Source organism: Aulostomus chinensis, chromosome 18, assembly GCF_037954235.1.
Source record: "Aulostomus chinensis isolate RoL2024-O1b breed Wild chromosome 18, RoL_Achi_v1.0, whole genome shotgun sequence".
NCBI classification, from domain to species: domain Eukaryota; kingdom Metazoa; phylum Chordata; class Actinopteri; order Syngnathiformes; family Aulostomidae; genus Aulostomus; species Aulostomus chinensis.
Window position 1 is genome coordinate 14951091 of NC_141337.1, and position 288358 is coordinate 15239448.

General features: G+C 42.7%; 2 protein-coding genes across 6 annotated transcripts in view; both read left to right on the plus strand.

Moving 5' to 3' along the window:
• The window catches only part of cacna1ha (calcium channel, voltage-dependent, T type, alpha 1H subunit a), a 115431-nt gene extending 63171 nt beyond the window's left edge, over positions 1–52260 (plus strand). For 2 of the 3 annotated variants that reach the window (XM_086186128.1, XM_086186127.1), the window contains 33 exons: positions 822–981; positions 4070–4394; positions 7480–7572; positions 9344–9582; positions 10320–10858; positions 14880–15046; positions 15288–15482; positions 21678–21829; positions 22604–22789; positions 22880–22997; positions 24716–24871; positions 26308–26395; positions 26477–26751; positions 27742–28113; positions 30747–30850; positions 31054–31177; positions 31627–31695; positions 31856–32040; positions 32224–32350; positions 33711–33836; positions 34411–34500; positions 35374–35587; positions 38742–38893; positions 38990–39099; positions 39421–39554; positions 39853–39923; positions 41436–41514; positions 44805–44926; positions 46841–46999; positions 47084–47224; positions 47425–47593; positions 49486–49643; positions 49724–52260. In XM_086186128.1, the coding sequence (XP_086042254.1) occupies positions 822–981; positions 4070–4394; positions 7480–7572; positions 9344–9582; positions 10320–10858; positions 14880–15046; positions 15288–15482; positions 21678–21829; positions 22604–22789; positions 22880–22997; positions 24716–24871; positions 26308–26395; positions 26477–26751; positions 27742–28113; positions 30747–30850; positions 31054–31177; positions 31627–31695; positions 31856–32040; positions 32224–32350; positions 33711–33836; positions 34411–34500; positions 35374–35587; positions 38742–38893; positions 38990–39099; positions 39421–39554; positions 39853–39923; positions 41436–41514; positions 44805–44926; positions 46841–46999; positions 47084–47224; positions 47425–47593; positions 49486–49643; positions 49724–51058 (6734 nt within the window). In that variant the 3' untranslated portion in view covers positions 51059–52260. The remainder of the gene's footprint in view (positions 1–821; positions 982–4069; positions 4395–7479; positions 7573–9343; positions 9583–10319; positions 10859–14879; positions 15047–15287; positions 15483–21677; positions 21830–22603; positions 22790–22879; positions 22998–24715; positions 24872–26307; positions 26396–26476; positions 26752–27741; positions 28114–30746; positions 30851–31053; positions 31178–31626; positions 31696–31855; positions 32041–32223; positions 32351–33710; positions 33837–34410; positions 34501–35373; positions 35588–38741; positions 38894–38989; positions 39100–39420; positions 39555–39852; positions 39924–41435; positions 41515–44804; positions 44927–46840; positions 47000–47083; positions 47225–47424; positions 47594–49485; positions 49644–49723) is intronic. The other variant, XM_086186129.1, reaches the window with a different exon arrangement.
• An 18387-nt stretch (positions 52261–70647) lies between these two features.
• Positions 70648–216610, plus strand: grin2aa (glutamate receptor, ionotropic, N-methyl D-aspartate 2A, a). 3 transcript variants are annotated; one of them, XM_086186075.1, is made up of 16 exons: positions 70648–70766; positions 72030–72129; positions 83871–84374; positions 162612–162778; positions 167251–167679; positions 181785–181899; positions 189846–190048; positions 192268–192439; positions 194321–194474; positions 195570–195695; positions 195786–196015; positions 201068–201228; positions 204142–204231; positions 205233–205330; positions 208468–208706; positions 210761–216610. In XM_086186075.1, the coding sequence occupies exons 3-16, from the start codon at positions 83874–83876 to the stop codon at positions 212756–212758; spliced, it is 4683 nt and encodes a 1560-aa protein (XP_086042201.1). In that variant the 5' UTR covers positions 70648–70766; positions 72030–72129; positions 83871–83873; the 3' UTR covers positions 212759–216610. The 3 variants fall into 3 exon arrangements, with proteins under 3 accessions (XP_086042201.1, XP_086042200.1, XP_086042199.1); XM_086186074.1 differs by lacking the exon at positions 70648–70766 and having other exon boundaries at positions 71157–72129; XM_086186073.1 differs by lacking the exons at positions 70648–70766; positions 72030–72129 and having other exon boundaries at positions 83865–84374.
• The last annotated feature ends 71748 nt before the right edge of the window (positions 216611–288358 follow it).

Consider the following 288358-nt stretch of genomic DNA (forward strand, 5'->3'; position numbering starts at 1 on the left):
TATGGTCCCTCCAATAATTCAGGCATGTTATGTTACTGCCTGTATGTATGACCGCCTTTGCAAACAAAGTTCTAAATCATATGGTAATCTACAATTTTTTTTAACCATCTTGGCAGAGATGTTCAGTCTGTCTGGTTATATAATCTAATTCCTGTCACAACATTTGGTAGTGACAATATGACAGGGTGACACAAAGTTTACAATGTGCAGGGACAAGTTGGGATCTTTTTTTGTTCATCAGGATGAAGTCATTGTTATTGTAACATGTGGTCAAAGAGGGAGACTATTGATTACAAGGAAGAAAAAGAAGAGCAAGACCATCTACATTTGCATAGATACTCAGGTCTACTGTATTCTTCTGGTCTATTGAATGAATACCCATTCACTCTTGCAATGTATCAGGGCACTACATTTGACAAGAGGAGGGTATATTTTACTGTAAGGGTTTTTTTTCAGCAAGACTGCGATATACTTGAATGTGGACTGAACAAATTGTTGGATGCTTGACTCTGATGACGTTAACCGAGTCTGACAACTGGAGATGAATCCTGAACACACGTGGTTAGATAATACAAGCCGTGGGGAAGCTGTGAGTTCAAATCCCTGAGGATGAAATAATGTCAAGCTGTCACTTTCAGTATTGTCATTGCCCGTAATTATATTGGCTTAGGGGATGAAGTTGTGACTTCCAAGCTCACACAATCAATAGAGGACGTCTGAGCGCGTGTCACAACCAGAGGGCCAGTAAAGAGCTAGACGCTGCACAATCGAGTAAAAAACATAATAATCTGCATCTTTATCTTGTCTGTCCCACTAAACAGGTATGCGGATCCTGGTGACGCTGCTGTTGGACACCCTGCCCATGCTGGGGAATGTCCTCCTCCTCTGCTTCTTTGTCTTTTTCATATTTGGGATTGTGGGCGTCCAACTTTGGGCTGGGCTCCTACGCAACCGCTGCTTCCTAGGAGAGGATGTCAGAACGTAAGTAATATTCTGGTGATGCAGTATTTGCATTTCTTCATTTTTTCGTGGCTAGAAGAAGCCCGAGCGACGCCTGGGAAATTTCAATATTGAAAACTCTGCAAACCTAGACATAACAGAGGTGGCAGTCAGTAAATTAAGAAGTCGAAATAATGTCCCCAAACAAATAACAATGTCCACCTTCCACCCTGCTGTGCAAGGGCCATGTAATGGCCAGCATAAGCTACACTGATCACTCGACTGTCTATCGACTTTCCTTCCTTTCTGTCTCTCTTTTTCACTTTTTCTCATTATGTTCGAGTGTGTGTGGTCATAGCGAGTAACAGACAGCTGCTGCCTGTAGCAAGAACAAAGAAACTGTAACTAGGCTGAGTACGATCGTCTGTATAGTTCCCCCTCTGGATGGTCTCACACGTCGTCTGTCGACTTGGAAATACAGGGGGGAAAAAAGGATTAAAAAATATATTGATTGTTGCACATTTTATTGTTGCACATTTCATCCAGGTGTTGCTCTTATAGCATACATTAAATATACTGATGCCAGCATCTTAACACCCAATATGAACAACACTCGCTCTCTGCCACCTGTTGTCAAAACAGCACCACCTGCTCAGTCACTCTTTGTTGGGGATGGAAATGGTATTGGAATCAGTTATCTGGCTGGTTTGTCTGTCTTTTAAGCCAATCATAATCATCGTGGGTGGTGCTAAACCCAGGATGCAGCAACAAACAGCTAGTAAAGTATTACTAGGGCAGGAGAATGCAGACTGAAACAATCATCCAATGGCAAACTTGGATCTGCATCTTTGTCCTTGGAAACAAGATTAATATTTCACTGCAACGTCAGGAGCTACCCAGACTTACTCTGTCTGTTAGTCTCAGCCTGAAAGAAAGAAAATATTTTGAAAATAAAAGCAATTTTGAAGCTGGAAGTAGTTTTTTGGCAGCTGACAATGTGAGTGTGTTAGACATGGACAGAGGAGAGGGTGGAGTCGGTTCCGTCAGTGAAACCAGCCCTTTTCATAGCGCCGGAACAATGACTTTTATTTGGCAGTCCTGGTACAGAGAGACTGTGCGGGGGCAAATTTTAACGCATTGATGATTGATTAATGAGACAACCTTAACTATTGGGACAGTTTAAAGGGTTTGACAGAGTACTAGTTATGTTTACCTGATATCAATAATATGAATAAATTAATACATATCATACTGTGTTTGATGAATATTGACTGGGGGTTGGCTCCCGAAATATAGTTGATGTCAGAAGTTATGCCCTGGGCCTGCTCTTTGAAAGAGAAATTACACACTTTTAGAAATGCATACGAAAACAACCTACACATACATCATTCTATACAATGTACGTCAAACATTAAACTGTAGAGACATATTTTTGTCTGGAGGGTGACTTTCATCTTATATGAGCGACAGACAAAAAAAAAAAAAACATACTGTCTCTCAAATAGGACAAACACAAAAGAGAGGACAACAGAGAAAGAAAAGAAACGTCATCAATTTGGCCGACGGCAGTGAAATTATATAACGGGGGGAACACAGCTTCAACGTCTGCAACCTCTCGGAGCCAGAAATGTCAGAGAAATATTTTAACTTGTGTTTTTTTGATGTAATGACATAAATTGTTAATGTCGCTGGATCCTTCGTTGTGTGAGACAGACAGAAAGAGAGGAGCAGCTTCACTGTTGATTGAAGAGGCGCGATGCCGTGTTTCTATAGAGCAACGCCAGACCCACGCCGAGTCACATTACCTCTCAGAGCTAACGTTTGGATACGAACCAGATCACATACCAGAATAACACCTCCCTTAGTGGCACTTGAGGAGCAAATGTGGCTCAGAATGAGGGGATGGTAAGCATGTAATCCGTGGGCTGTTCTTAGTGGGACCAGGTGGATCGCCATGGTTACGGATAGAAGCCATGTGAACTCGGCTGCTCAGTTAAGTTGAGCTGTTTCCTTTAACTACAAACGCAGCTGGATGGGAAGGTTGCAGTGAGAGGTGGTCTACAGTCCGCTGTCAGTAACAGTCAGGACTGTCAGAGCTAACGATAATGATAATAAACCTGTATTTACTACACACCTTGTAAAACACAAGTTACAAAGTGCTCTGCATAAAATTTAACACTCAGTAAACATTTAAGAAAACACAAGTGGACACAACAATAAAACATAGTGTACAGTTGTTGTTTTTTTCAAGTGACTATAAAGAAGACAGAGTTGTCTTCCCTCTTCTGTGGGTGGCATGGCTCAGGGGTAGAGTGGCCATCTAGCAACCAAAGTGTCGCTGGTTCGATCCCCGACCCCAGTGACCATGTCAAAGTATCCTTGAGCAAGATACTGAACCCATAATTGCTCCTGATGAGTAGGTTGGCACCTTGCATGGCAGCCTCCACCATCAGTGTGTGAGTGAATGGGTGAATGAGATGACACTGTAAAGCGCTTTGAGTGCCGCTAAGGTAGAAAAGCGCCGTATAAAGTCCATTTGAGTCCATTCTCCCCTGGGAGTTCATTCCATAACAGAGGGGCCTGGACAACAAAGGCCTGCTCACCTCTGGTTGTGAGGTTTTTCCTGGGGGATGGTCAGGAAGGAGGAGGAGGATTTCAGGTGGTGTTCTGGTTCATAGAGGATCAGGGGGTCTGCAATATATTCTGGAGCTAAATCCTGTACAAGCTTTTTAATTGATCATTACAAGTTTAAAATCAACTCTGGCCAATGAAATGATTTCAAAATCTGTGTGATATGTTCTCTCCTGTCGGATCTGGTGATGAGTCAGGCTTGCAGCATTTTTAATCCGTCTGAAGAGATTTTGTTTTGTGAGGTGTGGAAAAAAAAAAAGGTCCATTACAGTAATCTAACCGTGCTGAAATGAAAGCATGTCACTGTTTCTTATTTGTTGGCAGGTAGAAATGACTTGATTTTTGAAAAAATTACGTAAGTGATTTGGGGCTTTAGCGTCAAAGGATAGATAGTATTGGTGACGTCAGCATAGAATTAATAACTGTAACTTCAGGAATCACAGTGTGTGTTGCAAAATAATATAAATGAATCAAACGTGATTATTTTTCGCCTCTCCAGCATGTACAACTTGTCCATCAGTCCTTACTACATGTCGGAGGAGGGTGAAGACAGCCCGTTTATCTGCTCGGCACCTCGGGAGAACGGGATGCTGCGATGCCATGATGTGCCACCCTACACTGAGGCTAAGACTGAGTGCTCATTGCGCGCCCCCCACCAAAGTTCGGCTCTGATTGGAGCAGCCCCAGCAATGGGAGGGGCCAGTGTTAACGGATGTGTAAATTGGAACCAGTATTATAATGTGTGCCAACCAGGGATCTACAACCCTCACAAGGGAGCTGTCAACTTTGACAACATTGGCTATGCGTGGATAGCTATATTCCAGGTAAGAAGGGTGAAACGTGCCCTCCTGCAGCATGAGTGCGGAGGCAAAAATGTTACGTCCTTTTATTCGTTGTGTGTGTATTTGACAGACACAACCTACATTGAATATATTTCACCAGAAAAAAACTTCACTGCATCTGAAGTCATTCCGGGATTAAAACCATAGGTTTCTGAATCCACAAGTCATTTAGACAATAACAACCAGCAAAGACAAGACGTTAGGAATGTTGTATTGTTGATACAGCTTTTCCATCATTTATAAAGCGTCTGCCAAATGAAATTGTAGAATTCATAACTCGTTCAGAAGCTTGGTTTCATCTGTTAGTTTGGGTGCTCTGGATGTTTTTTTTTTTTTTTTTAGCAAACTGCACACTAATTAGCAGAGTAGTAGGTAGGACAGCTCTTTTGAAGGATTTTTTTTTTTTTTTAAATGAAAGTGTTATTTCTCATTCACCATGTTCAGAATTACTCACCATTTACTTTTTTAAGAACTCTTCACGGCTTCTCACCGGACTGAAATACATTCCAAGCAGCCTCTCAGAAACCAGGATACAAGCACTTAGAGAAAGCATGAAGTTTGCAGTGTCATTGTTTTTTTTTGACTTTATTCATATCAGATCGCTACAATGCCTGCGATTCAACAAACTATTATAGTTTCCCAAGTATCGGGTAAATGAAAAATTTCTGATTGATTTGAATCTACAGCTGCAGTGTGCATGATGCTGCTTACCGAACATCCAAAACTTGTAGTTTGTTTGATAGTTATAGTTTATTTTAATGAGAGATCAAGAACAATATTTACCTTTTTTCCAGAAATACCAGTGTTGTTGTCCATGGCCTTCCACATGCAGTGCTGATATTAATCCAGTATTCCATGTGGTCAAAATAATAACTAGGACTGGCACGTTGTGTATTGACTTACCTTCCTGTAGCTCCCCGTGAGTCTTCATCGACTGTATAATGAGTGTTTGGTTTATTTTGCGAGATTCCCTCTGAACGTAAGCCTTGAAGCTTAAAACTATGACTATACAACCTGGCCAGTACTGTTCATTCCTCACCACTGGAAGATTTTATAACACACTCATCAGATACCCGGTCATTTGTCACACACGACACTAAATAGTTTAGCAATTCTGTTAAAACTTCAAAACCACTCATTAGTGATTCCTCCACCGCCCAGGCAATGAAGGAGCATGCATAATGACCCGCAAGCTCTTTCTTCTGCACACATAAAGGTGTGAACATGCATTTTTCTCGCAGATTCCTACTCCCCAGGAGACCTTTGCTTATCACGGTCCGCCTGCTAACGAAATGAATTCCAGCTCCTCTAATAGATCCGCCTCTGTGTCTAATGGGCTTTGACTTGTACATGACATTCCCGAAGAGAATCTGACCTTCAGTAACCCCCCCCCCCCAACCAAAACCCCTCCCCAAAACCCCCACACACAGTGCAAACACCAACAAACACCAACAGCAACAGACATACAAACTCTTAGGTACTTCCCACGACTTTCCAGTGTATGTATTTTTTACACCGCATGCATCACTTTGAATCACGTTCTCCAGCCAAGCAGGTATTGTTTTTGTTTTTTGTTTAAACATCTTATTTTTGACACATTCCATGCGTAGATAAGACAAGAGGAACATAACATAGTTTCTTTTGGAGTAATAATGTCTTCAAGCTGAAAATGTCCACAGTTTACTCAACAGTGCACGAACCCTTGTATGAGATGTTAGTCAGAAGAGGGACGACTGTGATTGAGGGTCCAAAAAAACTGCATGAACTCAACTTTGATTCAGTGTTGTAAGATGAGAGCGCATAAACAAGACGTTAGAGACAAAAAGGAAGTGATGGAGAAACTGAAGGAGAGAGGGAGAGGAGGGAGAACGCTCCAGTATATTGAATATTAAATGAGGTGATTGGCTTGTTATCCATCTCCAGCTTTATTCCTTCAGAATCAGTAACTATAAAGAGCATGAATTATACATTTTGGCGCAGAGTAAGACAAGACTTCATCTCGCGGCTTTAAATTGAGTTAATACAGGGGTTACTCTGGGATGCAAAGCTGTCAACATGTTTGTTACCCAAAAATACCTGTGGCCTCATTAGATATCTTCAAATAGCTATTGAAATAACATTATAATATCTATTTCAGGATACCCCATAGATATTGAAATAACACTTTCATATCTTTAAGTAACCTTTTATTTTAAGCGAGCTACTTGGAAATTGTTTGATTTTTTAAAAAAATGTCTGGCTCTCCTGATGTAAGTTTAGTTATTTTTGGGGGGGGGGGGGGGGGGGGCTTGACAAAGTGTGTTCATGGCTGGAAAGTGCTTTGACAGAAGAGAAGGTCCTGTTATGTTTTGCAGGTGTGTTTTAGCCCAAAGATGTGAATTCTTGGCTCGTTTGCTAATCTGACTCGAGGAGAGCATTTAGTCAAGAGCGGATTAGTCACCTCAGAGACTCTGTGTGTGTGTGTGTGTGTGTGTGTGTGTGTGTGTGTGTGTGTGTGTGTGTGTGCGCGTGCACTTGTGAAGAAGGCGCTTGGTGTACGATTCTTTGCGCAGGTGCACATGCGTGCACATGTCTTGTGGCGTTTTGTTGATGTTTTCTCGTGTGGCATGTGCCCCGGCAGCTCTGGCTGTAATGTGTTGTGCTAGCTGAGGTGTAAGTGTCGAGGTGTGAGCGTATTATCGGCTTGGCTGAGTTGAGCCAATGCTTTCAGGTCTCAGCATCCCCACTGCGCATTAGCATAGAGGCTACATGAAAGGGCTGCGTCAGTCCCTTGGCAAGTGTACACACACACACACACACACACACACACACACACACACACACACACACACACACACACTTGTATAAAGAGGTTGAGGAACACCACAGGCATTTCTGCTGAATAAAGAATTGGAAATGCACTGCGTCTGTGTGCACCGTTTGTGTGTGTGTGTGTGTGTGTGTGTGTGTGTGTGTGTGCAGTTTTTTTTTTGTTTATCTGTGAAGGAATGTTTTTCTGCTTTCCTCGTCATTATAATATATTATCTCCCCTGTCTCTCTCCCTCTCTCTCTGTCTTCTCTCTACCAGGTCATCACGCTGGAGGGATGGGTAGATATCATGTACTATGTCATGGACGCTCACTCCTTCTACAATTTTATATATTTTATACTGCTCATTATTGTAAGTACCTGTCTGTTTTGTTGATAATATTTGCTATGTTGTACATGAAGCATAAAACTACACCTCCAGTTTGGAAAAAGAAAAGTTTGAAATTAAAACTGAGGACAACATGAAGGTTAATTAATTCAGCTTTTCGTTTGAGTAACAGATGTCTGTTTAGTTTCGTCTTGATTTGTCCTCGTCAGTGTTTGGATCTCACACAGAGTGCATGGCACAGTTAACTCATAGCCTCATCCTAGCATATTACAACCTTACTGTTTTTGTAAAACGGTGGATCAAATGTTGTGAGCGTCGCAAAAAACCCTGCAAAATGACTCATTTTGCTAACAGAATCAGATCTATTTGGTCTGGTAACATTCGGAATCTCACGATAATTGTTCTTCTAACCAAATTTAGGCTCACAGGAGGCTAACTGGAAGTAGCAGGCTTCGCCACAGATATACTGGGAAATGCAAATGATTGAGCTCTTAGTGACAGGTTTAATACTTATTGTGTGAGCCTGTTTGTTAAGGGCTTGAATGTTCCTTTGTATGTAAAAAGTACTGCACTGTAGCTTTAAGATCTGGCCCAAAAATTTGATAGGACCCTCTTTGGCCCATGCAACACCCCTTCAGTAAGTTTTGAGAGAGGCAGTTGTTGCGTAATCCCTCTGACAAACAAACAATCAAAGCAACAGTCACAGGTGAAATCCCAACCCCTTTGGCAGAGATCATAATATCATCTCCTTCTTAAAATAATCACCAAAGTCATTTTTTCAAGTTTTTCAGAAACACACAAAAAACTAGAGACAAAACATCATAAGGTGTTGTTTTAGGCAAAAAAAAAAATGACTTTGGCAAAAAATGACTTTGGCAATTATTCTAAGAAGGTGACGATATCTAACTGGATTAAAACAGAGACACAAACATTGCCTTGACTGAAGCTCTTAATACTGCTCCATATTATGCAGCTCTTTACCATCTGCAGTATTGGGATTTGAACACATTTGCATATGTATAACATGTTGCTCCTGAAAGATATTTTTATGCGTTTCACTTCTGCTGGGTGAAACCCAGAATAACCTTTTCTAAAGTTAACCTCTAAACTCTGCTCCAAGCATCCCTCCCTTCTGTTGAACCTCGACTTTGAATCATGTCTAATTTTTACTCTTATCATGTTGTTGTGGAGGTTTTAAAAAAGATGCCAGCTTAGGCTGCATTTCCGCGACGCTTTGTGAGCTCTCTGCAAGCCTGTCGTTTGATGTTATTATGAATTCGGTGAAGAAAGGGGTGAAAATAGGGGACGGGAAGAAAAACGGAATGGGTGACACAGAAAGAAGAGCATGTCAGAGAGAAGACTAAAATGTTTATCTAAATTCTCATCCATTACATGTGAAATGGCTTGTTGAAATGAACTTTTGCCATAGTCATAATTGATGTTTCTAACTTCACGCCAAAGCCACCTCCTTATAATATAATTTAGATTTATGACACTTTGAGTGAAGATAAAAGTCAGCTATATCGTCCCAGGATCTGTCCAAACAATAACATGGAGCTGAAGGTATCATAATTCTTCTTCTTGTCAAAGTTTTTTTATTGCTCTTTCAAAACGTGAAAGAAGTTGCATCTTAAATATTCCATGAATGAAGAATCAGGGATCAGTTTCTTGCAGCAATGACTTTTATGGCATTTGTAAGTGGGATGATGGTTAATAGCATCTAAATCATCACACTGGTGCTGTTTTATCACCATCAGAGTTCTGTTGTGTAGCTTATCTGTCCCTCCCCAACCAGGTGGGCTCCTTCTTCATGATCAACTTGTGCCTGGTGGTCATCGCCACCCAGTTCTCTGAGACGAAGCAGAGGGAGAACGCTCTGATGAGGGAGCAGCGTGCTCGCTACATGTCCAACGACTCAACGCTGGCCAGTTACAGTGAACCAGGCTCATGCTACGAAGAGATGCTACGCTACATCAGTCACCTGTATCGCAAATTTACTCGCAGGCTGCAGAGGATATATTCTGGGTGGCACAGGTGAGAGATGTGCAGGTTTTTTTTCTGTTTTTTTTGGGGGGGGGGGGGTTAAAGTAACCTTCAATTTCAGAACTTTCAAGAACTTTCTTGACTCACTAGTTTGCAACATGATCCACGAAGCATTCATGGAGAGAAATGTGTGTTAGAAAAGGAAGAAGGGAAAAAAAAAACACTTTTATTTGTCAATATCGGATGTTAATAGAAAACTACAATAAAGCTGCTGCTTCAGCAACCATACTGTATTTGATTTTCTGTAATAATCAAAATATTAGGAAAATGCATTCGCAAGAAAACCACATTTTTCTCCTTAGATCTAATTAATCATAGCTTTCCCCAACGAATCATTGTTGTCACTGAAAGCATGTTTTGTTGACACCGTGACAATCAAGCTGAAATGAAACGTCTTTGTAACCCTTCGAGTTCAGAGCCGTGTTGACATTGTGCATTGCTTCCTGTAAAACCAAATATTACAAATTCATACAAGCATGTACCTGTAGTATCATGGCCCCCACCTGTCAATCAATCTGACATGTGGGCGTGTCTATGAGTGAAGAAATATTAGTTACACTTGCCTTATTTGTCGAGATAAAGTAGTTAGAAATGAAGTTTCAGCTGAATTTTACTAATTTACAGTGTCTTGGTTATTTTGTGTGTTATATTGTGACACAAACATGCAGCCTGTAAAGAAAGCTTGTCATGCTCAGTGATCCATCGTTGCTCGTTTGTCTTTTGACCAGTAAACGGCGTAAAAAGGTGAATCCTAACGGCAGTGGCGGAGGCAGTAATGGTGGCGGTAATGGACACGGCCACGGTTCCAGCAGAACCTGTGGCTCAGGCCCAGCTAGTGCCATGTGGTTGAGACCCATCCACAACCTTTTACAACACCATCAGCACCAGCACTGTCGCCTGACCAATGGTGGGCAGCACAACATCAGCTTGGCAACCAGTGAGCACATGGATGGAGATGGAGGTGTTGGAGGAGGCGTGGAGCTGGAGATGAAGTCACTTCCCATCAGGAGAGGAAGCACAACAGGGAATAGTGGTGGTGGTAGTCAGCCTGCCGTCACCCGGCGCATGGGGTCACTGCTGGGGAGACTGAACGGAGGGATGAACTATCCCACCATCCTGCCCTCTTTTGTGTGCAGCTACAGCAGTAAGACGCCGCCACCTCACTCCCAGCAGTGTGGGCACAGTCCAGAGCAGCATCCGCCCAACCACCCATCATCTGAACACACAGAAACACTGAACAAACTCTACCAGCTCATGGGTCAGCACAGTAAGGACACACACACACACACACACACACACACACACACACACACACACACACACACATAAAATTGACTTTTATTCATATAGGGAACTGCTTTAAACATGGATGAAGAATCTGATCCGTTTTAGAAAAGCTTCTAATTTGAAAATCACAACCAGTGGGAGTGTACCCAAGTAAGAATGTGTCAGTTAAGTTATGTTAAATGAAGTTATGGAAATAGAGTTTTTGAGCTTTTCAAGTCAAGTCAAAGACGAATGAAAGGAATCTGCGTGCGATGCCAGGTTGGATTTACGGCATTACTGCACACATTTCTGTTAACAATAGTTTTTCAATACTTTCTTTTTAAACATTTAAAACAATGTGTAGAAGAAGAGAAAGACTTTGCCAGTCTAGTGGAGTTGAATACATGCAAGTCGAGACATGCGCTGATGTAGTACCAATAATCTACATGACATCATGTTTTATGTGATTATGCCAATAAATCCAAGTTCTACTTTATGGGTTTTTGCTCTCTAACACCCGGTAGGCAGTGGACATACATCGTCCTGATGTAGTTAGTTTCATATCGTTAACTGTAATATAGACATCGATATGATTCAGAACAATAACTCACTGAATTGAAAGGGGATTGTGGTTTAAAAAGGAAAATGTTTTTACAACAATGGTTTTACCCTGTGGACAGATTTGAGCCTAATTTATATTTACGGGGGTCAAGCAAAAATAGCTTCCATTTTGTTAACAAAACTCACTGCAAACCCCCCCCCCCCAAACCACCCAAAAAAACAAAACAAAACAATACTTCAAAATGAATTCCCAGCATTGCTTCGTATGAAATAATCACGCTCTTGGACAGTTTTGCCACTGTTTTGTATACCTGGGAGCAATAACTGTCAAAAGCTGTAGCAAATTCACCCGTCAGAGGCTGCACTGTCACTCAGATATCATATTGATGATCAGAGTGTCAGAAAATGAAGAGTTATTATCCTGTGACACTGAGTGACCATGGGTTTCACAGCTGAAATCATTTTATTGCAGTTTAATTCATCCCATAATCTGCACCTTATTGGCTCCATTAAATTCCTACCATTATGCAAGCCTTTTCTCCTTTTTTCATTGTGCTTCCTTCCTTTCATTTGCAAGCTCCTCCATCATACTGACCTGAGGTAGCATCTGACAATATCTGCTGTGTGTGTGTGTGTGTGTGTGTGTGTGTGTGTGTGTGTCTAGTAGCACTTGGAGTGTCCTGACAGAAAATCCATGTCTCAAGTGTTGGAGTTATCCTTGCAGAGAGGTGGAAAAAGGGCAGGATTGGTGGAATCTACATGGTGTACTGGGGCTGACACAGAGAGGGGATAGCGACAGTGAAGAAGAGAGGAAAAATAGATGGTGTCAAGAAGGGAGGAATACAGTTTGAACGATTGGAAACCTCAACAGGGAGGAAAGAGAGAGGGAGAAAAGTGCCAATGAGAACGAGGCAGCAAAAGAGAACAACACAGCACGGATAGAGTGAATGATGGGTTGGTGAAGGAGGAAAACGCAAAAGTAGCAGTGTGGTAGATGTGTGTGTTCTATTGGTTTGAAACTGCTAACAACCGCACACAAGTACACACTCACAAACTGCTGGCTGCTGACACTCTAAACCGCACATAAATCAGCCTCAGCACATCATAAATAAGGAAGCAGGCCGTTAAGACAGTGATGAGGAGGAGGGCTGAGAAAAACATCCAAAGATTTGTTGATATACTCAATACAGTCATTATAGCATTCAAACCTGAACATCCGGAAATACAGCACCTCATTTTTTGCTGTTCTTTTACCTATTCACAGTAATTTAATGAAATGTGGTTGACCACTAAAATCAAAATGTATCAGCGTGCCAGTCTGTGGGCAGCAGGTTAGTTAGAGTTTGGATCAGGGTGCATTTTCCTGTCCTATCCTGTCCTGACAGAGCAGTAACCTAGACTGACCTAAAACTCACAGGATTTCTGATTTTCTAGCCAGAGCCTGATACAGAAATGATGTCATCCCAACAACAACCCAGTGCAGCACAATCACTCAACTTAGAGCAAAGAGAACACACACACACACGCACACACTGCTACGTTACATGGCAACACAGACACGCACTCATGTCATTAGCAGTTATACTTCAAGTTTTTCTGACCGTCAAAACCAGCTTCTTCAACTATCGTACTGTCCCACACATTTTAGTGACCTAACAAAAGAAAAAGGTTGTGGTTGGGGCGCCCAGGTAGTGCGGCAGAGTATTGTGTTGCCTGCTGACATGGAAGGTGCACGTTGGGTTCCACATCACGTGTTGCTTCTGCGGACGGAAAGCCAGATGAGCTGCACTAGCGTGTGGTAGACCTCGGTGCTCCCCGGACCAACAGAGAGGGCAGAACAACTACTAAGACAGCTTGGAAGGGTCAACTACCAATGTACAGTTGGGGAGAAAGACATGGGAAGAAGATTTTTGAGAAGGACAGATTTGAGTTCGAACCAGCAGCTTTTCTGTGTGAATTTTGTGGACTCTCTGTCCTGCAACGGACCAGAAAACCTGCCAGTTACTTAGGATCTGGAGACAATGAATTAGCTCTCACCCAATGTGGGGTGGGATTGGCCTTGGTGTAACTGATAAATGTATCCATAGCTTCACTCACTGTCAAACATTTCTGGATCTTGAGCCTCTTGATACAGTCAAGTAGCAAATCTACTTGTTTGCCTGCAACTTGGTCAGATGGCTCAATTTCAGGTTATAACAGTAATGGGATTAGCTACTGAATCCTGTTCAGCTGTCCTGTTATTGAATAACTTCTTTTTACTGCAAGGGCACCGACGTTCTTGGGGATATTCTTCAAGTCCATTACTCTGAAAACCTAATTTTACTGTAAATGTAATCTAATCTAGCCTAATGTATTAAAAGTAATGTGGGGTTGCATTGAAGTTGAAAAGGTTTTGGCAAAACCCCAAAGGAACTTACTAAAAGAAAGTGTAAGAGTGCTCTCTGTCAAGTGCTGAATACCCATGGAAATGTGTTTGTTGCAGCCACATAGAAGAGATTATAAAAGACAATGTGGTAGGTGACAAGTCTCACAACTCTTTTTTTATTACAGCTTGAGTTTTTAGATAGCATTATAAACTGCATAATGTACTTATAAAGCTGCTTTTGAAGAGCCAGTGTCAGTTTTCAGCTGTATTTGCACTTGCTCCTCGCCGGCTTTAAGAGGCTTTAATCAGAGACCAGAGGGTGAGAGGTGTCTGCTAGGATCTAATACACCACTGTGGGCCAGCCTCTTTTGATTGAGGACATCCCCTCAGCCATGTGTAGAAAATGTGTTTCACATTTTTCCAGGATTACCATGGCCATTCCCTGTTTACCTTCATTAATCACCTGAAAAACAGCAGGCGGCCACAAAATAATCTCTCCATCAGACCGGCCCCTGACAGCTCACGATGTTGTTTTTATGTGTTGGAGACATCGATTACTGGGGCTCATCAATCTCTAATTGTTCATGTTCTTTCACTTATTTACTTTAATTTGTTTTGAATGCATCATAGCAGATAAAATGCTAATCATACCCCCCATCATCTGGCTGCAGATGTGTGAAGTGCATCCGAATAGCCTCCACCCCAAGAGAGCGTTTCTTGTTGTACTGATAAGCTATTTTTTTACATGCCAGCGTTAGGGGACTGGCCAAGAGTGCATTTCATTAATCACGAAACATTTCCATCTATAGTCACCTTTACCCAACCCACTCATTACATGCTTGAGGACTCTATAACCAAGTCACACCAGTTTTTTGCATTGGATCCCAACAACTCTCTGAAAAGATACTTATTATAATATCTGTAAAGAAATGTCAGTTATTTTGAGAGGAGAGATGATGCAGGGAGCTGAAATGCCTGTGGCTTGCATCAGACATAAATAGATTATCATCAAATGCCAAGATTTTCTTTCCTTTAATCTAAACAGGTGAAACAGAGAGCAGTGTGTCTGACCATCTCTGCCTGTTTTCCCTGTCAGGTCGACAGAGGCTGCTCCTCCAGCTGGCAGGCGTGGTACCGAGTCCTCTGCTGCTGGAGCTCCTTAGCTGCCCTCTTTGTGCCCGCAGTCTGGAGACCTTGGAGCTGGAGATAGGAGACCTGGAAGGAGGCAGGGGGGAGGCAGACGGACTGCACGACTTCCCCCAGGTTAATGTGGATGTCAGATATTATATTGTATTATTAATGACAGTGGTGTTGTCAAACTAAATGAAACTTCACAACTCATAATAATCAGTCAATTACCATATTTCTATGGAAATATGTACACCTGACACATCAGAATTTCATTGTGCTTTTTTTGTATTATATGTCCTGCTTACCTCGAAAGAAAAGTAGGATTGTATCGAATAGCCAGTTGCCTCAAACAACTCCCCCATCTTCACTTCAGGGAGGAGACCTGAGAGGTGGGAGAGGTCGGTGCAGACGGCGGGGGGTCATTGAGTACAAGAACGGTGCAGTTCGCGCATGGACAGGTTTCAGGGAAAAACTGAAGAGGATAGTGGAAAGTAAATACTTCAACAGAGGGATCATGATCGCCATCCTTGTCAATACACTCAGCATGGGGATAGAGTACCACGAGCAGGTAAGACCTGCAACATAATGGAACAATCTTAACGAATAAAAATTGATGCAATGATTTGCTGGGGGCGGCACGGTGCTGCAGTGGTCAGCACTGTTGCCTCACAGCAAGAAGGTTCCAGGTTTGAGTCCCGGCTCCATCACAGGATCTTTCTGTGTGAGTCTGCATGTTCTCCCTGTTCCTGTGTGGGTTCTCTCTGGTACTCCAGCTTCCTCCCACAGTCCAAAGACATCAAGAGGGGACGAGGCTGATTGATACTCTAAATTGACCGTAGGAGTGACTGTGAGTGTGAATGGTTGTCTGTGTCTATGTGTTGGTCCTGAGATGGACTGGTGACCTGTCCAGGGTGAACCCCACCCCTCACCTGAAGGCTGCTGGGATAGGCTCCAGCCCCCCTGTGACCCTCAACAGGGTAAGCAGTGGAAAATGGCTGGATGGACAATGATTTGCTTTGGAGCAAGGAAATCCTCCATATTCAATACATACTTTATTTAGTCATTTATTTTTATATTTTTATTTATTTATTTATTTAAAGAACAGTGTCGAGAACTCACAACAAACAGTGCTTTGTGTTCTTTTAGCACCACAGACAGCTCGAATCAACCCTCATAACAAGAGTTAATTACTGTGACCCTCTCATTCTATTCAGAGGTACAACAAGGTGAAACATCTGCATGTGTGGGCAGTAAAAAGGTACAGTTAAAGCCGGCTTTGTATTTATACATTTAAATCTGGAGTGCACCTCTGCCTGCTCCTCTCTTCTGAAGAGCGAGACACGAGTACCCGGCTGACATGGTGACTGTTTGAGTCGATGACAGCGCGGACGAACTGAACGGCTGTCATGTCAGTGAGTTTGCACCGAGGGTCTCTCATCCTCCTGATACCTCTCTCCTTGTTTTCTGACACATTCTATGGTTGGATAGAGGAGGAGGGCTCGAAGTCAGTCAGCCGGGTCAGTTGCAGCCGCCTGGGAGGGTGTGTTGGCCTCACTTGCTGATGCTAGGTATCCAACCAGATAAAAGTATTCCCCTCTCTGTGGAGTTTTTTCGGATGTATGTTTATGACATTTTAGTAGAAGTCTTCTGAAACTGAAAGCACAGTACAAAGTACAAGTACAAGTTGTGCTTAAGAATTCTGGAAAAAAAAAAGGTGGGATAAAGCATTTAGTATGGGAAGTTTTAGCATTGAGAGAATAGAAGGCTAAGAGGCATTAAATATAGATAACAGGATTAAAAATACTTTGTGTAGAAATACAAAACTATCTTTACACACGAATCAAACACATGTATGACAAAGCAAACCTAGCTCAAGCCTATTCTAGCCACATAGTATTGTAGTTTGGTCACGTAGAAGTCTAGCAATCATTTCAAAACTATTGTAGATGTAAAATTGTGTCAAGCAGGAAATAGAAAAGTGAACGGAAAACTGCAAAGCAGGAAGTGAATAGAAAAACTGGCAAAAAGCCATGTTCATACAGCCTACTGCCTGAAGGTGGAGCCACTGCACAGGATCAATACAGTACACCATAGAAAACAATTACGATAGTCGGACAGAAAAGGGGGAGGAATTTCTCTCATCTTTAGTTTGTTTCTACATATGAGGTGTACTGAATGTGTGATGCAGTATCAGTGGCAGACTTGCACAGCTCCGTTTTATGGTTTCACACACTCATTCACACTCTTACACACAGCTACACATCCAGCCATACACGCTCCAGGTTTTTACGTTCCAATTAACCCAACCGCCAACATCTGGGATGTCTCAGCCTCCTACCACAACTCCCTTCCTCTCTCACAAACCTCTTACAAACTAGTTGCTGCATTGAGGTACAGAGTAGATGCACACGCACATGCACACACACACACACACACACACATAAACACAGACAAACACAGACAAATCTTCCATTCCATTCTTTTCCTCCCTTTATCTCTCCTCGCCTTGTTCTCGCTCTGTGTTTGTGTGTGCTTCTGTCTTCATGGTATAAACACTCAGAATGACTGGGAGAGCCATGACCTTATTGGGCCAATAACTAACACACATTTTCAGACTGAAATGTTATGTAAGGTATCCTCCCCCTTTAGTACTCATCATCCCCTTGTGTGACACCTAGCCAAACTTTGTGAGACGAGTGTGTATTTGTATGAAGAGGTGTATGATAGATGGAGGCGTAGACAAGACTGTGTGTGTCCAGAGAGACATGGTGGATGCTTGTTATGACTATCTTTCGACTGATTTAACGAGTAATAGGACACTATTGCATCTTTATAGATACAAAGCCCACACGTGGACTGACATTTTACATATTTTCACTATAGAGATGGATTAGGTCTCATGCACAACTGTCGATGAGACACCAACCGTGTCCCAAGTCACCACATTGCTGCCATGTACCGCGGTTCGTGTGTGTGTGTACATATATGTATATATAGAGAGAGATAGAGAGAGAGAATATGGATTGCATAAATCTACAGAAAAAAACATGAATATGGCTTCTGAACTGTTGGTTTGTGTGTCCAGAACATACGGCCGCAGGTCAGATGATACGACTATAAAATCGATCATACATGTACGACCAAGGATATCCTGATACCACGTGCACCGATGGACGTCTTTTTGCTCGAAACATGATGTAGTTATGGACAAACTATGACTCGGACAGAAGTCCAATAACTGAACATCACTCGGGTTCAGATCAGGCCTGCCGTTCCTCCTAATCATGCCCTTCTAGGTCACACTGCCATTACCCACGTGAGCGTCTCCAATCGGGCCGCCATCCAGCACCCTTCCGAGGGACTCCAAAAAGGGTGGGTACTCTGAACTGCTGTTCGGAACATAAGCGCAGTTCTGAACTGTGATATTTTTGTTAGCAAAAATGCCAGATTTTTTTTTTATCTGGTCTTGTCGTGAAAATGTGCATCAACCCACCTTCATATAAAAACCCTGTATGTTATAGTTTAAATATAGAAACATCATTCGATGAGTCACAACACACAGTTAAGTTGTAAGGTTGGAGCTACAAACCAGGATTTCTTGCTGGCTGAGCTTAACTTGTTCTCGTGCATTTAAAGCACGACACAAAAAGAAGTGTACAGCAAAATCATCTGTACAGTAAGAGAGCTGTGTCCAAAGTACCGTTGTACACATTTTGAAATCTTAATGCTAAATGTACACAGAAGAGCAGAGTGATATCTACTTATCTCTATTGTAGTTTAAATTAGCATTCTCTTCAAGGCAAGGTCATATTCTTGTACCCAAAGACTGAACGTGTCGTCTCCCAGGAAATGACACCGTATCAATCACCTGCTCCATCGCATGTAATGATGATAGTAGCAATCGTGAGTGACTCCTTTAAAAGCCAGTCTGGACCCGCAGTAGTTTACAGAAAAGATATTGATAACTGTGGAAGATTTTGTTCAATAACACCTATGGAAATCCTAAATTGGTACTAAATAAAATGCATCTTGGGATGAAGCTTACAACTGAAGGGCGTTTTAGTAAGATTGATTATCGTTATGGATGAGTGTTTGTTTTTCCATTTCCTTCACATACATTTCCTTGTTGGCCCCAGGATCTGACGAGAAACCACTTCAATCATTTTAACTGCCTCATCTCACTTTGTATGTTGTGATGTCTTTACACGCAAGCACGCACAGACACTCACACACACACACACACACACACACACATACACAAACCTGGCAATATTACAACATCACCTTACAGATAATTTTGAAATCTTTACAGCCTCAGCTCTGCACCCTTCAGGTATTATTCTGTTCTTTGTTGTCACCATAGAGACAGACCCTCCTCTCCCTTCTCGATTGGCTGTTAAAAAAAAAGGTATGTAAAGATAAACTTTCGTATAAATCTGGCAATAAAGTGCTGTGTAGAATTACAGTAATGATGGCACTGCAATGTGCTCTTTCATCTTGTTTGTCTGAAGATAGTTTAGCGCAAAGGCAATGAGCAGGCCACTGTAGTCCACTATTAAATGATGCTGGATTTATGTCTAGTGTTCCATGTTTAAGATGAGCTGGTGAGCAGCTTTAAAGCTTTATAGAATGGCTGAGCGTTGAAAGGCTATTTCAACGCTCAGCCAAGAAAGAAAATAGTGTCTTTTAATATAACATTGTATACTACATCAGAAGTTGTATTTCTCACCCCTGACATTAACATTGCGTCCTTGTGTTCTTGCCCGAGCGAACTCGCTTTCAAGCCTTGCACCTTGATATTGATACACACACACACACACACACACACACACACACACACACACACACACACACACACACACACACACACACACACACACACACACACACACACACACACACACCCTTATCCACCATTAAAAAGGGACAGACCTTGTCTATAATGACGCGCGCAGACAAACTACAGACACTGAATGTTTATCAAGAGAGTAGTTCACCGCAAAGCATATTAGATTATTCTTTAAGGTTGGGTTGCATCTCACGGGGGCTGTGTGTGTGTGTGTGTGTGTGTGTGTGTGTGTGTGTGTGTGTGTGTGTGTGTGTGTGTGTGTGTGTGTGTGTGTGTGTCCAGTACCTACAAACAGTTAGAAAAACGTGTGACATTCACCATAATTCAAGCCAACAAAGCTGCATTTTTTGTATTTTGTATTTTTAAATACAACCTCAGTTATTGTAAGTATTCAATGTTAGTTTGGGGGAATCATTTATAACCATAAATATCATATGAGGAAGATGAAGAAGTCTCTAATGTCATGGTATTACAACAAATTGGCCCTGTGCATTTAACCGAAGAGCAGCAACCTAACTTACATGTCTCTAACATTGGCAGGAACCAGCACTGGAAGCAGACATACATAGAACATGCAGCACAGATGGAACCAAGAACTGCTGGGACTCAAACCCAGAACCTTCTTGATTTGAGGCGACAGTGCTTAAGACAACCACTTCGCCAACTATGTGAACGAACCAAATTAGTTGTTTTTTGGTTTGTTTGTTTTTTTTAAAGTATGGAAATCAGAAATTTACACGTGTACTCTTGTGATCAGGGAAACCTTATTCATGTCCTTGATTCTACGTTTCTTGTACATGTTTGATAAGCGTAACGTTTAAAATGAGATGCCCTGGACTGAGCCGTTTGTTATCCGAGCGGACTAACATCTCATCACTTGTTTACTTCATGGTGACCAAGCAATAACACACAAACGCACATACCCAGGCAGGTTTGATATGTATGCTCATTTACACACAACGTCTGACAACACCCTCGGTCACATCTCAACGCGTAAAGTGATGCACACGCAGTCACGTAAGCAAGCAGCTAAGCTAATCACTCCTCATGTCCCCATGAAGCCACAAGGTGAGCTTCGGCTGTGGTGAATGAGTCGCTGTAAGCTTTAATGAGTGTGAAGAACAGCAAGTCATACCATAGAGTTAAAGAAAGTCTCGTTGAGGAAGAGCATTTAAATTTAGTGTTTGTTAATCTTGCAACAGTGATGCTGTAAAACATAGCGATAAAGACGGGGAAAAAAATCAGATGGATAGTGAGTGGATGGACTTTAATGGAACTCTTTAGGACCGTTGATGCTTTGATGTATTCTGGCAAGATGGAACTGTGAGAAGACTCAAGTGTCCACTCTGAGTCCCTATAGTATAATTCAATCGATGTCCCATTGACTAAAGCTCTATCTTTTATGGAATAAATGTTACATGATGTGATGTGATGTGTTAGGAAAGCTGGAGTAAGAAGAAGAAGAGTACATCTCTCATTTTTGTCTCACAGCTTTTGCATACAGGAAATGTTAATGAAGAAAAGTCGTAAACATGGTGCTGTAATGTGTTTAAGAGGGCATAAAATTCCCTGCATTTTCTTTGACTCGGTGCTTTATGAGAAGCCCTCACTTAAATCTGCTCTGCGCTGTGAGGTAAGTGGAGTAGATCAGCAGTGAAAGATTGGTGCCTTTGGCCGGGTGTGATGGATTGGGCCTGACTGCACCGCTGAAGCTTGATTGATAATGTCCTCGTGCAGGGCACAAAGACCAAAAGGGTTTGACAGCTTTAGGGTACTCGAGTGGAGAGATGAGCTAACCGTTTCTTCCTCTCTTTTTTTGTTTGCTCTTAATTAATCACCATCCTCTGTCTTTATCTCTCCATCTCTCATCTCTCTCTCTCTCTCCTCTCTGTCGCCGTCCTCTCTCCCTGTTAGCCGGAGGAGTTGACTGATGTGTTGGAGATCAGTAACATCGTTTTCACCAGCATGTTTGTCTTGGAGATGGGCTTCATGCTGCTGGCCTTCGGGTTGTTTGGTTACATCAGGAACCCGTACAACATCTTTGACAGCATCATCGTTATCATCAGGTAATTATCAGTCCACGTTATCAAGATGCCACAAAAAACACACTCTCTCTCTCACACACACACACACAAACACACACACACACTGTACGCACAACTCAGTTCAACTGTTCCACAACCCCTTAGCTTAGATGGCCAGCGTCTGCTCCTGTTTCTCCCTTAGCTCATCACTCGCCAGGTTTTGAGTGTCAGGTTCAGTGCCACAGCGTCCGTCTCTGTGGTAATTAAGAGTGACACACTTGTAATGGATCACACAGAACAGATTCTTAAGTTTGTAAGGTCAGGCCAGTGTGTGCAGCGTGGCTGTCCTGTAGTTTGAAAGAGCTTTTATCAGGTTACGGGGCCTTTTCAAGTGTATGTTACTGGTGTTATGGCAGGAGAAGTAAATCTTACAGATGCACTCAAACTGATCTTCAGAGCAAAGTAGGAATTACTGTATGTAGGATATAGAATTATTTATTTTATCAAGTGCATATCATGATAAATTCTGTTAATGTCTGAAATACTACGTTGGGTAAGTCGATTATCAGTTTAACCCTAAAATACCCAAATTTTTACCAATTTAACTTCGTGAATGTTATGTAAAGTAGTGTAGAATATCCATAATTTTAAGAGAATTGCAGTTTTTCTATCACATTGAAGATCAAGGAGACTATGAATCTTATTTCACCTTGACACTGAATTGTTAAGATTCATGAGTCACAAGTGACCAAATGCAATGTCCAGTTTTCATGTGGTCCAGCAGTGTTTGAAGATAAATGTGTTTGTGGTTGTCAGTGTGTGGGAGATCATTGGTCAAGCGGATGGCGGGCTGTCGGTCCTGCGTACATTCCGTCTGCTCCGGGTTCTGAAGCTGGTTCGTTTCTTACCTGCCCTGAGGAGACAGCTGGTGGTGCTGATGAAGACCATGGACAACGTAGCCACATTCTGCATGCTGCTGATGCTGTTCATCTTCACTTTCAGGTGTGCACTCTTAGAACAAACCTGCAAATGCTTCTTCCAAACCTGCACATTTGGAGAGATCTGTTATCTGATGTTATCATTTCTCTGCAGTATTCTTGGCATGCATCTGTTCGGTTGTAAATTCAGTGTTCAGACTGAGAACGGAGACACTGTTCCTGACCGGAAGAACTTTGACACCCTACTGTGGGCCATCGTCACTGTATTCCAGGTTAGTTTTTGCACCTGGGTCCCAGGGAACTGAAAGAAATACTTGTGCATTTCGAGAAAAACATGTATTTGTTTTCTTGCCAAGATTATGATGAGAAGATTGACATCACTCTGTCTGGAAGCTAAATACGAAGCACCAGAAGCCAGTTAGCTTATCCTGCCAAGGCTAGCAAAGATTAGAAACATCACCCCTAAAGATATTCAATGTGATGAATCCTGTTTGTTTCATCTGAAAACAAAGAAAAGTGAAAAAAGGAACTAAGTAAAGTAAATTATTAATGTAAAATATTAGGGACTGTTTTTTGACTTCTACTGCAATGTTTAACATTTCTATGAAGAGCAGAAAAATAAAAATATAGAATAGAATTTATATTCTATATGCTATAACATAGGAAAATGTTGTAAAAATCATATATATATGTATTTGCTACTTGGCTGTCAAGGATGATAAAAAAAACGATAAAAAGAAGATGAATATGTCCTTTTAATGTCAGGCATTTTTTATATATTTATTTTTTTACTCTCATTAACATTTGTGTTCACAACTGTACCTTTCCTGCTATGACAGGTCACAATGTCTGCTGTAAAATGGACCGATTGTTTACATGAGTTACCTGTCTCTTTAAGATAAAAGAAATGAATAAACCCCTCTCACTGCCCGTCAGATCATCTGACAAACTTCAGGCAGCAGCTTGACGACTGGCTTGGCTCCACAACAAGATGTCAGTGGCGTTGCCGGTTCTCCAACTGAACAGAATGTCCTTTTTCCTTGTTAGAAGCGATACTCTATGGGCATACTTCTTATTTCTATCCCAACAAAAGCGATGTGTGTTACTGGGATATCTCTAGTCAAAATGTCACACTGCTTTCACGTGTTTGTTTATGTATGTATGCAAAAGCTCATCAGTCAAACTGCTGTCAGATGAGATATTCCTCTTATTCACGTTTTCCCTGCGTTCCTTTGCTCCGTCAGCAGTAGAACACAAATTGCCGAACTGTCCCACTTTGATGTGTGTGTGTGTGTGTGTGTGTGTGTGTGTGTGTGTGTGTGTGTGTGTGTGTGTGTGTGTGCGCATGCGTGTATGTGTGCGCGTGTGTCTGTGTGGGGGCGAGAGATGCTGAGGAAGCATTATATCTAGATCTGACGGCCATCCATGTGAAGGAGTTATGCTTGCTGTATATTTGCCATAGTTATAGTACACACAAATCTACTGCATGCGCCCATGCTAATGTGTAGATACACACACATACACACACATTCACAAAGGCAGCCCAGTGAATTGCCTTCCTGCCACTGGCTTTAATGAGTGGGCAGCAAGCTTTCACGCTGCATCATGAACACTGTCCTAGTTTTAAATGCTTTCATCACTCATGTTGATTTAAACGCTGGTGCACACACACACACACACACACACACACACACACACACACACACACACACACAGACTGTGCTTGTCAACTTATAGTAATCCCATGTGTGTAAAGTTGAAGTATTATGGCATAACGGCAATAAAAGTAGCTCACGGTTCAGTTTTATTAATGTATACAGAATCAGTAAGAAGTGTGCAGGCTTGTCCAACTGTCTCCTCTCCAATGATGCATCGCTTTACCTCACATCACATCTCTCCTCATTTATTTTTACCTCTATCCTTCCACTCGTACTGTTCCTATCTTTGTCTCATTCTCTGTCTTCTACGTTGTGTTTTATTCACTCTATAGATTCTTACACAGGAGGACTGGAATGTGGTGTTGTATAACGGCATGGCCTCCACTTCTCCATGGGCGGCTCTCTACTTTGTGGCTTTGATGACATTTGGCAACTATGTACTTTTTAATTTACTAGTGGCCATCTTGGTGGAGGGCTTCCAGGCTGAGGTGAGACTTCTCAAACACATTTTTAATCAATATGAAACTTTAAAGCTCTTGACTTCAGCAATCTGATATTGGTCAGATGCTGAGGCCCAGAGTTTCTGTACCGGTGAGAGTGGGGAGAATCTATTGATTTAGTTATTTGTATTTTAGATTTTTAATCCTTGTGAGTCAAGGATAAACAGTTGTTTGTTTTTGCAACAGTCTGTGATTTAACAATTACATTTTATTCTTTTGATTCAGTCGTACTGATTTGTGAGGAAATTCAACATTCATTTCTGTCAAGACTCACACCATTGTGTGAAGACAGCCAGTGTTGGGTGATTGATTGATTAACTTCATTTGAAAAGAAACAGGCAGAGGTCAGCGTTTCTTCTCTATTCTTACAGAGGTAACAAGAATAAACACAAGAAAAGGCTTATATCCATTATGGTCCTGAATGGTAGAAGCATAATTTATTACACCGACAACAGCACAACAATGGAAAACATGAACACGTAAAAATGCTCTTGAACTGTCCACTTAAAGGCTACTCACGCTCTAAAAAAAAAAAAACAGCACGTGAAGGCAACGAACAACTACAACACCATTAAGAAACATAAAATAGTATTTAAAAAAAAAAGAAGAAGAAGCCAAAAACAAAGCTATTCAACACAGCAGATGCTTTTAAGTCACCTTTAAAGCAGTTTTTTGTCAGACTTGTGGCGCTAAAGTCAGGGCCGAGTACACATCCATGCGCTGTGTGAGGGCCTTGTTGTGTGTTAATGAACTCCCAGTAGGGCTATTTAGGGGGCCACGGGTACACAGCCTCAATTACCAGACTGTCTCGTCACGTAAGGGTTCACTGTTTTTACTGGGACGGTTGAAGATTATTACCGGCCACTGCTAAAACCATTGATCATCCTAATGATCGATCCATCCTCATCCAACCTGGTTATGATTTGTGGCTTTGGTGTGACAGGAGAATACAGAGAATGGCACACAATTCACTGGAGTTGGACTCTGGAAAAATGATTGCTTTGGTGGAGACCTTTAATATACACCACTGACGTGTGATTCACCTGGCTTGAAGACATGGAAGAGTGGTTTCTGGGTTGAAAAACAATCGATCCAATCAGCACCACAGGCAAGATTTTGCCATGTTGCATGTCGCGTCTACCCTGTGTGGTGCAAAATAAAATTTGGTTTTCTTCTCTGCTCCATTCTTAAAACCCTGGTAGCGATAGCACGTCAACTACGACAGTTAGTGTGTTGCTATACATCTGTGCGGCCCTGTGACGGCATTCGAGTCAGGTGGAATCCTCCTCCCAGAAATCATTGTATCCACGCAAACTCCAACATTTACGTGTCATCTTCTCTGAAAATAACCTGAAGAAACCTTTTAGCAAAAAGAAAAAAAGAAAAGAGGATACTTAAATACAAAATGTGTTTGCGTGTTACAGGGTGATGCTAACCGATCGGAGTCCGATGATGAAAAGAAATCAGACAACTTTGAGGAGGACGAGAAGGTGGAAGAGCTCAGAGACACAGGTAGGTGGTTGTTTTATGACTGACCTTTGAGAAGAGGATGAATAAACGATGACGGGGACTTTATAACTTTTTACTCCACAGAGCTAAAGATGTACTCTTTAATGATGACAGCCAATGGCCACGTTGACCCCCGCAGTTCCGTGGCTCTTCCCATAATCATGCGCACAGCGGCAACGCCAATGCCCACTCCTAAGAGCTCTCTGGGCCCTGAGTCTTTTCTTGGGGAGGAGGCGGTGTACAGAGAGGGAACCCATCGACACGGTGAAGCTGGTCTTGGATTCTCTGAAGCAGGAGTGAGCCGTGCTGAATCTCGGCGGGGAAGCTCCGCCTCTATAGCGTATGACCAGCGATCTCTGGTGAGTTAAAACACTTCATGGAAACAGTTTTTCCCCAGATCTATCAGAAACTCTAGTGTCCGCTTCTATGTACATTTAAGAAGGATCCTGTCGTATGGCACCCTATTCTCTAGAGAAAAGAACACCCTGACTGAAGACACCTTTATACTTAAAAAGATAGATGATGACATGCATTCCTCAAATCAATAGTCAATTTTCAGCATATCCAGCTGTAAAGCATTTGTCTACTTCAGGGATGAGAGATCTTTTCTCTTGTTGCTGAATCAGGACTAGATGAGACAAACTGTGTGGCGCTGAAATAGAGGGAAGTACATCCTAAACACAGTACGCACAGATCTATCGGTCCCAGATGCACGACTGAAGTCCCCCGAGGTAACTCTGGAATTGATTGCAAGCTTTAAATGTTTCAACCAATTACCATGAAGGACAATCTCCTTAATGCTGCTTGGAAATGTCCTATTTTTACATGAGAAGAAAAATCTCTGTTTTAATTATGAATAATGCTAACAATGGCTCTAAAAGAGGCCGTATCTAATTTTTCAGCTCCAAATTCTGTGCGAAGCAAGACGTCGTGACTCAGATAATTAATCCACAAAGAAAAAGAAGTTGGAATGAACCGTGAAAATACAGATGGAGGTGTTACCTTGGGAAACTCCTATGAACCCGTTGAGAAAGTTGATATATGAGTGACAATTTAGAGACAGAAACTGTTACGATTGCCTCGTCCATATGGATGCTTGTGGAAAATAGGAGCCTTTTGTCTCTGTTTTAAGTAGGTACATTTTAACCACAGGCGCATGCTGCTAAAAAGACTGATTATACTTATTATTTTATCATTTCAAACACTTGTGAAGCTCCACTGGAAATACCTCTAGGCTACGTGCGGCATCAATATTTCATTAATCCTCAATGGAGTTAAAAGGATTCATAGTTTAAGAGACTCATTTCTCATAGCCACACAGTCCTTACCCCTATTTCTCATCCCTCCAGAGCCACTCCAGTCCCGGCCAGCGCTCCCCTCTTCCTCCTCGTGGTTCTTCTAGCTCATGGGGAAGCCGGCGGTCCAGCTGGAACAGCCTAGGAAGAGCGCCGAGCCTTAAACGGCGAGACACCAGTGGAGAAAGAGAGAGTTTGTTGTCTGGGGAAGGAGGAGAGGAGGAAGATGGAGGGGAGGACAAGGGGGAGGCTGGGAGTTACAACAGACTACGACCGGGGTCCTTGGAGCTGCTGCAGGCGTCCACTCTCTGCCCTTCCATAATAGCGGAGTATGGTGACTGTAACGGCAGGACCCTGACCTACGATCCCAACATGACCTCTGACACCAAGGAGGACTCCTCGCCTGAGGATGACTTGGAGGACGATGTAAGTCACCATGAGTCATCGCTTTTAAAATATCATTAAATAAGGTCTTTAAGCAGGTCTTGGTGTTACATCATTGACACATGGCTTGTTTTACAACCCTGTACACCACACTGAGCTCTCTCTCTCAACAGGCCTGACACAGCCGCTTCTCTTTGGTTTCTCTCTCTTATGTAAATTCTTAATCTCTTAATCTGCCCTCTGTGACTCTGTTGACACGCTTTATTTTGTTTTGTCTCTCTGCTTATCCATTTCCCCTTCTTTGTCCTTGGTACCTCACTGTGATATATAGTGTTTGGTGATCACACAGCGAGGCCTGGAGGGACCCCCGGTTGTCATGCTGTAATTGATTGGCTTGAGCAGTAATTGTTTTCTCGTCGGGTACAAAACAACTTGTGTAACTGTGTGTATGAGAAGTGGGAAAGGGTGTACTCCCTGGTGCTTTTAGATAACCTCTGTTGTGTCAATGTGGATGGTTTTATTGCCTTCAAATTGAGTTTATAAAGCTGTAAAATCCATCTGTACAAAGCCCCTCTCCCCGGGTGCTGGGACTGCAGGAGTCTTAATACACACCCTCTGCCACTGAATGTATATGTGCTTCTGTGTGTGTGAGCTGGGCATATCTGTGTGTGTGTGTGTGTGTGTGTGTGTGTGTGTGTGTGCGCGCGCATTTGTATGTGTGTGTGTGCATGCGTGCGTGTGTCTGTCAGTCTGTGTCAGGGATTAGAGATTTCAGCTCGGAGGATATCTGAGCAGCAGCAGGGTTTACACTCCCACAAGATACGCACACACACACACTCAGACAAGTGGCAGTCTGCCTATAAAGCAGTATGTGTGTTTGTGTGTGAAACTTTACTTTGGGCTATTTTAATTAGAATCCTGAAGTTAAAAAGCTGTGTACCTCAGCTTTCTTCTTTTTGTTTTATTACAAACTTTAATGAGATTCACTCCACTTTCTTTTAGCCTTGTGGACTTAAGTTGGGAGTCTGTTATGGTCTAATTATCTCCATCATTAAAGATGTCCCCTCCCTCCACAGGGTAAACATCAGAAACACAAGAGTCAAAATACTCTCATCCTTCACCATGAAGTTATACTACGTGCATTCAAATATTTGAAGAATCATGTTGATAATCTGTTACTCTTAAAGGTCCGAACATGTTTTCTTCATGGCTGAGGATTTTTAGTGGGTTTTTTTTTATTGTTAATTTAATATTCAAGAGTTTTTCAAACCAAATTTTGAACAAGTACATAAAATATATTATTCGACCTCTGAGGCTGTTGTGGCTGATTGTGTATGAAAAGGAAATACTGACATTTTTAATATCAAAATGTGCAACTCTGTAGATAAAGTGGTAAAAGGTGCATTTCCCCCAAATACACCTCCTACTTATTCCAAAGACTGCTGTTATTGTCTCTCAAATTGTTTACTACAACTGCCTGAAACCATAACGTCTCCTCTGTATTTTCCATTTTTAGGATCTGAATAACTTTTAGCTTTGGCTAATAATCTCTGTGTTTTCTGTCATGATTGTGGCTTTGCTGACTCCAAACCATCCATCCATTTTCTACTGTTTATCCTGTTAAGGGGGGGGGGGGGGTGGAGCCTATCCCAGCAGCCTTCAGGTGAGAGGCGGGGTTCACCCTGGACAGGTCACCAGTCCATCACAGGACCAACACATAGAGACAGACAACCATTCACACTCACAGTCACACCTACAGTCAATTTAGAGTATCAATCAGCCTCGTCCCCTCTTGATGTCTTTGGACTGTGGGAGGAAGCTGGAGTACCAGAGAGAACCCACACAGGAACAGGGAGAACATGGAGACTCACACAGAAAGATCCTGTGCTGGAGCCGGGACTCGAACCCAGAACCTTCTTGCTGTGAGGCCACAGTGCTGACCACTGCACCACGTGTTGCTCTGACTAACCACATTGCCTTAAACACAAAAGTTCATCAGATGTCTGTCAAAATGTTTAAAAATGGATGACATCGATCATATAACCAACCGCGGGTGATCGCTTGTGTTATTGGATTTTGGATGAAGGAGCAGGTTAACGTCTCATATCTCGTCATCTGTATCATGATGTCATACAGGGTCATTTTGATGTTTGTTACATCAGCTTTTATTTCTGTAACCACCTGGTGACGCCATGACTCAAATTCAGCTTGGAGATGTCTTGAAGTTTGGAAAGGATGTGAGTCTGTGACCAGAAATGTCATGTAAAACAAATCCTGCGGTGACGCTGTTTGACGGAAATTCTCAGTCGTCACTGGGAACCCATCACCAAGTCAAATCTGAGGTGGGAAGAGTATATTAAAGAGTAAAAACACATATAATTTCCTGTTGCCAACAGATAGCACTATGACTAATATACCTCAAAATTGACTTATGTCGAGAGATGATATAAAGTACCCGGCGTCGTATAGCGGCGTTTTATTGCCTAACGTTGAGCAGGTCAAATCCTTCAGCAGAGGGAAGGGAGCATCGACCAGGAAAGCCTGGAAACAGGGTGATTGCTCATGTGCGATGCAGGAGAAAAAGGACAACAACAAAAAAGAACTGTGGACTACAAAGAAGCTGTTATGTTGTTGTTGTTGATGATGTGAAGATGTGCCCTCTGTCTCCCTCGCAGACCTCCATGTGCTTCTGGATCAAGAAAGAGCTCAATAACCTGAAACCTCGCTGGTGCAAAGAGCATGAAGAGTGGACGCTTTACTTGTTCTCTCCCGAGAGTCTGTGAGTCTCTCTCTGAGACACACACACACACACACACGCGCGCCTATATAACATTCCACTCGATTTCCATCTTCTATGTCATCATGTTATCATTCTTTTCTTCTTATCTTGGTTTCATTCTCTAATCTGTCTTTAGTTTGGTTATTAGGTTTAACTGAAAAGATCTATTTTATAGACGGCCATGTACGTTTGTGTATTTCTAGATTTCGTGCGTGGTGCCAAAGTGTGATCTCTCACAAACTATTCGACCACGTGGTTCTGGTTTTCATTTTCCTCAACTGCATCACTATTGCTCTGGAAAGACCTGATATACAGCCTAATAGCACGGTGAGATGCATACACACACACACACACACACACATGCATGCATTCCAGCTGTGAGTGTGTGTTGAGGCTTTTTGTCATCACGCTTCTCTCAATGCCTGGTACATCAGATAAATCAATTAAATCAAGAAACAAATCAAAAATACAGATGAAACAGCTTGCCTCAGTCTTTTTGAATTATTTTCTGTCCATTTTGGGATCAGTGTTGCCACGTAATGGCAAAATGGGTCAGTTCTTTGTGAGTGACTCGTAAACACACTTCATACAGATGGATAGAAACACGCTAGCCTAGCAGCAAGCTAGGCTATCTGCTCCATTCAAAGCAAATGTGGATTATCTTGAAACACAGAATGACCAACTACTGAAAATACAGCAACTCCATCTTTCCATATTTAATATTTATATATTCGCCAGCATGCCATATGTAAATAGAACTCTGTCTTTGTCTCTAGGAGCGAGTGTTCCTCGGTGTGTCCAACTATGTTTTCACTGTGATCTTCCTGGCAGAAATGGCCATAAAGGTAAACAGCGCTCTTTCATCTAAGCCTGGTGTAAAATTCCTAAATGATGATGAAGATTTATCCCTGATGTCCAGCCTACAGCTCTATTTATTTACAACTGAAGTAATATTTTTATCTTTATGTTGCAGTCCAGATCAGTGTTTTGTGTCTCTTGCACCAGGTGGTAGCTCTGGGTTTCTGCTTCGGGAAGGAAACGTACCTCCAATCCAGCTGGAACGTTCTGGATGGTGTGTTGGTGTTTGTGTCTCTGGTGGACATTCTGGTGTCTCTGGCCTACACCGGTGGTAACAGGATCCTTGGCATCCTCCGAGTCCTACGCTTGCTACGAACATTACGCCCACTCAGGTTCATAGAGTATTTGTACATCGTGTGTTTGTTCTTGTTACTATGCCTGTTAGTACCATTCACTCCGAAAGCCTCTAATCTAGTGTTATTGTATGTATGTGGGACTCTGTTTTCGTCTTGCAGGTGCTGGAGCACATTTGACTAAAATCAAGGTGTCATGTTATGTCTGCCTGTGTGTTCCAGGGTGATCAGCCGAGCTCCGGGATTGAAGTTGGTGGTGGAGACCCTCATCACCTCTCTCAGACCCATCGGCAACATCGTCCTGATCTGCTGCGCCTTCTTCATTGTGTTTGGCATCTTGGGGGTGCAGGTAGATTTCACAGTTACACAACAAAGACACGTACATGTTCCTGGTTTTTCATTGGTTTTTCATTTACTCCATTATTTAAAGGGTTATTATGTCTTTTTTTTTTTTCTTTTCAATTTGGGGCCCTACTTTCTTGAGTCAAAATGATAGACAAGGATCATCAGTCAGATATTGAACGAGAACACAATGACCAACAACTTTAATATGGATGTAATGTAAAGAAACCTGCCATCGTCTTTGTAAAAGTCTGTCCGCTAAAAATTTAAAGTTTTTTTCCAAGTGAAATTTGCCACCTCAAATTGCTATCATCAGTGTCTGACATCACACTGACAGCATCTTTTCAGAGTTTCTCTTCCACTCTGTCGCGGTGTCACAGGAGCGTGTGTTTGGACGTGTTTACAGGACTCATCAGCATTTAGCTGTCTGCCACATAGAACAAGATAATTGCTCTGAAGTGAATACTATCAGAGGACGGGCTTTGACGTGGATAGCTTCAGCCTCATTGCTTTGTAACCTTCCCGTTCAATACTCTGATCATCTGGTTCCTGTCAATCATTTGTATTTGTATTTGTAATTTTGTATTTTTTGTTTTTTTTCAATCAACACGCACAATGTAGATGACACAGACGGAGTTAAACATCTCAGGATGATGTAGCGCCTGAACAGGCTTGGGCAGAAGCAATTAGCTCATTTATGCCCACCCTATATTTGAAGTCATTAATTGAAGCTAAATGAAAGCACAACAGCATACCGTTCATTCCCGCTTTTAACCCTCATATATATCTTTTTGGAACATATTTTTCAAAAACCAAAAGTGATTCCCGAATCTTTAAATTTATACTTGCTTCGTTCCGTAGCTTTACCCCAGCAACAGACACACATCTCCTTTTAATACATTTTGTGGCTTTTTTTTTTTTTTGGACAGCAACTTTAGACACACCGCTCAGTTCATATTTGGCCTCTTGCATTGAAAAGATCTTTTGAAGAGGATCGGGGTAACAAAGCTTTTGCTGTAAACATAATTTGCATGGTCTTGTGATGAAACAAGTCATTTAGTTTCATAATTTTAGAACTTAGTGGGTTTCTCCGAGCATTATAATCGGTGTTGTTTACAATACGTATGGCTGATTTTTGAAGAAGGGCTATTGTGTTCATGGTGGTTTCCACTCAAACGCATAGGAAAACATTTGTTCAAATACAGGTTAAGTGTGAAAAGGAACAACATGAGCCCCCCCGGGTCAGCTTTTAGCTGGCGAGCACTCAGGAAAAACCCTCTTACATGAATGCGCCCTATGAAATGACCTTTTATGTACGGCGTTAATAGTTGGCTGTTTGGAGAACCCTGCTTTTTCTCTCTGTCCAGCTGTTCAAGGGGAAATTCTACCACTGTGAGGGTCTGGACACAAGAAACATCACCAACAAGTCCGACTGTCTGCAGGCTAATTACAGCTGGATACGAAGGAAGTACAACTTCGACAACTTGATTCAGGTACGCGCTCACAGAGTAGGTTTATCTTACTCACAAGTACTCGATACTAGAAGTAGTTCAACATTTCTGTTTGTTGAACATGTTGGATGTATAGTATAGTCAGTGTATATTCAACTACCTGTCTACATTGTTTTATTGGAAAAAGTCCTTGTTGGAGCTCCATGTTAACTTGCTAGCAATTCATGATTTACTTATCATCTTTAGCTAAAATCAATATTAACCCTTTGGAGTCTTTGGCTTATTTGAATACTTTCAATTTTGTACCGATGGAACAAGTTACAGATTTTATTAAAAACACATAAAGCCTTTTTTACTCAGCACATTATCATTTATAGAACCTGAAGTTTATTTTGTTATATGACCTACGTAGAGTAGTGTGATTTGATAGGGGCCTCCAAAGGGCACTGTCACAGAATTCTGGTTGTTAATTATACCAAAACTTAGCAAGTCCACATGTGTTGACTTACGTGTGCGCGCGCGCGCACGCGCGCGCGTGTGTGTGTGTGTGTGTGTGTGTGTGTGTGTGTGTGTGTGTGTGTGTGTGTGTGTGTGTGTGTGTGTGTTTCCCCTCCAGGCCCTGATGTCTTTGTTTGTGTTGTCCTGTAAGGATGGCTGGGTCAACATCATGTATGATGGCCTGGATGCAGTCGGAGTGGACCAACAGGTAATCCTGTGAGGGGCCTTAAAACCGTGTGCTCATATCTCAGAATCAGCTCTATGAGGCCTGATCCACCATCAGTGCTTGGTCTCAGTGGATGCACAACAAGACCTGGATACAGGGAGAGTGCCAGTCATTGAAGCCAGTTTTACATGCTGGTCTGACTCTGCAGTTACATATAAGGCATCCGTCACTTCCCAGACACAAGCAGCTATAAAGTGGGAGTCCTCTTTTTGTGGGAGTCCTGAAGAATTTCACCCCCATTCAAGCGAAAATTGGGTTAAACCAGACTTGAGGCCAGGCAGGTGGAAGAGTCTGGTTCACTGCCTTTGTGCATTTGTGCTCCATGAACCACTGAACAACTTTCCATGGGCTCTCTTTATACATCAACATTTGTCTCTTCCAACCCAAATGTAAAAATCGTGTTTGAACCCGTTTTCAAAATCATGGTTATTTGAAGATGGATTTAGTTCACACTCTGATTCGTTATTTAGAACCTTTAAAGAGACAAAAATGCGAGTAGTGTTAATGGCAGTGGTGTAACAAGAACAGATTCAAAGTAAAAGCTTAAAGGTGAGTTTATAGTGCTGCTTTAAAGCTCCTCTTGATGTTGCTGTCCTTTGATCATGGACTTACTGTGCTGAATATTGCAGGCTCGGATAGCTCCATCACTACAGCAGGAATAAATGATAACAGTAGAAACCAAAGGATTGCACTGCTGCTTTAATCTGTAACATCAAGAGAAAACCTGCGACTGTGCCACTGACAGAAGCTATCTGTCTGAATTCTGAAAATTCACCCACTCACAAAAGGATTTTTGGGATTATTCGTCTCCCTGAATGTGATGGCGCACTGTGAAACATGCTCTTGTCTTCTCAGCCTGTGAGGAACCACAACCCCTGGATGCTGCTCTACTTCATCTCCTTCCTGCTCATCGTCAGCTTCTTTGTCCTCAACATGTTCGTCGGTGTCGTGGTGGAGAACTTCCACAAGTGCCGACAGGACCAAGAAGAGGAGGAGGCCCGCCTACGGGAAGAGAAGAGGCTCAAAATGATCGAGAAAAAGCGCAGGAGTAAGGAGAATGGAGGGGCTGGTCGGTAGTCTATTTTTCTGAGCACTGCCTGCTTTCAGAGCCTGAAGAAAGAGAGAGAATGACAGAAAAAGGGAAATATTATCAGATGTCAGTTGAATCAAACAGGGAAAGTTAGACGGACTGGCTAGCTCCAGCAACCAATGATTGAAGGCTGGGCTACGCCACTCTGATGCATGTCACTGCATGACTGCAGCCCAACCACAACCTTCCCCTACCACTGCATGGAAAACCTTGGAAAACAATCTAACAACCAATTTGTATGCTCAATTTTTTAAACCACTCACATCTCTGTTTACAGGAACAACAGTACTGCACTAACTACCCCCCCCCCCCCTTTAGCTTTAACCTGATACTTCACCTAAAAAGTGTGTTTCTGTTTCAAGCACTCACATAAGCGTCTTGAGCTGAAGACACTTCCCTCCTATATTCGGTATGTTTAGGTTGAAGCTCATGGCAGCCAGCAAAATGGCCAGCAACAAAACAACAGTCCAAAGATATTTACAGACTCAAGCGCATCATCGGGTTTAATCCACATCTTCTTTCCATGGTCAGAAATCTTCAAACACTTTGATTTGAGTTTAAAAAAAAAAAACAAAACAAAACCCTACAACACACTGTAAGACTTGGCGCCACTGTGAACAAGCATTAATGAGTTGGCTCAACTGGATGTGCCGGATGGTTGCACTCTGCTACCATGAACGAGCACAAAAGAATTGCTTTGTTTGTTTTTAGCTCAAATCAAAGCGTTTTGGGATTACTTAGCATGCAGCTAGATAAAGAAGACATAGAAAGCGCCAGATGATGCGCCTGAGAGTTTGTAAACACACGTTTTTTTGAAGGCTTTGCTGTTGTTAGCTCCAGTCACCATTAGCTTTAAGCTAAATATACATGGCTGGCTCTTTTTGCATTCTGGAGTCACAAAAAAGTGACGCAGGTGCAAAAAAAAAGGCTTTATTAGCTCAAGACACATATTTGTGAGTACTTAACCAGGTACAAATTACGCTTTTTGGGTAAAGTATCACTTTAAAGAATAAAAGCTATCCTCAAATACTGAACCCTGTTTCTAGCACCACTCCTAATATCTGTAATATGTTAAATTGTCTTTTACTTTTCAGTTTATATCTGAATATATCAGAAATATTTGTGCTTAATCCAATCCAGACGTCCCTTCCTACCCCTTAGAGCATGTTCTTCCCTGAGCCAGGCATCTCTAAACACCAGGAGGAGGACATTTCCTGTTAATATGCTTTGACTGGCAGACTCAGAAACATAGCAGACGTTCTACCTGCTACACCTGCAAATATGTTGGAGTTGTAGCATATGTTAAGATCCAAGCAGTTGTTTGTAGAATATAAATGTTGGCAGAAATATCAGAAACACACCACCTATTGCAAGAAGGGAATCCAAATGTTTGCAATACAAACAGTGTTTACTTGTATTGTTACAGTTTGTTAAAGTGAAGAGCATTGGCAGAAGTGCAACTAAAAATTCTATCCAAGTACCAAACAGACATCAATCGGATAATTAGACTAGAAGGCAGTAATTGGTGTGAGCAGTGTGCTGCCGATTTCATCTCGTGCTTTTTTTTTTATGTGTCTCACTGGTCTAAAACTGTTGAACCTCCAAAACAAGTCTCCAGATATCAAGGAGACTGTGATTAATACTGATGTCCGGTCACCGAATGAAAGAAAATACAGTTTTAGACGATTGAGGTTTTTTTTTTTATAATAACAAATAAGTGTATCAATGCCATCAGAAGGGAGAGTGACCGCAGTGTGTTCAACAACACGGTGACGATCCGAAAGTTTGGCAATTTAGTCGGGACGCAGAATAGATGTAGTTTTTTTTGTTGTTGTTGTTTTTTAAGGAATTAAAACAACGGAAACAATATTGATTTCGCTTTGTGTTGTTGAACATGCGCCGCGTGACCTCTCTCGATCATACACCGTCACGTCAGAGGCATGTAAGCATGCAGTAGATAAGACAGGGCATGGTGACAAAAACACAATACACACATAAATACACTCATTAGTATGGACATGTGAGTACACAGTCTATCTAAAATGAGATGTCCCTCCTTGAATGAACATCAGATATGAATTTGAGGTCATTTGATTTAAATATCTATATAGTCTTGAATACGCTTGTTGATTCAAAATCAGAGATTATCATTTATTCCTGTAGACTGCAGCAATGAGAGTCGTTACACAACACCATCCTAGCTACACATGCAATGTTACAATGAGACTGTGGTGGTCGCTGAAGGCGGTGCATGTGCTTAGCATTAACTCTCTGTAAACACAACCAGGGGAGATATTGGATATGATTAAGATGCTTTGTATGATATAATAGCTGCACACAGATTAGTCACTTGAGATATACCACCTGTGACTCTCATGTCCTCCGTTATTTGAGCTTACAGGCAGTGGTTTGCAATTTGGGGTGAGAATAAAAAAAGGAGCACCACCACTGTGAGTGGGTGGAGAAGAAACTGGGTTTGATTGTTCCAAAAAACTATAAAAAACAAAACTTTACGTGTACACGGAAAAACGCAGTAGATTGGTTTGTGAAGTTACCGCTCGGACAGGATCTGCCTCAGCAGCTCAGTCAGCAGATGCCACAGCAAAGATAGCAGCACATACATTGAGAAGTTTAGCAGAATTAAAACATTTAGGGTTCTTTTTCCTTGATTGATATGTCTGTGCAGGCTCCTTTCATCTCTTTTCGCACGCACGTATGTGTGTGTGTGCGCGCGCGTGTGTGTGCGCGTGCTTGAATGCGTAAGACGATTTGATACATCAGCTTCATGTGCTTTGTAGTTGTCCCGAGCAGATGCACTGATTCTGATTGAAGGTTGGAAATGCCACATCAGAATTATCTGCTTCTGATTTGCAATCAGATGCGGAGTTATTTCTGAAACGGGGTCAGGGACCCAAAAAATGCCACGTGCATATCTTGGTAAAATACCATTTTATAAGCAAAAAGCCCAGTGGTGGTGTTCCCTTTTCTTTCACCTCTCTGTGCACAACCACCGAACACACACGATTCAAAGTTCACCACATGGATTCACAGTCGCTCTGCGCGCGTTTGTGTGTGTGTTAATATTCGTCTCTTCTCGTGTTTGTGTGTTTGTTTTGATACGGTTGCACTCCAGAGGCCAAACAGAGGCCCTACTATGCTGACTACTCTCCCTTACGTCTGACTATCCACACACTGTGCACCAGCCACTACCTGGACCTCTTCATCACCTTCATCATCTGCATCAATGTCTTCACCATGAGCATTGAGCACTACAATCAGGCACAGGTAAAATTGACAAATATATAAAAAGATGTATGACAACAGAAAAATGAATAATATTGTGAGATGAAGGTATGTTTCTGTGTGTGACGGCGTACCCAGTATCTAGAGGAAGTTCTGAAATACTGCAACTACGTGTTCACCTGCATCTTCATTGTTGAAGCCCTGCTGAAACTCCTGGCATTCGGTATACACCGCTTCTTCAAAGACAGGTAACTCATGATTGAAACGTTTGAGTACTGCCAAGTCCATTTTTAATGAGGGTGAGCCAGAGTTCGCCATAAACCCCTAATGAGGAAAGAAAGAAGTCGTGTCAGCCCTGTAATCAAATCTTAATTTTTAATTTGAGCATTCAACACATTAGTCGCAGGAAACCTGGTAGATTGATGATAGATGTCAGAGAAGGGGGGGGGGGGGTTACAAATAGGTTTTGGCTCCTACCTGTAAGACTAAACAGAGGGATACAATTAAATGCCTGTAGTGTATAAGAATAAATTGGTGCGTAAGAACTTAATTTGTGTGTTTATGTGCAGGTGGAACCAGCTGGACGTAGCTATAGTGGCGTTATCCATCATGGGAATTACCCTGGAGGAGCTGAAAATGAATGCAGCGCTTCCCATAAATCCCACCATCATCCGAATCATGAGAGTACTCAGGATAGCACGGGGTAAACACACACACACACACACACACACACACACACACACACAAGCTAACAGATCTATTCTCGTTGGTGTAGTGCACTGTAGAGCTCGCAACAAATTGCGTGTCATGTTATGAGTCATCACTGCAGACACATTAGAAATATTAATCGGATGATTTGGGTCCTGTATTGTTGCACCTTCATCAAACGTATCAGTAATCAACAAGTATGACTTCAAGATGGTTTGCATATCTGATGTGCTCTTAATTTGACAAGCCATCATGAATTGTGGAGCAAATTGTCCCTGTGTGTCTCTCTGCAGTGCTCAAGCTCCTGAAGATGGCCACGGGGATGAGAGCTCTGCTGGACACTGTTATGCAAGCGCTGCCCCAGGTAAACACAAACTCTTAGAAAGGACACGTAAAAGACTGATTTAGTGTTTTGTTTTGCTAGTTTTATAGCATTCTATGATTAGGCCCCCTAAGAAAGGCGTGCACCTGATGATTAACTCAAATCACACCCGTTTCAACGTCATGAAATTCCGATTCAGACCCTGAAATACCTCATTTCCTCTCCAGCCTCGTCCGGGGACGCTGCTCGAGCATCTCTCCTCCAACACCTTTCACAATTCCAGCAGCTGCGCCCAAAATTATGATGCACATGCTGCTCTGCTATTTTCTAAATGTCAAGGGTACACATCTAACAATCAGGTTACTGAGTTCACGTAGAGATATTTTTACACACTGGATTTAAAAAAAAACTGTACTAGGATACTACAGTATGTAGTGCAGGTGTGATCAAGGGCTTAATGACTGCTTTTTATGGGGCACCATAATAATCGCAGTAATTTAATTACTAAGTGTTAAAGCTGTCACCAATGACAGCACTAGTTTTAGAATGAGGAAAAACTGCTCAAATAGTGATTTATTACTATAAGAAAGTAGCTGGATTTAAAGTAAAACTCGTAGGGCAATGGGCTTATTTGCCATCTTCCTCTGAGCCAGACGAGACGATAGGTACCACTCTCTCCTCTGTGTAAGCTGAGACCCTGCGAGAGCGCTAGTTAGCTTTGCACAATGAATGGTAGTGGATGGGAAGTGTTAGCATACTCCCGTCAAATGTCATCAAACTGTTTAGGTTCAGTGTCATGTTCTTTTTTTCTCAGAAGTAATCCTCATCATCCTCTTGTAGGAAGTCGTCTATGATCGGTAGCACCTGTTGCTCTTTTAGTCGTCGACAACTATCCTGGCTCTCGGCTGCTGCAAAGCTGCAACGTGGTTTTTGAAGCGCTGCATCAAATCACTGTGTCCAGTCAGGAAAGTTGATCTGGCAATGTCTCCTAGTCTGAAAAACACAATGGCTCATAATTTGAAGTTCTTATTTAAAATGTAATGTTAGGCTAAGTCCTTTTTATGAAATTTAAAAAAAGAAAAAATCTACCATGCATTCTGCTAAGCTAACTAGCAGTCAGGTCCCTAGTGCACACACACAGGGTAAGAGTTCTGAGAGAGGTGGCAGATGTGCACATTTCCAATAAAGTTGGTGCATCGCTTGAAATACGAATTGTCGATTAAAAAAATAGAAGACAGGAAAATTCTTCTGTTCTCTCTACCATGCAGATATAAAAGGCAAAAAATATGTCTTGAAAAATATGCACGCACACATGTATGGTCCAACATGTCATCCCTATTCACATTCGACCCATGAACATATTATCCAACCATTCAAGAACCTGCAAGACATTTATACTTATTTGCCCTTTCCTTCTGTGCCATATGGATAAGTTGGTGTCAAATGAAGTAAAAACAATGAAATAAATCTTAATGTCCCTGTTCCCTGGTGCTTTAAGCAATTTACTCTGTAGCCTCTTTACATCCAGAGCTCTAACATGGATTTGACCTCCAGGTGGGAAATCTTGGTCTCCTCTTCATGCTGCTCTTCTTCATCTACGCCGCACTGGGAGTGGAGCTTTTTGGCAAACTTGGTAAGTCAAAGTAATGGCAGAAAAGAAACAAAAAAAAAACCCCAAGAAAACAATGCAAGGGGGTTTTGGAATTCACTCATCACTGCCGCAGTCTGCCTTCCCCAACTCCCATCTGTCTCTCTTCCTCTCCACCACCCCGTATATCAGAGAGCTCTTCCCAACAGGAGAAGATCACATTTGCATGATCACATTTATTTACATATTGCTTCCTCAGTAGGCTCTCCAACTCATTTCTCTCAGAGCAAAATATGTGAGGGGAGAGGATTAGCAAAAAGGCATTAGAGGGGGCAAAATGAGAACGGCTTGAGGCTGAAGAGGTTCTGGGACGTATTGTTATGACTCTCAGTCGAATGGAAAAACTGCAACCTGTTTTCTTTTTGCTCAAAATTGAAAAAAAAAAAAGCCTTTTTAAAGCAATTTTTATACTTTTGTCAAGCTGTGAACAAAACCTTGTGAATATCTGATTTTTTTTCGTGTCTGTTCCTCTTTTTAAAGGCTGTTTTATGGCTCGCGATAGCTGAAGGAAGGAATGCAAAGAAGTGTGTAGGAGAATTTTATGGCGCGGCTTGCTGAGGATCAGGGAACATTACTATTACTTTACATCCACAGACATGTTTATTACTGTGATTATGCTGAGGCTACCAAAAAATATAAAGTAGGTAGCCGTGAAGTCATGAAGAGCTCTGTAGGTGTGAGCCTTTTGAGGATCGACCGTAAAGAAAAAGGCAAGTAGCCGGGAGCTGATGAGGACACAGGAGAAGGTTTTGGAAGCAAAGTGTGTATAGAATGAGTACTAGCATAAGATGAAAAGCATATAGCTGGAGCCTCAGCTAGACTGTGTGGTTCCTCTGCCCGAAGATGCCAAGTGTCAGCTGGTGTTAAATAGAGGATACTAGCAGAGACACTAAGCTTTGCCTGAGTATAAAAGATTTTATTCCTCCAATTCTGGTGACAGCTTGAGGGCCGGAGGCACCGTGTACATCAAGGTCACTTGCCGGGGTTCCATCTACCTCATTTTATGTGCAGTTTGAAGTATCATATCAGAAAATTGGGATAAAAATGCCCCCCCCCCCCAAAAAAAGACAATTTGCATAAAGGTTTTATGCTTTCTTGAGGTGTTTTTTGAAAAGAAAGAGTTAATGCACAAATTGGGATGTTAAAAAAAAACAACACATTTGCTGAAGAAGTTCTGACTTAATGAACCTTGAACTCACATGATGGCTGGTTCTGCTGATGGCGTCTTGCTGGCTGGAAATACGTGTGACATGGACCAGTGAGGAGACCAGAATATCCTTGGGTCTTTTCCATGAAAAAAAAATATACACGATAACGTGCGCGTTACCAGGGCAACCACGTGGGTTTTATTTATTTTTTTGTCCGGTTTGTAACCTCTACTTCTACATGTTGTAGCACCATCTTCTGTCAAAAGTAGCAAAGATTATCCACTTCAGCTGCTTGATGAAAACACAAATGGAGGACACATGTAAGCGCATGGCGAGATAGTAATTATAATAGTAAATCATTTCATACAGGATATAAATGATAAAATCCGTTCAATCCTGAACCTCATAATTCGCTCATCCTAATCCAGCTAAATCTATCCACAACGTTTGAATCGTCCTTCTCACTAAAAGACCAACTATCGCTGATCACATAGAAAAGTGCAACATTGATAAAAGATATTTAAACTTCGAAACTTCCGGGGCTCTCGACACCGGTGGTCTTCTTACAGGCTGAGCGGCTGAGGGCCAAAAATCTTGTCCATGACTCTTTGTGTTTTGGCGCGATGGAGGAACACGCACGTGTACAGAGTTGCATCTGTGCTCGCGTGAAATACAAAAATGAAAGGAAAAAAAATCCCTGAAATGTACTCTGGACCTTTACTGAGAAGGTTTCTTTTTGTTTCGTGCGAACTGTAGAATTTCTGATGCTCATTCACTCATCAATATCAGTGTCTTTGCTTCCAGATCCATGCTCTTCGCCAACACTGAATTATTTCAGTAAAAAGTCATCCTGCCTCTGCTCCTCTCAGTATTATCAAATCAGCGCAGGGGCCTCTCACTGCACCACAAATAACCGGCTTAATTGGCCCATGAAATCTTTCTGTGCTCGGAAGGGAACAAAGGCAGAGTTAAAGCTATAAATCCTTCGAGACTTCCAGGACTCTCAACTCTCGGAGGGATAACCAGACCCAAAAAAGAAAAAGATCCGAAATGAGGATGGGTGTGAGGGTTTGAATGGTAATACTCATATTTAGCATTCAAGCCGCCGCGATGACCCAAGATATTTCCAGCATAGCTAAAACTGAATCATTTCAATTTAGATCCCAATCTGGATCCCAATCAAGTCATAAATCCCTCTTACAAGGCCAATGATTCGATAACACATTTGGTTTTAGCTTTAATCTCAAATACTTCAGTGATCACCTTGGTTTGATTTGTGTCATAACCGTTTAAATTCTGAAACCAATTTTTTGCCCTTTATGTTTATACACCGGTAGGATGAATTTGACATCTTTAGCAAGTTGAAATATGTGTCATATCCTTTGTACTGTGTTTTATTTCTCTGTATTTGCACTGTCATGTGCTCTGTTATCATAAGGTGTCGTGTGTTGAGGGACTGCAGATGGAAATTAGCTTTCTGCTAAATCTGGTGCACTTATTTTTTTTTTCATTCCCTGTGAATAATTAATGTTAAATTCCACACTGAACTTTTCAAGATAAACCAAACCAAACAGAAGGTTTTTCTGAAAAAAGTAACGGGGTCGTCCTCATCCACTAAAAACCTTCACTTTTCAGCATCGGTTGCAAATAGAAACATGAAATAATAACAGAAAGCGTGAAATGACTCGGATGGCCCTGATGTTCATGAAATGTTTGTTTTTTTAAAGAGTAATTGAATATGAAAAGCCTACATCAAAACCAGTCTGAATGGGCAAACAGCTCGTAAGTTGCATCAGGTCAAAATGTGATGATACCAATGATTTAAGTCTTACTTCATTTTAATGATTATTACGTAAAGCCACCCTATTCAGTTCCTGTGTACACGTGCACTAGGAACCTAAGGCCCGTTAAGGGGAGTCTTGTTCCTCTCTGCTGTAGCTTCCTGCTTTATTTCCTTCAAAATAAAGGGCGATGCCTTCTTGAGGCTGTTGTAATAATTGTGTAAACAGGCTCCCAAGGGCCCCCTGGAGGACTCCCTCTATCATGTCCACAGGGACTCATCGAATGTCTTCTCTGCTGTCACATTACCTCCGTACCTACTGCTTCTAACTTCCATCTCTCTTCCAGAGTGTAATGACAACAATCCGTGTGAGGGCTTGAGTCGTCATGCAACCTTTGAAAATTTTGGGATGGCCTTCCTGACGCTGTTTCGAGTATCCACCGGAGACAACTGGAACGGGATTATGAAAGTATGAACACATGCACTCACACACACACACGCACGCGCACACACACACACTCAGATTCCCACTGACATAAATGACGACTAGATTATCTCCTAAACAGAGAGAGCAATGACCTCCAAAACCAATTATGGAATAATGAAGAAGTGGCTTAGTGGCTGAGCAATGTCAACAATCTAACGTCTTTGGCTTTTGCTTCACACACACACACACACACACACACACACACACACACACACACACACACACACACACACACACACACACACACACACACACACACAAAAGAAATGTTAATAAGAGATGCTATCATGAACAGAATGAAAAACTTGATTAAATGAATATAATAGATTAGCCATCGTGAGAATAACTTTCATTCACTCGTTTGTCCGCACTGACGTCCAAAAGAGGTTAAATCGGAGACAAAAGATTCAGGAAGAGTAACAAAAATAAGAAGAAAGTTCATAAAATCTGAACCTCTCAGAGAAAAACCAGAGATTTAGATGCATTTAAAGGGAGAAGGTACTTGTGGAGTAGGTTTGTGTTGAAACAGCGTGTGAATGAATAAGGGAGATCAGGTGGGTGATTATTATGCTGGTGGGAGCCAGTAGACAATAAGGACTTGACACTTACATGTAAAAAAAAAAAAAAAAATCACACTTTACACACATTAATGCCATTCTTTTCATGCCTTTATGCAACATAAATGTGTTTATGTTGCAGTTTGAGTCAAAAAAAGTACATACAATTTCCAGTTTGGTGATATTTGGGGTTGGTGTTCGTAGAACCTGGTCAGACAGAGGATGTTCAGTCACTGGTGTCGTCATGTCACATGTTTTACCAGTAGAGGGAGCTGTTGGGTTACTGTCTGGCCAGTTTCACATGTCAACCTGTCCATATTAAGTAAAGTCAGACTAAATAAAACCTGCAGTTGTTAACGTGTGCACTTAAATCATTGGTAATGATTTAAGATTTAATGGTTTGAGGTCAGGAAACAGAAGCAGGAGCTGAAGGCTGAACGTTGCCGCCCGCAAGCCCTCGTCAGGAGCGTCACATTTTTTGAAACAAACGTGAAACTGGATCAGAAAGGAAATCTTCCCAGAACGTAGGAAGTGGTCTCATGAAAACAGCCGGCTTCTAAGCTACGCAGGATCCTTAAAAACGTGATAAAAGAACAAAGTCACAGAAGACCCAAACAAACTCACTGAGCAGCAACTCACTTAAAATTACTATTTCTGTCACAAAAAACAGCAACATACTGACCACAGCTCCCTGTTGGTGGTCTGACATTAAGTTCCATCCATCCATCCATCCATTTTCTACCGTTCTACCTATCCCAGCACTGGCACGGTGGTGCAGTGGTCAGCACTGTCCCCTCACAGCAAGAAGGTTCTGGGTTCGAGTCCCGGCTCCAGCACAGGATCTTTCTGTGTGAGTCTCCATGTGCCTGCGTGGGTTCTCTCTGGTACTCCAGCTTCCTCCCCTTTTTTCCTCTTTCCTGGCCCTCAACAATATGTCTTGGTCCTGTCTATTACTATATTGGATAAAATGAAAGTTTAAGTGACAAAAACATTCCCTTGGTCATCACACAGCTTGTAACAAACACAAGCTGTACTGCGGTCATGATGGGCAACAGTGTCCAACAGAAACTGTCCGTGTTGAAATTCATTGCCGCTTGATCGCAGTGTTTTTGTCGGCACTGGAGGGCAAATTAAAGGCACCAGCAGTTTATTCTTCACACTTCGTCTGTGCAGGCCACTCTTACCCAAATAATTCAGCCCCAGCCTTGACGTCTCTCCTCTGCTTCTAATGAAAAGAAATAAAAGTGGTTGATTTCCCTTAAAGTTCAGGTAAAATATCTGGAAATGTTTGTGTCATTCTGGTGTGTTTTTACCTTTTGTGTCCCGTGTTTTTCTTCAGGACACATTACGGGAGTGTCACCCAGAGGACCGCCACTGTCTCACCTACCTGCCCGTGGTCTCTCCTATTTACTTTGTCACCTTTGTGCTCATGGCCCAGTTTGTACTGGTGAATGTGGTGGTTGCTGTTCTGATGAAACACCTAGAAGAAAGCAACAAGGTACCGTAACTACTCGGATCAGACCTAAATACCACACTCACGATATAAAATATTTATCTGTTGAGGAAACATCTACCTTTGCAGGAGGCTAAAGAGGATGCAGAAATGGATGCAGAGATCGCCATGGAGATGGCTTTGGAGAGGCAACGTAAATTAAGCACAACTTCGAACAAAAGCTTAGAGGGAGGGGCCTTTGTTGGGCCATGCCCCAATTCACCAGAGCAGGTAAGAGTCTTTAAATTCAGCTAAGATGGCTAAACCTGCGACTGGCTCTGAAGAGTAATGAGAGTGTAATGGAAGTCAGTAGTATCACAATGAGGTCAGTTTGATTCAGTTCAGCTGTGCTGCAGCACACAGTCTCACCAGACTGACTCAGGATGTAAATGGAAGTCAGTGTTAAAGTTGATCTCTGTCTCCCCCCGCAGGAGGAAGAGGAGCAGGACAGCGACCCGGACCTGCAGTCATCAGGGAAGATGTCGGTATCCAGGATGCACTCACTTCCCAACGACAGCTACATGTTCCGCCCTGTACGACCCGCCAGCGCCCCCTACACATTGGAAGAGGTGGACGTCAGTCCACATGACCAACACTCAGGTAACAGATGAGGATCTGAGATCAGTTTTGATGTCTTAATTCATCACTAACAAGACAGTTCAATCGAGCTGAGGTGCTGAGTTAATCAGCTGACGCTGAGATGGTTCATACGAGTGTTCGTGTAATGATTGTAAACACCGAGATTCCGCCGTGATTCATTTGAAACTGAAGCGTCACGTTTCCACCCTTTCTAACGATACCTTGTTGCAATTTCTTTGTTATGCTATTTTTTTTTATTCTTCTTTTGTTCATTCTTTTTTTAGGTTTTAAAACCGTGTTTCCTTCAGTTCAGTTCAGAGACCACAATCCATCAAGACTGTGCTTTGTCCGATGGAGGTGTCACTGTATAATGTGACAGCGGCCTCCGACTCTTCTACCTTCTAGATAACCAGAATAGAGAATAGAAATAATAAAAATAATAAATAATTATGTATTTCACTTACACACGTCTCCCACCTTGATCACGAAATTATTAAATTATTAGCCGCACCAAACTGCATCCCTGGGCAGACGTGTCAGAAGCAACCTGTACCAGAAAAATACAGTTTAAATGTTTCAAGTGTAAAAATGTTACATGTAAACACCCTCAAAGGACTGAACGAACATCCCAATCTAAAAGCATGTAGAATATATGATTATTTTTTCTCCTTTTGTGCATCTAAAATAATCCATTAATTTCAGGAAGACATCAACCGTCAGATCCCAGGCGTTCATCTTCTAATGTGACCTTGCAGTATTTGTGCTTCTTCCAGTTGTGACGCTGATCTTTAGACAGTCGGAGTAGAAGATGTTGTACCGCTCTTGTAATGACTGACAAGCGTTGTTTTATCTGCAGTCAGACTCTAGTGGCATGTTGAGGCCAGGCTGTGGACTCTGTCCTAAGGTACTGACGGCAGCGGGACACGTGAACCACACCTTCACGCAGGCTCATCCGCTCAGCTGTGGAATGGCTAGACCATCGGCTAGAGTCGCGGTTAGCTTCATAGTCCAGCTGCAAAGTCCCCCCCCCCCCCCCCCCCCCCCAAAAAAATGGCAGTTTGTAAAAAGATGAAATTGTTTTCAATTGGGATTAAAGGATTGATGATCTAGTGGCTTTACAGCTCGGATTGAAAATAACCGAACCAAAAAGTGAATCTAACTGACGTCGCTGCAGTGTTTTTTAGTCTTACTGCATATGAACAGACAGCTTTACTGGACGTGTGTGTGTGTGTGTGTGTGCGCGTACAGAATGACCTTGGTAACACACTCTCACTCACTGTGCTTTTAAAAAAAAAAAAACGTTCAAATGGAATTTAGTTGCTTCCTCCTGTGCCATCGGGGCGTATCATTGCGCTGGTATGTACCCGTATAGTCACACGTGACACTGTCGGTGTTACCAGGATCTGTTCTCAAGCACAAATTACGTCCAGCAAACCCTGGCACTGCTCTGTTCTGATGCTGCAACTTCTAGAGACGCACCAATCCAAAATGTCCTTCTGATACCAAACTCCTCTTACTCCCAGTGAAGCAGGTAGAGCCCTCATCCGTCACTGGTGCCTGCTCTGAAGAAGGTGATACATACATGTATATGTATATTGGGTTGGTGCATCTAGTGAGGAAACACTTTGTTTTGAAAAGTTATTTGACGTTTCTGATCGATTTTTTCAGTCAAATGGTTTTTGGAGTCACTGAAACTCAAATATTCTCTCAAGATAAAGTGTTCCTAGTTTTCCTCCTGATTGCTGATGAGAGATCAATAATAGAAATATGTGTGCATGTGATTTCTCTTGTGCGTGGGCTGGGCTGGGGTATCTGAAGTGTGTGTGTGTGTGTGTGTGATTGATAACCTTGATGTTTGTGTGTGTGTGTGTGTGTGTGTGTGTATGTTTGCATGTGCGTGCGTGCGCCCCCAGGCTCAGTGACGTCGGTCCACTCCCAGCCGTGTGAGAGTCGCGCTCTGCTGCAGGTCCCCGCTGTTTCTCCCGTTCACCCTCGCTCACCTCCCTCCCTCAACCTGCCCCGCATCGCCCCACCTATGTCCAACCCCTCCCCACGGGCCCTGCGCAGACAGGTGAGATCTGCCCCCACACACACACCCAAACACACATGATCAACTGATGTACTGACAGTAGGCTGGTGCTTGTGTTTCAGGTGGCAGTCAAAGTGGATTCTGTGGAGGCTCAGAGTTGTGAGCAACAGGAGAGGTCCAAACCAGCCCATCTGCCTCCCCCGTCCTCTTCTCCACTGGCCTCTATCTCGACGTCGCCATCTCCCCTGCCTCCACCTCTCCCCTCCTCCCCCTCGGCCATCTCTTTCCCACCTTGCTCCCCTTCTGCTGTTCCACTCCCTCCCCTGCTGTCCTCCCTCTCTTCCCTCCCTCCTCCTCCATCTTCCCCCGCCCTTCTTCTCCCTCCACCTCCCTCCCCCCGTCTCCCCCTGCGTCCCGCTAGCCTTCGGAGGCCCAGACCGCCCTCCTCTGCCTCCCTCTGTGACCCGGCAGACGAGGAGGTGTATCACATCACCTGCTCGGCCCGACATCGGCACAGTTGTGAAGAGGAAGAGGGGAAGGAGAGCCGAGGGAAGGCCAGTCGCAGCCACTCCCTCTCCCCTTATTCCTCCCCCCACTCCAGCTCCTCCCCTCCACCTCCTGCGCTGCTCCCTTCCACCTCCAGGAGCGCGCTCAGTCTGCTTGGGGCAGGGTTAAAGGACCGTGACTTTAGGAAGGGTTTTAGTGTTGATACCCAGGGCTTCCCAGGCAAGTTGTCATTATTGTCTGCTGGTTACCCTGACGACCAGCGCCGCCACTCCATCGAGGTGTGCCTCCCACAAGCTGTCATCACCGACCACCAACACCTCGTGGGGGAGCTCCAGCGGCCAGAGAAGGGTGCTCAGGCCTTTCCAGTGAGGGTGCAGTCAGTGGGCGGCGGCCACAGGAAGAAGAAGACCAGCCCTCCCTGCATATCCATCCACCCCCCCTCAGAGAGGGAGCACCCTCAGACAGGCTCGCCCCCAAAACTGGTTGACTGCAGCATGATGCTGAGACGCAGGACGCCGTCCTATGACTTAACCCCTCACACACAGTCAAACACCGACACACACACACAGATGCACTCCCCGATGCATCGAGCACTCACACCTATTCATGTACCGCTTCAAGCACACTCGCCAACTCACACACTCACCCTCTCGCGGGCGTCTACACCCACGCACACTCTAACTCACCCTTCGACACCGACCCACATCCCCATCAGCCCCAATATTTTCATCCAGCCACACGCTCCCCTTGTCCCAACCACTATGCCTTTCTCACAAACGCAAACCCCTCTCACAGGGGGGGACTACATCCCCCTCCCCCAATTCACCTTCGACCAACCGCAGTCCAGATATCTGTCGGAGTCTGACACAGCAACATGCTCCTCCCCTTTTGACAGCAGACTGGGAGGCGGCGCCGGATTCAGCGCAAAGAATCGTAGGACTGCCCAGTGAAGATGGAGCGCTGCCTTCAGGAGGTTCAAGAACTGGTCCAGAAGATGACCCGGATTGAAAAGAATTCACTAGCAGAGGAGTTCTTGGATTAGAATGAATATTTCAGATTACTGTCTGAAGAGAGACACTGGTACGTCCGTTCCTCCCATCGTTAGCTGGTGGATCCACCGAGGTTGAACCAGTCTAACCTGGTGTGTTTGGGACTAATACTGAAAACACACCTGGCCTAAAGCCACCAAACTCTGTAGCCAAAGTTTTCTTTTTTATTTGTTTTGGGTTGTTGGTTTTTTTTTTTTGGTTTTGTTTTGGGTTTTTTTGACACTGTCCCCACCCACGCGAGCCAATCAGGAAGCAGCGTCTGGCTGACCTCTGACCTTAACAGGAAGTGGTTTGTGAAGTGTGAGCGTGGGGGGGTAAATCATGGGATATGCAACTTCAGGTTTTCTACAGAAGTTCTGCTTGCCCCTCCTCTGTTCCTCGATCACATTGATTGATCAGAGCAGAACTTTGTATGTGTGTGTGTGTGCGCGTGTGTGTGTGTGTGTGAGAATGAGTTTTTTCCTATGTATGTCAAACCTGTTGTCACGGAAGTTGGCCATGTTTTTCTGCGGTGACAGAGAGGGGGAGCAGGGCAGAGCTGTAGTGTATGTTTATCTGTATATCTGTGCAGTGTAAATAAAGGAAAATACTGTATTTGGTGAGATAAAAATAGCTCTATCCATATGCACATATTTTTATAGAGATCTAAAATGTTTTTTGCACACAAATTTGAATTTCAAGTTGCTTATATTTCCTCTGTCGTCCTCTTGTGAATGTACTTTTTTTTTCTTATCCACAACAGAGAGAGAAGGGATGGAGATCAGCTCTCCTCGACCGGCCAGCTGAGGTTGAGGAGCCGGGATTTTTATTTTTCTATTTTGAGAAAGACAATAATCGAGGGTGTGTTGTGATGTGTCTCTGTAGCTTCGTCTCAGATTTTTATGTACTTGGTGTCTCAATAACAGCCTTCAGAAGTGGGCTCAGTGATGCAAGCCAAAGTCATTTAGAACCAGAGGGCAGACCTCCGCCAAGGTGGACCTGGGGGGGGGGGTTGTGATTTAATTTTTCGCTACGTTAAATGGCTCTGCCCCAAATTTCACCTCTGACTAGTTTGGTGAAATTTTGGCCCCGCGTGTCAAATAAAAAGTCCATTACAAAAAAAATCAAAACAAAACATGACTTTAAATTGTTCTTGGAGCTTTGGCCATACGTTTAGATGGAAGCGACGCGACCTGCTCGGCTGGTAACGTGAGCGTCCAAGGTTGAGGGGGTCGTGGCTTGACGTTCCCTGCTGAATTACTTGTTATTTTATGAACTCCCATTCAATGTCTTTTTATAATGCACTTTTTTCCTGACACAAATTTCTAATCGGGGGGGGGGGGGGGATGTGCTGAACAGCAGAAGAAAACTTGCAGAAAAGCTCATTGCAAGTCGGAATGAGCTTTTAGTTGTTAACTCTTGATTTGTGGAATTAAATTTCAAGTAACAACCTGTAGTGCTGCTGTTTGTCACAAAAATGTCGGCGAGGAACAGAATCGGCGTCCACCTTGGAGAGATAAAAGTGTGAGGAGGCTCCGGCATCACTGAGCTGCTGCGGCTGTTCAGCTGTTCTCCAGCTGTTGTCCAGCTGTTGTCCAGCTGTTCTCCAACTCTGACACCACTATGTGTTTCTGTACATCTAAAGACAACCAAACTAACTAACCTACTTAATATGTGTAGCCGCAGTGCAATAATAATAATAATATAATGATAATAATAATGAGATATAGATATATATATATATATATACATATACATGTGGAAAATATATTAACATCCACATACAGGAAACAACCACAAACTTGTGTTCGTACATACTGTACTGTAGAAGAACTCTATATATATCCATATATGTATATATATGTGTGTATATTTATGTATACACACATATATATGATAGAAACCCATTTTTATATATGATGATTGAAGTATTTCTATCTCTAGTGTTGATGACTCTTTAGATACCTGAGCCCTGCGTGTGATTGACAGCTCTAAAATCCCGCCCACTAACAGTTTTCCTGCAGGCAGGCGTGTGTTTCTGCCAGGGACTCCATCGCCACCCATCAGTTTGTTTTGATTCCCTACAACAACAACAACAAAAAAACGTACCCGGCATTCTGGCCCGGCACAGTTTCACTCTTTTGTGCTGTCAGATTAACAAGAACTCCCCAGTAATCTGACTGAGTGCTGCAGCGAGTCTCAGCATTTCTTTTCTTTTTTTGGTGGTGTTTTTTTGCTTGAAAACCATTAACAAAAACCTGTAAAAGAAAATCTCTCTGAGCACACAAATAATTGTTACTTTAACCGACACAGAATCCACATTTACAGCTAAAATTGACATTAGAAGTATTCTGATACTTTGGATAACAAAGAAAATCTCATCCAGATTATCATCAGATTATAATTCCCCCTCCTCACCATCATCTTGTCCCTGGCAGTATGCAAATAGATGGAACTTTTATGAGATGAAACAAGAAAGAAAATAAAGATAAATAGATCATTTATGCCGGCTTTTTTTTCTTATTTTCTCTCTGCGGGTCGACACCTTTGACCTCAGCCGAGTCGCCTGATTGGTTGTCAGAACAGGATTTTCAGACAGACGAAGAAAGCGCGGCGCTCGTAAATCTTTCCTTCGTTTCTAACGCACACAAACCGGATCCTCCCTTTCTGAGCGTGCGCGTCACTCTGGTTCAGGATCCGTTCACGCAGTTTCTGCTTGAACACCGAACCTGCAACCGCTTTGTCGTGTTTTCATGTCCTCTTCCTGCACAAATACGTAAAGACGGGAGAGGTTTTGTTTCTGTTTTTTGTGGTCTGAAGACAGAATCTCAGTGCAGTTCAGCCTGACCTGCAGCGGAGTTTAAAAAGAGAGTTTTTAAGAGTTTAATAGAGTGACTGCATCATGTTCTTACAGATCTTTGGATCTCACTATTTAAATCCTGTTTTTCGAGGGAACAGTTTTGAATATTGCATGTTCTGATTTAAAGAAAAAGGAAAAAAAAAACTACAACAAAAAAAAAAAACATTTTGAGGGAAAGAATCATCTGGATGTTTGAGAGATTTTAATATTTACATTTTCAGATGTTTCCATTTGTAGATGAACTACCTAATTGCACTGGGCTCTGATGAAATGACCAAACATTGTCCGCTGCAATACGGGGTGGTTCTTTGCTGTATGAGGGCGCAGATCCTCTTTATACAGTTTTATAGAGAGAAACCGAAACCTTGTTGGTTCTATTTTGTTTGGAACCGACGTTATTTAATGTTGAAGTGAACTTTTTTTTTTTCCACTGTGATGGAAACGGAGAAACTAATAAACGGTTGTATATTTTATGTAGGAGTAGCCTCGGCCCATGATGCTTTGCTATAACTTGTTCTTGATGGGCTGATCGAATCGTCTTTAAAACCTTCAGCCCAAGCACCTCTAACTCGCCCCCCCCCCCAAAAAAAAACCCCACCCCCCCACCCCCTGCAAGCCTTATAAGGAGGGGAGGAGGTGGGTCCTGCCCGTCAGGTGAAAGAGTGAGAGAGAGTGAGAGAGAGAGTCAGGGTGTCTGCAATAATAAGCCTCGTTATTCCCCCTGACAGAAGGAAATCCGAGGTGGTGTTTAAACACACACACACACACACAAACACACACACACAGTCGGACTCTCTGCGTTGTATCGTTGCTGATTATTGTGTGATGACCAACCGTTGTCCTGAAGGATGTTTCCCTGTCAAATAAAAAAGAAAATATACGATTTTTTTTTTAATTGCTGAAACATTTTGTCCGTGTTATTTCTTCTATTTACGGCATCGACTTAAATTTACAAATGCAAAGTTATTTCTTCATTGACGTGTACGTTTCAAGGGGCTCTAAAAATGAGGGTCACGCTTGATGTCAGACTGTCGAGCAGTCGTAGAGGAACTGCAGTTAAATGGTCGGAGTCAAAGTCGCTGGTCAAATGAGACAAAAAACGAACAACTAGAATCGGTGATCGGAGTGCAGGAAGTTACAATCGTGGGGATGTGATGTCACTCCTGGAGGGTAAAGAGTGTAACAAGTATTTCAGTCATGGTGGGATTTGAGTTAGTGATGGGAATAACTTTTTGAATCTGCCAAAGTATGGCGTAAAGGCAGCGCCAGCCAGCAAGAGAACACACTACAATGTAATTAATGGGGCAACTGGCTTCAGACATATTAAACCAATTTAAAGTGTTTTTTTCCATATTGAAAGACTCAGGTCATTGATGTTTAGATGTTCATGATACATTTTTAGTTGTAGTTTGAATTTTAAGTAGTGGACAGGGGATGTAGCATCATATAAAAGTTGCCACAGCGATTAAAAGTAGTGTCAACTACAAACTAGCAGGGAAGATTTTAAAACAGCAGCGGCAAGAATATCACATTTTCATGCAACATTCTGGGCTGCCACTAGATGGCAGGTGTTTTAATAACTTTGAACCCCGGAAAGTGGATTACAGGTTGGCAGTGATTAAAAACTGAAATAAAAATAAAGCAAAAAAGGATTATATTTTGCAAGAAGTTCATTTTTCCCCAAACAAAACATATACAATCTGAAAAAAGTATATATATTTATATCGAATGTGCAATTTGAGAGGAAGAGATCAAGTATAAATGTCTTATCAGGTAAGTGTCAGGTCCCAGCCACTAGATGGCAGTGTTTGATTTCAAATAATGAGTCAGTAGATGAAGCAGTAGAATCTTCCGTAGGGACGGTCCTTCTGTCTCTTTGTAGTTCCAGCAGAATCGTTTTGTATGACAATATTTTTTTATGTCACTTCCGAATTTTTTTTTTTCAATGTTAATTAAATCATGCAAAAGACTTTCCAGAAGAGCCCAGAAGGTTCTCTCGAGAGCTTGGGATTTTGAATGAAGAGCTTGAAACTGTTTGCATTTAAACTTGCAGTGCTTTCTCCTTTGACAGCGACTCATTCTGCTGGGTTTAGATTTCCAGTATCAGAGATCCACCTCATGTAAAACCTGGGGTTAGAAGTGGAGGTTGGATTGAGGGGTATTGGCTTCTTCTCGGCACAACTCTGCCGTGAGGTCATCTTTTGACACGTCATGATGGACGTACATGACGGCCGCTCCTGCGTCTCATCAGTTGTTTGAAGCCGTTTTCAGGTTGTGAATCATTTGTTACTTATAAAACGTTCTTGAACACTCGGGGTTTGATTTTTAAAAAATCAAAAATGCTTAAGAGATGTTCAGATTAGACTTTAGTAAAGGTGTGGGAACCCTGCACGAGCTGTAGGATGTGTTTAGAGAGGCGTGTGTGTGTGTGTGTGTGTGTGTGTGTGTGTGTGTGTGTGTGTGTGTGTATTTTTAGCTCTTCAACTCACATGATTTTGCTGCACTGGCGCCTCAGTGTAGATATACGTTCCGTCACTAGATGGTGCTGTTAAACACGACAAACACATGAGCCCTGAACTTCCTTTGCATAATGTGTGTGTGTGTGCGTGAGTGTATGTGTGTGTGTGTGTGTGTGTGTGTTAGTGAAGCAATGTCAGTTGTAATATGTTCCTGGGAGAAGTAAAGGTCAAGATGACAGAGTTGTAGAACAAAGAAAGCGTCCCCTCCTCCCCTGACACGAGTCACGGTGGCAGCGGCGGCTAATAGCTTTTCTTTTTAAATGCCAATATTTATCTAAGCCTTTGTCTTTGTTCGTGCATTCATTCTGTTGCTGATTTCGTTTGAATGTGCCGCTACACGCAATAAAACAGTCTGGCTTTCTGTTTATTTCCTTGCGTTCCCTAACAGATTTTGGGTTTGAATGCAGCTGATTATTGAAATTCATTTAAAATTTAATTTGTCTTAAACGAGCTTTGAAGTGTGAGACTTGGTTCAGTCCTGCTGTCATCCAGCACCTCTTTCCTCATCCAACGCCAGCCTCCAACTGGATGTCAACATCTGGTAGTACACAGCAAAACATCCCACAGGCGAGCTCTTCGCATCACTCCTCAGAAGTTTCCCACACCTGCTTGGATTCAGAGAGGATAAGATGATGCGACAGCTTGTTCCTGGTGGGACGGCATTTAGGATGACACACTGGTTGTTCGGTGGTGGTGGGGGGGGGGACTGGCAGAGGTGGCTATCCACAAGTGTAAGGGGTCAATAGGTTGATCCTCCTATAAAGTTGAGCAAATGAGAAGAGAATAATGATCGACTGGAGTTTAAAATATTATAAATATGCTCAATGTTCTGGTTGGTTGACAATTCTCCATTAAATAAACCAGGAATCTTTTAGTGAAACAACAATAATACAGCATCATGATATCAAATGATTCCTGGTTGCTGCTTCAGATGATGACCGACAGCGAAAACACACGTAACAAACTCAGTGCAGCACAGGAAACAAGAATATTCCAGCATTGTCTCTATTTTCTGGTATTATGACTTGACCTCATAAACAGCTGCTCCACAAGGTTTGAAGTCAGTCCTCTTAAAGCCAAGTGCATGTGTGTGTGTGTGTGTGTAACATTTACATATGTATATGTATACATAATGTAAATAAATCCCAGACATTTATTTATCAGCTCCAGGGACAGGAGGAGCCTGTGTGCATGCAGGTGAGTCTGATGCAGCACCAGCTGGGCTTGACTGCCTGTGGGTCACACTGTGATTGGAAGGCATCTTGAGACGACGACAGAGTCGGCCAGAGAACAAGGTCGGAATTTGGATGCTGGTGATGCAGACAGATGATGCCAATGATGACATGACAGAGATCTCGGAGATCAAAGACATTAGTCAAAGAGGGTTTGTCAGCTTATGAGTTTGGAATTTATTTCAGAAAAAAATGATGTCAGAAAGCATGTGAGTACATATGAGAATACATTTGGTTTCAATTTTCTCACACTTGTACATCCAGTGACAGACAACAACCTCAGAGAAAGACTTTGAAAGACAGATCGGACCAGACCAAGTCTATAAGACGCTTGATACAGAAGGAGATGGTTTCAGAAAACCAGGAACTGATATCCCTCAAGATGGCATTTCAGAAGCTTCAGGAAGAAATGCAGGAGCTGCGAGCTGAAGTCTTGAAGCAGGAGGAAGAAAAACTGTCTCTCCAGCTCAGACTGACGTCTGAGGAGGTTATCCGGAAAGAGAAGGAAACAATGGTGTCCTACCTGGAGGAAGAGCTCCATCAGAGAGACCTGGCTGTGGATGATGCCAGGACAAAGGTCAAGCACCTGGAGGGCCACCTGCAGAATGTGCTTAAGGAGGCTTGGACTAAGCTAAATATAATGGTCCAGGCTATGGGTGAGCTCAGGTCCAACACCATTCAGCTACAGACTGAGCTGGAACGGAAGGACCTGGCTTTGGATGAGGCTGGGACCCATATCTGGCAGCTGCAGAATGAGCTCCATCAGAGAGACCTGGCTGTGGATGATGCCAGGACAAAGGTCAAGCACCTGGAGGGCCACCTGCAGAATGTGCTTACGGAGGCTTGGACCAAGCTAAATATAATGGTCCAGGCTATGGGTGAGCTCAGGACCAATACCAGTCAGCTGCAGACTGAGCTGGAACGGAAGGACCTGGCTTTGGATGAGGCTGGGACCCATATCCAGCAGCTGCAGACTGAGCTGGAACGCAAAGACCTGGCTGTGGATGAGGCCAGAACAAAGGTCAAGCACCTGGAGGGCCACCTGCAGAATGTGCTTAAGGAGGCTTGGACCAAGCTAAATATAATGGACCAGGCTATGGGTGAGCTCAGGTCCAATACCAGTCAGTTGCAGACTGAGCTGGAACGGAAGGACCTGGCTTTGGATGAGGCTGGGACCCATATCCAGCAACTGCAGCATGAGCTCCAACGGAAGGACCTGGCTTTGGATGAGGCTGGGACCCATATCCAGCAGCTGCAGAATGAGCTCCAGCAGAGACACCTGGCTTTGGATGAGGCTGGGACCCATATCCAGCAGCTGCAGAATGAGCTCCAGCAGAGACACCTGGCTTTGGATGAGGCTGGGACCCATATCCAGCAGCTGCAGAATGAGCTCCAACGGAGACACCTGGCTTTGGATGAGGCTGGGACCCATATCCAGCAGCTGCAGACTGAGCTGGAACGCAAAGACCAGGCCTTAATCAAAAGGATCAAGCAGAGGAAGGAGACAAAGAAGAAGAAGGAGAGAAATTGGCTGTGGAGACTTTTCAGACGAGGCTCTAAATGACCATTGATTCAGACGTTGTTATATTTATTGTTCATTGCAAAGAAAATTGTTTATAAAGGAAAAACTGTTGAATCATTGAAGAGTCTGTGTATTTGCTTCATATCATTGCTGTTTGTTTTTGAAATAAAGATGAAACAACTGTACATTATTAGTGTGTGTGTGTGTGTGTGAACATGCGTGATGGTGTTGTTGCCTAATGGAGCCCTCTCAGGTCTAAGTGTTCACTCTAGCAGGAGCCTTGATCTCCATAGCGACCAAAGACCAGTCCTAATGCAGCAAAACAAGGAGGGCGTTCTTGGTTAAGGTGTGAGCTGAGTTTAGTTAACCTCTTCCAATCACAGCATATTTTCAGGAAAAAAAACGCCTAAAAAGACATACCCATAGTAAATGTGTAATTACTACACTTTACTAAAGGTTATATGCATGTTCTGGTGTCCTTGGACATCTAGAGATTTCAGAGAATGTGTTCCAAGTGTCAGAAGTGTTGTATCTGTCATTAAGCTTTAGTAAATTGGAATAAACCAGAGGGAAAATTACGTTTTTTTTACTCTCGCCAAAATATTTTATTTTTTTGACAGAGGAAAACACTATGCTAGCAATGATTTCATGAACCCAGACACCACTGATTAGCTTCATCCCCTCCTTGACCACAAATTTACCAAAGTTGATAGAATTGGGGCGAACAGTGAAGCCTACATCAAGGATTTTGTAAGGATACACCCACGCGAGAACTCAGTTTGGCACAATTTGGCACACTTTTGTGCCAAATTGTGCCAAAGGGATTATTTTCTACCTCCAAATTACAATAAATTTTAATTTTAGTTGTCTACTACTAACTAGTGGAGCTTTTTGGATATGAAATTTACCTTGTGCCTCATCATTTTTTATTTTACATTCTGCAATTATATGTCTATATGCAATACAGAATAATGAAAAATAACAGGAACTTCTACTTTTTTGGCTCCACGGGGAGTATATTTATTTTCAGAAAAGTGCAAACATAGAAACAAACAACCATTCTGTGCAAACAATGTAAAATAAAGTAAGAGTGCAACAAATCTAAAATAAAAAAAACCAATATATAACAATATGAAACACAGCAAACACAATTAGAGCAAATGAAATCTCAGTAATGAGTGCAACAAATTGAACTATTTACAATCTGCAATAAGGGGATGCAATGGCTTTCCAGCAGCAGTTCTTTTGGAACTTCTTCTCCCTCCTCACTGCTGCAGGAAAGAAGGACTACAGATGTTGAAAGCAACATATTTAGAAGACTGATGATTGACATCAATTTCTACATAGAATAAGACATATAAATACATAATTGAAGCAGTAAAGAGTGTATTATTCATTTTAGAGACCAAAACTACACAACTGATCTGTACACATACCTTGATATCCTGCAGGCAAGGGTGGGGGGGGGGGGGGGGTGACTGGTGCAGGGAATGCTGGAGGTGTGAAAACCCCTGATGGACCTGGACACTCCTCACTCCCTTCTTCTTGGAGGCAAAAAAATTGTGAAAAATTACTATGGAGAACAAAAATAAATAATATCAGTTGTACATTTCAACAAAGGACGGAAAAGGTGTGTAAATATGTAGCCATGACCTCTACTATCATTTGTTTACATTTGTATTTACAGATACAATGCAATATCTGAAAACAAAGTTAGGCAAAAGTAAACAAATACGGTAAAATAATACTCAATACTATTGAATTGCCAAGCTTACTACTGTGTTTACTGCTACCACTACTGTGTTTACCACTACTCCTACTCCTACTACTACTACTGTTTACTACTGCGTTTACAGGTGTATGACAAACCGGGGGGTTTGGTTTCCATGAAAATAAAAAATTACACAATTTACACAACACTGAGCCCTCTAGATAAATGCAAATACCAGTACTCACTCGTAAACGGGGTCCACGCGACTCGTAAACAGAGCCTCCTCCACACAGCCGGCGTCATTGCTGCTGTCGGAGCGAATCCTCGATGTCATCGTCGCTGTATCTCAAAGAGGATGTCAGCCAAAGTTTTTTTTTTCCATGGTTGAAATGTTTTTGGTTTTTTTATAAGCACTTCAGTGGCTAGCGGTTCGGAGGACATCCCGCGTGTGCAGGGTGCAGTTCAGCGGTCTGCCTTCGTCTGTGGGGCGCTGCGCGTAAAAAACAGCGAGAGCGCATAGTTTGCGCAGGTTTTACGCTCGACGTTTTACGTAGCTGGGATTTGCAGTTCTTGCAATGGTAGGTGTCGATCGATTCAGTAGCTTCTCCCCTTTCCAAAGACTACAAACACTGCCATAAAGAAGAAGTCTACGCGACACTATTCAACTTTGATCCCGCAGTGGTCGCAAAATTTAAATGTCCCGAGTTCGTACCAAAACAGATTAAAAAGGTAACGTATGCACTAAAACAGACACCCGACCCTGTTTTGTGAGCATTAGAGTCCAAAATTTGATTGAGAATTGAAAATAAACACTGCCGTCAAATTTCAGTACATTTTTAAGGTTAGGATTAGGACTCGGGCTTGCGCTAATAAGGACAGTAAACCTTTGTGTGTGTGTGTGTGTGTGTGTGTGTGTGTGTGTGTGTGTGTGTGTGTGTGTGTGAGGTCCTTAATACCTGCAGAAGAAACACAAACTAAGCTTTCTCCAGGGAGATGTGGAACCTGACAGGATGGGTCCGTAGCAACTGGAGGCAGTTGCTTGTGGACTACAACTCCCTGCAGGCCCTCTCATGTCCAGGGATGAGCAACACTGAACTACAACAACACACACAACAGCAGGCTCCAGTAGAGGCCCAGGGACACACAACATCACCACATTTTCCTACATGGCCCGCTAGCGTCCTCGTTTCCAGTCAGTGTTGGAAGACCAAAGATGTTTAATGGTGTTTAAGTGTAGTTGAGAGCTGGTCCTGGACCAGCTATACACGTTTTTTTTCTTTCCCTCCTAATCTTTGACCTCTTACCCTCTGCTCATCCAGTCTGGTCCCACTGCAAGTAGACCAAGAGTTGACTTTCTGTTTTGTTGTGTTCCTGGTGTGTCATGTTTTACGTAACAAACACAGTCAACAGACCAGAGAGAAGTGAAAGGTGATGTCAAAAACAAAAAAGCACCATAGTTTTATCTCTGGGGCTTTTATTTTTGTTTGTTTGTTCGTCAAACTCAGCGCCACCTGAATGATGTCAGAGCGCAGACGTTGAATGCAGACAAAGACAAAAAAAGAAGTTGGTGACGTAGGTTGTGTTACATCACCTCCAACCAGGTCTGCAGCAGCCAGATGTAAGCAGATGTTCACAGGTTTTTCTCAGCCAGTCCCAGTTACTTCTGTTTGCTTTTCCTGCTGCTGATTATCTTTAGGGACGAGGCTGATTGATACTCTAAATTGACTGTAGGTGTGGCTGTGAGTGTGAATGGTTGTCTGTCTCTATGTGTTGGTCCTGTGATGGACTAGTGACCTGTCCAGGGTGAACCCCACCTCTCGACTGAAGGCTGCTGGGATAGGCTCCAGCCCCCCCCCCCCCCCCGCCCCCCAACCTTCACAGGATAAGTGGTAGAAAATGGATGGATGGATGGATGATTATCTTTAGTTAAGATAATTAAGCTGTCTGTGTATTTAAGCCCAGTGTTGAGATCATGGCATAAGGTGTTCATGTACTCAAAAATAAAAAAATAAAACCTGTCCTTGATACTGGGATCTAGTAAGTGATGCCAGGAGTCATTTACTAGTGGTGAGTCTTAGTCGACGCCAGCGTGTCCGTGTCTCATACGTGTTGTGGCTGCAGTATCACAGGCTAATGTGTCATCTCTTTCTGGGGTCAAGGCAGTGACTAATTTTGCTGTTTTTGTGCTCTGAGACACTCTGAGTGCATCCCTCTTTTTTTTTTCATTTTGCTTCAAGCTACCGGCAATCTAAGTCACGCACCGGTATCCTCTTCAGCTCGACAGAAAATTTCCTGAGGCTATTTTCTGTTCCAGGGTAGATCAGCGAATAAAACTGGACAGGAGGGGAGGGAAGGTGGCCGCATGTGACGCCTGCAGCGTGAGGTGGGACCCCTGTGACAGATGTCTCCCGTTCACAATTACGCTAAGACGTGCCTGGTTCATGAAAAAAAAAAGAAGAAGCTTAAACTCATTTTTTCAACATGAATAAGGTTGTTTTTTTTTTTTTTAAATTTAAAAAATTCTTAATATTGGTGGTAAAAACACCCTGACAAAGATTCCTTTGAGTTGAAACTCATGTGTTCTACTTAAAGGATTTTTAAACGACTGTCAGATGCCCCCCGCCCCCACCCATCTGTGCCGCAGATTTGCTTGCAGTATTTCCTTCATCCTTATTTAGATGACTTTCTGTGTTCCTGGAAAGCACATCTTTATTCTAAAATACCAATCTACAGTGTAGCGCTCTCAGTTTTGATCCTGTTAAAACCTTAATAGCAGGCTGGCATGCGGAGATTTCAGCGTTTCAGAGGTCACAGAATAAAGTAGTCTGGAATGCATGAAAAGGTCAAGATTTGTGTTGTTTTTTTTCCCTTTCTTTTTTCTGATGCAACCAGTGGCGCAGTAACAATGAGGGGTGAAGTCACGATGCTCGGGGAAGCAGAATCATTTGAGATCTCATCACATTATTGCTTTGCTAGCTAATGAGGCTTAGAAAAGCCTGGCTGGAAAACCCGAAAGAGAGGTGCGGAGGGACACTCTGCATACCTCCCATGGTCGAGTAACTGGAATGGAAAATGGAAATAAGGGTAAAACTTAGATTACAATTAAAATTCAGTTCCAAGTGGCTGTTTCACCTCCTGATAAGCGTTGAAACTGTGGCGTGCAGCTAAACACCCCTCACATTCAGTCACACGAAGGTCATTTAGCACAGGTTTTAGGCCTCAAGCTCCTCTTCTGGTTTTACAACCATACATCCGTACCACGCGTTATTTGTGAACACTGCTGGAACACCGTTTCTTCAAATTTGGCTCAAATCTCCACTGGGATTCAGGGATGAACTGAAAATATTTAGGAGGTCAAAGGTCAAAAAGCAAGGTCACTGTCAGCTCATACGTGTGCAATATCTGTCCCGTTCTCTTTACCGTGATGTCTCGGGAACACCTTGAGGGAATGATTTCAAATTTGGTTCAAATATCCACTGGGACTCGAGGATGATCTGGAAAGATTTGGTTGATTGAAGGTCAAAGGTCAGTCACATTAATGTAAAATCTCTGAAACACCTTAAGGAAGTGCACAGTACATCCAAAGATGACATCAACATTTTTCAAAAGCCATAGGTCATAGGTCCCTGCGAGAGGCACACAGTGAGGAGGCATACAATAACAGTGTTAATTGTGTGTGTGATGACGCCCCCTCACGAGTGCACCTGTAGTGATCACCTATCTGTGCTTGACCAGAGCTGCAGCAGGGAGCAGCAGTAGTGATGGAGTGACGCTAACAGAGAAAGTGGGGAGAAGAATCAAATAAATGTCTCAACAGTAGATGGTCAGGGTAAAATAACATCTTTGGATGAAGGATTAAAATAAAAAAAAACTCAAAAGAAGAAGACAAATATGGATAAACACTGGCGAAGCTGTTTTGGTGAGAGAGAGAGAGAGAGAGAGAGAGTTATTCCCTCATTTGCCTTTCCCGTAATTAAATATCTCATTTCCTCCTGACGCTTCAACTTAAGAGGAAGTTGCTCCTTATGTTGCTTGGAGGAGGATCTTGAGAACTGTACAAGCATAGTACTGTAATTGATTGTGTATAGTGTCTGTATGTGTGTGTGTGTGTGTGTGTGTGAGAGAGAGGGAGAGAGAGAGAGAAATTAGGAATTGATTTCTGTTATCAAATTGCCGCATCTAAAACAGACTATGAAGCTCTGAATTAAAGCCTCAAGAAGGAGATCAGGAAATATAAGGGAAACTAATTAACTGCCATATGTTATATGTGTGCGTGTATGTGTGTGTATGTGTACGTGTATGTGTGTGTGTGTGTGTGAGTGCGTGTATGTGTGCGTGTATGTGTGTTCACGTGTGTGTGTGTGCGTGTGTGTGTGTTTGGGAACACTGGATATTGTAGCATCTGTTTTCCTGTCTGGTTGTCTCGTATTTGTGCTTCTGATGCCACCTCTTCCTCAGTGTGTGTGTGTGTGTGTGTGTGTGTGTGTGTGTGTGTGTGTGTGTGTGTGTGCACATGCGAGCATGTTTGCATGTGCTTGCAGTAATTCTGTCTCCCAGACAGCTGTTTGGTGACCTGGTAACACCCCCTCCCCTTTCACTCCTCCTGCATGACACACACATACACACTCCCACACACGTCAGCCTAGCACGTCTGCCACCACCGGTATCCCCAAGCCACCCCCCCCCCCCACACACACACACACACAAACACACACCTTTTCACACACTCACTGCTCTGATGGTCCAGCATTGTCCATTCATAGATTGTTATTCAGCCGAGATGTAGAGGACATGAAGACCCATGTCTCTGCAGGTTAAGCTTGATACCTCAGCAGGATACACACACACTAAAATTCAGTCTTTGGTCTCAGAGCAGACGTGGAGCTCTTATCCTGCAGAAAAAGCCGAATCTGAGTCTTTCAAGAGACAACTGATGCTGCAAACAAATGCCCAAATGACCAGGATTCTTTTTTTTTTTTTTTCTGGGACACGTGTGGAACATTAGAAGTACCCTCACATGACTAGGGATCTTTTCAGGGAAAAAAAAAAAGCCTAAGTTTGCACACGCATGTCCCTGAGTTCCTAAAATGGTCCCTGAGTTAGTGCAACAACAACCCCCCAAATTTTTTTTTTAAATCTTGCAGTTGAAGAAGGTTTTTACTCATCCTTTTGAAGATAATTAGGGTTTCATGGGAATTTGCAAATCCTGTATGTGAGTTTAGTGGATTTCGGCGACACTTGCGGCAGTGTTCCCTTTGTAATCCCCAGGGATTTGGTGCAGGAATTATGCGAGCTGAATTAGTTTTTGGCATTTTAGCATTTATGTTGTTTCAGGGATGTTCTGTGTGTACCTATTTCTGTCTATGATATTTACATGTGAGTATGTGCAGCCATACTGGAGCTAGAGGCGATCCTGGCCGACATCGGGGCTAAAGGCAGAGCACACATGACGTACATTCACACCTAGGGCCAATTTAGAGTCTCCAATTAGCCTAATTTGCAAGCTTTGGGTTCATGGGTGGGAGGAAGCCAGAGCACCCTCAGGAAACCCATGTGGACACAGGGGGAACAAGCAAATTCCAGACAGAAAGATACCCGAAAACCTAGAAGCTTGTTGCTGTGAGGCAACACAGCACCGCGGTGTTGCCGTTCTTTGCACTAGAGTTTGAGAAAAGATGCTAACGTGTTTGCAGCCTCCACCAGTTGATGTTAATTGATTGATTCCACCATGACATGGTGACAATGGATGCAAGGACACGGTTTCCCCACTTAAAGTGATACTTCACCCAGAAAGGGTTTTGCCTTCCAAGTTCTCATAAACAGGTGTCTTTGACTTCACTTTCACTGCTGCATCCAGTGTTGCTGCATCACTTTATGATCACAAAAATAAAGAAAGAGCCAGCCACGTATACTTAGCTTGAAGCTAATGGCACCCTATAGCCAGTGTAATCCAGTAGAATCCATGACCCCCAGCTGTGTACCCAGTAATCCAGAGACTCTTTGATTTGAGCTAAAAAAAATAGTCCAGTCTGGCGCTGCCGTGAGCAAGCACCACACTGAATTTCTTATAGTCGGTTCGTTTTTAGCCACATCAACACATTTGTGAATCACAGTTAACAATTGGATAAAGAAGATTTGGATAACTATTATATACAATACAACAGAAAGTTTGAGTGTTTTTGGGCAGTTTTTTCTGTTGCTAGCTTAAAGCTAAATAGAAATGGTTGGCTTTCTTCTTTGGGCATCACAAAGAAGTGCAGGAATGTTCGTGGTGCAGGAAAAAAATCAACATCTCTGAGAGTTCAAAACAGCTCTTTATGAAGGACGAAGTCCAGTTTTAGGGGAAGTATCACTTTAGCCTAACCTTCCACTCTGACAGACTATAATACCTGCGTCTGTCCCTGCAGATGAAAATCGTATTGTGAATTTGCCACTTTTGTCACTCCCCCTTGTTATCTGGCATGAAAGAGGAAATGCCATTAACACGACCTTTGAAAGCGACAGACCGCAATTAATGTGTGTGAACAACAAAGAAATGCTCTGTGTCATGCAGGTTGGGGAAGTTCTTTGCAAATGGTAAAAGGAAATTTGACAGACAAATTTTTGACAAAAACAGTGGCTGTGGTTTTTTTTTCTCTGAAGATTCTCCCACCATCACGATGAACTGCCCAGTGCGCCTCCTTTGCTCCACCCTTTCACTGACCCATAAATGTGAGTTCAGAACTCCATCCCCTCCAGCTCCCTGACAAATAAATGAATGTGACAGACAGGACTAATTCAGGCTACTGCATTTCAATTTATATGTCAAATCAATAGTAGAGGAGGGTACAGTAGATTTTCAGATGGGGAAAACTGCAATGCACTGTGGGTTGTCAGCAAAATATGGACAAATGAGTTAAAAAGATCTAGAACACTATTAAAACATACAATATGAAGCCAGGGTGTTGTAATGATATTCCCGTTACTGCATGGTAGTTCTGATACTTCCTACCTCACGATTGATGCTTGAATCCTGTTCCACTCGTTCTCGATAGATTTTTCTGTGCAATTTGTGAATCCCTGTGCTAACAATTTAATAATTTAGATGTAATTTATGAGCGCCAGGACTACTTTGTATTCACATGACGTGACCTTCAGGCACTTCACCGTGACTTTATTTGGATGGTATCACTGTAATATTTCTGCAGTGACACACTATAATGTGTTTGTGATACCCAGTAATGAGCTCCTAGTGACCTGGCTGAGCCTTATGGCATTTTTAATGTCACAATGGCATTCTGTGACATTTTTATCACAGCGTTGCTACTCCCAGGTTTTATCGTGTTTTTTGTCGGTTTGTGTGTGTGTGTGTGTGTGTGTGTGTGTGTGTGTGTGGCCTTTTCCTTGTAGGAGTTCTTTTTTGGATTGTAAGTGAGTGTTGCATGAATATGGAAACTTATCTGTTTATTCTCCTCAAATAGCCTACATCTGTGGGTGTACGGTGCATCGCAAAATACATTTTTCTCTCTCTTGATTTTTTTTTTTTTAGCTGCAGTATAGTGAATTTACAGCACATCCACACACCTAAAAAGAATATGACCAGTACTCAAAGACAACATTCACACACTCTGCTCCTCTCCGGCCGTTTGGTAGTCGTTTGCTCGGTCAGGTGTGAAGTGTGACTACGTATCCATTTGTGAAGCTGTGTTACTGAATGTAAAACCCCCACCATTCCTCTGTCGACCATCCCCCTCGATCTCTCTGATGCCTCTTCACCTCCATGCTGATACACAGATAGATAGATAGATAAATAGATAGATAGATAGACAGATAGATAGACAAATAGATAGATAGATAGATAGATAGATAGATAGATAGATAGATAGATAGATAGATACAGTATGTCATGTCCTGACCTTCTCTGATAGTGACAAGAAGTGGTGTCCGACATTTGGCCTGACATTTTCATGAAGCTCCTCCCACCTTACTTCTCTAGGTGGGACAAAGCTCCTCCCCTTAATGAATGTCTTAACTAATCATTCTTGGCGGTGGGGAAAGAAACACCACACAAAATAAAAGGTCAAATCTGATAGGTGAGATCAGCCGGTGTGTTGCAGGGAAATGTTTTTGGAGGCCAACGCGGAAGTTAGCATTGCAGATTGGATTTTTAAATTGGATTGTGGATTATTAATTTATTTTATATTTTTATTTATTAATTACTCTCTTCTGATTGCGAAGCAAACGTGCTATGTTAGCTGCCGCGTGTAGGCTCGCCCTTGAATTAGCAACATAAAACCAAGTAGGTTGATTAAAACCTCATCAGACATTTAAGCAAATAATGTTTTTGTTGTTGTTGTTATTTCGCCAATTCATTGATAAATCTGTATTTAATCAGCGAACTCCGTGGGACAGTTTCAATCACAGATTACTTCGGAACATTTTACTTCCTATTAACGTACAGATGCTGACAAACAAATAGATCCATCTCTGAAACAGCTCTTTGGTATGGACGTTAAAGGGAACGTACACAGTGTCTCTGTTCCTATGCACAGCCTCTGTGACACCGTGAATGGCATCTGTGGCAGCGTCTGTGCATAGGAACATGAACATTGTGCAGTTGAGGAATGTCGTCTCAAAAGAAAACGGCGGTCTGACAGGAATGCAGAGTGCCAAAACTGTGAAAGGGTAGCAGGTAAAGGGACGCATATACTTTAGATTGGTGGACTTGTTTTGTGGCTAAAAGATGTGTTTGTGCTGGTATTCATACCACAGCAGCACCTTCCTATATACTTCCTGTTGCTGCATCATGCTGATTGGGCGTCAGTGTCTCATACGACCCCTGATCAAAATAACCAAACTATTCCTTTCATACAATGCAAAATCTAGATTGTTTATATTACAAAGACTGGACTACAGGCTAGGGAGGATATCAAAGCACCCAGTAGTTTGTAAAACAAGAAACACATTGTCTACATTGTCTTGAAATGTATATCGTCATGGTGATACTGAGCACATAGCAGGCAGCTGCATCTAATCAATCAAACTATTTATATAGCCCATTTCGTTCATCAAGTGCAACTCAATGCGCTTCATGTTAAAGGAAGTTTAAAAAAGAAGATTAAACGCCATTTCTGGTCGCCAAGGACTTTAGTGGTTGCTAAGATGTGGAACCGCTAGGCCGAGCTTCACTGCTGCCTAGCAACACTTTTCTCTTGATGACTACGTCATTAGCTAACTTCACTTTGCATGCAACGTTATTGCGTACCGTCAACACACAAACAAAAGCGTCCTGTGAACACACAAACAAAATGTTAATGCTACATTGTACTTGAGGTGAGGGTCACTGATGGCAAGGCATGTAATTCTGACAGTAAAGTTTGTCAAATAATTATTGGAATTAAGGCTCTAATGCTCTCCAAGAAAGCATTTGATCATTCTCAAAATTAAAATTATACTAATTTATTATTCAGAATCAAACAGTACAGAATTTCCAAAAATGTTGTTAATATTTGTTATAGATTTGGAAGGAAACCTAACCAGTTTGTAAGCTAGCATCCACAGTACCAGGGGCATAATTAAGGTCATTGGTCACACTTGTGGTTACGCTGCCACAGTGACTGTTGGGCAAAGGGCATAGCTTATTGTAAAATAACTCCGGTTAACCAGCCTACTTTTCATAACTTATGGCATTGAGGAGTTTGAAAACAAACCTGAAGAGACTGACAAGTTAAGTGCCAGTTTTGGTGGTGGGGGGACAATGTGTGTGTTTCTGTCTCCAGGAATTAGCCGAGACCAAGTTGAGCTACGGTAAGTTAATGAAGTGAACTATTTACTTGGCTAGCTAGCTAATGACTTGACACAAGCTAACTTCCAGGCCATGGTACATGACACACACACACACACACACACACACACACACACACACACACACACACACACACACACACACACACACACGCATTTAAATGATTTTAGCAGTTACATTTCCTGAAAGGGAAGTTAAAGGCTTGAACAATTTGACCCATTTAGCCAGTTATTTTTAATCAGACAAAGCTTTTAGAATCCATTTTGTAGCTCTTTTTTAAAAAAAAAAATCCATTTTAAACGTACCACTCAACATGCTAACATGTATTCACACACGCTGACTGTGTGTGTGTGTGTGTGTGTGTGTGTGCGTGTGCGCGTGGATTTCGAAGTCATAGCTGAAGACGTGGACTTCCATCTGCAATTATTTGCCGTATCCCTCATCCAGTCCTATCAGCGCTGTTGTGTTCCGGTGTTCACGGACAGAAATCCCAAAAGACATGAATGGAAGGGGGACACTGTGACGTTTTGCTCGTCAGAAAATAATTCGAACAGTGGAAATGTTTGAAGAAATAGACAGGAAATGCTCGTGTGAATGGGTTTTTTCTCTATGGGTGAGGTGTCGTTCCCTCCTGGAGGAGCTTTAGCGCAGAGAGCAGCGCAGAGCCGGGGAGAGACAGACCGACAGTCCGTCCATCCGTCCAGCTGCCCCTGCTGCCTCTGCAGAAGCGCGGAGGAATAGACCAAACCGGCGACTTCACATGCGCGAGTGCACGCTCGGCTCACACACACACACACACACGCACACGCACGCACACAAACGTGCACGACGAGAGTGAGAGAGAGAGACGCTGGGTCCCATGCAAGCTGCCGGAGCGGACTCTTGTAGTCAATGAATGTGTGCGTCCGGCGACTGCCCGCCCGCCTGCCCGCCTGCCTCTTCCATCCTGCGCTCCTCTCCTCCTCCTCGCCCGGGACAGGAATAACGGGATAGCGGGAGCTCTAATCACACAGAGGCAGGTCGAGCCCCCACGATGCGCGGGGCCAACAGAGATTGCAGTGGAGAATCAGCGGTGGGCGCACACACGATGAAGATTGGATTACAACAACGGTGATTTTACTTGCGGCTGCGCGCTCCAAGTGACAAACCCAGGGATTTCACTCAGTTCTTTTTTTTTTTTTTTTTTTTTTTTTGGACACGGTGGGAATTATTCATCGCCAGAGATTCGGTGATTTTGGTTTTTTTTTTTTTCTCCTGTTGTGCAGTGCTTGTGAGTGAGATCGGAGGCTGCATGGTTTCTCGGAGGAGAGAGGGGACTGTAGCAATGTCATCCACTATTTTGGAGCTTTGTGGAAGGGAGATGCTGTAAGTACTTCAATATTTCTGCCATTTTTACTCTGAATTTGGGTTGATGGGATCACGCACCATCTCTCCCCTTCATGCGCGGTGCGGGTTTTACTCTGAAGCGTCCCTCATCCAAAGTGCGGCACCTACACCACAGAGAGCGCAACTAAAACACAGCCGTTCGGGCTTTAAGTGACACGATTCTTTAGCTGTTTGAGATGAAAATACTAACCGCATATAGAAAAAAAAATCATCTCAATTCAGCTCTTACGTCAAGTGTGATTATTTTCTCATAATTCAGAAGCTGGCGCAGTGAGCGCAGCGCAGGCGGCTTCAAAGCGCATCTGTATAGGAGCCTCAGCTGACCCAAAAAAAAGAGCAGAAACTCATGTGTTTCCTTGCTGAATATTGACGCACAGTCTGAAATTGACTTTACAGGTGCAATACATGCAAAGGGAGTCTGGCACATGCACGTACATCCCAAACTGCAGTGGATCCCAAAATTAAAAAAAAATGGTTTGAGCCCAGTTTTACGCAAAGCACGGTAACTGAACGTGATTAGGGATTGGATGAGGGTGCTTTCTGCCCATTTTACACCAAGGTTGGATAACACATTGCGGGGTTTAATCGCGCCACTGCTTGGCACAACTTCCAGCTCCTCCATCCCATTCCAGGATGAACTGCCAGTGTTAAGGGAGGGGGGGGGGGGTCTCCTGAACCACTTTTAAGTAGTATTGTAATTGTAGTCTTAACTCTGTCGTCCACCCCCCCCCCCCTTCTGATGGAAAGTGAACGCAGGTATTGCCCTAAAAAAAATCTGTTCGTCTACTTGGGAGTATTGGCCCCGAGTGAAGGAGGCAGGTTCACATTGTACCAGTAGGGGTCGCACTTGCATTGCGTTGGCTTCATTGAACCTAATTGAACCCCCCTCTCCTCCTCTCCTGTTTAGTTCAGTCACGTTGTTGAAGCGCAGTTCTACAACAGAGAATCTCTCTCTCTCTCCCTCTCTCTCTCTAAAGGCATCAGCTGCAGCCCATAGAGGGGCAATCCATATTTTTATGAAAGCAAAAGGAAATACAGGATTAACCCACTACATCCTCCATGTAGATCGAGGCCCCGTAGCACCTCTGCTTAATGGTTTTCCTGCTTATGCTAGAAAAGAGGGAAGTAATGGATAAGAAGGATTCTTATTACTCCTTTATTTACATATATGATGACCAAAGTGCTAATTAGACATGGTCAGTTGGCTGCCACTGCCGGGTCTATAAGGCTAATCCGCACACCATTGTTCAACCCCTCTCTGCTCACCGGTGAAACAATAAAATGCCATAGTGACCAAAATGCATCAAGGCATGTAAGAGATATTAAATATTTTATAAAAATCAATATGGCTGCCACAGGAAGTGATATTTTTCAGATCATATATGACTGAAATGAAGCACCCTATCTTTATGAGCAGCTGAATAAAGATTCAGTTCCTGAGTAACAGTTCAGAGACGTTGAAGACATTCTTGAACAATATGCACATCCATCAAGACTTAGACAGGATATTTAATAATCAATAATTCAACGTGTCTGCCACAGACACATCAGACAAAAGTAACAGTGCGGACACTAATGTATCCCGCAAACAAGTTTCAGTAGTAAATACTGACGACTGTACCGAGTCGGACAGCACCTTCTATACCTGGATAAGAGTTCAAATTCAAGTCACTGTCAACCAAAAAGTTTGAGCAAAGCAGCGCCACGATGCTTTGCAGTCATCAGCACGGTCAATCATGGCTGAATAAAACCTGAAATCACAGATGACTCTGGCCTTCAGGTGGTGCGCCACACTCACAGTTCCTTTCCTCTTGGACGAAGCTTACTGTGTTAACTACTGCCATAAAGCAAGAGAGGCGTGACAAATCGTCAACTAGCCCGTTGTGAATATTCAGTACTGTACGTCATGTGTGATGATGGCGGTATGAAACTCACACACCAAGGAGGACAAACACACTGCAAGATGAAAGGGTAAACAAGACATGAACTTTTTGCTTTTTACCAGTTTGTGTTTTAATCATTTGTTCTCCCCTTATTTTTCTTGATGTGCTTCGTGAATAAATATCATAAATATATGAGCATGTCATGCTAACAACGCAGACACTGGCGTGGGCCCATGCATGTTGATTAGGAAGAAACTGACGGATGCAATTAGAACTGAAGGACTGAAAAGAATTGAGTGAGGAGGCAACACAGTGAAGCATACCATATCTTATCTTCCAATATAAGAGGGGGCGAATGGTGAGTGTGTGTGTGTGTGTGTGTGTGTGTGTGTGTGTGTGTGTGTGTGTGTGTGTGTGTGTGTGTGTGTCATGTACCATGGCCTGGAAGTTAGCTTGTGTCAAGTCATTAGCTAGCTAGCCAAGTAAATAGTTCACTTCATTAACTTACCGTAGCTCAACTTGGTCTCGGCTAATTCCTGGAGACAGAAACACACACATTGTCCCCCCACCACCAAAACTGGCACTTAACTTGTCAGTCTCTTCAGGTTTGTTTTCAAACTCCTCAATGCCATAAGTTATGAAAAGTAGGCTGGTTAACCGGAGTTATTTTACAATAAGCTATGCCCTTTGCCCAACAGTCACTGTGGCAGCGTAACCACAAGTGTGACCAATGACCTTAATTATGCCCCTGGTACTGTGGATGCTAGCTTACAAACTGGTTAGGTTTCCTTCCAAATCTATAACAAATATTAACAACATTTTTGGAAATTCTGTACTGTTTGATTCTGAATAATAAATTAGTATAATTTTAATTTTGAGAATGATCAAATGCTTTCTTGGAGAGCATTAGAGCCTTAATTCCAATAATTATTTGACAAACTTTACTGTCAGAATTACATGCCTTGCCATCAGTGACCCTCACCTCAAGTACAATGTAGCATTAACATTTTGTTTGTGTGTTCACAGGACGCTTTTGTTTGTGTGTTGACGGTACGCAATAACGTTGCATGCAAAGTGAAGTTAGCTAATGACGTAGTCATCAAGAATTGAGTGAGGAGGCAACACAGTGAAGCATACCATATCTTATCTTCCAATATAAGAGGGGGCGAATGGTGAGTGTGTGTGTGTGTGTGTGTGTGTGTGTGTGTGTGTGTGTGTGTGTGTTGTGTTTGGGGGTGGAGGGCAGTAAGTCAGCGGGACAACAAAGAGAAACATTGTTTACATCCATTATATAAGTGAATACTGGGGTTCACACTTTCTCTCTCTCTCACACACATAGACACACACACACACGCACACGCACACAACATGCACACACTGTAGGTTTGTTGGGAGCTAAAGAGGTATGTGCAGTGGGCAGACAACATGTTGAAGCCTGAGTGGTAACAGACGATTACTTCCACTGGGCTTCTCATGGGCGCTCATGCAAACGTCGAGGCACACAGAGCAGATGGCTGGGCCCGAGAGAGAGCATGAATGAATAAGGGATGGCTGGGAGTAAAGCATAGTGGACTGAGGTGAAAAAGGAGAATGTCAAAGTGATGTTATGTGTCTGTTTCTCGGGGATTACTTTGAAAAGTATATGATATTTCAATTTCACAGCGTTGGGTGGCATGGTGGTGCAGTGGTTAGCAACTTTGCCTTGCAACAAGAAGATTCTGGGCTCGAATCTGAAGGTTGGCAGAGGTTTTTCTTTGGAGCCTTCATGTTCTCCTCGTGTCTGTTTGGGTTTTCTCTGGGTGATCAGGCTTCTTCCCATACACTTAAGTTACAAGTTAGGTTAATTGCAGACTGTAAATGCTAGCAACCTATGGCAACCTATTGAGGGTGTACCCCTCGCCCAGTGACAGGTGGGATGGGCTCAAGCCAGCCCCATGACTCTGAAAAGGCAGTGCTGACAATGGATGGATGGACTTTCCTGAATCCGAACAATGTATGAGAGAAAAGACTAGTTAAATAAAAACAAAGCATGAGCTGCTGAGATGTCCTGACCTACTGATAAGGCTACAAAAGCATTTGTCCCTGCAGTTTTCATTTGTATAGCACTGCAGTCTACACACATAAGGTAGACTGCAGGTGTACGCAAATGGAGACTGAGAACAATCTCCCTGGTTTTGTTGCCAAAAGTGGAAGAAAACAATTAGAGAGAACTTATCCAAAGCCTTTCAAGTTGGGCGGAGGCCCAGTCGTGGTCAGTGCAGATTTGGACACGATTCACTCCTCCAGCTGGAGTCCCTCCACTATGGAGATCTCTGAGGTCTGCGATTGCGAGACTATCCATATAGATCTTGGTGTTGCCATTTGAATGCCGTTATCGTTCAAAAATGTCAAAACCCAAATTTGTATGAAAAATACTTCTTTTTGTCCGTAGGGGTCCTGTCTGACTGGCACGAGGAGCATTCAGTCAAAAATAATTAAAACCCAAAGTACTGGGATTACATCACTCGGCTGTACTGATCAGGGAAGCTTTAAATGAAGTCATTTTTATTCGACAAAAGCAAACAACAAATAAACAAAAACCTCAAAGCTACAATGTATGCTTTAAAAAACATTGCTTTTAGTACCGCAAAACACTTTCACGGTTTGATATGGCCTAAGGACAATTCTTACCTTCAGCAGCACATTTGCATTCATACAATTTTTCTTGGCGCTTTCAAATGGCAAATGCCATTAAGAGGGAAACATGAAACAGAAGGGGATGGAAGCATACACAAGCAGAAGAAAAGGGCAATAAGAGACGGAGAGAGGGAAATGTTTCGGGGCAGGTTATTAAAGCAAGTAACAAAGCTGAATTATTTCAGAATCAGGTTTAGTGAAAGCAGCAGCGTGAGGTAATGTCGGGCAATAGGGATGAAATATAAATCACATTCTTTGTTCTCCTCCGTACCTGATTCTAACTTAAAACAAAGTAATTAGTCACTCCACCAGTCTTGCTATGGTGGACCTTCTTGGTCACGAGGCGTATTACGGACGAAGTGATTTGCGTTTAGGAGACGGGTGTCTTGAGGTGTCACACTCGTCAGAAATGCTGTAATAAATCAGTCATGCAGCATTCAGTGACTCTAAACCTTTAAAGGAGAAGCAGTTCTTGAGACAGCATGGCTCAGAGGTAGAGTGGCCGTCTAGCAACCAAAGGGTCGCTGGTTCGATTCTCACTTCCCCTGGTAACCATGTCAAAGTATCCTTGAGCAAGATACTGAGCCCCTAATTGCTCAGTATGTCCTGACTGTAGGTCCCTATTGAAAAGGCTACAAAAGCATTTCCCCTGCAGTTTAGCACTGCAGTGGCACTGGCCCTGTGACGGACTGGTGACCCGTCCATGGTAAACCCCGCCCCACACCCAATTTCAGCTGGGATAGGCTCCAGCCTCCCCCCCCTCCTCCCTCCTCCGCGACCCTTAATGTATGAACAGTGTAGAAGATGGATGAATGGATGGACAGTTCTTGAGAGTCTGTGTGGATACCAGTGATTTGCAGGTTTTGTTGCAGGGGGGACGTCAACATCAACATCCTAGATCAGTTCAGAAATGAAGAAGTCGGTGGAATGTGGAGGAAAGCGGAGAAATCAGCATTAAAGAAGAAATAAGATGAGAGGACAAGGGATTGAACTGAAGAACACATAAGTGATGAACAGAGTAGCACGAGAGGATGAAAAAAAAAAACTAGAATAACATTCAGGCAAGTCTTCTTCATACCAGAAAGTATGTTTACACACATACGTGTGTTCATCCTCTGGGTCATGGCATAGTAAAACATACTTAGCATCCCGGGTATCAAACATTCTGGCCCAGACACTAAATAAATCATACATAGAGTGTGTACAGTATGTTAATCTAATTTTAATGCCATTTAGAAGGAGGAACGATTATGACCGCAGCGGTAAATGCAATCATATTAATCATCATGTAAAGATAATGCAGCTGAATTATTGATGCATGTGAAACCTAGTTGTGTGTGGACGGAAAACCCAGGCTTTGTGGCAGCGAAGCCATGAGGGAGCGGCGGTAATGGTGCAGAAGAAGATATTTCACTGCTGGACCGTGTGTAGTGTGTGAGCGAGAACGTCAGAAGGAAAAAGAATATTCTTGATTATTGAGTCATTGTTTTATTTTTCTGGAGACTTCGTGTACACACGCAGAGAATATCTATGTTTAGGGTTTTGTTTTCGACAGGAAATGAGTGTATGTTTGTGACTGGTAGCTATTAGTATGGATGTGTCTGCCAAACATGATTTACTGTTGTGATGCCAAGAAACGGTAGCCTTGTGTGACAACAAACAACTCCAATCCTATTTGGAGCAGAAAGCCCCCCCCCCCCCCCTCTCTCTAGTCTTTCTACCTCTTTCCAGGCTCAGACCTGGCATGAGCATGTGTCGTGGGTGATGTGATCACACGGGGACTCCTTAAAGTGCAGGCGTGAACACAGCACAGAAGACGCACGAGGATCGCCCGTCCCGTTTTTAGAGGTGGTCAGGCACGTGTGTGGCTACATTCAGTGTGAACATGAACATGGCGGGGGCCACGCTGAAGAACCACCCTCAGACACTACGTCTGAAGACTTGATACAGCACATGTAACAGAAGTAGAGAAAAACCTCTTGGGCGACTTTGGTTGCCTGTCCGTATCTCTTCTTTCAAGTGTCATAGATTAAGCATCCGCTTCTCCGTTCAAAACAACACATTTGGTCACTGCCAACAAAAATAATGAACACGTTTATTTGCATATAGATTGGTGATAGTGAGTGGTAACTTGAGACAAATGTGGAGACACATTTTAATATCAGGAGTGAACTCATGTACTTAGAGTCGTCCACTTGTGATTAAATCACCCAAGACTCATGCCAGGCTTTTTTCTCTGCATTTCGTCCTTTTCCTTTTCCCCCCTAAAATGTGATATATGTCACACTGTCCTGAATGATCCTAAAGCCCGTACATGTGTTTTTATTGCTTGCCGAGTAAAGACAAATCAAAATCTGATTGTTTCTTCACGGTACTTGAATATATTTTACCCCGATGTAGAAAAAAACTCCAACAGCACACCTTTGTTACTCAAGAAGTACAGACACTCGAGTCAAAAACACCGGAATTCTCATTTATCCTGCGCAGTCCAGTTGAATTAAAGAAGAACACATTTAAATTTACTCAAAAGCATTTTAAAACTTTTTTTGATTGGTTTTCAAAAACAGACAATGAAACAGAATCTTTGACACAACACGCTTGCAACTCACTGACACTGTATTGAGTCTTATTTTAGTCGCGTTACTCCCAACAGGTAGCAAACTCTGCAGAATAGGAATATAATTCCTGCCATGCGTCGCATCTGAAATAATGAGGAATAGAAAGTAAAGATATTTGTGTTAACATACTGGGAGTAAAAGTAAAAAGTTGCCAGAAAACATGGCCAAGAGGCCAAGACACTGGAAAATGACAATCTAAGGTCAGGTAACTTTATTTGAACCCGAGGGTAAACAGTGACATAACAGTGACAACAGTGCTCCAGACACAGAGACATGGATAAAAATATACAAAATGTTATTAATATCAAAAAATCTGGGGCTGAGATGCAGAATAAAAGCCATCATAGTATATACAAAAAGCTAAACCAGAATAAATACATAAATAGATTGAGAAATCTACCTTATCCATCTTAATCTACTGAAGTATTTCAACAGTATTTGTACTTTGTTGCTTCCCATCTCTAGTTTTGCCCACTTCAAGCTGCTGCTTGTTCCTGGTTTTTGCTTCGAGTGTCATTTTTGTCATGTTTATATCTTTGGCCAAATCTCTGTAGTTCCTGCTTCATATTTTAAATGTCTTCCCTCTCCGTCTTGGTTTGCTTTACTTCCTAACTGTACCGTTCCCCGTCAGCCCGGCCACCTGTTGTTCATGGTATCGTCTATCCAGCTGTACTTTTGTTCTTTCGCTTCTTTCAGTTTCTACCACTTTTTCAGATAAGTTTTATCTGGGACATAGAGTTCGTTCTTTTTTTTTGCAATAAATCTCCCTCTCAAGTACCTGCTTGTCTCCGTCGAAGGTCACAGAACCGGGACCTTTGCGAAAGTAAAAATGACCACACTCGGCATGCGAGGTGCATATTAAATCAGTTATCGTCTTCTGCTTTGATCTAAGAGTTAAGTGTTGCGCTCTTCCAAAAGTCAAAAGCAGAGCAAAAATCCATCCTGCAACTCCCGTGGGGTCACAATTCATCAAATACAGAAGGTTTTTAAATTCCAAGAGGGCTCAGTAGCGATGACCGCGAGTCATCGGCCCAAGTGGAGTTTTAATTAGGAGTTGGTGCATTACTAAAATACTTGGTTTTTAATTTGGGTATTAATTTGGCTCTTATTTGGCTTTTACTTTACTTTTGCCATATCAGTGCTTTTTACGCTCAAAGAGTTTTTATTTTAGCCTTGGGCTGCATCTGTGCATGGAATTTGCTTTATAAAGTTTATTAATACTTATACCTCTTTCGTGGAACTGAAAGATGATCTTGGCAGAAATGGACTGGTCTGATAGAGCAAATACCAGGCTGGATTGGTCCCAGTTTGACCTTTTATTTATATATCGGGCATCTCACCACTCCATTATCCAGAACCTATTTTCATCAGCTCCCCTGTTCACATTTTCCTGTCTGTGTGGGCTTCAAAACGGCTCCAAAAACTGCTGATGAAAAGCATTTGAACAGAATTTGATGGTCCCAGTGATACTGTGATATTAGCAGTCAATATGAAGGCTTTCAGCTGTGTTGATGTGTTCTTGAGCAACACCTCAAAGAAGAGTCAACACCAGCGGGGCTGTTGTGATGTCAGATGAATCCGTTCTCCTCGGGGCGAATCGCATCGGCAGTCATCGGTGACTGAGGTGCTAGTAAGGCAGACTTCACACCGGAGAGCTGCTAGCATGAATCCCTGGAAAAGGAATACTTGGAAATATTCAACGACGCTGCTAATTCACCAGCAGTTAAAGAGTCTGGGAGCACAATCATGTGAGAGTGGAGCAGGACAGAGCTTATGACTTCAACCGTGACATCTTTGCAGTTAATAAATGTATGCGAGACTTCATGTATAATATTACCAAAGTAAAATTATCAGGGCAAACCTTCATGGTAATCCTACAGCTTTTGTGTGAAAGAAGATGACAGCTTCTTGACAGAGACAAGAATCCATCAGGCATCACTGCTCTTTCTGCAGTGAATGAACTGAGATTTGGATGATTCATCCTCAGATCTGCTCTACCATTTTTTTCTGCTCAGTTGGGCAGGGGGACACGCAGTCCTCTGGTTATTTTAAAAGCACACACAGGATGGGCCCACATGCATTATTCAGCACACAATAGAGCCATCCAGATTCATTACAGAGTCACCAGGTATGACAAACCATCGTGCGAAGAAAATCCAACATTTCTCCCATCACACTTGCAAAAAGACAAAAAGCAGAAGCGTTTTTTTTCTTTTTGAGCTAATATAAAATGACAGTTTACAAAAAACAACATTCCATTTCATTAATGCAATCTCCTTATCTCCACCGAGCTTAATGCCTCAAAAAAAAATCTGCCTAAAGATGTAATGGGTATAATGGCTACAACCGTCAAGCAACTTTTGCTGGTTTTGCATAATCCTGCTAACGGGATAAGCAGACGCACACAGGAGGTGATGTGAAATTATTTGTTTCTATGCTCAAAGTCAGCAAGCACTGCAAAGGCATAAAGAGCAGCTTTATAACCGTAGTTGTTTTTTTCTTCTTTTTTAAAAAAAATAAGTGTACTTTATTTTTTAGTAAAAAGGTAATAGATGAGTAAAGTGAGGTGCTTCGACAAAGTCGGACCTGCAAAGTCCGTTTTTACAATCTTCTAAATATTGCATTCTTTGACAGGGATTGAACAGTTTTATTCTGCTCCAAACAGTTATGATAGATTATGACCATATATTTTCACATTTAGATCCAAAACTCGGCAGATAATTTGTTCCCCGGCCAATGGCTTTCCCCCGAAATTAGATTTAATTAGCATGTTTGTCAGATTTTAAGATATTTTGTTCAAGGACAACCAAAATGAAGGCAGATACGAGTTTGAAAACACGCTGTCCTTGGTAACCGTAGATAATTAAATCTGCATGAATCAGGCTCTTCTACCGAGTGTTCATGAGGAGACAGTTTTCCATTCGCTGTCAGCAGGAGCCTTTGTGGTTTTTTCTTATGGTTGTAATGGGAAGGAGCACAAACATTAATGACACAAATTTCTTATGCTCTTATGATCGCACCTCTTAAATCTGCGCAGGTTTGAGCAGGTAAATGAAGGCTCATTTGAGTGAATCATGTACAAACAGGCTCTTCACCAGCGCAAAATCACACAGCGCTGTCGCTGCCACCATAAATCCTCAACGGTGCACGTTGACAATTATGCGGCCATATGTTTCATCTGATTTTGCTCACGCTCTACTGTTCCACTGACCTGCTCGTATGTCATGTACATGATGACGGACGTTCACACGTGCACACACACGTGCACACACACACACAAGCACACACTCGTTTCATGCTCTGTGAGCAGTAGGTGTCCAAGGAGGCCAGTGCTGTCTCTCCAGGGACAGGGAGGTGTAAAATGTGCAGCTTGCAAGACAACGATGATGTCACTTCGCCGTTCTGCTCTGGTTGGTGCAGAGTAGCTGCTGTCACCCTTACTTGGCTTACATGACCATCACTCACTCTCTCAGTGTTGCACATTCACATGTTTATACACACACCATCTATTCTTCCAGGGGACCCCATACAACCTTCTGTCTCCCCACGATGCCTCTTAAAAAATGCAAGACGACACAACGGGGCAGTCAAATCTCTGTGTCAGGACGGCTCTCCTCCGGAAGTATGATGGCTGCTATGATTCACATACAGACCGGACAATACTTTTAAACCGTACAAGTTCGATGCAAAATGGTCACTAATATGGTGTCCTATTGGGCATTTAATTCAAAGCCTACTTTGAAAAGGACACCTGTCACAGCACTACTGAACCAATCAGTGGTCACATTTGGCTATTTGGAAGATGTGAATGCTCTGATCTAATTTGAAACATTTCTTACATAAAAAAGACCAGTTACTTTGAGGTTATGCCCATTTCCTCATCCGAAACTACAAACCTTGTAACGTGAAAGCAAATGTGTCCACCTTATGTCTCTGTGTATGAGGATGTTCGTGCAGTCACCTACGGGGGCGCCCTTGTAACCTGCCCATCAGTCTCTCTGAGATAAAAGTTTTAAGATATTACTTTTGTAACTTTTGTACTGCATTGATAGAGTTTCTCAGCTCTATTCCAGCGGCCGTCACCATTAAATACCATAATCTTTTATTCTTCTTAGTCTTCTACAACTGTCTCTCAAGGCTATCTCCCTCCCAATAGTGGGTTTATGAAAAATAAGGTAAAATTGAAACACCTGATGTGTGTTGGATGATGCCACAATGTATGCCTTTCAGACTGAAAGTAGAGAGATAACATGATAACAGTGTGACAAATATTATATAGATAGGGGACAGAGACCTCAAGGCATGCCTGAGTTCTTGCGTAACGAGAATGGTATGATTGATAACCTGCAAACGTAATACTTTTGGCCTTCAACTGCTGGCATGGAGGCATAGAATAGAAAGATGTAGATTGAATGTGTTGGCTGCGCACTAACTGTTTGCCTCTTCTGTCCTTTTTTCTCCCTGACATCATGTTTTCACACTTTTCCTCATCTCCCCCTTTCTCCCCTTGATCTCTATCCCTCCTCACCCTCTCTTTATGCAGGGGATGAAGTGGTTTGGCAGTATGTTCCTCGGCAGCAAAAGGGGCAAGAGGAGGAGTAGAAGGGGCAGCACTTGTAGCTGTGGCAGCAGCAGTAATACTGTGCTGCTCCCTTTGGCTCTCCTGATGGCCGTGACCCTGATCGCTGACCCCGTGGTGGCTCAAAAGCAGCGAACCGGTGGTGCTTCCGAGAAGGTGCCGGTCCTGAACATTGCAGTGATCCTGGGACGCACGCGCTACATCTCAGACCGGGACATCCGGGCACTGTGGAGCAAGGATGACCCCATTGACGTCAATGTGGTCACGCTGCTGGTCAATGAGACCGACCCGAAAAGCATCATCACCCACATGTGCGACCTGATGTCCGGGACAAAGATCCACGGCGTGGTGTTTGGGGATGGCACAGACCAGGAGGCCATTGCCCAGATTTTGGATTTTATTTCCTCGCAGACGCTTATCCCCATCCTGGGCATCCACGGAGGGTCATCCATGATCATGGCGGACAAGGTATGGAGGAGTGGTCTGGATGAATGAATGCAAGAATGGGCAATGAGTGAGTGGACGATAGATGGATGAAGTTGTGCCAAGACACAAATGGAGTTGACTGAATGGGTGAATGCATGAATTAGATGATGGATTGCTTTGTTTTTGAGTTATTTCTGGCTTTGGATCTACACTGAACTGACACACGACAGTAAACTTGAGAGATAATGGAGCAAACATTCACTTGTTAGTGCTGTCGACAGACTCTACAATGGTAGTAATATCTCATCATGCCAGGAATGAAATCTTCACAGTTAACTGCACCTTACAAATATCAGTACAGCTGGTGTCTATCTATTCACGGCAGAGGGAGAGAGAAGACAATGCAAGGAATTGTTGGATTGAGATTAGTGGGGGTGGTGAAGAGGGCAAACAGGAAAGGTAAGTGTCTGTGGAGAGATTCAGATGGGAGACAGAGGGATATGGGGGCATGGAGAGATTGGCTGCTGTGTGGTACAGTAGTCTTTATACATTTATACATGCACTTGATGCACAAAATGCAAACATCCTGATTGGTTATCATGTTTGAATAGGAAATGCTCTTCATCTGTCAGTCACTCCGAGGTGTGAATGGGAACAGATGAACAGCGAATTATACTGTAGATTCACTCTCAAATGAGGCAGCTCTTAGCTCCTGGGATGCAGGAATCATGGAAATCAGCTTCACAATGGGATATTCTTATCCGTTTGCCCAGAAGATCAAAGAAGGCTTACCCCGCAGTGTGTTAGCCACCTAGCTGAAGAGATGCTACATTTCGTATCATCAGTGTATCACTGTTTGCGGTGCACTACCTTGGCGTATTTATTGTAAATAAATGGAGCATGGCCATGATTTGCTAACTTTAACGGCATCGGCAGCGCTAGTAAATTCAGTGACTTTATCCCCACAATCTTGTGCCATGAGTGTGTGTTTGTATTTCCGGCCACAGAAAATAAATTTGTTAAATTGGATTTTTGTCTGCAAGCTATACCAGTGCAAGATCTCACATCTTTAACACCAGTCACACTGGAAGAATAGCATCCTTCTCTCTATTTCCTGCCATAAAGCAATCCCTTTCTTAAGTGGCCCAGCAGATTTCCCGCTGAAATCCAACCCTGTGGCCCTCAATAAAACAAGCCTTGTAGAGGTTGGCTGGTGCTGTAAAACCTCTCAGCAATTATCTAGTTTGTTTACAGTAAATATACGAATGTCTTAAAGTTACCGTGGTAATGGTTTATTGATTCTGTAATGTTACACGTGACAACTTTTGAAGATGGGTAAGAGGAGGGAATGCGAGAAGGGAGTGAATGCAGGAAGAGAGGAGAGAGGTACAGGGAGGAGGGGAGAGTTGGAGTGAGGAGGAAAGGCGATGCAGAGAAATGAAAGGGTGAACGATAATCCTTCAGTTTGACCAGAGGCAAGGCTGAGCGGATGGGAATTACAGAATGTTCTGATTGGCACCTGCCAAACACAACACTGATTTCAGCAGTGCACAAGCTGTATGTGCATGCACGCACGCACGCATGCCCACACACACACACACACACTACAGCCTCATTTTGTGCCATTGAAACATCAGCAGTTCAGCTCCTTGACAGCAGGAGTGTTTCCTCTGCAGCAAAACACAAGGAGAAAATAATCCACTTTAAAGCGCTCAACATGCCACCTTGTCATCTTTTGTTTCCTCCCTCAAATTTTCCTTCTACAATAACGTCTGTGCTCGTTTCAAATGCCAAAGCCATGCTATGTGACATTATCTCCTATACCGCTCACCCCTGTGTCACTGAGACATGGGTACCCCAGGGTGGGTTAAGGTACCATTCATGTTCCAGCTGCTGAATGAAAACCTTGTGAGTCACATTTCAATGTCTGTAAATGCCTCGACTCTTCAGTGAGCTCCTCAGGCTCTGGGAAAATCTTTTCTTTTGCTTGAAAAAACATCTCCTGGGACACATAAAAGTGCATAAAGTTTATCACGGAAGTGAACTGTTGTTCCCCACAAATTGAGATTTTAGAGAATTTTTTGCTTTAGCCTTGATAGCCTTTCTTTTTATCACGTGATGATTATAAGGTTCAGTAGCCATTAGATTTTTGACTTAAATTCTCCAACATGAAGCCCAATTGTGATATATTAAGTTATTGCTATAGTGCCTCATAAATGAAAGACTTTATATTCAGGCCTTCACCAAATGAGTTCTCACCATTCTCATTCAGCTCATCGCTGCCAGAGAAATCGCCCTGCCTCTCCCACTCGGTGGAGTTTGTGTCTGTGGGTGAAATTCCCACACAGCTGGGAAGATTCAAACCGCAGCCTGACGCTGGCTTCAGCTGGCTACTTCTGGTTAGCCCTTTACAAATCTGAACGTAGATAAATAATTCAAACTTCTCTACTGGACTTTCCAAATATCGTCATACCCAACGGATCAAATTCTGAGAGTGAGAGGAGTCGTCTCTCAGGGACTGTGCAATGTCCACAGTTTATACGTTTATTGAACAGCAGAACCTTTGACGTAACGTTCCCCTCTGTGGCTTCAAGGCCAAAGACCATTAAAGGTTGAGAGGACTGGATAATTACACCATCAGCTTTGAATTGTTTGAGGATTTTACCCATGAAGGTAATTATTGCTTTACAGTGCTCTGAATATGATAATACTCATTAATCTAACCATCTCTGTGTCAGATTGTGAATTTAACGTTAAACGTAAATGTTTAATGTCGTTCTTTACTTGTTCTGCTCATGGCAGCTCACATAAAAGAATAAAACGCTTTCCAAATTTGTCATGACTGAAATTATGAAAGGAAGATGTTTAAAAAATAACAAAAACTTGCCTACAATTGCCAGTGTCTTTCATTTTTTTCTATTTTCTTTTCTCAATTTAGGATGATAAAAACCATAACAAGTTGAATTGATTAAAACGGCTTTCGATGAATTTTCAGCGATAGACATCTAATCTCTTTGCGCAATGATTTATTTGTATTCCCATTTTCTGAAGGGATTTTTCTCAGGAAGAGCAAGAGGTAAATGCCTCACTCCTGAATAAATGCGTCCAACACAAACTTACTCTTTGCCGGCGTAACGTACGTGAATTGTAATCTGTAATGTGTGACATTTTCACGACTGGCAAAAACAACAGCAGTGAAATCTGTGTCGCTGTGAGCGCCGCAGTGTTTTTCCGCTCTAAACAAGGATTCGAATTCTCTCTCCCTGGCTTCTTCTCTGATGAATCCTCGCCTCGTACGGTTTACATCGTCCTCTGCCCTCCTTAAAGTTTATGTAACTCCTCATGCTCTGTAGGTTAAGGTTCCCGGTTACCCTCTGAAGTGTAAGTAGCGGAGTCTTTCTGCTGCCTTGTTCCATCCAGATTTTCACTAATCCTCATATGAAATATAAGGAGAAGCTCGCCTCCAATGATTACGCCTCGTAAGACCCTCTGTGTGTTTGTCTATTCATGATTACGCCTTCATACTCGTGTATGTGTGTGTACATGCGTGTGTGTGTGTCTGTGTGAAATTTCCCTGCCTATATGCTTTAATGCCGTTACATGCAAGGAATACTTTAACTGTGTGTGTGTGTGTGTTTCTTTTGCCCGTCACTAGGAGGCTAAATCTCTGGGTGCTGATGACTTCCAGTCAAAGCCACGTCAACCTCCAGAGAATACTGAGATCTCTCCGGTTAAAAGAAAACTCTTTTTATGTTGCCCCTTTCCTTTCTCCCTGTTTTTCTCTGTGTTGTCACCCCCCATCTCTATGTTGTTCACTCTTGCTTGTTAATTAGATAAATGTTGCAGGATCTCCTTGTGGTCGTCCCATCTATAGATCTCTCAACATTTGTTGAATAATGCATCCCTTTCCTGTATTGAAAAGAATGCATTATTGATTAAGGAAAGTAATGTCTTCTCTTGCTGCATTCTAAGTAATTCAGCTTGAAGGGACCACATGGCAGCTCCTAAAAACTGGGCTGGAAAAAAAACCCAACCTTTTCATTACTTTAATATTTCCTCATGATCATACTTTTGTGATTTATACATGACCTTCTTTCTTTCTAACTTTTTAAAGATTGCTCGTCCTCATTCCTTTACCTTTAGTTGTGTGGGCGGATGTGTGGCCTGGCTAGTTGATTTGCTTCATGTAATTCTCACTCTAAATGGTTATTGACTTGCTCAGAGGTCAGTAATGGCAACTGGATCATGTTGGTCACGAACACCGCTCACTCTGGATTTCTTTAGTCTTAGTTTGTGTCCACCCCTAACTCTGCGCTACCCACTGACGTGTCCAGTCTCATCTGTCTGATGTCCTCTGCTGCCGCCGCTGCAGCTGCTTCTTTTCTCTTCATTTCCCTCTTTTTTAGGGCATGCCTCATGAATTTAATCATGGTCTGTATACACCAGATGTGTAAACAGCAGCAAAGGGAAAAGTCTCTGTTTTGCTTGCCCCCAAACGGAACACGGTCAACTAAAGTTTCAGCCACAAATATTGCAGTGCTCTTTAAAGGTTTCTCTGCTGTCATACGACTGACTCACTGGAGCATAGCAACAGTCATTGCTGTCAGTTACGTGTATAATTGAAATGACCGGGCGACAATGTTGGATAACTATTTTTTTCGCAGCTTTTTCATTTAATCTCTGTAGCTCGGAGGTAGCCGGTGGAGATGAAACTGCTCCGCCGTGCAGCCTGGTTTACACCAAAGATTCGCACCAATACTGGTAGAAACTGCACTGGTGCACTGGTCTGAAACCTGCAAGTTTAAATCAGTGCAACTAGAAGAGATAATACAACTTTTATCACTGGGGATTTACTGTGTTGCAGGCTGCTTGAGTCCATCTGAGGTGGATCATTGTGCATCTTTCTTTGAGACTGTTTTTTGTCGTCACGGCTCTTTGGCGTAAGCCGGCCTCAAAGTTAGTGTAACAGCAGCTTCAGTCAGTGAACATTGTATTCAGCTGGAACAACCCAACACCGGCCGCGCTCGTCATGTGAGACACAGACGTCACCGCAAGATGCATCTTTATCATTTTGCAGGAGGTGTATTTTGTTTTCTCATTGTGCAATGACTTCATCCTCCAGGTAGAATCTCCATGGAAACATCTCTTAATGTGTGGCTGGGTGGCCAGAACCATAGACACGTATAGCCATGAATAAATGTCTGCAAGTGTAATACTGCCTAGGTACACTGTGTGTGTGTGTGTGTGTGTGTGTGCTCTTTTGGCTTACAGTCATGCCCTCACTTGTCTTTAATCTTTTTACTTGTCTTTAAGATTGCTGACAGGCAAACGCCGTGTACTCCGCTAAATGGTCGGCAACAGTTTGACATAAAATTAAAGGAAATTGACTTGGCAAAACCTGACACTTTCACTAATGTTACACATTTAGCTACCGTTGATGGCAAGGAGGGGTTATAATTATATTAGGGTCTTGTTCACGTGTAGACAGAGAGATCGGTCCTATGGGTGCTGCACTGATCTGTTGGTGAAGAAGGAGCTGAGCCAGAAGCTCTCAATTTACCTGGCAACTTATATTCCAAGCCTCACCTACGGCTGCAATCTTTGGGTAGTGACCAAAAATGGTATGAATGAGACAGGATGGGCCAGTGCTTGCTTTTTAGCAATACACAAATGCGCGCTCACAAACATGGATTTTCATCTTCAAATTAATACCTTGAATGAATTCATTTTGCAGGGCTTGATTAATTATTCAGCAATTCAGATAAAATCATGAATTTTGTATCTGTTGCTCAAAGAAGCAAGGATAGCATGTTTATATGCTTTCAAAGCTAAGCTCAAGACTCCGATCTCGCCCCTTCGACACTGCTAAGACTGACTGGTAGGACTGACGTACCCAGGTTGACACCCTTTTATTTTTTTGCATAAACCCAGACTTGGTCCGAAACTAAAATATCAATGACACAGATGAATAAGAAGGCTTTTTCAGGTGAAATGTGTGGCCGTTTAGCCCTAAGAGCGATGACCTCACTGTCATCTGTGTCGTGAGTCACAGGGCCTGGCCCCCTGGTGCTGTAATTGGGACGGACCATGGCTGGAGAAACAAGAAACCTTTGTGACTCAGTGTTCCATTTTAACACAACAAAACAAAACACACATGCCAGCGGACGTGTGTCATGTTCTGATTCATAATGTGGAGATTCGTCATTGAGTCCCTGGATAATCATCAGTACCTCTTGTATTTGCAGCTGTGTGTGTGTGCGTGTGTGTGTGTGTGTGTGTGTGTGCTTTAGTGCTAGCTGCCACCATGGGTGGTGGCTGATGGCTAAAAAAAGTTTGTTTTTAGTTCCAACTAACGGTTCGCACCCGATGTAACTGCCAGCATCAATGTAGTAGACGCAAACGTGTGTTTGTGTGGTGTTATTGTGATCAAAGGACATTATTCATCTATCCCTGTTGCTGTTTCCCCTCAGGCGGTATAATTACACACACACACACACATATGCACACACACACAGACACACACACGTATTCTGATGTTTGGATCTTTAATGCTACTTGCTTGTGTCAAACGGCAAATTCGAGAAGAAGTTTGGAGGAGAGGGAGACAGACAGGATGGAAATATCATTTTAGAGTGTCATCGGGAAGTTTGTCCAATTACAGCATGGAGACGTTTTGTTTTTGCTTGGCTTGTTTTGTTTGTCAACTACCTCCAGCCAGCTAAACCAGAGCGCCTTTCATTCTCACATACACACACCTTTGTGCAGATGATATTTAAATGTTTTGTGTGCACACAAGTATACCTCAGAGGTACATCTTGTGTGTATTTGCATTTATCTTATCAATATTTTTCCTACAAAGGCAAGTTGTGTTAGTACTTCTATAATTGACTGTTTGTGTGTGTTTGGTTTGTATTTTTATGTGCTCAGACTCCAATAATGACATCACTGGCGTGCTGTCAGGTATCCTATTACCTTGGTGACACTGTCTCAGTGAGATTCCCATGGTAACACTATATGTGTTAGCTCTCCATGCTTTGTATTCTTGGTATGTAGCATTTGTGCCTGTATGTCACTGTACATATTGAATCATTTAAATGTGCGTGTCTGTGTGTGTGTGTGTGTGTGCAGCTTGTGTGTGTCGGGATATGTTTATTATTCCAATGGCTAGATGCAGCTGTCTTGCACATGAGAAATGACCCCTCGCTTCTCAAAGGGAATCGATTAAAATGAATATATGGAACTTAAAGGGGATAAAGCTGTTAGCTCTTTCTAGTATATTCTCTCATTTTGCTTCATCTCCCTCGTCAGTCTATTTTGTGTATGTATTATGGATATAATGAACTCTCTCCACCCTGTAGAATAGCTGACTTTAACCCTTCGACCCATTTCTCAATGGGGTTTTTTGCTTATAGAAGCATGAAAAAAATAAAAAGTGACAAAAAAACAAGGGCTGTGCAGTCAAATCGAGTAAGAAGATGTAAGATGTTTGCAAATCCAAATTTCCGTTTTGGGATGCCTCACTGTCACTAACAAACACCCACACACTCTCCTTTTCCTTCTTCCGGGACTAACTCTTTATTCTTGATTCTTCCTCCCTTCTCTCCCCTTATTTCCTCACCCTATGTCGCTTTTGCTTCCCAGAGTCCAATTAAGAACCCCAGTTTCTATCAAACTCACTGATCTCCAGTACATCCACACAAGGGTCCACAGTATAGATCACACTGGTGCTTGTGATAGGAGAGTACATTTTACCATTGACAGCTCCAGCCAGGTAGATTAGTTAGCCCAGCAGCAGTAAAAGCCATTTTCTGTAATAAAATTAACTGAATGGTTTGACCTGGCACCTTAAAAGACAAAGTTATGACCCGTGCTTTCTAACACATCTTTTCTATCAACTGACACAAGTTTGGGGATGGGAAGTTAACACCGTGTTATGAAATAGCTAAATGGGAGTATAAATTGATTTTGATGTGTTGCAGGCGTTTACTTTAATCTCCTTACGTACATCATTATCTTGATTTTTATCCTTTTACCGCCACCCGTTTTCTTCTTCACTGTTGACTCAGCAGGATGAAGCCCACTCTTCCTGCAGATGCGTCTCCAGCTGTGAGAGATGCTCTGTTCTTTATATATTTTATGAGCGCGGAAGTGCAGGAGCGTCTTGCGCATTTGGATGCGGGCTCAACTCCTCGGTCGCAAGATAACATCTATCCCAACTGTTTCTGCATGACCCAGTGCGGACCTGCGTGCATTGTAAGAAGGATAAACCAATTCCAGCATCATCTTAACCCCACCCCCCATACACTTTTTTGTGCTAGTGTTTGCATTTACTTGTGTCTGCGTGGTGCATATTTGTGTTGGACTGTCTATCAGTTTTCAGTATTTCTTATTGATTAACCCAAGTGTCTCAGCGGTAAATTGAATTTCTGATCTGCTTGACTCGACTCTTGTCAGCCGCCATAAGCCGACAGAAATACCCTACAATAAACACAACGTAAGCTGGGAAACCGAGAGACTGAAGAGGCGCGCGGAGAATAACACAGCTATCACAGCTTTGGAGGAGAGAATTTTGTCATCTCAGCTTAAGCCTGACTAATATACTGATAACACATGCACGCAGTTGCTGGCTGCAAAATCTTTTCATTCCTCGTCTTTGTGTCACCAGGCAACAGCATCAATACGAGTATACATGTACATTTAAACAAAAGCTCCTGTTACTGTAGCCTTCAAAGATACAGTTCCTCTTTTTCTCAACACTGAAATTGCCTGAATAAATTGTCCACTGGTTCTGAAGCTTCATTCTCCTTACGCGCCGCTTCATTATGAGCGGCAGCTACTTATTAACTAGAAGCATCTTTCGGGAGGACTTGTCAATCACAGTTAAAGTTGAAGGAGAGAGTGAGAGGTTGATATGTCAAACTGTATTATTACTACGTACTGTCACTCATGCCCCTTATTACACACTGATACAAAGAAGACCTTTGCCCAAAGCTTTGCCCACAGATTTCTGTTGAAAGCAGTATTTGTCGTCCTAAACCTATTACTGAATTGTCATGGCTTCGTCGATATCAGGGTAGTTAAACACTGACAGTTTTGGCAAAGGGGGCTCATGCACCTGCAGTCATATTGATATTTAGTACTGAATGTGTTAAAAATATTTTTTGCTGTTGATGAAATGCTCATATTAAGTTCTACACACAAAGACTCCGCAGGATTGCTTTAAAATACATGCAAGCACGTCAGTGCGACATTGTAAAGTAGAATTTCAGTTGTACTAACGTCGCAGATCACGCAGTTGGTAACTGAATTACTCCGGTATGTATTCGCTTCAAATCCCCCTAAGTTGTCCCAGCACACGTCCCACTGTGGTGTTTAGCTTGGAAGTTAAACAACACACTGACAAGGTGGGGTATCATCACGGCGGGTAAAATGACCATGGAAACGTTTCTTTTTTTTGACAGGAAATGAGTCTAAACTAAAGGAGTTGTCAGTTTTTCATAATAGTCTTTTCATTGAAGTCTGCCATTTCACAGGGACGATGGTTGCTAACTTGTTTGGTATGGGCTGCCAAAAAGTATGTCCCCTGCTACAAGGGGACATAGCAACACCTACAGTTCTGGATCCAGATACTTTGTTGAATACATCGATTATTCCCCATTTATATATGAGGGCAACAACTGTCCAATTAAATGACTGGTTAAGCTGTTTCAATTGCAACTGTCAATGTAAACCCTGTGACTGGAGGTCTGCAGGACTCCTCGTCACTTTGAGTTATCTTTGTATCTCTAATGTGCAAGCACACTGAAAATTTCAGAGCGAAACCGCCAACACTGCAATTGAAAAGATTGCAGTGTTCACAGAAATTCCTAATTTTCATTTGTCTCTGATGGGACATATCAGGCCTTGCAGAAGCTTTTCACAGCAATTTCACCAGAAACATGCTCAAAAGCCCCCCTGAGACCTCACGGCCCCAAGTTGAGGGTGCAACTCATCATCAACCTGTGATGGCCCAAGCTACAGGCTATCATGACGCGTTAGCTCCCATCATGGTTGGCCATCAGAGATGCTTCCTCCATCTGTCAGCTAAATTCCCACCCTGGAGACTTGAGTGAATTGGATGGCAGAGTGCTCATACAGCTTTTCCTGGCTGCCGCCAATCAACTATAACACACAAAAAGCGACCCTTGCTCCTCTTTAATAGGACTAATAATGTGCCATTCAGGGACGAAGGCAAATTACTCTTTATCTTGTTCATGCAACCTTTCTTCCCGATGTTTCCTTTTCTCACCCGGCTTGTGGCTCTTACGTCAGCATTCACTGAAAAATTCACAAACATTTCGTTAAAAAAAAAAAAAACTATCAAAAAAAAAGAAAGAAAGAATCTACCCCATTGCAACTCCCGGACTGAAGTTGATGCTGACTAGCTGATTACAGCTGCTTCATTCGCAAATATTGTCGCTTTATGAGCGTTCTCAGAATGTTTTTCATTGAAAATCTCTCCTCATAGTTTTCCACTTCATTATGCAAAATCCTCATCACCGGGACTGTTTAGGTGTTTTGGGGATCAGATTTATGGGGGCAAACAGACCTCGAGGCTTTTTGTCATTATTAATTACCAGTGTTGAGGTCAGCAAGGCTTTATTAGAGTCAAAACACAACATTAGAGGCATGAGCAGGGCAAGCAGGCATTTTCCCTTCTCTGTGCTCTCCCTCACTCCCATCTCGTCTGTTTACTGCACTGCTTCTGTAAGTATACGCAGTCCATTCTGCTTGTTATTCAGGTTTTTTTTTTTAAACAATGCTCTATCTTCCCTTTCAGCTTTAATGCTATTGAAACAAACAAAAAAACAACAACATCGTCCCGCGAGGTCAGACAACAGTCACTTACTTTACACGTTTGATCTAATTAGATGAGCCGTCCAAAGAAACCTCCCACTCCCACTTAAACTTCATCATTTCAGAAGACAGATGATAAAAAAACAACAACAGGAGACGTCTTGCTGAGGCTTTTGGTGATGAGACGGATAACAGGAAGAGAGATTGAGGACAAAACTGTAAAAAAAAAGAAAGAAGAAATGGGATTCTGTCATCTTAAAGCATTTGATAGGCAAAAATTCACTTCATTTTAATAGATTATTATCAGTAATAATCTCTCATTTAGGGCCTAATTCCAGGCTATCATGTTTAAATCTGTTTATATTATTTGTAGGATGCCCGTGTTTGATTTTTGTCAAACCAGTTCCTCTGTAGCACACTTTTTCCATCCCCCTCTCTTCCCGCTCTCATCTGCATTTCCCATCTAATCTTGAAAGTCTATCTGTCCTCTCCTCTCTCCTTCTTTTATCCATCTCTCCCTCTGTTAAGTGTTTGAAGATTGCAGCGAGAGATTTCTCCTCATATCGAAGCCGTGTCAAAAGGAGTTGGCAAGAGCTGCAACACACACTCCCTCCACTCTCTCTCCGCCACACACACGCACACACATGCATACACACGCGCACACACAACACTCAAAAAGCAATGTCCCTTGCTTTCGACTGCTTTAAGTTTCAGGAAGAGTGTTTGATGCAGCTCTCCCTTTATTTTAATGGCACTACTTTTTCTATATTTTTCTCCATATCTCTTCTGTCTACTTCATCTATTTTTTACTTAAAAGAGCAGAGCACACTCAAAAACAAGGAGCACACACACACATATTTGTGTGCGTGTGTATATATATATATATATATGTACACACACACACAGCATGGACACACTGTCATGCAGAAACACTGTTACCACATTACTCCGCTGTGTCTGCAATGCAATCACGTTAGCACAGGGCTGGCCTGCTTCTCTCCCCTTTTCTCCCCGCATCCTGTGCAAGGCTTTCCTAGTGTAGCAACACAATTCCATTAAAATGGTCCATTGTCTCTCGTTCAGCATTAGCGTAGTGTAGCTTAGCCCACCACTGCACCATGTGGGGGGCAGTGAGCTGTGTTAAAAGACAGGGAATGGAGAAATTCAGGCAGTGAGAGTGACATGAATTAAATATCCCTCAGACGAGCCTCTTCCTTGTTTCATTCGTCTGTCCATTATGATGGAAAGCCCTCTGGAGCATGAAGTCAACCTTAATTGTTCTGAAGTAGTTGGCTAGATGGGTGCAAAGATGGATGGATGGGTGGGAAAAGAGGACGACTTGTAAGAAAGTCCCCGTGTGACAAGCCGCGAACAAGCTGTGAACATCGTGGGGGGCTCTTAGGAAAATGGCATTATTCATGTTTTATTGGCACACTGGGTTTATTTGTCTCTCTGCTGCTCTCCCTCGCTTTCACAGTACATGTAATGTGCCGCCTGCACTTTGCTCTTAAAACTTCAGCTTTGAAAAAAAGGGATGCTGCATTACACCCATTAACATGAAAGACAACTTAAGAGCTCTAGTCAAGCCTTACAAGACACTCCTGAAAGCTACACAAGCTTCACATCTGCAACGCGACAAACTGTTAACCCAGCAGAAACGAAGGTATCGGAGTACAAGATTTTACTTGTACTCATTCTTTGCCGAGTTGTCCGTTAGAACTTGTCACAACCAGGGGCAGAATGTCACACCACATTAGCGTCCTTATCCAACATAGTTTTGTCACATTGTCAACTTTTAAAACACGGCATGGAAAACAGAACTTCCAGAAGTGGAAGCAGCAACCTGAACACAAGTTTTGCTGATTTCTTTGTACTCCTCCCATCTCTTTTTCCTGAATTAGATGCCTGCCACATCGCTGAAATAGACGGGTGGCGTAGAGTGGCTGCCCTCTATTATCTCTCATCTGAAAACGTCTTATTACCTCCACCAAGGAGGTAAAGTTGCTGTTGGTGTTTGTCTGTCAGTCAGGTTATGCAAACAAAAATGATCAGACCAGTTTTCACCGGATTTTGCCGTTCATCTGTTCTGATGTTCTCTTTGTTTTACTCTAGGTTTGACTGAGGGGTCGCCCTCACTCAAGTATGAGCTGTCTGACGGCCCTCCAGTTATCATGCAAAACTGACTCCTGATTGCAAAACTGTCGATGTTGGTGTGCAGTTCTATTCATCCCATTGCTGGGTTCAGTTAGTTCAACTTCAGTTTTTCAAAATTCAGATTCAGTTTAGAAGGACGCATTTTTCTCGCACGAATAGACTTATTCATCCACTGTGGATGAATACCGCGGTTCTGTTGTGGGTTCTGCAGATTACAGTTAGAGGGTAGGGACACGGGCCGATTACGCAACCAGCTGCAGGTTTAATACTTTCAACATACAACAGAAAAAGGCACAGCGTGCTCCTTTACATCTGGCCCCTTTGTGTTTGAGGAATTCACTTTGGCACATTACATGTTCAGATAAGGTATGAATGTTGTACATGACAATGCTTGCCATGAGTCAGAGTGACAGCTGCATATTTGCAAGAATTCTTTTATGCAGTCGCTCATAATGTAGGCTTCAGTGACTGTGAATGCATCCTCTCCCCAGTGAAGTAAACGCTGCAGTGAATGATTTTTTTGGATGGAACTATTTTTAGTTATCAGGTCATTTGCAACTTGTCTCGGCACTCTCAGTTCTTTTAACTGCAGAGTCCGTAATATGTAGTCCTGAAAGTGTCCTGTCACATCATATAACTGACGTAGTGCGGCGAGCTCTTAGCCCCTTACATTGTTGTTGAATTTAGCTGACTTCAAAGATAGGAGGAGAAAGGGGAGAATGAAAGAGTGACTCAACTGAGTTCTCTTTGAAAAAGCCACAAAGAGAGAGAAAGGAAGAAAGAAAGAAGGGCAAACCGGAGAGCGAGAGACTCCTTTCGACAGGCGAAGGGGCTTTTAAAAAAGCACCGTTTAATTAAGTTGATATGTGTGGTTATTAGTGATAAGGTTCTTGCTGAGAAAGGTCAGTGTGCATCCTATTAACTCCCCCACCCTGCATACTGTAATTACTGTATGCAACCTCTGTTAATAGCAACACTGTGCGACCCAAAGAACATCCTCCTCATTCTCAAGGTGACGAGGCTACACCCTCCAAAATTCCCAAATAATTAAAGTGACAAGATAAATAATTATAGTTTATGGTTTATTGCTTTCCCTGGTAGACAAAATAAATCACTCGCCAGAGTCAACCAGTTTTTAACTTTACATCATTGCTATGTTATTCCAACACCTCTATTAACTTTTACTTTTCACCAAAGAGTGTCTTTCCTTGGTAGAATGCAAAACTATAGGTTTGCACACCTAAAAAAACAAAATGGTACCCTGGAAGATGCTAACGTGGCTCCCGATTCTCTCGTATATACAGTCTGATTCCATTTTTAACACTCCCCAGTGCAATGTACGATGTGGTACAACATGAACAGCTCAAAAATTCACACATGAAAACGAAACGCAAATCCACACCTGCATAAAGCGCTGCTTCTGTAAAGTAGCTCTATATGCTCCAATTCCCCCCAGCTTCAGCGTCACCTTCCCTCATCTATCACTTTCTCCTCTCTCGTTCCATCTTTATCTCCGTCCTGCTCCCTTATCTTCCTCCTTCTGTCCATCTCATCCAGCCGTTGGTGCTTTCATAGTTTTTTTTTTGGGAGGACGGGCATACAGGGAGACATGTGGAGAGGATTTAAAAATAGCAGAAGTACCAGAGGAAGAGAATGGGACGAGAGGGATGACGGATGGAGGGGGGGGGGGATAGAAAGAGTGGGTGTTTCAGGGTCAACGTTGACAAATGGGTCTGCAGAGTTAGCCGGGGCTCCGGGGAGCACCAACAGTTAGGTCAGTGCTCCCCAAAGGGAACAGGAAAATGGGGTTTTTACCTCCTGAAACACCTGAGAGAGAGAGAGAGAGAGAGAGACAGAGATTGACTTTATGTTTAAATGTTTGAAAGAAAAAATTCCTGGCAAGTAGGAAATCTGATGGTGTATTTAGCAAGAGACAAGGGTGAAGATGTGTCACTGTCAGGTGGTGGATGAGGGCTGGTGATTGTGGTTTATTTTATATATTTAAAAAAAAAGACGATTTTTACACTGAAAAGGTTTCATAAGACACTTAGTAATGGAAGCGTTGATGACATGTCCTCCATGCTGACATAACGCATGGCATCCGATATCCCATTTCGGTGCTTTACCGCGCCCACCACATTTGAAGCCTTTGTCATTGCAGCATTATGGTGCCACGAACCGTCCTTTGGCAAATAAGACTGTAAGGACTGCACAACAGCGCTGTACATAAACATTTATTAATACAGTTGTTAAGTTTGATTTAAATACGTTCATCTTTGACTTCTAAATCTGCGTGTGGCCCCATTTGTTAATTACGAAGGGAATTCAGGCATCAAGTGCACTCACATGCATCGAGAGGCCTGACGCTGTGGTTTCCACCACCGCAGGTGCACTAGAGAGAGATGAGGCACCTGAACGAGACAAAGTAGTGTTGAACAATGGGTTCTTTTCTGAATCCTCTCACATAGGTTTTAATTTGGGCCACTAAGAATGTAGCGGCCGCCAAATTAAGGGCTCGGTGGTTTGTAGAACCAGTGTTTAAAATCAATTGTCTCCCTTTATAATTAAATGCAAAATCTTACAGATATGCTCCAATAAGCTGAGTTGTGAAGAGCCTTTCCAGTGCTCGATCTAATGATACAGGTATTATGGCCCTACAATGTATATATTCTTTGATTTTTCAAGGGGAACTCATGATAGGGGTATTAAGGCCGTAGAATGTAGAACTTAGAACTTAGAACTTAGAACTCCCCAACTAACCAACATGTGGTCTTTCTGATGAACTTCCTCCCAAGACCATCTCCAGGTAAAATACCACATTGTGATAGCTTAGGTAAGCTGTCCTTGAGAGAAGTGATGCTTTATTATCTTCTTCTCCGCGGTAAACCCACGCTGTGGCTGAGTGACCCTGACTTCCTGCGCTCAAATACTGCAGCTCCTGAGTGAATAGACTCCAGCGTTTGTTATCAGGGGGTTTGCATTAATTGAAATCACTGGCTTTTCAATAGCTCATCGAAAGGGTTCATGAGGAGTCTTGACGTGGTAATTTTTGTGCCAGTGTGTGGGTGTGTGTTTAGGTGAGCCCAGGCTCGACAAGGAGGGGAGAGCATTGTTAGTGCGCACCTCCTCAGAAATCACACCTGAAAGGGGAGAGCCTTGCACACCGAGAAACCAAACCGATAATACGTCAAAGTGGAATTATGTTACGCACACACTCTGTTGATTCAAATGATGGCTGTGTGTGGACACACTACAAAGTAAAGCACAGGCTTAAGGTCAAACTCTGCTTTCATGTCCACACACACACACACACACGTTAAGCACAGTTAGCTATTGATGAAGATTAAAAGCTCCCTCATTTAACTACACTATCGTAACTGTAATTTATTAGTGTCTCCTGATACATCTGCACACACACGTAAATGACAGCTTCGCAGGCCAAGGTCAGCTGAAGCTATTCACTTAGCACTTAGTGCATGCGTGTGAACACAGCTACTTATACGATGCCGCCGCTCATTCCTCCAGTGTTTTATGTGGCAGCACATGTCACTGTGGTACCTCCCTGTCCTCCTGCAGAGAATATGGAACTTCATAATGGTGTCACCTTTAGGTCTTTATCTTTGCCGCTGAAAGGAAACTAAATTACAACTGTCTGCATAAAAGAAAGATGCAAGTTGTCAGGACAATATTACCCCTGGTTGTTTTAAGAGCGAAACCGTTTTTCTCCGACGAAGTCTCGTCTGCGTGTGTGAATTATTAAGTGGTAGTGCATGATGCTGCGTATGCACTAGCATAAAGCATCTGCTAAAACAAAGTCAATATTACAATCAGTATTATGATCCGAATCATGCGATCCTATTTGAAGCTCTTTTGGAAACAAACCTGGGTAGAGTCCCGTTTCCAGGGTTTCCTGGAGCCATTTAAATAATATTGTATACAGAGAAGGAAGAAGATGAACAGTCGAGCTCAGGTCGAGACAACAGTGCGGTTAGCAGTCATCACACAGAGGAAATTGGTCATTTATAAACAAATAAGTGGTCCCGGACAGGGGCGTATTGCTCAATACTCATTTCCCTCATGACATCCACAGTGGCACTGAATGGTATCCTCCCACGCTGCTGCTGCTGATGTGTGTCTACACCCTCGACATGCAAAGCAAAGGATGCACTCCGCAGCCTTTAGAGAAGATGATGAATGAAAGATATTAAATGATGGCATAAAGGGTTGCCATTCAGTTTACTGATTCATTCCTCCTACACCTCTCCCATTTTGTGATACAAGACTGGGACATTACATTTCATTATCATTTTCATACTAAAAAAAGGATTTTTTCCTTTCTTTACCTCGCCTTTTCTTTCTTCAGCAAGGATCTAACTGGAAAGAGCTCAGTACAATTATGACGGGATGACATCTCTCTCTTCGATCTCCCCGTGTAGTTCCTGCTTTCCTTTATTTCTGCTTGCTCTAGCATTTTGGAATCAACTTACTTTTCATATCTTTGAAAGACACATACAAGCAGAGTGTGTGTGTGTGTGTATGTGTGTGTGTGTGTGTGTGTGTGTGTGTTGAGAGGGGTAAATTGTTTTCAAGGGTTCTACTCAGCTTGCATTCGCATATTTTCTCACAGGCAGAGGGTTGTGTGAGCCTGCATATCTGTGCGAGCTGTCAGGTGTCCCTGTGGCGAATCATCTGTGTGCTCCTTAGCCAATGCCCCCCCCCCCCCCACACACACACACACACACACACACACGCACACCGACCAAACTGCTGGATATAAAACTCTTACAGAGAGGAAATATTCTTTGATTTTTCAAGGAAAACACAGTAAACCTTGTGTTTCCTGTGGTCCTTGCTTGAGATGAAACACTGTGCCATCAAAAATGTCCACCCATCTGTTTCTTTGAAATTCATCCCCAGCTGGCTGCCAGTGACCTTCTGCCTGAGGGGGGAGGTCGCGACGCCCATTATGAGGTGTCGCTGTAGTGAACCTGAACTTAGTCAAGGGTGAACGTGCATTCGTTATCTGGGATGAGGTGCTTAGGTTCAACTTCATTCCATTCATGACACGCCCTACAATATGATAATGCTCCGTGCTCACAGAAAGAGTGGCTGCCACCTCCCATACTGTATATCTGGAGTCGCAGACGCTCACTGGCTTGGGATATAATCCTAGCAGGACCTTTTCACCTCCCTCCGACTCTCTCCCTCAGCCTTCTTGTTCCTGACAATAGATGAGATGGCTCTCTTCAAAAGGTCTTTTCAAACAATTTACTTTGGCTTAAACCAAAAGCTAACGTGACATTTCATTTCAGCTGCGACACAAAAGAGGAAAGGTACTTTTGAGTTTTTTTACATTAATTTTTCAGATTTTGGAAATAATATGAATGTGTGGGAAGGAGAGAAATATTATGTGCCGGGAAAAAAAAGAGTAAGTTATTTAAATGCCGCACCCTCATTGCAATTGATCTGCTGGGTCAAAGTCACATGAAAGGTGTTTTGAAACACGTCTGTCTAGCACTGATCTGCCACACCAACTTTATATTTATGCATTGTATGGGTGCACCACCAGGATAAAGATCAATTCCACAGCATTGCAGGCAGTGGGGATAATGAGGCTTTTCCATTGATTAGAATTTAATTGAGAGGCAGTGATGGGCTGAGGGAGGGCACAAGGTTCACCCTCATGCTCTGCTATTCCTCATCAGACCCAGCTCCTCTCATTCTTTCACTTCTGTCTCCCCGTTTCACTGCGATTCTTTCCTCTCATGAATTGACAGTCAGAATTTGTCAATTCTCTGCACTGACTCTGACAGAATACTAAAGCTACAAGCGCACAGAGTCCAGCGTCAGCATAAGTAGATGCACCAGATTACTGATCTCTCTGACCGGCAGTGATGTGATCGGTCATATTCTTCTAGTTTGGTGGAGTTTGGTTTTGGCTCAATTGTTATTGGCCAATGGCTACACGGTGGTGCAGTGGTCAGCACTGTCGCCTCACAGCAAGAAGGTTCTGGGTTCGAGTCCCGGCTCCAGCACAGGATCTTTCTGTGTGAGTCTGCATGTTCTCCCTGTTCCTGTGTGGGTTCTCTCTGGTACTCCAGCTTCCTCCCACAGTCCAAAGACATCAAGAGGGGACGAGGCTGATTGATACTCTAAATTGACTGTAGGTGTGACTGTGAGTGTGAATGGTTGTTTGTCTCTATGTGTTGGCCCTGTGATGGACTGGTGACCTGAAGGCTGCTGGGATAGGCTCCACCCCACCCCACCCCAACCCTTAACAGGATAAGCGGAAGAAAATGGATGGATGGATGGATGGATGTTGTTGGCCACATGGTGAACAGGAAACAAAATCAAAAGCTAAACATAATAAAAAAAATATGTGTGAGGCGAGAAATAGGCAGTGTAGGACCAGAGTTTTGATTCATGTTTGATCAGCACAGAGTGAGATTATTTATAACTGAGTTTTGTGAGCCGACTATGTTGTGTTGAACAAACCTCTGTGTGTAAAGAAGAGTCAAGCCAACTTTATGCAAACTCTGATCAAGTAGCTGGTCGGATAACTTTTAATGGTGGATCAGATTTAGTGTGCATGTAGCTGGATGCTGCTGGAGGAGATGCAACTGAATAACACTCAAGTCTCACAGCACCAGCCGCAATCACACCATTCAATTCAAACACACACACACACACACACACACACACACACACACACACACAGAGCAATATCACATACCCATTCACTGAGACAAATTGATAAACTGCCCTCGAAATCTTTGTCTTATTTCTTCCATCTTTCTTTCTGTTTTCCTCCTCTCTATTCATGTTTGTCTCTCCATTTTGCTCCCTTGATCCGCGCTATTACAGCATTTCAGGCAACACTTTATTATTCTAATATGAAAACATCTCGTCTACACCAAGTAATTGTTGTTGTTACTCCTGATTTGTATTTTATTCAATTAAACTCTGTCAATGTGCCGACAATCAGAGCAAAGTACAGACAGCTAGGCCTCATGGGTCTTTGTTGAAACTTCTGCAGTAGCATTTGTCTAATTATTTATTTGCTCGCACTATAACATCCTACACAACTGTTTGTATTGTAATGTCCTGATTGTCATTCTTCACACATTGTGTGTGTGTGTGTGTGTGTGTGTGTGTGTGTGTGTGTGTGTGTGTGTGTGTATGAATGATGCTGGAAAGGTAATTTGCTTGAATGGACACATTGCGATTGAAATGTTCCCAAGGACAGATGTAATTGCATTTTACGTCCTGTACTTGTGGACAAGTGCACGCGCACAAACACAGACCACACACACACACACACACACACACACACACACACACACACACACACACACACACAACACCATTATGCAGTAGTGCCACCCATTTTTTTTTAGGGTAACCACTACTGGGTGTATGTGTGATAACACCTCAGGTGCGTGAGTGTGTCTGCTGATGCATGTGTGAAAACACCTCTTCACACAAAAGGTCACTTTCACTTCAAATTAGCTAAAGGGACATGGAAAAGCAGATGGGAGGGAGGCAAAGGAGAGATGGAGAAAAGCTGCGGAGCGCAAGGTTGTGAAGGGAAGAGTGGCACTCGGTTTGAAAGGGAGTGAGAGTTAAAGGGGAGGAAAATAGATAGACAGAGAGAGCGACAGGAAGAGATCTGAATGACTGTTTATTTTAGTTTCATAGCAATGTGGCCACTGATTGTTTCCTTGTATTCCATCAAAAATGATCAGTCTCTTCCTGTTTTATCCTCTCAAACCTCTTTGTCAAATTATGGGATGAAATGAGTAGGCGACCAGGAACTCTGGAAACTGCAGAGAGAGATTGGCAGGTGTCATCAGCAAGTAGAACTGCTGGTAATGAAATCCAGATCAGGCAGTTTTGTAGGCTGTCCTTCAGCTCTTGGCAGTGCGACTCATACCTTAATCTATATTGTTTTCCCTGTGTGTGTGTTAGATTGACCCTCAGGGGTCATATACCCTCAGGTAATGGCTCCATTAGGAAGACAAAGTGCTGCCCTCTTGGCTCAAACACCATCACTTTATTTCTATCTCTTTCTTTCTCCTGTAGCTTTTCTTTTTCTCAAAATCCAATGGCGTTCTGTCACTGTTTCTTTCCAGCTCTCGGTCTGTGTGTCATAGCGGCGTGTATGACACGAGGAGATGGAGTGAGATCACAAGAGGTGCAGCGTCAGTTGGCTCATCAATTTATCATGTGCAATTTCATCAGGTTGACCCGCGTGCCCATGTTAGTGTGTGTGTTTGCTTCTACAAATAAGAGCACTCTTGCCTTGTGCTGGAGAGAGTCATTAACCCTATTACCCTCTTCTCGTTATCTCTCCCACCTCCTATCTCTTCTCTGAGTCAGAGTATGTGTCGGCAGTGTGTGTGTGTGTGTGTGTGTGTGTGTGTGTGTGTGTGTCCATTTGTGGCTGGCATTTATCATAATAAATCAACAGTCTGTCTCATTTTAAAGAGATTAGTTAGGGATTTTAAGCCATGTCAAATGGAAATTAGTCCAGACCTTTAACTTCCTCGTGTGGTGTCTCTTTGCACTATGCCGCTGAAACGAGTCAGGACCCAGAACGGGGTTGTAGAAGATGAGAAGAAAAAAACGGTTAGGATCACGTAACACTGAATTATTTTTAAATTGGGAATGCTTTTGCATCACGGCCAAGTTTCTGATAGTTTACTGATACCTTTGTATTTATTGCTGAATTAATCTTCTGACCAAAAAGTTGATTTAGCCTGCTTTGGGACTTAAAATACACAACAATATTCTGTTGTGTTGAACATGTTCCAAGCTGCGGAAAGTTCCACTAAAAAGAAAGTGATCCAAAACTTAAAACCACTTAGTCATCAACGTCAAGAGCGGTTTAGATGATTTATGTGTTAGTTTATGTGCTAGTCATGTGACAGATTCACAAAAACGTCATTAAGAAGTCTGATATCAGCAGATAAGATATGACAGATGGAGAATCCATGCAGTCAGACTGAAAAAGGCTGGACATCTGCAGTCATAAATTATCACATTCCGCAGCCATTAGACAGTTGTTTTCTGCTGCATTCTATTTTTTTTGTTCAGCAGAAATCAACAAAACCATTTTGATGTGTCACTCCTTTTGTGTTGGAGGAAATTTACATAGTTCAACTTTTTATTCCCCCCCAAGTCCCTGTTGTCACACCCCTTTTTTGTATCTTCGCATTGACAGTGGCACCGCCTCATCATACAGCCATTTTCCCCTTAAATGAGCCTGTTGTTTGCCGTCTCATCCTCACTAGATGTCTGACTTCAGTCAATGAGTATAATCCTACCATTTTTTAATGTAGTTTAAATAGCCTGTAACTATGCTCATTATAAGTATTCATGCCTCATTTACATGAACAAGATCAATCGTTGATATCTCCTGTACACAGTTTGTGTAGTGTAGCTTAACGAGCCACCTGATTTCATTTTACCAGTTGCAATTTATTTATTTATTTATTTATTTTGCATTGGCTTTCTTTTGTTGTGAAAAGAACACACAGACTTTTGGGGCATAAACGTGTTTCTTTCCCCCTCAGAGCCAGACAGGAAGATTGATACCCTCCTCTCCCCTGTGTGTATTAGGATGGGACCAACAGAGTCTGTCTGACTGCTAGTTAGCTCAGCACAATGAATATTAGTCACCAAAAGACACTTCTCCAAAATGGTCTTGACCTGCATTGGCATAACTAGGATTGAGTAAAACGCTTTTATGAAATAACAATCTAAGGATACAAGATCATTGTAGAATGTGATACTAAGCCGGAACTACTTTCCTGAGTAGATGAAGGGATTTTATGCAGGACTTCAAACCCCCAGCTAACAAATAGGACAGTGACTGTTGCTTCTAATCATGACCAACATTGTAAGGGAGGAGGAGGAAGATTATTTCTGCACAAACCACATTCCGGAACCTGATCTATTTGATGATGGAGGTATGCTCACCTGCCCATCCACTACCATTCATTGTGCTAAGAAAATTACAAGTCAGCTGATCTCTGAGGATCTCAGCTCCCTAAAGCCCACCCCTGAGGAGAGAAGAGTGTCCAGTTTTTGTATCAGGCCCTGGGAAGGATGGCATAACAATGTATTCCCAACAAAAAGTTAGCATACTCCTTTAAAGTTGTCTCATTTCTCCTGCGCGTTCAGGTCCAACTGTTCTCACGAAGGCTGGCTGTAGAACAAGAACAATCTTCACCCAGCTGGTAAAACCCTGCCCTTAAACAAGTAAAACACTTACGCCTGCACTGTAGAGCAAGACTCAGTCTGCCTCTGTTTGCATCATCTCCCTTGTTTCTTCTTCAACAGTACTGTCTTGGAGAAGACTAAATCCTCCTCTACGGTTTCAAAGAAAAAGGAAATGCATTTTGAAACATGGGGAAATGTTAAGCCTGTAAGTTAATCAGCTATAAACATGAGACGATTCATGCGAGGGTTACGTTTTCTTTGTGCTCATGCAGGCCTGGATAAATAAGCAGAATTCTTGCCTTTGATTAGAACTGGGTCAACCTCCCTCCTCCAACATCATCTCGCCTTTAAAAAGGGGACGGTACTTTCTTACAGTTCGACAGCCATTTCTTCTGTCTTCAAAGAACAATATAGATAGAGCCAGACCACACCTCTCTTTGTCTGCGCGAGCAGTGGAAATGGAGTCAGAGAAAGTGTTTAAAAAGGGTAAAAAAAAGAGGTCTTTATTGTGAGTGGAGAAGTGTGTGTGTGTGTGTGTGTGCGTGTGTGTGTGTGTGCGTGTGTGTGTGTGTATGTGTGTGTACGTGTGTACCTCCACACAACCCTGCATGCCGGCTTAGACCATGCTGCTGACTCGTCATTCCAAATACAATCACTTGAAGGGGCACAAAGTGCGCGTGTGTGTCAGTACGAGTGGTTGAATGAAAGGAAGTACTTCCTATGAATACATGGGGTTTCTAATCTCTCACCCTCCCTAACTTCCACTGTGTGTGAGTGTGTGTGTGTGTGTGTGTGTGTGTGTGTGTGTGTGTGTGTGTGTGTGCGTGTGTGAATTTCAATTTCTGGTGCATTCTCCGACTAAGCCTGTGTGAGGGTGTGTGTGACGTCATGCAGCGTTCCCCCTGGTTATTCGGCGGCCCATTTTGACAGTCAGGGAGAGAGAGGGAAACCAAGGTGACAATAGTTAGACTTTGGGAAAGGGAGCCTACAGCAGGTAGCAGAAAGGAAGACTCGAAGGGGCGAGCGAGAAATCCTATTCTGCGTTTGTTTGAAGTCAATTAAATTAGCTTGCTAAATCAGCAGCTAAAATTGGCAGCAGCTGCAGCATTTGTTTTCAAATGAGCGCACACATGTTGTTTGATGTGAAATGTCACACGAACAAAGTGGCTGTAGGTCCTAGCAGAGACCCAAAGTCTCTGCTAGGACTAAAGTCCTTGTTTTATTTTAATATTAATTATAGGGCTGTTGAGCGATTTAAAACCTCATCTGATCTAATTACATGTCTGTTATTTATTAACTGAAATTCCTCACGCATGTCAGTTTTGACAGTGACAAGCGTTAAACATATTTCTATTCAAATAGATTTTGGTAAAAGTCTGAATGAATGAATGAATGAATGGATAGACTGACATAGATAGATAGATTCGTAAGTCGATAACTAGATAACGGGCTTCGTCAATGATAAACCTATGAATCTGCATCACTAAGGAATGAAATAATTTCTGCAGGGGAAATACAACACCCCACTTTATTAGTTATGCTACAGAATTTTGAGGAAAGTGAATATCTCTTGGGCAGCAAATAGTCATGTGGGCTCATGCTTGAGGAGGTAAACTGGTTTTCATTAAGGGTGCAGGCTTAGATTTGTAGTATTGCCTTTAAATTTGACCCGCTGGCAGTGATTGGCTTGATCTTGCAATTCCACGTGAGTGGAGGTTACATCGTCCTGAATTGTAACTCTTGGCCCCCTATCCATCCCATAAAAATGGATTAGTCCCTGTAAGGTCAGAGGTCAAGCAGGGAGAAAACGATTTTAAGATAGCTTAAAGCAAAGTCTAAATGGTGGCCGGAAGTCATTTACCAGGGTTGAAGTTTGTACCCACGTTTCTCTTATTTTAGAGCATGAGGAATCCAGCCGTATACACCATCAAACCAAGGCAACGCGCTGAAAGCTGCATCGAGCAGCACGATGGACTCATTCTGAGTAGGATCTAAACAAAGGAGGAGAAAGGGTGAAGGGTCTCTTCCCTCTAGTTTGTTCTATGGAATGTGTGTGGCTCCTGAGACCCTGTCCTGTTCATCTTGTTGGTTAACAGAGCAGGTCAATGGCGGACTATGAGCTCAAATCTGGAAACACACACACACACACACACACGCACGATAGAGCCAAATGACATACTGTGCTTAATATATTCCATCATATGAGACTGAAGCGAAAAGAATAGAGAGCAAATGACAAACACATACGATTACAGTACATCCGTTTGAATCATCGTGATGACACATTTACTAGTATCTCTTGGAGGCTATAAAATACAAACACCGACACACATAGGGGGGATGCAAACGTAGGCAGTGTTACATCATCAGAGACGTGCAGTACCACAGAGAGAGTGGGAGAGGAATCCGCCATCAGACTGAAGACGAGCAATGGCGCTTGTCATAAAACGCGCACATATGTTTAATCAAAGCGTCCGACACACAAGCAGGAAAAATGACAACTGCATTATTTACCAAAACCACATTTTTTACATCAGTTGACTTGTTTCTCCTGTCAAACACACAAAATCACATGTACAGTGTGCGTCTTTGTATGTCTACACAGCTTTGCGGCTCATGGAAACAGTGCATCATGGAGTCAGACCTCCACCAGCTGGCAGGGATGAGGAAAAGTTTAGCAAAATTCAAGAAAACCAGAAAAGGGGAATATGAGAGGGAGCCTTTTCTTCTTCATCCTAAACAGACAGAACTGGTGAAAGTTTTGCTGCTATTTGTGACGTGTTTTCTATTTTTAGGGCTGTGTTTAGGCCCGTTGTGCTTAGATCCATCCATCCATTCTCTGTACCGCATATCCGTTAAGGGGGCTGGAGCCTATCCCAGCTGACATTGGGCAAGAGGCGGGGTTCACCAGTCCATCGCACGGCCATCAGGAGCAATTAGGGGTTCAGTATCTTGCTCTAGGATACTTCGACACGGTCCCCAGGGGAAGTGAGGATCGAACCAGCGACCCTTCGGTTGCTAGACGGCTGTTCTACCTCTGAGCCATGCCGTTCCATTGTGCTGAGATGAAAAGGGGAATAAATGCACTGCATTGAATGATTCACACTACCTCATTCCCTCCCGTGCAAAATACAACGTAATAAACAGGAAGCTGGCCATCATTTAGTATTGGGCCACTGCATTTAAGGGCCGACAAACAACTGCTCTGTTAGAAAACCTCTGGGGAGCAAAGGTGACATATGACATTTTCAAAGCTCCAGTTTCACATTCAGTTCAGATGTCACAGCTTTAACATCTGGCAGAGTGTTTTGTCACGCAATTTTAAGAAGTGCTCAGGTGAATCCTAAACCTGCTGCCACATCTGTATTTGACAAGTAAGAGCCAAGAGTAGCAAGTCCCCTGATCAGGTCCATGCTGCTTAGGGCTTTACTGGGAGGGAGGGGAGTGTACTGAGGGATTCACTGGGAGGGGAGTGTACTGAGCGATTCACTGGGAGGGGAGTGTACTGAGCGATTCACTGGGAGGGGAGTGTACTGAGCGATTCACTGGGAGGGGAGTGTACTGAGGGCTTTACTGGGAGGGGTGTGTACTGAGGGCTTTACTGGGAAGGGAGCTATCCATGGTGCCATGTGCCAACCCTGTCTGAAGTGGTGACTCAGAACAGGCAGTCCTCATGACTGCATCCTCCTGTATCTTTAGTCTCATATCACCTGATGAATTCTGTTATTTAAGATGTTATTAAAGCCAGGGATGAATCAAAATGATTATGCAGAAAAAGGTGAAATATCAAGGAAAAAAGACAAAATGCTGAGAATAAAGTCCAAAGCAAAGTTTCCTTGCTCATCATGGACTTCAAGAAAAATGGAAAAGTCAAGAATAAAGTCAAATAACTTCAGAGGAAGCCGACATGTCAAGATGAAAGTTGAATTCAGGGCAATATCAAACAATATGCACTGCAATATACAGTGGAATGTAAGGTTAATATTAGTATTAGGTTGGTATTAGTATTCTTCTCGAAAAGCAAAATGCTGATTTGCTGATTTTCTTCGACTCTTTGTTCTTGACATTTTCATCCATCCATCCATTTTCTACCGCTTATCCTGTTAAGGGTGTGTGTGTGTGTGTGTGGGGGGGGGGGGGGGGGCTGGAGCCTATCCCAGCAGCCTTCAGGTGAGAGGCGGGGTTCACCCTGGACAGGTCACCAGTCCATCACAGGACCAACACATAGAGACAGACAACCATTCACACTCACAGTCACACCTACAGTCAATTTAGAGTATCAATCAGCCTCGTCCCCTCTTGATGTCTTTGGACTGTGGGAGGAAGCTGGAGTACCAGAGAGAACCCACACAGGAACAGGGAGAACATGCAGACTCCACACAGAAAGATCCCGTGCTGGAGCCGGGACTCAAACCTGGAACCTTCTTGCTGTGAGGCGACAGTGCTGACAACTGCACCACCGTGCCACCTGTTCTCGACATTTCCTATTTTTAAAAGCACATCATAAAAAAGAAATCATCCTCCCTTCTTTTTTCTCCTCTTCCCGGTCCTAATACTCCTTGTTTCAAAGTTTTCTTCTGCTTTTTTCAACTCCTGGGGAGGAAATGTCTGCAGTGGCATTTTTGTCAGGATTACACAAAAATATTGGAGGGCTGTAGTGTAGATAAGTGAAGAACTAAACTAAACTTACATTTTTGGGTAGATAAGTCACAGCGCCACCTGATGGCAACAGCAAAGGACCTCTTTTTTTTATCCAAACATTGGCGTTTTCCTCCTGCTGGGTCAACAAGATGCATCTCAAATTCGGTCAGGAATCCCTCGGTGATGGGTGGGCGTGAAGAGTTTTCATGATATGGTGGTTTTGGTAGGAGGCGGCCATTTTTAGGTCAACCATAAAAATGTATCAAATCAACCAGAGGTTTGTTCTGTTCGTTTAGAATCTTCATAAAATCAATTTGCTTCTTTGTCGTAATCAGTTTTGAATCCCTTCTGTTGCTCTTTGTGATTTGCATGAACAGAGATGTACATGTTATTACTTTTGCTGTAATTACTGTATATATGAATCGCCTCATGTTTGTATTTACTTGTGACAGTACCAATTTCCTGTGTTTATTTGAAGTAATTATCAGTATTGAGTAAACTTTAGTGTCTCTGAAATATCTGCAGCTAAATCATCTAACTTTATAGTGTGGGTGTGTGGGTGAGTGGGTGAGTGTGTGTTCATATGCAAATGCTCCCGTTCCCAAGGCTAATTGCCTCGGAGATGCTATCACAGCTGCCATACCTCTATTGAGCCCTTCTAACCTGCAGATCAATAGATATTAAAAAAAAAATGTCCTGGACAGAGAGGGCACGAATGCATGCACGCACGAATACACACACACACACACACACACACACACACACACACACACACACACACACACACACACACACTCACTGTGCTGCATACACGCACACCTTATCCCCACAACAAATACATCCCATTCGCTCGCAATTACAGTCAGGCCTTGCTCACACTCCACTGCCCTTCACTCCTCAAACGCACACAGACACACACTCTGCAGGTTCATTTAGATCAATACAGAGATGAGAGCTACTTAATTTATTCATCAGAGCGTCCCAGGAAGAGGTCCAGGTGTCATCCTATCTATTGGCATGGGGTGGATTTAAAGTGTATTGGAGTCAGCACTCTTCCCCTCCAGGCCTTTGTGCATTAACACACATAATACTTCATCAACAGCTCTCTGAAATCCCACTAACCCCTGGTCTGGATCTCAAGCGTGTCACTAGCGTGTTTCACTCACACATCTCATGCAGCAGACAGGTTCTCCTTGTTATCAGTACAGTCGTCATCAACGGCTCCGTGTGTTGGCTCCCTTCTTTTCATGTAACCACAACTGGAGCTGCTTATTATCAGTTTTCCAACGATAACACGCAGGGTTGAGGCCCAGTAAAAGTCACCAAATTCATATATTCATCCACATTTCACAACTGAAAATCGTTTACTGTGATTTATGAAATGCACTTTACGAGTTTGTCGATATTTTAGAAATCTGATTATTAAACTTGTGTCTGTATAGATTTATGGATGAATAAAATCTGATTTTTTTATAGAATGTATTTGATCATGGTCTATGATTATATATTATAATGTACAATAAAATACGAAGGCAGCCTTCTTAGCTTTAAACACACACACACACACACACACACATACAGAGTGAGAGGACTTGGAAGATTTTTGAAGTGTGAGATATTAAGGAAGGGCACAGTGGAGGATAAAACGCTTTATGTTTGGACAAGTGTTCGTGAGGACCTTAGAGAGAGCGGGGGAGGGAAAGTGCTTCTTCTCTTCACTAATCCCTCTTTTTTCTCCCTCTTCCTCTCATCTTTCTTTCTTCCTTTTCATCCCTCGTTAAAATTAGAGCCAGGGAAGCGAGGCCTCAACGGCATGAGCCTAATGGCTAATCATCACAGGCTAGAACAATGATGGCCAAAGACTGTCTTGGGACCCAACTCGGCTCTGGGCTCTAAAGGCCATGAAACCAAGGGAGTCTTTTTGTGCAATGAGGACAGACAGTTCTGGCTTTGAAACATGAACAATAGTGCCTGTTTTAATAATTTGGGTTTGCTGTGGCCTTTGGTTAAACAGCTGGCAACATATCTTGTCAAGGTTTATTCTCAGTGGGTATTTAATATGGACCTCTACATTGCTTCTCTCCTGCAGCTGCTTCAGACTGGCTGTAGAGAACATTATTAAAGTTAACACGCACCTGAAGTAAATGACTCCATCTTCTCATTGTTCCTGGGCTTTAGATTCTCTTTTTCTACCAAGGGCACTGGTACTTTTTGCTGAAAACTGTAGGCGCACCTCTTAAATCGCCAGGCCACACAAGACATCCATAAAAAATGTAAAGGTCTAACATGCAATAAGAAGACGACTGAGAAGGTCACACAAACAACCATAATGGCAAAACGTGGAGGAGAAGCTTACGCCCCACATCTTTGACTCTCATAGAACTCATGGAGCTCATTTATGGAATCCAACTGAATAAATGTTATATTTACCTACCATCCACAGCAAAGATGGGAGGATGAAGTAAGGGAGTTTGGGTGGAGTCAAGGGGGGGGGGGGTCTTGCTGTTACTTAAGTGATACATACGCCACACTTTCAGTAAGGGTCACAAAGAACGTTAATAAATAATTAACTAGGCTTAAGGCACGCATATTCAGACCTCTTTTACGAAGCATTAAACAACTGATTTTAGGCTGCAATGATTGTAAAGTTCTACAAAAACAAATACTGCAAGTCATATTTGCATATGGCTTTGGTGTTCTAAAATGGAGTTGCAAATTGTGGAAAAACTGATTTGATAAGATGAAGCAACAAATTTGCTAGCTGAATTATGCATGAAGATGATTTAGTTAATTGAACACTGTGGCGCTGATTGTATTTGTTACTGATTTGTCAACCTGAGGTTTTGCCCTCAGGTCTTCAAGAGTGACACATACTGGATATAGGCAATGGTCAGCTCGTGTATGCTAAATTATAGTGTGTTCTTTTATACAGAATACCAGAATAATGGCCATGAGCACATATTCAAAGGCAATGTTTAGATACTGGTTGTAAAAATGTTGATGCATTCTGTGCTTTTGTTTTTGTTTTTGTATGTGTTTAAACGTCAGGTTCTATGATCTGTGTTTAGTGTTAATGTCTGTGCGTGTGCGTGTGTGTGTGTGTGTGTGTGTGTGTGTGTGTGTGTGTGTGTGAGATGGTAGTGCTGCTGTTGGTGCTAATGGATTCACAGAAAGAAACACTGCCGGCCATGATGTCAGCAGGGGTGTGACAGTGACGGTAGGACCATGGATGTGAGTGTTTGTGTGTGTGTGTGTGTGTGTGTGTGTGTGTGTGTGTGTGTGTGTGTGTGTGTGAACGTTAGTGCATCCTGGTAATAACAATGCGAACACTTTCATCAATTCAGACCAGCGGGAGTGAGAAAGAGACACAGGAACGATTAAAAAGAGTTGGGGATTGGATGGTGGTGGGGGGGCTGCTGAAGACAGGAGGCAAAATGGAGAGTGTATAGAAATGGATTACAGTCAAAAGAGCGAGAGAGGCAGGATGGAGAAATGGAATGAAAGATGGTTTTGGCAAAGAATTAAATATGAAGACAATTCATTTAGTGTACATGAAAGCAAAAGGTTAAAAATATGAGCGAAGGAGGAATGCATGTGGGCACGATGACTGTTGATGATGGAATGAAAATAACGATGAGAATGATGGATACGGAGTTCTGGCGTCATAGCTGGCTAAGCCCAAAAGACGGTGATTGCGTGATGAAGAAAGAGATAGATTATTGGACGGAGATTGAAGAATGACATAATGTGCCAGTGAGATGGAGGTTTCAGAATAATGATCAACTGAAAGGCATAGTGGCTGATTTACAGTTCAGCCTGTTCAAGAGCACCTGAGGGTGAAGAGGAAGACATCAGTCCGAGAGGTGAAAATGAAATGGTAGGACATCCTTACTCCTGAGTTCAAATCTAGAAGGTGGCCTTTGGAGATGATGCTTTGCTCAATTTGTACAGACAGTTTGATTTTGGTAGCGGGACATATTTACTGCAGCATAATAATGTTGCAGTAGGTCCGCTTGGTACAATAAAATCACATTTTTAAAGTTAATTAAAGCATGAATAGCTCTGCAAAATCAATAGAGGGGAGCTATTGTTGCCTCGCACTTCTGTGTGTACATGCGTGTGTGATTTATGTGTTTCGTAAATGCATTCACGGACACATAGTTGTGTGTGCGCGCGTGTGTGTGTGTGCCGCACGGGGGAGGACCCATATATCGTAGCTTGGCTACTAATTAAATTATCAGCTGAAATCCCTATACATGTTTAATTCTACCTTGATATCTCTTACAGCCATGAGTCAGTGGCAGCACTTACACTTGTACTGTCTGTTTAATACGCTACAGCCACACAGCGGCCATGTTCCCGTGACGTCACACCCAAGATGTGCAGGCGAATGCCGGATACAGTCATTCAGCTGTGTTCAGGCTGCTTCCCTGTTGCAACTGAACAAACAATAATCAAATGTTGACAACAATATAACGTGAATGATTTCATGTTAACAAATGAATGTCACATAAATAGAAAAGTCTTGGAGTGTCCTGCGATGACACTCTCTTGAATTTCCAAGTATTTCAGTGAGTGCCCGGTAAAGGGTTAATTGTAACGGTGGAAACATGCTCATTTGTGACACCAGCGGTTTGGTACAAAGTACTTCAATGACCATATGGGTTGAAGAACTCATCAAGATGAGCCACAATGTCTTAAATGTCACCCATGCTGAAGGCCTGGATGGGTATAGTTTAGAAACCAATACCTGCAAATTGGAACAAAGTGAAATCATGTTGATTTATCAAGCAGAGGTCGACCCTCTTCATCCACGAGCCCTTCTCTTATTCCTCTTCTGTCTACCTCATCTCCATTCATCACATTTACAGCAGTGACATGTCCGCCCTCACCACTATCAATTAAATATACCGTCAACCACCAGGTCTACTCTTTCTATCCTTCTTTCTTCTTGTCACACGCTTTCTTGTTCTCCTATCCTCTTCTCCTTACATGGTTATCTTTATAACACAAAAATTCAGCATGTAACAGCAGTAGGAAAAAGTCAGCTGCAGTGTATTTTAACATCTCAGCATGTACTCGAACACCTAAAACTCCAAACGTGTCCTGTTATGTTGTTCAGGCATCACGAGAGCTATTCTGAGAGCTAAAATATGTTTCACTGCAGTGAAATGCACCAAAGCAGGCCATGTGGTGCTGTGCTGAAATGATAAAGGCAACATAAAGGCCATTGTTACCACTGACTGTGCACTAATTTGCTATAAAAACAATTTGCATATAGAAAAACAACAGTCAAGAGAAAACAACAAAGATCCCACATTAGCTGCACTTAACAGCAGAGTTGTCATAGCAACCGGTGAAATACAGCTAGAATTATAGGAGTCGTCAGCACACTTGGAATGGCTCTTTAACCAATCAGATTACTTGGCTCAAACTAGCTGTTGTATAATTTACTATCATATCTTTTACTCTATACAGCTGTGCCAGAGCCTGGTTTCCTTGGCTGACTGCGTTGCGATGAGATGGTGCGCTACATCACAACTGCAGCCAATTCGAAGGGGGGGAGGGGGGGGATATGAGCTCCTTCTCTTTATTTATTCACCATTTAACGTTGAGCAGGATCAGTTGACTGTACCCAGTTTGGTAGAGATTGCCCACCAGCCTATCAGAGTAAAGAAACTCGCCTTTCATGTGTTAGTGAAGACTGTAGTAAATGCTAAAGAAGCTGAAGCGAGTTGATTCATGTCTGAAGTCCGTAACGCACAAGAAAATGGAACAATGTTGAAGACAATGAAAAGGGCATTTCTGTACAGGCAGCTTTCCTCTCGCCTCAGTGAGACCTGTCAAGGCATGTTGCACCCTCTATCAGGACGCTGATTGTTTGAGCCTCAGGGAAATGAATTAACCAGTTGCAGCCGTTGCAGTATCGCTCCCCCATCGCAATGCATCATCAGCGAGGCTAACATGTTACCTGCACTAGTCCAGACGAGCTTTCCAATAATTTCTCGCCTATCAAATCACAAAAGCGTAGTGTTTCGAGTCTAAACCTGGATAGTTTCTTCCGTGTACCTTTATCATTTTAACCAGGAATTACTCTGCATGCCGCGTCTGTCTGACATGCGCTGCGCTTTGCTCCGCTGCTCTAGTGTGATATGTGCAGTGTGTGGCTATGAGTCTATAATTCATAGACGTACGCACTCTTCCCTTTGAAATCTATCCATAATTGATTCTGCCAGTCCCACTGTAGCGATGGTTAGGGGGCGATCTATCTCTGACTCACTCCTGAGCGCATGTGTATATATATATATATATATATATATATATATATATATATATATATATATATATATATATATATATATGCTTCTGAGCATCTGGGTGTGTATGCTCATGTTGAAAAAAAGAAGAAGAAGAAGAAAAAAAGAAAGACTTGAAAGAGGTTGGTGAAAGACTCCTAATGTGAGAAAGGAGCATGGCGCAGTGCAGTCTCTCCCTCTCTGTGTCTCCCTCTCTCCCTTTTTCAAATACTCCCCTCATGGGTTTCTGAGAGAAACAAAGGAGCTTTACTCACCTCACGCCTGCTCGCTACCCCCCCATCTCACACACACACACACACACACACACACACACACACACACACACACACACACACACACACACACACACACACACACACACATCTTCCCTCCCTTATTTTCTGGCTGCATTTATGTCATTTTCTATTCTTTTACTCCCGTTCCCTGCCTTCCTCTTTTCTCCCTGCTCGCTGGCTGTTTTGCTTTATAGCTAAAATGGGTCCTCAGTTAGTGGCTTTGGAACCATTAAACTACTCTGAATGGCCGTGCCAATATGCTCATTTGATTTATCTGTTTTTTATTTTATTTCTTTGTGCAGTGTACAAGGCAATGAAAGAAGCAGTACTACTGAAATGTTGTGTATTTGGTGACAGCCACTACCTTAGACCTGCGTCACTAATGCCACTCAGGCTATGATGCAATTTGTTTTTGGTCACATGATAAGTGTGATAATGCTAATGAATAATAGTAGTCTGGGGAACAAGGTTGTGGGTCAAAACTGTTGTAACTGGACTCCACCTCTTCAGATCTTCTACAAGTGGAATTTAAGTCATAGCGCCTCCTAGTGGTTACAGGAAGTAAACCTGATGTAACAAACATTGTTTGATTTACATTAGAATTACACTGTGTTGTCTTCATGTGCTGTAATGCAACATGCAGGAAGTGGGTTCTCAAGCACCGCCTGGTGGACCTCAGAAGTGATATTTGTGCTCCAGCGGATGCATTAGTCTGCTCCTTCACACAAAATCCAAATATCATCAGGTTTCACCTCTGTCTCACTCTACAGATTAGCCATACACGCCGACTTGTGCAAGGGTGTGAGGGCCCACTCATTACTGCTTGCAGCTTTATTATAAGCCCAAACGTAGCAGTCTCAGGCCAAAAGTTCACCCTGGCTCATTATGTATTCATTTCCAGTCCATGATGTAGGGTCAGGTAATAAGGCTGACATTATGTTAAGTGTGTCTGAGAAAGATCCGGTGTGTGACGGGTGAAGTTAACATCAGCAAGGTCACTCCAGAGGTGGTGCTGTGGTGACTTTGGGCATACGTCAGTCATGATGTATGGTTGAGAGTGAGACCGGGCCGATGGCCCAGGAAGCTAACGACTCCATCTGCTCCACTCACACACACCATTAAAACCACAGCTGGGGTACACACCTCTGCCTATCCGTGGCTCTGTGTTGCTTTCACTGTTTTCCTTCCATTGCAAAATAAACACAACCGTAGATAAAAGAAAAAAAATGGTTATGCATCTTTTATTCCTCCCTACCACGACCCTGATTTCACAATATGATTTTGTCCTTTCGTCTCCAAACGCTCAACCATTGCAGGCTTTCCATTTCCATATTACTTGCCTGCAGAGGTGTTGCTACAGTGTTTTCTATGCCCTTATGAGCAAACAGAAACAGCAAATTGCTTTGTTTTGTTATACTGTTGGTGTATTATTACCTCCACCAAGGATGTGATACTTTCACCCGTGTGTGTTGGTTTGCTTGTACTGTTTGTTTGTCCATCATGTTACAATATACCTCCTTGACTCCATAGTATTTCAGGGTGATTTGTGCAGGTTTTGACACCTTCTGTGAGGGTTTCAAATTCATGAAGTGTTTTGATGAATGCTTTATATGAATAGTTTCATAGATTTACTGCATTACAGCTCTTCCTAATATATATTTTTTTTTTTTTACCTCTGCCAAGGAAGTTATGGATGTGTTGCTCTGTGTTTGTTTGTCTGGCTGATGGCTTACCATGGAAGGCAGGTGGATTTGCAAGACCACAAGATCTCATAAGATCTCACGAGATTGTTGAATTCAACTAACGCTTTGAGTCCTCAACAAAAGAGGTTCAGTTTATCTTCATCTTTTCTGGAGGTGGGGCCATTGTGTAAGTGCGATGACAGCTGCCCGTTCAAAATGCCAATGGTGGCTACTGAAGAGGTTAGCATAGATGCTACCTAAGCATCAATTATATCAGACTACAGAGTATTTTGCCTTCAGAGAGGTGCAAAGACCTACACTGAAGGCTTCTCTTATGGATTCCATGGTTTTGCTGTTCGAGCAACTGCCTCCACCTTCTAGTTCTTGGATCTGATTGGTCGGTTAGCCAGCAAAATGCTCACCTGCTGAGTATTTCTTGAAAGTGTCTTTCCTTTTCCAATTAGTTTCTACAGAGGATTTCCGAGATGGAACCCATTTGTTTTTTTTGGAGCAGATCCAGGATTTATTAATTACCTTTTTATTTTTTAAGCAACATTACAAATTGCAGTTTTCTGTCCATTTCTTGGAAACTACTAGATATAATCAACATGAAAAAAGTGTGGGCATGTGTTACGATGTTTTTAGCATGATCACCTCATTACCCCTGCCCAGGAGGTAATGTGGTCACCAGCATCTGTTTGCTGGCAGGATATCTCAGAAACAAATATTAATTATGTTGATAATCATATTAGAAGGAACTAGTGATTATTTTGGAGGGAACATGTAGATTCTCCATCCCGCAGAATATTCAAGGCCTTTAGCTTAGCTGTATATTTCTCCTTGGTGGAAGTCTGCTCACTGAGTGCTGTCTAGTTGCAAACTGCGGGCAGCAAAAAAAAGAAGTGTTTTTTCAGTGTTTTGACAAAATGCTGCGGAAACCTAAAAGTAAGATGCAAGCAATGAAAATCCTTATTATGGTAATTCTTAAGGTCAAAAGCTGCTTTTCAGTGGTACTTCAAGAAATTTGGCAGTAGATTGATACAGATGGGCTCTTGCCATCTGACTTTCCCTTCCATTGCACATGTCCATCTTTTGTTTTTACAGCTTTTCCACCCCCCCCCCCCCCCCCATCATCTTTCCTTTGGTGCCCTCATCTCCCCTACCCTGCGGTTTTTAGCTGACTCCGCCATTATTTGCAATATCTCTACTGTTGAATAATTCACTTCAGATATTACTATCTGAACCTACACAACACAGCACATTCTTTGGCTCATGTGCTACACATGCCCACACGCCCACACAGTCTCTGTCTGACACCAATATAGACATGCAGACAGAGACACGCGTGTGTTTTAATACATGCTCACACATGAACAGAACTGCACTGCTCTCTGTTTTCCCCTCACAAAGTAGGACAATGGGGAGATTTCATTACCTTGTGTAAAACACATGACAGTTTAACAGTCTCTCAGTACATCAATCCTTCTATCCGCTTGCTCCCTCCTTCCTACATCCTCCTGCACCCCTCGTTTATCTTCATTGTAAGTTAATTACCCCATGGAGTCGCTCGTTTTAGCACACAGAGCTCTGTGTTTGTTGCGTGTTTGGATACTTGATATTGCGTCTACAATGCATGACTGAGACATCATTTGTAGATATTTTGCTTTCTCTTTTATTGGGTTTATGGTTAACAGACAGCAATATAAACCATAAACCTCCCCATCAATTTGTCTCTGCAAAAATTTGCCATCAGAATAAATTGACAGATGCTAAACAAAGTTTTCTTCTCATAGTGAATTGAAACAATTCATGTTTTGCAAATATAGGCTTCTTTTTGGGGCGGGACAGTGGTGCAGTGGTCAGCACTGTGGCCCCACAGCGTGACGGTTCCGGGTTTGAGCCCAGGCTCAAGAACGGGATCTTTCGGTGTGGAGTCTGTATGTTCTCCCTGTACCTGTGTGGGTTCTCTCTGGCTTCCTCCCACAGTCCAAAGAAATGTAGGAGGGGACGAGGCTGATTGATACTCTAAATATGTTGGTCCTGTGATTGATGGACTGGTGACCCATCCAGGGTGAACCCCGCCTCTCGCCCAAAGGCTGTTGGGATAGGCTCCAGCACCCCCCCCCCCCCCGCAATCCTTAACAGGATAAGTGGTAGAAAATAGATGGATGGATGGATGAATGGATGAAGTTATAGTAGAGTAGAGTTATATAGATGGTTAGCTGGAGAAACTGCTAGCTTAGCCCTGTCCTAAAAGGTGCAGCAATTAATACATGGCATCCAGTTAATTCTTCACCAAAAATGTGTACTTTCCTTCAAGTAGCCACAAATAGTTTACCTGAGCTCCTTAAGACATTTTGTTCTCCTGCTTTGCCTGTCTATGTCTCCAGAATTTGAAAGAGCCAGTCAGGTAATTTTAGCTTGAAGCTAATAGAGACTATTGGGTCCCAGCAGCAAAAATGTCCAAAAAATAGTTTGTTTGTACCTCAAATCACAGTGTGGACTACGATACCTGATGATTGAGCGTCTAGCTGTTGTTAGATGGTGATCAAGTAGGGTCTCCATTAGCTTCAAATAAATACTATCTGGCTCCATTTTGGAGTTAAGAAGGAGAAATGCAGGAGGAAAAAATATCTTTGTAGGATTATGACTGTTTGTGAGTACTTTAATCCCTTTAACTAAAGGAGTCTCCAACACAAACTGCTAATTAATGAATAGTTAACAAGAATTTGCAAATGACTCATGAACACAATATTGGATTATCTGAGGGAAGACATCAGTCCGTCTGCAGCGTCCTCCGCTTCCAGAGCTTCTTGTTTGCTTGTGGTTGGACCTAGTCGTGCAGTATCCTGTCACAAGGTGCGCAATAGCGCCCTCCACCGCGGGACAGTCATAACAGAGCTTGCCCTAAAATCTTGTTGATCTTGAAAATCTCGTCAGTAGGGAGGAAAGAATGAACTGGCAAGATAACATTCATTGTTTCCATCTGAAATCCATAGATTTTATTAATATTTTACTACTGACGCAACTCACCATTGGTTCATCCATCCATCGTCATCTTCCGCTTATTCCTACACATTAAGGGTCGCGGGGGGGCTGGAGCCTATCCCATTGGTTCATAACTCAGCAAAAAATTGGCCCAATCCACTGATATATCCAGTTACCTACCAGCCATCTCTCTCTCTCTCTCTCTCTCTCTCTCTCTCTCTCTCTCTCTCCATAACAGTTGTTAAAGCCACTGCAAGATGCTGAATGTGTTCCAAATGAAATTGCCGAAGCAGCAGCATAAGATATCTATCAAGGCTCACCAGCGTCACAGGAGTAAAGAGAGCTTCTTATTAAATCACATTAGGTCCATCGATTTTGCGTTGGCTTCCTCGACTTTTTGTCTCTTGCCAAATGAGCTTTTAACTCCTGGCTTGCCACGACACTACTTAATGTATTACTACAGATAGACAATCATGGCATCGTACTGTAAAGCAGGAAAATGTGTCAGGAAAAGCTTACCACAGTACAATCTAGGTGCTTCATCTTTTTTTGTCTTGCAATTGATTTGTTTTTCCAAAGATTTAATTTTCCTGCTTTGCCCTCTTTGAGTGTTAAGTTTGAGGTTTTGATTCCATTTAGGCACTTTCATGACTCTATGATAGCAACAAACAAACACACACACACACACACACACACACACACACACACACACACACACACACACACAGGGGCACGCAGAGAAACTGCCTCTAGGGGTCAGAGCTTTACTCACTGTGCGATCTTTGAGTGGATTATAGTTGGTGTAATGTTGATATATGGGTGAACTGAGGTTTTGAGGATTCAGTACACTTTATGTGCTGAGTAGGCTGGTTGCAGTGGCTCTGTTTATCCTTTTTTTTTTTTGTTATGCACCGTATCATCCCTCTGTGTGGGCCATCTGCTCTGGAAACATGTATCCATACATGTGTCTGGCTCCGTGTGTTTGCATGTATTCTACTGATGATGTCACTGGGAGTGACACCTCGGTGAATGACAGATGTACAGTTCTCGTTGGATTGTCAAGCACGTCGCTGAGCAACTGTCTCTGCTATTGCCAATGATGTACAAATCGATGGCAATGTAATCGATAGGTGTTCTGTATTGACAGAAACAGGCAGGCCAGCAGTTCCTATCTGAACCTGTGAACCAGAGCCAGCGGTCCAGACGCTGTTGGTGGAAATACAGCATGTTACTCAAGAGCTGAGATTTTTTTTTTCCTCTTCTGCATGGGCTTTCCTCAAAATATCACCGAAATGAACATGAGAAATTGGCAATTAGAAATTTGAAATAGCCCCAACACAATTACAGCGTAATCCCTTTGTAAGTACGGCTCTTGAAACCATCCCATCTTCAAGAACTTCTCCATGCCTTCCAGGTAAAATGACAGCAGACATGTAGGCGGAGTGCAACTTTTACCTGCATGCAGCTGTGTGCTAGCTGTGTATTCTGTTGAATTTTTTTGAGGAGATGTTAGTGATGATACTCCTGATATTTACATTGCTGGTATTGTTGCACAAAGCTTTACTGTGTGGATAACGAATCAGCTACTTGATATTGGGTGTTTTTTGTTTTTTTTTGGTTCATTGAATTTCACGCCAAATTCAACTCAGCTGCTGCAGCTTCTCATTGGCTCTCGATGAGGTATTCATTTCAATCGCTAATAAACAAACTGTATGTTTCTTTGTTTTTTTTTCACAGTTCTATACATGTAAAGCTTTTCCAAGTTCATGTCCGAGGGCCTTCATACCTGTGCGCGCCTGAAAAAAGTAGATCGTCCACAAAAATAAAGCCGTTTACAGCACGGCTGTGCATGGCTCCAAGCTCCAGTGGAGAAGATAGATAGATAGATTGATAGATAGATGAGCGGAAATTACCAGCACACAGCACACATGCATGCAGTTGCATTCGTGTAATGTTAGTGCTGAAGCTCGTTTGAAAATCATCTGCAAGGATCCAAGGAAGTGTGTTTATGTGAAGACATGAAGTTCACATGCCAATGAATGCCTAAGTAGGCTGACGGTCATGTGCACATGCATGAGTAGGTCTGATGTCTTGACATCAGTGTGTGTCCAAGTGTAGATCGTTACAAAGAGAAGGGCAGCCTCTTCTATTGTCATACACTGACTGAGTGCACAGCGACTGGTCACTACTGGATTTAGGTTACATGTGTATCTCTATGAACACGTCCACTCTGAAACATTAGCAGTAGCTCTACACACCCCAGTTCTTGCTCCACAGCTCTGTACGAGGCTCCACTCCTGCACTAATGTCCCCTCCCCCCCATCCTTCTGCTCCACTCCCCTGCCATCACCCCCCACACTTCAGTTGATCATCCTCTCCCCACTTACCCCACTCTCATCATTCCTCCCTCTATCACATCTCCATCATCTATCTGTGTCCCCCAACATTTGTGACCCCCTTTTCCTCACTTGCTTCCTGTCTCCCCCTTAGTCCTGTCCTCACCTTACTCTACTGTACCTGACCTGCCATCTGCCTCTGCCTCTTGGGGAATGAGAAGGGGGAGGAGGTGGGGGATGGGAGCAGGTAAAAAAAAGAGCGAGAGGTAACTGAGGAAGGGCAGTGGAGATGTTGGAGAATCACTAAGAAGGAGGAGAATGTAGGTCTCAGCAGCATACGCCTTCATTAATTATGCTCTCGTCATACTACGTGTCAGGGGAATGAACCGGAATAATTTCACTGATGGTTTGATCTTTTCTCTTCTGGAGCTTGTTTCACTCTCCACAAATGATCTTCTATGAATCATGCCAATATCCACATTCATTGATATTTTTTGGAATTGAGAAAAATACAGAAATAATGTATCAAGTACCTGACAGAATGGGGTCAAATACTGTTGCAGGGAGGGTCTTTGTTAAGCTTGCACTTCCTGAAGCCTCAGCAGAATCACTTCCAGGTAGACGACAAAAACATGATTGCAGATTTATTTCTGTAGAATGCAGCAACATGGAAAGAAGAGGAAGAGAAACAACACGTAAAGCACCAGTAGAAAAGAGTATTGCCATTATACTCGGGTGCAATAGCGATGACATGGCAGTTGTTCCTGCAGTTAAATAAAACAAACAAGACCAAATAAAAGCAGCAGCAATTTAGTTTCAAAAAATGCAGTCATGAGAGAGACGAGCCGCTGCGTCTGCACATTCCACCATCTTGCATCAATTTGCAAATTTCAAACACCCTTTATTCATCCTCCTGTCGTAATGCTGTTAACTGATTGTCAGGTTCTCCAGAGAAAATAACTGACGATGGATGAAATGTCCCGGGCTTGATCACATTCTCAGTTGTCATCAAGCTGATGGACATACTTTTTAAACAAGCCATTTACTAATTCAGAGGAAAAAAAAAAAAATCAAAAAAACATCAATACCTCTTTTAGTTTTAAGAAAGAAAAATGGAATAAAGTGATGAATGTATTTTTCTTTCTACTGATGTACGGTAGTCAAATGTTGCCAGTATTTGTTGTCATCCCACATTGTCTTTAACTGGTTGGAGAAGTGCTCATTCATTTTATTTTGACAACGCTTCACCCGACACATTTCTAAACTGACATGGATATAAGCAGCAGGTTCAAGTGTCACAGCAGGGGGACAAAGCTGTCCTCTTTGATTCGGCTCTGCTCTGGTCATAGAAAACACTTGTGGTTGTCCAGTTTGACAAACCGGTCAACTGTAACACCCCCCCCCCCCCCTCCACCTCCACCTGTGTGTGTGTGTGTGTGAGAGTGAGTGTGTGTGTGTGAGAGTGAGAGTGTGTGTGTGTGTGTCTTATTGTTAAAGTCTAAACGGAGGCAGAAGTGTTGTGGGTGTTACAGTTGAGACTGAAAGCACAACTAACTAGGTCATCTCTCTTTTTTCCCTCTCTCTCACTCAAACACACACACACACACACACACAAGTTACACCTAAATACTGCAGAATAAAGTCTATTTCGGCTATCTTAGCTTCCTCCTTCAGGCAGCCCCTCTTCCATTTTTTTCTAGATGGGGCAGGAACCCGAGTGACGCCTCCTCAACTCCTCCAAGCTTATCATTTTTGAAAGAACCCACTTTCCCACTTTGGGTGGCACAGACATCAAAGTGGGAAAAATCGCCTTGTGCTGGGAAGGTCGCCAGTTGGACACCACGAACTGACTGGGAGATTGTGTGCGAGCGAGGAATGTTAGCGTCTGTCACCGTCTCATTACCTCTGCAGTGACTGCTGAGTTTCTGCTGAGAGTGTGATTGGGCAGCTGCCTACTGTGAATGTGTGAAGTGGGACATTTGTGAAAAGAAATAATGCAAGCTCATCAGAATCCCTCCCAATAAATGTTCAGATTGAGCTATGATGACGTGCAGTAAAGCATTTGCGCTATGTATTTTTTATATAAGGGCTCATAATTTACACGGCTGAGATTGGTGCTATTTTTAAGCGGCTAACAAGCAGAGCTTACTGCTTCAGACTGAACACTCTATTGTTGTCTGATCAAAGGCTGCCCCATTTTCCTCACCCTAATTATACTTTGAAGAATCTCACTGTCGTATATGATAACTAACCCAGTCTACATGATAAAAACATGACTAGGTTAAAATGACATGAGTGTCATTGCCAGGAGAAATTTTGCAATTTTCATATTTCAGGAACATTTATGTGCACTTTTGCTCCAAAACTGATTAATTCTTCATGGGGGCCACCATGAGTTCTTCAATGACAGTCGCATTGTGGGAGCAGCACACATGCGGCAAGCTTGCTACATGTGCTTTCAAGCCACGTATTACCTGATTTACATTTACATTACCCAGCAGAGTTCGGATTATTTGGTCAAAGTGTCAATACTCTATTGAGATCCATCCATCAGCGGATGGTCCTGCAGGTGGTTGAGAGTTTTAAAGGAGATTTTGTGTGACCATGGCCTGCAGTCCCCCCTGCTGACCACTAGAGGCTCTCTATTACTCACATATACTGTTAATCCACTCCAGAGTGGAGCAACTGCTGATGCAGTTTCAAAAGTTGTTCATGATCATATCCAAACTCAGCTGCACCCTCATGCTTTAATAGCACACTGACTCGTGTTACATAAGCACCTGTTCCATCCTAATCAGTTCCCTTTTCTTTAACCTTTTTGTATCTCGTTTTTAAATGAATATTGTGAACTTTTGCCGCAAGATAAATAATTGCAGGGGAAATGAAAGCTTTCTGTCTGAAGTGGGGAAAAAGTACTTTCTCTTGGAAAAGATAGAAATATAAAATTGAAAATGCACCTCTTTGCTACTGATAGATTGTTCATGCGTATGTTATTATTATTCATTTTATCTTCTGTCACGTCCACTAGGAAACCTGTATTTTGTCAGTAAATGGAAGTGTACCTCACCTGTCTGGCTCTCAGATGTAGTTACTGCCTAAAGGCCGTTCTCGAAGTTCGGTCTGGTACGTGTAGCCTGTGTTAATATAAAGGACTGTGGAATATTATGTCTTTGCCTTACTTTTATTGCTTTATCCATCCACTGTTTCAGGGTCAGATATGTGCTAAAGGGCCCATGTAACTGCAACTGTATTGAACCTCTCCAAATACACCTGGCACCCAAAATGAGTGTGACAATTGCTGACGCAGCCAATGATCAATTGGATCAATTGGAGCACTTACACTCACAAATTTAGTTGCATAAGACAAGCGCATGTCCTTGCAAAGGATTGCTTGTCTATTTTTTCCTAGCTGCATAAAAACGTGGTTCTCCAGGCATTTTTAATGATAGAACCTCCACAGGACCTGCTGCTTGTGCATGAGATGAGTGGAACAGAGAAACCTCACTCTGACACACTGATGTTACGGGTTGTGCACGGCCCCTGGATATCAGGTGTTAGCAAGCTGAGTACGGTTTTCTTCCCATAATTCGGTTTCAGCCTTTATGTGAAAATGAACTTCGTTGTTGTTCACACGTGCCTGTTATCTGATTGAGCTCTCCTCCTCCGTGGTGTGAATGGCTGCAAGTCAACAGCAGCTCATGTCAAATGTTTTGCAGTCACCATAAATGACATGGATGTATTACCTTGTGATTTGCTCTTGAAAGCCTCCTGTGTAAAGGGAATATTTCATCCTCCACAAGCTAGTGAAGTCCTTGTCTTGTAATTTGTTCCTCAGCTAGAAGGTACCGGGTTGGATTCCCGCTGTGGGAGCTGTGTGGTGTGTCCTCTCCTACATGTCACCGGTACCCACACCTTGGGTGGGGTCGGCAAAAGGACCATTCTGTGTGGGGTTTGCACGTTCTCCCCACGTCCCCACTGGACCTCCTCTGGTCAATTGGGTTGCCTGATGGGAGGGGAATGGAATTTGTTGGGAATAACGTGATCCTCCCATGTACTATGTCCTACTGGTGAAAGTCCCCCTGTCTCGTGACAAGAAGCGGTCTGCTAACGGGCCATGTGTAGGAGGATGCACGAGTCCGTTTCTGGGCTCTCCCCAGGTTGGCAGAGATAGGTAGTGCCTGTAAGGCACAGGTAGTGCCCAGGATTGTAGCAAAAAAATTGGCACCTGGTGTCTGAAAATGGGTTAAAAAAATCGGGGATAAAAAAAATTGAAAAAAAAAGAGTTGATGCTGTGTTATTAAAATACATGGCTCCACTCCCATCACCCCCTGGAGCTCGTCTCCCAGGCGTGGCATGGAACCATTGCATAAAGACACTGCCAGAGGTCGTGTTTCTTGGTCACTTTCTGAAGTTAGATTTCTCTCCCTGTATCATTTTTTGGAATAAAAGTATTAGTCCAATGCAACATTTAATGCAAGAAATATCAGAAAACATGCAGAAATACAGAAAACTGTGGATCAGAGTTTATGTAGACAATCTTAGGGGTTTAACTTGATTTTTTTTGTTGTTGAAACAACTCAACCATATATGAGTAGATTATCCACGCAGTCTACCTTTGGTGGGGGCAATTTTTTTATTTTTCAGCAGAAAGAAGGGCTCTGAATCAATATCAATCAAGTACCCAGATGATGAATCCTGAACAGCACATTTTATGGAAAAGCTTCACAGTCCGGTGAGAGCCACATCAGCATCTCCTCATAGATGCCGCTAGATTTCAGGGAACATCGGCGATCTGTAGCTCTGCAGTGCCGTTGTCATCTGTGCCTCGTCTATACCTGTCCATATGTGTTCAGCAGTAGATAATGCGCCCTGCAGGTTTGTACTTTTTATCAGAGCACTTGAAGCTGTGTTTTTTGAGATAATGTGTTTGAGGCACGCTGTTCCTTACAGTGCTTTACTGTACTTGTCTGTGTTCTGTGTAAGTGTGTGTGTGTGTGTGTGTGTGTGTGTGTATGTTTATATGTGTGTGTGAGTGAGAGGGAGAGAGAAAGAGAGAGGGAGAGATATTGTGGGTGCCACTGCGTTTGTTGCGCTGCTCCCTGCTGCTGTGCTCAGAATGCTGATGTGTCACGCTGCAGCACTGCCCCACTTATCCAGCTAACCTCTCCCTCCCTCTCTCTTTCCTTCCTTCCCCGCACTTTCTTCTGTTCCCTTCCTTTCCCATCATCCCTCCTTTCTGGCTTTTCCTCTCCTCTTATCCCTGATCTTTTCCATCTTCTCCTCTGCTCTCGCTCCAGAGCTCCGCTATCTCGTCAACTCATTTATTTCTCATTTTATCCATCTTTCTCCATCACTTTTCCTCACATTTGTCACAGCTGCTTTCTGACTTTTAGTGCATGTTTGAACGAGAGAGGTGTTTTTTAATACATGCTGACAACACAAATAAAAAAGAAGACACGGTCTCTTGAACACCGACTGTGCTGCCTTTCTTCCTGTCCCCCTCACACACAGACAGACAGACAGACAGACAGACAGACACACACACACACACAAAACAGCTCTGTTCTTATCAGCCAATCACATTGACCCCATCCGCTCGCATCAGCTAGCTCTGTGAAGAGCTACAGCCTGTGACAGCCGCAGCCCCCGGCAACCCACATATGTCCATGCCAGAAAGCGAAGGCTAGCGCTGCAAAGCTGTCTCTATGTTGGCAGCATCTGTCCCTCTGCTGAGCAGAACCAGGTCCCCGATAATGAAATCTGACCACACCATCTCATGATGTAAATACAGAAAATAAAACACTGATGAAGATTTTGCTCTCCAAAAGCAGATTTGTGGTGAGATATTGTCAGTGAACATCTGCCTCTGGTCACATGGAGCTGTGGCTATGTGATAATGGATTTATTAGATGGGCTAATGATTGAATAGAGGATATTCAATGCGATATACTTCGTACTGCAGGCAGCACGCCAGTCTGAGTGGTTAAAAGGATCGGGCAAGATATTAATAAGACTATTAAAAAACAATCATGTGTAGCACATGCAGCCAGATCAGACAGTAGGGGGATTTGAAGTTTCACAAGATCTCTTATAGATTAGCGCAACCCCTCACCAGTGAGGCTTTCGCTCCTCATATATTCTTCGAATTTGTTAAGGTATTGTTTTATTTTAAAGGAAAGCAAATGAAATTGATGCCAGATGACGCAAACAACGAGGAGTGATAATGAAATCAGTCAACGTCTTTGGCTGAATACATAGAAACCTCTTCCCTTGACTCACACAGGAGTGTGTCCAGACCAGGACATCAGTGGCTTCGCGTTTGAACCCAAAAAGGAAACAAAATGCAAAGAGTAAAAAATAATGGAGTGCCAAAAGTAGGGATGTGGATCAGGACTGGCTCATTACTGATTAAAATCACTGAATTGAATATTGAAAATACATAGAAGTATAATCTGACCTGATCTGAAATAAGCTCCATAGCCAAGGCGTCCTTTGTCCGTGTCCTCCAGCTCCCACCGGATAGGATTTGTAATCTTTCCAATGTGTTTGGTGTTATTTCATCTACAGAGGGTTAAAATAATGTTTTTATCTCCATCATACTTTCTCATCATTTCAACCACTGAATTGAGGCGGGATTGTTTCATATTAGATCATTAAATTTTCCAGATCATTAAAAGGAAATGATTAGACACAAAAATCATTTGAATTTCTTATTTCAGTTTACCAAACATGTTAAGAAGTCCTCTGGGTCTTTTGAAAGAGGGAGAGAAAACTTTATGCTCAGACAATTTTACACACTTGTTAGACTTACCTCTTTGTACGCAGACACACATTGTTTTTATATACGTGACTAAATGAGCCAGCATTATTTATGTTTGCAAGATGTTTATCTCCAAACAATTTCAAGCAGCATCTCACCAGCATTCCAGCGATAATCACAGAGTCTAGTGCACGCCGCAAGGCTGCATCACTGGGACTCATAGTCTCCTAGATAAGTGTGTTAGATACGCCTGTGTGTGTGTGTGTGTGTGTGTGTGTGTGTGTGTGTGTGTGTGTGAGTGTGTGTGTGTGTGTTGTCCTTTGTGAGTGTGTTGTGACAAGGCTGTACTTGAACATCTTGAACATGAGGTGAATATAGGAGCATCTCAAGTTCGAAGTCTAGCAAACAGACAGACAGACACACACACAGATTATTTCTCTATCATGTTGTTTCTTGGTGGCAAAAGCAGCATGATGGTTTTGGAATTGGTGTGTGTGTGTGTGTGTGTGTGTGTGTGTGTGTGTGTGTGTGTGTGTGTGTGTGTGTGTGTGTGTGTGTGTGTGTGTGTGTGAGTGAGTGTGTCTTGAGATGTTTCCAGAGTTGGGTGTTGTGTTTTCCTTTGTATCTACTGTGCTGTTTCAGGACTGAGTCTGGCGTGTAGAGTAATTATTCTGACAATAAAACCTGCCTCTTACATCTTTAGCACTCAGCAGAGGATCTTTTGTGAGTCTGTAATTGTGTGTTTGCCGGTGTGTGCGTATGTGTGCAAGTGCTTCCTTGGGACGGAAGCTCCAACACTAATGATCAGCAGGCACTGGTACGACATGGACATCTGTTTATTTTGGTACTGATTACACAATGAGTAGAATCCATATGAAATATGTGCACAAAATACATTCTCCCTCCATGTTCCACGATACCACAGCATTATCAACTCTAACTGTCATGAAAGAGATTAGGCCTTGTCGTACATCTTCTATCCTCCTATATGCTGCTTAATCTACACAGCATCTTCTGCAAGAATACGGCTTTTTGAGGATGAACGTGTCAAAGTGTGAATACTGCACCCTTGGAAGCCTTGACACAGCTTTAGACTGGGATATATATGTATGTATATATATATATATATATATATATATATATATATATATATATATATATATATATATATATATATATATATATATATATATATATACACACACACACACACACAGTGGTGCATTGGTTACAGCTTCCTCCCACAGTCCAAAGACATCAAGAGGGGACGAGGCTGATTGATACTCTAAATTGACTGTAGGTGTGACTGTGAGTGTGAATGGTTGTCTGTCTCTATGTTGGTCCTGTGATAGACTGATGACCTGTCCAGGGTGAACCCTGCCTCTCGCCCGTAGCTGCTGGGACAGGCTCCAGCCCCCCTGTGACCCTTAAGAGGATAAGCAGAGGAAAATGGATGGATGGATGAGAGAAACTGACACACACTGTGATGGGGTTTGAAGTAGCCAGTATTTAGTGTATATGTATCACTCATGAACAGTTTCGACAGTCTGCTATCTTTTTCCACAGCTAATAAATGTGTAGCAATATTTACTGCAGTTTGTTTAGATTTGATTGTAACATCTCCAAACACTAAGATTTCCAAAGAAAAAGCTGAAGGTTGTTTCAGCGTTCTTCCACTTCTCCTTTATGCCAATGAAGGCAGCATACAGTAACACTTATTGAATTTGTGAGAAAGAAGTGTAGCTGTCTGATAATGGAGAAGCCCTCTTCCTTTCCAGACAGAGCAGATCGAGACACAATAACTAGGAGACGGAGCGAGAAACCTCAAGTAGAACGGTCTTGTGAGATAGGAGGGAAGGTGAAATGAATCTTGGAAGCAGAGGAGGTTTTGTCACCAACCAGATTTGTTGCTATAGGGAGATTACTTTTCTTCATAGAATTTTATTTTCAGCAGAAATGAAGTGAGAAGGGACTTCAACAAAGAAAATGAAAATCATTTCTGAGGTGGGCAGAGGTGAAGAAAACAAGGACAGACAAGGAAGGAAAGCTTGGTGGAGGAAAAGGGATGTGTTGAGAGCAGCAAAGCATGATGGGAAAACAGAAAGAATGGAGAGTTTCTATGCATTTGTAGGGCCAACTGGGATGAACTGCCTATAGGCAACCTGACCTGGGAGTAACTTTTAAGGCGTGCGCACACACACACACACACACACACACACACACACACACACACACACACACACACACACACAAATGTGTTACAGGTTGGTCTTATCTGGCCTCCTCTCTCCCCAGCTCTGTTTCTTTTGCTTCTGAGTTCTTTCCATTTGCCTCTCCTTCATCCTTTGTGATCCTCATGTCCATCTTTGCCTTGGTCATCAGGTAGGGGAAGGATGTAGCAGGCAGGACTCGATCACATGAACCTTTGTCTCATCCATCCACAGTGTTCATAAGGGCAGCCTTTTCTTCTTCCTCACCTTCTCACCCTCTGTCCCCTCCTGCCTGCTCCATGGTCCCCTCTGCCCTAAGCCCAATTGCCTGTTGTAGCTATTAAAAGAGTTTGTGTGTGTGTGTGTTTGTGTTTGAGAGAGAGAGAAACAGATAGGCATGAAATAAAATTTGGCTATCTATACTGATGATAAGTGACTGATACCATCTAGTGGTCATTGTAATTATGTCCATACGAAAGTAATAATAAATAAATAAATAGATAAATAAAATGTATAAAGCAGTTTTGATACATGAAAATGTAGCAGAAAGTGATAAACAAACAAGGAACCCCACCCATAATGAGAAGCATCTGAAGGCGGCACAAGGAGACGGTGCCAGCTGCCGCTCAAGTTTGACTTTTGACTTAAAACAGGGCTTCATTGGTGCTCTGCTAAAGACAAAAACCCCTTACTCATGAACATACTTTTGTGAGCACTTTGCCACTTGTAGCTGCAGTGTTAATTTTTGTTTTTTGTTTTTTGATGAAAAGCCTGAAAACATCCGAGGCAACTTCATTGGAAATAAAATAAACATGCAGGCTAATGTCTTTTTTTTTTTTTTTTTTTTAAGAATTCCAGTTAAACCCAACTTCAACAAGGGCTTGGCCGAAGAAACAGAAGATATATGAGCAGACTTTACTTCCAATACTGCAGAAAATAAAACGCAGTGCACAGTTGTAACAAGGGAGACGTCATGTTGGCAGAAGCTTGGAGAAAAGAATACTACCAACTTCAAAAGACACTTGAAGGCAGGCCACCCTGCAATGTATGCCATGGGTTACTGCAGTGATTTACTTTGAAGAAAAGCCAAATATACTTGACCAGAACGGGACTAAAGCTAACAGCTGAAATATGTAAATGGGACTAAAACTGATATCTAGTTTAATCAAAACACTGAGCCTGAATCAAAATCAGCCTCTTAAAATGGCTAAGACGTAATCAAAATCTGTTTTCATCAAGTGACTAAAACCAAGCTCAAGGTCCAACTGTGGACTAACACGCTAGCGATCAAGCTGGGTAACTTGGTATTTTTGCATCCATCTTCTAGAAGTTAGTTTTTTGTGACTGAATGCTTTTGGGGAGCTCGGTGGATCAGCCACTGACCAGGATGCTGCCCTATCAACAGCCCACCTCGCATGAGCGTCTCGTTGTTTTATTGTGCTCTGCTTCCTTCCTCAGCTGCGCCCACCAACTCAACAGTCAAAAGACGGCAAAAATGAGGGAAGCGCGTGTTGGGTGGTGGGCGGTGGTGAGACAAACGCAGACAGCACCAGCAGAATTAGCAACATTCATGTCTGCTGCCGTCAGTGTTCCCTATCTGCACGTCCCCAAGTTTTAAATTATCTTTTACATTGGAAGGAAAAGCTGAAACAAAAGGCAGAGAACATGAGGGGGGGAGGGGAGGGGGGGTTGAAGACGGAGAGTAGGAGGAACTCATTAGTGAAAGAGTTTAAGTGGAATGATGAGAAGAAGCTGGAGGGAAGGACAGGCCGAGATAAGACAGGATTTAGGGTTGGGGGAGAGAGAGGGATAGAGAGAGAGGGAGAGGGAGAACGAAGGAAGGATTTTGGAGGGAGTACATGTGTCACTTTAAACATTCTTCACTGGAGAGATAGGAATATCATCCAAACCTTAATCCTGGTTATATTTAGTCTCTCACTGTGCAGTATCTTGTGTGTGCTGCAGGTATGAAACAGAACTTAGTCTACCATTTAAACTTAGTGGAAGTGGCGTATCCCATTCTTGAAAAAAGTTATTTGAAACATAATCAGGCAAAGGAGAAATTAAAACAAACAGAAGGAGTTATTCACTGAAGTGAAGAGCGCAGAAAACAGTTGGCCAGTTTTGTTAACTTCAAGGCCGCTTGACTTTCAAGTAAAGTTTTGAATGTCGTACTCTGGTTGCAAGTAAAGCTGAGAATGTTAAAGAGTCCTGAGCGTGAGTACCCACCTTTCAGATAAGTCTCTCACAAACACACGCGCGCGCGCACACACACGCGCACACACCTGGGTCCCCAGCGAGTGTGCTTCTCAAAGACTTCCTGAAATACGCTGTGATTGCTGTCCCACGGGGATTTGCAAATAGAGTGATGTGATTTTCTCCGCTTCCACTTTTACACACACACACACACACACACACACACACACAAGCAAACACATGGATGGACGAATAGGATGAAATCAGCGTCATCATCCTTCTTGCGGTCAAGAGTGTGTGTGTGTGTGTTTACTGTGTCCCGAGACTCAGAGCTGCAGGCTATCTCACGACTACGGGAATCAATCAAGATTCTCACTGCTTCATAATGATGTCACATCCATGTGCGTCTCCATGCGTGTATCACTATATACAGTCTCTCCAGACATCCTGTTTAGTTATCTACTGCTATACCTAAAAAGTAATATTTACTCAGGAACCCCCCCCCCCTTTCCAGAGTGCGGTTCACCCTCAGTCATAAGCCAGACATCTGATTTAAACTCTCTGACACCCTCAGTAAACATCTTCATAGCTGTGATGTATGGCACTTGTACCAATCACTGCCTGAGGGACCTGTTTGTCAAATAGTGATGTGACTTTGTTGTGCTGTGTGTTGCTGGAGAATGAGCTTTTATGCAGTAAACATGACTCCATGGGTAAACTTGAATTTCTCTTTCCATGTTGTTGGAAGTTTTGTACTTGACACTATGACAGCAATTCCTAATTGATGTGTTAACGTGTGTTGGAGTTATAAACGAATGGCTCAATTAATACAAGCACTGATTCCAAACATTTTGTCAAATACACACACTGTGAAGCAGCTGCGGGGCGGGGGGGGGGGGGGGTTCTGGAGTTCTCTCACCTTGGCAATACCATAATGGCAGAATATATACGGATCGCAACTCATCATAATTTTCAGACCACACCCACAGGAGGGGAAAACAAGCGGCGTTACAACCTGCAGCCGAGGGATGAAATACTGTTCCGTTAGCTAGCACATCATATTTCACTGTATTGCCAGATTATTGTTATGAACTATTAAAAAAACCAATTGGACTCCAACAGTACAGCAGTTTACTGCCTTATCAGCAGAATGTCTTACAGTGTGGTCGTTAATTCACACTCACAATGACAGTGGTGGAGCTCCCATTCGGCGCTAGCTCGTCAGCCACCAGAAACTCACCGTTCAGGCGACGGTAGCTCTTTGTTAGCAAGCTGCTGTAGTAGCTTGATTTATCAGTGACATTTTAGTTGTTTTCGAAATGCTTGTTGCACTTGTCAGTATCGTGAATGTCAATTGTCACATCAACATGGTCCCGCTGGCGCCTCACATCAACACCTGTAGACATCAGTTTTTTCTGTCCTCACAGTCTCGCTTTACAGTTTGTAATCCGGAGAAGCTGGATAAAAGAGTTCAAATCTATGAATTGTTGCTTAGACAATAATATTGGACTCATCTGTTGCAATGTACTTTTTTTTTTTTTAAACACAAGCGTTTTGTCGAGGAGGTGCACATCTTCCTCCCCATACAGAATCGAGGCCACTCTGCGATCTGGTCAGAAGCGCTGGTCCGGCAGATTTAGGATCTGGATCTGATCACTCTGGCGCTGGCACTTGCTGGGACTGGAAACTTCGCTGTGTCTCTCTTCTTCCTGTTGCTAGTGGACATCTCCGGCTGAGCCTCTCGCAGCATTGCATGCATCAGAGCCACAGCTCCGCTGTAGCCAGTGTTATAACCAGAAGGGGTGATGAGGCACCAGCATATTCATCAGCTGCCTGTTCACTCTCCCGCTGTCCCTTCTCTTTTTGCCAGAGAACCTAAGCGTGTGCAGAGTGTTTCCTCTGAAGCTGCAAATAACACTGCCGTTAGCTTTGAATGTGGAGTGACAGGGTGCCACAGTGTGCACCTGAAAATGACACCTTTTGTGTGTGTGTGTGTGTGTTGAGTACAGTTAGATTCATTCAAATGTAGAATATGATTTGATTAAACAAATGTATTGTGCCTTTGAATATATGACAGTATTTTACACATTTGCTTTGCTCCTTTTTTTTGGTCCGTTGACACAGAAGATATTCTATCTGAGTTAAGATTCAATCATTCTAAAATGTGCCTGAAGTTCCTCATGCCACTCACAAAAAAAAAGTAAGCAAACAAAAACATGAAACTACAGATGAGGTGATGAACAACAAACCATGAAAAACAAACTTCTCTTTACACCGGAGTGTCGAGGATACGCGAAGGAATCTTGCAGCCTGAGGAGCAAAAGCTGCTCTGCAGTTCGGTGGCAGCCCACTGCAGCTGATACCCACTTCTGCATCGCCTGCCAGACGGCAGCAAATCACCCACTGCATTTGCGAATTTGTGTTGGGAGGAATGTAAACAGCAACAACAAACAGTAATATGGTCGACATCAACATTAGGAACTTGACATCTGGTAAACATTTTCCCCGATGCTTGTTTTTAAGCACCAAGCATCATTTGTCCCCCTGGAGGTCCTGTTGGCTTGGAACACAATCCGCTCTACAACTGCAGCAGCCCTGTGTGGGATGTTGTGATGGAGCCACATGTCTGTAAAGATCATATTTCATTCAGTAGACATTCGCCAGGCTGGGCAGTGGAGCGGCCGCAGGACCACGACAGGCCCCAGCTCATAGCTCTGATGCTGGGCTCTCCTATCCCTCCTCTTGGACGATCGCACTGTTTCCAGGTGACATTTGGTCATGCTGGTCCGGCAGGTTGGTTGGGAGATTTCACCTGTGATCCAACTTCCTTTTCTGGCATTGACGATTGCATTCCTCTCATAAGCAGGTTTCCTGTGCACTTCTGTGGAGACAAAACAAAAACCAAAACTCGTTTCTCACATGTATTTGCTCTTGTAGTACATTGTAACATCTTGAAAAAGGAAACAGGAGGGGGAATCGATGGGTAGTCGAAAGTTTTTACATTTCCTTTTGTTTTACAAACACGTGGTTTCATGATGCAGCTGGGTGCTGCGAGTAGATTTTTATGATGTACCAACCAACTCTGCAATGAGGAGATGGATAATTGGAGAGTAGGTGGGGGCAGTAAAAAAAAAAAAAGAAGTCCAATGAAAGTGACCCTTGGCAGGTAGCTACAATACACACACACACACACACACACACACACACACACACACACACACACACACTGGACAGCCGGGGAGATTCTCAGTATCCCTCTATAATTATGTTGAGCCGCTGCCCAAATACTTATTGATTGCCACTGAGCCTCTAGTGAACTTGACAACACACACACACACACACATACACACACACACACACACACACCCGTGTACAGACTTTACTGCAGTGAGGAAGAGTGGGAAAGATATTTGGGAGAATAAGCGAACATAAAAAAGAGGAGAACAAGGGAGACGCAGGGATAAAAGGAGGCGGAAAAGCGGGGACGTGAAGGTCAGGAGAGTTTGAAGGGGGAGAGAAACCTGCTTTGATCCAGAGGAGTCCAGCGACTGAATACTGAAGATGCTTTGCTCAACTACTACTGTTATGAATTCATGATGAGGGGATTGCTTGCTGTACCAAAAAAAAAAAAAAAAAAAAAAAAATCAATCATAGATTCTTTTTCCTGCAATATCCACATTGGCGTGTCTTGAAATATTACAGCCCCAAAGAAAATACCAATATTTGTTATAAATGATATGATTTCCTGATAGATTTTTGTAATTCTCCCCATAAAAAAATGGAGACTGAAAAGTGCATTTTTCCTCTCTGGTGTGATCTAAACCTGCTGCATTAAATGAAGAACATTTGGCACTGCATCACATGTACAGTACATTGTTGGGCTCACAATGGAATTCACAGCTCTGTTGCAATGACATTATTGTTTTCATGTTATTAAAAGTTCAAGCCTGGGTCGCTTGCGCAGATTACAGTGACAGAAACAAAGGGAGGTAGGGTAAATAGAGGGGGGTGTGATGATAAAATTATGCTTTCTTCTCATCTTCATCTCTCGCACACAAACAAACACACACTGGTACAGTTGGAGTCATCGCTGTACCGACCCAAAGCTGCTTAATAGCAGAGTGATGAGGGTGAACTGGCTTATGGAATGAAGGGAGGGAGAAAAGACATAATGGTGTCAATCTGGCCGCTACGCGCGCGCGCACACACACGCACGCACGCACGCACACACACACACACACACACACACTCTTAAAAACACTGACAGGTGCAGCCCTTTATACTCTTTCTTACCTTCCCTGCTGTAAACACCGACAATCAAGCTTTCACAGCTCCTTGTGTTGTGATGTTTCAACACCAGAATGACAACGGTCATTTCAACCATCACAACATCATAATTGATAAAAATATTCAATGGCTCGTGCTCCTGCAAGTCCATAGAAAGGGTGGTTGTGGTTTGCTGAAGATGTAAGAGTGTGTGTTTGTTTGCAGCTGGTTGTACCACCGGGGTTGTTCAACAGTAATCTGCCCATCCCGCATCGATTCTTGGCAGGGAGTTGTGGACATCGGCAACACTTCTGTCACGCTCTCTCCATGTCCACCTCTCTCTGCCACTGTGTTTTGGATAGCAGTTGTCAGGCAGTCCTTGCTTTAAAAATCTGACCCTGCCTCAGCAATTCTCTAGCCAGAGTAGGTGAGAATACAAGAATAACACAAGAATGACAGATAATGAGTGAAAGAAAAGATCTACTCTGACCAAAAAAATGAGCATTAGATAAAAAGAGGCCATGTTTATTATGTCCCTTATGAACATGATCGTATAACATATTCTATCACTGCAAAACCTGTTAGGAGGAGGTCAAGGTAGGTGGTTTGGTGTAGGAAATTCACAAGAACTAATATTTCAGTTGATTCTGAAAATGTCACTTTTCCCACTGTTCTTTGATGAGGAAAACTACTGGAGGAGATACTGGACAATACTATGCAGCACAATAAAAGCGGGTGCAGCAACTGGCCTGTTTGTCGAGCAGCGCTTCTGCCGGTGTGCTGCAGCATCAGAGAGTGTGCGGTGCAGAGAGAGACCATGTGTGTGGTCCGAAACTCGACTGCAGCAAAGATTTAGCGATAACCTTGAGTAGGTTTTGTGCTTAAACCCGGGCAGTTATAAGTTCAGATGGCTTTTTGCATTTGTAATGGGTGATTGGCCCAAAAAACAATCATATTGGCCATTTTGGAAGGTAATGACCATTAGCATATTTTGGCATTTAGGAGGATGTGTTATGAGAGAATTTAGCCATGTGATAATGACTTAGGGAGTAAGGAGAAACACGAGGAGAAAGATGGCACGGAGGAGGAGGAGACAGCAGTGGTTAGCGAGGTAAAGAGAGGGCAAGTGGGGGTGTGCAGCTTAGTAAAAGCTCCTCTCATCCTTTGAATGGAAGGTGTGATGGAAGGTGATACTCTAATAGGATACAGGATGGACAGATAAAGAGATCAGCTCTTTCTCTGGGTGCATTCCAGTTGTCCATCAGGTCCTCACGTTGGGCTTGTAACCTCTGCTGTATTCAGAGCCGTTTCCCATCAGCAGGGGCTGCTCTGATTCCCTCCTGAGGTACCGTCCCTTCAGCCCCTGACAGGGGGACAGGAGGAGTGTGATCAGGATGCAAGGGCATCACCAGTGTCTTTTTTAATGACGTAAGAGGCTGCCAATGGCAAAAAAATGAATCGATTTTCTGATGCTGGAGGTCAACTACTTTGATTTCTCCTGACGGACTTAATAATAATAATAATATTACTTGTAGAACTTTCAACCAAAAACAATATGTTTATCTGTGGCAATAGTTTCTGTGTCTCGCCAAAAGCTGACAAAGCATTCAATAATATTCATTCAAACCTTGAATTGTACTCAAGAAGTTGAGGTTGCCCTGATTTATTGATTTATTTGAAATCGTTTGTTAAATATACAGTACTTTTAAAAAAGTGAAAGCTTAAAAACAGCTGCACACATCAGTTTAATACGTATGGTGAACAGCAGATAATTAATCGTGTTTTATAAGCAGTTGCATATACAGGGTGGAAACATTTCATACTAAGACTTTCAATTGAATTCTGTGAAAAAAAATCTCTTTTCTGACATCATTTAAAAAAAAATCATGATTGTGAAGAAATGTTTCATAAAGTACATTTATGCATATGCAGACTCTGCTGCATACCTCCACCCCATATTGAAGTGACAATACCTGCAGTACTCCAATTAAAAAGAAAAGGAAGAAAGTGTATGTGCTGTAGAAAGGCATGGATGCAGCAGCCATGAGAGGGAAACGTTCGTGGGCCCCCTGGTTTCTGATTCCTCAGGATCAGAAGGCATCAGACGACCCTGTTTATCGCGCTGACTCCATGATTAACTCAGGAGAGCAGGTATGTGTGCAACGCCTCCTCAGCTATACATCGTCCTCTCCCTTCAAAGAGGTGTCAACATTTAGGAGTTCCTCAGCACAATTTGAAATAGATTATATATGATGTAACGTGTTCTTTTCGTGTCTGCATGGGTCGTCTCCGGCTTCCTTCCACGCGCCAAAAATTATGCTCAATAGGTTGATTGGAGAGTCTAAATTGACTGGTTGTCTGTCTCTGTGCGACCCTGTGATGGACCGGCGACCTGTCTGAGGTGGCCCCGGCCTCTCACCCAATGACAGCTGGGATGGGTTCCAGCCTGCCCCCCCCCCCCCCCCCCCCTCCCACCCATGACCCTATAAACAGGATAAGCAGTTAACGGAAGATAGGTGCAAGAAAATCTCCCAAGGAAGCTTGAGTAAGACAAAGAGAAACTCTGAGTTAAAAAAACAAAAACAAAACTGGTATGATGAAAAAATGTATTCATTGTAGAAAGCAAGAGTGAGGAGAGGGGAGGGGAGGAAGGTTGGGAGGGAGGGAGAAGCAGAGAGGGTGGGAGTAGTGCGATGCCAAGTAATGTATCCTGCCAGTTTTCATTGTGTCTACAACTGCAAGTGCTCCACAGAAGCAAGGAGGCTGTAATAGGATAAAGACTGTACTGCAGAGGGATTGTGAGGAGGAGGAGGAGGAGGAGGAGGACAAGGGGAGGGGGCAAAAGTAAAGGAGGAAGAGAGAGAAAAAGAAATGGGAGACACACACACACACACACACACACACACAAACACAAAAAGTCAATTTAACAGGTTTTAACACCACACTGATCACTGATGTTGGATATGCCAGCTCAGCTCGTTGTAACTCTAGAATTGCTCTCACCGCTTCTTCAAACCCTGTTTTCTGTTGCTAGATGTCCAGTTTTATCTACAATGGAGGGTGCTGATGGTGTGTGTGGTGACATGAACTGCTTAAAATCATCAATCCTTTGTAAAAGAAAAAAAAATCTAGCCTTTTTTTTTTTTGTCTTTTTTTTTCCAGCAGTGGACTGCACAGTATTTTTAGTGTATAGCACATTGTTTGCGTGCTTGTGTCGCGTTCTCCAACAGGGAACACGGAGATCCTGGACATCTTGCTGTCTCAATGTTACCTGTTTGTGTGACAAGAATTGTGAAGTGTAACCTACCCCCCCAAATCCCAATATAATAGAATGCCATGCATTCAGTGGCGATCCTTCTGTCTTCCATGTTCTCTGCCGCTCGGTTAACAGCAGATTGCTACAATGCTACAATACGTCACTCTTCCCATGAGCTTAGGCTTTCGCTATCGGCCGCTGCAAGCATGACATCAGGTTGCGTCTCTCCAAAAGTTGACTCTAGCTCAACTTTTCTGGGCCAACCCCCGCGGCTAAAATGCACTATCCCATTTGAAAAGAATGAGAGAACTTGTGTTTTTGCTGCAGCGCTGGATATGATTTGAATTTAACCTAATTTATAGGACGGGGTACCGTTCACCATGTAAAAGTGATCCTCTTCATCTGTGACACTCATTCACTGTCTGGCGGGGTGACACTAACGCCAGCTGAAGGCCTGCCGCTGTGCTGCTACAGGAGACTCTTGGGTTTGAGGCTACGGGAAAGCTGTACAATTGACAGCTTCAAAATATACCTGATGTTTCACCAGCTGCCAAGTTAGATGTACAGCAAGCAGCGTTTCCATCAATTTCTTTGAAAAGCGTATCCACACTTTTGACTGCTCTTGACTCCCCATTATTGCGCTCAGCTGACAAAGCTGCGGGGTGCGATGTAACCAGGTTCTCCCAGGGTGTTGTGTTCAAGATAAATCAGAAAGTCTTGCTCTATCTCTCTCTCTCTTCATTCTCCCGCAGTCGCAATGATGCAGTATGCTCAGTTACCAAAGTTTGTTTTTGTTTGATTTCACATAAATTTGCAGGTAGCCTCAAAAGTACAGCATACACCACCCTAAACCCATGTGGATTTCCGTGTGACGCTCCACCGTAACATGATATTCACCTGCAGCGTGTGAGAAGCTGGATCAGCTATATACCGGGGTTAAATGCTACTTCAATCCGTCACTGCAGAGGGCTGAAATAGCAACCTTTCATCTGCTCACTCCTGTTTATCATCCTGTCAACCTAACTTCCCCTCCATTACCACATCATAGAAAAAAAAAAGATCAACTTTGCGGCCAGCAGCAACAGCAGTAGTCTAAGGCAGGTGTGAGATCACTTCATATCCTGCAGCCTCACTTAAAGTAATAAATGACCTCATTTTAAAAGCAGATGCATGATAAAGCTCAGTATTAATCATGTGACTTAAGCTGCGAACACAGTTGATCTTGTAGTTTTAACTGAATGCCCTGAGCACTGGATGGGAAACTCTGAGCTGACTCACACCTTGGTTTGTCTTTTTAGGGAGTCCGCGAATATCACAGTGGGGTTCTACAGAGCTCACACACATTAGAACACTCATTTTAGACATGAAATATTCCCACTTGGCCTTCATACCTACTGTTAGCATCTGTATAGAAAAATGCATAGTGCTTCCCTGCTCAAAAATGTGTGTTAGCTAACAAAAACAGGACTATTTGTTGCATATTGCTAACTGTGCTGTGAAATGAGTCTCTGTGCTGCCCTCCTCGAGCATGTGAACATCATACCTCATTGCATGCTGGGACACGATTGCATGTGTAGTGATTTTAGCTTCCGGACATAGGGGGAGAATAGATGCGTGGATCCGTGTTCAGTAGTGCTAAAATTGAAACATTAATCTTTGGTTTTTTAATTGGCAAGAATGTGCATGATTTAATGAGTGTGTTTGTGTGTCTGTCCTATAACGGCTATGCCCCAGAAGGAAAATGTATGTTTCCATTTCACCTGCTTCATACCTTTCCTCCTCTCTCCCCCAGCCAGATGCTTGTACTGATAATTTCAGGGATCAGATCTCATCGGGGTCTATTGCGGTAATGATGACAATAAGCAGTAATGTAAAAGTCTGACAAAAAGGCATATCTTTATCAGGCCTACTTTTTTCTCACATTTAGAGAAACAACATCCCTTTGGTTTTGAACACACTTGTCTTTTGTTTGAGCCTCTGCTGGTCATCATCTCCCACACACTCACATCTTCCCCTCTGTAGGCTATGTGGTATTTATTTATTCAACATCTTCTTTTTTTTTTAACACCCATTTCATTTTTCTTCCAAGAGACAATGCAAAAGCGCTGGAGAGGTTGACACGCTGGTGTTTGCAGAGCGTACTGGGTTGTGACAGTTTGCCTGACTGGCGATGGTTCTGTTTGCTTATTTGCGAATCCCCTGAATGTGTGTTTATGAATTTGTGTTTGACATCTTGGAAGTTGAGAACAACTTCTTCTTGGTGACAAGCCGTAAGCATTGGAACACAAGGTACTGCCACATCGACTCTCAGATTTATGAACGCCGGGTAGCTGCCCGAACTGCCGCTAACAAACCCACAGCCTCAGATTCAGCTCCGGTGACATGCCTGAGCAAAAATGATGCTCGCCCCTTTCCTGTCCTCCCTAGCGAAACAAACCGGAGACGTAGCGAATCACTTTGTAACTGAGACTTGATGGATGAATCGTGCTCTGGATTGTTTCTCTTAACAAATTTTGAAGGAGACTGTATTTGCTGCTGTAACTGGACGGGCTGCCCTACAGATCTTGGCTCAGGGTCTGGTTATTCACCTGCAGTCGTGGCCTGGATTGGGGAGTGATGTCACCATCTGTCTGCTACATATACAAATCTGCTGTAATTTCACCGATCCTTTTAAATTCAGGGCGCAGCAGAGATGTTTGGGAGAATGTGTTGTGTGGGTGTTTCTATGCTACTTGGTCAATAAAAGAGCTTTGCTTAATAAAACCTACTTGACTGTACTGCCATGCTGCTTAGATAAACTGCAGATTCGCTGACAGCGAGCACCGTCTCAGGCTGAGTTTTAGTAATAACCCTCTCTCCAATGGCCATAAAGTAACCATGATCATTCTGGAGAGCCTACTAAAGGTGATTTTCCTCTTCCACTGATAAGAAATATAGAACATTTTGGGAAAAAAAAAACAAATCTTTCCTTCTGTCTTTGAGTAATTAAGTGTCGAGATATTCATCTTTAAATTGCAGCACTGTAGCTGCAATAAACCCTCAGCAGATGTTTTCACATCAGAGCATGGGATAGATTCAAAGTATGACAATATTTCCTTTATAGGACAAGCAAAATGGTGCAGGCACAAAAATGGGAAAACAGAGTGAAGTGAAAAGGGGAGGAGGAAGGATGGAGAGAGAGATTTCCCCTTTAGCTGATTTGGCTATAAATATGTGACTCATAATATCTTTGATTTGCAAATTACAGCTGTTTTCTCTGCCACTGTTCCCCGTCTAACTCCACTTCACTGTCTCATTCTTTCTTTCTCAATCCCTCCTGTTTTTCCCAGATGCAAATTGTGTGTCTATGTGTGTATGTTCATTAATATTCCAGCAGTCTGCAGGGGGCTGATGAGAAGAGAAAAGCTCCCAAACAAATCACAGTCCTATCTCTTATCTGGCCCAGCCAATCACACAAGGATCTTATCACTGATATCACAAAAATACAGAGAGAGAGAGAGTGAGAGAGAGAGAGAGAGAGAGAGAGAGAGAGAGCGGGCGAGAGGGTGCGAGACAGGAGTAATGAAAGCGATATACCAACAGAGGTGTGGAGAGAGAGAGGCAGCGAACATAAACTGGCAAAAAAAAGGCAGAGGAGATGAAGAAAAGCAAAGATAAAAGAGACAATGAGTGAGAGAGCAAAGAGGGATGGAGAGGCTTTTGCAGGACCAAAATAGACCAAGTCAAATGAGAAAATTAACACAGCGTATCGAGCAAGTGCACGTGTGTGTGTGTGTGTGTGTGTGTGTTGTTAGCGTGGGTCAGTGCTGCCATTATTAGGTGATGTAAAGAGCTAATGCAGTGTTAAAAGAAGCAGCACTTGCTTCATTATTCATAGTGTCTGGGGTCACAGGCCTGAGACTGTTTCTGTATGTGATTTTGTGTGTGTGTGTGTGTGTGTGTGTGTGTGTGTGTGTGTGTTGCCAAATTCTTGGCTACGATTCACTCTCTCTTTAAAGAGGATTTGAAACTTTGAGAGATACAAAGTGGGTCAGAAACTGTCTCCTCTCCTCCTCGCGAGCTGATTGTGATGCACAGTTGAGATATGACTTCACTCGTTGAATTATTACCTCTGCCAAGGAGGTCATGTTTTCAGTGGAGTTTATCTGTTTATTTGTCAATCTGTCAGCAGAATTACGCAAAACACTGTGATGCCAATTAACACCAAATTGGACTGAAGGGTGCAGTATGGGCCAAAGAAGAATTCCCTGTGGATCAGATTAGTCATAGTGCCACCTGGTGGCAACAAGTAATTACATGATTTTTGAGTTTGAGTTTTCACTAAACGGAGTTCCCACAGCGGGGCAGACAATTTTGATATTTCCTGATGGCTTGGGGAAGCAAAAGTAGCTGAGCTACACATGGTCATGGTTTTGTTTTGATTAGATGCTTGAAGATAAATACAAGCTGAATTAAGTGATCATAATAGTGCCACCTAGTGGTTACAGGAAGTATGTCTGATGGAACAAACGTCTGATTTGAACTTTGTATTTCCAAGTACCGGTCTTTATTCCTGAAGATTTGGCTAAAATGGTAAATGATAAATGGACTCAATTTATACAGCGCTTTTCTACCTTAGCGGCACTCATAGCACTTTACAGTGTCATCTCATTCACCCATTCACACACTCACGGTGGAGGCCACCATGCAAGGCGCCAATCTACTCATCGGGAGCAATTATGGGTTCAGTATCTTGCTCAAGGACACTTCAACATGGTCACCGGGGTCGAGGATCGAACCAGCGACCCTTCGGTTGCTAGACGGCCACTCTACCCCTGAGCCATGCCGCCCAAAACTAAAACTAAAACTATTTGGGAGTATGTCCATGTATACACAGGTTAGGTAAATATGAGTATAAGGTAATGTGTGAATATTTCAAGCATTAAATTGAATTAGGCATTTTAGTTTCCTTTTCAAGAATGTGAGAAGTCCATTTTTTTGTTTTCGATCCTTTTTGTTCTGTTTCCAGTGTGTTATATTCCTGTCATATTTGACTATGTGACTTTATACAACCACAAACCAGCCTTTTATTTACATCTCAGTCACACTGCGTTGTCTTCAGGTAATATACAACAACATATCACACAGTCAGTGTGTGTTCTTTAGCACCTCCTCGTGGACACAGGAAGGGATATTAGCACAACACTGCTTAGTCTGCTGTTTCATTCAGAATCCGCTCATCCTTCCTCACAGCTATGATCAGGGTCTGAAAATGTGCCCTGTTGAAGGTATATGCTCTCTGAGTGCTGTCTTGTTTGACTACTTTGCCAAAATCCAAGTTGCTTCGGGTATTTTCTTGATCCATGTGACTCCGTGCTAGCCTAACTGACATGCTTTAAAGACAACCCCAATTTTCTCTTTGGGATTTTTAGTAGAAATCTTAATAGCACCTGCGATGGTTAAAATGTTAAAAAGAAATTGGGGAGATCAACAAATTTCTTGGACCTCTGTTTTAAATCATCCACTCCATTTCCCCAAAAATCAGTGCCATGCCCTAAAATAAAAGCTGCGTCGATAAAACCCCTGCTGCACAACCGTGCTTGTGACCCAGTTGAGTCTCACCCCCTCTTTTGCAAGAGCAATGATCCACAGATGCTTCTCTCCACTCACGACTCAAGTCAGATAGTATTACTATCCTTAGTCCTCATAAGAGATGCCAGCCAGGCCACATGAGGACGATCCTGATCCTCCAAGATGTTTGTTTGCCTCTAACCACCGTCATCGGTGACTCATTTTTGTTTTCCATCACGGCTGGCTGTTAACCATGTGACTTTGTGCTTTGATAACATTGCCTATAATTAAGTGTTGCACAACCTTCATGCATACTGTGAGGCTGTCTTCAGAATATTTATGCCATTGTGCAGATTTACAATGGGGGCCCTTCATGGCGTCCGGTGGACAAATGAATGTATAAATGCTGTTTAATATGCCCAAACATGCTACACTGAATTTTCACACGACTCAACCCGACAGTATTCACTGAAATCCCTGACTCAGCAATCACAGTAATCTCTCACCCGCCCACTTCCTCTGATGTTGATTCACTGAGCTGAATCGGCCAAACTGCCACAAAAAAAAGGGTTGAATGGAGCTGTAGAAACTTCAGTCCCAGTGAAGACCAAATAGCTTCAGGTCTCAGGTTTTCTCGTATACCGATAACATCTATGTAGTAATATTTCTTTTTGTTTGAATCCTCTCCTCTTGCTCTCTTCCCGTCTGATCTTCTTTCGTCTTCATTTTCTCTCCTCTCCAGTCTTGTGCCCAGAAACCTCAGTGACCCCTCTGTGATAGCAAAAGGTAGATCAGGCATTTGGGAGTTCCTCTGCGGCCTTGAGTGTGTGTTACTGTGCAAAACTGTGCGTGTTGTTAACAGATAGTGCCTGATGGACTCCTCTCAGGGGTGCTGTCCGTCTACTTGGCCAATGAAATGCAGCCAATTACTCTGCGGGTCCTGCTGGCAGCCAATCAAATGGAAATAGGGAAGATTAGAGATGACGATGGGGTTTGTGGCCGAGCGCTTCTATTGCACTTTGTCAATGTAAAGCAAAACCGTTTTGTGTGTGTGTGTGTGTGTGTGTGTGTGTACACTGGCGTGTGTATGCATGCGTGTATGAATCTACATGAAAAAACTCCTCTCTTTCAGTTGGTCCTGGTTTCTTGTTGCAATATTAATGATGAATGCATGAGTGTGGATGTGAGAAGATTTAAATAGTAGAGAGCTGCCACGAGTGCTGCATGGATAGCAGAAACACGATGTAAACCCCATGCTCTTTACATGTTGAACAACATCCATGAAATGTGCTCATCTGCTCCTTTTTTTTTTCTAAGAGTGAGGTGATAAAAATCCAGTGTGTATGGAATGTATGTGCGAGCTGCAGATGGGATGGATGAGCCGAGCATGGTGCTGCCTTAAGTGAAAAAAATGTAACCTTTTACATGAAACTAAAAAAAGGAGATAATTCACGCCATCAGGTTTGGCACCGTTACGTCCAATGCACGGACCAAACCATATTCCCCTAAAATGACAAATTGTCCTGCTTATATTTATGCTTATAAATGTTTTGAACACAAGATTCATTTTATGACTGTTTAGGACATTTGAAAGGCCAGTTTTTCACCCTGGAAACAAGTTGTGGGTGTAAGCTTCCCATTGGGCAATGATCTCAGGCAGGGTTTTCCATCTTTTGTACTTTCTGTGCGCAAACTACACGGTGATAGCGACAATAAAACAATAAAAACAAAGACCTGGATGGTAGAATGAGGCAGGTCTTCATAGTAAGTTTAGTTAATAGTCAGTGAGATATTTAACACGACTATGATCTGGATATCAGAATAGATCATGGCTTCCCTTATGTTATTGTGAATTTTGCAAGGGAGCCTTCGCTGCATCCTGATCTTAGCACCAGCTACAAAGAATACACACACAAACAAGCCAGAGTGCTGTTTTCTACTAAAGCAGAATGATATTGTGTTAGCCAAGAAAGCACATAATCAGATTTGCCAACATGCTGAATTATTCCTTTCACAAGTCTATAATACACCTAATAAATCCATCCCTCTACCTCTCTCTATCTTCCTCAGTCCCCCCCGCTTCCCTTCTCCCGCTTGCTGACATTGCTCTTTGTCTTCCCCACATGCGTCTTCCTGCCACTTGTTCCGTCCACCCCCCCAACCCCCCAACCCCGCTGTGTTTTGTCCCCTTGAAAGTAGGTCTCTCGGTGTCAGTGTCTGTCTGTCAGTGGCTGCGGTGATGAATCACTGATACTGTCAGCATAGTTAGTGATGACCGTAACAGCTGACTGATGCATCTCCGTGGGGGGAAACTATCAGCACATTATGCAGTATTGATTTAGCCCACATAGTTGTATCTCAGAGTGGAAGTAGGGGGTAACGTGATGGGACGGCATTCCTTTAATAATGCAGTACTTTCTACTATCTAGCTGTGTATTGAGTGAATCATACTGGGCGGGGCTACTTATTTTTGGTCCAAACCATATCCTGAGAGCATAGGAATTTGCTATAAAGCAGCCCATAATGCATATATTGATGCTTTATTGAATAATGTTTCATGAATCAATCGTTTCCCCCTTGCAGAGGCGGCTAAAACATTTCAAAGATTTTTTTTTTTGGAGAGCACGGCGCATTTTGTTTAGTAGCTTATTGTTTATGTGTAGAAAAAAGTAAATTTAGAAAAACAACAACAACCCAAAAGCTAGATATGATTATAGCGATGATTATATTGGCCCAGTTTTACTCAGGTCTCTTCTTCTTTACTCATCATCTGTCATAGCAAAAAAAATGCAGTAAATGTATAATCCATGAGCATTTCAAAATGTTTTGGAAATAAGAAAAATTTAGCATACCAACTTGTTTTTATACTCGCGAAACTCAGGTTGTAAGTGAGGATCAAGGACCTTTCGACTGGATCTTGCCGTCAACTTGTTGGCTGTCAGCTTGTTGGCCAAGCCCCAAGTTAGCAATATGCTCTTACCATCTGAGGCGCACAGCTGGTTGTACAAAACTCAGGGCCTCACTCTTCCGAAGGATATCTTCAGCTTAAAACACCAGGTGCTCTAATTTAAGACACGTTGCTTTCTATGTAATGGGATATCTGCCAAGTTAAAATTGGTGGCACAACCCAGGGTGGCCCATTGGATCCCAGAGGGAGGGGGGGATGTCCCGCCCGTCTCCCCTTGTTATTGGACAGGTGGATGAAAAGCGACAGTGATGTGTGCCACACAATTATCCACCACATCATACACAAGATAATGAGAGTTCACGTTGATCCAGATTTCAAAAGAACATGTTGAGCAAGATAACCTGGGCAACATCAAGCGCAGCTAATTTGCTGCTTTCTCCTTGTTTAATCACTTTTCCCAGTTTCTCTTCCTGACGTTGCTTCCTGCTCTCATTTCACATACATGACAACTGAAAATCCATCTTCCCTTTCTTGCACTGAGAAGGACTTAAGCTAAAAATTGTTCCTGGAAATAGGATATCAGACTAAGAATGATTTCACACCAGTACACGCTCTCTTACGTCACCTCAGCCTTTATTTCTACGCTGCTTTACAACTCCCTAAATGTAGGTCTGGGTGTAAATCTGACCACTGAGGCCTTTGATTTCCTAGTCTTTTTTGTCCCGTGGCCAGCGGTTGTTCTTCCATTCTGTTTGAGCTGAGGTTTATATTATGTTGTTTGTGTCTTTTGAATGAACTCAGCATGACACACCACCCCCTGGCGCACACGTACACAAAAACACACACATGCAAACACATGCATGCAAAAGATCTCACTCTTCAATGTTTAGTCAAGACACTGTGTGTGTGTGCGCGTGTGTGCGTCTTTGTGTCCAAACAAGGATTTACTAATATTTTTAGCTTTATTGTGAGTTAATTTTTAAACATGCGTGTTTGTGTGTGAGTGAGACTGTGTGTGTTGGAACTACATGCACTCCCTCTTTCAGTATTATCACTGACTAAATGATTCCTTCGATGAGATTCATCTGTCTTCATGGGGTTCCCTCACACTGAACTTCCATCTTAAATGCTTGAATTCTTTTAAACCCCTTCAGGCGGCTGCACACTGAGTGCCTCCATACAGGATTATTTGATTCAATACTTGGAAACGAAAACATGTTTCAACAAGTAATCCTGACAAAGAGGTTTCTTGTCGAAATATTACTTATGGATTCAATAAAGCATGGCTGCGTTAAGGATTGGGCTGTGCCGTGACTCCTTAATTCAAAGAGCTATTTTATTGTGATTAGCACCTCTACACATCCAGAGGATCCTTTTTTCGTTCTCTCTTTTGTGTTTGTTCAAAATCCCATAAAGGTGTAAAGCAGCAGATATTATTACAGAAAGATGGCGGAAGGTAGTCTGAAACTAGGAAATGATAAATGAAGGGTACAAAACAAGCAAAGTAGCACAAGGAAGGCTAAAAAGGGTGCCTGAGAAAGAAAAGGAGGGAACTTTGGAAGGGTTAGATCAGGTGGGACAGTTAAGATGCTGAGAATAATTCTGATTGTTACGGCTGTTGCTGGTGGCACTTTAGGCAATGATGATGTTCCTAATTATCTATAATGACTGTGGGGGCTCTAATGATTACATCAACAATGTGACAAATGGGGAATGCTTACTATGTCCAAGAGTAGTTTTGTCCATAAAACACCGTTGTCTTTCTTGTCATACTGCAAACCGCCCAACATCTCTAAAGCGATGCCCCCTGAAATACACTGGAGCCGTCCAGGACGTGCCGTAAATGTAGCGCCGTTTGTTGAAATGAATAATCACCAGAATCGACCGGAGCAGCTACACTTATCTGTTTTCTTTACATGTCATCCAATGCTGCGGTTCCCCAGGTGTGTAGGAGAGAAACTCTACAGACTTGAGTGAAGAACAAACACAGTGTTTAAAAATGAACACCCCGTTGAAGAAGAGGCAGTGGAGCAAAGTTGTGTTTTTCCACATTAAATTGATCAATGAAATTGATCCTATCGTGAAACCATTAGTAGTTGCGGAGCAGCTTATCGCGTCTGTGAGAAAATGACGATGTTACCCTCAGGACAGCAGTTAAATCCTGCTTCAGATCTCCTCAGTAAACTGGGACACACACGGCTGGCAGACAGCTGCATTAGTGAAAAAAACAACAAGAAATAAACAACCCTCCTATCCCCTGCTGATATTATGCATCATGGATGGCCCTATAGTGTATTTCAGGCATTCCAATGCCCATGCCACAGAACCAGATATTGTGACCGATGCCTAGGGCCTCCCTCGAAATCTCAACCAGTTCAGGGTAGACACATGAAGGCAGTTCGATGCACGCCAAGGTGTGTGTTCCGAATGCAAACTCCCAATTTAAATGCACTGTGTACAACAGGCGTGTGTACAAGGCGGAGTGGAGCAGGTCTTTTTACCTGCTGCTGCCGCTCTGCTGAGGGAAGCTGTGTTTTTGAGTTTTCTGGGGAAGCTTGAAGCAGAGTCCTCGGTGTTCTGCTGTTTGCAGTATTTTTCACAGCTGCAATCAACTGCTTTGCATATTAATTATTTAAGCAACATCATTCATAGAGATTTGATTGATCTCTTTCATTGTAAAAAAAAAAAAAAAAAAACTAACCCAAAGCCTCGCTCTGCTGCCTCACAATGAAATATTAATTTTAATTACTTTCAAAAACATTTTGGTCCTCCGTCATTTTACATGTCATGAGGCCCATTGTTCACAGCAAAGAGACCTGCCGCATTATTGAGGTGTGTTGATCCTCCACAGGACTCCCATACTCCCTGTTCCCTTTTGTTATCTCCAGCCTTAAGTTGGGGAACTCTGGTTGTATCCCTTCATGACAATTAGTCACGGCCATTTACACAACATAACTTAATTTTTAGTTAATAGTATTATGCAGTACATGTTGCATTTATCTTCTCAAATGCAGTAAATGTTGCATTTATCCTCTCACAACTCATGATGGCGATCTGTGAAAAGGTGTGAGGGTGATTCCCAGAGGAGTTTTGTAGAATATTGGTCTTATTAGAGGAGATAGGGAGTGGGTGGGAGAGGGAGAGATGGATCGAGGGTGGAGAGAAAAGACAGAGCCCCTGGATAGAGCGTTAACGAAACGAAAGGAAGACACCGCGAGGAAGATATTGGACTTATTAGAGAAGAGAGCGAGTGGGAGAACAGGGCAAACACAGAGAGACAAAGATAGAGACAGAGAGAGAGGGATGATGTTATTTTGTCAGTGTTTCCCCGTGGGGGAACTGCTTGTTAAAAAATCCTGACAGAGAAACCACAGCAATAACACACACACACAAACACACACACACAAACACACACACATACACACACACACTCAAGCAGGCTTTCAGTGGGTCTCTTCCTCCCTGTCTGTATGTGTTAGCCACAAAAATCGTCTCCATTTATGCCAAAAATATCCCACTGTGACGTCAAATATAGACTTAATCGTGTGTGTGCGTGCGCGTGTGTCTACAGCAGTGAAAGGCTACTTTTTCCTTATAATTATCATTCAACTCAAACAAAAGCGATCTGTTCCCGTTATGTTCACACCAGGTTTGAACAAACACCCTTCCTCACGACACTCTAACAGAAACTTTGAAAACGGAGCACTCTCCGAGGCACAGGACCAGTTTGTCTTTTTAGAACTTTCTAAGAACTCCCATAAGACCGACTGAGCTTTTTCCGCACAGGTGATGTAGACATACTTCATTTGCCGTATATTTAAGACACTACAAAAGTAATGGGAATGAAATTATATTTATTTCGAGTGACTGTAAGATAAAACAAACGTTTTCATGTTTCTTGTTTAAAACGGCCTACCAAACGTCTGTGAAAGTCTGACTGACGGTTTTGAGCTCTGAGGAATAAAAACATGCAGGCACCAACCGTGTCAAGTATGATGCAAGTGTACTTGATTCATGTTTCACGGTCTCAAATACAACTACAGCACATGCTTGAGGTAAATTACCTTTCTTTGACAACTGTTTGGTATTATTTGGTATATTACTGAAGCACGGTATACTGTATTTGGTATATGGACACTGCAAGTGTACGTGTGTGCATACATATGTGCTCTTCAACACCTCTGGTTTCAACCTCATGAATCTACAGGCATTTTCATGGTTTTGAGATGTTCTCTCGAATTCAGCTTTACGGAACCTTATAGGGGAGAAATTTCAAATCAAAAGTTACAGAACAATCTGATCTGGATGTAAGATGATGGACCCGTTTGTGTCACAGCAAAGAACAAAACAGTATTTTGGCTCCAATTTGAAAAACTGGGATGCAGTGTTTGAAAATCTGAGAAGAGACAACACACCCATGCGGGCCGGTTGTTCAGGTGCTTGGATGTAGTTCTCAGTGTCTATGAATAAAATTGTATATAAATGTTTGCAAACTGTCCAAAATGAAATTGTGTTCGTTTTGTCTTTTTGGCCTGTCTCTCGCCAAATGTTAGGACGGAGTTGTTATGATTGAGAAATGTCCTCATACTTCATATTTAGCTACATGGGACGTCTTCGTGTCCCACCCTGTTCCTAAAAGCCCTCCTGTGTGGTTTACTCTCCTCAGACAAAGTCTGAATACTGAGTTGTGTTTCACTGGGATTCATGCTTTAAGCATTTTTCATATTTAAAAATTCCCGTCCCACTCGGTTATGGTGTTTCCAAATTTGACCTACATACAGTCAGCACCATGGACAGAGCCCCGCTGCTTGGCCCGAGACGGAGTTCTGTCTGCTGTTCTCATTTTGATTTGCACCCGTTTTGGATGTTTTTTTAATTGTTAGGTAAAAGGGAAAAAACAAAACAAACAAAACACAACATACATTATCAGCTCATTTAAATCTCCTCTGTGGAAATATTAAAACCTGAACATCACTTGGGGGAAATATTACCATCAGCTCTTGAAGCCAGGCATTGGTCATTTTCATTTTTAATGAATCATATTGTTTATTTGTGTGGCTCTTATCAAAACCAACATGACACAGTTCTTTACGCACGAGCACGTTGGAGTAATTAAAAACAAGCACAAGGAAAAGAAAAGCAATTAATGCTTAAAAAACAAAAATAAAACACCAAGGGTATTATGCAGCCTTGCGATAAAAATAGGTCTTCAAGGGTGATTTAAGAGCTGTTACTGTAGCCTGCTGCACCTCTGTAGGCAGGTCGCTCCACAGCCGAGGAGCCCTAACGGCCAATGCCCGGAGCCCTTTAGTCTGTTAATGTGGGGTGGGAACTGTCAGCAGGTTTCTGCCTGAGGGTCCTGACTGGTACAGAGACACCAGTTCTGATACACGATCAAGGGCAGTGATAGACTTGATCGTATCATTTCCTCCAGCTGCAATGGTCAGTTCATGTTTTGCTCGTTGGCAAATATACAGAAGACACATTGGAAAATGTAAATATGCGTTATTAACACATCACGTCTTTAATTCAGGGTACATCACACCTGTTAAGCAGCAACATTTTTCCCTCATGCACACAGGAGGGCATGGAAACAAGTGGTAGCAACCTGTAAGTTAACATTTTCATACCTTTTGGATTTCTCTGTAAACATTCCCTTCACCTCGTGGGCCTGTTTGATGCCAGTATCTCTTCTAATCTGAGCCGCGCCAGTCCCACAGATTCAAATTGTGTTCACACTGTAGACACATTTTTGGCCAAACAGATTCTAAATATCTGCAAATTGTCAAAAACCTCTGGCTGAGACGAGAGAAAAAGGTGAGAGCAACAGAATGTAACTGTTTTTTGACTGATTCAGTATTGAAGATGTAGTTATTGTATGTACACGTAGAAAATATGTTACTATTTTTCCGTCTCTATGTGGACACTTGCATCCATCGTTCAGAGCGGCATAGAAATGAGTACTGAAGCCGACAAATAAAGTTTTGTTGAATGTCTGGTTCTCTCATCATAAAAACAACGGCACCTTTAAATGTTTTTTTGGTTAAAAGCCTGAAATAATGTCTGGTTAACACAAGCATAAGATATCTGAAGCCTTTGTTCATTAGCATTTGATGTGTCCTGAAACCGTCAGTTGCTAATAAGCGGCCAGACGTTAAACGTTATCACACCGAAAGCAGAGGGAGTATGAAGTGAGTTGTGGTGAGGTTGAAGTCCTGCATCCTTGGTGTAGTGTGTTCATAGCATAACGTTAGCTTTGCTCTAGGAGCGGTTGCATTTAGGCTTCAAAAATAAAAGCGGCGCTCATGTGGCTATTTCCTTTGCTGAGCAAAAAGTCTCATTAACTTTGGTTTGCAACCAGCAGTAATCCAACATCAAATGTAACAAATCCCACTGACTTTTGGCGGCGGGAACCAGGTTTGTACGTTAGCCTACAAAAACACATCATCCCTGTAGTAATTCATCCTAGATCACCTTTGATCCTTTTGGCCGTTTGGGCTGTGGACACAATCATCAGAAATGGATGTCATAGAATTGAGTGTTATTTTGTTGTGGTTTTCACACACGCGCACACACACACACACACACACACACACACACAGATATGCCCAGCTCTTTTGTTTGGCTGAAGCTATTTCCATGTCTGTCTGCCTTTATATTTAGCAACTGGCCACAGAGGAATTTTTTGTCACATCAATGTGTTTCTCCTCCAGTGGACACTGTGGAGCTGGAAAGCCCAGCAGATACCAGGGTGTTTGCGCCAGATGCACGTGATATGTATGCCTTACCTTACTGTATGTGACTAATATATGCAGGATTAGGTGTGCATGTGTGTACCATGGGGCCAATATCTTGGTGAATGTACACCTCACAAACTCCTGGTTGTGTGTGTGTCTTTTATTCATGTGTGTGTCATTAGAGCAGACAGTGCATGATGCTATCAGCAGCAGAGGATATGAGGATAACTATTTATAACTCCCCCGTCTCAACTTAGACACATTAGGGCAGGTGTGCATTTGTGTGTGTGTGTGTGTGTGTGTGTGTGTGTGTGCGCGCACATGTAACAGAGTGGGAAATTTGAGAGTGGGAGACTGTGAATGTGACAGACAGAGCCAAATTGAAAGCTGTAAATAACACTCTTGTGTTTATGTATGTGCATTTATAAGCGTGGGCGCCAGGAGCTGAAGGTGTGGGGAGAGAGCAGAGACATGTCACACTTGACGAGGGTGAAATGAGAGGATTTGATTGGCTGTTTTCTGATGTCACGGGCTGCGAGCACCTCAATTAGAAACAATCACATGCTGCTTAGTCACTCAATCACTCACTACTTCTTCTATCTATAAGCCCCAAATCCAAATTTTCATATTTGTGCGTTTTTGCCTGCCTGCCACTTAAAGCTAATTTAATTTGGCGTTTATATCACCAATTTATCGTTGCCCTTCATTTTCACTCACATTTTATGTACATTTCATATTATTTTAAAATTTGTAAACCCTACCTGTACTTTCTGTGTGCCCTCTTTATCTCTTTCACTCAAATTAAAACAAAGATTTTATCCAGTAGAATGGGATTCATCTCTGTTTCTCAAGATCGGTTTCACAGAATCGTGAAACATTGAGCTTGTATAGAAGACACTGTCTTGTAAACATCCTGTGGCAGCCATGTTAGAGTTTTGATTTTTTTTGCACGATCTTAAGTATCTCTGAAAAGCCTTGATGGACTTGACATTTTATTGTTTCACCGGCAAATGGAAAGGGGTGGTTGAATAATGGTGCAGGAAGCGGATATCCCTCAGTTCAGAGTACCGACCACGTCTAGTTAAAACTTATAGGTTAAAAGTTTAAAATATGATAAAGGAGCATACACAAGTCTGAACTTTTTATTTTTTTTAAAACCATTTCTGCCTTCAGATATTTTATGAATGTATGAATGTTAAGAAAATACATTTAGAGAAAAAGGTGAATATTCAAGAATATGGTGGGTGTTACTGTCACTTTATTCTGCGCTGGTCACAATTCTCTGTATATTGCAGTAAAGTGTGGGAGTATCGGCCTCTGCTGTGATGAAAACAGGAAGTGGCATGTCTTATAGCATGACCTCCCTCCTGTCCCACCATGCTCCAGCAATGCTTCAGTTTCCACCCCATTAGAACAGACACACACGCACACACACGCACGCACATGCACACTGCTACAGAGCCTCTGAAGAGCATTTGAGTCTGAATATCGAGCGAGCCAAACTCACATACAGATCCAGTACCATTAAAGAGCGCTCGAGAGTCTCGATATAGGGGGAGAAAAAAAAAAGATACACTACACCGGCAAAAATCAAGCAGGGAACACACATTATTCAGAGGCTATCATCACTGTGGGAAAGCTAGGTCATGCATGTAGCCACGGCATCGCATCGATGCATGTGCAGTTACACATTTAATCCGCTAAAGCCTGATGCCCTGTTCGACTTGTAAAATTACAGATGACCATTATGATTCAGCTGTCCAATACATTCAGAACTTGTGACCAGTGATTGATGAGCAGATTCCCACCCGGATAGGACAGAAGTTTTGGTAGAATGTTTTACAACATTGTTTTGTACTTTTACGTGAGTCGGGTGAACAAACCTGATTGAAGTTTTGAAGTTTTTGGTTAATATTACATACATTCCACAATTCGGTTTCGGTTCACTAAGTGTCATTTATTACATGCAGCAATATATTTGGTTCACACTGTCAGGGGGGCTGTGCTCCAGACGGCAGCATATATGTTACTGTATAATGCGTACATACATGGTGATAAAAGAGGGAACCTGTTTGTCAAGTGTTTGTTGAGTCTGAAGGCAGTATGAACAAGTGTGGTTCCGTCTGCATGGCAGGTTTGAACATAATAAGAGGCTCCCCTTTTCTCCTCCGTTCGGCTCATGTCACACAAGCCCACGCAGTGCATACACACACACACAAACACACACACACACACACACACATCAGCTTGAAGTGTATCACAGCGAGAGTGGCAAAAACAAGCGGCGTCAAGACGAGCCACACGTGAACACTCTGGTTCTTTGAAAGTAAAACACGTTAAAAAAAAGTCTCATGCAATAAACAACCAAAGATAAGGAGATGCTTCATTCAGTCCTCCCATTTTGTGACGCCACATCTCTTTTTTTTCCTCGTTATTTTTGTCCCATTTCACCTCGTTTAATAGCCCAAGCTGTAATGAGTAATTTAAAATGACTCCTCCAACATGAATGGAGTTAATTTGTTCACCTGGAATAATGCTGCTCTGCTTTGTCCAAGCCCATGTCTGAGTTTGGCTGAATTAAGTGGCAAATGATTCTGAGTCAGGTTTAATGGAGTGTATGTGAGTGACTCAGAGTGAATGTCGCACTCATTCCCAAGAACCAGGCCCACAAGATTTTTGCAGCCAGCCTGTACACCACCAATCCAATTTAGGCTTAATTGAATTGTACTGAGTCGCCTCATCCATATATTTCCTCCATGAGTAGCTTATCACTCTCCTACTGTGTGCGTGTGTGTGTGTGTGTGTGTGTAGGGGGGGGATCTGAGAAGCTGTTAACTGTGAAATCAAATGGAGAGTTAGACAAAAATCCAAATCTTTAACTAAATGTCTGTCTTCACTTCTCTTCATCTCCCTCCATTTCCCTCCCTCCACCCATTCCTGCAGGATGTCAAGTCGACGTTCTTCCAGTTCGGTGCCTCTATCCAGCAGGAGGCGCTGCTGATGCTGAACATTATGGAGGAGTATGACTGGCATATCTTCTCTATTGTTACATCCAAGTTCCCAGGCTATCAGGAGTTCATCAACATTCTGAAAACCACTGTAGACAACAGGTACAATCTACCCCTCTCTGTTTGTGTGTGTGATTCAGCTGCACTGTGGTAGCTGACCAGTCACAGCACTTGTGTCATGTTGGTCTAAATTTGGTAAATCGATACTTCACCCAAAAGGTGCAATTTGTGTCAAGTTCTCACAAATATGTGCCTTGAGCTCACAAGGCTCACATCAGGTCTTTGGGAATGTGGAATGCAGAAAGAGACAGCTGCATATGTTGAACTCAAAAGCTAACAGTAACCCGTTGCCACCAATCACTAACAGTAAAAGTGTCCTAAAACACCCTTTTACAATCTCTGAGGTGCCTGGTTTGGTAAACCCCCATTCATAGATCCAGCTGTCCGCAACTTTGAGCTAAAACCAAGCTCATCCTTTTGCTTCACTGCTCATTCACGGTAGCACAGCGCCGAGACTCTTAAGCGTTAGCGCACACTCAAAGCTAGCTAAGCCAGTAAAAATTTGACTCGTTAGAATGATGCGTGCCATACAGAGTATATTTGAGAATGGCCGCAGTTTGAGGTGCTCACCTCTGAGTGCAGAGCTGACAACAGAGCCTGGAGATCTTGGTTCCCCACGAAGGGTCAGGACGAAACCTGCTACCACTACGTCACCAGTTCAGCCACAAGAAAAATTCAATTTCAATAGCTGTGTTTAAACCAAATGAGGGTAGCTTCTGTTGGTATTAATAACACAATAAGATTTGGACCTGAGTCAGTCAACACAACCCAACACCCATATAAATTGTTTTTTTGTTGTGTTTTTTTTGCTGAACAAAAGCTGTTTCGGGTGTTTAGTTATTGTTCAGTTTTTGCAAACTGGGAGTTGTGGTCTTCTCTTCTTCTACACAGAGATAGAGAAACAAATTCTCTAAATGCTTGTCACAAACAAATGTTTAAAACATTGCTTGATGGTGTTCCCTTTTGTATGCAGAAGACAGCGCTTGCTGCAAGTATTTTGAAATGTGACTGCAAGTGGCACGACAGAAGACTGCAATAATCCTCTTTGCCATGAGAAGAGAAAAATATTTTGACAGTTTTGATGGAGCTCAAGAGTCATCCTGAGGACAGCCCCGACTACCACTACTCCAAAATGTTTTCCTGTTAAAATTGGAATCAGTGTGAAAGAGTCCGAACTGTCTAAAAGACACCGATCATCAGTCACTGTCAGTTCTGGATCAATCCCTTGTTTAGTGATTGAGACTGTAGATGGGACACATAATTTCCACAGATGTGGGGAAAGCTAACTGAAGCAGATAACCAGTGTTAAAGTTCAGTTGGTCTGTGTGTATCAATCTGCTGGAAAAGAACATTTCACATTAAGAGAAGAAACTGAGCCAGAATGTTTTTTTGATTCTCCTTAAGAGGGCATTTGAATCAGGAGCTGGTCTGAGCAGGTTTCCACTGCATGCTGTTTTATGCTAAAATATACCAAAATTCAACTGTGCTACCTAATCAACATAAACATTGCCTCAGCTGCTCCTCTCCCATCGCCTCGGTGCAAACATGTTCAGCTGGAGTCGGAAAATGACATGATAATAGAGAAGTGCCTGAGGAAAACTGCATGAATCTGACTTGGTACGGGAAAAAAGAGCCCCGTGTGCTCATGTCAGAACCGCTGGCTCTTCCCAGTGCAGCAGTTCTAGGTTGGAAACTTCTTGGAAACTACCAGCAGAAAGCTTAGCAGACGGAGGCACACATAAAATGAGCTTTACTACTCATCGTCTTTACATTTGTGTCGATTACAAAAAACATTTACCTCAAGAAAAACGGAGGATCTCAATCTTAAGATGTTTCCAGAAGAGTTATTATTTTAATTCATGTATGTGTCCAAGCCCATTCCACCATTTTATGTTAAATGAAGACTTTTTAAGTTAAGTTTGCACTTAAATGTTCTGGTGCGCGACTCTTACAAGCTGCTCGGTGAACGAGGCTGCTCCAGGTTGAAGTTGGGGTGTGTGACTTCTTTCATAACTGCTACTTTAAAACAAAATGTTCTTGAGTCAGGATTATTAGCTTTCAACATGAGCCTGAATTTGAATCAAGGTGATTGGAGTTATCTGCCACCACCGTGGCTTAAACCACTGACTACCTTACTGAAAAGACGGTGCCTGTCATTGTGTCGTTTGACATACTTGAGGCAAAACATACAAGCTTTAACTTTTACTGCCTCCAGCTATCATGACTGCATCTTTTCTGTTAGTTTAAATCCTCCTTTCGTTTTCTTTTTTCATTTCACTTTGCTACCTGTCAAATGGTTTGTGGTCTGCTGCCATTTTATAGGTTGATGCAGGTGTTTCCCTATGCTAATTGCGCATTGCCTGGCGTCCTACTTAATATCAGACACAATCCATCAATACTGTCAGCGAACGTTTCATGAATCCTGCAGAGGATTTCCTTATTTCCTTCATATTGCTTTTCATGAATAAATAAATAAATAAATAAAAAAACAAATATGAGAAAACATTCATGCAAGAGGGCTCTTTGTTTTGGCCTTGTACTTTCCATCTCTTCCACTCATGTGAACGTCAAAGGCAGCAGCCCAGAAGGATTTCATCAGCATTCTTAAAATGAGTGCAGAAAGATGACAGGTTGCTTTACTGCACATGCGGCTTGGCTGTCTTCCACACCTTTAGGTCATTTTGACTGATGCTGTTGCCCTCCACAGAGAAAAAGAGGAAGAGTAAAAACTGCTCAACAGTGCAGAAGGCCATAATTTCTGTGCACAAAAAAAAAAAAGTCAAATTAATGTTCAGCAATGTTGAGATGTTGGCAAGGGTTGGCGTCTGCACTCGTGACATCTTGAACCAGAGATGGGGGTGGGGGGGTGGGGGGCAGTTTCAACAGGAGTTAATCTTTCTATAAAAACCAACAAGCAAACACAAGTTCAGAAAGTCTCCACCTCCACGCTAGAATTGTTTTACTTGCAAATGGAGAGCCAAGAGACACGAGGTGTATGAAATACCCGCAAAGAGAATGAGGCAAACACCTGTTTATTGAGGTTAACCCTTTAAGGATTCTAAAAATGAGCTGAGCAAGAAAACAGAGTGTCAGTACGTCCAGGTTTTATGACCTCTAAGTAGGTTTGGGTCATGTCCGTCAGCGGGATTATGCAAAAATCACGCTTTGGCTACTTTCTCTTTTTGATACTTTTGCTAATTTCTCACAGAATGTTACAGGGAACGTTATCATACTTGTTACATCAAAAATCAGCCCGTCATATTAAAAAAATAAAGACCACCAGAGCGGATAGTCCTCAGACGTTGACCTCAAAGTTAGCAACAGTTTGTGAAGCAAAAAATAATATGCCCAATTAACTGATGATGTTTTCCCATTGTTCAGCAGGCTCACAGTGATTTGGTCACGGCCAGATAGTTTTAGCACCTTCAAACTTCCGTCATCTCTGCAGAAACTCAGTTGGGCCTGTTGACTCAGTGAATCTTGACCGCGGAAATATGGGGAAGTGGGGAAACTATAGTTGATAGTAACACACTGGCTGGTAGGTAATCTTCCTGTCCGTGTAACCTGTAGGTTAAAGAGCCAAAAGTTATTTCTTACTTAATTTGCCCAGTTGCTTAATTTGCTCACGTGGGTGGCATGGCTCAGGGGTAGAGTGGCCGTCTAACAGCCGAAGGGTCGCTGGTTCGATCCCCGACCCCGGTGACCATGTCGAAGTGTCCTTGAGCAAGATACTGAACTCATAATTGCTCCTGATGAGTAGGTTGGTGCCTTCCATGGCAGCCTCCACCATCAGTGTGTGAGTGTGTGTGTGAATGAGACGACACTGTAAAGCGCTTTGAGTGCCGCTAAGGTAGAAAAGCGCTGTATAAATTGAGTCCATTTACTCCCTCTAATGTTTATATGTGTGCATCCAACCCTCCCTCTCTGCTATGAAAGACCTCTACCCCCCCGATCCCTCAACATGCTACCCAACTTCTGGCCTTTTTTTGGTTCTTTAATTACTAAAATACCCATTAGCTCCTTCATCTCTGCTGCTCTTCCTCTTTGCGTATTAGGACTTGCTGAATATCATCACTTCGGACACAGAGAGAAATCTCAGCCAATCCCAGTAGATGAGAAAAATAGAACTGCTTTATCTTTTAACTTTTCAACTCACACTTTTTGCTCAAGGGCGACAGAAGTAAATATTTTTCTCAGTTTTCCTTTCCATACACTTATCTTTGATGAGCATCATCACACAGACGTTGACCAACATTTACTGGGCATCTATGACTTTTATTAGCTGGAAGATGCTGAGCATCACTATACAGGATGAACTCTGGCATTTGCATTCCACTGATTCCAGAAAATGAGCACTTTACACCGATTAACATTCACGCCACACTAAACAATGGTATTAACTAGAATGGATAATTATAACTGCCCTTGCCAGAACCTGAGCAAAGTTAATTGTCTGTTATTTATATTTTACACTGAAGTAACGTTTCACTTGTGTGCTTGTTATCCTGCTTTAGTTTCGTGGGCTGGGACCTGCAGAATATCATCACTCTGGATGCAGTGGAGGAGGACAGCCGGTCTCAGATCATGCTGAAGAAGGTCCAGTCACCTGTGGTGGTGCTGTACTGCTCTAAGGATGAGGCGGTCTACATCCTGGAGGAGGCTCGCTCTCTGGGCCTCACTGGATTCGGATACATCTGGATTGTACCGTCCCTGACCACTGGCAACCCGGAAATAACACCTGAAGAGTTCCCATCAGGAATGATTTCCGTGTCGTACGATGACTGGGACTACCCTCTGGAGGCGCGGGTTCGGGATGGTCTCGGGATCATAACTTCAGCAGCAGCAGCCATGTTGGACGAGTACGGCGACATCCCTGAGGCCAAGACGTCATGTTACGGGCAGATGGAAAAGACGACCAAGCTGCCGCCCAGCGCACTGCACAAGTAAGTCATAACAAGTCAAATGTGTGTGGTGTAGAGAGGAGCAAGTAATCGCGTTAATCACTCGGCATGGGATCGATTACTCTTGTTTGACGGATTCTATTTTTAGAATGACATTAGGGGAAAAGCCATATTTCAGAAGCATATTGTCTATCAAAATAATCACTTCCCTTTTGACATAAATGAACTGAATGATTGATGTGTATTTCAACACATGTAAAAGAAAAATAAAATGATATAAAGCAAACAATATAAAGCAAAAAACAACAAATGGTCAAACAAAGCAGCAATTTGTCACAGCGTACACTATGCTACTTATTATCCTGTTACCTTTTTAAAGCTCAATTACCTACAGCCATTTACATCAAAATAACTGTATTTATTTAACACCAAAAAGGCATTATATTACAAAATACTGATGCTGCTGTGTTTGATACTGGCAACCAACACAGGTTTGTGTTAGCCGACGTTAGAGGCATGTCAAACCCTGAAAATCAATAATGTCCAAAAAAATATTGACCCTGCAAGGTAGCAAGTCCGACAACACAGCGACGAGTGTAGAGAAAATGACGGGAAGCTGATGAAACTCATGGGGCGACCAAGCTGCTAACAACTAGTAAGGTTGTCTTTCCAGCCTATTAATAAAGTGAGACGTGTGTCCTTTTTAAGAAACGTTTAAAAGAAATACCGCTCAAGTTTCCATATCAGGTACTGGGTATTTTTACAACGTCAAGAGTAGGTGTTTGTTGATTTGGGTGCATTGGTTCCCACCACAGCGTGTTTATTTTCACCCCCCACCCCGTAGTAATTATAGACTTCCACGAAGTTTCCAGCAAGTCTAAGTTAAGGATGGAAAGACACAATTACTGGATAAAAGAGCGAGGGATTGAGAGTTAGAGCTAAGAAAAGAGAGGACATGTAGGAGTGCAAGATGCGAATGGAAGTTGAGTTTGTGATTTAGGTTGTAAAGAAAGAGGGTGGGAACGTTATTGAGACTGGGGTAACAGCGGGAAGCCGCTACAAATGAGTGTTCTCCAAAATGGAAGACTTCCTTGATGAGTCCTTCTGTTCCAGCTCTCCTTCTCATCTTACGCTCGCTCTCCAGCAGCCAGTGGGAGATGTTGCAGGTCTTGCCAACTCTGTCTGGCTCACAATCTGGCAGAGACACACACACACATACACACTCAACCTGTATTCACCTCCCAGTATTATAAACAATGGTGTGTGAAATTGGAAATCAAGAGTCTAAATGACACAATTTTGATGTAAAGTTAAATGGAGAAAAAAACTTTTGTTCTAGTTTCAGATTTTATCTTTCTCTTCTGTATTTTATATGTATTTAAACTAGAAAATGAGAGAGGAGTAATACATTCAGTCCAGTTTAAGAGTCAAGGGAAGTGGTTTGATAGTCTGTCCATCAATTTAACTCTATATTAAAGGGAAATTGTGGTATTTTCCAAGTGGGACCCTTTTTTTCCCCCCTGTTTGTTTGGGTATCACTCTTCCTTGAATGTCAAAGTGGAAATTGATCTGGCGTGTAAGCCTCCACAGTTGTCTCCATCCTTTGGATTCTTAACACAAAGCATTTAAATGTGTCCAAAAAGACAAACAAAGAAGATCTGAGCATGGCAGACATGTTTCTGTGATGGCCCGCATGGAAATTTGTATTGAGCATGTGAACATTTTATTGTCAAACACATTTTGCATCAAATTAGCTTAAGAGAAAGAAAACCAAATGGAAATGGAGGAGGGTAAACGTACAGAGATGAAAAAAGTGATACAATAAGCGATGAATAATGAAATGGGTACAGTGGGAGCTTTGACTGCTGTGGCTGTTGTGTAACAGTGGCATTTTTGGGTCGGTGAGATTCCCTTTTTCTAGTTCATGAGGTTTAGATTGATGTCTAGCATCTGAAGCCTAAAATATTTTCAGGAAACAAACTTTCAGTAATAAATTAGAAGCATTGTTAATTTGCATTATCCGTTTCTGTGCCGTTCACTCAATCCAGACAACCATTCACACTGTCAATTGTGGAGTCTCTTATTAACTTAACGTGCAAGTTTTTGGTGTGTGGGAGGAAGCTGGAGCATCCAGAGAGAACCCTGCAGGCATGAGGAGAGCATGCAAACTCCGCCTAGAAAAGCCAGAGCCTAGAACCTTCTCGCTGTGAGGCGTAGGTGCAAAGCACTGCACCACCTCCCTGTGTTGTTCCTTCTCTGACACATCAAAAATATCTACAGTGAGAAGGGTCAACCGTGGTTCGTTCAAATGCTGCTAATGCTGCTAATATATGAGCAGCAATTACTGTTAATACATCATTAGGGAGCCTAATTTAGTTGGTTAAAAACAGCTTTAAGCACAAAGAGGCGAGTCGGTTGACATTCAGTGACACATTAAAAAGTCACACGCCCACCATATGACAACATCCATTAGCTGAAGGTGGCAAACAAACATGCCAACCCACAATCTACACACTGGTCACTGCACCAGTTTCCAGTCATGTGGCGCTGATACAAAAGGAGGCAATTAAATCCATTAAATCAAAACAACTAAGAAAAGAAAGATCACCAATGAAGCAGGTCAGTCGCTGCAGTCTGAAGTAAACAATGTATAATTAGAGTGTGTACCTGCGCGATGGTAATATGACATCATCAGATCCAGTTTCAGAATCAAATTCCAAAATCAAACTGATTGTAAGTTCCATAATCCGACCAAATTGAAGTTGTCCCTCTAACATAGACTGAACCCATTCCCTACTGACAGAGGTAACTAACCCATTTTTAAAAAAGTCTTTTTTTGTTGCTGTATTCAACAGATCTGCTTTAAAATGTCAAAGTTACCTCCTTCCATTCATGCTATACCCATCTACCCATTTGGGTGAAATTCTCCTGGTTTTGAATATTACTGCATACATAAAACATTAGAAACTGCACTGCAAAAGTACACCTGCCTCTATGAAGAATTGTATTCATGTCATATTGGTATCAAGGACACTGCGAGACGATCATACGCCTGGTAAACGTACCGTACCAGTGGAGTCAACCTGCGGTCACAGTCAGCTTGTCACAGTCAGCCCTCCTCGCCAAGCTGCTCCCATCGCCAAAGCAGATGATGACATGGACCCACATGCAGCCAACCTCAGTTAACTTGCATGAGCGCTGTAATCAGCAGCGTGCCAGCCCTTCGAGGACGCGATGAGGCCAAAAATCGACCCCACGGATCGCCAACAGCTGCTTCCTACCGCCTAATCACGGCCAGACCGGCTCCCGCTCTAGGTTAGCTCCACCTGGCCACGCTATCACGGCAAAATGTTTGAGGACAGTAAAACTTTCCGTCAGTTGATTTTGCAGAAACCAAAGGAACTGCTCAGTCATCAGAGGAGAGACAGGGAGAGTATGGGGGGGGGAGACTGATAAATCAGGACTGGGCTATTGAGAGAGCTTAAAATCTGAGCAGGCACTGGCACAGTTGTTTCTGGCATTGATTAGCAAACATTTTCAGGCTCCTCTCATAAAGTTGGGGTCATTTTGTGCAAAGAGACAGCTTGATATCACTGATGGGCTCATTAGGCTTTTAAACACCAATCCCACAATGATATAATGTAACTCTCCCTTTATCAGGACAAATGGAGACACAAATATGAATTCCAGAGAAAGAACAGCCAGCTGACTTTATTCCCAGCATGCTCTGCTGCCTCAGGTTGTTACCCAGGTGATGACTGACCACAGATGGCTCCTTTGTGGGTGAGAGAACTCAGCCAATAGGGCTTCATGGCCAGGACATCAGAAACATGATTGGTCAAGCCTAGGTCAGGGCGGCAGGCCAGTGAGGGCTGTTTGACCATCAGCGGCTGTCATGGGCGATGGAGGACATGGTTAACATGCACACTGTGGCAGGTTTACACAATCACACACACACACACACACACACACACACACACACACACACACACACACACACACACACACACACACACACAAATGTACAGCACCAGTGTCACAGAGTACAGTATTTACAGGATTACTGTACTAACCTGTGTGTCTGCTGCCTTATTATCAGCAAGATGTCGCAACTCGACCGTTAAACCTTCAGACTCAGATGAAGGTTCATGTGTTTCTGTGACAAACTCTGAGATTCATTTCCAGCTCATGTCCCGTCTTCCCTCAGCATGCCACTGCAGCAAAACCTGTTTTGATGTGAACCAACTGGATAGCAGAAAAAGAAGAAAAAGTGTAGATCTCGATTCATGTGACAGCTGTGGTGATGACTGCGGTACATCCAAGATGATTGAAGCGAAGTAAAATCTGGTCAACTGGACGTAAGTTTATCTTGAAGACGTTTCACCTCTCATCCGAGAGGCTTCTTCAGTTCTAGTGAAGAGTGTGGAAACTCCAGCTTATAAACCTATGTGGGAGTGGTCAGTGCTATTGTGGTGGGAACGACCCTCCCGAGACTCACCTGGCCTCCCCAAACGACAGTCGTTGTGCGGTGTCAGGGAGTTTCAGGGGTGGTCGTTAGGGAGTTTCACCGACCACTCAGATGCTAATGGGCTGTGCTGGCATCAGCCGTTCCACATGGGTCTTTCAGCTGAACTCTTTGGGGAAGCTTTGAAAGGACTTGGTTGTAAATAGGTGAAAGGAAATGTCGCAGTCCACCTCCTCTGTTCAAAGATGGTTTCTCTATCCTGACGTGGATGGCTTCTTTAACTCCTCTTTCAAACCATCTGTCCTCTCTGTCGAGGATTTGGACATGGTCGTCCTGGAAGGAGTGGCTTTCCTCCTTGAGGTGGAGAAAAACCGCTGAGTCCTGTCCTCCAGAGTTGGCTCTTCTATGTTGGGCCATGCGCTTGTTGAGGGGCTGTTTGGTTTCCCCTATGTAGAGATCCGTGCAGGCCTCACTGCATCTGACAGCGTATACCAGATTGCTTTTCTGGCTGTGAGGGGTGGGATCTTTGGGGTGAACCAGTCTTTGTCTCAGAGTGTTGTCTGGTTTAAAAGACACAGGGATGCGGTGCTTATTATAGATTCTCCTTAATTTCTCAGAAACCCCTGCCACATAGGGGATCACTATGTTTTTTCTCCTGCCTTCTTCATCTTCCCTCCTCCTGGAGCTCTCCTCCTTTCTGGACCTGGAAGAGGATTTTACAAAGGTCCAGTCTGGGAAGCCACAAGTTTTAAGTGCTCTTTTCAGATGCTGCTGTTCTTTTTTCCGGCCTTGGACGCTGGTGGGGATGGTCTCCACTCGGTGTTGCAACGTCCTGATGACACCTAACTTGTGCTCCAGAGGATGGTGAGAGTCAAAAAGCAAGTATTGGTCCGTGTGGGTGGGTTTCCTGTACACATCCACCCTCAGGCTCCTGTCCTCTTGAATGTAGACGTCGCAGTCCAAAAAGGGCAGATGGTTGTCTTTCACATCCTCTCTGGTGAACTTGATGTTGACGTCTACCGAGTTGATGTGTGCTGTAAACGGTTGTACCTCCTGAACCTTGATCTTCACCCAGGTGTCATCATCGTATCGGAACCAGTGGGTGGGGGAGGGTCCACTGAAGGAAGTCAGGGTCCTCTGTTCCACCTCTTCCATGTATAGGTTGGCCACGATAGGAGATACGGGAGAACCCATGGCACAGCCGTGTTTTTGCCTGAAAAACTTCCCTCTGTACTGGAAGTAAATTGTGTTCAGGCAAAGGTCCAGAAGTTGGCAGATTTGGTCCGGATTGAGGTTGGTCCTGTTGCTGAGGGTGTTGTCCAGCTGTAGGCGCTTCGCTTCGATCTACGATGACCTGGATGAATGAGAACCTACACAGACATCCAAGATGATTATGTTAAAATTTAAAAAAAAAACAAAAAACGCCTAAATAAACCCAGGTGACAAAAGAGCTAAGAGTCCTGGGCAGTGCAGCAGTCTTAGTCAAGTCTAAGTGACAATACGTGTTCACTGTAATATATGGTGTGTGTGTGTGTGTGTGTGTGTGTGTGTGTGTGTGTGTCCGTCCTTGTGCTCATGTACTCATGTAAGAAGTATATCCTTAAAATAGGTTTAAAATTATCGACACATGTGAGTGTGTGTGTTTGTATGTGTGTATTTGTTTGCAAGTGTGTGTGAAAAAGGTGGTAGTAGTTTGCTGTGACAGGTAATTTCCCTCTGGATATATGAGGGTTAGACCTCTCAAAACACACCGATGCATGCACGCACACACACACACACACACACACACACACACACACACACACTTCTGGTGCAGCTGTCATATATTGACAAAAGAGAACAAAAACCAGACATGGGAATAATTCAGGTATAATAATGGTCGGTGAAACTAGATTCTATATAAGCTATTTTTTGAAATTTCATACAAAATTTGTACATTGGTACATATTTGGATTTTTCCTTAAGTATTTGTGTCATAGCCTGTAAATCAGGGTTCTCAGGGATCTTTAAAGCTATACCGGGTAATTTTGTCCCCCCCATCTTGAACTGAGTATAATTGCAACAGCGCGTATGCAAGTTGTAACCATGGATCCACTGAGGAGAGACGTGCACTGTAAACTTTTTCTTTTCTGGTTCAGAGTTTGCATTTTTTTTTTTTTGTAACTGGAGACATAACAGTTTTTTACGCAGTGTCACCACACACTGAAAACATGAAAACTTCATATCATGTGATATTTAGAGAGATTTACCAGGCACCACTGAGCTTCCAAGTATTGAGTGAATGAGTGTGACAGTGACTTGAATGTGCAATGTTCCATTAATATGTAAAAGTTCTAAAAATTCTGCAGCTTTAAAAAGCATTAAAAGGGGTCGAAGTCACGGAAGTTAAAAAAAGCCCTTCAATGGTATTAAAATGTTTCAAATGATTTAAAACTCTCAAATGTACTAACAAGTTGGTAGCAGGAGTTTATGAGGCATTTATTTCCAGTATTGCAGTTTAAAACTTTAAAGTAATTGGCAACCAACCGTGATTCTTTTCAACTCTTGTCTCCACCCCCATCTTTGATAGCAGCAGCAACAGATCGCCAGACAACATCCGGCTGTACACCCACACTGGAAGCAGAGGCACAGTGGTGTCTGAACACGGTGACTAATCATACAAGTCAAAGGAAGGCGTTTTAGCACCTGTACGAGCTCTGAAACTGCCCACACATGTGCCTACCCTTCTAATGAACAGCTTGGATTATCTTAGTGTATAAGCTACAAAACTGTCCTAAAACCCTATTTTGGTTCAGGTTTGCCTCGGTAGCTTAGAGTGTGTATTGTTGCTGCAGGAACTGAGTTGATTTCACACAATAGAAACGATGATTCTCTAGTGTCTCAACTTATCAGTCACATAATCATAAATATTTCATGCCCGCGCGATTACTGGCTATGTCTGTGTGTCTGCTTATTTATTATTCCACGCTATACATTTGTGTTTGCAGCTCTCCTGAGAGTTGTCACAAATGCCTTTACATGCAGCGGGGGATCTCACTACACATAGAATAAATGGGCGATATTTAAAATTCATGACCTTCAAACTGTCACCTTAATGTTGGTATGAAATAAGTGTGTGTGTGTGCTCTTTATGTAAATAAGTTATCTCTCCGTGTTAACCATGTGTCTGTCCCTGTGTTGCTATAGCTATCTTAGCTAATGACCCAGTAATGAGAATAAAGCCAGGCGCACATGTTTTATTTTTCATCAAATGGAGGAATAGAGCGTGAGAAAAGCAAAGTAGTTCATGAAAGAGATTGACAGAAGTGTTAATACACAACACACACTTTGTGTATGTGTGGGTTGGATCCATTCTACTCCTCAAATATCTCCCGGCAGCTTACGTATGAGGCCGCCTTGCAGGTAACAGTCTCAGGGAGGAAGAGACTGAATGTTTTCTTTTAAATAGAATAAATCATTAAAGGAGGCGTGTGCCTGTGTGTGATTATGCAAAGAAATGCTCTCATGCGGATGTTGTTGACTTGAAAATGGTGATTGCAAAGCAAAACCCACATTTTCAATCTAGAACAATGAGCAGATTGCAGTTCAAGTGCTTAATGCGCAACCTGCAGTGTCCTTGTGGGGGTGTGTCTCATAGAAGACACATGGAAAAGCTATCATTACAGACAGACACACAGCTGCCTCCTGGTTTGCATAAATGTCTGGGTAGATTTTACTTGAAAGGCTAAAAAAAACCCCAACATTTTTAGATTTACAGTAATACTTACTATTATTATTACCTGATTGTTCATGACTATATATATACATATATATATATATATATATATATATATATATATATATATATACACACACACATACACACATACATACACGATATATATACACACACAGTATGTATATGTATATATGTATATATATATGCAAACGTCACAAGTTTGTAGAATTGCTTCTTTGAGGTATTAAAAACAAACATTTACAATAGGATAAAAATATTATATACCCAGCAATTAATGTACTCAAAATACAAATATCTCTTGTCACTTATAAATATGTAATTTAGCATTTTATCTTCTCATAAAAAAATTGCAAATTGTATAAAGATTTAAGTTTTTTAATATGAGTATAAATGATATGAATTCTCATTTTATTTACAGTTAAACGAAACTGAGCAACGAGTCCTTACTTCCCAGGTGTATGAAGCAGGAAAAGCTCATGATTGGCAGCTGAGGTGCTGACAGAGAAATGCCTCAGGTTTGAGAGGAGGGGAGTTCAGTCAGCAGCAATAGGAGCCACTGCATTCCCCACTACACGCAAGACTTATTCATTTTTCATTAAGGAGGGGCTATCGAAGAAAGATTCTCCAGTGTTGTGCCCTAAAATCCCCATAAATATCAATGTCTGCCGCATGGCAAGGAGTGATGAGAGGATGAAGATGTGCTATATTTTACAAAAAGGTTGAAAAAAACAAAATGTAATTGTTAAGACTGACCTCACACTGGCCCTGCTTCGAAGAAAAGTAGCTGCACGCACGTGCGCGCGCGCACACACACACACACACACACACACACACACACACACACACATAAAGGAGCCTGACTGCTATGCTGCATCTATTTCACTTTGTACCGTCATCCCTCATGTCACTCTTAACACTTGCTACCTGAGGCTTGGTGTGTGTTTTCTTTGGGTCCTCTTAAAGACCTAAATCAGCACTGATAGCAGACACATCACTTGAAGACTGTCGCACATCTTCAAACTGTGTGTGTGTGTGTGTGTGTGTGTGTGTGTGTGTGTGTGTGTGTGTGTGTGTGTGTGTGCGCACGTCCTTCCTGGATAGAGTGCTCTGGTAGTCCGCATAATTGGTCCTTGTCTTGAGGAATTACAAACGTCTCTAAGTGAACACACTGACACACACACACACACACATACACACACCCTTTTGAAAGGCCATTGTAACATCTGTGAGATCATCTCTCTCTTGGAAAGCCTCTTCGGATCAAATGTGGACTTCTTATCAGAAAGTAAGAACTTCACAAACACAGTAAAATCCGGCGTAACTGGGAATGAGTGAGCACTCCAGAGATAATGCCTTCTGTGTCAAGAGCACTTTGTCATGACAGCTGTTACCACAGAAGGTTGCCGTGGAATCTGGTTTGTGTAAAATAGAATGGAACCATATATTTTGAATGTCTTTTTCTTCCTAAATCATTAATATGCAATCTTTATTGCTGACTGTACTGTCAGTTAGGAAAAGAAAGTATGTTTGTATGGATATGACATTTGCTGTTGGAATGTTTTGTGTGTGTGTGCTTGTATGTGTGTGTGTGTGTGTGTGTGTGCTTAAGGGTAGTGCTGGTTAGCTGTGGTGCAATGCCCCCCCCCCGAATCACAGCCCCTTCCACTCCAAAATAAGAGGAAGGGAGGAAAAAATAACACAGAATACATTTTTATCCTAACTCTGTTGAGGCTTAGTCCTCTTCCTCTCTGGTCATACTTTCCTCACTTCATCTCTCTCTCTCCCTCTCCCTCTCCCTCTTTCTCTCTCTCTCTCTCTCAATCTGTCTTATCTTCATTCAAGCTTTTTTTGGGTGCCCCCTCTCCACTTTCTCCCCACCTTTGCACCCTCAGTTCATCCCCCCTAATGAATAGAGAGATTACTGTGATAATGGAGGCTGGGAAGTAGGAGAAACTGGATGCTTTGCTGAGTTTCGGTGTTACAGGGGAGATGAAACATTACAAAGCACAATTTTGAGGTGGGCCAAGTAATTGTGTGTGTGTGTGTGTGTGTGTGTGTGTGTGTGTGTGTGTGTGTGTGTGTGTGTGTGTGTGTGTGTACTGCTCAACACTGAGCAAGAACACTGTAATCAACAACTGCAAAATGGCTGCAAAATGATCCCAAGAGGGACTTTTCTGTCTCTCAGTCCACTACAGATGCTTGCTTTTGTCACTGACAGACTCTCGTGTCTGAGAAGCTCCCTGCAGTGGCATCTCATTAGTTCTTCTTCTTGGTTAATTCTTTGTACATACTTCTGGCTTATTGAGTGATTGTTGTTGTCATTATCGCGCCATGCTTTCGTGTGTACTGATGTCGGGTCAACACAATAACTTTAGCTAATAACACAACCTCCATTCTGTTTGCACTCCATGTCATGAAGAAGGCCTCTGATTTATTCCCTGGCAGCAGTCGTCCCATCTGCATCCCCTGAGGTTGTCCGTGGAAGCGTTGCAAAGTGTGGTGCATCATTTTGGTGCCATGGTTTGGAAAATATGCAGACATCATCACTTATTATTTCTTTTAATTTTCTTTACAGCAGTTGTTACTCTCTGACCCTGTACTCCACTTTTTCACTGCTTGATCACACTCTTCCAGCAATAATTCATCTCCTTTCAGAGTGAGACTGTTACATGTCAGACATCTCAGCAGGGATCCTCCCCACACTCGTCAGACACTAATGTTAACGATGGTAGCCTGTCACTCGCAAAAAAAGAGCCAATTTAGATCTGAATGAAGCCCTCGTTTAACGGTTTTAGCAATAACAGCAAATATTTCCAAGGCTATTAATCATTTACAATGAAAGGAAACAGCAGCCAGATATAAAAAAATTATACTTTACATCATGTCCTGCTCATATTGCTACTCCTGCTTTTACTTTGATACCACAAACCCTTTATATTGCTGCAGTAAATACTGCTGTCTTTGCTTGTTTGAGGAGAAAAAACAGACTAAAAGAAAGAGAAACCAAATGAACAACAAAGAGGAGTAAAGTATACAGTAACTAAGAGCCAGTTCTGTTGTGCATATGCAATTTTTGTGTAGCTGTGTGTTTGTGCGTGTCATCCAGATTGATGGCAGCAAAGTGCAGAATGGGCTGTTGTCTAAGAGAGCAGCCCGCGTGGGTGCTGCTATTGATTCCGGCACCTCTTTTCTCTGCTGTAGTTGCACATAATTGGGTTCAGCGCTGCATCCCATGTCCAATCAAATGGCTTAATACCGCTCACCTGGTGGCTCGCGGGCACATCAGATTATTTTAATCACAAAAACCAAGTCAATACCCTTATCTCTAGCTGATTTCATCTGGGCCATTGAGAGGTAATGTGTGTGTTTGTGGGCGCGTGTGTGTGTTGCCAGCAGAAATTTAAAGAGACATCTTGAAGTGTCACCACAGATGCTCACAAACACATATCACACAGCCTTTTTCTTCATTATCTCTGCTGCCTTCCTAAATCATCCAAACCCCTAACCCCACTGTAATTACTCCAGACTGCAAGCCTGGGAAACACGCAGTGTGCAAGTGCAACGGCAAAAACTAATTAAAAAAACGTGATTATCTTCGGTTGAGTATTTAGCTATATCCTTTAGAGCGTGCACTGAGGTATGATGTAACGTTACGTCTAAACGCCGGAAAAAACCCAACAACCTGTTTTAAATGTTTTGCAAAATTTTGTACTGAGATTATGACAACTTGTTTTTCCATTAGTTTACAAATCCAGAGAAATATGTCAAGCTTATGGTCTCTATTGCTAAAAGGTCGTTCAGGACAGGGTGGCTGAGTGGTTCAGAGTGAGCACTGCGAGGACGTCCTTGCTTCAAGACCTTCGGTGGGAAGGTTCTATCTCCTGCCAGGCTGTGTGTGTGTGTGGGGTTCTCTTCATCAAAGTCATGTTGCTGCTTCTGGTGGAAAGATGAGAGCGCAATCTCATCTAATCTACAAAATAAAGACATACTTTTCAATTACTGTTAGTGCGATTTTAACCGGGTGGAAGCGCTGAACTACCACGGGTACATTTGCTGCACCACGTTAGCTTTATTAGCTGCGTGTGAAGCGGATGCATCGAATTCTTGGTGAAAATAGATTGCAGCTATTTCCTCAGAATTAAATGACATAATGTGTAACAAGCTCTAACTACAAGAAATCTCATTAGATGTCCATGACGTGATTGACTCAACAACTGAGCGGTGACCTGTGGATCGCTGGTGCCTTGGGGAAAAGCGTTGCCAAGTCCGATGGAGACAACAGTCAGGATTTGGATTGACGGACGGGATTCTCCATAGCTTTGATGCTGGTGTCTGTTTGGATGTATGTACGCAAATGAAGATCAAAGCAGTCAGAGATCAAAATCAGAGATTGACAGTTGTGAAGGTTTGTGGGGTTATGCTACCCATGGTCCCGCCCGTCAAACAACAGCCACTGCAACAAAAGAGGGGGTGGGCCATGGACGTTAGGAACATCGCATCATCAATGTTTGGCTGTAATGTTTCTTTAATCTCGTTCGATTCATCTTCTGCAATGGTGAACAACAACAGCAAAAATTCCCATGATCCTAAGTTTCTCAGTGAGTTTATCAAGTTAGTCTTTTGTTGCTGTTTTGATTGAGGGACATTTGGTGTCACATTGAAGAGTGAACCTGACATGTTAACTCGGAACTCAGTGAAAAATGTTCCTACCCCACGTTGGAGACTTGAAGCTTTACAGTTCAGAGAATCTTCGAGACAAGCAGATGAAAGGGGAAAGAGATGAGATCTGGCAATTGGATTAATTTATTAAAACCAGTATTGTTGCAAAAATTGCCAAAATCTGACAATCACCACAAATAAAAGAACAATTTGCTTGCTCCACTGCAGCGAGTATAGCAGCACAATGTCCTACACAGCATGAAACACCTCCCATGCCGCGCTCCTCTGTGACTTTTCAAAGACACGTCACGTGGGCACATGTTCCATTTAGATGTTTGCCCTGTCACCCAGCGCCAGAACAGAGGAGGAAGAAAGGAGGAGCTGTCTCTGCCACGTTGTTCATGACCACTGACAGAAGGGAGACGGGCCGGGGGGGGGGCAGCCATGATTAATGTGGTGGCGATGTAGACCCAAGAATATCTTCCCAATGCCCTCCATCTCTGCTAATGTGACCTGCCATATGGGTCACTCATTACAGTGTGTGTGTGTGTGTGTGTGTGTGTGTGTGTGTGTGTGTGTGTGTGTGTGTGTGTGTGTGCGTGTGTGTGTGTGTGTGCGTGTGTGTGTGTGTGTTGCCAGTGTTAGTGTCTGAGTCAACTATCATTTCCGGTACTGTCACGGTCTGTGTACAAAAGAGTTTAGACAAAATATCTATCACATTATCGAGACACTTTCTCTTGTGAGTCATTATCATGCATTTGTGTGTCCTTTGTCGTTTTAGCTCAACGTCTGGCCTTTTTAGAGGTCTTCAGTCCACAGATATCAGGGTGTATCCTAGATTGTAACTGTACTGGAATATTGTAGAATGTTTCCATCATGATAATATTGTTACTGTGGATTACGCTGATTCCCACCTCTAATACAGTACTTGTGTATAGGCACATAGACATCTTTCAAATCAGCTGAAGAGGTCATTTGGAGTATATACAGTGTATGTTTGAGTATAGGGGTTTATGCTTTTTGTTACTGGAACGTGAATTGACTCCTCAACTTCCCCTAACAAAGGATGCATGTGAATATGTTAGGATATTAACACTAGCAGATTGTAAAAGGACTTTTTGTCATGTTAATACAAATCAATTTCCCGTTTCACCCCACCTGAATTAATTTCTATTTCTATTTGCATTTTTCCCTTCCCCTCATCACCTCTCCTACTCCCTCTCAAACCCGCGATACCCCACAACTCCCCCCCTTCTCCTCCCCTCTGCTGCTTCCTCGTCTTAGATACATGATGAATGTGACGTGGGATGGCAGAGACTTATCCTTCACAGAAGATGGCTACCAAGAAAACCCAAAGCTGGTGGTCATTGTTCTCAACAAGGACCGAGAGTGGGAGAAGGTATGATCTACATCTGGGTGTGCTAACGATTATATTCTTTGTACTATTTCTGGGAAACTTTGGACTTTAACAGTTTAGTTGATATGATTATATAGTTTCTACACATAATAAGTTCAAATCTATTATGCTATTATGAAACTAAATACTTAAACTTGTGCCTGTTTTTAGGGAGCCTCCAGTGCTAACCTCATTATTTCTCAAATCCTCACCCTGGTTTGTGTGTTTTTGCTGCTTTTGCTTATAAATCTGTTTTTGTATAACCAGATACCGCCACTACTACCCACAGAAACTTCATTCCAAGGATAAAGACGTCACAGCCCCATGTCTGAAACATGACAAGTGACCTTTGTGAATTGCCTTTCAAAAGAAGAAAAAAAAAAAGCAACAAATGCTTAAAAAAAAAAACAATCTTGAAAACGCCACTTCTTTCTTATTTTCCAATACGTCGCTAATCAATGAGCTCATTTAGCATCTGATTTCCTTAACTAGAATAGAGAGTGCTTCCATAATGAATGGCCGCTGTGAATGGCTTAGTATTCCAGGCATTGTAATGGACTTTAAATGGCAGCCATGCATCTTGATACCTACATCGGGCTGCTTCTTACGGGCTTGAATACCTCATATTTAATGCCCCGGTAGCTCATACTTCAGATTGGGTTTGTGGCTCAAAGCAAAAGGTTGAGAGAGGGATCGCAAAAAGGGAGAGGGGTGGCCTCAGGAAGGATTTGGATAAGGAAGATGATGGTTGATAGTTATGCCTTTTTGAACTTGTCTTTCCTGTCTTTTAATTTTGTCAGTTCTTCCACAGCTCCTTTTTTTGTCTCTTTTTACCTCCTCTTTTCCCCCTTTCTTTCCTTTACCAAGCCAACTATTTTCTCCTCTCTCTTTGATTTCTGCTGTGGTCTCCAGTAGCCCCTCAAATCACAGTTAATCACAGCCTGAGACCTCTGTTATTGGGGTGGTTAGGGTTCACCGCTCCTGTATGTGTGCGCATGTTTACCCTTCCACGTTATTGACAGTTCTTGAGAGATTTCTGGTCCGACAAATCAGGTTTTTATTCGGGTCACATCCGTGTGTGTTTTACTGTATTCTGTTTAGTTTGCCGCAATCCGCACAGCCTCCACCCAGTGTTTGAGACAAGCTTTTTTCATATTTCATATTGACACGCACCCACACTCACAGAAGACTCTTTGTTGGTGTGCAGAGGGAAGGTAAAGTATGTTGCGGTAAACAGAGAGCCTGGCCTGTGAAATTGATCAGTTCAATGTGGTGCGGAGAAAAGAGAACTGAAGGCAAGTGAGATACAGAGACCCAAAGAGGAAACATAATTGGGAGCTGCTCCCCCCTATGTCTGGTGCAGCCGTCCCACCCCTGCGCCAGAAATCAGCAGCACAGAAAGAGATTTCCGTGATGATCAAGAGATAAAAATTCAGTACAAAAATATGCATATGCTCTAAAAATATAAAATGTGTCCCTTTGGGGCACAAGAGGAATAGACATGGAGAGGAGAGTCGTATGGAGCGATGCTGAGATGAGCATGATGGAGACAGATGGGCCAAGGTGCAGAGAGCAAATGTGCAAGAGGAATTCAATTTATACTTACTTTTTTAAGGTTTTTGAGTTGTTTTGAGAATCACTGCATCTTTGTGGATGTTTTTTTTTGGGGGGGTTACAGTTGAGGACTACATAAACAAATACAGTGGATTGCTGTTTTTTTCTTTTTTTTTCAGAGGAAGATTGTCAGGTTCAAGCCAGCGAATGGATCAAGAGAAAGCCGGTGTAACCTTATTAAGGTTTTATGCAGATTTAGACATTTATCTGGTTAACTTTGTGCTGTAAAGAACCGGTAGCTATAGTTGGAAGAAAGAATATCAATGACCATGGATTTAGGCTTAAAGTCCTACATTTAAACATTGGCTAACATCAGTTTGTTGGGGGATGGTGCTGTGTTCACCGTGTGCTTGGGCGTTTTTTTTTAGCCTCATCTTGGTATTAAAGGTTGTGTCATCAGAACACATCTTATGTTTATATACAGGGGCAGCAGGAATCCACCCAAGAGGAGGTGGCAACCAGTGTTTCCTTGGTCGATGGTGCAAAAGTTTTCAGAGGTTCCAAATTAGCAACAGCCCACAGCTGCACCAGATCAGCCTCATTATCGTACTGAAGCACCTGCCAGCGCAGGTAGAGCTCAAATTCGTTTGCGAGTTAAACTCTGAGGACGCTTGGTGTGTAAACGTCATTTGCATCAGCTTGAAACTAACAATGACGTTTGCTCTTGCCCAAGGACCAGCTTGCTCCATGTGTAAGAGAGGGCCTGGTTTCCAATGATATAGAAGAAAATATTAAGGAAATTACTTTAAATAAACTTCCCATATGGTTAAAAATTCTCAAAATATTTCAACTGCAATATTCTGAGAATGCTTTAGAGACACTGAGGAGTATTTGATTTATAATCAGTTGCCTCATCACTCACTTTTAGAATGTTTTTAGAGAATGTCAAGCTACCTTTATAGAGGGCGAATGTTGTGAGGAAAAATTTATATATATATTTATATATGTGTGTTTTTGTCAGCTCATCTCATAAAATATACTCATTTTTCTCAACAATACTGGGAAGATGTTTAATTCATTTCTCATCTAAAGCAATATAAAGGATAAAGGAGCCTGCTTTAGTTTAAGGATAAAAGCCACACACACACACACACACACACACACATTTAAAAGCATAGATTTGTGCTCACATCTTATCGAATGAAAGCTCAAAACATTTTAATCACTTTAAAATGAAGTAAACTTAACCATGACTCAGCTCATTTATGTGACAACTTCATATTCCTTGATTTTGTTGGCGGGGAAAGGAGGAAAAGTTTTCTGTTTCACACAATCCAAACAAAAAAGTGTTCTCGACTGAATGGAATCATCCAGTGGAGAAATTCATGAATACGTATTCAAAGCCCATCTCACAAAATCTGAAAATGTACAGCGCTGTCAAGTAAAACAAAAGCATCACGGTTGGAGGAACTTTATTTAAAAATACACAGCCTCAGAATCACTGATGCTGCAGAGGAGATGATGAATTGTGTTTTTACAGTCAGTTACAACTTCATTGACTGAATGAGAAAAGTGTATTTACTGATTAGAACCAGGATATTATGTTTTATTCCTGCTGAGTAGATGGAGTGTGTAAATTGCTTTAAGAAGTGCTGCAGCAGCCAGTTCACAAAATAATTATTACAGACAGCATGGGATTAGTGCTTGGGAGAGTCACAACATGGAGCGCATTCTCCACACACACACACACACACACACACACACACACACACACACACACACACTCTCTCTCTTTGTCTCTCTCTCTCTGTCTCTCTCTTCCAAAATGACAGAAAAAGACAACACAAAACCTTAACAAACACACACTTTTGCTGTCCAGTCAACAAAAGTTCGCTAAGCTATATGGATTCATCTTCCTTTTCACCCTGCCCTTGTTTTCTCTCTCCCCCGCAAATGCATGTACACAAACACATGTATGCACGCACGCACACAAACACACACACACACAGGCATGGATTCTCCTGCATGCCAGCACACACACATTCACACACATAAACACAGAGTGAGCACTGGAGAGGGAGAGGCAAATCTATTTTCGCGACATAATTTTGTCTGACAGGAGTGACAGATACTGTTTTATGACTGAATGGTTTTCTCCACGCTATTAGGAACTCATTCTCCCATAATGCAAATTGCCACACTGATAACTCTCACAGTGGGACTGGCACATAGAAGGTGCTCTTTTATTCTTGTGTCATTCTCACTCTCACCTGTACCAGGGGTTCAGGTTGATTAACCATTGTGTGTGCGTGTGTGTGTGTGTGTGTGTGTGTGTGTGTGTGTGTGTGTGTGTGTGTGTACAGGTCAAACACTGAATGACAGCAAGCCAGGGTGAGGGATGGTGGGAGAGAGCAGATGGCAGTGTGATATGCAGGTACTGGAGAGGAATTAATAAAATTAATAAAAAATTAATAATAAATAAAAGCAACGCAGGTTTGAGATGAAAAAGGGAGAGAAGAAGACAGAAAACAAGGGCTCATCAGAGAGGAAGAAGCAAATGCAGAGAAACGCTCTAGTTCTGGTGGAGACTGTCAACTCGTCACTTAGTGACACAAAATCTGTCGCAGTGTGATGATGCAATAGGATTGCCAGCCATCGGATGCTATAATGCAGAAATCCCATGGGCCCCATCATCGTAACCTCCCACTGGCCCCTCTGTCACACCACACTGCTCTCCATGTACTGTGCATGTGTGCGTGTGTGCGCATTTGTGTGTAATATCTGGTATTTCATGAAGGGAGATTCAGCATTCTGCCGCCTGGCCGGTCGATAGCAAGAATCCTCTCTCCTCTCTGGGCATTAATTTATAACCCCTCTTTCTTTAATTAGAGAGGAGAGACAGAGAGGAAGAGGAGAGCAGGGGAACAGGAAACCAGAAGAGCTGCTGAAGTCAGCTTCTTCTTCCCTTCCTCCTCCTCCTCCTCTCCATTTCCAACCTTTGTCTGAATAGATATATATCTCTTTTGAGTTTATTGATTCATCCAACCAAATCAGAGCCACTCCCCAAAAGCTGATTTTAATGATGAAAGGATCTGACGAATTTTAGTTGGACGTCTGTTTTGACTCTTGTAGGCCTGTTCAGCTTTGATTTATATCGATACATAACAGCGCAAAAAAGAAATAGAATTATGTTAAATCATCATTTTGGACTAAAAGTCTGCTACACTTTACACCTTAATAGAGCATACCGTATTTCACATATTTTGAATGTATTATTTAATAGATTACACATACTGTATACATTAACAGATTACATGTATGGAATCTCGTATTTAACACATATGTATGTATAAATAATTTATAGATCATATATATGTATGCAAAAGAAGAAAAATGCATATCTTTCTGGGAAATTTTACCCCCATGAATTACACTCATACATTTATAACAGATAATAGATTTATCGTGTTATATGTAAGGATTTACTCAACCCAACATCTGAAAAGTAGGGCTTCCCTCAGTCAGAATCAAAATTTTGAATTGAACTGAATATCAATACAAAACATTCAACTGCTGCTTCATACTGCTTGTATCCAAATATTTCTCCTCCATTGCGCTCCAAATCCTCTTGTGTTGTGTTGACGTTCCCTCATCTCCCCTCCATTATTCATCACATTAAATCCACGTCTTTTTTCGTAAAATTACCTGTCCTTTTTCCTACTTTACCTCCCCAACGCTTTAACTGACACACGCGTATGCACATACGAGCACGCATTCATTTGTGAAATGCAAAACAGCTGGGGTGACACAGATAGACAAATGTGGCCATTCCCTGGAGAGTGAAGGTGACACACAAGAAACCACATACATGCCACCTCAGAGTACTGCCCTGAAACCCCCCCCCCCCCACACACACACACACACACTCTCTCTCTCTCGCTCAAAGATGTTGCTGCTGAGTGAGCTGTTGACAGTAGCGTGAGTATGCGTGGAAAAAGTCTTTAATCCCTGTCAGAGGATAAAAACCACTCAAAGCAAAACAATTAAAATGCTAATTTCACTTCCTCTCTGCTTGCTTGTTAATGACTTAGCCAGGCGTGCGGGGTTAAGCAACAACATGAATGTGTGTGTGTGTGTGTGTGTGTGTGTGTGTGTGTGTGTGTCTCCACCCCTGCCCTATTACTCCAGGGTTAAAGGGTTGAAGGATTAGCGCATGGGCACATTATCACAATATGGGCGCATTTGTGAGAATAGTGTGTGCTTGACTTTTTCCAGCACCTTTCTGTTTGATAGAATGTGACACACAAGGCTTAATCTACAGTACATGTTTATGCACATGGATAAGTGTATGCTGGCGAGAGTGTGTGGGCCTGTCGAAAGGGAGAGAGAATGATGACTTTGTAATGGATGGAGAGTGACAGCGAGCTTTTGCCATTTTCTGTCTCTTGTAACATTAATAATTGAGAGTCAAGTAAAGCCTCGCTGCCTGCTTCTCTCTCTATCTCCTGTCCTCCCCTGTCCAACACAAACATGAGTAAATAACATGCATGCACACACACAGGCTCACACATCTGTGCTCACACACTTACACATACAGACAGGTGTGGGCGGGTAGAGAGCATCCATAGGGGAATCTGTGACATTGCAGCTCTGAAAACTTCCTGAATTTTTAATCGTCACAACACTATCACACAGCACTGTCATACTGTCAGGGCCTATCAGTCACAGACAGGTGACAGGGGGATGAAAAAAAAACATATAGTGTCCTAGTAAGTAGTGTAGCCACCGCGAGTTGACCAGAGCAGCTTCAATGTGCTTTTGAATCTAAAAGGCTCTCTTTGAATGCTATTCCTCAGAGCAGTTTTACCTTGTGTGTTTCCTTGATGGTTCAAAACTCTTACAGGTGCTTTCTGAATTCTGGTGACTACAGTTTTTACACTCATCAGACCAATCAGTGACCAACTGTGGCCTATGGATGAAGACAATCAGCCATCTGGAAACAAATGTTGATAAATGGTATCATTCACAAGAATTTGTAATGATATGCAGTCACCCCACCTCCCTTTAACACTTTGGTTCCCAAACTCTTCTCAAGTCCTTTACCCCTCTGACACATTCAACCTCCTGCTGTGTACCCCCTCTACCTCCACAGATGGCGCTAGCACCACCACTGGCTAGGCTAGCACTGCTAACGTTAATGCTAGCAGTGTCAGACATGGCGCTGGAAGCCCCGGAGCAGAAGGTGGAGACAGTCGGGACATGGACTTCTGCTGTTGTACTGCGTCCTGTGACAGGTCCTGCAGCTCCCATGGGCGCGGGGCAAGATTGTTTCAACCAAGTATCCATATTTGAGCAAGTTAAGCAACATATTGGGTGCTAAATGGTCTAACTGGACACAATGGAGGTATATCCTCAGAAGGCCAACCGCAGCCCTACTCTGGATCTCATTAAGAAATTAATGGAACTGCAAACAACAGATTTTTTTTTTTTTTGGTGTACTCCCTGCCATAACTAGGGGTGCCCCTCGGGTACACGTAGCCCAGTTTTGGAATCATGGTCCTAAGGAGAAAAAAAGGCTCATATCCATGCTAGTAGCGGTTCATTCAGGTTCAGATCTATGTGTTACTGTTCAAAACTATGTCACCCTGTGTGAATTTGTCCATGTATGTACCTTTTTTTGTGTTGTCTTACTTACAGCCTAATGAGGAGACAGTCCTCCCAAGATACACTGACTGGATAGATCAGAAATGGAAATGGCAAAAACTGCCTCTGTTGATTTTTAAGTGACAAATGATGTCTGGCAGTTGTAGTAATTGCAACTACAGGGAAATAGGAAATCAGATGATGTGAACATACTAGAACTATAGAATAAGTAGAAAGGCTGTATAAGGAAGCAGTTAGGGTGTGTGTGTGGGGGGGGGGGGTGGGGTGGGGGGACTGCTGAGGCCAAAAACATGGTGTGTCTTTATTTTATTTATTTTTTAAGCTAAGTCAAACCAGATCTTACCCTGCTTGTCCTGAATGGAATTTTAACTGGTGGACAAAGTGAGTGTACTTAGGTGTCAGAAGGGTTCAAAGACAGTGCATTCGTTCTAACAAGAAAATCTCAGGACACATAACATAAGACAGCATCCCTCATCAGCAGCATCTCAGTTAGATGAAGGGGCTTGTTTCTAGGATAGTAAATCTAAGACCGTAAGTACAAGCTGCTGACTGTATCAACAATTTATTTTACTTGCTGTTGAGATTGTTTTTTGAAGGTTTTTTTTTTTTGTTTGCGAATACCCAAAGTATATGATGTAGTTTTTTTTTTTTTTTTTTGCGACTTAACAACCTTGGCAAGTTGACTAATTTATAATCTCCTCTGTTGTACCCTCCACTCCTTCCTCCCACAGATGGGGAGACTGGACAATGGCAGCCTGACACTGAAGTACCCAGTGTGGCCGCGTTTCAACTCCTTCGGTGATGCCGAACTCGACGACAACCATCTGTCCATCGTCACTTTAGAGGAGAAACCTTTTGTAATCGTGGAGGACGTAGAGAGACTGACCGGTACCTGCATGAGGAACTCGGTGCCCTGCAGGAAGCATATCAAAGAGTATGTAGAGTTTGATGAATGCCTTTTTTGAACAATTCGTCTGACCATGAATATGTTAATGAGGGTGTATCAATCACTGCATTAAAAGTTCCTCTTTTGTTTTGTTCTGTATTTGATTGTCAGACAGCGGTAAGAACCGCATCATCTATTTTATTTTCTTCAGTGTTGTCACTGCCTTCCTGCGCGCTCCCTCTTGTTTCTTTCATGAGCTCAGGAAGAGGTGCAGTGTGGACTCTATGCAGCAGCTTCTTTCCTCCTCCTGAAAATGGAGGCAACTGCTGTCCTCAGCAGTTTACTTCCTCCTTAACCATTTTTATCTCAAACTCCCAAATACTACCAGCCTTTGGCCAAACAATACTCTTGAAGTATGCAGTACAGTGGCTTCTGTGTGTGCCACTGAATGAACTCATTGATTTGTAGACAGTAATTTAATGCTGCCCCTCACCACACACCCACTTACCGTGAGACACATTTTATGCTGCTACATGTATACAAATTACTGGCAGTAACTACTACACAAACACACATGGTTAGTTATTAAGTGGTAATAGGGTCCCAGGGAAGAGGCCAACAGAGATTTTCATCCAGAATCACTGTGAAGTAGGGCGGAGGATAAAGCATCTCCAAGGAGGAGGAGGACAAACACACACAAGCTCATATACACTCTGTGTTGCCACATGTCCACTCATTCTGAAAGCCAATGCAGTGCATTCCTCCCTCCCGTAGTGCAATTCCCACTCAAGCATCCTTGGTGTCCATTTGGAGAAAGAGGGGATAGATGGAGGGAAGGAAAGAGGCATTGATGGTGGTGGAGGGATGGAATGGGGGGGAGGGGAGGGGGGTTAGAGGACTATCCATGCATGCAGAACCACAAATTCACTCATCCAGGCTGGGCCTAAGAACAACCCAAACTCACACACATTTACAATCACACACATATACCCACACTGCCCTCTCTGGAGACCCCTCAGGCCCTGTGGTGGTTCTATATCAAGTTGGCCTGGCAACTTCACAAACAGCCTCCATAACGTCACATGCTCTCCGCTGCCTGAACTGTGCTCTGGTCTGACTAAATGAGTACACAGTGTTCATGAAGCCAGCTATTATAGCACTGGCCTATATGCTTGCTCTATCACTGCCACCCCCCCCCCCCCACCACACCAGCTGAACCTGCCAGAAACTTGACGTAGTTGTCCTTGTTTCTGTTGCTATTATAACAGATCCCTTGCAAGTCCTCCCCCTGCCTGTAGTATTTGAGTACAATTGGAACGTATAAATACTGCATTATCAAAATAAACTTGCAGTTACAGCAGCCAGGTTTTTGCAGAACAGACACATTTTTTTTACTAGTCTATTAATTCTATTAATTATTGCAGAGGAAGCCACCTATTCTACCTCTTTGTATATACTTTGCTACACTAAAATGCAAATGAGCAGCTTTATTTCCTTTTAAATGAGCACTAGCAGCTGCTTTATACGTCGAATATAGTGCATCACACATTTGTCTCACCTAGATAAACTTTGTCCTCTCTCTTGGTAAACTATTGTATCGTAAGAAAGTAGAATTTTTTTTCGGGGAATGAATAGTACTTGGGTTGACATTTGTGTGACAGATCGATGGCGACTAGTGACAGTATCACCAGAGTTTGTGCTTGAGGCAAAACTTGGCTAATGTTTTTTCGACACAACAGAAATCCTCCAAAGTGACAAGAGTTTCAGCTCTTAAGGTAACTGCACAGTCATGGCTGGGTGGGTGACGTTTTTTGGTGTTTTTTTTTTGTTTTTTTTTTCCTCCATCAAGTTCAGGTTATTGTTAAACAAAAGGACGAGGTTATCCTGTCCTAATTAGCACACATCTGAAAGTTAAATGAGAGTCCCAGGTGGCTGGAAGTTGAAGTGAGCTGGTGAGTGTGTGTTTGTGCATATGAACAGTGTCTAAACCCCCCTGCTCTCAAATTGGTATACACAGATGGTGCAAGGCTTGAGGATAAAGTGTCATAAACCTCATTCCTTAGAGAGACAGAGTGCGTTCATTCCTCAATAAAATATGTAGAATATCTTAAAGGGGAAACGGAGCCCAGCTTGTTCTTAAGTGCATTTGTGTTGGAGGATGATGGAAAGAAATTGTTGCATACAAACAAATAATGCTTGGCCGTACCTGCAGCTGCTGTTCTGAATCATTTACTAATGCCTTGCATATTTGTTTGTGTTTCTACCAGCAACACAACTGAGGCTGGCGGGACCTACATCAAGAAGTGCTGTAAAGGCTTCTGCATCGATATTCTGAAGAAGATTGCTAAATATGTCAAGTTCACCTATGACCTGTACCTGGTAACCAATGGCAAACATGGAAAGAAGATAAACAATGTCTGGAATGGGATGGTGGGAGAGGTAAGAGGAACACCTGAGTGTGTGTGTGTGTGTGTGTGTGTGTGTGTGTGTGTGTGTGTGTGCGTGTGTGTGTGTGTGTGTGAGTAAGGCTTGGTTTTAAAAAGTGCCATGTATAGATAAAACGCTACCCCCTTTTTAAAGCGGTACGGCGAATGAGTGCCAAACAGAAAGGGATATAGGTCATCAGATTTTAGCTCACATCAAAATGTTGCAGATTTTGAATCACTTAATACGGAATGATGAGCTTGAGAGTTTATAGAAGTTATACACTGAAATTCTAGATTTTATAAACCAACATTTTTGGGTAGTTTTTCAGGTTTTTGCCTTCAGTTACTGTACCTTAACCTAAAGCTAAATATAGGCAGCTGGTTCTTTCTGCATTCTGAAGTCACAAAGAAGTGATGAGGCAACTCAAGACACTTTAATGTATCGGTGTGGTACTCGAAAATGAAAATTTGGGGTGAAGTGTCTCTTTAAGACAATTGTGAGCCATTAACCAGACTACAGACCTGTTTGGACAGTGTGTAAAAAAAGCTGTTTTATTAATTGGTGTAATGCTGAGTTTGGGGTCAGTGATCAGGGCAAGTCTCCAGCGACCTCATTAAACCACTATAACCAGAGGTCCGGGATACACGATGGGACAGATGTTTCATACGTTTGAGGGAGCAGTTCAAATTGTGACTCTGCCAGTGTGTAGAGAGCTCATGCTGCATCTGCTCCTTTTACGTTGAAAACACTGGACCGGCATCTGATCATCATCTATCACTCGATTCTCACTAAACTTTAATTGGTGACTCACATTTTGTTAGAAGTTGGGATCCAATATCATCTCAAATTTTGGGGCACGTGGTATATTTGAACACAGATACTTTTTTATCTGTGGGTTTGTATTCTGTGATAAATTAAATTATTGCATTGTAATCAAAGCGTAAACTGATTATTTTAATAAAAGTATTGCAGGAAACTACTTAACCTGTACATGCTCGTCGTATTTTTAGAAAGAAAGTGGGATACCAGTGCTTACTAGCATCTACGTCCTCACCAGTATCCCAATTCATGTCAAGACTGAGAGGAAATTTCATATTTTGGAGATATGCTGTACATCAGACATAACTTATGTTCTAAACAAAGAGTTGACTTTGCAAAACCATCACAGGGCAGAATAAAACATTTCTCCGATTTGAGGATTTTGGAACCAACTGCTCAAAAAGTAAACAAATCTTTCCTGCAGAAACTCATTTGCATATCTTTAAATGCCAGCTTCGACGTGAAGGTAAAGTCCCAGAGTTCGTTTAAAGACTGTAAACTTTATTGGTGTCTATATTTTTTATGGCGGACTTTACTCGGTGAGTTGAGGTTCACCTGGCATTCATCCGACAGTATTTAGCAGCGACTCCCACTTGCATATTGAACAAATATCGCTTGATGTGCATTGAATAATATCAGTGTTCTTGAGCACACATGTTGCAGTTGTTTGCATTTGATCCCAGTGTGTCAATAAGTGTGAACAATATCATTGTGTCTTTTGCCACTCAGGAGAAAAAATTTGTTTGTATGCTCATGATGTTTAACAGCGCTTTTCTCTCGTTATTCTAATATGTATCTAATGTACTGCAGCAATTTTGATCGTATTGATCATGTTGGAAATCGATGAATGTTAATATGTATAATTTCCTCTTTCTTTTCCTGTGTCCACTCATATCTATCGTCCATTTCCCTCTCCCCTCCATTTCACCTCCTCCTCTATATCTTGTTTTTCCCATTTGTCTTCCCTCCTCCTGTTCACCCATTTGTCGTCTTGTCCTCTCTTCTCCTCTTCCTCTGTCCCTAATCGCTCATTTTCCTCATCCATCCATCCATCCCTCTCACCTACCCCTCTAGGTGGTCTATAAGAAAGCCGTCATGGCCGTCGGATCTCTGACGATCAATGAGGAGCGTTCTGAGGTCATCGATTTCTCCGTCCCGTTCGTGGAAACCGGGATCAGCGTCATGGTCTCCCGTAGTAACGGAACCGTGTCCCCGTCAGCCTTTCTTGGTAACTGTCATCATTAGCTGTGTTGTTGCACTCAGTACGGAAGGGATTGAAAGATATGTCTTGTTTGCTTTTCCACTTTGTGTGAGAGGAGTGTTTGTTTTGGAGGAGTGCGTTTGTGTGTGTGTGTATGTATTTGTATGTGTGTGTGTGTGTGTGTGTGTGTTCCCTCAGATACAGAGCTGACAACACAATTCAGTTGTGCTACACAGTCGTCAATACTTGCTCTTTCATCTGAGGGATTTAGCTCAACTCCTGCTTGGTGCCACAATAGCGCTCACTTAACTGAGAGGGACTCAACCACAGGAATTTTAACCTGACTGACCATGTATATCCCTGCTATGGCTGCTCAGTCACGTCCGTTTGATGCTTCAACTCCAACATCCAAGTTCCTCTACTCAGGCTGCAGACAAAAGCAGAAATTGGCACAAACACACAGCCCACTGAGCCGTACATGCTTAAGAGACCAACACAGGCGCATGGCAGCAAACACACACACACACACACACACACACACACACACACACACACACACACACACACACACAATGTCATATATGCAGCATACTGCTGTGAAAGGGGCAATTATAAGGGCTTAGCAGGAATACCCCAGAATGGCTGCTTGCCAACACGCACGCACACTTGCACGCACGCGCTCAGTGCGGCTGTATGCCAGTAGTGCTCTCCCATACATTAAAGCAGAGTTTAATCTCTGCAGTAGTGTAGGGAGCTCAGAGGGAGGACAGGACTGCTGACACCAGGCCTTCTCATACTGTACGCCTCTTCACACTGTCAACTAGGAGGTGTGCCTGTGTATATGCAAGTGTGTGTGTGGAGGGAGGGTGGGGTTGGGGTTTAGGGGCTCTGTGAACATGCAGGAGTCAGCTTCTTCCACTCTTCCACACAGTATTTGTGTGAGTGTGTGTGTGTGTGTGTGTGTGTGTGTGTGCGTGCGTGCGCGTGTGAGACTGATTTATTCAACAGCTTATGGAAAGACAGATTGGTACTAAGCATAAATGGGAAAATGTGTTATATTTATGTGTTTTACACATGCTGATAGTAATTCCCTGTGCTTGTATGTCTTTCTGTCCACCTCAGAGCCATTCAGTGCATCAGTCTGGGTGATGATGTTTGTGATGCTCCTACTGGTGACTGCAATGGCTGTTTTCATGTTTGAGTACATCAGTCCTCTTGGCTTCAACAGAAACCTGGCACAGGGAAAAGGTGAGCAATCCCATGAATATACACACAGACACTGAGATTATTATTACAACACGTATGTTCTCACCTTCCTCTAAATGCTCTTGTTCTCAGACCCCCATGGTCCTTCCTTCACTATGGGCAAGGCTGTGTGGCTGCTCTGGGGTCTCGTCTTCAACAACTCTGTCCCGGTGCAAAATCCAAAAGGCACCACCAGTAAGTTCATCGTGTCAGTGTGGGCCTTCTTCGCTGTCATCTTCCTGGCCTCCTACACTGCCAACCTGGCCGCTTTCATGATCCAGGAAGAGTTTGTCGACCAAGTGACTGGGCTTTCTGACAACAAGGTAACAACCCTGCTTAGACCCAGCACGTGTCTAAGGTGACAACTAGTGATGTGTAACTTTGAAGGCAAACTCTAGGATCTTTGTATTCAAATGTGTTTTGTTTTTTGTTTTTTTTAAAGACGATGAAGGTCGCGCCTACTTTTTTTGATCAAGAAACCAAGTTGATACCATGATTGGTGTAATTTATAGAATAAATGATATGCACCTGAAAATATTTATCATTTATTTGGGCAAGTCCAACTCATTTTGTATCTGTCTAAACATTTCGCACTATGTCTGTTTGTCTGGATTTAAATGAAACTTGCAGATGTCATCCATGTATCTAATTCTTACATGTTTTTGTATCCCTTGTAAAATGTGCTTCTCCTAAATTGGTCAGATCTACTGTAATGTTGGCAGGGTGTTTTTTCTGTGAAAGCTTTATATACGCAGAGTGGCCACTAAGCAAAAGCATTAAGGGAAATGCTAAAAATACCATAACGCATACAAATCAGGAAAACAAATGCAAAAAAGGAAAATGTTGCAGTGAGGCTTGCCAAACGGACCCTAGCATCCCAGAGCGCTTCTGATTTGGCAATTGTATGAGCGCTTGTGGTTTTGCATTTCATCTATTTCTCGAATTGGATCGTGTTTCCTTAATGTATTTCTTGCACATCTGGATTCCCCTTAATGTTTGGGCTCTCTCATTTAAGAAAGGGTTAAAGTGGAAGAGGTTGCTATGCAGGAGGAGGAAGACAAGCGGAAAGATAAAAAGAAAAGGTCAAGCGGATTGTAGAAAAATAGAGAAGAAAAGCAGAACAAACTGGTAGACGGTTCCCGAGAGAGAGAGGGAGAGGGAGAGAGAGAGACAAATATATGGGGAGATGCTCTGAGAGTGCATTTGAGACTGATGCAGAAGAATTTGACAACATACAGAAGGAGAGGTGGAGGGAGGGATGGGAGAGGGGGTATAGCGACTGGCAGGAGGGCAACTGCGGAATAGCAAGAGGCCAAGACACACAAGATGGTACAAGACAACATGCGGACAGATATGGGCCAGGTTGACGACTGAGGTAAGGAGAAAGGAAAGGCACGAGGAGGGAGAGGCTAAAGAGATATAAAAAGACGGAGAGGGTCAGCCAAGGAAGGAAAAAAAGGGTAAATGGCCGTTCAGACCGATTTGCTGAGCAAGACAGGACACTGAAGAGGTTTTTGACCTGAGATGCTGGTTGGTCAATATCCTTTGGAATGGCTTTAACTGATCTGAGACCACTGGGGGGCAGAAAATTTGTAAGCAAACTCACAGTAAAGAAGCATTATTCTCTCAGCTTGTCAAGGTCTTTAAGGATTATACAACCTGCAGACACAGAGTAACATGACCACATCATAGGAGCCTCAATTGCTGGTGCTGTGATTTAACATTGGTTAGGAAGAGCACGTGTGTGTTTGTTTCCTCCCAAAAATACACGGATTGGCTTGATTGCATCTATGTTTTCAGAGCTATTAACAAACATTTTCTCCTTTGAAGCAACTTACTTACACACTTTGAAATGTGAAGTTCAGTATCTTACTCAGGGACACTTTCACGCGGTGACTAGTTTTTCTTGCAGACCCAGAAACCTTGTTCTTAATGGCCCTAATGACTCTCACGCTTAAAATACACTGAATGGACGTATGCAGCACATCACGTCTGAGTGGCGCTATTTTCGAATCTTATGTCTCCAGCTTGTTTCAATGTGGGGGACATTTTGCGGTGAATAGCATCCTTGATAAGCTACATTGCTAACTATACAACTTGATTTATAGTCATACATTGAATGGCAGATGAGTGTGTAGGTACATGTAACCTTCCTAACCCTTCCTGGTGTTGTAACTACACATTGCTGGTCCACCTCGCAACATAACTTTTCTTCCTGTGCACCTCCACGATGTCTCTTCCTCTGATCTGAGCTCTTTCCGGTGTTACCTTTACTTCAGTAAATGTTACTGTCGTGCTGCGTGTTTTTATTTCAAACTCCAAAACTATTGAATCCTTTTCAGTCGGCGTTGTTGCTCACAAACAAACTCAGCAGCATAGAAACCCTACTGACCGCTACAGCGTTTCAGCAGTTACTGCAATGAGACACAGCCAAACCCCTGCAGATGTGTAAATGCTCCCCCAGGTCACATGATTAAGCTACAGCAGAGGGTCACTCAGGACCCAACGCACAACTCTAAATCAATTTTCAGGAGTGTGGGTTCGTTAACAGCTCTTTCCACCTTAACCCAAGCAACTACCAATAGCATTCAGACATACCTCCAGTAAGCAGTCATCTCGGGTTTTATTTTGTTGTTTTTTTTAAAATTTCTGTTAGCCATTTATGAAGGGGGAGAAATGAACGTTATCCTGGCTGTTAGCTCGTTCATGCACAAGTGGAGGGCAGTCAGTAACCAGCGGTGTTGTACAAGCACTTGGGATTTGTCTCTACAACACTAGCGGATGTGTCTCCACTGTCTCTGCTCGCTGAAGATGACATCCTCTTTCTTTAACATCGAATAGCCGAGCATGTTTTTAACACTCAAGAGTTGAACAGAATTAAAATTTCAGCAAATAAGTGCTGTATTGGGATTATAGCGAGTTGTCATTGTGACCAACTACTGTTTGGGGGTTTTGGAGCTTCCCACATGAATCATTTAAAAGATATGTGAAAAATAGCCCCATATAGAAACCCGAGGACATCTGAGTTTACCCCAACAGTGTTGTGACTGACACAATGTTACAACCCACTTTGGGCAAAAAAAGCAAATACCCCCACCCTTCACTCGGTTTGAACTGGTTATGTAGAACCAGTTTCACCCATTTGTTGTGCCCTTTTTTCCACATACACAGGCAAGTTCTACAAAACCACTATCTCTACATATTTGATCACCTAAACTTAACAACTTGTCTGGTGGTCCGAGTGATACAAATGTACTTTAAAAGCTTTAAAATAGATACAGGAGACAGTCCGAGTGTCTCATCCAGCACAAAAGCCACCAACACACACACACACACACACACACACACACACACACACAATCATAGACAAAGACACGTTTAGACACACATACAAAAGGGAGTCCTTTGCTTATATAACACCAGGACTTGCATAATAAAAAATAGAGGCTAACAGCAGAACGAGGGAAAAACAAGAGCTGTGAAAAAGGGGGCAGCAATGAAATGAAATGCTTTGTTAGATTTCCAGAAAAATAGATAAATCTATCAGTATCTCAGTGTATCTCACTCAAAGTGGCTCTTAAAATTGGGCTTGACTATATTTATCCCCACCTGTCTGAAATATAAACCCTCTGTGCTTTCTCATCATCCCTGAGTCCATCTGGTGCAGAAATTTAAAGCCCTTCACTCGTAATTATTGAGCGGGAGATAACCTCTGACCTCCAAGGTACTGCTCCATAAAAGAACCACAAAGCAAGAAAAGATGAGGGAGGATAGCAAGGACTGCTTGAGGAGGGAGGGTCTCCCAAGAGCTAGAGCTTGTGATGCTGACACACACACACACACACACATACACACACACACACACACACACACACACACACACACACACACACACACACACACGCTACTTGACATCACATCTAACACATGCATAAACATGCAGAGTGACTGATCAATGCACCCTGATCTGATTGCACAAATGAGGCAGATACAGTATCTGCGTTCACATCTATGAACGAGGTGACACTGTAGATTACGGCCCACGATGCAAAGCCTCGCTATAACAGAGACGTAAGAGCAAGCTATGAAGAAAAGAGGCCGACAATTTGTGAACTTCAAAATAGTTCATCCTGTGGGTTGCTTTCAACTAACTAATATTATTGCGTTTGTGACCTGTGGAGCTACGATATTAATATTATATATACTAGATATACTAATACTTTAAGACAGTCATATTGGTAGCTATACTAGCGCCTACTATAATTAGTGGGTTTGATCATTATGCAGACCTGAGACATGCAGACCATCTACAGGAGTCAAGATAATGAGGTTTGTAGCAATTTATGATATAATCCAGAAAAAAAACAGAAAGAGGTGGAGGCTCTTCAGGGGTTTAACATCTTATTAGGAATCTGTTTTGTTAATGATTAATGATAGTTTGTTCACAGCACTTTCTAGCAGGAGCAAACTGTGGTGTTGTTTGTCACTTGTGGGCATCTGTAGTTGTAGCATTGCCGGCTCTGTGAAAGGTCCCTCTGTACAGGCTTAGGAAAACACATTATGCGCATTACATCCAGTCTGTTCTATAAATCTACACCAGAAATATGCTGCATTGACCTGTGCTACATTACAAATAGCTGATAAAGTGAATCATTCAATAACTGAAATTGAGAAAGAAACCTAAACGAAAGAATGTAAATGTTGAGAATGGAAGAAACTTATTTTGTAAATGTAGCAGCTAGCTATACTTTACCTACATCAAGTAATTACTCACTGTATTTCACGGTAGAGTGGAAGAGACTAAGACTTAATATCAGTGCAGGATGAAACTACATTCAAGAAGAGACACAGTATCTACCACGTGATTGAAGTTGATTTAGATCTTTATTTATTCAGGGGAATCTCACTGAGAGCAGTGCAGAGGCACCCTTACCACATTCACACCTGGAGGCAGCTCAGTACTCCACTGCACCGGTGTTAGGATGTCAGGGTTAAGGGTTCAGCTCAGAGTTGTTAATGTGGCATCGAAAAGCATTCTTGAGTGCATGGCTTTTGATATAGTACTTGCATTTCTTAACTCTGGACTTGTTTTTGTTGTTGTTTTTTTAATCCACAAATTTGAATCGACAGTGTGAAAATGTTTTAAATCTGAGTGATGAAGAGTTAAATGGGAGTCTAGTGTCTGTCACAGATATTTATCAGTCTAATAACAATGTGCCAACACGAATCCTCCGGTGATTTCACTCACTCACACTCATAAACAGAGAAGACATGTTCTATATCACCAGTTCTCTCTGTCTTAAACTTCTATTGTTCCCTCTATATCTTCCTTTTCCTTATTTTCTTTCCCTATGTTCTTCTTCTTCTCATCTCAGTTTCAGAACCCGTATGCGTACTCACCTCCGTTCCGCTTCGGCACAGTTCCAAACGGATCAACTGAGAGGAACATCAGGAAGAACTACCCTGCCATGCACCAGTACATGGTGAAGTATCACCAGACAGGAGTCCAGGATGCACTTGTCAGCCTCAAATCTGGGTACGGAGACACTATAGAACGCGTGTGTGTTTGTGTGTGTGTGTGTGTGTGTGTGTGTGTGTGTGTGTGTGTGTGTGTGTGTGCGTGCGTGCGTGCATGTGTGTGTCAGGCAACGCTACAGTGTGTATATATGTGTGTCTTTGGGTGACAGCTCCTTCGAGACTGGGGATGAATGGGCTTCCTCACTGGGAGCAGCAGGAGCTATTTTTAGCTGTGGTCTTTATAATGGGACTGGTGGGGTGTGTGAGGGGAGGGGGGGGTCGTAGGCTGTTGAGGTGATATCACACAGCTAACCAAGGGCGTATTGAAAGAGTGGAACAATTTGTGAGGGTTTGATGGATAGAAAAGTGGAGGTGAAGATGGAGGAAAGAAAAGGAAAGAGGAGAGAGTGACTCTCATCCACCAGCACATGGAAGAAGAAGAAGAAGAAGCCAGTATGAGGCTCAAGGGCAGGAATTCTGATTAGAGGAGTGTAGGGAGGGATGGGGGGCAGGAGGTTAAGGCCTGGAAACTAGAGAAAAGAGGAGTGGTAATGGAATGAAAAAGGGGTCCAGTGGGAGAGGGAAAGGGCGAAATTAAAGGTTAGAGTAGAGACAGGAATGGGAAGAGAGGGAAAAGAGGGTAAGAAAAGGCCACAGTGTGGGATATGACCATGTATGTCATGATTCATTGTTTCTGTGCCATTATGTCTTTCAGCTCATCCATAAGTCGTAAGTAAACTTGATGTAAATGGGATGTAATGCTCTGAATATGGCACATAAACACACTCACACACACACACACACACCACACACACACACACACACACACACAAAATTACCTCAACTAAAATTACATACACACAAGCAAAATGCTGAAAAAATAAAAGGCCGCTCATCTGTATCTGCACTCCAACAGCGAACTTCTCGGAGTGAGCAGTCGGTAATGCCCTCATTGATAATTCTATTTTGTGGAATTAGTAGATGAGCAATGCTGCCGCATTCAGCTGTTTAAGGCTCGATGGCTGGATTTGCTCTGATCACACATAATGCTGACAGGCTTTCCACACGCAATCTGCTCCAGCCACAAGTACCAAAACTATGCAGAGGGAGAGTTGAATGGATTTGATCATACTTTTGAAGCCAAATCACTCACTTCTCATGTGAAGTGGGGTTTTTTTTTCGGTTTTGTTTATTTTTATTAGAAAACACTGAATAAGTCATTTTCTAAACCAAAACTACAAAGGGGTTTTAAAGCCAAACTGACACGAAAGCTGTGTCACAGGAGAATTCATTTCAATTAGACCATAGCAGGTTCTTACTGCAACGAGATCTGGCAAAATAAAATATCATCCAGCATCACTCACCCGGTAAAAAGTGCAGAAAACCTGATGTCAGTGTGCAAATTCAAATTTTCAAAAAGTGCAAACTTGACTTCCATGGTTGGATTTCATTTTCTATGTAGTATCTTATCTCAAGTAACCAGACAGTGCCCTTAAAGGATTCCTCTGTTGCTGTTTTGGTTAAAACAATCCATAAAAACAAAACAAACATTTTTAGAATAAAATGTCAGAACCCCCCCCCCCCCCCCCACACACACACACACACACACACACACTGCTACAGTGTAACAGTCTTGGGCAATTGTACATGTCAAATTTGTCAGTTACATGTTTTAACTGGCACTGATGTCTTCAGTCTTCCTGTTTTATTGTGTTTCAGGTCTACAAATGTGATTTTAGAACGCTTTCATTCTATTGGTCAGATGCTGCGGCTTGAATCCACCTGGCCGCTCTTGAATTTATCATCTGTTTATGGGTCTTAATTTATTGCAGCTCAGTACTTTAGCTGTCATGTTATGTATTCTGCTGAAAGATAGTGCTCTGTAATGGTGTAAACTCTGATCAGACTCAAACTAAGTGGTCATTTTGCAGTGTTAAAGATGCTACAGATGGGGAATGGAGAGGAAATCTGCTCGGCTCCATTTTATTCATCCAAACTTAAGTGTGACAGATCAGTGATGGCTGCATTTCTCTCCAAGCCGTTAGAGCTACAGTATGTCCGACTAGCATCTACAAACAAATCCATGCACGCAGACATGCACCAGTGAACAGTCACATCTGCTCAATCACACACATATGCACAGCCGTACGCACACACACCCAAACCGCACACGCGCTTGGTTCCGCACATGTTTGGACCCTCTGTCTGCATGTGGCTGGAGCCAGTGCTGGGTTAAGCTAATTACACAGCTAAACTATCGGCTGTGAGCCTCCGTTAGAGGGCTGGATCTGACAATCAGTAAATGCCAGCCGGTCACTGCGCCATTAGAGGCTGTGTGTGTGTGTGTGTGTGTGTGTGTGTGTGTGTGTGTGTGTGTGTGTGTGTGTGTGTGTGTGTGTGTGTGTGTGTGTGTGTGTGTGTGTGTGCGTGCGTGTGCGTGTGTGTGTACGTGTACATGCAGTGTGAGCGCGAGAGAGCAGCCGTAAGTGACGGCCTCAGTTACATTGAAAATGTCAGTCTGAGTCTGGGATCTGACACTATGTGTATGTGTTTGTGTGTGTGAGAGATGAGAGGCAAAGAGAGAGAGTGTGTGTGTGAATGTTTGTGTCTGTCTAAAGTTTGTTTAGGTCGTCCAAGTGCCTCCAAGGTCCTTTCATCAGTGAAGTGCGCTGTATTGAACTGCAGCCGCTCCCCACTGTGTCCTCTCTGTGTTTGGTTACGCTTGGTTTACAGTCCTATTGGAGATGATTTAACACTTAAGAATTGATTCACAAACTACACATTGTGATACAAAATGACTTTCCTCTGCTTTCTTTCTCTTACACCTCACTCACCCTCTTTAAAAAATTGTAAAAACCCACACACTCTGTCTTTATCCCCTCCCTCCGTCTGCTTTTCTCTGTCTCCTCTGTTCTTTTTTTCTCCTTTGCAGTAAACTGGATGCCTTCATCTACGATGCAGCTGTCTTGAACTACATGGCCGGCCGAGATGAAGGATGTAAGCTGGTGACCATTGGCAGCGGGTAACTAAAGCTACGATTCTTTTGAATGACTCTTCCTGTTAGGATTGTTCTTTGTCTGGTGTGGATCAGTTTTTAGCTTTACACCACGCAGTTATACTGTGATTTATTCCAGTTATTGGACACAGTTTTACAGTTAAAGCATCAGAGCCCAAAAGCAGACTGAATTGTTTCCAACACAAATTATGAGGTGCTTTAAGTTATCAGTCTGTGCTTCTTAGTCACCTTTACATTAACATGTGGTAAAGAAGCATAAATATATTTGTCTGCTGTCCTCCTCAGAGCCAGTCAACTAGACAGAGACCCTCCCCTCCCCTCTGTGCTGTGTTAGGGAACTGGGACCCTCAGAGAGCTGCTGACTGCCAGTTAGCTTAGCACAATGAATTGTAGAAGGTGGGACTTTGTAGCATACCTCTGTGAAAGTCAACCTCAACTATTAGTAGCAGTCACTTATCAAGTTGTCACTTTATTTGCCAAAGTTTCAGTGTTTTTTTTTTTTTGTAGGAGGTATGCTAACACTTCCCATCCACTAACATTCATTGTGCTACGCTAACTAGCATTCAACAGGTCTGTGAGAGTCTCCCTAATACAGCACAGAGGAGAGAAGGGTGTCTGTCTTCTTGTCTCGCTCTGGGGAAGCATATTCCTCTAACACGAATGTCTTCATGTGCAGAAATCCTCATCAAAATATGTGAACTTGCTTCAGTGCTTATTTCTATTTTGAAAGCCTCAAGCAAGGCTGCTGTTTTGAGGATTTTTATTGACTATAATTGACCTAATTTCCACCTCTTTACATTTATATGTATCGTTACGCATTAAGCTCAAAGATACTTCAGTCACTATCTTGAGCAATAAAGTTTGAATGTTTACTTCACTGCAAGGGTAAAGTGTGTGTGTGTGTGTGTGTGTGTGTGTGTGTGTGTGTGTGTGTGTGTGTGTGTGCATGCGTGCGTGCGCGCGCGCGTGTGTGTGTGCGTGCGTGCATGTGTGTGTGTCGCATTCAGGTACATCTTTGCTACCACTGGTTATGGCATTGCTCTCCAGAAGGGCTCCTACTGGAAACGGCAGGTGGATCTGGCTATCCTGGCCATCATTGGAGATGGTGAGAAACACACTCTCACATCCCTCTCAAGTGCATGACATTATGCATGAAGACAAGAGGTTACATTGCTCCCTGCCAGCATTGTAATTCATGCACGCACACTTTGTCTTACTGACGTGCACACACACACACACACACACACACACACACACACACACACACACACACACACACATCTACTGCCTTGTCTGCTGACAACACAAAGAGAAAAAAGTGAAGTATAAATAGTCCTTTGATGTTATTCTGGACACAAAAGGCTTCTCAAAACAGAGAGAAGAGTGTGTAAGTTATTCTAATATATTCCTCTCTGCAGATCTGTGTGTGTGTGTGTGTGTGTGTGTGTGTGCGCACACTTTACTCTATCTGAATCACCACACTGCTTTATTACAGTAGCCTCAGAAGTTCTCACATAAACAATTACCTCCATCTAAAACAGAGGGAAAGTGAGACGACTCAAGCTCCCAGTGACAGATTCATTTACATTTTACATGGGAAGCATTTTGCTGATGCAAGCATGCACAGCCACTCACAAAGTTGATTAAATGAGCATTGGTGTCACAATAATCCTCTCTAACCCAATCTTATCAAGGCTGCTATGCATGGAGGCCACCCTCCATCATATTTCATGGCTGGATAATTTTTGACAAAAATAGGGCTCAGTGTTAGTGTTTTTTCTTTGTCTTCTTCCCCAATATTATGAATCCAGTCTAATCTCTTTTATACATGAGTCATCTCTAGCGAATTTAGATTAAAATCTGCATTATTTTATGCACCACGCAAATAATGTCAGTTTTGCTCTCAACACTATTTATCTAAACGAATGTAAAGGAGAAAGGAAGAGGAGATAAACAGAGAAAATGAAATAGATTGAGGAACAAAGTGATGAGACTGAGGAGAACTCTGTGTGTGATGACCAGAGAGAGAGAGAGAGAGAGAGAGAGAGAGAGAGATGGGCAGTAAGAGGAGGGCAGGTCCTTGATGGATGACAGTCACTCAGCATCTTGGCAGATGCTACTTGATGAGATAGACACAAGGTGGGTGGAGAGCATGAACAAAGAGGAGACAGAAAGAAGATGTGTTCGGGAAAGAATGGCAGAGGGTGAAAAAACAAACAAACACACGACGACAGAACAGATTGCCTGGTGGCACATGACTGGCACCAACTTGGCGGTGAGACAGTTGCAGGTCACAATCTGGTTTTCAAGTTCGAAAAACATTTCTCAACTTAATGAGAATAGTGTCATATCCTCCTGCTGACAGGATGGTGCAGGAACTTTGTGCCCCTGCTACTTGTTAATCCTAGTTTCGGTGTTAGACATCGCTCTCCTGAGCACAGTCTTAACCCTGAGAAGCATCCAGATAGGGAGTGGTTAGTCAACTGTTTATAAGCTTAAGTTATTTCAGTGTGCAGACAAGCAGACATGCCTATGAGGGTACACTCACGCCTCACTCTTTCACTCTGTACTGTCTGACCTCTCAGTTTGGTCCAAAACAAAGAAACTCACCTTAACAACGACCTACACAAACACAAAGAAGTTGTGACTGTCCATTTCCAAGTAGAACACAGTTCAGTTCACTCACTCAGACTTAATAAAGGACCGACTATGGGATGTGAACCAAAAGGACCGAGGATGTTGGGGAGCAACTGAGACAACCACACCGAGCTGGAGTCTTGGTGCTGTGTGTTTGTGTGTGTGTGTGTGTGTGTGTGTGTGTGTGTGGCCCTGACAAAGAGAGGAAAGGCTCCAGCATGATAATTACATAAAAACATGTAATTAATCATTCATACCCCAACCCTGCTGCTGGGTAATTTAGCTTTTGGTGGTTTAATTAATGGAACTGTGGATAGCCTACCTCTCTCATGTATACGACTTTCCTCCAGATTTTCTCTCTAACAGACTAACACGTTGGCTCACCTCACAAAAATGAACATGCACCCACCAAGCCAAATGTAAACTGCAATTTAGTAGCAGTGATTTTTGTTTTTCCCAAGTTTTACTTTCTTCAAACTTTTCCAAACACTTTTAAAGCCCCAGAAGCAAGGATGAACTTGTGTTCCGGTGTTTTGACTGACTGGTCACCAGACTCTTTGCTTGAGCAATCTGACTGCTGAAAAGAGAGGAAAATTTGAATTTCAGCAACACACTACTTCCCCCTAGAGTAAGAGCAGCACAGCCTTTCCCTTGAATGCACTCAATTTAAAAAGAGACAAAGTGACCTGCTGATATCTAAAGATCTCATTTATCCAAATTTTCTCCAGCAGGCATTTCTGAGCGTGTCATAATGTCGTATTAAAAGCATGTCCTGTGGCTACATCGATTAGTGTACTCGCGATTCTAACAGGTGACAAATTCTTCTCAATTGTCCTAAAGGGTAAATGATGTCTGAGTGAGTCTCCACCCTCAAGACATCCAGCCGAACACCACCATGATATTTGTCTTTCCCCCCACTAGCAGCCAGCCACCCAGCCCTGAATGACACAGATTGGATTAGCCACGCGCCAAATGTCACAGACGAAGCCAGAGAGGGAGGGGGAACACAGAGGGAGGAATGAAATACGGTCTTTGTTGCTCTCTACCCTTCTTTCTTTCTTTAATGCTAAAGAAAGTCTTTTTGTACATCAGGCCGCATGGAGGGGATTAGAAGCCTTTCACCTGAGATTTACTTGAAACAGCCTTGCAAAAACAAAGCAGTTTAGTACATTAATTAACATTCAACAGCCACAGTTTTGATTCCCGTACACAGATTATGTTCAGCTATAAAATCATATAAGAAATCATGCAAGTAGATCACAAATGTCAGCAAACGTTGTCTTCTTTTTGGTGGAAATCTAACAGAATACAAAGTCAGGTATCCGATGTGTTTCTCAGCTCATATTAATCATTTTATTCTTATATAGATTTGAAAGAAAGGTTGTAAGCAAAAAAGATGTTGAAAGCAGAGATTTCCAAACAACCTTTTCTAGAAGTTTTTAGGTAAATGTACAGTAAAGTCATCTGGTAATGTTTCATGGACATACATTAGATAGTTTCTCTGCAGGATTTCATACTGGAGTCACAGTCACAAAGCTTTAATTGATCTACAGCATTTCAAACCCCCGATGGATTCAAGTCTCGCTGTGTTTATTTGCCTCTCAGGTGAAATGGAGGAACTGGAAGCTCAGTGGCTAACAGGAATTTGTCATAATGAGAAGAACGAGGTGATGTCCAGTCAGCTGGATGTGGACAACATGGCGGGGGTCTTCTACATGCTAGCCACAGCCATGGGGCTCTCCCTCATCACCTTTGTCTCGGAGCATCTCTTCTACTGGAGGCTCAGATACTGCTTCACTGGGGTCTGCTCCGGAAAACCAGGCCTCCTCTTCACCATCAGTCGGGTAAGGAGAGCGTGTGCTGGTTTGTGCATTCTTTATGTGTTCTGTGTTTTTTCTGTCTGATTTGAGGGAAGGAAACACACTTCAGCAGGAGTATACAGATGATTGACTTTGGAATAAAAAAGAAAAACTTTGGAAAATAGGGCAAAAACTCTGTCATTGCCATGGTTTTATTTTTTATAAGCAGCGTGAAAGAGAAGTGCAAGGAATTGAGAAACAAGGCGAAGGAGTGAGGGAGGGAGGGAGGGAGGGAGGGAGGGAAGGGGGGCTGCTTAAAAGGGGATGAGAGGAAAGGATGGGGAGGGAGATGGGAGGGGCAATCACGAGGTAGCCCTGAATACTGACAAAAATAGATTGTAATTGCAGCATGTTTTGGGAGGAAATCATGGCAACACATGCTTAATCGCAGCATTCTCTCTCATTGTGCTGAAAGGTCAGCGCTGTCCCTCGTTGTGCATGTGAGAACAGAAGACATGGACATGCATCCCTGAAAGTACCGCAGTGTCTCCGCACTGCTTTTGAGCCAAAATATGACGTTGTTAACAGAAGAGAGTTGCAAAGACGGAAAACTTTTAGAGGATAAATTAGGGCTCTTGGAAAAAAAAAAAAGACGTTATTTTAAAGCCATTCTCAAGAGTTATTTAGGCCAAAGGATATCCTTAATTCTGTTGATTTGGGCAAAAATAAAACAACAACACTGAGGAGGGATAAATGTTTTTTTGTGAACTGGGAAATATTGTGAGGAAGAAGTCTGCTTTTTGAACTCTAATTAGAAATCGAAGCTTCACGGCCTTACTTTTAGATATGATAACTGTTCTATATAAAAGACTGATGTCAGCACCGGCCATTACAGTTGCAGTTATGGTATGTGAGGGTTGTCTCATAATTATCCTCAGGTCATTGCCGACTGGGATGTGCTCTGCGTGGACACATTTTGAAAACACGCTTCAGTCGCGGCGTAAAATCGATTTGGTTCAGTCAGATTGTCGAATGCATCGCGTGATATTGCGTCTGTGTCCTTGGTAGGAAACATACATTGAATTCCTTTCCCGTTGTCATGTCCAGGATTTGGAACTGGCAGTGAGACCAGAGACTGTTGAAATACATTTGAATATTGTTGTGTTTATTTCTTCTTTTTTTTTTTTATCTCAGCGCATTTATAGTTGATTCCGAAATATTTTCGAGCACAGTTTTACAGCACCACCCTCTTTGATCAATCGTGTTTAGTTGTCGGTAAAGGTGTCTCTTGAAACCTCCGAAATAGAGAAAATATTTTTGGTGGAAAAGAAGTAAAAACAATGTGCCATCATCCACATATTTAGAATCCATCCCTAAAAAAAAAATTTTTTTTTTATTTGTTTTGTTTTGTCATGCAAAAACACAGCAACAGCTGGACTTAGTGAGAGACTTAGGCTTCCGCTTCACTTAAGGATCTCTGTGGTTCCCGGAGGCAGAGACAGAACTGCAGTGATCAAACTATTTTCCAACCACTCTTTTCCTTTGTTCTGCGAGAGCCTCACACAAAAGGAAATCCACAAAAATGTGCAGCAGTTGACAGTTTAAAGCAGGAAAAGTTTGCCTCGAAAATAGGAGTATTGTGTGTAAGCTGTACTTTATTTAGCTCACATTTATATAGTTTTACTCCGCTTATTGTTCTGTAATTATTTTCCTAATATTTTAAGAATCTCGTTGTCTGAGGGTTGGTTTTATTTGTAAACTCTGTATGTTTCAGATAAAATGAGAGTAAGCCACTTGTGTAAATGATGATAAAAGTCTGCTTTGGCTCAATATACTGTTACTCACTGAGTCACTACAGATTTAATGAGTTTCAAGGGAACACACAGCACAAATATGTTTAGCCAGCATAGATTAGTAATAATTATTCTTTCTGTCTCTCTCCATTTCTCTCTCAATCCCTTTTATTTTTTCAATTCACTATCTGTCGTTTCACATTTTTCCTTGCCCGTGCCTTTTCCTTTCTCCTTCTCTTATTAATTTTTTTTCACATATAATTTTGCCTAAATCATTCTACTTTATCCATTTTATTTGTCATGCAGGGTATCTGGAGTTGCATCCATGGAGTCCACATTGACATGAAGAAAAAGACCGATCTGGACTTTAGCCCCCAGGACAAAATGCTTAAGCTCATTAAGTCAGCAAAACACATGACCAACATGTCTAACCTGGGTGGATCCCATATGAACTCCCCCAAACGTGAGTTCATGCACTCAGCTGGACCCATGATCATGGACATGATGGCAGAGAAGGGGAACTTCATATATGCCGACAACAGAAGCTATGCCCCAAAAGATATGATTTACGGGGACACCGGTGACCTGCAGTCGTATCTTGCCAACCGCCACAAAGACCACCTCAACAACTACATCTTCCAGGGAGGCCAGCATCCTCTGACCTTGAATGATGCCAATCCCAACTCAGTAGAGGTGGCAGTGAGTGCTGATGCAGTCCAGACCAACACCAAGCCACCCCGGACCCTGTGGAAGAAGTCAGTCGACACACTCCGCTCGGTGCCACCCGGACCTGCTCCTATGCCTGACATGCTGATGCCAGACCCACGAATGTCGATGAAGACACAGCGCTACCTCCCTGAGGACGCGGCCCACTCTGACATCTCTGACTGCTCCAGCAGGGCTGCTTCCTACAAGGACCCAGAAAACAACAAGCATCTGAAGCCCAAGGACAACTTAAAAAAAAGATCGGTGACGTCAAAATACCCCAGGGACTGCAGTGAGGTAGAGCTGTCCTACTTAAAGACTAAGCAGGTCAGTAGCGGAACCAACCAAATTGGGAGAGGAGGCGGAGGAGGAGGTGGAGGAGGAGGAGGAGGAGGAGGAGGAGGAGAGAAAATCTACACCATCGACTCAGATCGAGAGCTGAGCCTGCATTCAGACCCCATTCACTACCGCGAGAGTCGTGGACTCGCTGCCGATGATTTGGATTACCCAGAGATCTACTCCGACCACAGTGACAACTATAGGAAGTGTGAGCAGCCCATCATTCATCTGAACTCCTCACCATTGCATCACACGGACTCAGATCTTCTACCAGACCCAACTTACTCTAAACATTATAGCCTGAAAGAGAAAAACCTTTCCCTGTCCCCACATGAATCCATCGATCGATACAAACAGACACACTGCCGTTCCTGCTTGTCAAAAGTGACTGCTAGCTACCCGCCAGGAGGGTCTTACACCCCTACTGGATCTGCCTCAGCTTCTGCTACACGCTCACCATATAATCGATGTGAAGCATGCCTCCACACGGCAAACCTGTATGACATTAGTGAGGACCAGCTTCTGGCCGACCCTTTGGTCAGTCCTTCCATGCACCATCAACAGCAGCAGCAACCAGATGAAATGTTTGGTCTGTATTGGCCACAGACCGATGGGCCGCATGTCCAGAAGAGAAATCGCTTGAGGCTCAGTCGTCAGCACTCCTTTGACAACATAATGTTAGAGAAGCCCAAGGATGTAGACCTGGGCCGACCAGCACGCAGCGTCAGCCTCAAGGAGAAGGATCGCTTTCTGGACTCCACATCTGACTCGCACTACGCGAACCTCTTCAGCATGCGTCCCTATTCCGGCAGACTGTTCGGTACCGGACCCAAATCGATGTTTAACCACAACCTGGAGGAGAGCAAGAGGAGCAAGTCCTTGTACCCGGCCCATGGCTCGGAAAACCCGTTCCTCAGCCACTCACTGAGGGACGACACCAGCAGCAGACTGGTCCATGGGCGTAGCTCCTCTGATATTTACAAACAGCTGGCAGTGGCCTCGCCGGCAGCAATCCTTGGAGCGCCCCCCATCAAAACACGCAATGATGCGAACAATCTCCGCTCTTCCGTCAAATCCACCACCTCTTACTGCTCACGGGATGGACGGATAGCTAATGACATGTACAATAAAGAGCATGTAATGCCTTACTCAGCCAATAAGACTAGTGCATACCCGGCCTCACGTGGCGTCCTAAACTCAGCCCAGTTTAGCAATAGACGGGTGTATAAAAAAATCCCCAGTCTGGAGTCAGATGTTTAGTTGACATAAGAAATAATGTTTTCTCCTCCTTACTCCTCTCTGGGTTTGTACTATAATTTATCTAATATGTTATTCACTAAGGGATGCCATAGCCACACTTTTCTTCTTCTCTTTGACATTGTAATCCAAAAGAACTCCTGCCCACTCGGGTGTGACGGTACTAGTGCTACTGTCTTTGCAGATGATATCACCATTTCTGTCCATTCTCTGCCATGTACAAATGAGTTGGCTGCATGGCCGGCACTCTGTCATAAGGTATCCTGGTGTATAGGTGAGAGGAATTATTAACCCCCTCAGTTTAAAAAGGGGGTTAAGATACGGGACAGTCCTGGTTGTGGGACGGAGAGGACCTACGAGATGACTCCTACAAAATTTGTTGGGAAAAAGGCAGTTTAGTGGTTAGGATTGACACGTATGAGAGAGTATTAATGAAGATGGGAGAAATTATGGGAGAAAGAGGACAGCAGATTGAGAGGATAGAACCTCTCTTTCAATCTATCCTCTTCATCCATTTTTTATTTTCCACCTCCACTGTTAAGATTGGGGCTCGCCAGTTGATGAGAAGAGGCCTGGCAGGGAAAGCAGATGGGCATGTTTGATGTTGAGGCCAGACATAGGGGTATCCCAGGGGGGCAGGGCATCACGGTGAGCTAGTCTGCTGGTTGTTACTCTGACAAATATGGCCGCCGAGACACCTGGCAGGGCAAGGGGGGGGGGGGGGGGGTTAGGAGATTAGCGGCTGAATGGTGCAACGAGGATTGTAGTATTTTTGGCAGTATTGGTGTGGTTGGTCAGAATTTGGCTTCGTGTTACAGCCCATTCTAATGGACATAACCGTGATGAGATGTGGGGAGTGACGTAGGTGCTAACAATGAGTAATGTTTACAGACTGACGGAAAAAAAAACCAGACTGACAAAACGACTGATAAAAGCAGGGACACCTAAGGCAATGATGGGCATTTCATTTGTGGCAGTGCACATAAAAAATAATTGCAAAGTATTGCTTTTTTATTCTATTAAACTATAAGATTTATTAGGGATTCTGGCATCCGGATCCCCCTATGTAGGATTTTAGTGTTTGCTTATTTGGTAGCACAATAGCCATTAGTTTTAAAACCTCTTTCCCACAATTGCTTTTAAAAAAAGCATAGCTTTCTCGAATATGCCAACAAGAGTGGTAGATTATTTTGCATGTATTGATTTTTTTTTTTTTCTGTGTTGGAGAAGAGAAAAAAAAAACATAGACACATTTGTTTTTGAAAAGGGACTGTGTCTTGCCAGATGTGGTGAATGGAAACTTGTACAATCGGAACTTTGACCTTAGTAAATCAGTGTCATGCTGAGCAGCTCCAGCTGCAAATAAGCAAGAAAGGTGGAAGGGAAGAGGGCAAAGAGGAGATAAACAAGGGGAGAGAAGGATGAAATGACAACCGTGTCCTCCGCCACCACCTCATCTGTGTTGGGGAGGGTTTTGATGTGTGTGTGCTTGTCCTTTAACCTCCCTCCCACTGAGAAACAGGGTATTAACTATAAAAACAAACTGCTGATTTCCTCCTTCCTCCCTCCCTTCCTCGATCAACATGACACATCACTAGTGTTGGATAACTACGAACTACGTTGCTTTATTTTCATTTTTCAATTCTTTTTTAATTTCAACTTTGATTGAAAGAAGTAGCAATGCTACAGTTCAACATGATCGAACCACAATCAATCAGGGTTCTTGAGAATCTGGAGACTGTTTGCGATGGATGTGTTTGTTGTTTAACATCGTATGTTGGAGCGGGGGATGGAGTGGGCGGGGCAAGCTGGAGGTAGGGTGGAGCTAAGGAGTGTGTGTTCATCAATTCTGTATCCATCGTAGTGTGGGGTAAGTCTTGTGTGTGCATGGCAGACCTTGGGTAAGTTTGAAGTCTCAAACAGAACATTTGGTTCCTAATGTGATTATGCATTTGTTTGTTGTGTTTGTTTGTTTTTTGATTACATTTGGCAGAAAAGACTTGCACATACGTCCATGCATACACGTGCACATTTTTGTAGCATTGCACTGTACAAAATGTACAGTCAAAAGAAGAAAAAAACAAAAACAGACATGTAACCATCTTATCTGACTGATTGATTTGCTTGATTGATTGGATTCACAAAGCCAAATTGTACAAAATAAAATACCTCAGGATGATTCTGTACGTTTTGGGGGAGCTTCAGCCGTAGCAACCAAACACGATGCTGCGCTGATTATTTTATAGAAAAAGAAAACAACCAACAAAAAAAGAAAAAGAAAAACACATTTATAGCGGCGGTGAAGCAGAATCCGAGTTTCTTTCTTCGTTGATGTTTACCAGTCCAAGGTCTTCCAGTTCAGCTCTCAACCCGAGCTCATGCAACCCAAGTAAAGAGAGAAGAAGAGAAGGAGGGATAGCGGAAGGCTGCTCACAAAATCGAGCACCCTAGAGAATGATGGATGTTATTAATACATCCCAAAACTGAAAAGCTATCCCTTTACAGAAAACTAAAACGGGAATCTCTCTTTCCTTTTCATGTTTTCTTTCTTTTTTTTGTTTTTTTTGTTTGTTTTTGTTTTAAATTGCGGTCGACTGCATTAGCCTCTGTGTCTCAACTGAAGCTCCATCTTCAACAGCCACTGTCATATCACCCTTTTGTACTCTTGGAATACTGCATTGAACCTCTCCTTGCTCCCCAATCAGCTTCTCCAATGTTGACTGTCAAGCAACATTTGTCTGTTTTATCGCATCTTATCTGCATATTTGTTCTTATCATATTTATCTCCACATGCTGCTTGCGTGAGCTGACGAGTGAACAATATTCACGTGTAAAAAACAAAAAAAAAGAAAGATATCAAACGGCACCCTCGCATTTTATGAACTCACGACCATTTGTTCTATTCTTTCTACTTTTACAGAACTGTCATGTAAACTGATGCTGTTTTATGTTCAAACACACACACAAACACACACAGACACACACACACTCACACGTACAACACAAACACACCCTTGTGATGACAACCCTGCATTTTAATGGCAAAAATGTATTTTTGATTACATTAAACGATAAATAATGAGGTGATGGCATGCAACCCCAGATGTAACAATTTTAATGTTTTACGTTTCTCTTTCTGTTTGTTCTTTTTGTTACGATGTTATGATCACCAATGCGTTGTAACCAGGTGTGAGTATATACATATTTGAGAGAAAAGAACTGTCTTACGTTTAACGAGATGAAGATGCTGCTGCTGTTGTGGGGGGAGAAGGCGAGGACCTGACCTCAGTGCAACGTCCTCATTGGCTGATGGGTCATTATCAGACCACGTTTTGCCCATTTGGGTGGCAGGTCAGAGGTCAGGGCTTGGTTTGGTATGGCGGGACATCCTTGCTCTTCCTCCGATGGCAGGTGAGAATCACTGTATCACCAGCTCTGCTTCTCTCTTCCCTTCATGTGTAGTCAGGACTTCAACTGTAAAGAAGATAAAAGAAAAAAGAGCAACCCTCTACTTTGAGTCTGCTATCCCTCCAAAGATACAAGACCTCTTTCTTTATGGTTTGCTGTAAGAATAGAGCTTTTTTTCTTCTTTTTTTTTAACTAATACTTCCTCAAAGACTTTTAAGGAACTATTTTGAATATATTTAGAAATGACACCTGTATACATCACTTGTAAATTCATACTGGAATTCATCATCATGGAGAATTATAAATGATAAAGAGTAAAAACAATATTTTTTGTGTGAATTTCACAGGAGCTCTTCTGTACAGTGGCACTGTTTCTCTCTCTCTCTCTCTCTCTCTCTCTCTCTCTCTCTGTAGAGCGACTAGAATAAAATTTCACCATTCACAAGGTTTGCTGTCCTGTCAGAATTCTAAATATATACACCAGGCTCATATACAGAGCTCCTCTTTATTTATAGAAAGACAAATAAGCAAGTATCTGCCATTGTCAGGTGATGGTGACGTGGAGGAAAGAAGAACAAGCTGCTGCCTGATTTACCATCCTCTCTGTTTAACAGCTGTTTCTCGCATTTTGTCACAACACATTTAAAGAAAATTGTTTTTTTTTTTCTCATGAAGGTCATTTGCAAAGATTTACTTTACTGCGGTTCTAATAGTGCACCTCTTCGTGTTTAATTATCATTCATCAAGGATTTGAGTTACTTTTAAACTCTTTCTGTCAAGCAGGTTGCTCCAACTCTACTTTTCTGAGGTAAGACTCACATCTACATACTTAAATTTATGCAAAGTCTGCTAATATAATGCCAACACACTAAAATGATTTAAAACGTAATCGTAATAGTGACAAAAACACAACAGCAAAGATGATAAACATTTAAACCCAAAGCCTAATGCAGGATTCAAACGAACTCTAAGTCAAATCAGACTAAATTTGTAGAAGTGGCGCTGGGCAGTAATGCGTTACTTTAATCTGACAAGCCAGGCTTTCAAGAACACTCCATGCTTGAGAGGTCGGAAAAGTCGAGCGTCTGGAAGAACGTCCAAATTTGCAGAGATGAGCCCAGAAAAGTCGAGCGCTGGATTTGTCCAATGTGGCCGGCAAATCACAATCCGCTGCGACTTTTGGCCAATCACCTGAAAACTCAGTGCTGAGCCGTCGCACTTGCTTGAAATTTCTGTGGCTATTGTTTGCCGAGTTAATGAGATCTGCTGAAATGCAAAAGACACAAACACTCTTGTCCGTTGTCAACTATGTGGCACCAGAAACATCTTCAACCGTTTTAAACTCCACATCTAATTTGCTAAAACACCTGAAATGGTAACGCAGCACAGTAAAACTTGTGTGCAACGTCTGGACTCCTCCAGTAGGACAAGCCAAGCTGGATTTCTCCTGTCCAGCACCAGCTGTAAGTGAAGTTCTGAAGAAGCTCATCACACCGTGGAGGAGATGCTACCTATTCCCTCTGTAGACTCACCCTCAACGAAGTAACTAGTATGTAACTAGGAATATACTACTAATCCAGCTAATTACCTTTGAAATCAAGTAATCTAATTAAATTTCCAGAGTAATTTGCCCAATGCTGATGCCAAGACTGTTGTGGTCAGTGTCGGGTTAACGTGTGAGGTTATGTTGCTGATTTCCATGCTTGTAGTTCTAGTGAGTGATACTGATAAAAACAACATTTGATGCTGTAAAGTGTGTGTGTGTGTGTGTGTGTGTGTTATCTAGTGCTTCCTTGTGGGCACAAAGTGATATTTGCACCACAATGGAAGCATTAGTCTGCTGATATGTGCAAAATATGCTAAATATTATCAGGTTTCCTCTCACTCTTCTTAAAGACACACACTGTGATGTGCACAGAAGTTGAGCGGGTCCGCCCATCACTGCTTACAGCTTTAATTATGGCTGAGGATGAAAGTGGCAGGAGCTGAACGTTCCTAGTAGGTATCCAGTTCTAGTGCTTTCTAGCTGCATCTCGCATGTTGATACTCTATTTACACATTGATGGCCAACATGATGCAGTCGGGTTGCTAAATAAAATGATTATTTAGAGCCTCTCGCTTAAGATGGCTCTTAAGATCTAAGTGTTTAGAGCTTTTCTGTCCTCAGATGTTAATAATGGTGAGGAGGTGTCACTTTGGTCTCTGTATATCACAATCCCGCTAACACACGGCAGCTTGCAGCGAACCCTTGTAGAAACTGACTAACCATCATGACCCCTGATGCTATTGTGGCATATCTCATAGCCGGCTCTTCACTTTTTATTAAATCACCGCAAAAAAGACATATTGAGAGACATTTATTATGCTAAAGTAAGCAGACATACAAAGACTCAACACAATTCATTGGACAAGACACCCCTCATGCATACACACGGCATGTGACCGTGGCAGTGGCTTCCAGGGGAATTCAGCGCCCTGCTCAGGGGCCCCATCTCTCAATGAGTGACAGCTTCTGTTACGTTATCCGATTGGTGCAGCACCACAACGGCCACATTCCAGCGATCTTAAAGCTTTTCTACCCATCCAACCTCTCTTCCCTCCATCTTTTTGGTCATCAGTTTAGGAGTTGCCCCTCAACATTTTTGCCAATATTCAAGTTCAATAAAACATCCACGAGTCTCTAGATTTTGGGGGGGGGGGGGGGGGGGGGGTTTTCTTAGGCTTTTTGGAAAGTGTGTGTATATGTGAGTGGCAGCCTGAGAGATCCCCAGAAGGGTACGGTAGAGGACTGAAATGAAGGCGTCATTTATCGTCGGATCACACAATCAATACAAGTGTTGGCCAAACAGAGTCAGCCACAGGAAGCTGTGTGTCTGTGTGTGTGTGTGTGTGTGTGTGTGTGTGTGTGTGTGTGTGTGTGTGTGTGTGTGTGTGTGTGTGTGTGTGAGAGAGAGACAGAGACAGACAGACAGAGAGAGTGAAAGGGTGTTTGTGGGAGAGCCTATCTCCACCAGCTCGACAAAAACACCGGGGGAGATTATTCTTCGTCTGCAGAGAGGCAGATATCACCTCCCATTTGATTCTGGGAGACAAACAATTGGCGCGGTTAGCTCCCTCTTGGCCCTCCCTGATCGTGTGTGTGTGTGTGTGTGTGTGTGTGTGTGTGTGCGCGCGCCAAGTGTGTGTTTTTGTCCTACAGTGTTTGTCTATAAACTTCTCTTTTAAAATCTGTTGTGCAGTAAGTGTATCACCTGTTTGAAACCTGTAAATCTATCTGTAGTCTTCAAACATGCGCACGGGCTCACACACACACACACACACACACACACACACACACACACAGCCAATGAAAACTCATAATTATTCTTAACTACTTCAAAGGAGCCCAGAGAGAAGAGAGTGCTTTACTTCACTGTGGTCTCACTGAAGACCCTCGCCTTAGGAGCCTTTGAAGAGTGAATACCACTACACTTCTTTTAAAATGGAATATCACTGCTTAGTTCATCAGGAGTGATATAAAAGCGCAAAGTTTTTTCAAGATGGATTTTATATTCCTTAAGAGTACCATGAACCAAATCCCTGTTTTTGATACTCTTTTTGATGTTTAATTTGTCCGGGATCGCTTGATGGAGAGAGTTGTCTACTCATCCCCGGAGAGAAATTAATTAGAGGTTTATTCAATTAAGGATGACAGCCCCGGTTTAATTGCAGTTCAGATGTATAGGTCACAGCACAGAGAAAACAAAACTATCAGGAATAAACTTTATTTCCATCCATGTAGAGGCAGATGAATTGTACAGTGTGGTAGAACCCAGCGGGATGGGTCTCCTCCATCTCCGTGTTCCCCAGCATGGCCAGCAGCTCTGACAGCCTCCTGTCCTTCACCCTGTCCTCCAGCGCGTCCAGCTCTGATTCAGCGACCTACTCAGCCGTCAGGATGACTTGACTCATTTGTGTTGGCACCTTCACCCCAGAACACCTGAGAGAACTCCTCCTGTTTGCAGACATGGAAGGATCTGAGTTGTCTTGAGAAGTGAGGTCGGGCGAGACCCTTCTTGTGATGGTCTTGATGTCAGCTGGGTCCTCTTGACGATCAGCGTCTCTCCAGCTGAGGTGGTTTATATAAGCACACTGAGTAGGCCATCTGCAGCGGCTGCATCATCCCACCTGGATGTGAATGAAAGGATCCAGTTATTCAGCATTTTACCATCTTGTCCCACATACCGACGCAGTCTTCTGCGTTTCATTTGCCGTGGTAAAGTAAACTGCAGGGAGAAGCTAGAAAACAGCAGCTTTTCTAAAAAATCGAGCCGGTTGACCTCCAGGTGAAGTTTCACCTGGCACCATCTTAGCTGCCCACGCTCACCGGGGGCTTGTTTTTTTCCACACTTTTTTTTTTTTCTTTTAGTGAAACAGCTCCTTGACTGATGTGTCAGAAACACAACTGAAACTTCAGAAGCCTTAACGGACGGTAGATGCTAATTACATTCTGCGTGCGTCTTTTTTTTTCCTCCCCTTTCTTTCTTTTTTCTTTTGCAGTGTTGCCGCGCGTGTTTAGGATTTGAGTGTTGAATGTGTGGGTGTGTTTTGGTTTCAGTGAAATTGAAGCAGCAGCGCAATTATCATGAATTTATGATAAAGCTGTTAGAAATCAAATAAAACAGAAAAACTAAACAGAAAAAAAAAAAAAAACCCACATCTGACCGGTCCATCTTGACTGTGGCATGCACATCTAATAACTGTGACAATTCTATCTTGAGATTATCAGTCAGCAGCGTTTCGTGGGACACAGCAGCAGCAAATACAGGGTTATAAAAAGGGCTTTATTAATGTTCATGCGGTCTGGAGGAGTGAAATGGTTCGTGGACCTTTGGAAAAGCCTAAAATAGATTTAACAAACTCGCTGAAAACACACTGAACAGTCCCAGCGGTTTGAGACGCAATGGCGCGCTCACAGCGATGCGCGTCCTCTGCATTACTCAGTGACATCAACAGTTCCCAAAAGCCTCAAACCGAGAAGGAAATAAAGGCCAATTAAACCACAGCTCGTCATTCCGGCCCGTTTTTCCTCTGCAGGTAGCACTTTTCCAATAGAGTTGGAAAAGCATCAGTACAGAAATATAAATCTGCTGCTGGAACAAATCAACAAAGCTGCTGAAGTCCTGAAGCGCCATTTCAATCTGCTGCATGAAGGCAAACCAGACCAAACGACTGCGTGCATACGGTATTCCTCTGGTACTTTTTTTTTTTTGGCAACACACACCTGTTACTCACTCTCCTTATGGAAGTCTGCAGGCAACACATCCCCCATGATGTACTCTGTAAATGTAATTAAAACCAGGATTAAAAAAAAAATAGTTCAGTGTCAGAGGCGGTTCTTGACTGCTCTTTTTAATTTCACAAGAGTTTAATGAGTCTATAGACTTTGCCCCCTAGCTCCTATTAATATTGACCCAGGCTCACTCCTGCAGCCTTTTATGATCATGTTGATGGCAGTTTGTATAAGCAGGCAGTTAATTTCTGCTCAGTTGTCTTAGCGAAGTCATTTGAACTGCTAATATTGAAATTATTATGCTCTTACAGGAATCTCATGATTAATCACACAAAGCCTGACTAACGAGCACTTTCCTACAAAGGCAGTGATGGGTAATCAGGTGACGATGAAATTTACTTGGCTGTCTGCGTGTGTGTGTGTGTGTGTGTGTGTGTGTGTGTGTGTGTGTGTGTTGTCATCCTTTATCAAGCCCGTTGTTTCAGTCTGTTGATGGTTATGGAATTGGATGTGTGTGACTCAGAAAAGAACGGTGATGAAAGACAAACAAGAAGGGATGCAGGTAGCGCATAAATGTTTGTCATTTGCTCAGGTTAATGGATCTGTGATGTCACTGAGGGCTGATGGCAGCTCGTTGATGTTTGCTAATGGAGGCAGAGGAGTTACAGCAGGAGGCATGGAGATGCTTTAAAACAGCATTAATGAGTAGAGGAAGAGGAAGAGTGAGGATGAAGAAATACCATCGTGAAAATAAACGAATAAAGCAGAAATGAAACCAGCATGAAACCCCACACAAGATTATATGTTTGCTGAGGTTTTGATTCCGTGTTTCCAAATTTTAAAAACACGTAGTGAACACCAGGCAGCACGGTGATGCAGTGGTCAGCACTGTGGCCTCACAGCAAGAAGGTTGTGGGTTCGAGTCCCGGCTCCATCACGGGATCTTTCTGTGTGGAGTCTCCATGTTCTCCCTGTTCCTGTGTGGGTTCTCTCTGGTACTCCAGCTTCCTCCCACAGTCCAAAGACATCAAGAGAGGACGAGGCTGATTGATACTCTAAATTGTCTGTAGGTGTGACTGTGAGTGTGAATGGTTGTTTGTCTCTATGTGTTGGTCCTGTGATGGACTGGTGACCTGTCCAGGGTGAACCCCGCCTCTCACCCAAAGGATACTGGGATAGGCTCCACCCCCCTGTGACCCTTAATACGAATAAGCGGAAGAAAATGGATGGATGGATGGTAGTGAACACCTTGCTTGCATGGAGGCGGTTTTGAACCCTTGAACTTCCATCAGTCGAGGAGGAATCTGAGCTGGCGGGATGGCAGCTACGATACTGAGCTCACAAACATGAGAATTAAGATAATTCCAAGTGAAGTGCTGCTGCATGCTGCTGTTCTCAGGTGTGTTGACAAATGTTTACGGAAGCTTTCAATCCAACATTAAGCCAAAATGAATGTTGTGCAGTAACACGACTCCCTACTGATCCAAGCGCAGTTTGAAACCCTTGACTTTGGTTGTATCAGTCTATTCTAGTGGCACTGGCAAATGCATATTTATTTACATCTGCATGTTTTGAGCACTCAGCTCTGGGTGTATTGTGATTTATTTAGGAATTCATTTATCAATTTGGCAGTCTGGGATGCAAACATTCCAAAATTTAGACTTGTGATGAGCCACGCCCACTTTTAATCAATCATCTTTACATTTTGTGCTTCAGCTCATCACAACATGAGCCCAGCTTACAACAAACAGATCAGTGTGAATCCATGTAGCAGATGCTCAGTTCAGTTCCAGTGATTCTACGTTTGTGGAATATACAGCAGCAGTTCCTGACGAGATGTCGAAAAACAGTACTGGCAAAGATGTTTTTGGAGGTAATTGGAAAAACATAAAGTTGCTGGGTTTTTCTTTTTGAAGCACCTTGAGGGTTGGTGAGTGTGATGTGAGGGGCCTGAGTCGTGGGTAGAATGTTCGCAGCACCAACACTGTAGTCAGAGAGAAAAGACCATCTACGGAGCAGCAGGAAGCACCCAGAGCTTCCTGAGGTGAAGCAGATGTGATGTAAACAAAAATAATCTTTCATGTCGAAATGTTTGTGTTGCCTCTCCTCCTGCTGCTTGTCTGTGTGTGTGTGTGTGTGTGTGTGTGTGTGTGTGTGTGTGTGTGTGTGCGCGCGCGCAATGCAGAGCGCATGTCGGTTAACCCTACGGCACCCATTAATTGCAGGAAAACATGCAATTTGCATGCAATGCATACCCTACACCGGTTTTTGTTACTCAGTGGCCTGAAAGTTAAGCGTGGCCTCATGATGAACCCCTGCTGACAAATCAATCCATCTCACCACTTTTGATTTGAAATGAACTCACCCACAGGTGCACAGACAGGTGCAGGTGCCAGTTACCGTGGGTGTAGAAAATATCAACTGTGCCGTTAGGACACTTGTAATCGAATCAGTTGTCGTTGATATCAAGATGAATTCAAAACAAAACAAAAACAATACTCACTTGATCTGCACATTTGCGTACATGTTACGTAATGCGTCCTCCCAATGTCCCCTGCAGTAATGTCAGTAATAAAGTTAATTGGGTCTGTGGTCCCATCTGTACAAAACTCTGTGTGTGTGTGTGTGTGTGTGTGTGTGTGTGTGTGTGTGTGTGTTAGCTGGTTTGTCTGGTTCCAAATGATGGTCAGACTCAGGGGTGGGAACCATGATTGAAAAACTCAAGCCAAAAAGCTTACTCAGTGGTTTGTGTCTTCAGCAGGGACAGGTGATTTATGGAGATACCCGCGTTGGCCGTGTGTCGGTATGGAGACCAGCGGGGGGGGCAGAACTAGTTAAACTTTTGCTCTTCACAAGCAAGAAAGTGACATAGACTCCTTTGTTTGGTGTGTTTGTCACTGTGATCCACACCGCTGCCTCTAATGAAAAGCTTCAATCCCATCATGTCGCAGTGGGCAGAACAAATCATCAGCCTGTTGTCACTCTGATCATTTCATAACAGTCTTTGGCTCCGTGACCGTCTGATTTTGACCAACAGGCTGCTCTGACACCTTGAGACGTTCTCCTGGGGCAGATCTTGGCTTTCAATTTGCGCGTGGAGCTGTGGTGGTCTACGGGTAGGGTTGCCAGTCGGCTAATACGGGACGGCTGGCAACCCTAAATATGGACAAAGCTAAGAGGAAGCATGATCGCAAAATTTTCACTCACCATAGGACGCCAATATCATTATCCTTCAGAAAAAGATTTGAGTATACACACAAAGCCCGATGTCGGATTGTCCTGATGATGTTTACCCCTGCACCATCGCTTGAAGTCTGGCATGGATTGAGCTTCTTTATAGGTACCGCTTCTCATTGTAGCTAGCTGCTAGTATATAGCTCTGTTAGCTTTGCAGCTTATTTTAGCTTCTAATCAACTCAGCCAGGATGCCAGGAGCCACAACCAAGCGGGTACTGCTACGTTACTCCTCTTCATCTAAACAGCCTCCACGGGGCATCTTGGTTGGATCCTGTCTTCTGTACGAATGCATATAGCAACACTTTCAGCATTTTTTTCCGGGGGGGGGGGGGGGGGGGGGGGGTCACACAGGATGCCATTGGCTAACTCTTCTGCTACGGTCAGTGTACATGAATTTGACAGGAAGAGAGACAAAGAGTTGGCCGCAGCGCTTCGTCACAGCGCCACAGTCCTGCTCCGGTACTGGCAGGAGCATCTTTGGCAGCAATACATCAAAGAAACTGCTTTGATATACACTTAATTAATTTGTTTGAAAGTGTTTGTATAATTCATTTTGGCTCCGGTCCTGACATCTACACTGAAGAACGAGGAGCGGTTCCATCTACGACTCAGTGTTTTAAAAACAGGTGTCATGAAGTGCTGTCTCAGGTTCTGTGGATGTGATGTGATGGTATCGATTTGTTCTGGTCGTGCGATTACAACCCTCTGGCTGCTGTAATATCACTAAGAGCTTTAAAGCCCTACAGATTTACTTTAACCTTCTCACATCACATCCAACGCAGTCAGAGACCTTTTCATTTGTCATACATGCAGTTTCATTAGCTATAATAGCCCAATCTGGGGCACCAATCAGGATTTATGCTCTGTGCCCGGTATCTTTATTAAACCAGTTTAGCCCTACTGAGACGCAAAATCAATTTTGCCTTGGAAACTGGGCTGAGGAGTCTTTGTTTCCTAAATTATTTACTTTCTACCACAATTTCTTCCTCTTCTTATTAGGATATTTGTCCTTGATTTGCTATAAAGTGGAATCCAGTGTTATAAAACGCTGAATTCAAGATTATGTGGTTATGTAAGCCTATCCCTTACATAAGCCTGGGAATAGATAGCCCATGGCTGGGATTCCAACTGTTTGCTTAACAAAGTGATATCTTGAAAAGTTGCCTGGCAAAAAGATATCGCCTGCAATAGACTACAATATAGACATCTTTCTTCTCCATCAAGTCAATTAAAAAGCCCCTGTGACATCATCCTTCTGGCAGGATGATGGTAGCCTGGGGAAGCGGCGGCTGGCTGACAAGGACAGCCAGTGTTTCCACCAGTGTGTCCTGTTTTACATGTCCTTGAGCAACATGCTGAAGCAGCGCTACCTGCTCCACTTTCTGTGTGTGTGCGTGTGTATGAGATAGAGAGAGCCTCAGATAAATTACTATACTTGTAAAAGCCAAACAGAGTACATGCTTTTGAAATAACAGAAACGGTTCTTTTCTGTGTGTTCTGTCTGGCAGACAAAATCTCTCATGCAGGCATAATGGATACAGTGAAGTTCAGCTCAACATAAAAATAATGATGATTAGTTTTCCTCCTCTCTCTCTCTCTTTCTCTCTCTCTCTCTCTGCTGGGAATGAAGAGAACAGAAGGAGAAAATAGCCTCCGGCCACAAGCATCAAAACACGCAACAACAGCCCGTGTAGACGAGCATCTGTGTACACGTCCAACGCAGATTCAGAGCGAGACTAACAGCTGTTTTATCTGATTTTATCTGTCTTTCCTGTTCGGCACCATTTTTGATTTCAGTATCCTGACCTTGACCTCTCAGTGTCTCCACAAAGAGTCCCATAAATCACTGCAGGTGTCTGTGACGTGCTTGCAGGTAATTAATTGCGTTGCTTTTTGCTCCCAGCTCAGCGGCTTGCTCCTAGCGTCCTGCCCCCCGCCAATATTATATGTCAAATGTGTTGCGGACAGGTTCACACAGATGGAGGTTCTTAAGTGGAGCAGCTTGGTCTTCCCCCTTCTCAGTTTTACCCACCAAAGTGCCTCTGGGTGAAGGGGATTATTCACCTGCGCTCTGATTATGGGACGGTGCCAGTTGGCCCGGTATTTAGGCGGATCGCTACCATTCAGATGCTCTCTTCTGCAGGAGCCTGGTGTCCGTGTTGGCGTGTGTGGTGGGTCGTGGCTTTGAGGTGCTGTGCAGTGCGGTGATTATTTTTCAGACGTTGAAGGTACGCTTTTGTTCTGCTGACAATTCATCTTCCTGCTGATACGGCTCGGTGTTTGCTCCTTTTATGCTGCCAAATTCAATCAGTGTTCACTTTGTGTTGTGTTAAATATTCTACTGAAGCTTTCTTTTTCCTTTTTTTTTAATGCATTTTTTAACATAGGAAAGGGAAGTGGTGGCTCTTTTAGTGGTATCGTAGAAACAGCTGCTCAAAGACACAAGACACGTTTTTGCTCTCCTCTTTTTGAAGCCGTAACTTCAGCATTTCGGCCGTCGCCATCTTGGCTTTTTGAAACAGGAATTGACCATATTTGGTGTACCCTGTTACTCATTTGTCTGACTCAAAATGGGATGACAATTTACAAAATGCAGCTCATGCCGTGTCCAAGAAGACCTGAAACTAGCAAATGAGACCATAGATTTGTCAGGGAGACCTTAAATGAGGAAGGAAGCGAAGAGTTGGGTCGTTATCTCATGACTTGTGAATAATCCAACTTGGTGTTGCACCCACTGAAGCTGCCCCCTGTTGGCAGGTTTAGGGCACTTCTTATTTTGAATTATTTAACAGACCAGGTGATTCTTACCTTTCAAAATAAATCAGTTTAGTTATAAAGAGATTTACACGGTGTTAAACTTGATGGTTCCCCTGTAAATTTGGTTCTGTAGGCTAAAGTGTGTAAAACCATACGTAGCATCAGTCTCATTGGTCATTGTGTCCTCAATCCATCCATCCATTTTCTTCCACTTGTTCCTGTTAAGGGTTGCGGGGGGGCTGGAGCCTATCCCAGCAGCTTCAGGTGAGAGCCGGGGTTCACCCTGGACTGCACAAAATGTAAAAATGATTGATTAAAAGTGGGTGTGGCTCATCACAAGTCTAAATTTTGGAATGTTTGCATCCCAGACTGCCAAATTGATAAATGAATTCCTAAATAAATCACAATACACCCAGAGCTGAGCGCTCCAAACATGCGGATCAGTAGGGAGTCGCGTTACTGCACAACATTCATTTTGGCTTAATGTTGGATTGAAAGCTTCCGTAAACATTTGTCAACACACCTGAGAACAGCAGCATGCAGCAGCACTTCACTTGGAATTATCTTAATTCTCATGTTTGTGAGCTCAGTATCGTAGCTGCCATCCCGCCAGCTCAGATTCCTCCTCGACTGATGGAAGTTCAAGGGTTCAAAACCGCCTCCATGCAAGCAAGGTGTTCACTACCATCCATCCATCCATTTTCTTCCGCTTATCCTGTTAAGGGTCACAGGGGGGTGGAGCCTATCCTTGCAGCCTTCAGGTGAGAGGCGGGGTTCACCCTGGACAGGTCACCAGTCCATCACAGGACCAACATAGAGACAGACAACCATTCACACTCACAGTCACACCTACAGTCAATTTAGAGTATCAATCAGCCTCGTCCTCTCTTGATGTCTTTGGACTGTGGAGGAAGCTGGAGTACCAGAGAGAACCCACACAGGAACAGGGAGAACATGGAGACTCCACACAGAAAGATCCTGTGATGGAGCCGGGACTCAAACCTGGAACCCTCTTGCAGTGAGGGGACAGTGCTGACCACTGCACCACTGTGCAGCCACACTCATTGTGTCCTACATGTTTTTAATCTAATTTGTTTTATCATTTATTTATTTTATTTTATTTTATTTTTTACATCAGCATCATTTGCAACCAGGTGTCCATATACCATACCATATTACACCTGTTGTTGGGTAGCGTGCTGCCATGGTAGAACTAGAGCACACAGGCCTGGCGATAATCAGCAGCCTGCAGCGAGTTTACACATCGATGCGTCAGGATCATTTGCTCTTCGCTCAATGCTTCGGTGCAGATCAATTCACTGTTACACCACTTGTTAAAAGGTTGATAATATATGCTGCAAAATATAGAATAAATCTACAGGGAGTTCTCATAGATTTTATAAGTGAAAAAACCTGAACCATGTAGCTAATGCTCCATGCAAACAAACTATAGGTGTGAAATCACCCCTAATCCGTGTGTGTGTGTGCGTGTGCGTGTGTGTGTGTGTGTGTGTGTGTGTGTGTGTGTGTATGTGCGTGCGTGGGGTGGGTGGACAGGAATGGGTGCAGTGCAGGTGTGCAGCTATGTGAGCATGTGTTTGATTAAAATATTCTGCTTGATTCCGACATACCGCAGGGAGAGGGAGGTGTTAATTAGCTGGTGTGTGTGTGTGTGTGTGTGTGTGTGTGTGTGTGTGTGTGTGTGTGTGTGTGTGTGTGTGTGTGTGTGTGTGTTGTCTCTGCTAGCTTTAGTTAGACTAACTGTATTTGTGGATCTGGGATAGTGATTCAGATCCAGATCCTCCTTTTCCTTTCTTCCTCATCCCTCCATCTCTTGGTGTCCTCTCTGGTGATGTAATAGACCAACACGGACCATCTGGGTCCAGCTAACTACCCAGTGATACTTCGTTCTCTCCTGCTGCTTGTTAGCATTAAAAACTCATTATTTCACAGCCTACTGACAGCACACACATTCAAATCCCTAACTAGATGGTTCCTCTGCCAATGTCCATGTAATATTTCCTGAGACATTAATGAAACTGTCTGGATCTGACCCAAGATTTAATGGCTTCTTCCTGGACCCATGCTCCACACCTCCATCAAGTTTTATAAAAATAGGCCTGGATTTTTCAACATAATCCCGCTGACAGGAGGGCTCTGCAATACCACCTTCAACTAAAGCAAATCAAAAACAGGTTTTTTTTTTCATTCTATTAAGTGGATCGGCCTTCTGTAATGGGTTCCTGCTCCACCACTTCACCAGTTCTTATCACAATCATCCAGGTATTGTTGTTTTCTCCAGGGGAAATTCACAAGAATTTCAGCCAGAACTTTAGCCAGTTAGCCAAAGAGCTCGTCGCCAACTGTTGTCCTGAGCTTGCTTATAAGCATGAAGAGTAAAAGATATAAAGGATTATGTGAAAAAACAACTGATTTGAAAAAAAAATGGCTTCATTTACGCTTCCATTTATTAATAATAGATGATGAAGCCCATGATTTGAATTGTTCAACGCCAATCGAAGATTTTATTTGGGAATCCAGTAGAAAACGACTGTCAAACAAACCCCAAAACATCACACTCCACTACATAAATCTGCTACAGTCCCACCTGCGTTTACTGAGCTATTATTTATCTTAGGTCATGATCCAGGTGAAGCACTCAAAAAAGGCAGGAAACAGGCAAAGACAGGAAGTGACGAGGGACACGAGGGAAGAGCTGACAAAAATAAAACAGGAAGTGAACACTCGTGAACCAGAACAGAGGATGAAACACAAGCAATACATACACCAGTGGAAAAGCAGAAGCACATGAGCTACCAAACCAGGTTTCAAGACAGAAATTTGGTCTGGTACCATTTAAGGAAGTCTAGAAGAGCTAAAATTATTTACTTTCAAGTTTGCAGAGGGCTAACCAAAAGTAGCCATGTAGCTCCTTCTAGCCTCTGGTGCCCATGTTTCCTGCAGGGAAGAAATGTGATAACCGCAAGAGTTAGTTGGCAGTCACGAGTTAACTGAGCATTATATGAACATGTTTGGTGAGGGCTTGAATGCAAGGGATGCTCTTTTATAGTAAAATATGAGGCAATGTCGCTTTAAAACCAATAAATATGCTCTAAAAAAAAAAAAGAAAGACGTGCAAATATTATCAATATTCTTTTTGTTGAGTTGGATTGGTGCAATAATCCAAGGAGGGATGTTAAATAATATCAGGAAGAATGATGCTAAACAGGGAGATCACATACACACACTATAACTGCAAAGGGACTCGCGTTTACCAGTCATTAACCTCATCAACAGTTCAACAGCAGAACAAATTACAGCCTCCGAAATGATCATTAAAATAAACTAACACCTCTCAAACACATTCTATAAAATCGGAACATTATCCTCCACATTACGGGAAGATTTATTGCGGGGCTGTTGTATTATACTACATTGGCTGTATCCAGGTGCACCTAATAAATTGTCAAGTGAGTGTATGTTATGCATTTTGGAGTACAGTAAAATTTGCCATCCACCTTTTATTTTATACAACCCACTCACATGTATTTAACTTGCTTCCATTATTCCTTCCTCCTTCCTTCCCTGCACCCTCCCACTTTCTGTTCTGCTGAAAAATTATATTTGGTTCCTGTAAAATATTTATGCTTCGGTCATAGTGCTGGAATCATGAATCATACATCTGAAAAAGCAGAGAGAGCAAGAAAGAGAAGGAGAGACAAGGGGAGAGGAAGGGAATGATGCAAATGGAACAACAGGAGGAGTGAGAAAGAGGATGGAAGAGAAGAATATGAGAGGATGGGCAAGAGGTGTGAAGGGCAGAGAGAGGAAGAGTGACAGATGGATGGAGAGAGGAGAAAGGGAGGTTACAGAAGAGGAGGAGGGGGTTGTACTGGTAAACCAGAGGTAAGAATGATGGGGCGGGGGGGGGGGGGGTTAAAGAAGGCGGAAAGGAGTGGGATGGATAGGAAGCTGGTGAAGATGGATGGAAATGGAAAAAGATGGAAGAGGGCAAAAGATGAGCTGTTCAAGCCGGGACTCATGACATATCAAGTAGAAACCCAAGAAAATATGACATGAACATTTATATTTTTTATCCATGGTATTTTGATTTATAACAGTAATGCTTTAAATGGTGAATTACACCAGAAAGTATTTTTCCAAGAAAATCTAAAAAAAAAAGATGTTTGCTGTTTGTTTGTTTATTGTGTCATTATTACTTTCTTCATATTATTTATCTGTGAAACCTTCCTCATTTGTGTCCCCTTGCATTAGATTTTTCCTTGGTTCCTATTTGCCGTTGTTTGACAGGGGACTGTAGAGGCTGTTGCGATAGGGTATTAAGAAAATGAATGCAGCCGGAAGGCCCCCCAAAAAAAGAGACACTTGTTATTATTGCTGTCCTGCCGTACCGACGTCACATGATAGAAGATGACAGCCAGACTCATGATAACGCTGCCAAGTAGAAAACTGGGTTACCGAGGAAACAGGATGAAGGTTTTGAGGGAACATCAAATGAGTGTATTTCCTAAAAAAAAAGTTGGTGTATTCTCCTAAAGTTGAAAGGATGTCGTGGTAAAAGTATCACTCCTGTAATTACTGCATGTGTGTGCTCTTATCACGAAGATGACAACTCAGGAGGAAGAGGAGGAGGACGAGGAGGAGGAGGAGGTGGAGGTGTCAGGAGTCAATAAACCATCAACTCAGAGGTTGAGAGTGAAGATCCAGTGTGATGCCAAACATTAATGTTACAGCATTTCCTGTTTCCAGAGAAAATTTGTTGCTGATAAAAAAATTCAGCGCAAGAGAAAAGTGTTGGCGATGTGACAGAGAAACAAGAATCCATCAAGTGTTACAAAAGACCTGCATACTCCTCCGAGACAGGAGGAGGAGGAGGAGGAGGCGGAGGAGTAGAGAAGGCCAGGTAAAATGGGGTCAGCGCGCATCTTCCTCTGAACCTTATGAGGGTTGATTATCCCCCCCCCCACACACACACACACAGGGCCCCGCAGAGTGTACGGCTGTGTATGTACTCGCTCTCTCTTCCTCGGTGGTGTTATTAATGCTGACATACTGTGGCTGCTGGCTATGTGCTTACCCTGCCCTCTTTCAGACTGCTAAGTTAAGGCGGATCAGAGACAATGCCAGCAAACACATAACCAACATTAAAGATATCTGTCCTGGGAGCCAGGTTAAAGGCGGAACATCGTCAGAGAGATCGTTTCACATTCTAACAGTGTTTACTGTGAGCATCTATAGCAGTTTAGCCAGTGGCTGTCTAGCACGCGTGTACATGTGTGTGCGCTCCATGTTCTATAGAATAAATACTATGTTACACACTCTGTTCACATGAGGGACAATACTGAGCTGTGAGGGATTCATGAAAATAATGTAAGTGATAAAAAAGTAATGATAAAAAGCATTTGAATTTTCTGGTTCTGATTCAGAACGTGCAACATTGTCATCGTCGTCTTTCTCATAGGTGACCAAGACGATCATAAGAGCATCTGGTTCAACAAACACACCAGTGTTTTAATTGAAGGGTATCTCAGTTTCTGTTAGCAGGTCTGTCCTTCAGAGTGAAAGTACCCTGGATCACCAGCAAAAACTGCAGTGATCCAGTACTCCAGTCAGTACTACTCATCTTCCTTCCTCAGAAATGAGGGCCCCCCCCCCGCGCACTAATAGGCCTTCATTAAACTTCTCCAGTGTCTTTAGTTTAAATTTATTCTAAGTTTAAGAATCTTCTCACCACATATCGTGGGAGTTTCCAAAATGGAGGTTGTAAAATAATATCCAGAAATAAAAAAGATGGAAAAATCATTCATTCAAAAAAGGACATTAATTTTTCTAAAGATGAAAGAGTCCCGTAACTACTGTAAAAATAGCAGTGGGATCGTCAATCGAATTAAATTTGGCTGTGTTTAAATAGGCCGCTCAGTGTGTGTGTGAGTCCCTATAGCTGAAAAGTGTGGGAACCCCTGAATTATAGCCAAAATGACTAATTGGTTGTTTGATCAAGGTGTGTGTGGGTGGGTGTGGGTGCGTGTGGGTGCGTGTGCGTGCAAGATATCTCAAGACCCCGTGGACCTGTTTTGATTAAACTTACCTGTAAAACAAGTGATCACGAGGAAAAAGTGAGTAACTTTTGGAGGTGATCTGGATCAAATGAAAGATCCCTGGACACTAAAGAGACCTAGACCATTGTCATGTCCTTCCTCATAATGAGTAGAGGGTGAAAACACCTGTATTCTTGTACAAATGCCATCTAGTGGTAAAGGAGGAAGTCACATGACATCTGTATACAGAGGTAAATGGTAAATGGACTCAATTTTATATCGCGCTTTTCTACCTTAGCGGCACTCAAAGCGCTTTACAGTGTCATCTCATTCACCCATTCACACACTGATGGTGGAGGCCACCATGCAAGGCGCCAACCTACTCATCATGAGCAGTTATGGGTTCAGTATCTTGCTCAAGGACACGGTCACCGGGGTCGAGGATCGAACCAGCAACCCTTCGGTTGCTAGATGGCCACTCTACCCCTGAGCCATGCCGCCCAACGGAGGAGGAGGGAGTGATAGACCACTGCAGTACAGGAGTGGAGAAAGCTGTTGGCATGTGTCAGGAACGTATCAACACTCAGAAGACATTTCTGAAAGTTCAGGCAAGACAAAAACAGTCAGTTCCAATCATTCAGTCCGACTGAGCAGAAGTACGAAATCGTAATGCAGAGTCGGAGTGGATAAACAGGCAGGGTCAGAACCCAGCGAGCACGTGTAGCAGACGAACTGGGATTCAAGAGGCTCGAGACACAGACAAATCCAGCAGGTAACAGAGGTAAAATGATAAATACTGAGGCTAGTGAGGCAGGAAGCTACAGGTGTGGAAGCTGCAGGGAAACGTGGGCACGGCAGCATCTCAACAGGCCAGGGAACGCCGTGACACAGTTCTGAAGGTGGCAGTGAATGATCTTGGCAAACTGGCAGAGACTGACCAGGCATGAGGGTAGATTCCTTACAGCTCTGTTTTGACCTTTGACACATGAATGCTGTAGCGTCGCCGATGAGACAGGATACCGCGCAGCAGCTGAGGGAGCCAGCTGTTGATTTTAGTGCTGGCTGCCTGTTAACGCCAACATCATTCAACTGAGCCAATTTGAATGATTGAACAATCTTTTATTTAACCTAACCAACTGTGCCTTAACATAACAAGAGCTGGCCAAAACCAAATTATCAGACGGCTGGGATAGGTTATACATAAAAGAATGTTACACTGCCACAGTTTGTGAGAGAAGATGCTGATGATACTGTCTTCATGTTATGTATCCAAGTAGAAACGATCTCCCACTCCACGTTTTAGTCCAAACTAACCGCAACAATTATTTTTGCCTATATCGTAAATAGCCAGCAGTTACGTCTTTGTACGTGTTGCATATGGAAGGCCGCCTTTAAATACTTTAAAAACAAAGTAAATGGGCTTTAGCATAAAAGTTATATAATTAAGTTCGGCATTAATGGTCTCTATGCTACTTATACCGCTCCAAAACTTTTCCTCCTCACTTGCAATGACAAAATCAAAAGTAGGCAGGACTGTCCCAGCTGAGAGGGCCAATCCACGTTTAATTACCCTGTTCCTTTCCTTCATCCGAGCGCTCTCGCACACCGAGGCACAGCGGGGCCCTTTTTTCTCGATGTCTGAAAGTCTTCACAGAGTGTTCACTTATGGGAGGAGAGGGACAGAAGGACGGATGTGCTAAAGTGGAACAGAATCCAGCTGAGAACGCTGAGACTTCATGAAAGCTAGTCCCATGTGGCTCCACTCATTCAGTCAGACGGAAAATCTTCCAGCAGACCCTGAGAATCTTTTTTTATTTTACTAAAATGAGACAAGTTGCACCAAGCCAAGGCTTTCATCCCATCTTTCCTTTTTTGACAAGGGGCTATTTGAGGGACTATGGGGAATTTCAACTCTTTGTACCCCCCCCCCCCCCCACACACAAAATAAGAAAATCCACTGGCAGCACATTTCTAATTCACGTCGAAAGACTAAAATTGTCTGTTAACGAGAATTTAAGCTACAGTTTTGTATAGAATCACAGTCTGTACGTTCCAAAACTGCAGGTTTGTACTTTAGACTAAACAACAGCATATGTGTTTTCTTCTGGGGGGGCATGGGTGACATGTGCACCCCCAGTTTTTAATAAGGCGGTATTGGACAATCCTCACTTTTGAAATTTATCAAAATACTGAGAAACTGCACAAATTAGGGCTGTGTGGAAGCATATATTATTAATTTCCTCTCATGTGGATCGTACCATTGCCCCTTGATCCTCACCTGACCCTGTTCACCGCACCAGTACAGCCTACTGGAGACCAGTTGACACACTGGTGGCTAAACATGCTGTTGGTTAATGAAATTAACTAAATACGCATCACCTTCTTACTCCTAAATTGAAAGTTGTCGTTTATCAAGTGTTTGTCTTAGTTAAGGTTACGTGCCGTTTATTATTACAAAGGTGAAGCGGCTGAAACAACGTGCCGCACTCTTTTTATTTCCAATATTTATTGATCTCGGATTACAAATTCGACAAGGGGAGTGATGCAAGACATCTGTGTCCTTTATAATACTCCAACAAACATAAATTGAAACTTTCAAAGACACAGAATGGCAGAAGAGATTACAGTGAAAGATGCGTGACGCCATCATAGCAAATGTTTGAGAAACTGAATGCACAATAACCAGTTTTCAGTTTCTATTCTGCTTCAAGCGTCAGGCAGTATATCGGCCGTCTTATCTTTGTGTGTTGTGTTATTTGTATCTACTGGGCTGTTTTCAAAGGAAGAGAACAGCTGACAGTCTTCGATGAGTGGGTGGGTCTTGTGCTGACTTGCTGGAAGTGTTGCTGTAGAATAATTCCAATCAAACCTACAGCCCTGGAGGAGAGCGACTGGTTTCATCTGCTTGTGCTTCTCCGATCCGTATGAACAGCAGACGTGTGCCAATTCGACCTCAGGCTGATTCCCAGACATAACTAAACGATAGCTGCTGCAACTTCACGTTGATTTAATAGCTGGTACATGAGTGGTGGTCATGGACCGTGAAGCTGTAATAAGAGAAGTGTTTTAGACCTTTTTCTTTTGCGCTGCTTTCCACTCACAAGGTGAAAGCAGAAGAGTTAAACAGTCTTGAGTTATGAAGGAGGAAATCATCGCCAGCCTGGAATAAAAAATAAATAAAAATTACCTAACAGAGTGAAAGAAAGACAAAGAAATGTCAAAAAGAGAGAACGCCCTGCTTAGGGCAAACATCTGCTCTCCATGTTTCATTCGCCGAACCGCTCTTAAAGATGGTTCTGTCTTATTCTTAGGGGGTAGACATAAAACAGACAGGGTGTAATTTTCCTCTCCAAAGCGACAAAGAAGCCACACCAGAAGAGGGCGCTAATCAGGAAAATTAACTGATTTCAATCAAGAAAAGTATCTTTTCAATCACTGTCAGTGGATTTTGCAGTTCTGGTCTGATAGTTGTCATGTTAGTTCACCCTTCTGTGTGTTTCCATTCATCCTCACTCTTTTCATATTTACAGTATTTCCACCTTTTTTCACCCCCGCCAACTGTCTTCAAAATAGCCTCCGTCCCCTCAGTGCCCTCCCCTTAACATTGAATGAAAAAACCCTGAAATGAGCCTTTTTATTTTTATTCTTTCATTTTCAATTCCTCTCATCACTCATTCTTCGCTCATGCGTGTCTTTCTGTTCAATTTTCATTCCCCCCTGCCCCCGCAAACGCACCCCTAACGCTGTCACCAGCCGTTTCTATGTTTGCTCATCACCGTATTATTTTGGTTTTTTATGCCTATAAGGTGATGAAAAGTAATAAAGGAGGTTAAAGGAATCCTCCCCTCTGAAGAGGCAATTGAGGGCAAGTCAATTTTATATTATACAGCTCAATATCACAAGTCACAAATTTATCCCAAAGGCTGTAAACCACACGACACCTGAGTCCACCTGATGGCACGTCTCTTCCCTCTAGCAGGTTTAAGGGACTATGAGATTGAAATGTGTGTTTTAATCATTGTTAGGACCTCCGGTGTGTTTGCTAGCAGGACATCTTGAAAAGGACTGATTTGGATGAAATTCGGCAGTCAAGTTTTACAAGTGATTAACTTTAGTACGGGGATCAAATTGTAGATCCTGAAGACTTTTCTAAGCCATTGATCAGGATTTATCTCTTAGTGGAATTGATTCTCTGTGAAATGGTTTAACATTATGGCTTCTGGAAATCATCCATTTTACCCATGTAGCCTTCATGGTGCAGGTTCATGTGCTCTGTGTTTTCTAGTTTGTTTATTGATTCATCATGTTGTGTCATATTGTAATGCTGTTTATGTTGTGTTTTTTAATGTGCCTTTATTGTGCTCTGGGTTGTTTTTTTTAGGATGTTTTTGTTGGATCTTTGTCCTAATCTTAGTTGTTGTCCCCCCCCCCCCCCCCCCCCCACTGGGCAACAAGTCCTCCAAAGCCATAAAAGTAGTTTGTTCCGACCCTCTTACGACTGGTCTGCCCAGGTTTGAGCTCAACTCTTGGTTGAGTTTCGAGATCAGAGTTTGCATTCGAATGAGTGCTGTTTTAAGGGAGGTGGAAAGCTCACACTGGAGACACAAATCAATAGCCAAGCTCCTGCTGCAGCTCTCACAATGAATTCACACTAAACAGCAGCGTCCATCAAAACAGGCACCAAATCTATCACCCCCCCCCCCCCCCCACAGGAACAGCCTCCTGCCTTATTTTTAAACAAATCCTGTAGATCCTCTGCTTGCTGAGCTGAGACGTTCATTATTCGACTTAAAAATGAAACTCATTATCGTATTGAATTATTACCTCTTTACCTTCCCCTTCAAGCACAGAAATTTATTGTGATTTTTAATCAAACAGACTTAAATGCTTAAGTGTGTTTAACCTTTGGGATCTTAATAAATAACTTTCTCCCTTGTCAAGAACATTTAACAACTATTAAACATTCAGAAATGTAAAATGCTGATGACAATTAAGAGACACAGTGTTGCTGGCGACAGTGATCGAGCTGGACACCACGCTGACAGGTTGCATGAGGACCCAGGAAGTAGGAAATGGTTTAAGAGGGAGAGAGGAAGGGATGTGATGGAGAGTGATAGCTTGGTAACACAAAGCACCGCAGACAAAATGGAAGGAAAATGGCTGCCCTGCATGTTGTAATTAAGCACTCTCTCTCTCGCGTGCGCGCACACACATACACACACACACTGCTCCTACACTAAAACACATCCAGTGCATCAAAAGTTACTCTTTGCCCTTCACATAATATATTCATTCTTCCAAAGGTAATTTTCTTTCTCTCATTTGTCGCTTTTTCAGAAAACTTTCTGGAATCAGATGCTTCATCCATGTCCAAAACACCGGAGGGAATCCGTAATGGAGCTTGTCTCTTGCAGTGACTGCTCAAATCAGATTTTTCCACTTGTGTGACAAAGACCTTATCGCTTCATTTCTATCTAAACAGTGAAAAATCAGATTTTTGTTCCATTTTAATCCCCCTGTAAAGACCACGAGGCGGCAAATTAGATTTTTAACAGGTAGCGAGGTTTCATCCCTGCCTACGTTAGCAGTCCGTGCAGAAGTTCCTCATTTATTCTGCATTTAGTTCCCGATAACAGCTGCGGATATCCCTCCATCACTCTAGTGAGTCTCTTAAATTGTGTTCCAAAACTGCACTGAAAGAAAGAAAATGAATATTAAAAAAAGAAAGAGAGAATGATAAGCATTTCATTACTCAACTTGTTTGGTTCCCTCTGTGCGTGCGTGCGTGCGTGTGTGTGTGTGTCAGATGGGATTCATGTACCTGATCTATTTAGGAGAGTGGGCGACGGTGGAGACTAAGGCACACAGACACATCCTGCAGGCAGGGGCCCTGTTTTAAAAAGCGGATACACACATCTAGCTCATGAGCACACAAATATACGAATTCATGCATTTGCACATTTTCAAGAGTTTTGTAGAGATTGCACGTGACATAACTGGTTCATCCACTCCATCCTATAACCCAGTATTTGGGAGGCATTTAGTTTAAAAAACATCTTGTTTTGATATCGTGAAACAGCACAACATTATACATTTTTGATATGAGGCTGCAGCTTCAGAGTGGGTTTTATGAATCTTGGCGACATAACATTTGTTGGGCACAGTTATGATGGGGGACATTGTTGATGCTCAAAGGAAATTTGTTTTTTGAGTTCATCCTCTCACAGGAAGGTCGGAGGTCAGCTCCAGTGACAGAACGTCGCCCCGAGGTTTAGTGTTTTGATAAAGGCCATTTCAGTAGGGTGAGTACTTGTTTCAAGGGCGCTATTTCTTAATATTAGCAAGATGCAGAGACAAAAAGGAAACGCACCAGCTTTGACATAGCTGAAGAAAAAAGTGGACATCTGGCAATATTATGGAAGGACACACACACACACACACACACACACACACACACACACACACACACACACACACACGCACCCTCACTTGGACATGCACAGAGTCACATGAAGTAATGAAGCTACAGGATCAAATTTGTTTCACTGTAATAATAATACTGTAATGGAAAAAAATTACAAAAAAGATACATCATTGTTGAAGAAAGAGGTTTAATGACTTAAAGCGACTCCTGCCGCTTGTGCGAGCAAAGCAAACTCATTCTCTTTAGTCTAGACTGAGTTTACCTTCAGGGCGAGATCATTTTTCTGTCTAGGCGCTGCTGGGTTTGATGTGGCACGACAGTATGTGCCTTTATGTCTTATATGTTTGAATTGCTGATCTTATCGCAGGCCTTGTAATTGTATACACACAATTTAGTTATCATAGCAAACCTTATACGCGTGATAATGTGTGTTGCTTCATATGTGAATGGTACTTTATCATCTCTGTTAACAGCGTAATGAAGTCGGTGTTAAGTTTTACTGAGGAGGCAGACGGAGCCAAATATAAACACAGAAAGTTGGCAAAAATCAAGGAACCATTGGGGTAACATTTTACAACAAGTTACCCAACCGACAGGTTCACTAACACGTTGGTGTCTGTTAACTAACGTGTTATTGGCTGCTAACTAATGCTTTAATATCTCCTGAGGTGGAGACTCATGCTTATTTGACATACAGCCATGTGTCACATCCCCAAACACACACCGTTATTAGGTAGACGTAGAGCCCTACACCAGTTGTTCTTCTGAGGTCGTTTGGGAGGTTGTAGTTAACCAACAATAGAATATGCTGAGTTTGCGCTAACTAAAGTCATTATCAGTTAACTAACTTGTTATTCACTGTTAACTAGGATTTTTCGCGTCTTCTAACATGTTATTACGTGTTATTATCCACTAATGTGCTAGTAGTGTCAGCTAATCTAACACACTGTTCGTTGTGTGTGTTACTACAGAGTGTTTTCACCTTATGATGATTGTATCCAAATAAAGAAAACTTTTAAATTAAATATACCACCACAAGCAGGCTGGTAAATAGGCTGTAGTGTCGTCTGCTTTAATGAATAAATGTGTGCTCCGATTTTTAGTCCCACTGTCATGTTTCTGATCAAATACTAGTTTAGATGTGAAATTGATGTATGTACCTGGACCCAAAACCAAAGAAGCATCTGAGTGGATGTCAGACTATTGTAACAGCAGGCTCAGCTGACCAGCGACTACTCCGACAGCCACGCTCTTCTTCCATAGCACGCCTCCCAAACCTGCAGCAGTATCGTGACCGTCCAGCTCACACATCATCAGTTTCTGTCGTGGCAGAGTTTAGGACACATAGAGGGCCAATCAGACCATGATGTCGTCTATGTTTGCTGAAACGCAGATGAGTAAAGACTGAAAGCTGTTCTAGAAGCAGTGAGGAGAAGTGAATGTGCCGCTATAAAACTGAGGGATATCTTTTACTCATGCGGAGGCCCTCGGGATCTGACAGGGTATAAAATTCTGTGAGGAATCTAATAAACATTGAGGGAGTCGAAGTATTCTCTCATACCAAACCTTGGCTTTCAAATAATGTGAAAACGCATCCTTATGACAGAAACGGAAGTATTCCCCCGGGCCGAAGGTGTCAGAGACATGAGAAAGAAGCTCAGGGTCGAGATACACACATGGGCTTCACGTTCTCCACCTCAACGGTACTCGAGGCACTTAACAACATTGCTCAGCCATTTACACACAAGTTAATTCACTGACATCAGAGGGCGCCATGCGTGGTGCCAAACTGCTCATCAAAAGCAATTAGGAGTTCAGAATTTCACATTAAAAGTCACCAGAGAATAAAGACATGAGACCACTGCTCATTCGAGTGACTCATATGAGGCACGTATTAGCAACACAAGACTGGAATGGTTATTGATGTAACCATGACAACCAGCTTCCCTTTTTTTTTTCTTATTTTCCAGTCTAGTAAAAAAAAAATTGCATTGTATTGAGTTTTTGGAGTAACACATCACCATAGAGAATCAGAGGAAAATATTGGTGATAGAACAGGTGTCTACTTTGTGTTGTCTTATGTTGCTTTCCCATGATTGTTTTTTTTCTCTTATATTGAAAAGGGCCTACCGGTAGTCATGTTTGGGTCGGTTAAGCAGGTCCCAGGATTGTTGTGGTTTTTCTTCATTGCTTTGGTAGATTTAGCAGTACTATCCTTAACGTTTGCACGTGTGCATTTCTCCGAACAGTTCGTACGAAAAGCGGCATCCTGCAAAACCCTGCAACCTCTTCAAAAACCTTCGTTTGTCGTTCAGAATTAAACACAGACGTGGCAAATCCCCGCGTCATCGTCTATGAACAGGACAGTCAAAACGTTCCCAATATACAGTGGCGACACAAAGAATTTCTGGAAAAATGGTGAAATTGATTACAAGAGGTAGGACAGAATTCCCGTTAAACTTTAAACGGACTTTTTATACTGGGATTTGCTGGAAGACCGTATCATTGCACGAAAAAGTAAAAGACGTGATTGTTTACAGCACAAGGGAAGAAACGCTAAATGACTCCTCTTCTTCTCCAAGCCGTTGTTCTTCCATTGTTCAGAAATTCAACAACTGTGCTCGGCCTCTGTGCTTGCAGTTCAGACACAATTGTGCAGAATCGTTTGCATGAATATTCAAAACAAGCAGAAATTGCTTGATGAAACGGTCGAAGATTGAACTTTGAGAATTTGGGAGTCTGACCTGTGAGTTGGAGAACCTGCAGGACAGCAGGGAAGACGGTAGTCGGCAACTACAGCTGTATATTACGTGACCTTTACATCAGTGCTGTGCATAAACACTCCTGTCACTCATTAATAATAAAAACACATCCTTTCCACTGTGAGTAACATCTCTTTATCTCTCTATCCAGCCACCTTTTGACCTGCGTCACCTTTCTCGTCTGCTACTGATTTCATCCTCTCATCCATCACCACAATTATTTCTCCTTTGTTGGTTTAATGTTCTGCCATAGTGGCTGTTTAGCCGAGCAGAGTTTATTGTCTGTGATATCTAAAGTCGGCTCAGCTGGGGTCTGCTCGGCCTGCTTGCCATGCGTATGTCACTTTTTTTTTCTTTGCCACATTAGAAACAGTTCCATAAGCCGTTAGTCACGCAGGGCTGGAGGGATATTTATCTTAAAGCCATGTTATGCAGCATTTGAGCAGAAAAAAAGCTGCTAGCGAGTAGCGCCGCTTCCAGGTGCGAGGAGCTCTTTCTGAGTCCGAAAAATACTGACAGTTAAGGAAGTTCTGCTCCCATGTTAATAAATGAAGCCAGCCTGTTTTGGTTCATATATATTTATTGATTTTTACTGAATTGCTGCCATGTGTTTACGTGCCCTGAAGTCCGCAGGGGCAGCAGTGTTTTACTGAACCTGATTCTGGCGGCATCACATGTAATATTTCATCAGTGAGACCAAAATACATGTTCTACAAAACAAATTATCCCATACATCATGTTGTATGAGAAAGAGTTTATGTGAAAGGACCCAAGGGCTGGCCAAAATAAAGACTTTCCTCCCAAGGATGAGATCGCTGATGCACAGTCAGCAAAGTCAGTCTTCGTCCTTGTGTTGTTTCATGATTCCAAACATGCACATAAGAACAAGTGATGGTATGCAGATGCATCCTTAGACATTTCCCAAAAAAGTATTCAGTCCTTGACAGACTTTTAGGGACCATGGACTTCGTAACAGTCCGCCAGTGGAGTTCAGTGAAACTGAAGATGAGAAACTCCAGTCTGACGAACCGATACCAAACAGGAAGTAAAACAATGTTCGAGAAACAGAGAGAGAGAGCTTGTGTGGACATAACAAGAAACGCTTTGAAAAATGAAATATCGTAAGGTTAAATCAAAGACAAAAAAATAAAGAAATAAATAGTCCACAAATTTCAAAATGTTCACCTCCATAGCTGAAAAACTCCAAATGCAACTTTGACAAGAGAATGCCATTTAGTGCCAGGTGTAACACGTTTTATACACATCGGACCAACAACATCGGGAGATAAGTTCCTTCAGACAATTCAAAGAAACAAAAGGAAGACGGATGAATACAGGAAGTTTACCAGAGGGAGAAAATACAAAAGTGTTAATGAAACCCTCAGTGACCGCAATGTCTTAATGAAAGCTGTGCAGACTGTGGAAATACCACTGATTTCACCATTAAAAAGAAATAAAAGTTTTAAGAGCACTTAATGCTGTACATCAATAACTAAATAGCATAACCATTTAATGCTCTAATAGCTCTTCCTGAACTTCTGTACAACAGCTACACTTTGCGCTCTAGGTGCGTTTTACTCTGATGGTTAAACATTATTTACATTTTGTATTAAACCAGTTCAGACAAACAAGAACAACAGGGATGACAATTAGTTCTACAACTGAGGATTAACAGAAGCGATCAGAGTGGTGGGAATTAAACAAATGGATCTATTTTACTGTGAAGGTCAGCCATGATGAAAAAGGGAAAGAACCTCGAGGAGAGGGAGAAATGACAGGAAATTAACCAGAACACAAGAGGGAGGAGAGCGGGGGGAGATAGGAGAGGATAAAGGGATGAAACATAACAGTTGGGAGGGATGAGGTTACAAAGTTGGATCGGGAGGAAAAAAACGGGGGTTGGCTGAAAAGTCAAGCAAAAAAAAAGAAAAAAAAAGTGTGAGGAGTCGAGACAGAAATCATGCAGACGGAGTGAGAGGTGCAGACAGAGAAGGAAATGTTAAACATTAAATAAGGTTTTGGGTGAGGACTGTGATAATCTGTCTTTTTGTCATCTGAATTATGCCAGAATTCTATTTTACTACCTCTAATCTGTCTCCAGCTGAATAATAAACGGTCTGCCAGGACAGGTTCCAATCCGCAGCTTCTAGAACCCCTGGTGTTAGATAACGCGGCACATTAGAGAAGACAAATAGGACTTGTATTTTTTACATACACTCCACAGAGAGAAACACTCTGGATTAAACCCTCTTCTTTGTCCGTCCTATTACTCTGAACTCAATTTAATATGAGATTTTGATGATTTCTTTATCCTTTTTAAACCCAGCTTGTGGGAAATAACCTTTCTCTTGTCTAAGCCCAAAGTGTATGATGTTAAAATGCTGTTTTCTTCTGTACAGAACTTTAGAAAATATCAGAGACTGGTTGCGCATCACATGAAAGAAAGAATAGCATCGGCAGCGTGGTCGTCCCTGCAGCCAGATATCTTAGAAGACACATCAACGAAGTAGAGGCAGATGAAGGGATGATGTTACTGTCAAGGATGCAGCCTGCAGCTGATCTCCATATCCATGATGTAATCTATGGTCAACACACAGGTTACGCAGTGATTTAGCTTGCTTTCCCACAGTGACCCTCCTAAGCCATGCTAAACCTAAAAGCTAATCACAATTAGAGCAGCTTCAAACTGCTGTGGTTGAGTTTGTTTGCATGTGTGTCAAGTTTCTTGCTCCTCTTGCTCTCCTAAAATGCACTTTATGCAACCTCAAACCATCAACCGCATGCTCTCTCCCTCTCCCGGTTAAGTAAACCTCCGTTTACCACAGCCGCTTTTCTTATTCCTCTTCCCTCCTGTCCCATTTCCCATGATCGCTTGATCTCACTCTCTTCCCCTCTACCCCTTGTTCACCTTTCTCTCTTGGTTTTCCCCTCTCGCATCCCCCTCCACCCATCAGGAGTGTCATGCCTTCTCTGGCACGTGAGCCGCAGCCCAGATGTCTGCATTTGCCGCCGCCGCTGCTAGAAACTAGGTCATATCAAGAGAGAGGAGGCGAGAGGCAAGAAGATGGGACAGGAGGCGAGCAAGTAAAATGATAAGGAAAAGAAGAAGAGGAGTTAGGGGATCACCAGACAAGAGGAAAGTGCAAGAGTTGAATGAAAACATTTAAAAGGGGAAGTAGAGGGTATGAGGAGAGGATTGTAGACAGGCTATGAGTGGCTCTGAAAAGAAATATAGCAATGAACGTCAGTGGATAAGAAACCAAAATGAAAGAAAATAATAAGGGACAACTTTTCAAATGTGTACACTTGCATAAATAGAACTGCAAGTAGCACAGGCGTAGTGACCCACATCTGCTTTGGTAAGAGGGTGTGAATTTACAAAATTTAGGCCTGAATCACACCACTGGCAAGACATCGCAGCCCATCGTGACATGCATCATGTGCCATCCTTCTCATACTAAGTGTAAGCAGTATCTTTGTAATATGAAGCCTGTCGGTTATCCAGCATGGGGTATTTCTCAACCCCAACTTGTCTATCCTCATCACAGTAACTATGATTTGAGGAAGTTTTGTTGCATTCAGATTTTACCTGCTGACAGGTAGGAGTTAAATCGGGAAAATTGGGGGTTGTAGGGGGATTTGGTGCTGAGGTATCATTGGGGTATCATCAGCCTAACAGTAGAGACTAAAATCAAAAGTATCTGACCAAATGGGAGGATGTAGATGTAGATGATGAAGAGGAGCGGGCCTAGTACAGAACCTTGTGGAACATATTGTGATACTGTCATTTCAAAGGTCCTTGAGTCTGATGAGCAAGATATTATGACTGATGGTATCAAAGGCTGCACTGAGGATGACGGGGATGTTGAGGGCTCTGGTGTCAGCCATGTGGGAGTGTGAAAAGTAGGAAAATGAATTTAATGTCTAATAATGAAAGAGCTGCCAGAAAACTAAGGAAGGAAAATCATAAAAGGAAAATAAAGGTAAACTTAAACAAAATTTACAGTGTACCATATTTGATAATTGTTGCATGGGTGTTATGTAGTTGAGGAGCAAGAACTTCAAGCATTCCTGGCGTGGTATTTGACAAATAACACGAGGTAATTGTGATGTGATTTGGTAATGTCTTCTAATTAACAACTACTTGTCATTAAAATGAAGTGCACTGAGTTGGCTTTAATTAATAGCTCAGCTATGTCTGCTTGTAGACTTACTTTTGTATTGTTTAAAAACCTCTCCTTTAACGTAACTTTAGATTTATGTTTTTAAAAAACAGGCAGCATAAAATTGCTTCATAATAACTATGACAGACTGAAATTAACTGTGATGGTTTGTTGATACGTCTGTATATCCAAAGAAAACTGAATGAACCAGACATGCACTCAGGGAGAGGAGACAGTCACCACGGCCCAAAGTTATATTTCTTGAAAAATCAATTAAATATCCATTGACATTTTTATTCTCTATTAATGAGGCTATATCACGAGACACCATTTAAATGACATGCAACCTTTGTTTGATAGTACTAAATTATACGAGGTACTGACAGCCATCCTGCCCCCCCCGTGCAGACTTTCCTTCATGCTAGCAACTAGCATCCAACCATAACACTGATGAACCAGAGGGAGGATCCTCCCAATAGGAAACAAATACAGCGATTGTTTGCTACTGTGGGTTTTTGGTAAAATCCCTCACGCACTCACACACTGCTCGACCATGATTGAAGGTTCTCGGCGTGGGGGCCCAGAATACAATACAAGCAACAATATGTCATCTCTGTGTGTCTCAGTTTGAATATGAACCAAAGGACAAGACAGGGAATCACTAGTTAAACATTACACAGTCACACGAAACATGATCTGAAAAGATGAGTTGAATGCATCAAAATGAAATGCAATTTTGAATCCATTACCATCATACAACAATATTACCAGAACATTATTTACAACTTTTTCACAACAGTGTCTCTGATCAGGGCAAACCAGATTAAGGTGATGAGGTGAGAAAACAGGAGCCACTAAAGCTTCAGGTGCTGTAAAAAGGCCTTTTATTTTCCAAAAAGCAACAACAAACACGTACTAAAAGGTACAAAAATGACAGTATCATAGCACTTCCTCTCAGAGCCCCAGGGAGCTGAATGAAGCTTACTTAAACGAGTTAAGGCCAATTGGAGCTAACCATTAATGAGGGGGAACACCAACAACATAATGGCTCACCCCTGCCATAAACACAAAAATATACATCAGAATAAACACTACACAATCCCTTGTTAGACACACAAAATATTTTACCAATGTACACCACAACTTTGCACTGTGATTCCATAAACCAGACTATATGCAAAAAACAAACATCCCTTAGCGCAATGGCCTCTTAGGCCCCTTGCCCCCCCGCTCGATAAAGTCAGCCCCTGCAGTGGCGCATGTGTCTGCCAAGGAGCAGTGGAGCCAGACTGGGTGTGTAGGTGAGTGCAGGTGAGAGTATGTGAGTATATGCAGGACCAGAGTCTTTACCAGGGAACAGATGAAGAGTGGGACGAGTAGGGGGTTGGGATGATAGGAAGGAGTGAAAACTGTCGCAGGTGAGTTGTGGGTATGTTGCATGAGAGCAGCGGTGCACCGCGTACCTGACACGCCCCACGTTAACAACCACGGCAACAACAAATACATCATAAACATACACAGAAATACCACAATAAAGTCCTCATTGAATCCCTTAAAGGACAGGCTGTCTATGTGTTTGTGTGTGTGTGTGTGTGTGTGTGTGTGTGTGTGTGTGTGTGTGTGTGTGTGTGTGTGTGTGTGTGTGTGTGTGTAAAAATGTCCGACCACAGTCCCTCCTTTCCCTCATGGGCCACGCCACATAATGGCGTCCACAGACTGTGAGAACGTGGAGGTTGCTCACCTCACAATGTCAAAACTCTGTTAACTCTTTGATTGAATATAAATCATGTAGGAACAGTTCAATGTACCGGTAATATTCACTTAAAGCTTTTATTCATCTTCTGCCATGTTAAAAATCAATTAAAAATGTGTGTGTAATTTTTAATAATTTACCCACAAAAAAGGATTTTGTATTAATGTCTGTTCAGGTGGACTCAAATGGCAGATATCTATTGTACGGCAGGATTTAATTTCAAAATGAGGTACCATCATACTGAATTTCTGTAATGGATCAGGATTCACTCACAACATAAATCTGAGCCTTGAATTATTATCCCAGACAAAGGAGGTCTCATTTTAACAAACCATGAATCGATAAATTCATCTTTGCAACATGTTTGAACAACAGTATTGATCCATGAACTGTCCATCCAAGTTGAATGGGGGACAAAATGACAACACATACAGTTCTTATGAATTCACAATCATACAAGTTCAATATCTCACACAGAAACAGATGCAAATCTCCAATGCACACATGTAGACTCACACACATTTAAGCAACCCATTAGAGTGATTGATGGCTGCAGAGGAGAGGATGTCTGAATACATCCTCAGGCCTTATTCAGAGTAGCAACGACTCTGGGGATCCACACACTTCATCATCACAACCAGTTTTATTGGCTCCTTAAATCACGTCATGTCCACGCACAAACTCTCTCTCTCTCTCTCTCTCTCTCTCTCTCTCTCTCTCTCTCTCTCTCTCTCTCTCTCTCTCACACACACACACACACACACACACACACACACACACACACACACACACACACACTCTGCATGTAGTGTCATAAAAAAACACAGGACAAGATAAGTTAACAACTGTCCCTTGTGCCACTCTGGTGAGCACCTGTATAAACCGACACAAGGTTTATCTGTTGTTAGGAGTGAGACCAACGATCAGCTGGGCTCTCTGAGTTGTTTGGGAGATGAATCTTGGCCAAAGTAAAATTTGGGAAAGAGAACACATCATCAGGAGTATATCTTACATCACCAGGTAGTTTGGCCTGTAAACCCTATACATCTTCCTCAAGGTGGTCTGCTCTAGGATGATCAGATCCAGTGTGTGTCTCAAGCTCAACTTCCCTGAAATTCCCCCCATTGTCGAAGGCTACAGTTGAAGGGGTGACAGGTGGGAGCTCACAAGTGGTTTATGCTGATATTCTTTAGGCTCAGCATGGGTCGTTCCGCTTGAGCCAAAGCCACTGGCTGCTTCTCTCAGCTGCCTGTGAGACTTCTCTGATGGTGTTCCACAGAGCCTGACCATGGGCTCCAAGTTCTTTCAAGCATGGAAGCATAGCTTCTTACATTCATAAGTCTCCTCAACTGAGTCTTCCCAGGGAGCAGTGAGCTCTATGATGTAAGCTGTCTTCAGCTCTGAGGATCAGCGTACCGATTCTGGCCAGAGGTTAGCTGAGGTAGTCTCAGATGGAAAAATTAGCTGTTGGCCGATGTCTGTCAGGATCTATCAGTCATGGATTGTGTAAAGGTGTCCTGCTTCTGACTTGGTGGAATGATGTTTGGATGTTTCCTGAGCTTCCTGGACTCATGTTAAGTAACAGACAATTGTTGCTCTTAACAGGTTGGTCGATCTTGGTGGCAAGGAGTTGGTCGTATACTCTGATACGCTGATGCCGAGTTTCCAGGGATGCTCTTGTAGGCTACCTTGATGTGTGTGGGAGTTGCTGGATTCTGGCAGAGAGCACTAGTTGGATCCTCATCACATGACTTTAGTGATGGAGATCAAGTCATATGTCACTCTGATGCAATGACAATGCTGATCCTATTTGCCTCCATTTCTTATAGCTCCCAGCAGCTGATCTTCTTTCTCTCTACAACTTTCCCATTGCATCCATCGCCACTGCTTGGCAATAGGCAATGCCTTCACACTTCTCAAGACCTCCGCCTGTCATCACACCTACTTGTGTCCTTCACCCTGACATTGCAGCCTTTCACCAGGTTAGTTTGCTTGCTTTAACAACGACTCCTCCCTTTTCACTCATGAACATGGCCTATGATGCCTTTGTTCCATTGGGCTGAAGTAGTTTGCTGCACTGCACTGGATGGTGTCCACTTCAGTCCACCTGCCAGGGGTGGTGCAGCATAACTGAGTACTGAATCTTGTCTGTGGAGTCCTTCTAGATAGACTAGTGAGAGGTAGACCCAGGACCCTTTTGCCTTAAAGGCTGATGTTGCTTAGACATCATGGGATGCCAAGACCTTTTTTTGTGTATGACGTGATGCTCGCTCCATTTTCTTACAGTGGTTACTGGGACTTCATGGATGGTAAGTGGGCACATTTTTCAGAGTAGGAGTCTAAATTGCCAGCACCAGAGCTTCAGTTTCCCAGCCAACTGAGAATTGTTGATGTTCTCCCAGCTGTTGATGATCTCTTGCTTTAGTTACTGCACCTGCTCTCTGGTTTTTAGGTTGCCCGCCTGGGCTGTTGACAGGCTGCTCAAGCACTGTTGGTATTGGGTCATGTAAAACGTTGTGTTTTTAAGCATCCCCTTAACTGCTGAGGTGAACTAGGCTTGATTTTCATTCACGTCGACTTGATGTTCTCCTGCAGCTTGGCACATGCTGCCTTAATGGTCAGCGTTATTAAGTCATCCATGTACGCCCTGACATGTGGAGGATGAAGCCCAGACCCAGTATTTCATCCCCACCACCCATTAAAATAAACAGCTAATATAGTCTTTACAAATCAAAATAGACGTCTTCAACCTGAACATATGCTCACATCTGCGCGCACACATACCCACAAGTGTGCATACGTGCATTATGCTGGTGCAGTTGTGTTGCCACAGTTCATAAACACATCTGGCCACACATCACACACACATTACATAGATGAACTTTTGTTTGATTTCAAAACTAGAAAACCAAGTAAAATGTGAAACTTTAAAGACGTTTGCAGAGGTGAACATTTTTTCAGCCGAACCAAACACCTTACACGCCTGCAAAATGTAGCGTAAATCCCCTGAACCCTTTTTTAAAATTAGATTTCAGGCTTTCGAACACTGAGTTTTGAAGCTTTCGCTTTGCAGATTTGGATAAAGAAGTGAAAAGATTCCCATAGTTTCTTCATCCAGAGAGAAAAATGCAATCAATGTGGCAACAGGATATTCACAACAGACTTCAGTGACAAGTAGAAAGATGATGTCTTTTTTTAAATTTTATCATCCCTCGATATGCAGCAGAGTGATGACTGCTTGCATCTCTTTTATTTACAGACTTCTCTTTCCCTTTTTCATCCGTCTGTCCATCAATCCATCAGCTTTTGTCATTTCTTTATTGTTTGTGCGTCTCTCTCTCTCCCTCCCTCTATTATTCTCTTTCAGTTGCCCGTCACTGTCAGTCTTTCCTTATCTTTTGTCCTCTTTCTGTACTTTTGCATGCGTCTTGCCCCCGTCTTCTACTCTTCACCTGTGTTTTGCTCGTCATACACAATGTGAACAAACTATCTCTGAAGTCATGAATCTGCTTTCTCATCCACTCTGTCAGGGTGGGATAGAGAAGGTAATTAGAGATAGGAGGAAGGTAGAAAATACAGGCTGCAAAGACGCCTCACTTCAGGTGAGCAGAAAGAAACAAGGGAAAAGTGAATAAGCGAAACAGGAACAGTGTAGGAGACAGCGCAACATGTGTGTATAAATGATTGGTTGGGTTATAAATAAAGACAGCAAGAGGAGGTAGAGAGAGCGGGATAGTAAATAATGATCTCCTCTCAAAGATAGGAGGAGCGATAAATCAGGGTAATTAATGATGGAAGGAGTGAGAGAAGACACAGAAAAATAAAGAGTAGATATATATCACGCTAAATGAAAGAAATAGGGGTGAGCAGGAGCGCCGCATCAATAACTTGCAGTGTCTGCATCATCTCTGACTCTGGAGAATACGTACATACATCTGGCTATGAACAGCGGTGGATGGATGTGAGCAGCTGAAATACATTGTATTTCCCATCCCAGGTGTTGGACTCGAGAGTCAAATCAAAGACAGGACCCTGTCCTATTATCTGTGACCTGCAAGCGCAGCTGGTTGACCTTTACAATGCTGCTGCCTCTAATGAAGCATGAATTAACACAGTGACCTCTAGTGGACCAAAACACTCAGTTTCGAGTTATTCTTCGAGTGAATTTAAACCATAGGACAAAAAAACAAACGGGTGTGTTCCTTCAGTCTCTAGCCAGTATGAAAGGCTGTATCATACCTCCTGAACATGGTGGTTCTGTGATACAACTCGTCGAACCAAAGTTAATCATGATGTTCATTTTAAGCTGATATTTAAGTTTTGCGAAAAGAAAACCATTTCAGTTTTTTTTTTCTGTTTATATCTTTAGAATATTTTTTTATATACTATACTTGACCTAAACAAACAAACAAACAAAGCAATAGCTAAACTCAGTAGATAAAACCCAAACTCCTGGGTTCTGGTTTAGCTCTGGCTCACTTCTGTCTCTCACAGTCCCTGTTCTCCACTGATTAATTGATGTTGTGCAACTCTGAGAATTTAGACCTTTGGGAATGTGAGAAGTCTCAAGCTATACCTGGACGGTTGAAGTGTAGTGAGGGGGGCCACAGGAAGAGTCTAAAAGATAGAAGAGGAAACGAACACCATCACTGGCCTCGTGCAGGACTCACAGACATGGAAGTGCAGCGTGTTTGAAAAGATTGTATGGGAATATGACTTTACAAAGTTATGAAAATACAGTTGAGTGGCCTTTTGGAAGACAATAGGTTTGACTAGCAAAGCTAAAGGAAAGGTCAGTCGCAAAGCAGACAACATGCTCTTTGATGCATGGAGAAATATCAGACTATTTTTTAAAACTGTCATTGAGCTTCTGGTTAAAATCCAAGAAGATTTTATTCCTGTATAATCTACAGGCAGGGGGACTATCTTTAAACATTCCTCTTATCTTGCTAGACATCTTTAAATTTGTATCGAAACATGTTTTTTTTTTAATGCTTCTTATCTACAATTCCTTCCTACAATTGAATTACAATTGTTACTTAAAAGTGTAAAAGTGACATTCTTTTTATTACAAATCCAACAACACCATCCACATCAAGAGCAAAGCCGCCAGTCCACACAAGAAGAGCAGCCATGTGAGGTGCAGCTGGCCTGGCTGCCTGCAAAAAAAACCTGCTAGCGACCCACGCCCACAAAGTTACTGAGCCATTTCTTCCAGACTTGATTTGTGGCTGAGCTAAACTTCAGCACTTTTTTTCTAGGGCAGGAGCCTGCTGCTGTCCTCTCGAATCTGGAAAATCACTGGTCAGAAACAGAGGCAGTCACTTGACTCATTCCTAGGTCATGCTGGCAGTGCAAATTTTCTTCAGAAGGCTGTAAAATCTCTGGATTGCCCCATGTTTTCAACGGTGTTATACACTGACGCGCTAAAAGAGGGTCGTTCGGTGAAAAAGTTCATGTTTTTGGTGAACTGAGTGCATCCAAGCACACCTGCTGAATGTGATAGTAAACATTGTTCACAAATGTTGCCAGATACCCCTGAGCTATCCAGGTGAAAAAAACACCCAAACACACACACACACACACACACACACACACACACACACACACACACACACACACACACACACACACACACACACACACACACACACAAAAACAGGCCAAGGCATGATGGAACCATTACCAACACACCGCTGGGTCAGATTGTGCTAGCATAGTTTGACTAATGACGTAAGCTACCAGGACTTCATGTGAATATTTTTGGAAAAGATAAAAGAATAGAAGAAAAATAGAAGAAATTGCAGATTCAAACAGAAAACATATAATTCTAAGTAACAAGTGTGTAAGTTGGTGACATTGGCATTGCATTCAATATGAATGCATTTTGTGTTTTTAAACTGCTGCCTAATAACTCGGTCAATGCGGGCAAAATAAAACCCTCAGTGCATCCTCAGTATATTAGCACCTCTTTTTTCACTTTCATCACAAAGTATTGACACATTGTATAAATGGTAAAACATATACTAACTTTGTGTTTTTCATGGATTTTAAAAGTAGTGGCTGTGATTCCATGGCGGGCTGGGGATGAGACACTCGGGATGGATGAGAGGAGGAAGCTCTGTTAGCATTTACTAACAGAGCTTCCTCCTTTCATCCAATCGTTTCAGGGCCACTGTTGGTAACTTTGGTCGACGCTGGCTAATATTTACAGTCAGTGTATGACAGGGGACAATCAAACATGGTTGGAATATTTAAAACAGGAACAATTTCATCCTCAGTCACTTTTACTTGACTGTGTGTTGATGCATCTGTAACTTAAAATAAAAAATGGACTGGATTGGATGATGTGTGTGTGTGTGTGTGTGTGTGTGTGTGTGTGTGTGCGTGTGTGTGTGCGCGTGTGTGTGTGCGTGTGTGTGTGTGTGCGTGTGTGTGCGTGTGCGCACGCTGTGGCACTTGATTTAACCTGGTTGTGTTTTTTCTGCTCCATTTTTTTCCTTTTTAAAAAAATGTGTCTGTTTTAGCAGCTATCAGTAACAAATACTGATTAATAAAATCAATCCTACCATTTAGTTAATAATCTTACAGTTTTGATGATGTTACAGATCACCAGCTATTGGGCAGAATTGTCATTCTGTTTATTTTTGTGTGTGTGTGTGTGTGTGTGTGTGTGTGTGTGTGTGTGTGTGTGTGTGTGCATGTGTTGATACATTTATCTAATTCACTTTCAGTTCCCCATTCAGTCTAAAACGAAGTTCCTTCCCCAGCCATTATTTTTGATACATTGACTTTATATTAAATATTTTAAAGATAATAATCTTACATGAAAAAATATAGTATATAATATTAAAGTTTATATATTTTCTGTCATTCATAACAAATGCTGACCCTTCACTTTATTTCACAACTTGCTAAATGAACATCATATGTCTTTTCAAATGAAACAGTGCATCCTTGTTTTCCACTGCAATAGTTAAATCAATCATTGACCATCTTTCCTCCTGAACCTTATTGTTTCCATGACAGAAGCAGTGATACATGTCCAGTAATGAGGGTCTGGCTCTATCAGATAAGCCTCCTCCTCTCCTTATACTCCTCCAAACTGAAGGGCCTTCGGGGAGCACCGTCCGTCACTACTAGAGGATCAGACCTCACTGCCAGGGTCTTTCCTTCTGAACTGAGAACCTGTATGTCAGTCTCAATATCAAATCATGAAGGTGGTACCAGCCCTCTGACAGGTCAGTGGCTGGCTTGGGAGCTGCCTTCTAGGCGTACTGGACCTTCCCCTGACCCACAGCTTCATCTCATTTGACAAGGGTCAAAGTTTTTATGGGTCCAAACTTTTTGCGAATAGAATGTTCCATATCTGGGTTGTGTGTCTTCTCCTGTCATGCTGGCTTGTAATTCTGAGATGGAGACACCCAAGGATGTTCTTTTGTTGGAGGCTACACTGAGAGGAGCTGGAGCTCCTGCAAGGAGAGGAGCGCCTCTTCCTTGTCCTGGATGTTTTAGAGAAGACTTTTCTGGTTTCGTCCATGAAATCCACAGTGGACTGTACTTCTGCTTTGGTTTTGGTGACCTCGGTGACAGCAGCCATGGTCAATTCCAGTTATCAGCCATGAGTCTAGCAGAGGAGAGACTCTTTAGCGTAATCTGACAATTCTACTTCACGTTTCGCTTGCTTTCTTTTCTTCTCTGATGCCAAAAATTGTAGTTGACTTGACTCTTATCGGCAGGCATTTCATTGGTCGTAAAATTCCAAAAACAGCAATGCTGGAACTTTCCACATCCAAATATCAGCCCCAGCCCAAACCCTCACTCTCTTCAACGTAAGCTACCCTCCAAAGCCACATGCACAATTTCCATCAGGTACGTCTTTGTTAAGTTGACATTCAGTTGTTGCAGTGTCCCTCGCATTTTTGATTCTTTGTCAGAGGGACTATTTGGGATACTCTCTAACGCTTACAAACTCCCTTTATTTTCAAGATCTTTTGGAAGATTGTTTGGTCATGGATTTCCCCTCTTCTCCACCAGCTCACAGCAATTCCAAAGTCAAAGAAATCCTTTGTCAACAGTTAGGTGTACTTATTTAAGTAGAGAAGTCTGTCGGCCCTTCTACTCATTTGGAATTTCTTGGCATAATTCCTGATAGTGTGCTCACGCAAGCTTCACTGGCACAAGAGAAGCCTGAGACAAGCTTTTTTCACATCAGAGCAGCCATCAACTCTCAGTCTATCAATGCTACCTTCTTTTATCTTCATTAGGGCACCTCAACTTCGCTATGCGCGTCAACTCTCACGGCTGTGCTCCTCTATCACACCTGCTGGATATGGCTGACTGTTAAAAATCTATACGCCAGCGTAACTTCAGATGAATGGTGTCTTTTGGATCTGCAATTTTGGGCCTTGCTATAAGAAGAATGGCATGGCATTTCATTCTTCTACAAAGACCTCCTGGAGTCTTCAGATTCCCTGAGATATACTGATGCGGCGCCATCTGTCATTTTTGGGGGGGGTTCACAATAATGAATGGTTTGCAGATGTCTGGCCATCTGAAATAAAGTCCCTGGAGTCTGAATCTACTGCCTTGTAGCTTGCTCACTATGGGGAAGTAAGTGGATAAGGAAACAAATCACAGTATTTTGTGACAAAGTGGCTGCAGTAGTAGAAATAATCAATAAAAGCTGCTCAAAAATACCTATAATACACAGTCTGATGTGATGGTTAACTTGGTCATGCGTACAAAATAGCTTCATTGTCAGAGCCACTTTACCCCCAGGCATGAAAATGCCGCAGCTGGTGCTCTCTCTCCTTTCAAATTTCAGGAGTTCAAAACCATGTGCCTCCAAGCCAAGCCCTCCAGCACTCCATTCAGTCAGATGACTCTGAATTCTATGAGTCTCATGTAATGAGGGGCAGAGTTCAAAAGATTTTGCAGGGGCTGAGACTTGTTGGTCTATCTAGAAACAATAAAAGCCTACAACCAAGCCTGCTCTTTCGATCCTTCCTTTTGTGCTAGTCTTTTCCTCAGCCCTCTACCTGTAGACATATCCATCGTTTGTGTATGCCCTGTACATTCAATTGAATCTTGTCATTTTCAAGCGCAAGGTAGTCAAGCCTTGCTAGCAGGAATTCTGTTTCAAATTCAAGGTCCAGTGTCCCAAAGCCTCTTCGGCTTTCTTTTGCCTACTTAGACATTCAACCTCTTTTGACTCTTTTTTTTACATGTAGCAATTTTATTAGATATTATATTCCCCTTGGACTGTGGTCCTCAAAGGGAATGGCCACACAGCAGCTGGTGCCAAGGCCTACCTATAGCAGGCCCGTCAGATCATTTATTCTTCCTGTGGCCGCGACGCCCAGGAGGAGGGGTTATTAAACCAACGTTGTGTTTTGGTTTTTTTCGAAATAATTGCACATCACTCCCTAATAAATACAATAATTCAAACAATTGCGGGAGTGGTGAGGCCGGAGCCTAAACACCAAACTTTCCTGCTAAAATAGCTAGTTCAGGCAGACGACTCGTGCTGACCAGCTATTTTCATCTGACGTTCCTCACTCTCAACATCTTCACTGAAAACACACCCTCCTAATTTGGGGGTCTTTTTAAACCCAGGAAGTTTCCCATCTCTCCCTTGGCCTCTCAACTAACTGCGCCTCACTCAGCATCATTTCCGCTTCCGAGCTGGCCTTCTCAGCATCCACCAGTAAGCTCCAGGGGGTTAAATAATCGCATATCACTCCCCAATATATGCATATATTTATTCAAACACTTGCGTGGAGTGATGATGAGGCCGGAGCCTAGATGTCAAACTCTGTATCTTGCTGCTGAAAAAAACATTTTAAATCATGAGTTGTTCGACTGAACTTGCAAATAAACAACAACCTCATATGTCTTTTCAAATGAAACAGTGCATCCTTGTTTTCCACTGCAATAATTAAATCAATCATAGACCATCTTTCCTCCTGAACCTTATTGTTTCCAAGACAGAAGCAGTGATACATGTCCAGTAATGAGGGTCTGGCTCTATCAGATAAGCCTCCTCCTCTCCTTATACTCCTCCAAACTGAAGGGCCTTCGGGGAGCACCGTCCGTCACTACTAGAGGATCAGACCTCACTGCCAGAGTCTTTCCTTCTGAATTGAGAACCTGTATGTCAGTCTCAATATCAAATCATGAAGGTGGTACCAGCCCTCTGACAGGTCAGTGGCTGGCTTGGGAAAGTCCTTGTCTTCTGGGTGCACTGGACCTGCCCCTGACCCACAGCTGTACCTCTGGTTCAGGTGGACTTAAATACTGATAAGAGCAGTTGGGTTTTTGCAATTTGACATATTAATGTGTCTGAACTTTTTGCGTATAGAATGTTCCATATCTGGGTTGTGTGTCTTCTCCTGTCATGCTGACTTGTATTTCTGAGATGGAGACACCCAAGGATGCTCTTTTGTTAGAGGCTACACTGAGAGGAGCTGGACCTCCTGCAAAGAGAGGAGCGCTTCCTCTTGTCCTGTCTCCTCTGTGAGATCCACAATGCACTGTATTCTGCTTTGGTTTTGGTGAACTCAGTGACGGCAGCCATGGTGAACTCCAGTTGTCAGTTATGAGTCTAGCAGAGGAGAGACTCTTGGCCATGATGATACTCTCCTCTACTGCTTCTGCTGTAATCTGCCATCTGGACACTGTCATTATACAACTTGAATCATAAAATAAACCACATTGGTGCATTCGGGAGGTTCTAATTTCCAAAACACTAAAACTGCACAGACAGCCATTATTGGTTCACAACATGCTAACATTTCTACATCATAGCAATTGTCAAAATATTTGTTTATTTCAGGTTTCAGATTGGGCGGCACGGTGGTGCAGTGGTCAGCACTGTCGCCTCACAGCAAGAAGGTTCTGGGTTTGAGTCCCGGCTCCAGCACAGGATCTTTCTGTGTGGAGTCTCCATGTTCTCCCTGTTCTGTGTGGGTTCTCTCTGGTACTCCAGCTTCCTCCCACAGTCCAAAGACATTAAGAGGGGACGAGGCTGATTGATACTCTAAATTGACTGTAGGTGTGACTGTGAGTGTGAATGGTTGTCTGTCTCTCTGTGTTGGTCCTGTGATGGCCTGGCGACCTGTCCAGGGTGAACCCCGCCTCTCACCTGAAGGCTGCTGGGATAGGCTCCAGCCCCCATTACTAGGATAAGCAGAAGAAAATGGATGGATGGATGGATGGATGGATAGAGGTTTCAGATTGAGTTAGATGTGTGTTAGGGCCTATGAAGGATGTGAGGCTAGTTATAACTTTCTATAACTCACGTAAACAAACACACACGCACACACACACACAGTTAAAGTAAGTGAATGTGCTCTTTCACACCTCCTTTGATGTTATGGACATATTGACAAATTGAGATTCTGGTGTGTATGTTTCATCAACAGAAATGCATATGACTTCTCAGTGTATGGTTTTAGGTAATTTGTCAGTATGTATGCATGAGTTCTTTCAGTGTGTGAGTGTGTGTGTGTGTGTGTGTGTGTGTGTGTGTGTGTGTGTGTGTGTGTGTGTGTGTGTGTGTGTGTTGTTTATGTGCACAGTCTTTTGGATCAATAGGGGATCAGGCCAAATGTCAGAGTGCTAGGCAGCAATGAATGAGGTCTTAGCCTTGATCCGTATCAGTCAGCAGCTGTTACACACACACACACACACACACACACACACACACACACACAGTTCATGCACCTACACACAAAACCCATCAAGCGCTGCCTCCAACCCTATTAATCACGAACACTGATATGCACACATACACACAAATGGCAAGAATACGACACACAATCAACCTAATGAATGTTTATTTTCAGAAGCACACTTATTCACAAGTTACTCCACAGTACACGTGATTGTATAAGTGTCTGTGCCTCAACACAAACACACTGTGTTGTCAGTGATGTTAATAATCATTGACACAACAACACACACATCATTTATCAAGCTTAGTGCTCCCGATGACTTACTGCTGTAGGCAAGGACAGCTCTCTCTCTCTCTCTCTCTCTCTCTCTCTCTCTCTCTCTCTCTCTCTCTGACACACACACACACACACACACACACGTGCACATTTTTGTATGCAATGTTTCAAGTCAAATCCTTTTTATTGACTGTGGATATCATTATGTAGTGAGCCCTTAGGGTGCATTTGTGTGAGCCTGTGCACGTGCCCACAGTATTAATACGCTCTCACCTGTTTACTTACCCATGCTCCTAATTTGTATATTTGTATTAAGATGTAACTGAGGTCCAATTTTACTTGTTTGACACAATCATGAGCACAGCACAAAGAATGTGACTAGAATATAAAGTTAAACCTGAAGACAAGTCTAAGTGGTGCACTACAATTACAAAAAAACAGAGATTAATCTTTGTTGTTTATGTTTCTTGCTGCCATCCAAGCATGAATTTAACATCACCAAAACCTGGAGAAGAGAAAACAACATTGCTGTCCGTGAAATATTTTCCCCTGTTGTAGTTGTCTTTTTGGGATGTGGAGGCTGTTGTGTGTGGCAAATGAATTTCATCCAAATTTAAAGGGGAAGTTCACACAAAAGTGAAAATCAATTCAATCGTCATTCACCATCGTGCTGATTAAAGGTTTGGTGAAGTTTTTCTTTCGTACACAAAATACTACAGGAGTTTAAACAGGGAGAGGCTTTGCAATCATCTCTTAAACTGATAAAATTAAAAAAAAAAACCATATCGAAAGAATTAAATGTTAACTTGATATGTCAAGTTAATTCTGCAGTGTTTTACAGATGTTTTGTAGACTAAAAATCAAACTGGACCTCCCATCGACGGGGGGGGGGGGGGGGGGGGGGGGGAGTAGATAATACCTGAGTATTTGTTTTTGATTGAACTATCCCTTCAAGGGGGGAGGCTCCATGCACAGACACCCATGGGCTCCTCCAGGGGTGGTGATGTCTTTTTCCAGCAGAATTGATGGGCAGTAGATGGTGTTTATATGCTGTGATCTCTAATCAACCTGCTCCATAGCAGGTTACTTTGACAGCCCACGTTACCATGGCAATATATGTTGCTGGAAAGACCTTTTTCCTACTAAAAAAAAAAAAATCCTGGTTTGAACCTGAAGTTACCTTGTTAATCCACTAATCCTGCTTCATGATACAGGCCACAGAGGAATAGTTCACACGCTGTGACGTATGTGTATCGCTTCAGGTCTGTTGCTCTTCCAGTGTTTTGATAAGTTTGAGTGCGTTCGAGCTTTAAACCCAAGGTGAAAGCATGTCACTTGCACGAAGCCTGACAATTACTACCTGTGACTTAATGAATGTGAGGCTGATAAATCGCCCTGGGCTCTATCCGGTGTTTAATTGCAGCAGCTACAAAAAAAAATTTGCAGTTTTTAATGTGACTGTAATCTGTGTCAGTGGTGAGGTGTTTCACTACTTGCGTGTGTTTATGATCTTCTTGTTGAGCTTTCCAGTGTGCCTGTAAGTTGCAAGTGGGGCTTCAGTAATCCTGTTCCCCCCTCGATCCCCTTCCCCTGTTATCTCTACGCGCCCCTGGTCTCGCTAACCTCTATCTCTTCCTCTCTATAACCCTTAACCCATTTCCTCTTAAGGCCTCCATCCTTTTATCCAGAATCCCCTCTAGTCTCCCAGCAGCCCACACCACAGCTTAGCTCAGCTGCCCTCCCTCAGCCCTGCATCTGCTTGTAGCTGAAATTGACACAAAAAAATAAATGTTTTCAAGTGTGATATATTTTCCTTCACTGAAAGGAGAGTAGTCTTAAACACAGGTTTACAAAGTTTAAGATGTTGTCCTCCCCTTAGACAAAGCTTGGAATAAGATGCCCCCTTGCACTTTTATGCCATTTGACTCCAAAAGGCAGTCAACTATTTGGTCTAATATTGTCGTTTTAAACCAAATACATGAATAAAATCGGTCATGAGTTATTTATTAGTTCCTAACTCTCGAAAAGTCAGAAAAACAGTATATTACGATCAAGATTACTGTATTTCTCAACCATACCTTTCACAAAATCAAATAAATTCAACATCATGGCCTTTTGATGGCTGATACTCTTTCACATCTATTCCCTGAACCTCCTCTCAAACCTTTGGAGCCCTCCTCAGGGAGACCTGCCTCCCACTTTGAAAGCCTCTGGTCTAAAACATTCAGGAGAGAAAGGGGGTATTTCTAACTACAGAAAACTTGAGAAACATCTTTGAGTGAATGTGATTCAGGCATCATGAACTGTTCTATTATGGTACACAGTCTGTGGTTGATCACAAACAAATAAAGTAATAACGTCTCGTTTATATTAATTGTTTTATTTGGAATCGGGCACAGGGAGAAAGAGATCCATCAGCAGCCACAACACTGGTTCCTGGTTGATGCCTCCATTTCAGCACTGGAAACGATTTTTTTTTTTTTAATGATTTTGGGTTCTTTTGGGCCCTGTGATGGACTGGTGACCTGTCCAGGGTGAACCCCGCCTCACGCCCGAAGGCTGCCGGGATAGGCTCCAGCCCCCCCGCGACCCTTAACAGGATAAGAGGTAGAAAATGGATGAATGGATGGGTTCTTTTGCTGAAGTGGATAATGGATTAATGACACTCCTAATGATTTGCTTAGTTACACCTGGGTAATGTCAACGGGCTGCGCAGTTCTTTACCTGCTCAGTCAGCTTTGGATCTCATCGTGCAACTGTGCAACCCAACAAAGACCAGAAAATAAAGACTAACAAATAGAAATGTGTTCCACTTGACAAACGTTCCCATGGATTTTATTGATTACTGACTGCAACGACTGCGGCCACACAAACAGAACTCACGTTATCGGGTCAAGTTTCAAGTGATTTCACTGCAAGCACAGCGTCTTTGTCTCTCAGCTGCAGGCTGCCATGTGTCTTCTCACTGTTTCCACTGAACTTGCTAGCAACTACACTTTAGCCGTATATAAGGAAACAGCACAATTTGTGAAAACTACCTCAAAATCGCAAAAATGTTTGTGCTCGCTTGATTTGGTTGGGTTTGGTCGGAATTGCCCTTTTCCCCCCCAAAAAAGAGAAAATCCTGTCATTTTCTTGGATCTTCTCCAAATTCCCACATTGTTCATCTGTAGAGAAGCAGCTACATGTCTGATACCGGCCGACTCTTTGGAGCGGTTAACAACTTGTCTAGCTGAAGGTTTTTCCTCAAGACTGAGCTTCATTTCCTGACGGCTGTAGACCAAAACAAACGGACCGACCTGTTGTGTTCCCTCTCCAGCAGCGTTTGTTACTGCGTAGCCTCATTTAGTCACTTCAAACCACTTGATCGAAACGTGGCTTCTTCCACACCTGCATTCCCCTCTATATGGGACACACGTTTCCATGCGTATTTGTGTGTGTGTTTGCGCATAACATTTGTTTGTTTGAATGTCATTTGAGCTACACAAGAAAAGGTTGAAACAGCGTGACTGCCAGGATTTCATAGGGTATTTTCTCACTCCCACATGCCTCTAATCCTACAGAGGTGGTCTAATGCTGCATTCTGAGACGATAATTAAATTGATCCTCAATATCTTTAAGTGTGAAGAGAGACTGCTGGATATTCTATGAGTCAAAGGACGTGGATTCAGGGATTAGCTCATCTCACAGGGAGCGCAACCCAACATTTGTATCTAAATGGATTTTTGGTGTAGTTTCATATTTCAACATTATCTGATTTACCTTAAGAGAAAAGTCTTGTTATCAAAATAAAAAAACAACATTTTTTGTTGTATAATGGATGCAACATCCCAAACAGTAAAATAGATGAGGCTGTAAGTACTGAGAGTTATGGTTATTCATTTATTCATTCATTTATCCCACACAGACTTGCAGGAAGTTGGAACCAACCCTGACACTGGGCGAAGGGTTCACCTTGCGCCGGTCGCCAATCAATCACAGGGCTGACGTTTAGAGACAGACAACCGCTCACAGTCACACCTCCCACCTCCCACCAAACAAATCATGAAAGCAAAGAACAAAGCTGAAGGAGAAAATAGAAAACTGCAAAAATATGTTCAAAGAATAAAAGATGGTGAAGATAAAAGCTGGTATTTATTCCGAATTACAGAAAATTTCAGCAGAGAGGAGAAAAACAACACATGCATTTATCATCAAAGGCTGCATTTAGTGCTTTGTTACAAAATGGAAATCCGGGGATAGCGTTGCAGAAAAAACGACAACAGATGGACAGACTTATTATTGAAAGGAGGGAGTTTGGAAGGTGTTTGTGATCTTTCAATTATCTGGCTGAGATCAATAATGAGCTATTTAATGATTATCTGCTCAATACGCTGATCAATGCTGTCTGGGATTTGACCTCTGGGTGCTGATACACACAGAAAAACACATATGCAATGAATACGCATATGTAAGAAGTCCACTGTAGTTACATGCTTTCAAATAGTGACTACACAAACACACGTAGGGGGAAAAAGAAGGTAAACATGGTGTGATTTTGGGTTAATTGTGGCGAAACTGTCGGTTGTGGCTCCAAAACAGATGTCTGGTGGTTAACGCAGATTTGCAGGGTCTCACAGGGATGCTAACACACTGTCTGCAAAATTACCATCCCAAGTTAGCTGAGTTTAAGCCTGTTTTTACAAGCGCCTTGCTTCCTGCCTGCCATTGTTGTTTACCGTTGCTGTGGCAACCGGGTGCATGCTGATGATGTTTACTCTAATGGTGATATCGATGACATGAAGTTTCTGGTTCACTGGGTGTCTCGAAGGGGAGCGTACATGCATCAGGTTGACGGTGGTACGTCCAAAATCAGAGCAGCTGTGTTGCAGTGTGTCCTGCAATAAACCAACCACAACTGCAAAAAACCCCCCAAAAAACTCACACTCCAGAGGAGGCTTAAGCGGCGTGTCTAATTTAACCTTAATATGTGCTCAAGATGAAATCAATGCTAAATAACTTGACTGGAGGCTCCAGCTTTCAATTCAATCTTCAGATCTGTATGGTTTTGGAGGGGTGTGTGTGTGTGTGTGTGTGTGTGTGTGTGTGTGTGTGTGTGTGTGTGTGTGTGTGTGTGTGCGCGCGCACGCGCATGTGAACGTGCTGTGATTTCACTGCAGATGTGATCACAAAGACAGTGTAATGCACCTCTTTGATGCGGCTTTCAGATGTGTTCAAAGGCTGACATTTAATGCATCACAGCAGTGATAGCGTGCATGCTGCAGCTAAAGCTTCATCGTGTCACAATATCATCCAACCAGTAACTCTCTGTAATATGAAAGGGTTGCTAGTACTGACAAGCTCACTAAGAATCAACATCCCACTCTGCAGCTCAATGCAGCTTTGGGCTCAATGTTTTATCCAACAAACCGTAAACAACAATGCCAGCTCATTTTAGATTGTGGACAGCAGGTCCCAGCTCACGAGCTAACACCAGTCAGTCGTGAATTACCTGGCCAGCGCAGTGTGGCAGACAACCAATGTGAGCAAGTGGCTGTGAGCAAAGTCTGACATGTTCCCAGAAATTTAGTACCTGGCAGGCTGAACTACGTCTGGACTTTCAGATTCATGCACGCTGCCCACGATACCCTGGATGTGTTGTTCTCTTCAAAAAATTACCATCCACAATTCATGCAAAATCACTCAAAACAAATCAGCAGGTTCTCTGCCTTTGTTCAAAATTCCTGCACCTTCTTTGTAGAGGTGGTGGAAAATGTTGCATCTGTCCCTTACACGGAGACTGCCGTTTCCTAGAGATGACGTCGGTTCCGTGACGCTACATGACACGCCGTCGCCTCGTGCACGCGTTCATGTGAGACCAATAAAGAAAGCAAACAATTTGGCTGCAAAAGATCTTGTAAAACAGTTTCCAGACGTCTAATTGTAACTAATAAACAATTTTAGTTTGCATTATCTTATTGTGGTTAATTACATCGGTTTTATTAAGCAGTTTTGTGTGGGTAATAGTTTAAAAACAATACATGCATGTATTTTTTTCTGAAGGCGTCTTTTTTACAATTTAGAAAAATCAAAGGAATTCTCAGCTCTTTCCACGATGTAGAATGCGACTCACAACAGAAACTGTATGAATTGAAATGATTCTGTAGGTTGGCTAGTAGTTAGAATGGGATGGGGTGCGATTTTTATTTATTTATTTTTTTTAGAAAATTGCGCACAATTATCTCAACTAAATCTCTTTCGCTGCAAAAAGAAAAACTGCGAAAAATTGTCGCAATTTGTAAGCAAATCAGAGGTTAAACATCTCCCTCCGCGCCGATCCCTGACTGCTCAGCATTATTTCAAGGTCGCTGAGATTTGAAAAATGCTTTTTTACTCAGTATTTTCCTCAGTGGTTCAGTCTTGATTCCACCCAGTGCGAGGACGGGAGGAAGTGCTTGTACCGACATTGTGTATAATAACTTGCTGCACGTCCAACACGCTGTCAAACACTCCCAGATGGGCACTTTCAGGAGAGCACCTGGTGTTTTCAGCTCAGAAAAAAAAAAAAACACAACACAAAAAACAAAATGCTTTTGTGGACACAGGTCCTTAGAGTGAATGATCTGAAAATTGGAATATGCTGCAGATATAGTCTTATCTGCATAATGAATACAGGCCTTCAGTGCTGCCGGGCAGGTAAATTCATCATCCTATTGTTGTCTATAGAGCTGGAAATAGAGGAAGCAGAAGATAAAGAGGTGAGTTACAGTATACGCCCAACAGACCTGGCAGTCTACTGAAATGAAAGTGATCCCACTCCCTCTGTGCCAAAAACTGCAAACACACTCATTTAAGGGTTGTATACAAGACCACGTTGGTCGACGATGTAATTATTTTTTATAAAATTGTTAATAATAAACATCCGAAAGTGTCGTCAGACTTCCACTGAAAGGCTAGTTGCTGCTGCAGCGTAGAAATATTGGAATTCTTATCACCACCACAGGGCTAACACTCATTTGGTTGCAGTTATAAAGTGAGTTTTATGCACATTTTAAATGTGTGCATAATGAAACATGAACGGAAAGTATTGTGAAAGCATTTTAGCTGCTCCCTCCTTCTTCTGCGTCTATGCTTTCAAGCCTGACTTTCTTTCTCTCTAATGGAGGTACTTATCATGTGTAGCGTGTGAGCAGTGCGGAGAAGTGTTGATTCTGTATTCAATTAGCCATGTCTGCCTGGGAACAAGCCTTCCAGCCTCTATCAGTCTTTCCACACAGAGAAATAGAAGCTTGAGCAAAGGTTGGGGATTAATTACCAAATCTTCAGCGCTGAATCGATTTTTATGTCATCATTTTAAAACTGTCTGTGATTATGTCTTCATCATGCACGCCTATTTGTCCCCGTGTGCAGTCAATATGCGCAGCCACATCAGGAGTCTCAGTGGATTTAACAGTGTGTGTGTGTGTGTGTGTGTGTGTGTGTGTGTGTGTGTGTGTGTGATGGGGAGAGAGTGTGTGAGAGGGAACAGATAACTTGTCTAAATCACTATTTCTTTGTGATTAATTACACTGCAGCCCTGTTCATTCTGTACAGCAAACACAATACCACTGCTGTGTACTCCCTCCCCGTATGCCCCCCCCGAGAACTTTCTCCTTATTTCCTTCTCTGTCTCTCCATCTCTTTTTCTCCTCCCTATCAATACCTTACCATTGTCATAATTCTCTCTGTTTCCCCTTTCTTCCTTTTTATTCTCATTATTTTCACGATTCACTACGGGTTTCAGTGCATTGTGTGTTTCATATTTCACCACGCTGGATGAATAGAGATGAAAACTATTCCTCACTCTCGAAATTAACAAAGTGAAATATGAGAACAAACGTTCGCCTTAAATGAGAGTTTACGGCGATTAAGTTCTCACTGGTTGAGTCACTTTGTTTCTTGTTTTTCATCTCGATCTGATCACTCTGCAGGGATTGCAAAAGGGGCGTAAAAGTAAAAAGGGTCCATCTTGGCTTTGGCCACAAAAACTTTTTAAAAGAAAACCTTCAAACCGGATGGCTGGAAGTCGTAAGCAATCAGCTCAGGGAAGACTTTCAAGAAATTGAACCAGATGAATCTGTCTGTCGGTGACCAGATTTATGGAAATTCCATCTTAAAGTGCATACCGCCGCGAAGAAGGGAACAGGATACAGAATATGACAATAGCATCATCAAAATCTGGTCAAACATTTCCTTCCCAACCACCAAAATTGATCTTTTGCATAACAAAAACCCGACCGCCTCTGGGAGTTTATAACTTATCTCTGCAATTCCTCAGTGTGTCTCATCAAAATATGTGGTTCAAACGTTATTAAGATTCATCCAAAATAGGTTTTCTGGACCCAAAATGAGATCAAGATGATTTCTAGAAAATTTTGGAGGTTGCTTATCCACGCGAGAGGCTGAAATCCATTGATTGTGGTCTCCCTTAGGTTTTTTTTTTTTTTGTCTTAATCTGGGCGAGTGAAGAACAAAGATAATTGGAAACAATTCAGGAGAACATAAAAAGCACTGAGGTGAACACGTGTAGGAGATATCAGTGTGTTGGCTTTTATCGCTGGGACACTAAACAGCAATATCAGACAAGCACAAGCATGCCTACTCACATGCCTACACACACACACACACACACACACACACACACACACACACACACACACACACACACACACACACACACACACACACACAAAAGGGTAAAGAGTATGCAGCTTATCATTTCACTGTTTCTCTGAGAAAGCAATAACAAAGCAACAAACAATAATTAAGCCACTAGAAATTAAACTGTCTGGTTCAAACACACTCGCTTTATCTCTTCTTCTCGCATACACACACGAGCAAATGCACACACAGTTGCATACACATAAAGTTTTTACTTTCACGACAAATTCTTGTTCATATTTTGCTCTTCCCCTACTTAGAAGTGGAAAGAACTCCAGGAAGCTTAAACACACAATGCCTTGAGTACGAGAAGGGTGTTTTTTTTCAACAATTGTATTTTTGATCATGTAATTCTCCATCAAATTCATAGTCAAATTCTGTCATCATAAATGAGTTAGAAATGTACAGTTTAGTTGGACACTTTGATCCTGACTAAAACTCTTTTGTACAAATATGAAGACTTCCAGCAAGATTATGTGATCAGCAAAACTGTAATTATGTGATTTACTATTTATATAATATCCGCTGACTCTCCTCCAATTGCGAAAGAGGAGCACAACCCCTCCAAAATGGTCTTCCATCAAACGATGGTTTAAGTTAATGAAATTCACCGACCTGCGTGTCAGGTCCGTGTTTGCATGTAGAACCCAGTAGAGGCAGCACACAACTAAGGTGTTTTAATCGTCTGTACATAGATTTGCGGAACCATCTCGTAACAAAGAGACAAGGTGATGGTCAATGTGAGGTTCAAGGTGAGTAAAAGTTCTCAAACAACATTTGTATAACAATTAGCCCATTTTGGCTGCAATTTTTGAAATATAAGTGTATTTTTGGGGGGTTGTTAAATGATATTTGCTCGTCCACAGGAGGATACTTTACAGGCTAAAGTACGTCAGACTCCTGCTCCGTCTGCTTCAAGTTCCTTTCGTCTCTGACTCCTTTCAACATGAGCCCGTATCAACTCCAGCTCTCCCTTGTGAAGTCCAGTAATTGCACTGATTATTGCCGCCTTTACTATTAAAGGATCTCAGTGTCTCAAGATCATTTAGCGAGGTCGCCTCTTGTCCTGCTCTGTCTTTTCACAGAGGACTACTTTCTGCTTGCCTATTCCCTGGAATAGCCCCGCCGTCTAATTAAACTGAACTGCTTCAATATAGGAACATACCACCACATAAAACTGCACACAAAATGCACACGTATAAAAACTCATGCGCACTCATAAAAGAAAAAAGCCAGCAGAAGCACATGTGCATTCACCAGTGGGCTGACACTAACATACACACGCTTGCATACACTTCAAGACATTTAAAAGTAAGGTCAGCTTTTTTGTTTTCAACATATCTGACCTTTGAGTGGTTGAAATGGCTTGTATGTGCTTTACATTGAATTAGTTGCAACCGAATAAAATATGGATGATATGCTTACTGAGAGAATGACTCAGAATGCATGTGTGTGTGTGTGTGTATGCATGTGTGCTTGCATACGTGTGTGTGTGTGTGTGTGTGTGTGTCCTTGCCAAGGTCTCAGCAGGCTTGGCATAGAAAGGGAGCTAAGACTGCACTTGAAAGGGAACAAGAGAGCAATAACAATCAAGTTAGGGAAAAAGAGGATGTAATGAAGTAGGAACATGAAAGAAGTTTTGTGATGTGGGCGTTATTTTGCAGAGGTCAGTCTGATGTGGCCAATTAGAACGCAAGGTTGTCTCTCAGGGCAACACAAGAAGCATGTACAAACTAAAAAAATGAAAAACATCAAACTAGTTATGGACATGTTTATTTACAGGGGCTCAGGCTGTCAACAAAGGTTCTCCAAGCATCCCAGTCCTCAGCCAGCCTCTACAACTATGGCCCATCCTCTTGCATCAGTGTTTGCAGTGTTTCTGGGTTGTCCTCACTTTCTTTCCTTGGGGAGTTCAATTTAAGCGATTGTCCTGTGGTGCTTAAAGGTGTAGTTTCCAACAACACGGTAGAGCTTGTCCTATCCACAATGTCTGGATTTTATTTGTAGTCCTGACAGTGGTCCTCCATGTTTCTGACCTGTAGTGTAAGACCGGCTTCATGCTGCTGTTGAGATCCTGATTTTGGTTGTGATAGCCAGGTCTCTTGATCTCTGGATGTTCTTCAGCTGGAGAAATGCCATACTGACCTTGCCAGTATTTCATCTTATGCTGCTCAGGTCAACTCATCCACATCTACATGCCATTTGCCTTCTAGCATGGGGCAAGAGTGATGTGTTGGTATGGACCATGGACAAGCACTGGCTACAAATACAGCTGACCCACGGACTTCATACAAGGATGGACATAGTACCTTTTTGCTCTGGAAAGCAAAGCCAATGCATTAATGTCTCCATCCATCCATCCATCCATCCATCCATCCATCCATCCATCCATGCATCCATCCATCCATCCATCCATCCATCCATGCATCCATCCATCCATCCATAACTGCTTATCCAAAGTGAATCATATCACAGTGGAACTGGTGTCCCTCCATCTGGTGCTTGTTCTGCCCTTCTCAAGCTGGATGTGTCGGGAACGCCTTCCTTGGGAAGCACCCTGATTTATATTATATTTATCTAAAATCTTTACTGTCACAGGTATGGGGTGCAGGTAAATTTTCCACTGCATGTAACGCATCCTCTACTGAGCACTGAGCAGCCATGTGCAGCGCTCAGGGACCAACTCTAGATCTTCTATCAGCATCTTAGTCAGAAGAAACTGGCCTAAGATACTTGTCTATGATGGTGGGGGGGGGGGGGGGGGGACGACCCATGGGTAGAACATGCAATCTTTACAAATAATGGACATGGGACAGGCAGAGCTTGAACCAGGGTCCTTCTTGCTGGAAAGCAAAAGTGCTAACCACTGAGCTACTGTGCCCCTGCGGTCAGTTTGTCAGGATGTTGGGGTTACTCCCCTGTTTAGTCCCTGGTTGCTCTAGTATTTCCCCTTCCTCCTGGCTTGTGTGTGTGTGTGTGTGTGTGTGTGTGCGTGCGTGTGATGTGATCACAAATGTGTAACGTGCTGCTGATGCAGCTTTGAGATGTGTTCAAAGGCTGAAATTGAATCGCATCATTGAATGCAGCGATAGCTTGCATGCGACGGTGAGAGTGAAACTCTCCAGCTGCAGGGTGAGTCATGGTTTTTCTGCATCTCGACATGCGTGTCAACAGGTGATCTCTAATAATAATATCTCCACTTCATTCTGCCTTAACACCAGCTCAGTCTACCTCTTGGTGGTGAAAAGACCACTGGTGTTTCCTGGTTGTCTGTAGTAAAACATGTTTCATGTCCAGAGATCATTTTCCAGCGTGTTGCTGCTTTCCCGTCCTGCGCTTGAGTCAAACTGTCCGCCACCGCTTGCTAGTCAGCCTGCATATAACTACCAAAGACACAGCATCACTCAGAGCCCTCAGTGGAGTCTCAAATCACCACCATCAAAAATTAATCACTCATTTTGGGTTAGAGTTTGCCTGCCAGCCTCTACATGAACCCAAACCCTAGATTCAGACCCAGCTGTCCCAAAAACCAGAACCAGCACTTCCAGATTGAACTGAACTTGATTCTCTGTCAATAATAAAACTTGCTCCACTAATTCCTTTTTAATTTCTGATTTCCGTCTGCTCAGTAAATCCACATTTACAAATACCTGAACATAATCCAGGTGACTTACAGTAATGGTCCTAAATAATAGTTTCAAGAGTTCTTTAACAGAGCATAATGTTCATTTTGTTAATTATGTTTCAAAACGATATTTACATTGCTAAGTGAACTCAAATGAAGTAAGCACAGTCTCGAGCATGGAGTGTTTCTAAGGCCCTCGAAACCAAACCGGCTGAAGCAACAGTCTGGTCAAGAGTGGAGTAATGGCTGGGGCTTAAGTAGCGCAGGGCCGATGAGTAGATGGATGGCAGGCATGCAGCAAGCAGGTCTGCAGGCAGTCAGTTGTGAGATTGACAAGAGCACCGCGGCCACATCACAGGGAGAGACAGAAAGGGGAAGACAGGATACACCAGCAAAGGGGACACTAGACACCCAGGTGAAAGACTTAAGTGCAGACACTCGCCGTGACCTTGAGTCCGACCTTCTGTGGCACATTTTTACCTGCTGTTTTGATGAGAATGGGAAGCCAGCACTCACCATTTGTTACACAAAATTCCACATACAATATCCAAAAATCCCCACAAAACATCCCCAGAACTACCTTTAATAAAAGTGAGCCTGTCTGTCTATCCACCCACCGCTTCCTCCACCTCCGTATACGGATCACGCAACTTCCTCGGTCTAAAGGACAGAATTGATTTTGCTACTAAATGGCGTCTGCCACATGTACAACCTCTTGGCTCATTCTTCTGGGGAGGAGAGTTGTTTTACTACTTTTACCTGTAGTGACAAAATAGCTGCTTACAATTTATCAGTTCCAACTACAATGGAAGTCGCTGTATTATTGTAACAATATAGTATGAAACAGTCTGTTTGAGGTTTGCTGTATTTATACAGGGCATTGAGGCTCACATGGGTGTGGTTTTACTCGGCTTCGTCAACACTTGAGGTGATGAGAGGTTATTTCTTTGCTGTTTCACACTCAGTTCAAGTGCTGCCCCAAAACACTGTCATCAAACACGATAAGCTCTACAAGGCTGAAAGATACGGTGGCCCCTAAAGACAAAGCAGCTACAAAAGCTGTAGCACAAACATTTAGGGAATACGCTCAAAATGAATGCATCGAAACACGTGAAACATACGTGTAAAAATATTAAATACGGAGGGCAATATGAAAAATAAAATTTGATTAATAGGAAGATGTACTAAAACAACCAGAGAGATGGATGAGTCTGCCTCTCATCCCATTCTACCGGCGTGATCTGAATTAAAATTTGAATGTCTTTAGGAATCTGCTCACGTTCAGTTGGTGTTCACTCAGTGCTTCTGGATATTCCATGACCTGGATAACTGAGAAACTGTCACAGAAGTAAAGCCGTTGTTATTTAGAATTTGCCTCAGGGAGCTCTTCATTTTGTAGACAACGCAACATCCTCTCAGACCTTGACAGACTATGAGTTTGTGTAAGGCTTTTTGAACGATCATTCCTTACAACATTGGGAATCCCAAGTCAGGTGCTGTGTGTTCATACTTCATACATGTACCTAACTGATTTTACAAGAGCCTAAGACTAACTCAAGCACACTGGGGCACAAAAACACACAATATAAAAAAAGAAACCCAAAAATGAAAAAAAATGAGACACGATGCACAGAATTTTACAGAAAGATGCGGGAGGAGAGTCAGGTGGTCCTTTTTTCTTCTTTTTTTTTTACACAAGTATGAGAATATTTCACCTTCCTCCAATTTATTTCTTAATCCTTCATATTTTGCACATAGTGGTAGACAGTCTGCCCAAATGAACACTAGAATAGTTTTGCTTCCTATAATTACTCCTCCTGTTCATCTTGATTATTAAGAGACCCCATCACATTGCATTTTTAATGTATGAGACCAGGGACAAAATCCGCAGGCTTGTTCCAAAATGTACCTGGAGCTATTATTGGACTTAAACCACCCAAATTTGTCAAGTTGAGTGGAAATTATCCAGAGTGGCAGCCCTTCTAGTGCAAAATGTATTCTTTATTTAAAAAAAAAAGAAAAAAAAAGATTGGAAACACAGAACGCAATTCCTCAGTGAATTTTTGTCCAGGAAAAACTTAAACATGCTGTTACAGTAAGTAATAGTTGTAATGTAATTGTACTTAATAAATGTTGTTGGTAATTCCAATATCTTTGACCTTTTTTCTGCACTGATCACACCGCCCACACTGTACAGAGTGGAAAATAATCAACAGGATCTAAATTTAGAGCTTTACTCAGTGGCACATCAGTGCAGGAAATGCACATCTAAGCAGGATATTATGACAGCCCTGTGACACATTGTACTGCGTCTACGTCTGTATACGTGTGTGCCAGTGTGTACGTGTGTGTGTTTGTGTGTGTATGTGTTTTAGTGTGTGTTTGTATGTGATGTAATTGCCAGAGACACATTAAGCTGTGGGGAACTGGCAGAGTCATGATGTGCAACCTCATATGGTACGGCGGTGATGTGACAGATCTCTGCACACACACATGCACGCACACATCGCATACAACACACACAGCGGACATCTACGCAATCCACCGCTCACACACACGCACACACACACACACACAAATGTTGAATGAGTCAGTCGCTCTGTGGTTTTCAGAGTGAACAAATAAGAAACTTTAAATGTTAAAGGTCAGTATTCCACACTGGTGCCCTCACTTTGACTTAGTGCCAAAGTCACGCTCAATCATCAGTCACACCACACTTTTAAGAGGGATGAGTCATTTCAGCACCTCTTTTCACTGTGCTAAAGCACGCACTGCCACTTCTCAACACTGTGAGTGTAAAAGAGGAGGATTGAGGTAAGGGCGACTTGGGCCGCCATCCAGGGAGGCATCTTGCTCGAGGCAGCATGGGGTGCCCACACAGAAAAACAGGAAAAAAAAAAATCTCAGTGTTGACATAATGAGTTTTGTATTGCTCATTTACACGTCACGCCGATGATATTATTTCACCATATGGGGTAATTAACCTTGTTGGAGCGGGCACCCTGCCCTTGATTGAAGTGTGTGAACTAGGCAGGCTGAAAAGGTCACCTACTCTGAAGGAGGATGTGGGAGTCTGTTGACCTCAGGTCTCCCCGCTGGAAGCCTGAGGTAGGAGGAGGGCCAGGGAGTTCTATAAATAGCACACTAACTTTGTACTTATGTATTCATTATACTCCAAGGAAGTGCTGTATAATTTCATAGACATTTTCCAATGCATGTGGTCACATTTGTGACTTTTGCTGATCTCATAAATGTGTAACTCACACTTGCAGTCTGGAGCGTTGCTAAAAAAACCATTCAACTCACTTCTGTAAACACGAGTCTTGCAAAAAGACTCAAACTGCGCTCTCCCATGTGAAATTTGAATGCTTGTTTGAGCAGAGGGGCACTGCACCGCATTACCCTTTTTTAATGGATGCAAATGAGCGGTCATGCAAAAGATCGCCTTGGAACCTGGGATGTGTGTGAATGTGCAGTGCTGGTGGTGGTGATGGGGGAGATTTGAGATTGTTAAGTAAAAAAGTTGGTCACAAAGGTCTAATATTTGTTTAACCTGACACTAAGCACTTTCTGTTTCGCATTATTTTGCACATTTAAAACTGATACTTGAAGAGTACCTAGAGTGTGGGTTTTTTTTTTTTGGGGGGGGGGGGTTGGTTTTAAAATGCACAAAGAAAAGTTTTATTTGTGTGCACCCCCCCAGCTGTGATGGCCAGGTCATTTACCAGATTGCAGAGTTGGCCATGTTACTAAATCAATCCACAGTGTGTGTGTGTGTGTGTGTGTGTGTGTGTGTGTGTGTGTGTGTGTGTGTGTGTGTGTGTGTGTGTGTGTGTGTGTGTGCTCTCTTACCTAGAAGGGTGGTACATGTTGGCATAGTGCCCATTCAGGCTACATCTTTGAGCGAGGATCAATAGAAGCAATTAATTCTCTTTACTAAGCACTAAATCAGCTTTAGTGGCGTCACTGTCAAGAGTATTAATCAGTGCTTAATTTGTACATCAGGAGGAGGTCCGGGGACAGAAAGGGGTTGGGGGGAGAGAAAAAAGTTACAGAGCGTGTAAAATAAATCCACAGAGCCTGGAGCCCACTGGCTAGCATGTAGGCACTACTAGTTATAATTAAACAAAACATATACAGTATCAGGGCTGCACGGTGGTGCAGTGGTCAGCACTGTGGCCTCACAGCAAGAAGGTTCCGGGTTCGAGTCCCGGCTCAGGCACGGGATCTTTCTGTGTGGAGTTTGCATGTTCTCCCCGTGTCTGCGTGGGTTCTCTCCGACACTCCGGCTTCCTCCCACAGTCCAAAAACATGAATTTGGGGACTAGGCTGATTGGACACTCTAAATTGACCGTAGGTGTGACTGTGAGTGTGAATGGTTGTTCGTCTCTCTATGTTGAACCTGCGATGGACTGGCGACCTGTCCAGGGTGAACCCTGCCTCTCGCCCGTTGACGCTGGGATAGGCTCCAGCCCCCCCCGCGACCCTTAATGTAGGAATAAGCGGAAGAGGACGATGGATGGATATACAGTATCAACTGTTTTGCCCTGAACACATTTTCTTCCTTTTTTTCCAAATCAGCAGCAGCCAAATGGCTCTCCCACCATGTTTCAGTCTCTGAAACTCTAAAAAGAAGCTCAACAAAGAGGCTGGAAACTCCATCCATCCATTTTCTACTGCTTATCCTGTTAAGGCTTGTGGGGGGGGGGGGGGGCTGGAGCCTATCCCAGCAGCCTTCAGGTGAGAGGCGGGGTTCACCCTGGACTGGTCACCAGTCCATGGCAGGGCCAACACATAGAGACAGACAACCATTCACACTCACAGTCACACCTACAGTCAATTTAGAGTATCAATCAGCCTCGTCCCCTCTTGATGTCTTTGGACTGTGGGAGGAAGCTGGAGTACCAGAGAGAACCCACACAGGAACAGGGAGAACATGGAGACTCCACACAGAAAGATCCTGTGCTGGAGCCGGGGTTCGAACTCAGAACCTTCTTGCTGTGAGGCCACAGTGCTGACCACTGCACCACCGTGCTGCTTGAGGCTGGAAACTGATTCTCAAAAAAAGAAAGAGAACAGTAAAACAAACTAATATACAGAAAACTAGAAATATCACACTGTGTTTCTAAGTGACCTCAACCTCTTACCTTTGACCAAATCTGTCCAGGAATCCAAGTGGATGCTTGTGAAAAATATGAAAAGAAATCCTCCAGGCATTCTGAGTACTTGCAGTCACTGAGGTGACAGTGACATTGACCTTTGACCACCAGATTTTTTTCCCGGTGCATCCTTGAGTCTCAGTGATATTGCATACATGTGAGGTCACAGCGCTCTCGATCTTTCAAACTCTTCCCATTTCATCTTCTCAGTGGAGTCCCAGCGGAGGTTTGGGGCAAATGGGAAGAAATTCCATCAAGGCATTCATTCAATGAGAACAGGACTTATGTACTGGACAACCTGAGGACATTGGCCGTTGCCCATATGGAGGAATGACAACAGGGATGGGGATGGAGAAAGGGAAACGATGAAAAGAATATTCGTATGTGTGTGAATGGCTAAAGATAGACACAGTGAGAGAAGCCGAACAATGCGGCTCCTTATCCCTCCACTGGTGATCAGCTGTACTTTTACCACCAGCTAATAGAGTTAAATGCTGACACGGCGTTCTCACACTCATAAATAATTGGGGCTCCAAACAGTAAATGTATATGTCAGAGCTGACGAGGCCAAGCGTGAGACTGCCCTGGGGCTCCACAGGCCCCACGTTCATTGTGTCATTGCTGATTTTGTGGTAAAGTGATATTTTTTTTCTCCCACCTTTGTGTGTGTGTGTGTGTGTTTGTGTGTGTGTGTGTTGTTGTTGTTTTTTGCACTGCTAAAGCACAACCTGACTGATAAGTGCCTGAAGGCTGCTCCAGAGTTATTACCTGCACTACTGAGGGGCATTCAAAATGCATATGTATCTAACTAAGTGTGTGTTAAAGCAAATTACAACAAATTAGGAGGCAACAGTGGGCCCGGGCTCATTTTTGCCTCCGAGCCATCCATCGTATTACAGTACTGCAGGACTACAGTCATGGCTTGTCCAGGGAGGTGTTCATGTGGCGATGGCTCTAACTGAGCAACTTAGGTAACATTTGTTGAAGTTAGCAGGATCCCCTGGTTCATATTAGGGCAGACCACTCCCTCTCAGTGAGGTTTTAGTTCCACAAAAGTACATTTCAGAAGAGAGATATAATGTGCTTCGTCTAAATTTGGAACAGCATTTTTGGAATGGGGTTATGTCTCTTGCTGTTTCTCAAGCAATTTCAGTTCATTTCATCCGATACAGTTCATCTCGCTGTGCAAGAGTGTTTCTCCTTCTCCTGTGCAGAGATGTTGCAGGGGAGACAGACAGACAGACAAAAAAAGGAGAGGAGAAACGAGTGATCCATGTTAATGAAGAGCAGAGATCACATACGGGAAAGATATTGATACATATTGGTTTTCATCTTTTCTCACCAATGCACTGTGACAACCGAGACACCATTGCATCAAGGACATGAAATCAACATACAGTGTCGAGTAGATAGGTGAAATATTACACCTACATGACGGGCAACCAGCGGTGATATATAACTGTTGCAGGTATTTTATAAACTATTACAAGACATGAGTAAAATGTCGCATATCTGACGAACAGGGGGGAATAAATCCCTTTAAAGTTTTGAGCCTCTACATAAATTTGACACTCTACAGGACTTTTTCACCCCGAGTTTAGCCTTACAGACAGGAATCTGTCTGTCAAGCAAGGCTGCGTGATTGACAGTTACCAGAGGTATTCAATAAATATCAGGAGCAAATAGTTACAACGAGCCTTCAGCTGTGCTTTCTGTCTGAAAGACGAAATTGAGGGCTAAAGATTGTTCTCCAGCAAATTTGTGCATCAGAACATTCTCTCTAACCGTGGCCCATTGCTCTCAGCCACACTCCCCTGAAGAAACAATGCTCTGAAGACATAAAATATTACATTTATTCATAAAAAGCATGTTGTTCCAACAGTGCATGCAAGATACATTAAAAACATTCTTGAATTTGCAGTGTAAAAACAACACACATCATGTTGACTTGAGACTTCTCTACATTTGGAGTTTTGGGTAAATACTTTTTTCTTCAATGTATTTTTTTTTTACATAGGGTGGTAAAGGCAAAAACGTGAGGTGGCTTCAAAGCAGATTTGAAGTAATAATAGTGTGTTGCTGAGTCTGGAAATTTCAGGAGGTTTGACGGGAATGTCGATCTAATCCGATGTGGAACTCTGTTGCCTGAACATGGTTTGTGATGCTGAAGATTACTGGGGATGAATATTTGATTTCTCAGTCAAATCTGAAACCGTGCCTGCATCAGAACATCTTCTAAAACCTTGTTTATGTGCTTAGTGAGCAGATTCAGTCCTGCTCATGCAGTATAAAAGCTTCATAAAGAGAAAACTGACCAAGTGGAGACTTTCATCCTTTCATAGAGGAGTCGTATTGACCCAGTTTGACCGGAGCTTTCAATTACAAACTAATTTGATTGACTTAAGTACTGTAATAAGAAAGAGTTTTACTGCGAGTCTTACTGTTAAATGTAAGCGAACACACTCATCCACTGTGAAATCCATGCAAGGATGTCAGTTCTCTAACCAGTCCAGTTCTCCATGTTCTTTCCTTTCATTTATTCAACTTGCCCCCTCCCCCATATTTAATTACAATATCAATTCTGCTGTTCTGCCTGAATTTCAATGTGTTTAGTGGAATTATCTTGTAATAGCCCTCTTAAATATTGAATCAAAGTATGTTAATCTGTGTTAATGGTATTACTTTCTTCTCGCACTCTTTTCACTCATTTTCTTCTTCTCCAGCACCGCCCTCCCCCCCCTCCCCGCCCCCATCCCTTCTTTTTCCTCCAGCCATCTCTTTTGTGGCATTTTGAGGAAGTGGATGCAGCACCTCGTTTGGAGGTGCTATTTGCTGGCATTTCCAAAGGGCCTCTGGCAAAGGTTTGATAAGCTTGTCTGGGTGGGTTTGTAGGTACGTAGCATTTTTCCAATTCGTAGCAGATGCTTGAGGCTGATTGTGTATGTAGAAGGTGTGTTAATGTGTAATAAGTAAAGATTTTTTCCCCGCGAATGTGTATGAGATGATGGACACGTGTCTGTCAGTCCTGAAGGTTCATGTGGATGTTGATGACATTTTACTGCTGTAACTGTGCAGTCTGTCTGTCTCTCCATCAAAATAACCTGAGCAAGTGAACTCACCATGGCACCAAGTGTCAACCCCTGACAGTCAGAATCAAAGCCAAGGGCCAGCTCATCCTACCTCAGTAATGCGTGTATGAATGTGACTGTAAATCGGGATTATTTTCTGTACTGTATGCGCTTCATCACCCTTGCCTGTTTATGCCTCCGTTGTTCAATTCCAGCACCGTATCTCATACTGAATTGGATTTAAGTTGTTGACAAGAAATTATTTGACAACAAGAGCCGAAACCGTGGGAATTAATGAAACAGTGTGCAAATTCTTTGTTCAGTCTGTCCCTCCTGCCGCTTGTCTGCAAATGCAATCTAACTATCATTCGCTCACTCTGCTGAAACAAATCTCACACCAAATAAGACGAAGCTGCAGAGGCGCTGCCTGATTTATTAGCGCTCTGTTTGTTGTCCAGAAAAATGTGGCGGCTTGGAAAAATTTAACTTGAGTGAAAAATTATGTTTCAGTGCAGCTCAGTTTTGGCCATGAACCAAAAAAAGAAAAACCTCTGATAAAGTTATGAAGACAGCAGATGAATATAAAATGGACTTGAACACGATTCAAACACCTGTCAAAGGTCTGGTGGGGTTTTTTAAGAGCAGCAATCAACCCAACATGCCCCCAGTGCTACAGCCACCCATCATGTTATGTTGTTGAACAAAGGAATTTGTTTCCCCCGATGAGAAAGGATGGTTGCGGTGTAAAGGAAAAAATCCACTTCCTGTTCTACTGTACCTCACAGCAAAGTGGAACTTGCTAACGGGTGACCTTCCTGATCTTCCTCCTGCTCTCTCCTCCTCTTCCTCCTCTCCTGGTCATTGATTTTGACACTTCTCCCATCAATGCTATGACCGACTTCGCTCGCATGTTGACAGTCATTTCCCCCTGGGATCTATAACTCATGTCCCCAGCAGCACGTGATGTCATACATCACCCCAGTTTCACCTCTCCCAAGGGTGGTCTGGTTATTAGTATGAGCAGAAATCTTCATGCATTCAATTACTTTATTTGATTTGTTTTGTCAAATCTTTGTACCATAGAGTATATTCTGACCGTCCAGCTGCGCATGGATGTTCTCTGTAGTCACTGGTTTAACACTGATGCATGAATATGGTTGCGCACTGTCTATAAATCCGCTGGACTTGTCTAAATTGCTCTGACGTGATCACACACTCATGGAGTACATTATTTTGTAAGATTACTGTAAGATTTTAATCTTTATTTGGAGTGAACCAGAGGTATAGCCTGAACTATTTAGACGATGTCATGCACGTCCTACTCAGTCTATGTTTTTGCATACATATTTTGATAAATCAAAGACTTGACTTCCAATGTAATTGTTACCGCACTCCAAAGTAACTTCAATTGGATCTGAATTAATTTGATCATCAACAAATCTGAAGTAGCACAGATTAGCTTGAGCAGAGGCCTGTGTGTGAACCCTCTAAAACGGTTATTAATTTCAATTCCAATAATATAATATATGCATCATCTACAGATGTTTCTGAGTGGATAAAAAAACGAAATAAGTAGGTTGGTAAATTCATATTTGTTTGAATTCTTTCTTTAAATGTTGTGCTGAACACACCCACACATTCATGCTATCCAACTTCTGCAGTCAATTTGTTTTCGTCAGATTTGTTATAGGCAGCAGAAATGTCTCGTTCTCAGAAAAAGAACAAGTGAGACGACCAGGCATGCCTGCTAGTGGACCGCATCAAGATGGGAATTGTGACAATCAACCTCTGTGGGAGGAAGAGTGTGACGAACAATGGGAAATCTAGTTAAGGTCACAGTGCCACAGGTCAAGTATAAAAGGATTAAACAAGAAGAAAAGAGGAAACTGATGAAAATAGAAAAAACATGTATAAATGAGAAAAATATTAAAAAATGTATATCAAAAAGAAGGGCAAAAAAGTTAAAAAAGCTAAAAAATAAATAGATAAATAAATGGGGTTGGAGGAACTGAGCCTTCACGTTCAACCCTGTTCTAATTAATTTTACAGTACACCACACTTCTGATGCATTTATTCTTTGTTGGAATAAAAAAAAATAGTTAAGAACAACAGAAACCCACTTATTTTGGGCAAAATGATATGAGAAAGGAGAAATATGCAGTTACTTAAGGTGAATTTTACTTATTTTTTTGCATAAATAACCTTGTAGCCAATTGCTTTAAAATATAATTGCACTTGTCATCACTTATCTATTATAAAAATATGCTAATTAGAATATTGTATGGCCAAAACATGCATCAGGCGCCAGTGTTTCTGGTCTAAGAGGTGTACAAAGGAGAAAATGTCCATTTAAGGCTCTGATGGCGGCCATCTTGTAAATGGGGCCTTTTTTGGAGTCAGACTTTGGTAAACTTTTGTTTTTAAATACATTTGATGCTAACGTAGACCACTGAGAAACCTTCTGTTTGAATTTTTTTCAGTGCCAAACCATATTATCACTTTACTATAACACACTTAGAGAAGAAAACAGCAATGGAAACAGATTTGGTGAAAAAATGATGACGTACTTCCAACTTGCTCGTGATCTACTGCTCTGTTACCAGAACTCTTCCAAAAGCACATAGCTGTAACATTAGTTGATTAAAAGTCTCGTTTTTTTTTTGGTGTACCGCATACAACTTGTATCCTATTGATTTCCTTCACTTCTGTGTTCATTTAAGGTTTCAGGGGTGCTCTGACATCATCTGGCTGTGACCTTTGAAAAGCTAGTGCTCCAACTTCTGCTTATCTCCATAATCAAACACCTTAAACGGTTCATCCACAATAATGGATGGAATCATGCAGAGATTTGAATTTCCTTTCACCTTAATTGCTAAAAGCAAAAACAAAAAAATTGGCCTACAATCAACAGTACATTTGGATGGAAACTGAACAAGTGGGACTTTGGTTTTATGTACCTCAGATAAATCACAAAATACAACTTTGGCTGTAAAATGTCTTCAATAAAATCAGAGATCAATAATCGACAGGTCCTTACTGTTTGAACAGGTTTTGGAATATTAAAATAAAGGCTATGCTGTTGTGTTGTTGTTGGATTTTTTCCTTTTTAACAAGTTTGATTTAAAAAAAAAAAAGGATGAGGATGACAGTGTAAGGCTTTCAGATTGCTTCAAGAACAAAAAGCCCCTGACAGTTGTCTGCTGTTTCACCCGTTCTACACTCATCTATGTGTGTGCATGTCTTCGCCAAGTGAAGTGAGATCAAGACCAGCAGTGAGCTTCGACAGCCTGTGTGCATGCCAACACGTAAACCCTTGTAACTCATAATGGCTTCTCAGGAACAGAATGTGCTGCAGTAGGCAGCAATGAAGCAAATCCTGTTTCTGTACCTCAAGGCCATGCTTTTTTACTTCTTCTTTTTCTTTTTTTGCACAGCTGCATTATCAATTCAGCCTTTTGCTCCATGAATTCCTCTTTCAAAGACATTTTAATCAGTGTACTTCAGAGTTTTGCATTAAGACTTTCAATGATACATTAAAAATGACATGGAAGTATTGCTTTCTGGCGGTAACTCTGCCGGGTTTGTATGCACACTTTTTGCAAGCCAATAGTCTCGTAATAAATCTTCATCAATCCTATTATTTTCAACAGAGCTTTTACACTTACTATGCAAGTTGTGTAGCAGCCACGTATTGTGCAAGGGTCCTGCCTCCCCCTCATGTTAAATCAGGTGTCAACTTCAATAAGAGGATGGAGAGGAACTACACCTCTGGTCCAAAAAAGAAAAAAAAAACAACAACACCATGAGCAGCAATCAGTTGAGACTGTGTTCTTTCCAAATTTGATGTCAGCAAATAACATTAACTTGCTGAATTAGTTTGGCGAGCCTTTCGCCCTCGATCTGTCTTGCTAACCTTGCTTGCAGTGCAGCTCAGGAAAGATACATGAGAGTAAACTGAAACTGTTGCTCTCCTGCAGTAAATGTAGTGGAAGTTTCCTGGATGTGAGCCTGTGAAAGGAGAACTCAGGAGACAGCAGAAGTCTGAGGCAGAAGGATTTCCTGTTCCATGGTCCTGCAGGAGACTCGGCAGTGCTCAATACAAACATCAACAGTGTAACATCAGCTTGTCACCACCAGGTCTGACGATGACCCACACTAGCAGGGTTTAAATACTGGCCCCCCCGTTCTCTCCATAAATGTAAAACTTGTAGCTTTGTCATCAGCTGTGAGTCACGATTGGTTACTGCTGGAATCACACGCCTCAGCCCTGTTGTCACTCCTAGTCCTGCCCTCTGCCATGTTTCCTCAGACTGAATGTCTCCATTTTCTGATCTCTGTCCAAACCCCCTGAAACTGGTGCTCTATTTCCACTGGTCTGGATTTAGCAGTCACCTGTCCTTGAGGTGCTGCTCACCGTGGGGGATAAGAGTGTGTGTGAGCTCTAGTGCTCCTCCCATCTGGGTTATAGGAGGCAGGAGGTTTGAGAGCCTGGACCAGTGAGGTGGGATAAGAGCTTCAAACAGGTTCTTAATTGGGACTAATACAATTTAAAAGTTAAAAGTAGTCTATTGATTAAATGTATGCTATGAAATGTTGATTATCTGGGCAGATCATCAGGTATTCAGCTGAGCGAGTGTACGTACAGTACATTAGTGTATTCTAAAATGTGTTAATGCTCATTTTAGGTAGCTGAATGTCTAACGTCATCTTTACATCCTTCAATTGTGTTTTATTTTTCCTACTTCATTTTGGCCTGCTTATACTTTGACACATGCAGCAAACTGATTTTAAGGAGGGAGGATTGCAGAGGGATGTTTCACCCCTGCGGTCCTTCTTTAACTCAGGTTTCCAGGGAGATCAGAACTGATTCGGATGTTCAATTTTTGTCTCAGTGGAGTTGAAGCTCATCAACTGTATGGTAATCGTAATGACATACTCAGAGCTCTTGGATGGCTGATAAACAAAAGCTAAATATTTCAGATTTCATAATCCACAAAAAGAACTCTTGAAATATAAGTTTACTAGATGGCAGGTGTTCTTCTAAGTAAAAACAGCAGGTACTGCAGATGGAATGTAACAAGAGACAGAGAGACACTTAAATGATATGTAGCTCATTGAAAGGCCCTGATGTTCAGAATAATGACTCCTCTTTCAATGGGCAATAAAAGAGCCGGAATCTTATATGCGCTAACATTATGTAATCAGAAAAAAAATCAATAGACACTTAACCTGTGATGACCTTCTGACATGGAAATCTTTCAGGTCTTGACCACATACACAAGCAAAGACTCGTAAAATCAATTGCACTCATTTGTTGTGTATATAAGAGTTTTAAGATCAGGGTTTTAAATGGTATGTGTGTGTGTGTGTGTGTGTGTGTGTGTGTGTGTGTGTGTGTGTGTGTGTGTGTGTGTGTGTGTGTGTGTGTGTGGCAGAACCATCCTCAATGTTGTCTTCTCATCATTCAGTTCTCCTATTTCTTCTCCCCTCCCTCTGAGTACAAGGAGAAAACATTGTCTTTCACTTTCACTGCACCTGTCCACCGAGTACAGTGTGTGTGTGTGTGTGTGTGTGTGTGTGTGTGTGTGTGTGTGCGCGCCTCCATTTCTTTTGTGTGTGGGTGCATTTCTTGTGTGTAGGCAGGTGTGTAAGCAGTGCTGCACGTGTAGATGTGTTCATGTACTTTTTTGTCTGTTTCAATGATGGGGTGTGCATGCCCCTGAGTGTGCTTGTGTGTGTGTGTGTGTGTGCTTGTGTGTGTGTGTGTGTGTATGTGTGTGTGTGTGTGTGTGTGTGTGTGTGTGTGTGTGTGTGTGTGTGTGTGTGTGTGTGTGTGTGTGTGTGTGTGTGTGTGTGACAGTGGCTGTGGCTGTGGCCTGATGCATCTTCACCCTGGCTCCAAATCAAAAACACTTGTTCTGTATCCCCTCAGGGAGCTCGACAGACAGCAGCAGACTGACAACAGTACAGAGACACTGGGAGAGACAGAGAGGGAAAAGAAACAAGGGCGCTGAAAAAAAGAACAGTATCAAAAGTAAAGGTGAAAACACAGAAAGACAAGGGGTTGCGTGTGAAGGAAGAGGAGGGGAGGAATAGTGGGAGAGAAGAAAATGATGGGGGGCAACAGACAAAAATTCAGTAGTAGAAGACAAAAATTGAGATAATAGGATGATCAAAGAAGAAGGAGATGACAGTTTACTCAAAGAAAGATGAGAAGAGTGTTTCAGGGAAGAGGTGAGGCTGAGTCATGTTGACGCTGATGTGTGTGTGTGTGTGTGTACGCGTGGCCTCCCTCCCCCAGCCTGTGTTTGTGTGTGATAAGGCTGTACACTTTGGAAGAAACATTTAATTTTCATTATTTTCACTGATGTCGAGATTGCAATATGATGTGTGATATTTTCGGGAATGTTAATTTTTCCATCGTTATTCTCACTTGCATTGAAAATCCCATTAAAATGAAAATATCGTGATTTTTGTGAGAATCTTTAAAAGTCTTTAGAAGATGATGCTTCTGCTGGCAGCACTGCAATATTTAATTTAAAATGTTATTCTGACACAAAGTCTTTAACAAATACTGCACCTTCCTGATTTGAAAATCCCAGCAGGCCACATTGCAATTTGCAATCAATTTTGATTAATTGTGGAGCCCCAGTGTGTGTGTGTGTGTGTGTGTGTGTGTGTGTGTGTGTGTGTGTGTGTGTGTGTGTGTGTGTGTGTGTGTGTGTGTGTGTGTGAGTGAGTGTGCACCTCAACTCTTCCCTTTCAGTCGACTAAAGACTTCATTCACATGGTGTCTTTCAGTGTTAAGGCCTGAAAAAACACTAGGCCTGTTTGGGACACATAAAGCCAGTATAGCGATGGTTGTTGTCAGCAGTCCTGGTTGCAGGTAATCAGTAGGAGCAGGTATACGCACCACGTAGTTTGCACGAGACAAATGTGACACAGCACTCATTTTTTGTGTGTGTTTATGTTGCTGACAGTCCTCCAGGGATTGAAAATGACAGAAACTCTATAAAAGTGTCTCTCCATTGCACTGGAACTCAGTTGATGCTGCAAGGTGGGCGTAACAAACTGATGCTGCTCCATCCGACTGATGTTACACATCACCGATGGTGTATTTCAGGCCTTACGGTTTCTTGCTGTTGCTTCACTCAGACAAGGGAGCCTTGCCCGGCACTAACTGGCTCATCAGGAGCAATAAGGAGTTCAGTGTCACCTGGACAAATCGAGCTGGAGCTGGTGACCTTCTGACGACTAGACAGCTACTCCACCTCCTCCAAGCC

Excerpts from the sequence above, each read along its gene's own strand:
- grin2aa (XM_086186073.1), top strand. The coding sequence starts at position 83,865 with ATGCAGGGGATGAAGTGGTTTGGCAGTATGTTCCTCGGCAGCAAAAGG. Across the intron at positions 181,900-189,845 it reads AGGACCGAGAGTGGGAGAAG|ATGGGGAGACTGGACAATGG; the intron begins GTATGATCTACA and ends TTCCTCCCACAG. Across the intron at positions 192,440-194,320 it reads GGAATGGGATGGTGGGAGAG|GTGGTCTATAAGAAAGCCGT; the intron begins GTAAGAGGAACA and ends CTACCCCTCTAG.